Source organism: Barbus barbus, assembly GCF_936440315.1.
Source record: "Barbus barbus genome assembly, chromosome: 13".
NCBI lineage: Eukaryota > Metazoa > Chordata > Actinopteri > Cypriniformes > Cyprinidae > Barbus > Barbus barbus.
In genome coordinates, this window is record NC_136741.1 from 26,896,630 (window position 1) to 27,184,987 (window position 288,358).

General features: G+C 37.1%; 5 protein-coding genes and 1 pseudogene across 8 annotated transcripts; 2 read left to right on the forward strand and 4 right to left on the reverse strand.

The window, feature by feature from the left end:
- Positions 1-2,208: 2,208 nt before the first annotated feature.
- On the reverse strand, positions 2,209-21,156 carry LOC306879024 (suppressor of tumorigenicity 7 protein-like; annotated as a pseudogene). Its single transcript, XR_013785874.1, has 14 exons — positions 20,955-21,156; positions 18,251-18,333; positions 17,953-18,112; positions 17,814-17,868; positions 17,579-17,694; positions 17,406-17,484; positions 16,362-16,632; positions 13,788-13,902; positions 13,615-13,687; positions 13,364-13,466; positions 8,544-8,694; positions 8,204-8,296; positions 7,615-7,754; positions 2,209-2,410 (listed from the first exon to the last, which is right to left on the reverse strand). The product of XR_013785874.1 is annotated as a suppressor of tumorigenicity 7 protein-like (transcript).
- A 350-nt stretch (positions 21,157-21,506) lies between these two features.
- LOC306878937 (F-actin-capping protein subunit alpha-2-like) lies at positions 21,507-33,537 on the reverse strand. Its single transcript, XM_079431557.1, has 9 exons — positions 33,473-33,537; positions 30,790-30,853; positions 30,205-30,256; positions 29,804-29,867; positions 29,345-29,551; positions 28,815-28,894; positions 26,767-26,917; positions 23,144-23,206; positions 21,507-22,989 (listed from the first exon to the last, which is right to left on the reverse strand). The coding sequence occupies exons 1-9, from the start codon at positions 33,509-33,511 to the stop codon at positions 22,849-22,851; spliced, it is 861 nt and encodes a 286-aa protein (XP_079287683.1). The 5' UTR covers positions 33,512-33,537; the 3' UTR covers positions 21,507-22,848.
- Positions 33,538-34,325: 788 nt separating this feature from the next.
- LOC306878965 (putative helicase mov-10-B.1) lies at positions 34,326-39,189 on the forward strand. Of its 3 annotated transcripts, none has more exons than XM_079431602.1 (10): positions 34,326-34,539; positions 34,809-34,832; positions 35,316-35,414; positions 35,529-35,640; positions 35,725-35,842; positions 36,297-36,488; positions 36,672-36,727; positions 36,823-36,948; positions 37,859-37,947; positions 38,364-39,189. In XM_079431602.1, exons 4-8 carry the CDS (start codon positions 35,552-35,554, stop codon positions 36,869-36,871), a joined length of 504 nt encoding a protein of 167 aa, XP_079287728.1. In that variant the 5' UTR covers positions 34,326-34,539; positions 34,809-34,832; positions 35,316-35,414; positions 35,529-35,551; the 3' UTR covers positions 36,872-36,948; positions 37,859-37,947; positions 38,364-39,189. The 3 variants fall into 3 exon arrangements, with proteins under 3 accessions (XP_079287728.1, XP_079287729.1, XP_079287727.1); XM_079431603.1 differs by having other exon boundaries at positions 34,337-34,539; positions 34,806-34,832; positions 38,364-38,963; XM_079431601.1 differs by lacking the exon at positions 34,809-34,832 and having other exon boundaries at positions 34,337-34,539.
- A 67-nt stretch (positions 39,190-39,256) lies between these two features.
- LOC306879019 (rho-related GTP-binding protein RhoA-D-like) lies at positions 39,257-53,653 on the reverse strand. The gene is made up of 5 exons (XM_079431684.1): positions 53,397-53,653; positions 48,024-48,181; positions 44,918-45,038; positions 41,915-42,045; positions 39,257-41,558 (listed from the first exon to the last, which is right to left on the reverse strand). The coding sequence occupies exons 2-5, from the start codon at positions 48,177-48,179 to the stop codon at positions 41,385-41,387; spliced, it is 582 nt and encodes a 193-aa protein (XP_079287810.1). The 5' UTR covers positions 48,180-48,181; positions 53,397-53,653; the 3' UTR covers positions 39,257-41,384.
- Positions 53,654-55,074: 1,421 nt separating this feature from the next.
- On the reverse strand, positions 55,075-76,094 carry LOC306878861 (protein phosphatase 1H-like). Its single transcript, XM_079431435.1, has 10 exons — positions 75,552-76,094; positions 67,443-67,560; positions 59,628-59,954; positions 59,022-59,134; positions 58,366-58,450; positions 58,095-58,213; positions 57,932-57,995; positions 57,499-57,606; positions 57,136-57,287; positions 55,075-56,289 (listed from the first exon to the last, which is right to left on the reverse strand). The coding sequence occupies exons 1-10, from the start codon at positions 75,812-75,814 to the stop codon at positions 56,142-56,144; spliced, it is 1,497 nt and encodes a 498-aa protein (XP_079287561.1). The 5' UTR covers positions 75,815-76,094; the 3' UTR covers positions 55,075-56,141.
- Positions 76,095-84,538: 8,444 nt separating this feature from the next.
- On the forward strand, positions 84,539-170,450 carry LOC306879319 (chemokine-like protein TAFA-2). The gene is made up of 5 exons (XM_079432151.1): positions 84,539-85,017; positions 141,465-141,571; positions 161,557-161,706; positions 164,693-164,817; positions 169,720-170,450. Exons 2-5 carry the CDS (start codon positions 141,466-141,468, stop codon positions 169,729-169,731), a joined length of 393 nt encoding a protein of 130 aa, XP_079288277.1. The 5' UTR covers positions 84,539-85,017; position 141,465; the 3' UTR covers positions 169,732-170,450.
- Positions 170,451-288,358: the final 117,908 nt, after the last annotated feature.

Genomic DNA, 288,358 nt, shown 5'->3' on the forward strand with positions numbered 1-288,358 from the left:
AGCTAAAAAAAAAATCATAATATTTCACAATATTACAGTTTTACTCAATTTTTCTTTTTAATCAAATGAACCCTGCCTTGATGAACATAAGTGACTTATTTCAAAAACATTAAAAAATCTTACAGAACCCCAATTTTTGAACAGCAGTGATAACAGGTTTTTTATTATAATTTGCTTAATTAAACCTGAGGTCAAATGTTTAGCACTGCTTCATACTAATTTTAACAATAGTATATATTATATTTATATGCATATGCCATATTTAGTGTATAGGCCTACTGTACAATATGCAGAAAGGATTATGCTTGTATTCCACTCCAAACTGTGAAAATATTAATAACGAAAATGATGAAACCCAGTTAAAGACTCCATCCCCACATCAGCAGTGGTAGCGCTCACAGCAGGACAGGAACTAAAGGAGAAGTGTGTTTGTTTACAGGTTGGTAAAACCCACTTAGTGATGTTTACTATTTACAGTAGTCATATATACAGAAGAAAAAAGTTAAATCAATCAGGAAATACTTACAAAACTCATAATGGCACATAACAGAAAAACAAACAAACAAAACAAAACACTAAAATAATCCTCACACATCAGAGGAACTTCTTGCCCTTCAATGTCTATGGTGAAGACGGTTCAAATATAACATGATAACTGTCTGTCAGGAGCGGTCTGGATAATCATTTACAGCTTAAACGACAGAATAAACTTGAAATAACTGGAAGCGGCAGACACCAGAAACCAAAGCGTTTGCGTTGAAAATGCTCATGTCCGCCATCGCGTTAAAAAGGTGTATTATGACACAAACGGCAACACCTTGCGTGTATAAATGAAACATAAGTGTATTTTTGTTGTATTGTAATGTTTTGTACTGACCTGCCTTCTGCATCACATGCCTCCCACGCGCAACATACCTTTGCCGCCTAACGCAAACATACCTTTAAGTATACAACAACTGAAAGAAAACATTTTAACATGATTCCTGCATTAAAGATTGTAAAATTAAAATATGACTATGATTATCTCGTTAAAGCAGTTTTTCATGTTAGAAAGATGCTACATAAATAAAACAGAATTAAAGTTATTTTTCCCGTAAGTGCGGTCGCGGCCATTTGTAAATTTTCATCCGCTTCCTGCTATTTTTAGAAGTACAAAACAGTTGGTTTTGCTGCTTGATATTGCAAATTGCAAATTGCTGTGTCTTATTATTTTAATGTATTATGAACACACTAGTTGTAGTGCAAACTGTTTTACTGCACTTTGTTATTCTTCTGGTTACTTAAGTCTTTTTTTAACAACGCCAATGTGATTGTCATTAAAATGTCCTGCCCATGTTTTTAACATTCAATATTTTGGTGAAAACATTCTGACAAGCCTGACAATTATGTGCAACATGAATTCATCCAGAACCATTAGGCTACCCATTAAAACCAAGAATAACTATAAAGAGAACAATAACGATACTGTTACTACATTAGCGTCAACTTTAACGCACAATAATGTTCTGTTTATTATAAAAGCGTACTGAAGGTTTGCAGTCTGCCGCTTTAAATACTTGAGCTCTTTAAAGCAGGATGGATTATTAAAATCTTTCTAAAAGTGATTCTGACGATATTGTTGTGTAATCAGAATGATTTTTAAAACGTTATCTTTATTGTTATATAGTTATGTATATAGTTATGTATTGTTATATAGTGTGAACTGGCCTTAAGAAATATCATCCAAATCTGTGCCATTTTTAGAACGACTTACCATCATACATAAACAGATTGATATTCATGACCACAACCGCAATGCATGACAGTCTTTTCTAACGTAAAATTCTAAATGACAATGTCTTCAAGCCTTCATTCTATAAGAAAGATGATAAAGACTATAATAGTATTGTATGAACACAGTTTCATCTGTGCAACCAACTGTGGATCTGAACTTTTGTTTAGTGAGGTCCTCTAAAAACAGACACATGATTTACTGCCGAATCTTCAGGGTACACAAGGCCAGTCTTTTTCGTCAATGATTGCATCAGCGCTATATCACTGTGGCAACCTGCCCTGCGGCCATAGCAGGCATATTTAAGCAGGATTAGAGGTAGTCACGGCACAGAGGTTGAGAAACAGGCATTTAGTCAACATGTTCATGCTGACTTCTGCTACTCAACCATGTCAGAAGGCATTAAATACTACAGGAAAAGAGACGGCAAAGTGCGTCAAAGAGCCATAACATTTTTATTGTCAGTACAGGTGGCTAACGGGCACCTTACACATGTTACATGTACAGTAGTGTTTTCAAGTATGTGTGAGCTGTGTGTGTATGTCAGACGTTTGCTAGTTGATGCCACAGGCAGGAGGGCATAAAACTCTCCATCTTGTCTGCAAAAAAGCCCAGTGGTGCAAAGAGGGTGCTGAAGAACTGCAGAGAGACAGAGAGAGGAGAGAGAGAGAGAACAGACAGATAGATCTGAATTAATAATCACAAACATCTTAAATTTCATGCAAGATATTTAAGATAGTTTTACATTAAATGGGTAAATGGGTACTTTGCCAAACTTAACCAAATTTTTTAGTTTAAAATGACAAGAAATGTAAAATTTACATTCAGTATTTATAAATATGTATGCAGTTCAAATGTACATATTCAGCATTTTACAATTATTTATTCAGAATGAAAACAATGTTATAATTATTATATTATATATGTTATATAATTATATTATGATTATATAATGTAAAATCCTGAAAAAAAAAAAAAAATATATATATATATATATATATATATAGAGAGAGAGAGAGAGAGAGAGAGAGAAAGAGAGAGAGAGAGAGATTGATTCACAATCATATTTTCAGATTTACAACTATATTTCAGATCTATAACTGCATTTACAGTGCCTTGCGAAAGTATTCATACCCCTTTATTTTTTTTTTTATATTTTGTTATGTTGCTGCCTTGTGTTAAACTGCTTTAAATGACTTTTTTTCCCCACATCAATCTACACTCCATACACCATATTGACAACGCAAAAACAGAATTGTCACAACTTCGTACATTTATAAAAAAAATAAAATAAATAAGTACATTGCATAAGTATTCATACCCTTAACTAAATATTTAGCTGAAGCACCTTTACAGTCTTTTTTGTTTGATGCGACAAGCTTTGCTCATCAGCATTGGCATTCTTCTCCTCACTTCTTCACCTCTCCACCTCTGTCAGGTTGGATGGGGGCAGATGCACATTTTCATGTTTCTCCAGAAATATATGATTTGGTTCAAGCTCAGGCTCTGGCTGGGCCACTGAAGGACATTCACAGAATTGTCTATAAGCCACTCTTGCTGTGTTTAGGTTCATGGTCCAGTTGGAAGGAGAACCTTCTGCCCTGTCTGAGGTTCTGAATGCTCTGGACTAGGTTTTCATTATGGCTCTCTCTATATTTTGGTAAATTGAGCTTTTCTTCTACTCTGACGAGTCCCTCAGTCCCTGCCGCTGAAAAACAGCCTCACAGCATGAGGCTGCTACCAGCACACTTTACTTTTGGGATGGTACTCTGCAGGAGATGAGCAGAGCTGGTTTCCTTCAAACATGATGCTTAGAATTAAGGTTCATCAGACCAGAGAATATTGTTTCTCACAGTCTGAGCTCTGAGGGTCCTTTAGGTACTGTTTTGCAAATTTCAAAAAGTGTGTTTTCACGTGTCTTCACTGAAGAGAGGATTGAGTCTTGCCACATTGGCATAAAGCCCAGATCGGTGGAGTGTTGCAGTGATGTTTGTCCTTCGGTAGATTTCTCCTATCTCCACATATGATCATGGAGCTCAACCAGAGTGACCATCAGGTTCTTGGTCACCATACAAACCAAAGCCCTTCTCCATCAATTGCTCAGTTTGGACAGGAGGCCAGCTCTAGGAAGAGTCCTGGTTGTTTCAAACTTCTTTCATTAAGAGTAACAGAGCCTACATGCTTCCGTGACCCTTCAATGAAGCAGAATGTTTTTCTGAACTCTTCCCTAGATGTGTGGCTTGACGCAAACCTGTTTCTGACGCCGTTCTTTTGACCTCAGGGCTTGGTTTTTGCTCTGATATGCATTATCAGCTGTTAGACCTTTTATTAAGACGTGTGTGCCTTCCCAAATCATACCCATTCAATTGAATTTGCCACAGGTTAACTTTAGTCGAAGTGTAGTAACATCTACAAGCAATATGAATGCTCCTGAGCTAAATTTCACTTAAGTATATTAGACTTAGACTAATTAGATTTAAGCATATATTTGGATTTACAATGATACATTTAAAATTATAACTGTGTGTTTAGGATTTATTTAGAAATATTCCAATTTCATATAATTATTTCAAGTTTGCCCCCGATAACTCATTTATTGAAATCTAAAGTAACTGACATTTTCATTTATAAGAAAAACATACAAAACAATTCCAATCTCTGGTAGTGACTGTACAGTAGTTTGGTGTTGTAGTACAGTAAACACCACCTTTTTACCAAACAACAGTTTTGTGAAATTAATGAATTTCAGCCCTAAACTGAAGTGTGACCATGGCTGCTGTGAGCTTATGTTGACATGAGGAAATCTATGAGAATTGCTTGTCCAACCTGAAGAAAAAATATGAAAGTAGTGCTTTTTCTGGTCTTGTCTACCTCATTCATAGACTACTCAGTGTGGCTGAGCCACAAGCTGTCAGAAAGATGCCTTTAAAGTGCCTGAAGTGCTAGACATAAGTGTGATAGAGTTTGTCCCTCAAGGATATTACATGGAGGTCCTGACAGACACAAACAAGAGGAGAAAAAATGCCTCTGGATGGCAACCAACTTCAGGACTATAAAACTGGCGTGAAACCGTCCCTTTGAAAAACACTGAAACCCCCATGATTCAATCCACCATAAACAAGCCTCTAATGTGTTTATGAAGCGATACGTTTCGCGGATGAACAGATGTTTATGACGGAATATGGGAAAGGAAGTCCGGGGCCACGTGTCGGAGAGGGAGGAAAACGGGGAGAGAGGAGGCTGGAGAGGTATCATCCATTTTAAACCAGATCCAGGAAATAGATAGTGCTAGCGTAAATACATGTTGTAACATGACATACGAGGTTGATAAAAAGATAAAGCCCAATGAGGCTGCATGTCCTCACATTCAGGAGTTTATTGCAATTACAAATTAGGGCATTGTTCCCCAAGGAAAACAAGATGTTTGGAGTGGACAGGGAACAAAGCTTGTGTGTATGTGCGCAGGCAAGCGAGGGAGTATAATGGAAAAAGAGCGGCTTCGAATGCAAGTCAGGGGCAAGGCCCTTCCGTGGCGTCTAGTGCAACAACTCAAACTTGTTCTGAAATCAATCACTCGCTATTAATTCACCCAAATGAATGTAAACAACGATAAGAGAAGAACACACCGCCACGAAATGGGCATCCTGGCCTTCGGAGAGGCTAAATGTTGTTGTACGAACAGTTCAAAGGCCTGCTTGGCTTGGCTTCACTTCTGCGCTTTAATTTCTCTTCTCCATTCTGCTACCTACCTCATTGACTAAGGACTGTAAATAAGTTACTGTGCAAAGTATTGTAAGTCAATCTATATTATGGGTGTGCGATATTGACAATATCGAGTGTATGAGTGTGTTTTTGTGCTGGTACCTTAAGGAATGCCGTGGACAGCTGACTCCTAAAGTTTTTGATATTCTTCATATTCTGTTTGGTGGTCAGTTCACACTGATAGAAATTAATCTTTTCCAACAAGTTTAAACTGATTTTTAAATTATTTGGCCATTTTTACCTTTATAAAGCCATTTTTTCTAAAGGTGTTCATTATTTTTTGAGTCAAATTCTTACAATTAATCAGTGAATTAGAATAATAAGACATTTGGACTGTTAAAAAAAAAAAAAAAAAAAAAAAGTGAAGTGACATACGGCCAAGTATGATGACCCATACTCAGAAAACCCATCCAAAGTGCACACACACACACACACACACCGTGAACACACACCCGGAGCAGTGGGCAGCCAATGCTGCAGCGCCCGGGGAGCAGTTGGGGGTTCGGTGCCTTGCTCAAGGGCACCTCAGTCGTGGTATTGAGGGTGGAGAGAGCGCTGGACATTCACTCCCCCCACCTACAATCCCTGCCGGCCCGAGACTCGAACTCGCAACCTTTGGGTTACGAGTCCGACTCTCTAACCATTAGGCCACGACTTACCAAGCAAATTAAATCAGTATCAACAAAATTAATCTTCGCAGTGCAGAGGAAACACAGACACTGCATCTGAAGTGGCATTTAGATGTATTTAAACACTGTTTAATGCAGGACATGAATGCATTTAACCTGCAGTTTCAAAAGCATAAATAATGTTAAGATATATTAATCATAAAATTCATATATTTTATGATTAATATATATATATATATATACAACATGACGAAACACCGTCATGTTGTTCAGAGACGCAAAACAGCGCTGTGGCTGTGTTTGGAATTATTTTTGTCATCGAAATAGCCCAAAAACAGGAAATATGGTGTCAAGTCTCTTAATTAACTTATGGATTTTTTTTACAACAGTTAAATAAACAAGATCACATTTGTAACCATGGTTATTTTTGGAGAAAAAACGGCACTCTTTGTTTGATATTGATGAAATGATAGAAATACACACTTTTTGTCCCCATATCTTCAATTTTGTGATCATTGTAAATGTTTTAAAAGACTGAATCATGCAGTGAAAGAACACACTCTAAATGCGCACTTGCACTAATCTAGACTTCACGTAATGTACAGTGCACTCTGTAGGGCTGTTTTGAATGGTCTTTGCAAAATACTCGATAATGTCAAATCGCACACCCCAAATCTATATACAAATTACAAAATATAAAATCATAGAAACAAATTTGAAATTAGTTTGGCGCTCTAGCAGTTAATAAACAGAACTGCACGCGTCTTGTGGAAGAACACTGTAGCCGAAGCTACTTCTCTCTGCTTATGTCTATGGCTAACCCGCAGCGGTTCCTACCAGAAATATTCCCAATATAAAAACATAGGTGTACCGTATTGATTCAGGACAAGCCAAAAACACGGTAAAAAAACCATATCAATATTATTAATGTATATATTAATCTACTTTAATAATACTGATATGTTTTTTTATGTATATTATATTATTCATATAATCAATAAATTAATCATATATATATATTAATTATTTATTTTTAAGAATTATAAGATATAATATAAATTTATCTCTCTAAATATACTATACTTGAAATGCAAAAGCCTGAAATTTTCTTCTAAAATTAGCACTTTTATTAGGCTCCTATATTTTATGTTCAGTTACTTCACTTGAAGGACCTATTTATTGCCAATAAAGTGAGATTACTGAATATATATATATATATATATATATATATGTATATAAATATAATGGTCTCATAACGAGCCACAGTTTGTACCATCTAGAAAGCCATTGACAGACTTCATTCTTATGTTGCAACACAAAGAAATGTTTATCTTGGGAGTTCAGTGATTGTGTACTTTCTCTTCTAAACAAAAAATACATAAATAAGGGCATAGAGGGACAAGAGAAAAAAACAAAACACTTTTGGGTTTGGTGAGGCTTGCATATACTCACAGCTTTGACGAAGACCCCCATGAGCTCTGGAAACTGGTGTGTGAGCATGGCCAACATGGCACAGAAGGAGCACAGGCCTGCTGTGAAGAGGATGAAGAAAGGAAGCTCCTTCTTCGGATACACTGAGACCTCGTGAAATGCTGGAAGAAAAAGAAAAAGATAAAGACAGACAGATTTACTTATCTTAAAAACAGGTCAATAAAATACCCTATTTTCCTGTTATTTTTTAACCACTTGACTTTTAACACTATGCTTATGCAAATAGTCACATTTAGCATTGCTCAGGGAAATTTAAAGGGCGAAATCCTGTCATTCCCCTAAGAATCTACACAATCTGGAGTTTGCATAACATGCAAAATAGTTCATCAAACAGATTTCGCTCATGTTCAGATTATGAATTTGCCACACTGATCAATAGAAAGCTGCTTTGTTTGAAAGTGACGTCTGTGTGAGCAGTGCTTCATCTCTACACTATTGACAATGGCCTTTTTTTGCATGCACAATTTTTATTGAAATCACTCTAATGTGACGGCACATTAACAATTTATACATAACAATGGATATATACAAATATATAGTGTATACTTACAAGGCAAAAGCTCTCTGTCTGCAGTTTCTGTGCATCCTGGGTAAGGATAGAAGAGATGACCCTTTTCCAGGGGGTATGGAATAATCCGGAAAGCTACAAGAGTCAAAAGGTGTCAACTGATATCAAGTGAGATGATTTACATTTTGTTTTACAGTAAACAGCTTACAACAGAGTACATTTGTTGTTTTCAGATACTACATGATGATAATAGCATGCCATGCTTTTTTAAAGTACTACTGAAGTACCTTGTAATTTTCATGGTAAATGAGTATGGTAATCATCATTTAATATACATGCATGTGATAGTATGTAAAAAAGAACAGATGTGCACTGTACATACTGCCTTCCCAGGTGCAGTGTAGCAGGTTGAGCGCCCCCTCAGCCCGTTTCCAGTGCTGCAGGTGAAAGAAAGCGTACGCCACCGCCTCACTGTCTCCCCTCTTCAAAATATGCTCAGGCGGCAAAATCAGACTCTTCATTTCTAATAAATACTGCAACGACACAAAAAGAAGCATTATTAGCATTATTAACAATTTTAATTACATTAACTCAAGGAAACAAAATAAATAAAAATGCCATGACGCAAAAAGGTATTATAGAAACAATTATTTTCGTTATATAAATATATTATGTATAATATTGCATTATTAATGTGGTCAAGTATTTAAAAATACATACATACATAAAAACTATCAAACGTAAAAAAAAAAAAAAAGAATGCATTCAGGCAATTATGGCCAATGGCCAATTAATTATGTGTCATGAAAATAATGTTACAATGACAAAAATATTAATGGTCATTTAAAAAATGCAAAATTATTCTTTATTTTCTTAATGCAAAATATAATGTATTGTTTTCACCTTTAATATTCGGGTGAAATGTCACCCAGATATTTACCAATACACTGTATATATATATATATATATATAAAAAAAATAAATAAAAAAAAGAAAAGAAAATTACTAGTACATTTTCCAGACATTAAACCATAAATCACTACAAAATGCAATGCATAATTCAAAATACTGGTATAATGTCAGCACCGATAGCTCAGTAGGCAAGTGCGCAGACATATAACACCGTTACAGGTGTCCCGAGTTCGAATCCCGACTTTCTGATCCCACCCCCCTTCTTTCTTCCACTTTGCTTCCCGTCTGCTTTTTATCATAATAAAGGCAATACACAGAAAAAAAAAAAAAAAAAAAAAATACTGGTATAACACCTGTGAAAAAATATATATGAAAACTTTTTTCATAATAACACTATATTAGGCCATATTTTTTACGAACATTTCTTAAAGTGTACATTACGAAAGCTTTATACTTATACTGAGCCTGTATACTTCAATTCTCCCCTGCTCTGGGCCCCGGGGTGAATGTTGTGGAGGGCAATACAGCAGGATTAAATGGCATTATCCAGAGGATAACCTACTCAAATGCCCCTGGCTATGATTATGGTACATTACAGCTCAGTTCGACTGATTCCCTCTACAATGTGTCAAGTGCACCTTCTGAATTATGAACAAATATCCAAACATATCTTTCAGTAACAATCACCATGTTGGATATGTCATATGCGCGCAGACATGGGTAATTTAGCTTTATGATCATGCTGGCATTCGACAGGCAGCTGTTTTACACAACATGCCCGCATACAAACACGGTCACCTCTTATAATGATGGATCAAGTGTCAGTGATGGGTCTCTTTTATCTGGAGGTTCCTCCTAAGCCCCTGCTGAACTCCCATAAGCCTATGTCTCAGTCTGTCTCATATCTCTTTTCACTTGACCGTGCAGACCCTGTACGATGACATCACACTACGGTGGTCTTGGAGATGCAAAGGTGAGGTACAGGTTTACACTGACAGATGACATCATGCATTATCATATTTCTGGGATGTCAAAGTTAACATTTAAGAGATTAATTCAATATTTAACAATAATATAATGCATTTAACAAATTATAGTACTTTATTATTTTTTTCCTATAAAACTAATATTACCACTGTTGCTCACTGTACAGATGAAGAAAAGATACACTACCGTTCAAAAGTTGGGGCAAATTTTTGTTTATTTTATTCAGCAAGGATGCATTAAATTCATCAAAAGTGACATATATATATTTAAGCTGCATTATATTTATAAGTATAATTATATTTATATTTTAAGCTGCACAAATTGATCAAACAGATGCAGCCATGGTGAGCACAAGAGATCTTCTTTTTGAAAATCCTATCAACCCCAAACTGGAATGTTGTGTATGTTGTCAACTTAATATATATTTATATATACTTAATATATATATTTAAAAGTAAATATATTTACCAGATAATATTTTAGTAATTTTTAGTAATGTTTTTAGAATATCAAACTTGTAAAGTTTGGTTTACAGCTGATTATTTATTTTATCAGTGGGATCACATTTGGGGGAAATTCCTATCAAAAAGTTTGAAAACCACCGACATAAGCAATAAGTAGGAGAGACCATGATATTTAGCAAGTAATGAAGTGTCTTTCGCTTTTATGAAACTGTTATACATACTAAAAATGATTTTATTTTATTTTAAATGAATTACTTATTGCTTGTGTAATTTATTTTATTTAGTCATTTAGCAGACGCTTTTATCCAAAGCGACTTACAAATGAGGCCAAGAGAAGCAATCAAAACCAACAAAAGAGCAACAACGTACAAGTGCTATTACAAGTCTTGGTTAGCAGTACAGATAATTATTATTATTATTTTTTTATAAAAAGACATGGATAAAATAAAATTAGAATAGAGAGTGCTAGAGTTAGAGGGTCAAGTAAAGATGGAACAGATGAGTTTTTAGCCGTTTCTTGAAGATGGGTAAGGATTCGGCTGCTCGGATTGAGTTGGGCAGGTCATTCCACCAGATGGGAACAGTTAATGATCAGTTAAATTTAAATTTAATTTAATTTAAAGTTAAATAAACAGTTATTGTAATGATAGCATGAAATATTACTGCATTGCCCAAATTCAGAAAGTCCACATCTTTAATACTCAATCTATAAAGCTGATGGTATAACCTTAGGACACACCATTAAGTCTCTGTCTGAAGTGATCACACAAATGTAATAGTAATACTACTGACATTCAACACCCTCTTTACTCATTCTGGATTGTCCTTGTTGCTCTAGGGGCAGATTTGGCAAATGAAAGACCAGGTGTATGTGTCTGTGTTGATATTTGCTGCACATCTCAAACATGTGGACTTTGTAGTCTGATACTGCACGCATGTGCCTAAATACCCTTCAACTGAGACGGTGTGTTTGGGTGTGAAGAGGTTAAGCACTTTGAAGTCCGATCTAGTGTTTTGAAAAGTTGCAAGTTGGAACCAGGTACAAAGAAAGAAATAGTTGATGAGGGTCTAAACATCTTTAAAGAGCAAAAAGAAAATCAAAGGTGATACAACTTAAACCCTAAACACAGCTTACGAAAATCTATGCGCGGCAGTCTTGGGTCAACAAGCCCACCTGCAATTATGTTCAATGTAAAACTGTCAACGATGCACTCCTGATGTGAATATTAGAAAAGTTTCTGTTTAGTGCAGAGGACTGCAGAGTGCTTCAACAGCATCCCCTCCTGGTCATGACAATGAGTCTGGACTCTTGAATAACAGTGAGATAAAATTGATGTGTGGGCAAGTAACTTCAAATTTTTTTAACACATTTTAAGCTTAATATTAAGAAATATGCATTGTGCATGAGTAGTACTCCAAATAACACTGAATTAGAATTTTTATATCAGTAAGTTTCAAGCGATATGTCATTAAATATGTTAATAGATTTTAACTATACTTAGCATGAAATATAAAGGAACGGAAACAAAGGAACAAACGAGCAAACAAGATGATTAATACAAAACAGGTGAATGGAATAAACGATGATTAACTAAACTAGGACAGGAAAAACTAAATAAGGGCAAACAGAAACTAAACGGAAACCAACACGTGACAGATATCGCCCCCCTCCCGGAAGGTGCGTCCCGCACCGTAACAGACACATCGGGGAGGGGGGGGGCGGGCGCCCTGGAGGCCGGAGCAGGGCCAGGACAGGGAGGAGACACGGGAAGCCTCCAGGACGGAACAGGAGACTCGGGAGGCCATGGCAGATCCGGGGACTCGGGAGCCCATGGCGGATCAGGGAGCTCCGTGGCCTTGGCCCTTGGCCTGGCCACACAGGCCATGACTATATGGCCCCCCAAAAAAAATTTCTTGGGGAAGTTCCCCTCTGGGAGCCATTGAGGAGGAGCGGGCTCTGTGGGGCACTCTGGAGGAGCGGGCACTTGAGGGCGCTCTGGAGAAGCGGAGCTGAACGGGACCAGCGGAGACGCAGGAGGGTACTTGCGAGGAACAGGCACTGGAGGGCACTTGCGAGGAGTGGACCTGGCCGACTTGGGGAACTCAGGAGACGAAGGGCTGGACGGGACCAGCTGAGGTGAAGGAGGGCTGGACAGGACCAGCGGAGACGAGGGAGATTCTGGGGTTAGAATGGACGCAGCAAACTCCAGCGGTAGCGCCATATCCAGGAGCGCTGGAACCAGTGCCGGAGGGCCTGACATACTCTTTGCCAGCGGGCTTGCCATACTCTGTAGGCGGCGGCAGCACAATTACCGCCGCGGGTGGAATTATCATCGTCGCGGGTGGAATTATCATCGTCGCCGCAGGCGGAGGAAGCAGGCTGAATATCCCCGGACCTCCCTTGCGGGGAACCAAAATCAGACGCCTCCTCATTTGTTTGTCTGTCGGTGATGGTCCGGTCTTCTGTTTTGGTCTCAGCTTCTGTTACGGTACTGTGGTTTTAGAATAAATGCCACGACGAAGGAGTAAACAAAACAAAGAAACTTTAATCTGCATAAACACACTTTCCATTAATTAACATCAAGCTGAGACAAAGACTAAGGGAGAACTGAGGACTTATAAGGGAACGGAAACAAAGGAACAAACGAGCAAACAAGAGGATTAATACAAAACAGGTGAATGGAATAAACAATGATTAACTAAACTAGGACAGGAAAAACCAAATAAGGGCAAACAGGAACTAAACGTGACAATCGCCATATGATGCAGAATTTTGGACCCTTTAAAAGAATCATTTGAACCTTTGGTACAAATGATTCTTTTAACGAATCAGTTGAACCTTTGGTACGTGTGGGTTGAACTCCACAGCTCTGTGTATGGCCTCTACTGCGTTCATCTCTGCTGTGCTGAGACCTCGTCTAGACGCTGCTTCAGGTGAAAACCTGCCATGCAACACACATACAGATTCATTCAGCAAACTATCATCCATAAACATCACCAATGCTATGATATGGTAATATGCTATTCAATATTAGACATGACTGAAAAAAAAAGAAAAAAAAAGTTTTTTCCAGGATGCTGAAGACTTACTTATCTGACACTGCTCTGGCTTTCAGTAAGGCAGACGTGTAGCATATAGTAGCTGATTTTGGCAAGCTGATATCTGAGGGGGGAAAACATCAGATAGTTCATAAAAAGGATACTAGCATCTCTTTCTGGTCCTCTCTGAAATGTACAGTAACATGACAGCTGAATGAGCTTACCGTCATATTTTGCGAGGACTGCTTGTACATCAGCGTAGGCCTGCAGCTCTAATAATGCTTCTAAAAGGTTCTCGTGAATGTTTAACATTCCCAGTAAGGGGAATTCTTTCATTAACTGTACAAGGAAACAAAAAAATGACAATATTGCACAACAGAGCATAATTCAAGTGCAAGATGCCACTAAAATAAAGTAAAATAATGAAATGTAAAATAAAATAAAATAAAATGTGTCCAGTAGTATGTTACATTTAAAAGTAAAGGCTGAGTCCAATGCATTCATAAAAAACTGTGTTCAATTATTATACTAGAAATTACTCTCTGGTGATTACAGAACATTAACATTTTAGGCATAAAAAAATGCTATATAAGAGATTTTTACATTTTTAAATCTATTGTTGTAATTAAAAAATTCTCTTTCAATTATTATTTTTTTTATGTACAGAATCATGAAGAATCATTAATCTCCGGGCGGCGCAACATGGCCGCCCACTGCTCCGGGTGTGTGTTCACGGTGTGTGTGTGTTTTTTCACTGCTGTGTGTGTGCACTTTGGATGGGATAAATGCAGAGCACAAATTCTGAGTATGGGTTACCATACTTGGCCACGTCACGTCACTATCACTTTAAGAAAATATTTTAATGTACAGATTATCCACTCTTCCCTAACACACTTGGACAGCAACAATGGGAATTATGTAAGGCTGCTATTCATTGACTATAGCTCAGCTTTCAACACTATAGTCCCCATCAAGCTGGCATCTAAACTCACAGACCTCGGCCTAAACTCCTCACTCTGTGACTGGATTCAAGACTTCCTCACCGGCAGACCTCAAGTGGTGAAAGTTGGCCAGTTCACCTCAAACTCCATCACCCTGAGCGTAGGAGCCCCACAGGGCTGTGTCCTGAGTCCCCTGCTCTACTCTCTCTACACGCATGACTGCGTGTCCTCTCACAGCTCCACACCTATTGTCAAATTCTCCAACAACGATGAGACCGCATACTTGGATGAGGTAGAGAGACTCACATCATGGTGCCAGGACAACTGTCTCTCTCTGAATGTGAGCAAAACTAAAGAGCTGATCATGGACTTTAGGAAGAGACAGCAGCAGCCCTACACTCCTCTTATGATCAGTGGGACCCCTGTGGAGAAGGTGAGTAACTTCAAGTACCTCGGTGTAAACATCCCCGAGAACCTGACTTGGACTACACACATCCAAACACAGGTTAGGAAAGCCAGGCTAAGACTGTACCATCTGCGACAGCTGAGGAAATTCAGGGTCTCACCAGCAATCCTGAAAACTTTCTATTCAGGGACCATAGAAAGTGTATTGACTCAGTGCATCTCAGTGTGGTATGGAAACAGCTCCAATCAGGACTCCAAAGCTCTACAGAGAGTTGTGCGCTTAGCTGAGCGCATCTCAGGGTCTGCTCTCCCCTCTCTGCAGGACATCAAACGCTGCAAAAGCAGAGCTGTTAAAATCATCAAGGACTCAAATCACCCTGGTAACCGTCTATTCACTTTGCTTCCATCTGGTAAGCGCTTCCGTAGCCTGATGGCAAAGACTGAGAGACTTAGAAGGAGCTTCTTCCCCCAGGCCATCAGGCTCCTAAACTCTAACTCTGTGTCATAACATCACATGACTCCATGTAAATATCACCATATCAATAAGCTATTCATAATTTTTTCTACCTCATATTGCTGCTATTTAAATACCCTGTACAACTTTTTGCACATTCCTCTTTATTACTAAGTCAACAACATACTGACCTGCACATTTATATTTATATATCTTTTATTTTATTTAATTATTTTATTTTTTCTACTTTTCTTTTTCTTAATATTTGTATACTTTATAATTGCACTGTCCTCAGAGCGGACCTGACCTACATTTCACTGCTGGTTATACTCTGTATAATTGTGTATGTGACAAATAAAAATCTTGAATCTTGAATCATAAAGAAAATATTAAGGTACTGTACGTTCAGGTAAATGTTAAAAGTAAACTTGCCCTGAGGATATTCTATAGATGTGGAGTGACAACATGTTTTAGAGTCATGTGACCAGAGTTTTATACGGGAGCTCAACACGCTGCAAATAGAAAAAAACCCTGCAAATTAAGAAAACAACTTTGTTAATTTGACAACACAAGCTGCAAATGCTCACAACACAAACAAAGTAACGCGCTGCAAATAAAATTCTTTATTTGGTTGTGTTGTGAGAATTTGCAGCACCTGTTGTCAAATTCTTTCTTGATTTGCAGGTGCTTTTTCTATTTGCATGTGTTTTCTGAAGTTGCAGCACGCTGAGCTCTCTCGGCCACTGTAGTTTTTTGTAAAACTGAATCGAGAAAGGCGGAATTATTTTTTTATATCTGCACTAAAGTTACAAGAATGTTCAATCATGTTGTGGAAAACCACAGAAAATCATTTAGATCCTCAAAAATAAAAAAAGATTGTAAAATAATTTCTATAAAAGTCTATGTGGCAAGGCATAAGCCCCATAAGATAATCACTAAAACACACTTTTTACAGCTACAACACCTAAACATCGTAAGTGGTATATTGCTTCGCTCACATCTCTCATCATCTTAACAGCTTCTTTGATGCGACCCAGTTTTCTTGCACACATGGCCAGTCTGCGCTTGATGTAGACCACAAGATTGGTATCTTTACCGGCTGTGAAAGCAACAAGAATAAGCAACAGTGTGAGTTACTGTATGCTGGCTATATATGTGTGACAGTGTGAAAGTTTCATACCACTCTTAAGCGCTTGTTTGAAAAGCCGTTCAGCCTCTGTGATGGTTGTGGCTTCCTCCTCGGCCAGGAGCACATATGCTGCAGCACATCTGCAAATGAATGAGTCATATGCTTGAGAGTCAGTAAAAGTCAATTTGATGCAAACATTAGAGATGCACTGATGATAAAATTCTGGCCGACACAGAAAAGCCAGTAATTTACTCCTATGTTATGGTGAATAACAATACATGGCTTATAATACAATAACATACTGTTATGTATTAAAATAATAAAAATAATTTAAATAATAAAAACAGGCATCAACTATATAATGCATAATGCACAGTGAAAAATCATTATATATTCATTTTGAAAATATTACATTTAATAGTGCTATTAAATTATTATTATATTTAAGATTATTTGATTATTATGTGATAAGATTAGCTTTAAGTGACAGAAAATGAGCATACATAATTAAATATCCAATACGATATGATAAAATAGATATAAATAGAATCAAAAATTAAAAAGAGAGTTAGAAAAACTATGTTCGCATCTGGCTGAAACAGAAAGACAGTACTTAAATAAGGATACATGGCTTATATTACAACTTTAGGCATCATCTTTATAATGCACATTATGAAAAATAAGATTACATTTAAATGCGTTATTATGTTTTTAAATATTACTTTTAACTTTAAAATAATAACACTAGCTTGCTCTATTCTTTTTCTATTCTATCCATTTTGTTTTTATTTATTATATAATTTTTAAAAATGGCTGTTTATTAAATGGACCCTTTCAGCTGTAAAATCTGTCTGGATGCGCTACGTCTGATGATGGTAAATTTAATAAAATCACAAGGATGTGGGAAACTCACTCGCGGTTCAGTTCAATTGCCTGGTAAGCAGCTCGAATGCGTGCCTGCGGGTTCCTCTCCCTCCAGGCCTTCTGCATAACTGCAGAACAAACAAGAGAGTTACCAATCATGATTAAACATCAATTTTGATTAAATTTAGGTCGTTTTTTCAAGTGGAAGAGCATGAGACTAACCAGAGTCCTCTGGTCTAAGTTGCTGAGTGTCTCCCAAGAAGAAGGTCTGATGATCTTGTGCAGATAAATTCATGTCGTAGTATGTCAGGGGCTCTTTTCCCGTCACCCAAGTGTACCTGGAATGAAAGGATCATGAATGAATATGATTTTTTTGAATAATGGAATTATGTCATATTTTAAAAACCAAATATTATTGGAATGAACTTAAACCTTAAAGAAACGTCCAACAATATACCTGCTGTACTCGGCACCTCTGAATAGGTTCAGTGGGTTCCTCCACACTTTACATTCTGAAAGAAAAAGAAAATAACAGCTGCATATTACATTCACTTTATAATATTTAGAAAGAGAAACATGTAGTAACGTTCAAAAACCTGCAACGTTGGTTCTCGGCTCGGTATCGCCGTTTACAGAGGAGAAGAGGCCCGTAGAGCTGCTGTTCTCCACTCCTCCGAGCAGAGGGCGCAAGTGACTGACAGACACCTGCTCTATGAAGGATGTACCGTACTTCCTGAAGTACCACCACTCAAATATCTGAAGACAAACACAAAGAGTGGGATTTTACACAGCTTTGAAACTGGAGTTAGTTTAGTATAGTTATTACTCATTTTATTAAGTATTTAAGTTAAGTTATTTGACAACCAATTGACCAAAGCCAAGAAAAAGACTCACCAATATAAGGCCCGAGATGAGCGAGGAGGTTCCAGTCAGCGCAACGTAGAATTTAGGCGTGAGAGTGTTTAAAAACACAGATGCTGTGGATGAATAACAATATAGTAAGACAAAGAAAGTCTGATCATTTTTACAAACTCATAAAGAAAAAATTGAAAAAGTCTTGAAAAATGCTTAAAAGGTGTGCTGCCAAATGATTAATTGCATGCAAAATAAAAGTTTTTATTTACATAATATGTGTGTGTGTAGTGTGTATATTTATCATGTATATATAAAAACACACACATGCAATTATATATTTCAGTAAAATATACTGTTTATATAATAAATATATTTATATATGTGACCCTGGACCACAAAACCAGTCTTAAGTCGCTGGGGTATATTTGTAGCAATAGCCAAAAATACATTGCATGGGTCAAAATTATCCATTTTTCTTTTATGCCAAAAAACATTAGGGTATTAAGTAAAGATCATGTTCCATGAAGTTATTTTGTCAATTTCCTACTGTAAATATATCAAAACTTAATTTTTGATTGGCAATATGCATTGCTAAGAACTTCATTTGGACAACTTTTGGTCAACATTTTTTTAGTGCTCAAATAAATCACTTATGTGATGTCTACAATTCTGTCTATTTTATAATTGAAAAACTATGCATATGTATATAATATATATGTATATATATAAATATGTATAATGACTAAAATAGTTTGTATAATTCTGCAATACATTTGGTGGTTATTTTTCCTCAAACAGGGGGGTGGGGGGACTATAAATATTGCAGGAATCTCATTTTTCATGGTATCTTCTTCAAATATGAAATATGAACTCATGAGACACGTAGCTTTCAACCCATTACTTTTCTGGATTGCTCCAGGACTTATTTAATGTATTTGCATATGAAATAAAAAAAACATTCAGTGTGGAAAAATATTTTTCAAGGCACGTCATTGTCTATAACTTTTTATCTTTTTGAGCATTATCAACTCTGGATGATGGATAGTAAAGCCTAGAGTGTCTTCTTTCCAAAGATACCTTATTTGTTTGTGCAGCACACTTTGTCAGGAACTGTTACCGTTTTAATTTAGGTAGGTTATTTTCACTTGTGAGACCCAAAATGGGGGGGGGGGGGGGGGGGGGGCGAAGGTTAACAGGTTAAAGGCGATTTTCTCAGTATTTAGATTTTTTTGCACCCTCAGATTCCAGATTTTCAAATAGTTGTATCTCGGCCAAATCCTGTCCGATCCTAACAAACCATACATCAGTGGAAAGCTGATTTATTCAGCTTCCAGATGATGTATAAATCTCAATTTTGAAAAATTTACCCTTATGACTGGTTTTGTGGTCCAGGGTCACATGGGTCATAACTTATATGAATATAAATATATACATGTAAGTATTTTCAAAATATATACTGTTTGTGTGTATATTTATATATACATAATAAATATACACAGTACGCACACATATATTATGCAAATGAAAACTTTTATTTTGGATGCGATTAATCACGATTAATCGTTTCACAGCACTAGCTTAAAGCAGTGCAAAATAGCAATATATATATATATATATATAGAAAGAGAGAGAGCGAGAGAGGGGGGGGGGGGGGGGCGCATTTAGTAGATTTTAAACATATAATAATTAATTAAACTCATAAAACTCATAAAAAATGGCCAGAAATGTATTGTATGTAAACTCTTTTAAACAAATGTACAAAAAAAAAAGATTAAACTCATATCCTGCATAAATTACGGTTATAAAATGATTAAATTTATATTAAAATTTATTTTAAAATTAACCGCTGAATAATGCTTTACTCAAACATCACATGCACACTGCACTTATAAAACATTACATTTGATATATGTTTTATTTTAAACTTGAGTAATCGGAGTGATGCTTTGTTTGACAAACTGCTGTTTTCCATTCATTCATTTACAAAACAACCAATTTTCTAGATTTGCATGTAGTCAACTTCTGCTATAAGTATCATCTTAAAAACAATAAGTAGCTTATATATATTAATTCATATAAAAGATAGGCTACTTAATAATTTATGTAGAACTTTGAAAAACGTCTTTAGTATAAAAAGTAATGATGATAAAACCTAAACATATTTGTATTTGTTTACTGTGTCATAGCACATTATCTTAGTATATCCCTCTGAATAATGCTAGTACACACACATCACATGCACACTTCAGTATGGAAAAGTTAAAACATTTGTGGATATTAATACCATAACAAGATGTGACAATTATGAGACATAAGAGTGAACTGATTTCAGAATTATATTAATGTACAAAACATAGACTTGCATTTGACAGCTGCTTTTATCTGAAGTAAACATCACTTTCAGTGATTCAGTAATGAGTTTAAATGCAGGTCTGTTTCTCTCACAGTGCTATAGTATGACTTCAAACAACTGCACGACTATATACTGCACGACTCGAGTGCTGTTATGATCATTAAAGGCAATTTAGAGTCATTTTGGGCACTTGACCTCTTCAGTCACCATTCATTGACATCGCATGGACTTGGAAAATTTCTCCTTTCGTATTCCACAGAAAATTAAACTCGCATGGGTTTGCATAGAGACGAGAGAATTAGTGTATTTGTGTGAACTTTTCCTTCAATGAGCAGAAAGATATCCTGTGTTTCGCTGTAAACATCCACACAGCTGATTACAAACACACACCTGCGTTAACGGTCTCCTGCAGCTTCAGTGGGCTCCTCAGCACATAAACCATCGTTAAGACCATGGCGAACCAAAGCGCACATATGTACGTCCACGACCAGCACAGCCACGATTTTAATTTCTCCGTGAAACCGGGTGATTGAGGATTACTGCCACTGCTGTCCGCCATCTTTCACCGACTAGCCGTAAACATTAGAATTGTGGGACAGTGGAGGAGTGTGCTGTACCGACGCTCTCCATTAGGGGGCGCAGCTCCCGTTCATTTATACGCAACGGCTTCAAAGCATACTGCAGTATATACTGTATACTACGTTTTTTTAAGTGAAACTAGCTGATCAGCATATCGTTCTAGCGTACTACTATTTTACTATACACAAAATAAAACAATGCCCATATTTTTTACATTTTCTATTGTTTACCTAATGGATATTTTAGAAAAAAATAAATATTAAAATAAATAGAAAAAAAAAAAACAATACAGGGGAAAAATATATATATTTTTAAATATTTAAACTTAAAATCAATTCAGAGGGGGAAAAAATACCACCATTTGCCAAATAAAATTTAATTGAAAAAAAAAAAAAATACAATTAAAGTTAATTTCTGTGGCTAATGAATATAGGTATAGCATATATTTTAAATCCTTTTTATGGCAAGAACCAAACAAATATTCTAGCAATTTAAGCAGGGGTGTAGAAATGCACCAATTTAACAATTTTAATGCAACAATTACAGAACTTATTATAATTTGATATAGTAATAATACACAAAAAAACAACAACATAAAAACACAGCTTCGTAATTAAAATTATTATTATTCTGAGCACCAAAACAACTAAACTGATTCAGGGCCAAATTTTAGAATTCATAATGCATTACTAAATGATAAAAAAGAAACACAACGCAATTGACATCAGAGCAAATTTACACCCCTCATTTTAAGTAAAATGGCATTTTAATATTATGACATTAAATGGTGTTCCAATAAATTAAAAATAATAGTAATGAAGTCAGTTTGGTGCAAATCATTTATTCCTCTGGGATCATATTTGTTCTTACATTTCGTAAAAAATAGTTAGCAATAAAAGCTAGGGTAGGAGGCTGAAGTGAGGGGTAACAAATATTTTGTGTAACTGCATACAGTATATATACCATTCTTAGACACCAGAGTACGACAATGGGACCATTTCCACAAAGAACAGTAACCTGAAACGACTTGCTGTATAAATACAATGCTCACTTTGGCACAACCCTCTCTGTGATCAATTGACAGAACATTCAAATGATGGCACCTTACAACAATGCTTTAAAAAAAGACCAATCGTTAGTTTGGAAAACAACACAGTGATCATAAACTGGTGTCACGACATTCTTTATGACCAGACAGAGAGCTTTGATGGGCTACGTATTGATAAATGATATCTTACGACTCAACATGAAGTAAAACTTTGTCAAGTTGCTAAAAAAAGTAAACAAAATTGACTCAATTGATCATATGGGCTAAGTGCAATAAAAAGTTCAGTGTGTCAAGCATTGGGAGCGCTGATCTAGGGGAGGCGTAAGTGATATTAGGGGGGCCATTTATGACGCTGTACACTGGTGTCGTTGGAGGTATTTGTTCAACAGCAAAAACTTTTGCTAAACCCATTAAAATAAGCTTGCAGCCCTCCTACAATACAGAAAAGGAGGCAGTCTCTTCAGCTGAGGTCAAACCGTGGCTTCTGGAAAACAAACAAACAAAAAAAAAGGACAAACATTTTTAGCACACTTCTTGAAGGACCTTCTTGCCTTGGCCCTGCCCTTGATTCAGGTATAGGTTCAGGTTTAGATATGGGCCCCTCGTAGCTTGTCTCTTTGCTTGTAACGTGAGCAGGAGCGGAGGCATGCCGTGTGTCTAAGCGTTTTGCATCTCTTTGCCGATCTTGTAGCTGAGGATCTTGTTCCAGTCGATCTTGGTACGGGTGACAGGAAGCTGCCGGCGTAAGGCCTTGAAGGTGGTGTCAGACATGGTCTGGTAGTTCTCACTGATGGCCGTCTGGAAGGCAAGCGACAGGAAATCTCAATCTATGACTTTTTGCACATCATAGATATGATCAGGTGCTATAAAATAATTAATTTCTTCCTCCATCAAGACTAACATGCAATCGCAGTACTGTGAAATAATGGCTAACCAATCAAAATCAACAAACCTGATATTCATATTCAGCACTTCCAATGATTTTGACAAACTCATTGGCAGTCTGTACCTCATTCTGTTGAAAAAGAAGAGCAAAAATAATCACTAAATTACCAAAAGTGGCAAATTTGTGCACTGATAATTACTTACAAAAGAATTCCAGAAAGTATTAGTTTCTTTAAGTGTTTAGTTTGTTCATTTTGGTCAGAATTAAATGGATTTGCAGGGCAATTTCACATTTCTATTCTCTCAACAAAGAAGCATATGGCGCTAGTACAACATAATTAAAAGGAAAAGGAAGAACATCAGTTGTTTAACTGATGCTTTTTCTAATTTATCATTCTCATGCTGTCATAAGGGAGCATTGGGATATTGGGAAAAGAGATTTGTCGTCAAAGTTTGAGTCAGCAGGCTGACTAAATAAAGAGTAAGTTCTGGGCAAGCCAAACTGTATATTCACAAAAAAACTATTTTAATTAATACCGCTTAAAGGCTTAAGGAAACTCCATTCGAAATGGCATTAATATAAACTACTGTTTAAAAGTTTGGTGTTTGGTAAGATTTTTTTGAAAGAAGTCTCTTTCTCATCAAGCCTGCATTTATTTGGTCAAAAATACAGTCAAATCAGTAATATTATGAAATATTATTACAATTTTACATATCTGCTTGAATATATTTTAAAATGTAATTTATTCCTGTGATGCAAAGCTGAATTTTCAGCATCATTAAAGTAAAAAAGTAAAGTCGTGACGTATTGTCAAGTATGGTGACCCATACTCGAAATTGGTGCTCTGCGTTTAACCCATCCAAGTGCACACACACAGCAGTGAGTAGTGAACAAATGCATGCACACACACACACACACACACACACCATGAACACACACCCGGAGCAGTGGGCAGCCATGCTGCAGCGCCCGGGGAGCAGTTGGGGGTTCGGTGCTCAAGGGCACCTCAGTCGTGGTATTGAGGGTGGAGAGAGCGCTGGACATTCACTCCCCCCACCTACAATCCCTGCCGGCCGGGGACTCGAACCCGCAACCTTTCGATTACGAGTCCGACTCTCTAACCATTAGGCCACGACTTTCACGATTACCCCAGTCTTCAATGTCACATGATCCTTCAGAAATCATGCTGCTCAAGAAACATTTCTTGGTATTAGCTTAGTATTATGTTGAAAAACGTAACAGAAATCCCTTGTAGATCTCTTATAAATTTAATTACTATTACTTTTGAACAATTTAATGTAGGAATGCATGATATTATCGGAATCGGCCGATAATGGCTTTAAATGTAAATATCGGCATCGGCCTGATATGAAAAATTATGCCAATATGTCTTTGCCGATAAGAGGAATACATTAACTCACATATGCTCAGGGTGTGTTAGGGATTAGATCACGTCAGCAGTGTGGCTCGTTCTTGAAGTAAAGTTTTGTCTGAATGACGATTAGATTCACTGATTTAGATCGCTGCACTTAATCTGTAAAAGCACAAACAGAATGACGCGTTCGGTGTATAAACCGTAATAGCACGTGCAGCGGCAGAAGCGCAGTGTTTTATGTACTGTGTTTTATATTTTAAACAAATCATGAGCTCTAAAAGATCTTCAGAATTCTCTCAACTCTTTTGTTTTAGAACATCTACAAATGTTAAATCTTAAAAGAAATATGTTAGGGTTAACTGCATCTTTCTGGGGGGAAAATGCAGCGATTGATATAGTGGAGTTATTTTCAAAGCTTCAATGTACTGTCAAAAAACCTTCATTATCTTTTATTTAATTCTATTAAATAAGTTCTTGTTAAAAACTAACCAAATTTAAAAATATTTTGCTTATAATTTCTGCTTACCGTCTAACTCAATTTCCTTTTTATTGAAGGAAATTAAAGTATAATGTCTTTTGTTTTTCAATATTTTATTAACTATAAAACTTCAGAAGGGAAACTTTGGCTTGTTGGAGTAATATTTGTCAACTGACAACAATGTAAACATCTCAATTGCATTGTCTGTAAATTTGCAACAAACGTACAGAGGTCGTTTTTTTAATCAGTTGTCTACAGAACATTATCAAAACAACAAGAGGACAGTTAAAAAGGGCTTATTAAAAATTTTTTTTAAGACATTTAAAGCCCTTTTTAAGACCTGCACTTCACATTTCAGCCTTTAAACATTTTTTAAGAAAAGGGATGAGTCAAAAGTATTAATTATTATATTAATTTAAACAATTATTATCAATCAATTATTATATTATATAACAAATATATCTTAGTGTCTTAATTGTTTAGATTTTCATCATGCATTAGCTTCTTGTCGATCCATCAAAACAAATGTGTAGCAAAAATAGCAGACGTGGGCTTATTGAAAATTCAAATTCGTCTCTGCCAGCAGGTTTCACTTTCGGAACTGCAGAAATATAGTGGTTTCCCCTGTAACAGCAGTACACAAAGCAGCAGCGCCTGACTTTGATATGTTCAGCGGTCATGTTTATTCAGTGAAATCATAGCCTTTTTAATTAAGTTTAATCATCATATTAATCTATATAGCAATTCTTCTCTTTCCGTCCCCAAATTTAAGACCGCTAATAATTAAGACTTTTTGTACCAAGAGTTTCATGGCCTTAAATTTAAACAATTAAACTGAATACGTTTTAAGGACCCGCGGAAACCCTAAGAACATAGTTCAGACCAAACATTTCTGTCATGCATTTAGCAAAAAGGTTTTGTTGACTATGCAATTTACCTTTAAAATTTGAGACAAGTGCAACTCCCGTTGCGTCCCCGTTGTTTGTGAGCAGTGGAGGTCAATGGCGATTTTTAAAAATAAAAATACAGATTTCCAAACATATGGGTATCCCCTTGAACTTGGTAAAAAGATAATCTGTTTACCATCTTGACTGGAAAATACTGCTTTCATGGTCAGTTTTTCATTTATTATTTGCTAAAGTTAGTGAATGTTTACATTAGATTGCACGTCCTACTACACTGAAATTAATACGGGGAGCGGCCGGAAACTAGCGACCTCTCCTGGCTGGAGATAGTGTTAACATCATAAACTGAAAGCAATCTTTAAGTGACTATTCCAAATGTTTTCAAATTTATCTTACGAGTCTAATATGACCCAGCGGGCCGTACTAAAAGACACTGCAGGCCGTATACAGCCCGCGGGCCACCAGTTGCCCATCCCTGGACTAGGTGTTGTTTCCAAACAAAAGGAAATATATCGGTATCGGCCAAAATTAGATGAAAAATATCGGCATATCGGCAAAAATCCAATATCGTGCATCCCTAATTTAACGCATTGTTGTTGAATAAAAGTATTAATTTCTTTAAAAATAAATGTAACATTATTAAAAAAATTAATTACTGACACCAAACTTTTGAATAGTAGTCTAAACTTAACTAGTAAATATCATTCTGCCATGCCAGGCAGCAACAATTCAAAGTCCAGAAAACAGATGTACCAAAAAGACATCATGTGCTTCATCCATCAAAACAGCACCACACCCACTGTCATTAGACAAGTCATTCATAGGGCAGTCGGCTGTTCTTTTATCAGGCAGGTTGTTTGTGTTGTACTGACTCATTAACAGGAAGCATACTCACTCAAAAACCCAAGCAGCTCAGGCTCAAATAACTTACAGAGATGATCAGAGACTGTTGTACATCCTTGTGGCTGACCAGCTGCACGTTGCCATCCTCATAGTAATGAACCTGGATCTTCAGCACTCCCACCACCTGAGTAGTGGGCTGAGAAATGGTGAACTTCCATTCCGATCGGCAGCGGCCGTTCCTATATGCAGACAGGAAGTTTATCGGTAATTGGTCTTACGGACAAGAAGAACGAGACTGATGGCATTTCTAGTAGCTGTATTGTACTACAAAAGCCAATGTTGCATGCAATCCGTCATAATTACTATAGTATGCAAAAACTATTCACTGTTTAGTTCCTAGAAATCCACATCAAGAATATAACATGACATCTCAGTGTTTTTGCACATTGCTTAAAGATGATGTTCTTTTGTGCCATTAAGTCGTGTGTTGTGTTATCTTTAAGTGTGAAAGAGCCAAACTAGATTGTCAGTACTACGAGTAGGCGACCTTTGCAGTCTAGTGCACCTGTTCTCCATTCAAAGACACATAATAGTCTCTAGATACAGTAGGGTCATGATCTGGGTGGGGGCAGAGCTCATTCCCCACACCTAAAGATCATATATCATACTTGGAACAAAGCCGGAAACTGCATCAGGCATACAGCAAAGCAAAGAGTGAACAACCATTATGGTTGTTATGTTAAAGAGTATTAATCAAAAGACTAGTAACACATAATTCTTTGTAATTCCACAGTTTAGTACAAGAGGATTTCTCTCAAACAACTTCAACAGATGAATCCTGGGAAATCATACAATAATATGTCACTGCAAGGGTTTTATCTTTAACTAAAACAATAAAAAGAAATGTTACATGAATGTTAACAATGTATATATAAAGTATGAATATAATGTAATGTATTTTATGTCAGACTGTTGCCAAGGCTACACTTCTTTCATCTGTTTTAAGTTGAAGTACTAAAATAACTAAAACTGAAATAAAAAAAAAAGACAAGATGACTCCACTTCAGAAATTAACAGCTGTTAGGAAAGAAAGATTTTCATATTTTTCAAATTTTAAATTTTGCCATTATGGCGGCGGCAACTGCTAAACAATAGAATTTTAAAATATGTATTATATACATTTATATAATTTTATAAAATCATTTTCACTTTACCTTATGTAAATAAAAGGCTGCATTAACTTATTTCTGCTAATTTCCACATTTTAAAAATTATATCCATCCACCATTTGAAATGATAAAATTGTGACTGCTGTGTTGTGACTGAACATATGAGAAACGGGTCTGTAGGATCACAAAACTTGCTCCTCCATTAAAAATAAATCATCTAAACATATCAGTTTTATCACTGAGGAGCCATGTAAATATTAAACCAATGTCTGCATGAGAAACAATTCCTGTTTAAATAGGGCAGAATTTATACTTGGTTTATTAAAAAAAGCATTTGAGCATGAGATTTTTGATCAAACTGTCATTAAAAACACGAAAAAAATGGGAAAGAAAACTTCCAAACTTTTTATTTCAGGTGCATCCCAAATCGGATACTTATGCACTATTCCATAACGTTTTGTAGAATAAATTGTGCGAGTAGTGCATTCACACCGAAAATTCTAATATGAAAAGGTACACTTTAAATACCCGGATGATGCATTTAAATAACCTAAAAAAAAACTAAATGTGGAATGTTGAGCACTTCACGCACTCAACCATCGCAGCTTTAATTACATTGCTAAGGAGGAGGGGCTATCAGACTCTGATTATTAATGACAAAATAACCTTATAAAATTCATACACTACATGGATGAGTACATAGTGCATACGTACAGTGTTTAAGTGCATCATTTGGGACGCAGTTTAGGCGTATGTGCTTGCTATTATTATTATTATTACATTTTTTTTTTTTTACTTTTTAATCAGAAAGATAAATGAGAGACAGGACATTGAGGAGCTGAGGAATGATATTGGTAGATGTTGCAGGTCAGACTCAAACCTGAGTCACCTGCATGAGCACCACTACTTGAATACATGATTTAAAGCTCAAGTCATACCATTAAACGGAGAAGGATAAAGAAATTACCAAAAATTTTTGGGCTGAAACTGATGACCCTCGATACAAGCAATGATAGTTTGCTGTCCATCGATGGTTTTCCCATAAACCTAAAAACAATACAAGAATATCGGTCAACACAAATGTTGCAAAAAAGAACTTGCTTATTTAAAGGGATCGTTCACCCAAAAATAAAAATGTTATGTTTATCTGCTTACCCCAAGGGCATCCAAGATATAGGTGACTTTGTTTCTTCAGTAGAACACAAATGAGGATATTTAACTCAAACCGTTGCAGTCTGTCAGTCATATAATGGCAGTCAATGGGACTCACAGCTTTGAGAGAAAGCCGTGAGTTCCATTGACTGCCATTATATGACTGACAGACTGCAACGGTTTCTTTAAAAATCTTTGTTTGTGTTCTACTGAAGAAACAAAGTCACCTATATCTTGGATGTCCTTGGGGTAAGCAGATAAACATCAAATTTTCATTTTTGGGTGAACGATCCCTTTAAATAAGCTGTTCCTTTAATAAATGAAAATGAGATCTTGTGAACTCACAGTGCATACTCCAGTGGGGTAATGATCTTTGACATACGCCCTCAGAGCTTCATCACAAGCATCCCTCCACGGCCTGAGGGCCGCCTCACCCTCATGAGACTGTGGGTCAGTCGCCTCTTTCTTCAAGTGGTCAAACTTGAACGACTGTTTCTTACGAGGGTCAAAAAACCGTCCGCGGCCGAGGTCTCCATGCTCTGTGATCAAAACCTGCAGTTTGGAAGCAGTTCAAGTATAATTTAATACAAAATTCAGTTTAAATAGACCCTTCTTTCCTACTGTAGAAGTTGTAGTTGTATATTTGGCAACTGGTTAACATTATTTCAGAGGGAGAGCATGTTTCTGACAAGAGGGTTTACAGTTTCTTTGGAATAACGTGCACTGGTAAATCATGCACAATATGACTATGTGAATGTATGTTAAGAAATTAATTTTCAGTTCAAAAGTAATTTTTATAATCACCTGATCTTCACTTCCATCAAATTTAGCAGGTGTGAATTGATCCATGTTGTACTGGGCAAAGGCACTGTCACAAACAGAAAACAATGTGTTTAGTGTAATACAGTATATTCAAAATTTGCAACATTATCAGTTCATCACTGATTAATGATTCACAAAATGTGATCTAATTTAAATAAAGGGCTTTTGATAAAGCCATTGAGCTAAATATACCACTTCTCCATAGATCTATTCATATTGTGATGGGGAATCTAAACTGAAAGAGTCACTGAAAACTGGTTACGTACTCATGTCATATCTTGAAGAGAAACTAGATTTATATATTTTGCTTGAAGAAAACAGGCTTATGTTAAGATAGTAAAATAATTTGCATTCATATACTGTAATAAACACAGGGTACTCACTGAGCCGCCCCTTCCCTGAGCAGATTGTCATTATTGAGCAGTAGCCGCACATCTGAAACCAAAGAAAGGACGTCATGTGATATCATGAGAACATTATGATGTCAGACAGCAAGTCATATTCTGGCATAAAAATAATGAAATTCCTCCTAACATACAGTATACTACTGTTCAAAAACCTGGGGTCTGTAAGATTTTTTGTTTTTGAAAAATACTTTAAAAAAAAAAAACAAAAAAAAGTATAATGTTTCCACAAAAATATGCAGCAGCACAACTCATCATTGATAATAATAAAAAATAGTTTTTTGAGCAGTAAATCAGCATATTAGAATGATTTCTGAAGGATCAAGGATCAGCTTTGCAACACAGGAATAAATTAAATATATTAAAACGAAAAAAAAAAAATTAATTGTAATAATATTTCACAATATTACGGTTTTTACTGTATTTTCAATCAAATAAATGCAACCTTGGAGAACATAAGAGACTTCTTACACAAACATTAAAAAAATCTAACCAACCCCAAACTGTCTGAATCATTTTTTTTTTTTTATTTATGCCTGTATATATGATGCATGAATATTTTACCATTGAAGACTTCATTGAACTCTCCAGGGGGAGCATGGATGACAAAATTTGCAGCAATGCGGACCTGAGGAAACACAAAAGCACTTATGAAGAAAACAAGAGGTATCAGTGTTTATTCAAACTATTGCAGAAAATATCTAACACCTCAAAAATACCCAAGAAAAACGGTCTCGTTCAAGAACAGGTGGTGTGCACATCCAAACAATTTTTATGAACCACAGCCTAATGCCACTGTTACACATTTCCAGAGACTCTAGGAACCAAAAGCAACTTAAACAACACATATCAACTAAAGTAAACTGGTATATCTTTGCGCTTCCTTTGAAAACAGGTCAAATGCTGAGCCCCTCTCTGTGTCACTCCTTAGAAGGCTGCAGAATTGTGGCTTTTCTTAGGAGTGCACATGTAAGCATTAAGGGCCGGTGACACTGAATCCAGCTCTGGATCCACAGATTTTTCCCATTCTGGACCCATTCCAGCACTTCTGAATGTGGAAACCTTTACAGGCTCTGTCTTCAGTGACAAAAACAGACTAACAACAAACAAATACTGTAAAGACCACCTGTAGAGCATTCTGTCCACAACCACATATGGGCAAGCAGCCAAAAAAATATAAAGCATTGGTTAAAAGCTTGAAGTCAGTATTTATTATGAGTGACACTTAAGTAATGATGCTGAAAATTCAGCTTTGCATCACAAGAATAAATTACATTTTGAAATACATTACAATAGAAAACTGGTTTTTAAAATTCTACTAATATTTCACAATATTACTATATTTACCTTAAATGCAGCCTTGGTGAACATAAGAGATTCTTCAAAAACATTTTTAAAAATCTACACCATTTTATGAACAGTAAGAACTAGAAACAGCCAGTAAATGATACAGCATCTGTGTGAAAAAGGTCGTGGATAGAAAATGCATACATTCACATTTTCTGTTCCAATCACAAGATGACTAAAATAATATGCTATTCTTGCTTTCCTTGTGTAATCACAACCCTGATTACTGATAGGCAGTGAGGGAAATCAATGCCTTACTGGATTTGCATTAATAATCAGTACACACAATAACAACTAAAAATCAACAAATCACTCATAATCTAGAATTCAAGCAACTGCCTTTTCCGCTACTATACTAAAATCATTTTTTGTGGCTGTGTTCTCCATCTTGTTCACACTTTTAGTAGGAAACTGCTCAATTCAGCTTTTTGCTTAATATGACAAAACATCTAAATTCTAATTAGTGTATTTAACACTTTTGCTCAATATTACCATACATATCCTATATTATGTTGTACGATTAATAATTTCATTTTTTTATTTCAATCATAGATAATGTTAACTTTTAGTTTTAGTTACTTTTTCTTATTTGTAAGTCGCTTTGGATAAAAGCGTCTGCTAAACGACAAAGTAAAAAGTAAAGAGTGTAAAGACCATCGACTCTACCGGCAACGGCGAAGGATATAAGTATCGCTTTTTTTTTTTTTCCTTTATATGTTTACTATTGAAATGTTGTTGTTGTATGCATTTGTCAATTTTATTTAACCTCTGTATTTTCTTAAATGGGTGTGTATAGAGTATTTACAGAGTGTTAACTTTTAGTTTTAGTTACTTTTTCTTATTTGTAAGTCGCTTTGGATAAAAGCGTCTGCTAAATGACTAAAAGTAAGTAAAGTAAAAGATAACCTGTGCCCTGAAGCACAAGACAAGTTTTTGTCTTTATCTCCCACTGGTGTGCTGAATAATATAAAAGTAGAATCTAAATAATCACATCTGGCTAATCTTGAGCAGTTTGCAGCTGCAACACACTTTCCACATCTAAGCATTTCTGAAATGCTTCTTCAACTGGCCTCAACACGACTGTTTCGAGTTAGAGGCGGAGGGGCGAGTCCACGCGTTAGAACAGCCCTTGCCTCGCATCGGCTCTGCAGCAGAGGGTGGGGGCCACGGACGGGAAGAGCCGCTCGCATGTAAGAGCATGCAGAAAGAGGGCTGGGTCATCAACACTCAGCTGAGAATACAAACAAGACCAGGAGCTGAGGTTGCGCCCCTGCTTTTTAGTGCAAGAAAAACACTTCCCCATCTCATTACATTAATCTAAAACGACAATTAAATGTAGCCATTTATATATTGGATGCTATTAGAAACAAATACAACACGGGGAAACTGATCTTAAATACGTTTTTGTACGAAAATGAACTGTTCTAAGAGACTAAGTTGTGTGACAAATGATAAAAAAGTGCATGGTCGCAAATATATTATAATGTTGTCTTAATTAAGTTGATGAAGTGATTTTTCCTGATTTAGATGCACCATTTCGAGCCTCTTCTAATAGTCTGTAAACTCATTAATACTTTCAATGTTGAGGTGAAACCGCAAATATTATCTAATAGAATACATTTTCCACATACAGTAGTTAAGTATTAATAATATTAATCTGTAATCTCAGTCACTATCTACACAGTCTAGCGTCTGAGGGAAGTGCGATCATGATTAGATCGAGTTTCAGTTAGCTTGCTAGCTTCCTTAGCACGCTGTTCATCGCGGATTTTATAAACTCTAAAACATCCTATGTGCGTAATAACATTTATGACATGTTCGTGACAGTATATAAGTTCAACATATCCCAGTAACAGAGGAGGGAAGATAAATCAGGAAGCCTGAATCGATAATCACATACCTTCTCTTCGTCGGAAAGCTGTTCCTCAAAGTCCGCCATCTTGGCTCAACTGGACCTGCCCTGTCGAACTGCATTACGGGAAAACCATCATAAACATGACAAATGAGTTCAAAATTGCATATTTACACACTTAACGTTATATTTAGCTACTGAAATTCTGTTATTACCACTTTGTATACCATATGAGATTTAATAAAAAAAAAAATTATATGGTGTATGTAACTTAAAAAGTTGTCACTCATGTTTCAAAGTCTTTGTATCAAAATATATAATCCTTTAGACGATTATCCAGGCATATAACCTGTAGAAGTTTTGTTTTCTATCCTGTTTATGCTCTTGAATTTCTATAATATATTGTATGTTGCTCTCAATACAAATAGTTTTTCTTATTATCTCCATAAGTATGATATACCAAATATGTTGCACTTGTTCATAATATTACTATTATTATATAATCTACTCAATAACAATTGAATCAGGCCATATTTGGTTATGACTACAAGTTTCTCTAATTTGACGGAAATAGAGATTTCTAGATTTACCAATGCTCACGGAGTTTTGAATTAAATAACCCCATCCAGATAATTAACTATCCATGAAAAGTGTCTCTCCTCTGTGGATCTTATGTAATGCAACAGATTTAGGGAGTGTCACTAAAGAGAGTTTCTCATTATAAAAGTTTATGACCGGTAACTGCGTAATGTTTGCAAAGCATTGACTCGTTTTTATGTTTAAATTGTTTATGCATTAACATTGTTGGAAGAATTCAGGATTCAAGCCGACAAGTAATTTATATAAGTAGTGAAGAAACTGCCAGGGCTCCTTCGTTTGAGACCCAATGCGATCATTTACTGATGTACCCTTGCTTGGTCACCGTTAGACCGCGTGCAGTCCGTTTCGAATCGCCTTGTGCAGCAGATAACGTCCCAAACTACTAACAACAGCACAATGCCTTCTCTCAGAACATCATATGAAGTAGGGCTTGATTTCCTGGAGTTTCTGGGGCAGAGGATCTCGAAAACAGACAGAAACGAGCTTCAGGATATTTACAACTTTGAGTTTAACAGGTTTGCCACAATGACTCAAGAGTCAGCTGCTCAGTATCTGGCATATCTATTTAGCAAGATTCATTCATGTCAAGTTTTGCTTTATTTTATCTTTGTATCTACAAAGTTTGGAATAAAACAGTGTGCCATTTGTAGACAAGTGTTGTGTGTGATATCACTGTCCAGGATCTGCATTGATGCAATAGCTGTTTTTCTAGGTTTAACTAAAGTTGCATGTGATTGTTTCCTTTTTTCTTTTCGTATTTTTTTTTATGTCCATCGTGTAGAAGAGTTAAACTCGGCTTCTCCAAGAAGTAAGAAATTTGAAATATTACAAACAGTGATAACATGATACATAGCTTTCTTGGATAGTAACCACACTGTAACATGTTTTTAACATGTTTTTGTATTAAATACCTCATTTTATATATGAAGAGTTTATTTGCAAAAACAGATAACTCAAAAACTTCAAAAATCATGTTTTTTTTTATTATAACAATGAAAATAGTTAAAAACGGAGTTATCCGTTTTTGCAAATTAACTCTTTATATACACTACTGTTCAAAAGTTTGGGTTCAGTGAGATTTTTATTTATTTATTAATTTTTAAGACATAAATAAGTGACAGTGAAGACTTTAATAAGGTTACAAAAGATAACGACACACACATCTTCATAGATGAGTAGTGTATCATCGGGATCGTAGGTAAATGAGGAAAGGTTGGGAGAGGAGATTAAGAACTTGAATTAGAAGAACAGATTGTTCATTTCTACACTGTGCTTTCTCTCTCTGCCCAAGGTTTGCTCGACCCTGAGAAGGGCCAGCTGGTTTTGGCCGGAGACCCAAAGCAGCTGGGCCCCGTTCTGAGATCTCCACTGGCACAACTACACGGATTGGGTACTCAAAGATGTTTCATGACTTCCATTATATTTTGCATTTATTTCTTCTTCTTAAACTCAGCTATAGTTCAGTCCTAAAATGATATTTTTATTACCATTTAATATGAAACAGGTCAGTCCCTCCTGGAGAGGCTGATGAAACCGAACGCTCTCTATCAGAAGAGCCAGGATGGTCATTCTGGATTTGACACCCGCTTCGTCACCAAACTTCTGCGCAACTACAGGTTCTAATCTTATCTCTCATCCATTTTTAATGTCAAAAGTGATGACGGATCACTTATTGTCAAGTTCTTCTCGCCCCATCCCAGATCTCATCCCGCCATCCTCAAGATCCCCAACGAGATCTTCTATGAGAATGAACTGCAGGTGTTTGCAAACGAGATGGCGCGAGAGGCTTTCTGTCACTGGGAGCATCTCCTTAAGAAGGTACCAGACCACTACAAAAAAAACTTCTTTTTTGTTTGATAAAGATGTTAGAAGCAAAAACATTTGCTGGTTTTGTAGATAACTGGATGTCCAAACAGAATCAGAACCAAAATATCCTGAACACACTGTGAAATATGTAAATCAGTATGATCCTGTTTCTACAATATTAAAAATAAAGGTTTAATTTTTGGTTCCCAAAGGAACATTTCAGTGAACAGTTCTTAAAAGAACATTTTTAAATCTAAAGAACCATTTTCCATTATTAGGAACCTTGAAAGTTTCCATGGATGTTTTTCATGGAACCATAGATGCCAATAAAGAACCTTTATTTTTAAGAGTGTAGTTGAGTTATGTTTTTATATATGTGCCGAAGTATGTGTCACTTTTCAGAGAGGTGATGTAAATGTTGCACAATGAATGACTAAAGCACTTTTCTTGTTTCTGTAATGAACAGGGATTTCCTGTCGTGTTTCATGGAGTGATGGGGAAAGATGAAAGGGAGGCCAACAGTCCTTCATTCTTCAACATGACTGAGATCGAGGTCATCGTCAGCTACCTCAACAAGCTCATTCAAACGCAGGTCAAGAATGGCCTGCCAAAACTCAGCACCAATGACATTGGCATTATCACTCCTTACAGGAAACAGGCAAGACTGAGAATGGATCTTTTTACTTTGAGTTTTAAAATTAGCTTATAATGAGTAATGAATAAAATGTATAATTTTAAATCCTATTGGCTTAACATTTGATTAAACACTTTTTATAGCTATTTTATGCAAAAAGAAAAAGTTAATATAATCAAATTAGAAATAAATACTCTATTCATTTAGGTGGAAAAAATTCGGAAAGCTCTGAACACTGTGGCAAGACGTGGAAAGACATCAAGGTTGGCCCGTGATTTTGATTTATTTATTCATTTTTTTCTCCCTCTCCGAGCTCATTTATGAGTCATTTGGGCTGTTCGTTATTTGGTTCTTGTAGGTGGGGTCAGTGGAAGAGTTTCAGGGGCAAGAGAGGAAAGTCATCCTAGTCTCTACCGTCCGTAGTCGCATCAACTATGTCAAGATGGACCAAGACTTCAACATTGGCTTCCTCTCAAATGAGAAGGTCTGTGGTTCATTTCTATTGGATAAGTTGGTTTATATACATATATATGTGCACTAATGTTCAAAGGTTTGGAAAGAATTTGTCAAGGCTGTATTTATTGGAGCTAAAATTCAGTTAACAGTAATATTGTGAAATATTACTACAATTTAAAATATATGTTTTATATTTTAATGTATTTCAAAATGTAATTTATTCCTGTGAAGCAAAGCTGAATTTTCAACATCATTACTCCAGTCCTCAGTGTCACATGATCCTTCAGAAATCATAATATGATGATTTGCTGCTCAAGAAACATTTCTTTTTATTATTATTATTATCAGTGTTGAAAACAGTTGTGCCGTGATACATTTTTTTTAGGATTTGTTGATGAACAAATATAATATTACTGTCACTTTTGATCAATTTAATCCATCCTTGCTGAATAAACTAATACATTTTGTTTAAAATAATCGCACTAAAGGCCATTGCACACTGAGTCTAAAACTTTCCCATGCGTTTTTCCGTATTCCCCATCCTTTCCTATCAAAACGCATGCTACGGATGCGAAAATGCCGAAAATCGAACCTGATCCGAATTTTTTTGGATGGATGAAAGTTTCGGAGGCAGTGTGCAAACGTGATTAACACAACGTGAGGTATTTGTTTTTTAACGTGCAACAATTTTGGACTCTGTGTGCAGTGACCTTTACTCAACTTTTGATTATAAGTTTATAAAGTCTGAACAAGAGCTACTGGTTGGCATTTGTGGAATCGAATAGCGGTTGTTTTAGCTACAAGAATAAAAGTTGAAAAGTTTATCACAGAAGTTCATAATCAGAGCAGTAGAGGTCAAACACGTTTCTGACCATCTGTTTGGGCTTAGATTAGAGAAATGATGCCATCCTGTAGTAAAGCCCTTCTGTTGCCCACAGAGGTTTAATGTGGCCATGACCAGAGCCAAAGCCTTGCTCATTGTGGTGGGAAACCCAGTCATCCTAAGCAAGGATCCTACTTGGCAGAGGTAATGTATGTTCCTCTAAGCTTAACCTGCCACCAACTCAATGGCAAATAGTCTTAACCCCTACAGGCCACTTACAAACCATTTTCAATTTACAAAACTATTTCGCCACAAAACCATTTGAACTTCCAAACCATCTAATTGGCTGCCAACATCTTTAGTAACATACCATATTAGCATTTCTTATGCAAAACAATGACCTCACATTACACTGGCCACATGCCCAAGAGGAAAATCTCCGTGTTTTTCTTACAGTTATATTTAGAAGCATTACACACCAGTTTTGGACTGTGATTGATACTTGATTGTTCGTGGATTTGAAAGTGGAACGAGTTCTGTTTCATTTCAGGAAATGGTTGCAAAATGTCACACTGATAGTCTGTATGGCATACTTCATTAATGTGTATTTGTTTGTGTAGGTTTATCCAGTACTGTGAGCTTGAGCAGGGCTACACTGGCTTCGACTACAAGGATGCAGAAGGAGAGGAGGATGTGGTCAGCCGACTGGCGTCTTTAAAAATCAGCTCTTTTGTGTATAGATATAGACGAGAGCAGCATATGCATCCAGAGTGGAGATCTGAGCAGTGAGGACCAGATTTACAACAATCAAATGAGACCATCGCTTACATCCAGAGCAAATGGGAATTTGATTGATTTTTTTCAATCTGTAAAGTAGTATTGGCAAACTCATTTTATTGTTGATTTCTGCCTGTAAAACAATGCAGATGAATGATTCAATTGGTAATTCAGCAAAACTGAGTTAATACTGGACAGATTGTAGCACTTGTGCAACCTGATGTAGATTAAAGATCACTGTTGCATCATCGCTTTCACTAGTTAACGCTATATTTTTATTAATGCTTCATTTCTGTCATTTAATACATAAATCTGTTTTATTTTTCTTTATCACTGAAAATGCAGATTTACTTATTTCAAATGCTTTTTAGCACTTTACTGCAGCACTTTAATTAAAAACGTTTCTAGCAAATAAAGGGTCTTTTTTATTTTAAATGGCTATTAAAATAATATAAAAACAATACTGTCGTAGTCATTAAAATCATGCAAATCATGCCAGTATATATCTTTTAGCTTTTTTTTATATTATGGTGTTATGTTTAGAATATTGTATGGGATGCATGGCTTTATTATACCATGGTAGTATTGTTTTATGTTGTATTTAAAAATTAGGCAGAAAAGATTTTAGCAACACCATTATTTTTCAACATTAAATGATCCAGCATTTGTAAAATGGATGTTTTTCCATTGCATTTAATTTCTCACAAAAGGAAAAATGTGCAACATTGTTTTGTTTCGAAAAAATAGTTTATTAACATAGGTTGGTTTCACTTCATTCAAACAGTTACTATTCCCGTTTACAAAGCATTGTTACTATGAGCGCTCATAAAAATCTGGATTAATAAATCATTTAATACTTCCAGAAAAAAGGAAGAGACCATATGAACACACAGCAGATTGATCTTGAGTCCAAAGAGGAGCTCTGTATGCCAAGACTGGTCGCTGTAGTAATTTGCTTATGCAGATGATGACTTCACAACGGTCATGGGTCTGTTCTCACATCTGCATTGAGGATTTCACAAATCAGTACATTGAAGAAAAGAAAAAAAGCTAAAGAACATGTTTCTCTTTTATTAGCAGGTAGTTTGAACTTGGTCTAATGGGATATTCCTTGGACACAGTCAGTGCATTACAGTCAGTGTTTTAATAATGCCCAGTTTAATAACTTAGAAATCACTGCCATAGTGTTCCAGGTGTTCACAAATTATACAGATGGTTAGTTTCACGTTCTGTGTGCTTAAACCAGGAAGATTTGATAGTTTCTCAAAGTTTTTGGAAGAACCTAACAGAGATGCCTGGGTCATATTTTAACTCGAGACAAAAAAAAAAACAACTATATAAAATGTACATGTTTATGTATACACACACCAGCGTGCTATATATATTTGATAATTTTTTTGTAAAATTTGCACATCTTCCTCACAAACCTCTTTATTTTTCTTAATGCAAACTGTTTTTTTTTTTTAATTTTTGGGTTGAAATATGACCCAGGACACCTTGACAATTTTTTGTGCTTTTCACCCTCTAATTTCACAATAGCAGACGAGGCAAACCGAGCTACACCATGCTGATGAATTCAGCACTCCTTCAAACAGTCAACAGACAGGAAACACGGGGGCGGATTTATGTAGCCATGCTAATTTACCTCATGTCAGGCATCTCATAGCACCAACAGGGGACAGCAGTGGAAGTGACATGACTATATGGATTATACACCAGCAAATAAAAGCTACAGATCTTTGTCTAGAAGCACAACTCTGTATAATTAGCTACGGTTATTCTCAAAACCCGGATGGCCCGAACACCTCATGACTTACTGGCATGCAACATTACAACACTGATTGGGACAAAACGTGTGCATGCACATAAATGTTCATCTCAAACTAAACGCATTAAAGACCGCTAACTAAAGGCACAATTCAGTGGGAAAAGGAAAGGCACATTTGCTAGCAATCATTAGTGTGTTTATTTGAAGTTTTGCAGTGCTAGAAACCCAATAAGTGATTACAACTTAAAAAAAAGGAAAGGTTTGCATTAACAATACTCAATGGGCTAACGTGAGGACAGTACAGTCAGATTATGTGACAGCATGAGCTCAGCCTAGATATTCAAGGCAGGTTCAACCAATTTAGAGCTCCATGTACATGCATGTACATTTATGCATGTGTGGAGGACAAATAGGATAATACAAATGAAATGCGTCACATTCCTAATTGGCAGTTTAAGTCTGACTGAGCCTTCAAAGTACATATAATTACTATTTATTAGGGGATTGAAAGATATGAACATAATATTACTGGAGATTTTTTAAATACATTTACATACGTAGTTTCTCACTACTAGAAAAGTGTGGAAAGTCACAGAGAAGCACAAAACTAGCACTTTACCACAGTACATTCAAATTGTGGAGGGAATGGTGATGAAGGCACTGATTTTATTACCAAATTCTGTGCTGTTAAGATATTTCTACATGGTTATATTAATTTTGATTACAATAATATGAAAACCAGACTTGGCTTTAATAGTCGTTTGATAAATGTGCAAAAAAACAATACCGTTACAACTAACATCATCCTTACAGTACAAACTGAAGAAAAAAAAGTGTGTATTCTGAAAAACATTGTGCCGTAAGGAAAACTAAATCCAAGACATATCATATACTGATCTAACCTGCCTTTCTGCTCAGCATCCGTTCATTTAATGCATATTTTATTCACATTCCTCCAATTCCCACCTGTTGGTTTGCATGAAATGTGACACAGTCCAGTGTATTTATGTTGTTTGGTCAAAAACTATTTTTTTTATGTAGGGTTTGGTATTTCCTGGTCATTATGGAGATCATTCTGGAAAAGACCGGAAAGTTCTCACAACAGCAAGCACCCGCTCCTCTTCTTCCTCTTGCGGACTTGCAGCGCCGCCCTGGTGGCCATTTCGAATACTTCCCTCACGCCCTCCTTAGTCTTAGCGGAGCATTCCAGGTAGCCAAAGGCGCTAATGCGGTTGGCCATGTCCCTGCCCTCCTCCGGTTTCACTGGCTCCTGCAAAACAGAGGAGTTGGAACTGAATCATTACATGCAATGAGATTTAAAACCGAATTACTGTTACTGAATGATGGACGTCAGTAGCACTGTCTGCCCGACTTATGATATATGATTTTAATACTGTTCACTAAATGGATCGATTTAACGGAGGCCATCTGCACAGATTACTGAACACTATCACTGATGCATCATATGGGGGCATCAGTCATTGGTCATTAGAGGTTGGACTGATCGTACGAAGAGTTTGACAAATGATAACAATCAGGCCTTCTAGAGTGGCAGAAATGCTGGCTGCTAAGAGCTTTTTAATGGAACTCCCCATAGTGGAGGTGCGGCGGACCCAGGGAACACACCTGCTTCATCTTAGTCAGCTCTCTTCGTGTGTGCTCATCGTTCCGCAGATCCTTCTTATTGCCCACGAGGATTATGGGAACGTTGGGGCAGAAGTGCTTCACCTCCGGCGTCCACTTTTCTGGGATGTTCTCTGAGAGATCACACACACACACACACACACGTTCAAGATTGATTTCATTCAAATGAAGAAAAAAAAAAAAACACATTGGAAATGTTATACACAGAGTATAATAAATAAGATACATGATAAATAATAATAAAAAGTAACATAAGATGGTGTTTCCAAACTTGTAACTATACATGAAAATATTTTCTAATTAATAATATAAAATATAAATGCACATACAGTTGGGCAAAAAAGTATTTAGTCAGCCACCAATTGTGCAAGTTCTCCCACTTAAAAAGATGAGAGGCCTGTAATTTTCATCATAGGTACACTTCAACTATGAGAGACAGAATGGGGGGAAAGAATCCAGGAAATCACATTGTAGGATTTTTAAAGAATTTATTTGCAAATTATGGTGGAAAATAAGTATTTGGTCAATAACAAAAGTTCATCTCAATACTTTATATACCCTTTGTTGGCAATGACAGAGGTCAAACGTTTTCTGTAAGTCTTCACAAGGTTTTCACACACTGTTGCTGGTATTTTGGCCCATTCCTCCATGCAGATCTCCTCTAGAGCAGTGATGTTTTGGGGCTGTCGCTGGGCAACATGGACTTTCAACTCAAGATTTTCTATGGGGTTGAGATCTGGAGACTGGCTAGGCCACTCCAGGACCTTGAAATGCTTCTTACGAAGCCACTCCTTCGTTGCCCGGGCGGTGTGTTTGGGATCATTGTCATGCTGAAAGAACCAGACACGTTTCATCTTCAATGCCCTTGCTGATGGAAGGAGGTTTTCACTCAAAATCTCACGATACATGGCCCCATTCATTCTTTCCTTTACACGGATCAGTCGTCCTGGTGCCTTTGCAGAAAAAAAGCCCCAAAGCATGATGTTTCCACCCCCATGTTTCACAGTAGGTATGGTGTTCTTTGGATGCAACTCAGCATTCTTACTCCTCCAAACACGACGAGTTGAGTTTTTACCAAAAAGTTCTATTTTGGTTTCATCTGACCATATGACATTCTCCCAATCCTCTTCTGGATCATCCAAATGCTCTCTAGCAGACTTCAGATGGGCCCGGACATTTACTGGCTTAAGCAGGGGGACACGTCTGGCACTGCAGGATTTGAGTCCCTGGCGGCGTAGTGTGTTACTGATGGTAGCCTTTGTTACTTTGGTCCCAGCTCTCTGCAGGTCATTCACTAGGTCCCCCCGTGTGGTTCTGGGATTTTTGCTCACCGTTCTTGTGATCATTTTGACCCCACGGGGTGAGATCTTGCGTGGAGCCCCAGATCGAGGGAGATTATCAGTGGTCTTGTATGTCTTCCATTTTCTAATAATTGCTCCCACAGTTGATTTCTTCACACCAAGCTGCTTGCCTATTGCAGATTCAGTCTTCCCAGCCTGGTGCAGGTCTACAATTTTGTTTCTGGTGTCCTTCGACAGCTCCTTGGTCTTGGCCATAGTGGAGTTTGGAGTGTGACTGTTTGAGGTTGTGGACAGGTGTCTTTTATACTGATAAAGAGTTCAAACAGGTGCCATTAATACAGGTAACGAGTGGAGGACAGAGGAGCCTCTTAAAGAAGAAGTTACAGGTCTGTGAGAGCCAGAAATCTTGCTTGTTTGTAGGTGACCAAATACTTATTTTACCGAGGAATTTACCAATTAATTCATTAAAAATCCTACAATGTGATTTCCTGGATTCTTTCCCCCCATCCTGTCTCTCATAGTTGAAGTGTACCTATGATGAAAATTACAGGCCTCATCTTTTTAAGTGGGAGAACTTGCACAATTGGTGGCTGACTAAATACTTTTTTGCCCAACTGTATGTATATAGAAAATGTACATAGTATTTAGTATTAGTAAATGAACATTAGTATTTTATAAAAATAAAAAAGTGGAATGATATAAAATGTACACCAATAAAATCAAATAAAAATCATAATGTAATATGAGTGTATCCAACATTTTTATATTAATATTTTAATAGTGTATATATATGCATGCATGTATTTATGTGTATGTATGTCTACGTATATATACACACACACACTCCAAAACTCATACAAGCATGAATATTAATGGCTAATAAATATTACATTATATTTGATAAAACTTAAAAAAAGTGTATTAAAATATGTGTATATTATATATATATATATATATATATATATATATATATATATATATATATATATATATATATATATATATATATATATATAATAAAATACTGATTCAGTTGTATTTGAAATAAAACTATTTATAAAATTTTATACAAATAATCAATATGTAGTATTATAAAATAAATTGTATAAAAATGATAAGAAAGAAATGGTGTTTCCAAACATTCAGACTGTAGGTATTGTATGAAGAAAAAATATGGTTCACAAAAACAGAACTTATAGAACGTTGTTTTATAATGTGAATGTGACCCAAATGAAGTATGAGTGAAATAAGAGATTTGTCCCAACAAATCCAATCCTATTACATGTTTAGAGTCTCGGAAGAATAATGGTGGTTCCATTCCAACACTCATTTCACTGCTGGATGAATTATATGACTGATATTTGTATGTAATATTGATCTTATGAACTGTCTGCGATAACGTTTTTACAATGCTAGCATGAGTCGAATTTGTTCAAGCCTCCCAACACTTATTGTAACTGAAGAACCAGGATGTTCCTTCGGGAAGCTGGTGGAGATAAAGGACAGAGATGTCATGGACACAAGAGTTATCATGATGCGCCTCGGCTCTTAAACAAAACACAGGAACTTCCTGCATACAATGATGACTCAGTGAATCGTTTTTAACAGTAAGAAAGGCCTTGACCTAAACAAGGATGTGCCAAAATATGAACAAGATTTCTGGGTTTTCGGGAAATGGGATTACCTAAACTGTCGGGACTGTCTATGGAGAAACACATGAGGATGACATCTGTGTCTGGGTAAGACAGAGGCCTCAGACGATCGTAGTCTTCCTGTCCTGCTGTGTCCCACAATGCCAGCTCCACCTGTGGATCATAATTGGACCGAATTCAAAAGCTCAGTTGTGACAGCTAGAAACAGCCTTTTATGATCAGTACAGCATGCTGGACTTCACATGATGACTACTTTGCAATCAAATGTGTTACACAAAAGCAGAAGTGCACCTATATTTTAAGACCATATAAACCTTGTCTCAATAAGCGTCCCCTTAAGAGTGTACAACCCAAGAAATGATCCAAAAAACTAGCATTACACATTCCTAAAGGAAATGTTCTGACTTAAGATGGCTAATAGTAAACATGCGAGTACATGTACACAGGCCCTATCTATTTAGACATATACTGACCAGATTTATTCACGATACTAAGCAATGGTAAATGTATTTTTGCCTCTACACTACAGACACAAATATAGAATACCGATTATACCAACAACTGCTTTTATACTACAGCCAATAAAAAAAATGTCTGACATTTAAAAATAATAAAATAATTTAATTTTAAAATAATTATTTAAAATTACATTTAAATAATAAAATAAATTTAAATTAATTATTTTTTTTTTTTTTCCAAAAGGTAAAATTATAATTTATTCTATTTGTATTTAACATTATGTTTTAGATTATTTGTTATAAAAAAATATTTATATAATTTATGATGTTTTTTAAGACTCGGACAAAGAGTCATGAGGTTCTACAGGAGTCTGGTATATAATTTCCTGTTTTATAATTTTTCTGTCACATGACAAAAATGGCTTCCTGCATGTTGGCTATTCTATATTGGTTTATTAAGCAATTGAAAAAAATATTTAATTAAAATATTGAAATATATTTTAAATAAAGCTAAATTTCAAATATTTTAATTTCAAGTATTAAAATTATCTTAAAACTAAGCTTTAAGAATAAATTTATAAAACACAATTTCAAATATATTTTTTTACAAATATTTACATTTCAAATATCAATAATATTTTAAAACAAAAATATTATTAATAATATTTTATAAATAAATACATATACAAAAAACACTAAACTTAAAAAGATTCTTAACTTAAACTCTTAAAAAAAAAAAAAAACTTTAAACATGGTCAACAAGTCATTGCATGTATGAAAAGCATTTATAATTTTTATTTTTATTAACTTTTATTTATTTTTTTTAAACATGTCTAGAGGGGGAAAGCGTCACGTCAAAAGCTTTATAAATAAAGAAAAAAATATATATTTTTATTTTAACCTCTCATAGAAAATATTGATCTGCTTTCAATGTCAGATTAATGCTGATAATCTAAAAAAACATTTATCAACCAGCAGTGATGTGGTCTCAGATATACTGTAGTAGATCCTTAAGGAAAATGCAAATTAACTTATCCTTTGCATATGTCACTCCTCACATATCTGTACAGGGCCACAGCTAAGTTTGGCTTATCCAATCACAACAAGCCTACTGAATTGAATTAGTTGAACGGCTGATCAGAGGGAATCAAACTCCATCCCTTCTGCTCTCCTGTAGGACTGAAGCTCAGCAACGAGGCTTCATAGCGTCGCTGAGTCATACGCCGAGCCTGATGGCACATCATTACAACCTTTCCTCAATTCACTCAAAGACCAGACTATTTTTTCCATCTGTGTGCACTGATCTGAAGCTCTACAGCATAATATTATGTTCAGGTGCAGAATAAACAAGCCCATAATGCTTTGGATGGCTCATAGTTTTTCAAAGCGTGTACATGCGTAGCATCATATCGGTTGCAGACCACATTTTGGAGAAAGATTATGAAGACAAATGTCTTTTTTCCCCAAAGGACGGAAAGATTTATGCTCAATCGCCACTGGGAAGCGTCTATATTTTGACAAACTAAGCAGCGTAACACTGCTGAGAGAGTGAGGGTATAAAGATATGCCATCCTGCTCCTGAACATTAACATTTCCTGTGCTGGAGACACAGAATGAGCCCACCTTCCCAAAAAACCCTTCTTCCATCACAGGAAATGAAGTGGTCTGTTTAATCATGCTATATAGGGTTGGCGAGTCACTGCGACAGGGGGCGGGATATCTTGAATCCAGTCAGGAAACCAGAGAGAACAGCCATTTCCTGTTTTGCCGAGTCCCCTTTAGATTTCGGAGTGGTCAGAGCTGTAAAACATCAGAACTATGGGCTAATAATTTTTATTTTAGTATTATTTATAAACTATTAAAGTATTTATTTGCTATTTATATACGGTTTATTAATTTGAGATATTTGTTCTATATTTAATTTATTTCAGTTTTAGTAATTTTAGTACTGCAACTTAGATTATTTTATTTCAGATAGTCGCAAAGGCAACATTACTAATTTTAGTTTTAATGTTTAAGTTGAAGGTTTTCATTTAATATTTATATATTATTTTATTTCAGGTTTTTTAAAATTATTGAAATTGTTTTTAATAGTTGCAGTTTGTTCCAAAACAATTACTTTTTAATTAGCAATTTTTATGTTTTTTTTTTTAGTTTGTATTTTTCCATTATTTCTGTTTATTTTAGTTTTAGTCATTTTAATACTTCAACGTAAACCTATTTTATTTCAGCTAGTCACCAAGGCAACATAAATTTTTACTAATTGTTTTTTTTTTACATTTTATTAGTTTTTTTTGTTTTTCATTTTATACTTATATATTACTTTTTCAATTACGGAAAATAGTTTTTAAAAGTTTTAGTTCACAAGAACAACACTGTTCCAAAACAATGACTATTATTTTACACTTATTGGCTCGATTGTGAATAAACATCTGGATAATGTATAGAGGATATACTGTCATCAGACTAAAATAACAACAATGTTGACAGATTTAACGTTGGTTTCAGAATGAACAAGACGGCAAAACTGACTAAGGAAAATAAACTGGGAAAAAAAAAAACTCACAATCAGAGATGTTCAAAACCAACCCAAATCTCAAGGACTGGAAATATTGTTGAGAAGAGCTGTACAAAAACAGGCTGTGGGGGGGTTTGGAGGCGGCCAAGAATCAATACCAACCTGTTTGCTGTCGACTTCGATGTCTGCAATGTAGTTCTCGAACACAGTAGGCACATAGACTTCTGGAAACTGGTCTTTGCTGAACACTATGAGGAGACAGGTCTTCCCACACGCTCCATCTCCCACGATCACCAGCTTTTTCCTGATAGCCGCCATACCTAGTAGGGAAAAATAAGATTCGCTATAACAACAAATGGCTCCATGTCATGAAATTTTTATCTTTGGAAAATAAGCGTTCAATGTAAAATATAAAAAAATGTGGGTTCCAGTCCAAAAAAAAACAAAAAAACTCTTTGATTCGGATCTTTTCCAAGAATCAGTTCATAAAACAGATTTGTTCATGCATCAGTCATCACTCTCACGAAAGAAGATCAAGAAATCTGTTAGTCACATCATGTCACATTACAATCTAATACATTCAGAAGTCATATTTGGATCACTCTTTGGATACATTTAGAATGAATGTTTTCCTAGGAACAAATTCATAGATTGACTTTCATTATTTACAAGAGTGGCCAGGAAATTCTTCATAAATTCAACACAAAACTACAACAGCTCTTTATTTCTCCTCCAATGCAACACCAAAATAACTTGTGTTGCTCTTTTTTAAATTGTAGTCAAATGTTTTCTTTATCATTGAGCCATATGTTGTGCACCATAACAGAAAACAGACCCGAAGGCACATGAACGCTGCTGAATCAAAAGCAGGTGAGGAAAACATGTGTAAACATGATATGAACATCTGTTCAACATGAACCTGATATCAAACTCACCCTGTGGACGTGATCCAACGAAACTCACATCAAAATACACTCAAGGCTTCTGAACCCAACCTAACCTGTCAACATCTTTCAAACAATCCTCTTTTATTTTAATCGCATACAACGTTTTACAGTTTGATTTCAACCTTGTAGTATGTCACATTTACTCAGCAAACCCCTGCCATTTGGTGAGTGTTCATTTTGGACCACACACAGTTCAAATCAATTCATGCTATAAACTGCAAGCTGTCAGTTTGGTGCAAGAGGAAAGCATTTACTCAATCAACTTAGCGAGATCTCTGAGGAGCATGTATTATTGCATTAATCCGTCATGCATTTGATCGCCAACATCAATTTCCACACTAAAACTCGCTTGCTTATAGGAGCTAGTGGTAGTGTGATAATTCTGGGGAAGACGTGAGAAAGGTCGTGACTGGGTCTTTATGTGGGTGATGAGGGAGATTTGTCCCGCATCCATGATGAATGTGTGCCAGTAAGAAAGCACAGCTGTGCATATCCTTCCAAGCCACCCAACGCTCATCTATCCTTCCTTAGTAATCTCACACTCTTCTCCACTGTCTAGGCGTGTGCTAACACAACCACTTATCAACAGGCCTCCATCAGATTGTGCTTCCTAGGAGCAGAAAGAACTTTATTTTTAGTACGGCCTGGGTTTCTGTCTCTCTCACATGAAGCTTCATCCACCCACAGGAAACACAGGGGTTTAGTTTCTACTAACAGAGAGGGAGCAAAGGGAAAACTTTGACTAAATCATATGAATTTGTTGCTCTAATGTGATATTATACAGAACAATTTTGGAGTATTATTTTATCGAAGAAAAGCAGTTCAATAAAACAAGAATTATTGATTATATAATTACATAATATAGAAATATTACTTTATATCATAGTATAAATGTAGCAAAAAAGAGATATTCTATGTGTATGTGTGTAAATATATATATAATTTGTTTATTTTTTTAAACAATGAAACTATAATGTAAAATTCTGTACATGTTAAATCATAATTAATTATCACAAGAAGTTAACACCACTAATAATCCTAATTTTCATAACTAACCTTTCTCTTTGTGACGAGGGTTTCGTTATTTTAAATGTTACATAACACTGCTTAAGAAAAGTGTGTGATCTGTTTGATTGGAGATTTTCCCTTTTTAAAGCCATTTCTGAGATATCAAAAGAGAAACTAAGCTTCATTGATGATCAGGGAGCACATTTATTTGAACGAAAGAGAAATAAACAAATGCAACTGATACTACTGTAGTGATTTATGTGTTCTAAACACTCACATGAGTCATCTGAAAATGCCTTTACAATTATTGACAAAAGATAAGCACACAAATACAGGTACTTCAGGTTACAGAAGCAAACTGAAGGAACTTTAAACATTGTTAAAGACAAGAGACAAACTCAAATCCATGTGAACAGCGCCGGCTTAAATATGCTTTCTGTGACACATCTGGACCCAAAGTCTCAAAGTTCTTCTAAACAAACAAGTTGCTAGTTGAGGATAAGAGGAATATCTAACTAATCCCAAACACATCTATTTTTCCATTCAAACTATAAGCTTAGTAACTTGAAATATAATATATTATTGCAGTTAACAGACAAATACTCCTCATGGCCTAAAGTAAAGTTACACAACCAGAGTAAAGTACTCAAATGCAAACTCCAACACTTGAAATGTCTCCAAAAAACTGTTTGTAGGAGCTTACTGATCAAAGTCCAAAACTAATGTGTGAATGGATAAAACTAAAGTACTGTACTTGCCAGTTGGCTGACAACTATTTCATAGTTTAGGTTGAACTGTAAGAATGACAATTTGACTCTTGCTGACGTAAAAAGACTACAGTTAAATTAACAAGATCTCAAGAAAGCATCTGTCACAACTTACATTTAACTTAAAACTTAAAGGGATAGTTCACCCAAAAATTTAAATTATGTTATTAATTACTCACCCTCATGCTATTCCAAACCCATAAGACCTTTGTTCATCTTCAGAACACAAATTAAGATATTTTTGATGAAATCTGAGAGCTTTCTGGCCCTGCATAGTTAATTGCACACAAAAAGTATTCTCGTAGCTTCATAAAATTATGGTTGAACCACTGATGTCGCATGGAATATTTGAACAATATCCTTACTACGTTTCTGGGCCTTGAACGTGTCAGTTGCATTGCTGTCTATGCAGGGTCAAAAAGCTCTCAGATTTCATCAAAAATATCTCAGTGTCTTATGGATTTGGAATGACATGAGGATGAGTAATTAATGACAATTGTTATTTTGGGGTGCACTATCCCTTTAACAACAGAACGTTATATTAAAAATGGCATAAAATCTGATGAATGAAATCATGTTTTTTATGGCACGAGGGACAGATGGCCTATATATATCACTGCGAGTAACACAACAACCTCATGAACACCTCATCAATGCTGAAGATAATAAACTGAAGAGATCTGGTTTAGGTAAACAGTGATAATGTTTGTCCTGGTTTGCCTTCCTTGTATCCAGTGTGTAGGAGAACCTCTCTCCTAATTTACTGCCAGGTTTTCTCATGCAATTCAACTATATTTTGATTATTATTATGGCTGCTGTGGAATTTGGACAGTGTTTCCTGTGACTTGAAGATGCCACACGGTCACTCAAAAATAAAATGGTGTATGTGCCTTAGGGGTTGTGGACCTGAAATTGCATTTCTGCTCCAGGAAAATATTTGAAAAGTGTGGCAAAGTTCACCAGATGGCAGGTTGACAAAGGCAGCCAGAAGCTTAATGCAACAGGAAGCAAGCTGAGGATTCTGGGAGCAGTTCGTAATGCGGATCTGGTCTGAAAACAGTCAATGAGGCATTTTCAGCAAACCTACAATCCATATTAGCTCATTTATCTCAGTCTGGAGTCAGACTCCAAGTGTTGTTAATGGACCATGGGCTTAATATATTTATGCCATGACTGCAAACTTTTACATGAGCAGAATTTTTCAAAGTTTTGATGTTTTGCATAAAACAGCAACAAGAGTTTGATCATCAAACTTGTGTTTTTTTATTGCATATATAAATCTCAGTCATTTAGTCATCAATCAGCAGCATGATGAATTGTATTAACACCAACTTTGTCTCGCTTCCAATGTAAAATGAATTAAATAATCAGAAAAACAATGAACAAACAGAAGGTGCAAACCAACAGTTAATAAGCTTTGGATTTAGGCAGCGCTCAGTCCTTGTCATTTCCCGACAAGCCTTGTTAATAGCCTTCTAATTCTACTTTTGGCAGACATTTTGTCATACATATCTGTCCTATATGTCTAAAAGTATTTTAAACTACATTTTTCTATTCAGCTTAGTTTGTATTCATAAAACCCGGATGAGAATTAGGCATTTTTGAGCCAAGTGTTCTTGGTTTTTGATTTTGACTTTTTGTCCTACAACATTAATAACAAAAAGTCAAACCATTAACATTAATTCTGAAGTAGTCCAATTTATTTTAAGTTGCTAACAAGTTAATTAAAGACTTGAACACAAGGATGCGGGTTTACATGCTTGACTCAGCCAATCATTTCATATAGCAACTTGAGTTTAAAAAAAAAAAAAACAATCGAAAAAAATCGAACAAAAACGTCCTGATGTTGAAACAAGAGTTAATTCCCATTATAAACATATTATTATTTACAAAGTGAGATTATAACCCTCTCTCTCTGACCAAAGAAGTTCCATTAATTTTCCAGTTGTGATGACTGCATAAGGATTTTTACAATAACTTTACAGAGATCCCAATCAGAAGAGAAGCAAAAGCCTTTTACAGTCAAAGAAATACTGAGCGTAACTAGGAAAAATGATTGACTTTTAGACATTTCCATATTCTTTTACAATTTTATTAATTTCCATAAAAAAATCTCCCAGGCCTGGACAAATCTAACTAACTTTTGACTTTCCCTGACATTTCTAGGTTTTCCAGAACCACTGTGCAGACAACAGTTTCCCCTTATATCATAGAAAATACTGAAATCTGTGTATGGAGTGTCGCTCAAGGCTATCTGAATGAGCATAAAATGGCCTACAACACCTCAAGGATTAAAGATCAGGCCTTTCTTAAGTCCTAGCAAAGTATTTGGTTGCCAGAGAACACAGCCTTTGGCCTAAGGCACATTTTGAGACAAGCCGACATGTCATCTTGACAGACTCCTCGGTGGAACAACAGGTTAGTAGCTCGGCTGGAAAAGTTTTGCACACAACTGAAGCGCTGTCGACTGCAACGCCCTTGTATGACTAGAAACGGCTCGTCGAACAGCGAGCAAACAATTAATTAGTTCGCAGTATATGGAAGAATAACCGAAACTCGCGCGGAGATTTATGATTTTTAATACCTGTATTACTCACTACAGAACTGTGAATGTTCACTGTTGTCACACTGCCTAGTCGGTTTAAACTACGAATCTGACATAATTCCCACAAAACAACGAGCTCGTTTAAGAAGTATCGCGTCTCCCAGCCACCACCTACTTTCCCCGCACCGCCTTAGCAAACTTGTTTTCTACCAACATTCCTGAAGTCCGACAAATAAGATGTCATGCACGCAAATGGAAACACAAGTACCTTATTTCCTCGCGGGGTTCAAATTCCAAGTTTTAGGCGCAATGTGGAGAAATTTCACGCGATTATTGCTAGGCTCGACTCGCAGAAGACTCGCCCGCTGCGCTGCTGGATGTTGGCCGGTGGAGGAAGAGGCGGTTCACCGCTGAGGAGGAGCACTGCGGTCCCTCCCTCCACCACCGATAATAATGACATCATTCTGATCGCTGGGGAGAGCCATACACCACACACACCACTAAAGCACACTGCTCTTCTTCTTCTGTTCATTTTATTGGCGGATGGCAAACCAACACACTGCTCTTTAGCCTGGTCCCTATTCTAATATGTGACCCTGGACCACAAAACCAATCATAAGAGCCAATTTTTTGAAATTGAGATTTATACATCATCTGAAAGCTGAATGAATAAGCTTCCCATTGATGTATGGTTTGTTAGGATTGGATAATATTTGGAAAATCTGGAATCTGAGTGTCCAAAAACCAAAATTGAGAAAATCACCTTTAAAATTGTCCAAATGAAGTTCTTAGCAATGCATATTGCTAGTCAAAAATAAGTTTTGATATATTTGCAGTAGGAAATTTACAAAATATCTTCATGGAACATGACCTTTACTTAATATCCTAATGATTTTTGTCTATTGCAACAAATATACCTGTGCTTCCTATGTTTTTTTGGTCCAGGGTCACAAATCTGATCACATATAAGCTGACATGCATTCAGACAAGGTCTATATAAGTAGGATAAAATGTGGTAATATTATTAATGTTTTTCATAAAAGCAAAATGTTACGTGTTTTAATGCATGTATTTATTATTATTATTGAAATATTTCTTGTATAAAACAATGGTTTAATAATTATATGTACTTTATTATGCTTTTTTTTGTTGGATTAATTGTAAATTTCATAATTGTTTCACTTTTAATTTTTGCACAAAAGTCTATAATAGGCTACCATTCAAAATGTTGTTGTTAGTAAGATTTTTTTGTTTTAATGAAATATTTGTATTCAGCAAGGATGCATTAGATTGATCAAAGGTGACAGAAAAGACTTATATAATGTTACAAAATACATCTATTAAATAATACTTATATACTTCAATTCAGCTTTGCCATCACAGGAATAAATACATTTAAAAATATAAATTTTTAAATAGAAAATTAGTTTGAACTTGTAATAACATTTCACAATATTACCCTTTTTCACTCTAAAATATGCATCATTAGCCTTCAGTATGCTTCCATGATTTAATATCTGCTTTTACTTTGTATTTTTGATCGATATGAAAAGCTACGCTTTCAGAAAAAAAGTTACAAAAGCTGTCACTGGGGCAGTATCTTTTCAAAAGGTACATTTTGTAACTTATTTACTCCTAAACCCTGCATATTGGTACCTTAAAGGTACATATTATTACCTAAAGTGTACATAATAGTAGCTAAATACTACATATAAGTACCTTTTCAAAGTGACAGCTTTTGTACGTTTTATTATTATTATTTTTTTCTGAGTGTGACTGGTCACTATACTGAACAGCATATATCATAATCCTTATTATAGTCTTTATAACTATCTATTTATTGCTTCTAAATACAAGCTACTGGGCACCACAAACCAATAACATCAGTAACACTCATTTCTCATGCACAATAGAGCAAATAATTGTAGCACAAAAATAACAACATAGCCATTATAAAAAGGATAGATTTATTTAGAATTAGTCACATAATTTGCAAAGAGTAATCCTTTGACAATGAATCATCATTTGAAAGGCAGAAATCAATATATATTTACTATATACTTCACAGACACAACACTGACATCAAGTAAAGGAAAACAGGTACATCCAAGGTGTACAAAAAAACTGATGAAACTAATTCCAGGTTTCTCAGTTTCAGGTTTGGATCTAAATGGTAGTTGGATTTGAGATTCTTTACTGACACGGTTTTAGACCAAATTAGGTTTTATCTACAGCAAAATAAACAGGCCATTCAGCTACGATGGTCAAATCTACAGCAGTTCAAGCAATCGGTTAGGTTGTGAATGGAAAGCCTGGTGCACGTCAATGATGTACGCTGTACTAGATGTTTTGGGTTATTTGTACATGGCTTTATGAAGGTCTAGGGAAAATGAGCCTAGTTCTACAGAACTATATTTAATACTTGTTCATTTGCCTTGCTTCCATGTAAAAGGATGCTGTTTGAACCCGAAAAAACTCGTTTTTTGTTGTTGATTGCATCTTGCTATAGAAAACCTTCAACTCAGTCAAATGAAACATTCTTTGGAGACAGTCAGAGAGCAGATAGGAAATATACTCAGCAGTTTAAATTACAGCTCAAATGGATTCTGCTACATATAAAGTGCTTCGGTTTTTATATCTCTTGCCATCAGGGCTTTGATTTTTTTAGCAGTATTGGCTTATTCCTTTTGCCACACTGAGATTGAGATTCAAATGGCCCACCGATGTTAAAGAATACTCAAGCCCTACCGTCCCGTACTGACTTGTAGAGGTGTGTTCGACAAATCAGAAAGGAAAAGGAGAGCGAGAGGAATGGCACTTGAGGATGTCACCTCACACCTGACATGGACTTGACGATATTCATGGTACGACTCAGAGGAGAAGGAGGACAAGGGGATGTTGCTTTCCATCTGACGGATTGAAAATGGATTTCTTGGTTTTCCTAGCCCTTTCTCTGGGATGGAGCCAGGGACGTGTCCTGGTGTGCTTGTCCAGTGAAGGTGGACCAACCTGGTCATGTTTCTAACTCTGCCCCGGCCAATGGAATGACAAACACGGTGATGTCATCACCGGAGCCAAGTCTCTCATTGGGCAGCCGCCAGCCTCGCTCCTTCAGGACTCCACGTGAGCGCATCAGGAGGCCTTGTGCTGCTAAAGTGTACCTTTAAAAACATGAAATGACAAACACGCCATCAGCATTTGAACATTAACGTAAATGAAATATAACAAGAGGGCCTTGATGATGACAAGCTGTACACTGACATTTACTGGTCGAACTACTACAACACACCCGAATCAGCCAATTATCAACTCCTTTATATTGCTATCCTAACTATGCATAATTATATAAACTAACATTCAAAAGTTTTTTAAAGAAATTAAGACTTTTATTCAGAATGCACTAATTAAAAGTGACAGAAAAGACATTTATAATGTAACACAAGAGTCTTATTTCAAATAAAGAAAACTATGTATGTATTTAGGCTTTATATTTAATTATATTGTATCTTATTATATTTTATAATTATATAATGAAATTGTATCTAATAATATTTGAAATGATATAAAAAATAAATACATAATTGAAATCATATATATATATAAATCATTCAGAATAAATAATAAATTAAATTGTATTCATCAATTCAGCATTGATAATAACTGAGCACAAATCAGCATATTAGAATGATTTCTAAATGATCGTGTGAAACTGATGAAAATTCAGCTTTGCCATAACTTTAAATTAATGTTCAATATTTTAAGATTTAAGATTTTAAAAAAGTATTTTGAACTGCAATAACATTTCACAATATTACCATTTTTACTGTATTTTTGATCAAATAAAAGCTGCATTGGTAAGCATAAGAGACTTTCAAGACAAAAAAACTTTTGAATGGTAGTTAGTGTTTTATTATATGCATTTAGAAAATGTTCGTGAATGTGTGGAGAAAATGTGTACTGTCCATTATGTGATCGGGTCAGTGATGATGGAAACATCCAGCACTTACCTCAAGGGATCATTGGGCTCACAACCAGACAAGAAAGTCGATATTGCGTCAGCAACATCTCGGTCAGTTGTAACGTCCCATAGTCCATCACTACCCATGACCAGGACATCATCAGACCCATGTTTGTGCTCAGAGATGTTGTACACCTTGACCTAGATACGGGCGTGATATTATATTATTTTGATTCTATTATGCTTCATATGCCATATATTTTTAATTTACACAAAAACAGGTTTAAAATAACATGTAATGAAACATTTTGGGTAACCTGTCCATTTCAATCAAGAAGTGACTTAATAACTAGTAGCTATTTTAATGAGTAAATAAATGGCCTTGCATATAAATATCCAATAATATACTCACTTCTGGGCAGCAGGATAGGAAAGGTTTGATATGAATGTTGGAGTTGTACACTTTCAAGTCGTGATCCCCTAAACCACGTGTTACTCCAATAGTTGCCATGACTCGAGCCTAAGAGCACACAAACACACACACACTCACAGCTGGAGATTCATGTGCCATTAGTGCAAAAAGGTCCTTTTATATTCATGCAAACTTTATCAAACGAGACATTATTCTGGCCTACAACTGGCAGAACATTTTAGCAATTCCCATTTGCAACACCTCACTACTCCTGCTTTGTAATAAATAGCTGTGAAAACTGTGTGGAAAAAAGCTTCAGACACCTTCATTAGATTAAATGTTAGGTCTGTAACAAATGTTACTGCTATGCAGCTATAAATATAATCCATTTATAATCCATTTGAAGTTAAAAGAAGTAGAATTTTCCGCTTACCTTTTTCCCCTCCCCATAAATCAGCGGGAACTTGAGATCATCTTCTACAATTATCTTATATGCCCTGAAATAATAATAGGTAATGGTTATGTTTTATATATATGTACATAAAATAACAATTTATTTGATCAAATTAAGCCTGTTTAAGTTCATTTAGAATTACCAGCCAGTCATTGTGTGGTCTCTAAAAAGCATCTTCTTGCCGAGTTCATTGTGTTGGATACGTCTGGGGAATTCAATAGGTGTAAACTCATTCCCAAGCAGCTCCGGTTTGAGGAAGCCCTAGACAAAAACAGCACAAACGTGATGGAAGGGTTACAGAATGGAAGATCTAATAGAAATGGGGCAGACACAGTAAATGAATGAACAGGATTTAGAATGAAGCTAGAAATGGAATGGGAATTATATTAGGACAATAACACCAGATGACTCACCAGGTACTGTAGCCGCTGTCTTTCACTTTCTGGTGTGAATTCATTGGACATTGGGATGACCTCATTGTTTCGGACAATTATAGCTCTGTGGGAAAATTACATTGGGAATTTTACAAGTGTTTCTAAGCAGTTTATAAAAGACTTGACGGTATTGTCAATAGCAAGTTATATGTGCTATTTACAGTTCCATACAGTACTTTTACAGCAATTATTTTCTCATTTATTGCTAAAATCCCCAAGATAATCATCATGGGTAACTGTCAAAATAATTGAGTCATTTGGCCAACATCTTTGTAAAATTAACATGGAATGTACTGTTGCAATAACAGTAAAGCAGAAGACACATTGTCTCCTTAGAGACATATTTATGTCATCTTTTCATTTCAGGCAACAACAATTTCCTCCATAAGACAGACATTTCAGTGTTTACTGTCTGTGGCAAATATAATACAATGTCCTTTTGTAACAAAAATACATCACACTCAATAAACTCTTATGATATACAAGTTCACAGTTTAGAATTTGGATCTTGGCAAGATTATGGTCGACATTCAACCTCATTTATTTTGTATACTAAGCTTTTTAACCAAAATAGACCTTTTAAATTGCTAATATAACATGCAAATTTAATCGCTGTATCTTTTAAGTCCTCCTACCTGCTGTCTCCAGCATTTGCTACATAGAGTTTCCCCAACAAGTGAATAGCAATCAAGGCACAACAGCCGCCAGAGATGTTGTAAGATTCTTTATCCTTCTCTATCATGTCGTCCTATAGAGTGGGACACACAGACAGTTTGCTCACATCTACACAACATTCAGCAAAATCTCAAGATGAATTCTATGTTAAATGCCCAGTCTTAACATTTGTCTTAACATATGTGCCAACAAATAAAATAATACATTAATATATCACTGTTCAAATTGACAAATATATAGACATATTTAGAAATGTTTTTAATTCATCTAAAAAATGTTAGTTGAATGTCACAATAAAATAATAAATAATATACAATAATAACTTTAAATTGCATTTTTATAAACAAAAAACTTGACATTATCATAATTATTATTTGTTACATCTAATAACATGTAAACATGAATTAAATGAATGATTTCAAATGTCAATTTGAAAAATGATAAATTTATTTATTCACATTTGTATTTTTGAATAAATTGATCATTTCTTTATTTAATTTTGAATTGGTACACCTAGTCCTCCATAAAAACATCCAAAGGCTTATCTTATCTTTTACAGTTCTCACCATCTCTCTGAAGGCGGTCTCTATGATCCCCATCACCAGGCTCTCCACACTGATGTCTTTCTCCATGTGGAACCGCGGCTCATCCAGGAGCCCATCCTGCTCCTCTCCATCTAGGCAGGCCCCTTTCTTCGCCTCAGCCTGGAAGGGACTGCCGTTCTTAGCCAGACAGATAGGCGGAGGGTTGTTTTGATTTTCAAGAAGATGAGCCACATCACAAAGCCGCTCGCGGATGATACGTTGGAGAACTTTGGATGCCATGAGAGCAGCACCAGAGCCGGCGTGTCCATCAAACACTCCCCAGAAGTGCATGGGAATGCCTGTGGTGTCCTGAAGGGATGAGAAAGAGGACAAGGTGTGTCATTTCTGCACCATTAGCGGCATGAAACAGAATTGAAAAAACAATAACTTTGTTTCATTGTTCAAATAAACAGGAAACTTGTCTTATGCGCTTGGGTATATTATTATATTACAACCTGTATTCCGGAAATGTTGGGACGTTTTTTAAAATTTGAATAAAATTAAAACTAAAAGAATTTCAAAATATTATTCACAATAGAACATAGATAACACAACAAATGCTTAAACTGAGATTTTTTTATTTTATTTTATGCACAAAATGATCTCATTTCAAATTTGATGCCTGCTACAGGTCTCAAAATAGTTGGGACGGGGGCATGTTTACCATGGTGTAGCATCCCCTTTTCTTTTCAAAACTGTTTGAAGACGTCTGGGCATTGAGGTTATGAGTTTCTGGAGTTTGGGAGTTGGAATATAAAAAATTGCATGATATAAAAATATAATATATATAAATTTGAATGAAGTTATATAAATAAATGTAATATAAGTAAATACAATTAATTTAGTCAGACTATCAGGTAGCCTATCCCAAACTTATGCAATTGGGTACATTATATACAATATTAGATTATTTAAACAATTTATTTGAATGAATTTATTTAGTTATTTATTTGACTGTTTGTTTATATAATTGATTATTTGTAATAATTTATATAAATATATAAAATATAATTTAATATATACAAATATACAATATATCATAAATATAATATAAAGAAATATATGCAAGTTAAAAATATTATATATTATTATTATATAGTCAGAATTACTTTTGAAAAGATGCATTTTATTTTGATGCTTTTTAAGATGCTTCATAATGTTGTAGTAACAATGTCTACCAGTAGGGGGCTAATTGCTAACTAGATGAACCTTGACCTCTTGCTTCAAACAAACAGTGCAATGTTTTGAATGAGCCACAATGTTTCCACTCTTTAGGAGCTCAAAATACCAGTGGTTTACTTATAGCTGTCCTACAGCTGGAATAGGATATTTATAGGATATTAAATAAATATATATTTTTTAAATGACACGCTTCCCCTTTAATATTTTTCCATAGCAAAAGCTAGAAATTGAATAAACCAATCAAACTAGCAGATTATTCTGGGACTTATATCACTTATACAATTTAGAAAATGTTCCACAAAACAAATTGACACAATATACAAATCAGTATCAAAAAGCAGTGCAAGATGGCACAAAAACATGTAAAGCCTTTTGAAAACCACAGGGGGGCTCTGGACCCCTTCCATAGCTTTTCTAGAAACACTCTCCAATCTCAATTTCCTGTCATTACCTGTTGACGAGATTAACTCAGAGAGCTTACACTCGCTCATGTAAGATCAACAGCCAGCTGGCAAGGCCTGTGGCAGCAGCAAACGTTTGTGGCTGGATCTCTGATTCTTAAGAGCAAGAGGTCCAAGTCAAGTGAATATGTGGCCTTGCTATCCTTTTATCGGCCTGTTTGTCTGTATATAGACTCTTGCAGACAGGCAGTGCAGCAGATGATGGGATGATGTAATTGATTTAGAGGAGTTGAGAGGGGTATTAAGTGGGGGAGGGCAACGTCACGTGATGCAAGCAGAAGAGAGGAGAGAGGTCAGTGTCCTGGTTAACAACCCCGCGTGAGTAAACACTGCTGGAGATTACCAGTCCATTTCTGATTGTTGGAAACTACCCGCGATTCTGCGAATGAGATCTCGTCAATGAACTCAACTGTTTCTCCTATACATTAATGAGATTAAACAGAGAGCAAATGGCATCGCAATCATAACGCAAAATGATAATAAAACTCCCTAGCAATCATACAGCATCATGCTCAGAACACATTAGCAACACCAAAAATCTAGTTCTATACTTTTTACTGCCAAATAAACCAGATCAACCATTGCCTCATTTTTAAGTTATCATGTGCAATTTTATTAGTATATTAAATACTTGAACATAAGTGAGAAAGGTCAAAGTGGTCCTATTACTTGATTTAGTTTTTTGAGGTGTATTATCATGCTCAATTGTTCCATAAACACATTATTTTTCATTTGTTTTACATTATTGCAGCACCTCTTTTCCCAGTCTGTCTCAAACACACCAATTACTTCCCGTTTCGATGAAGCACCTCCCTCCGAAACACGAAATGTGTTCTGAGTGGTTAGCTGGCCCAGTGCATTGTGATTGGCTAACCGCTTAGAGTGAGTTCTGTAAATGTCGCACGGAGCCACACACGTGACATGCAGGGGGAAAAAAGTAAATCATGCGCACAATTTGCTAATTTGTTCCCTCGTTTTACTTAAAACGTGCACACAATTTACTAATTTGTTTCCTTGTTTTAAGTAAATTGTGTGCTCGATATAATTCGTTCCCTCATTTTAAGTAAATCGCGTGCACTAAATAATAATTAGTTTCTACTTCCTGTCTGCATTCTCATAAACCGATGTAGATACCTCTCACTTAAAATGATTCCATGCAATTATGCGATTCCAACGAATTATTTTATGCACTTGATTTACTTAAAGTGCGGAAACAAATGACTATATTGAGTGCACAATCTACTTAAAATGAGGGAATTAATGAGTAAATCATGTGCACGATTTAGTAAACCGAGGGAACGTATTAGTAAACCGAGGGAAAGAATTAGTAAATTGTCCACACGATTTAGTTAAACGAGGGAATGAATTAGTAAATCATGCGCACAATTTACTTTTTTTCATGCATGTCGCACGTGGGGGTCCGTACACCCAAGTGTGATGCTCACGACCAGCAAAGTGAAACCAAAACATTTTGATCGCCATCTGGTTGCTGACTGCAGTATACAGGTCCTTTTCAATAAATTAGCATATTGTGATAAAGTTCATTATTTTCTGTAATGTACTGATAAACATTAGACTTTCATATATTTTAGATTCATTACAACACAACTGAAGTAGTTCAAGCCTTTTATTGTTTTAATATTGATGATTTTGGCATACAGCTCATGAAAACCCAAAATTCCTATCTCAAAAAATTAGCATATCATGAAAAGGTTCTCTAAACGAGCTATTAACCTAATCATCTGAATCAACTAATTAACTCTAAACACCTGCAAAAGATTCCTGAGGCTTTTAAAAACTCCCAGCCTGGTTCATTACTCAAAACCGCAATCATGGGTAAGACTGCCGACCTGACTGCTGTCCAGAAGGCCATCATTGACACCCTCAAGCAAGAGGGTAAGACACAGAAAGAAATTTCTGAACGAATAGGCTGTTCCCAGAGTGCTGTATCAAGGCACCTCAGTGGGAAGTCTGTGGGAAGGAAAAAGTGTGGCAGAAAACGCAGCACAACGAGAAGAGGTGACCGGACCCTGAGGAAGATTGTGGAGAAGGACCGATTCCAGACCTTGGGGGACCTGCGGAAGCAGTGGACTGAGTCTGGAGTAGAAACATCCAGAGCCACCGTGTACAGGCGTGTGCAGGAAATGGGCTACAGGTGCCGCATTCCCCAGGTCAAGCCACTTTTGAACCAGAAACAGCGGCAGAAGCGCCTGACCTGGGCTACAGAGAAGCAGCACTGCAAATTTTGCATGTCATTCGGAAATCAAGGTGCCAGAGTCTGGAGGAAGACTGGGGAGAGGGAAATGCCAAAATGCCTGAAGTCCAGTGTCAAGTACCCACAGTCAGTGATGGTCTGGGGTGCCATGTCAGCTGCTGGTGTTGGTCCACTGTGTTTTATCAAGGGCATGGTCAATGCAGCTAGCTATCAGGAGATTTTGGAGCACTTCATGCTTCCATGTGCTGAAAAGCTTTATGGAGATGAAGATTTCATTTTTCAGCACGACCTGGCACCTGCTCACAGTGCCAAAACCACTGGTAAATGGTTTACTGACCATGGTATTACTGTGCTCAATTGGCCTGCCAACTCTCCTGACCTGAACCCCATAGAGAATCTGTGGGATATTGTGAAGAGAAAGTTGAGAGACGCAAGACCCAACACTCTGGATGAGCTTAAGGCCGCTATCGGAGCATCCTGGGCCTCCATAACACCTCAGCAGTGCCACAGGCTGATTGCCTCCATGCCACGCCGCATTGAAGCAGTCATTTCTGCAAAAGGATTCCCGACCAAGTATTGAGTGCATAACTGAACATAATTATTTGAAGGTTGACTTTTTTTTGTATTAAAAACACTTTTCTTTTATTGGTCGGATGAAATATGCTAATTTTTTGAGATAGGAATTTTGGGTTTTCATGAGCTGTATGCCAAAATCATCAATATTAAAACAATAAAAGGCTTGAACTACTTCAGTTGTGTTGTAATGAATCTAAAATATATGAAAGTCTAATGTTTATCAGTACATTACAGAAAATAATGAACTTTATCACGATATGCTAATTGTTTGAAAAGGACCTGTAGATGTCTAGATCATAAACCCCGCCCTCTCCATGTAAACAAATGGGACGTGAGCCAAATCATCAAATTACACTTCAATTAAATTTTTCCCAAAGATGGTTTCAGTCATTTTTGGTGGTTCTTGCCATGCTAAAAAATAAGTTAAAGTGTTCATTTTTCTAACCAGTTTGCTTTTAGTTAGTTATTTAATGGCGTAAAAATGGGGTGTGGTGTCATGATTGTGAGCTTGCGATTGGGTCTGCAGGAGTGTGGGCGGGACTTTGATAGCTCGGCTCCACCTCACGATCACTAATGTGAGGCTCCACTGAGCAGACTCTGGTTCCAAATGTCGTAATTTTCGCAAGATGACAGGACCATACTGAGATGTTTTGGCTTCAGTGTTCGTCCACCTTAGGAAGGCCAAACAAAGGGGTTTTGGTGAAAAAAACAGCGTCTCTTTGACATGGTGACAACACGCTACTAAAGCAGTTCTTCTTCGTTGTATTCTCTAGCGAAGCTTGACCAGGCCTCACCCCATTTTTTGCGAATTGCACTGTAGTCCGAATAAGTGTTTGTTTTAGTTCTTCAAAAGTGTTTACTGTTAAAGAGAATATCTCTTAGAATGGACTTTGAGCTTTGTAACATTGTGGACCTTTTTTTATTCTCAAACAGAAACATTACACACTAAAGTTTTAAAAACGAGAAAAGCATAATAGGACCCTTTTAAGAGAGAGGAATGTAACAGGGAGGATCGCACAATACCAAAGCCTCTGAACAGACGCCACAATCCTCCTTATTCAGTTGTCAATGCAATATTATCTAAGAGGTCGTTTTCCACTTTTGCACTGGATTACATGTTATTATGGGGTAAGATGGACGTAAGGGTCAGACTGCGGATGAGGATCAGAGAGATCGGTCTTATGCCCGCATACAAACACAAACACACTTTGAAGGTCATAAGTCCAGGATTGGTGAAAACACTGCCTAGACCACATCACATGATCAAAACTCTCACAAGGAAAAAAAGTAGTTTCACTTCAACATGCTTGCTGAGACACAAAGGCCTTTTGAATGTCAGCTTGTATTAGAAACTTCAGCTTCATTTATCATTTATATAAACTCGCAATTCTACCATTTTTCTTGCAATTGTGAGTATATATTTTGCAATTCTGATTTCTTTTCTCAGAACTGTGAGATATAAACTCGCAATTATGAGTTATAAAGTCCAATTATGAGAGGAAAAAAGGACTATTTTCTTACAAATGTTGGTTTATATCATGCAATTCTGACTTTATAAGTCACAATTATGAGTTTCTATCACTCAATTCTGAGAAAAAAGGAGATGTAAACTCGCAATTGTGAGAATAAAAGTCTGAATTGTTAGTATGCCTATATTACCTTTCATAATGATCACCAAGGGGCTCGGTTCAGAATTGAACTTTGGTATATTTCAAGGACTTCATTGTTCTGTAATGTAGTTTCAATGGGCCTCATTTATCAATCTAACGTAGAAACGAGTGCAGATCCATGCGCACAAATCAACTTACGATTCATGTGTGATTCATGAGACATTTGTCTGGCACCAATCTCATCATACGAATGATCGCACGTTGATAAATGTGGCAGCAGAAAACAATCGTCGTTTGAATATCACGCCCCTAAAAACACCCCCGTTTAGAAGCCTCGCCCCTAGAGTTTACGACACGGAGAAACTAAACCCGGCCAAAAGGAGGAAGTAATCTCATTAAAGAGAAATTAGTTGTAATATTATATATTCAATAATACATTTTGCTGTAATGTAATGTAATACAGCATACAAGCAAAACTGAAATGGCATTGGGCTCACGAGCCTGTCTCATTCCACAAGAATCCAAATGTTTCCATTTTTGCCATATTTGTAATATTTAGTTGCTAAACTATTATTCATTATGTAGCCTAAGGCTTTATACTTCACTCATGTTCTAATATCCGTGTAAAATCCTTCAAATGCGCAAAAATTTAGTTGGGCGCTGCACGTTGATTTTACAGCAGGCCTTTTAAAATAAACAGTGTAAATAAACTTTTTGGTTTACTGCATTTTAGTTTGATGATGAATGGCTGAAATGTCAGGCAATGCTAGAACTAATGTTTGTGTGTGCGTGAGGTACCTGTGCGATCAGATGGATTAAATCAAATAAAGATATAAAGAAAAGAAATACAATGCATTAAGAGTGTAACAAAAATGAGCGTAGCCTATACTTGTTGCAGTTCTTTTCCTTTTTGTTTGTTAATTATAAAATATATAAATATATTATATCATGTATTTCGTGTAGTCTTATTTATTTTATTGCTTTTATAGACATAATTTCTGTTTTTCTCCTTTCACAGAGGCGCTGCAGGTGCGTGATGCGACGATGTGTGAATCCTCATGGTCTGTGGTTTAAGCTGCTATTCGTGCATATAAAGCTAAAGCCCTGAATAAAACAAAAAACAAAAGACATTCTGATCTTAATGGTCAGAGATCGACTAATGAGCTTCATGTCAGTCAGGAAAATAACCTAAATGGTCAAAATGCTGTCGTTCTACAATACTCCAGGCTAAAAAAACTTGCGCACACGAACTGAGACCAGACGTGAGATTTGATCATAGCCACCGCTCACAACCATATTTATAAATTCCAAGTTTTGCATTGAAACAACCGTAGTACGCCCACTTTTCTGTCGTATGTTAATTTCGTAAACGAGGCCCAATATGCCAGGCCATCCAAGTATATCTGGATTTTCTTTAGATTTAGATTAGGTTTCAGCAACAGATGCCTGAACTCAATGGGATCTCCAGGATCAGTGAGTTCAGTGCTCTGTCAGCAAGCTAAATCTTTCATAATCTTACCTGAGACCAGTTTTGCCCAGCTCAATTGATCCACAACAGTTCCATTAAAAATTAGGGATCTTTTTATAGATGTTTCAGTGGATTCATAAATATTAATACCAAGAATTGAAGCGCAGTGAAGACTCGCATTACCATTGATTTCAATAGAGTTTGGCATAAGCAATATTTTCATGCAAACAACAGTCTATATCCTGCATTGGTATTTTCAGGATGTAGTGTCTAAAACTTACTTACCCCACTGTCCTCCAGTAACATAGAGTAGCGCTGCTGCTTACTACTTATCTTCCTGATATACAACAGGTCACAGGAAGCCTGGTCTTCATTCAGCATGCTCTTCCCAGCATTTATCACCCTGAAAGAGAGACCAAATCACTTAATCATTTATTAAAGGGATAGTTCACCCAAAAATAAAAATTCTGTCATGATTTACTCACCCTCAAGTAGTTCCAAACCTGTATGAATGTCTTTGTTCGGCTGAAAACAAAGGAAGATATTCTGAAGAACGTGGGACACAGAGCAGTTCTGGGGCCCCATTGACTTGCATAGTATTTTTTTCCTACTATGGAAGTCAATGGTGCCCCAAAACAGCCTGGTTACAAACGTTCTTCAAAATATCTTCCTTTGTGTTCGGCAGAACAAAGACATTCATACAGGTTTGGAACTACATGAGGGTGAGTAAATGATGACAGAATTTTTATTTTTGGGTGAACTATCCCTTTAAAAAACAGCAATATTGTGAAATATCATTACAATTTAAAGTAACTACTTTGTATTTGAGTTTGTTTTAAAATGTAATTTATTCCTGTGACGCAAAGCTGAATTTTCAGCATCATAACTCCTGTTTTCGGTGTCACACGATCCTTCAGAAATCAGTCTAATATGCTGCTCAAGAAACATTTCTTATTATTATCAGTGTTGAAAACAATTGTGCTGCTTAATAATTTTTTGCGAAACATTATCCTTTTTTTCCCCAGAATTCTTTGATGAATAGAAAGTTCAAAAGAACAGCATTTATTTAAATATATTATTTTTCATTATACTAAGTTGGATAGAGTTAGCTTTAAACAGTCTAAATAATGCTACCGTATGGAGCTTTAAAATGTAAGGATTTCATTTACCACAGAAGAGAGGGAAAAGAGTACCCCTGAATGACAGTAATCTGACCCACCAGGCAGAGCTGGTCTGGGCTAGCAAACCTGATCCATATATAGAAGGCATAAAGTGAGAGATTAATGCATTTTATACCAGAGTCTAAAAGAACAAAAGATGTCAGAGGGTTCGTGATCAGTGCTACGCTGCAATTCTGCACAGTATAGTCTCATAAATTGTAGTATAAAGAGTGCATGTTCTTTAATGATGAGAAAAACATGTAAAGTTTGCCTCGTCAGCTGCGAGCATGAAAAAAAAAATGGTTTCACATAGAGACCAGGTAATGTATGATGCAGTGAGCGTCACAATGATCTTCGCTGTTAGCTGCAACCATGCGTCAAAAATAAACAGCTAAACAATTCCACACAAATACTGTATATATATATATATCTTGAATAGTCTGACAGATCCAAAGCAGAAATATTTATTGGAAATGACTAAACAATAAGCCCTTATCCCTATTTGTAGGTGCAACTAATTGTTTAATAACTTTCAGATTTGAGAACACCTATTATGCAGCTAAATATCACTTCTAGTATGACGACAGTCTAACATGAAGAGAAACATAAAGCCATTATTTCCCAAATCTGGATTATAAAAAGCCATTCTCTTCCTAATCTGATGAGAGCAGTAAGATGCTTCAGGCCAAGATGAGCCAGCAGACCTGACGAGATATTTAGAAATGTTAGGGGTCTTTTCGTCAAAAGTTTGTGACTATTATTCAATATTTCTTCAACAAATGGAACACTAAGCAATTAAAAAGTCCAGACTGATTATTTAAGCTCTGACAATAGAAAATAATCAAAAGCATTACCAGAAAGCAGGCCAGTCTAGATATACAACAAACAAGTTGACGCATCATCTATTGCTAATGATTTTTAAACAATATAGCCACAATAAGTATAATATTGTATCAATATTGATTTTCTGTAAAGCTGCTTAGAAACACTATGTATTGTGAATAGCACAATACAAATACATGTAAACTGAATTCTACAACATGTGGTTTTACGTTTAGATTCAGCTGATAAAGTCCCACTATAAGCTCCTTTCAAAAGAGGAAGTGTCTCCTTGCAGCAAGTTCCTTCTTCTGAAGTCACTTCACTTCTGCCACATTAGGTTTCAAAAGAGTACAATTTCTTTAAAATGAAAGTAACACTTAAAATGGAAAATAGTGATTTTCAAGAGAAGCACAACCATTCGTGTACTGTAAAGGAAGCAGAACTAAAGTCACTGTCTGTGGAAAATGAGTAGAGCAATGAGCTAAAGCCACAAACGGAACCATTTATTAGCAAGACATTTACACCAGACAAAAATTAGTCAGAACTAGCATTTCTCGGGTGACTTTGGACAATTGTTGTTTTTCTTGAGAAGAGCAGTCAGTATTCCTTGTGCTGAGGATCCCCATTTCTAACATTAGAAAGGGGCTGAAGTTAATTTTTATGAATATGAATATGTTAACAGTTTATGCAGGACACATTTAGTGCAAATTGATTTGTGAAACCATCACAATCAAAAAAATAAATAAATCAAGGTTTGGTTGGTTAGTATGGGCCTGCTGGTGGAATGGTAGAACTACAGGAAAAAGCATTTCTCTCCATTGACGGCTATTAAAAATTAGTTGTATATTTTGAAAAATATATTTCTTGGAAACGTCGCACATTTTGGTCGATTTTTTCACTAGTGAATGTATTATGATTTTACTGAGTGATTCATTACATGGCATTTTAAAAACTGAACCCAGAATGTTGTGCGCTAAATAGTCAACTCCAAATGAGAACAAAATCATGTTTCTTCACATTTAAAAAGTCAAGCATTGGCTGGATAGCATGAACCAGGAATGGTGGAATTACAGGAAAAAAATTCTAAATTAGTCATATATTATGAAAAAATGAAATATTTATAGAAACATATAAAATCATACATTTTGGTAAATGTTTTGCTAGTGAACATATTATGATTTTACCGAGTGATTCATTACATGGCATTTAAAAAACTGAAGCTGGTATTGTGTGTAAATACCAAATGAGAACAATATCATGTTTCACATCATTGATCTAACACTCTCAGAAGAGTTTCAATAATGCATCTTCAGGCTAGACTATATAAACATAACGTCTTCATTTAACAACATTCAAATGTCCATTTTATCAGTCACATAGCTGAGTTAGCATAATCATTGTCACACAGGAAATGTGTGCTCAACAAATATCCTTCCTCATGCAATAAAAACGACTGTAGAGTATTCTTAATCAAACCCAATAATCACTTTCTGTGTCTTTTTAAAGGAAGATTACTATGTGCATTATATAATTGTGTATAGTTTTATCTTCACATAGCTAAGAACTCAGGAGAGGGATACAGCTTCAAGAAAACCTGATGAGTAATTCTTCACCTCCACCCACTGTGTTTAAGAATAGAGAATAAATGAAATCCTTTTTATGGCACCGTGTATCTTGACTTGTGCCTGCTGACTTAGTCAGTTGTGACGTAGATTAAGAAATCTAAAAAGCAGAGAAACTAAAGTATATAACATTATTTGGATAATTAATATTGTTTGCACTGACCCCTCCTTTAATAGCCGCACAGAAATGTGTCACATAAACCGTTCAGGTCAAACTGAAATGATTTTTGAATGGGATTCTTCAATGCAAAAGTGCATGCTTTCAAAACGGACTAGGTTTTACCATACAAATTAAACAAAGAGCAGTGTGTCAACATGCTAAAGATATCAAAACTGAAACATGAAAGGGAAAAAATCTAGATAACCAAGTCTAACTCACTAATTTACTAGTTGGATGTTGGGCGACTGAATGACCAGTATCAACGCATCCCTACAGAAAACCAAACATTATAATTCACTTGCAGTCATACATTTATTGACAGGAACTCATGTATTGTGGCATGGGTGCTTGCTGCAGCATGAATCTGTTTTAACTTCGCCAGCTAGGCAACAACATGTTCATAGAAAGCCAATCTTCTTGATCCAGAGTGAATTACTCAGCAATATATTATAGATAATAAGTGTGTGTGTGTGTGTGTGTGTGTGTGTGTGTGAAATTAAGTGTAAAAGAGTCTATGGTGCTGCCATTAATCTAAAGTCTTAAGAGTCTGTCAGAATTTAAAAAGGACTTTTCACTCTCATATTGTTACAAACCTGTTAAAAAATAAAAAATAATTTTCGGGAACAGCAAAGGAAAAATTCTGAAGAATTGTGCTGGCTGCAATTACAATGAAACTTCAAAAAGTGTGCAAAAGCACTATAAAGGTATTATAACCTATGCTTTTATGCTGTAGTCTTATGAAACCTTACAATATAGCATGTGTGTGAAACACATATTTAAAACATATACAGTATAAAGTATATTTTACAACACTATTTTGAATGATTCATTTATGAATCTAACTGATCTGACTCTCAACCCCCTGATTCAATGGTCTGGTTAACAGCTGGTTAAGTTATCAATAGACTTTAGTCAGGATAGAGCCATATTTCATTTTTGACAGGAATGAAAAGAAGGCTGTGAGTAACAGAAATCTAGTGCATTCAATGGAAAATTATATTTAACAACAATGATGATCATTTAAGGACATGTCTTTCAGAAAAAGCTTTCAGTAAACAAATACTCCATAAACTGTTTTGAGAGTTAGAATTACATGATCTATGACCTTTATATAGTGTGTGCCATTGTAAAAAAGGCCTCATAGCCTCGTTTTCATTCGTTAAATTCGATAAGGCATCTAAATTAAGATCTATGAAGCTTGTATTTTGGTGTATTTAGTCTGTCTTCAAAACATATCACAGAACATATATAGAACACTTCCATGATACTTTATAGTGCTTTTGCATCTTTACAGCTTCAGTTCTCAATTAATTGAAATTGCATGGAAAACAGCTAGTATACAGTCTTCTTGTGTTTTTCTAGTTGCATATTTTATTCTGAAATACAGCACATTAGAACTAAAATTCTTGTTCTGTCTCGCGGTCAGTGTCTGCGCTTGCTTGGCCATTTGTTGTGAAAAAATAAGGAAAGTGTGTCCAGCTAAGTTCAATTAGTATTTTGTTAGATGGGTATAAAATAAAGCTTAGTTTACCGCGGCAGCGGTCACAGCAGTTGTCGTGTGAAGTCCTCCTCGTGTGATGACCGAACAGTGTAAAGACCATCGACTCTACCGTGCGACTCCACCGGGCTGGGACACCGGCAAAGGATATAAGTATCGCTTTTGATTTCTCCTCTTTTCTACTACTTGTTTCAGTTTTTATAACCATTTCTTACTATGTGTAAGTAAGTTGTTGTTTTTAGCATGTGTGTTTGGCAGTGTTATTTTTTAGCATTACTCTAAACTATTTGTGATTTGTATTTGTTATCTATTTTAATTTTAGTTAAATAATGTCTGAATTATTTTTTATTCCAATACTTTTGGAGGGCACTAGTATTGGAACAGTAAAGACAAAATTGCTCTGTTGGTTGTGGAGTCAAGACATTTACAAATATGATTAAAAGATGAATATGAGACAAAACTACAGAATGTCACATTTTTTTATTGGTGATTCAACACAGATGTTTTACCAGCTAAGTATTGGAACAGTTGCCTCACAGGTCTTTCTAAGTGATCAGCTTTGTCCTGTTGCATTAATTATTCACATATTAAAAGCAGGGAATGTGTCGTAGCAGTTATATCACAGGTGTGCCTTAGGCTGGCCACAATAAAAGGCCACTCTAAAATGTGCAGTTTTATCACACAGCACAATGCCACAGATGTCGCAAGTTTTGAGGGAGCGTGCAATTGGCATGCTGACTGCAGGAATGTCCACCAGAGCTGTTGCCCGTGAATTGAATGTTCATTTCTCTACCTTAAGCCATCTCCAAAGGTGTTTCAGAGAATTTGGCAGTACATCCAAACGGCCTCGCAACCGCAAATCATGTGTAACCACACCAGCCCAGGACCTTCACATCCAGCATCTTCACCTCCAAGATCGTCTGAGACCACCCACCCGGACAGCTGCTGCAACAATCGGTTTGCATAAGCAAAGAATTTCTGCACAAACTGTCTCAGGGAAGCTCATCTGCATGCTCGTCGTTCTCATCGGGGTCTCGACCTGACTGCAGTTCGTCGTCGTAACCGACTTGAGTGGGCAAATGCTCACATTCGATGGCGTCTGGCACTTTGGAGAGGTGTTCTCTCCACGGATGAATCCCGGTTTTCACTGTAAAGGGCAGATGGCAGACAGCGTGTATGGCGTCGTCGTGTGGGTGAGCGGTTTGCTGATGTCAACGTTGTGGATCGAGTGGCCCATGGTGGCGGTGGGGTTATTGTATGAGCAGGCATATGTTATGGACAACGAACACCGGTGCATTTTATTGATGGCATTTTGAATGCACAGAGATACCGTGACGAGATTCTGAGGCTCATTGTTGTGCCATCCATCCACGACCATCACCTCATGTTGCAGCATGATAATGCACGGCCCCATGTTGCAAGGATCTGTACACAATTCCTGGAAGCTGAAAACATCCCAGTTCTTGCATGGCCAGCATACTCACCAGACATGTCACCCATTGAGCATGTTTGGGATGCTCTGGATCGGCGTATACGACCACGTGTTCCAGTTCCTGCCAATGTCCAGCAACTTTGCACAGCCATTGAAGAGGAGTGGACCAACATTCCACAGGCCACAATCAACAACCTGATCAGATGTGTTGCACTGCGTGAGGCAAATGGTGGTCACACCAGATACTGACTGGTTTTCGGACCCCCCCGGAACCTCCCAATACAGTAAAACTGCACATTTTAGAGTGGCCTTTTATTGTGGTATAATTATAGTAATAAATAATAATAATAACTAAAAGTGATTGTGACGACTGTTTCACTTGTGGACTTGAACTTGCTGCTGAAAATGATCACTATCAATGTTCGCTAAAACCTTTTGCATTTACCTTTACCTTTGTTTGTTAGCGTGTGTGTGACCAGCTACAAAGTCTGTTTGTTTCGCCACTTGAGAGAATGCACTCAGTTTCAAATGCTGTCATCACACGGCCTCAAATAAAGTTCTCCTCTTGTACTGTAGTTAATAATAGATTAAATAACCAGAGGCTAACAGGGCTTTTTTCAGTATCAGCAACCTGTTCTCTCTCAGTCTCTCTTCCTTCAACTAGCTCCTCCAATGGGCTCAGAGAAGGTCTATGTTACATAAATATTACAATTTTTCCAAACAACCTAACATTATATTCATTAATTTGATGGTATGACTCAAAGACTGCATCATCATCCTGGCTTTAATCTTGGCAACCGTTCGCAAGTATGGCCTTGATCTTCACTCAACAGACCACGGCTGATGAAAGTCAGGGTTCCCATACCTTTTGACCATGACTTATCTGACTTAATACTTTTCTATGACTTAACACACACACACACACACACACACACACACACACAAATCACAAAATAAAATACACTGCAGTTTTTTTTAAATGTATCCACTGATAATGCAGTTCTAATTTTGCTAAAAATGTTTTAGAAAAAATGTATTATTTACAATTTGAGTCTTTTATCACCCATTAATGATATTCACCTACAGTATATCAATGCGTGACATTACTGTAACTTTTTTGCTCATGTCTTAAATAAATTATATTATTTTTCATCTTTAATAATAAATATTATACAATTATACAAAATATGATATTATAAAAAAATCTACAATTAGAAATACTTAAATGTATTAAAATGTAATAAAATGACTAGAAATTCTTATAAGTTGATAATTATTTTATTTTCCTAACTAGACTCAAGATTTAGTTTTAGGCCTGGAATCAGGCATTTGCAGGTTTTTAACACTGTGTTCTCTCAGCTGCAGAGGCACTCTCCTTCCTGTACTGTGGTAAAGATGCATTCAATGAGTACTACAGTATCCTATGGATAGAAGCTACGCATATAACCTGACATATGCAGCATTTTCATGTTTAAATGTAATGATTAGTTCAGCAAACTGTAAGCTACGTCATCAGTGCAGGTATAAGGCATTCCGGTGAAAACATTCCAGCTGACTCTAGAACGCTGGGAGGAGGATGAGGAGGATGAGCCATTGCCCTTGGTTGTGTTAGGATTGACATATAACCTTCCTGGGCAATGACGTCACTCCAGCCTTATCGTTTTAACCCACTATCGATTAGACAAAAACGCACGACTCACTCCGCGTATCCTGTTCGCCAGGGCAGCCTGCTGTCTCTCTTGAGCGCGATGACAGGTCTGGTCGCGTGCTCGGTGGAGTACTGCAGCAGCTCCGGTGTCAGGTCCAGAAACTCGGGTCTGTTGTAGGGGAAGCGCTGCGGCAGTCCGTCAGTGCCGCCGTTCTGCGCGGATCCGTGCTGCTGCTGCTGATGGTGGTGGTGGTGGCCGTGCGGGATCATTCCGCCCACCAGCGAGGACATGGCATTTTTAACTTTGCTTATCATCGCAATAAAATATGTGCCATCAGCGGCGCGCGAAGAAAGCTAATCTTTAACGATGCGACGCTATACGAGTCCAGCAGCAAAAACAAAACGCACAAACGCGTACAGTGGTTCAGTCGCGATGCAGGAAGCGATTGACCCCATGTGACGATTTGACAGAGAATGTTTTCCTCATCGAAAAAATCCTCTCCCTGCAGAGTGCGTATCATCACCCGAGAGGCTTATATCCGCCTATAGCACGGAAGATGCTGTATGCTGTAGCACTCTCAGCCGACCAGCCAGTGAATGTACACAGCGAATTTTTGCGGATTTTAATTATATTAATAATAATAGTAGTAGTAGTTAATCTACCAACTGTCATTAGCGCAATATAAATTAATAATAATTTGAAACATTGTTTAAACACATTTTTTTATTAATAAAATAATATTTCATTAATAAAAAGTATGCAAGAATACTTTTGTTCTTGTAATATATATATATATATAATATATATATATATATATATATATATAACAAAAATGTTTATAGGCTACATGTTTTCATTAATATTGCATTACTAATATTTTCATATTTATTAATTATGAAGTCAATTCATGATTTTTAATTGTTTTTGTCTTTTCAAGGATAATAATAATAATAACAATAATAAAATGTAAATGTAAGGTTAATTTCAGGATGAAATCTGTCAAGGTTCTCACAACTGTCATTAGCACATTACAAATTATTAATTAAAAAAAATAACTTTTTTTCATTAATGGAATGCAGTTTTCATTAATAAAAATGTGTAAAAACATTTTGTTATTGTAATATATATGTAACTTTGAAAAAACTATCAATGGAACTGTTGGGTGAGTAATGACTTTTTTTTTCTTTTTTTTTTTTCTTTTTTGTGAACTATCCCTAGACAGAATACACAGAATACACGATACACTCTCTCTTATGGCAGTAACAGGCTATAAAACTTCAGTTTCCCGCTTTAAATGATGTAAAAGTATATAGGGAGGTTGTATTTTTGTAAGGGACTGGATTTAAGATTTTAGACAGACAGTCAGATAGATAGATAGATAGATAGATAGATAGATAGATAGATAGACAGACAGACAGACAGATAGATAGATAGATAGATAGATAGATAGATAGATAGATAGATAGATAGATAGATAGATAGATAGATAGATAGATAGATAGATAGATAGATAGATCGATTACAGATGTTTTTGTTTGCTTTTTTTTTTTTTAAGTGTACTGTCCCTTTAAGACAAAATACAGGATACACTCCCTTAGATGTGGATAGCAAATTTGACACATTAACACATGATTGTGCATCATTAAAACATCTGGGATTGCAGTTTCCCATGAGATGCCTTGAAAAGAAATGATGCACTAATAACTATATTTGAAACCCCAATGGTATTGTTTTCTCAGTAACACAGTCAGAGACAAGAGAAATATGCTAAATCAAAGTTGCCTTCAGATGCTCGCTATTCTCTCAGAACCCTGATGTGCTTCTTCTGAAGGATTCTCTCTGCTCTTCTCTGTGTTCTGAGAACATGAAGCATCCATGACTCAGACAGACGGCCGCGGCCTGCCCTGCTGTTTAACGTGACACTGGTAAACATTTCAAACACCATGTCTGATACTTTTATCATGAAAGCCTGTCAGGGTTTGCCACAATGGTTCTCTTTCATTTCAGCTTGATAAAGGCTAAAACCAACCTATGGCATAAACCACAGATAGACAAACAAATAAATAAATACATAAATAAATATTTTCTAGTTATAATAATAAATAATAATAATACATATTTAAATAATAATAATGTTATTTAAAATGAGCCTGGTGTTATTCAGTATGATTCAGTTGTTGCTTTCTCTCCATTCATTCTCTTTCCCTTTTTTTGCTCTCTCTCGGGTTCTCTTAACATACAAAATGAAGCAGATACTTGAAAACAATACTCTTTGAGTGTCATCATCAGTATTATCATTACATTGATTGCCCATAAGAGTTATGTACATTTAGTTGCCTAGCAGGCATCTAATTCAGGCTGACTATGCAGAGAGCAGCTCAAACCTCTTCACAGTCATATCACATACACTTATATCTCTGTGCTCATTCATCATATTAGTTTTGGCTAGTAAATGCTGCATTGGATGCTAAATGAATGTGGATATAGAAGGAATAGTTTACATAAACAAATAAAGATAGACGGAGAATCACTAATACATTTTTGAATTTGTCTTAGAGTCTTATGCAATATATTTCTTATCTTTATGGTGTTTTATGGTGTTGTTTGATAGTTTGGTGCTTTATAAGAAATCTAGGTCATGCATAGAGTTTATAATATGTAATAAAAATTGTAGGCCTCTAATTAATCAACAACTTTTTTGGGTTTACATTTTCACTAAAGGATTGTTTCTCGCTTATTTTATATCTGAACAGCTCATATATTTTTAAACCACAGCATGATTTTGTATACATATGCCGATCTATTTATTATGAAATATGCTGGGGATAAATTGGACTGTAACTACAAAAACTAATTTTCCTTTCCTTTTTTTTTTTTTTACTTTGAACTTCAACTTTTTCAAATGTGCTTAACTCAGTACAGCATTTACATTGCAAACTCGATTTTAAAAAGAAAAGAAAACTATTAAATCTTCACTGAAGTATTCCAGACACTTTCTCATTCTAAGATAAAGACTGACATCTTCTGGCTCTCACATGAAATTGCAGTTACTTGCCCATACTAGCAAACCACCAACACAGGATTAGACTGTAAACCTGTTTGTGTTATTGCACTGATAATTATACATGATTCTTTTCCATTCTTTTAAAACTTAATTATGAAACCTATCATTTTACCAACTAAAATATTTCTCTTTTCTTTTCCACAAGAAAAACATTCAAATGTGAGGAACTGGATTAACCTTAATGATCGGCTGCAGGTCCCAGGTTTTATTATGAGAATCTATGGATTATAGTGTAAACGAGCACACTGTAATGTTTGTGTGCTGTGAACCTGTTGCATTATGTTGGCAATAACAGGAACTCGCACTGAATTATTGATTCACTGCTGCTTTCCTCTGAAACCATTGCTTCCTCATTCTCTCTCTACATTACCCTTCAGTGTTTTATTTTAAAAGCACATGACAAGCTGGACTCATCGTATTCACAAACAAGTCTTTGTGAGTTCAAACGAAGGACAGTGGAGTTGTGTTCAAGCTTTCTTATTTTAGACTCATTGAACCCTTGTTAGACTACAGTAGCTTCAGTGCCTGGATGTGAGGATGTGTAAAATCTAAAAAAAAAAAAAAAGCCTATGGGTTTTGTGCTTACTGCCTGAAAAGTACAGTGGCCGAGAAAGCTCAACGCGCTGCAAATAGAAAAAAACACCTACAAATTAAGAAAACAACTTCATCAGTTTGACAACACATGCGCTGCAAATGCTCACAACACAACCAAATAAAGGAAAGCACTGCAAATAGAAAAAAAACACCTGCAAATGAAGAAAAAAACTTCATCAGTTTGACAACACATGCACTGCAAATGCTCACAACACAACCAAATAAAGAAATGCGCTGCAAATAAAATTCTTTATTTGGTTGTGTTGTGAGCATTTGTAGCACCTGCTATCAAACTGATGAAGAGGTTTTTTTGATTTTCTGGTGCTTTTTCTATTTGCATGTGTTTACTGAAGTTGCAGCGCGTTTTGCTCTCTTGGCCACCGTAGGAAAAGGGTGAATGATGCATGAAATTACTGAAAGGAGCTGCTTCAGAAAATGTTGAATGACCACCTCAGGAGGTCAAATTAAAACTTCATTTTCTATAAGGTATGCAATATCTGAAACCCTGTTTCCATGATTTGGGATATGTATAAGTACAATTTAAAACCAATAGTTGTGTGATTGTAAATAAAATAAAATAAAATAAAATAAAATAAAATAAAATAATAAAATAAAATAAAATAAAATAAAATAAAATAAAATAAAATAAAATAAAATAAAATAAAATAAAATAAAATTAAATTAAATAAAATTCAATAAAATTAAATAAAATTAAATAAAATAAAATTAAATAAATAACTGGAATGTTCCATTAAAAGCAATTAAAATAGATTTTCTACAAAAGTTGGATACAGCTTAATAGACCTTAATTTATAGACTTCTGAGGTGTGACAGGCCAAAATCACTATTTTAATCAAAATGTTTTACATTTTAAAGTTACAGACATTTAAAACAACCTACTTTTCTACATTTTACATCTGATAATAGTTTTTCAAACAGTTCTCACTCCAGAAATGAGTGAAACAATTTATGTTTTAGCAAGTGTATAAAGGTTAATGACTCCTTTGTGAAAAAAAGTAAATAATATGCTTTAAAAAATATACTTACAGTATTTGAGAACTAAATTTAATGTTTTCAGACACTTAATTGCATGTAATTTACAATTAAATTTAAATGTGTAGTTTAAATTATATTAAATGCAGTTGGTTAAATTTAAGAGCACCTTTTGACCCTGTTTAATAGGACTTAAATTTCATAATTCTAATGACATTGAAATATAATAATTGCACTGACAATCATTCATGGTAAACTAAAATATACTTAAATCGAATTTCTATTGATCATTTCTATATGTATTTGTACACATTTATAATGATGAAGTTGCAATTATATATTAGATATAATTATATAATATATTAATATCAAAGGGCACAACAATTACACAACTTAAAATTAACATTAGAATTAGTAATAATGTGTTGTTTCAACTTAAACGTAAGTGTTTGAGCTTGACTTAAAAATTTGTTTAGTTAAGTCATCTCAAATTTTAAGTTGTTATAACTAATTGCTGCAATATTTTTACAGGGTATAATCAAGTACTTTACATGTACTTTAGTATGTTAATCAAAAGATTGACATAAATGATTAAAACAAAAGTGTATGAGTGTGTTAGTCATGAAGTGTATCTCTTTTTATTACATTATCTGCAAATACAGTTTTTTAAAATATACACTTTTAAGATTTAAAGTACACTACAATTACACATTCAATAACATTCAAAATACTACTGCATTCACCAGTCAGCCTTCAACACACAGTTGAAGTCTACACTCCGTGTGCTTTAACCTTTAAGAAAATATAGCAGTGTCATTGACTGCTTGGTCTTTGAAACAATAAAGGTATCTCAGGAAACATATAACATTTCATCTTAGAGGCTTGAGTTGCACCCTTAAGCAAACGACTAAATGAGATACACAAGCAGTCCTTAGCCTCAGCATAACACAGATGTGATTCTTTTAGTTATCGAACAAGCCACTTGTCACTAGTTCTCAAGTGGCTTTCACAGACAGTTTTGTGACCCATTTGAATTTAGTATTTGTGCAAATGACCCAGTGCACGTTGATATCGTACACATTCACATCTGTTATTTCACAATTATGTTGTGCATTGCACTAACCTGGATATAGGATATAGGATGAAGGATATAGGATGGATATAGGAAGGATATAGGATCCTATATATAGGATATAGGATGAAGCTCTGCTTCAATTTTGTTTTGATGCACTGCCATCAATTCTTTGGTAATATTACACAGCCAGTGAAGATGAAGCACCTTCAGTGCAAAGGTTATATAACGCAGTCCCACAGACATGCATCCATCACGGATAATGAGGAAAGATTACTCCACAATTCAGCTCCTTCATGTTCTTCATCTTATGTGCTACACCACCACAGCTGAGGATGCTTATATTGGATAAACTGTTTCTGTTTACTAGTTTTGTATCTGTTTTGCTCATTAATTTTATATAGCACATATAGCATAAAACATCAGTGTTGTTCATCTGAGCATAAGGGCTGTAAATGTTGCAAGTTTTCTAAATCACATCATCATTTTATATAGCAAGAAAAGAATCCTGTCAAGAACATGTCTTGTTTATAAATTATGACAGTATATAGCATATTCTTCCCTCATATTCCTCTATCCCACAATTCTCATTATTGCAAAACAATAATAAATAAATTATTGAAATTAAAAATAAATAAATAAAATAAACTATATACAGTAAATATTTATTTATTTCTTTATTTATTCTGTGAAGTATTTAAGCAGCTTTAAGTCATAATAAAAATATACAGCATATTACTCCCTCATATCCACCACTCTCATCCCTCATTACCGTAATGCAAAAAATACATTATTAAAAAAAAAAATATATATATATATATATATATATATATGAATATATATATTCACAGTAGGGAAATTTTTTTTTGATCCCCTGCTGATTTTGTACGTTTGCCCACTGACAAAGATTCTGTAATTTTAATGGTAGGTTTATTTGAACAGTGAGTGACAGATTAATTAAAAAAAAAAAATCCAGAAAAATGCATTTAAAAAAGTTAGAAATTGATTTGCATTTTAATGAGTCAAAGAAGTATTTGACCCCTTCGCAAAACATGACTTAGTACTTGGTGTCAAAACCCTTGTTGGCAATCAGAGGTCAGACGTTTCTTGTAGTTGGCCACCAGGTTTGCACACATCTCAGGAGGGATTTTGTCCTTTTGTCCATTTTTGTCCTCTTTGCAGATCCTCTCCAAGTCATTAAGGTTTCGAGGCTGACGTTTGGCAACTCGAACCTTCAGCTCCCTCCACAGAGTTTCTATGGGATTAAGGTCTGGAGACTGCCTAGCCCACTCCAGGACATTAATGTGCTTCTTCTTGAGCCACTCCTTTGTTGCCTTGGCCATGTATTTTGGGTCATTGTCATGCTGGAATACCCACCCACGACCCATTTTCAATGCCCTGGTTGGCTTCAATGCCCTGGCCCTGATGGTACATGGCCCCGTCCATCATCCCTTTGATGCACTGCCGTTGTCCTGCCACCTTAGCAGAAAAACACCCCAAAGCATAACGTTTCCACCTCCATGTTTGACGGTGGGGATGGTGTTCTTGGGGTCATAGGCAGCATTCCTCCTCCTCCAAACATGGCGAGTTGAGTTGATGCCAAAGGGCTCGATTTTGGTCTCATCTGACCACAACACTTTCACCCAGTTCTCCTCTGAATCATTGACAAACTTCAGACGGACCTGTACATGTGCTTTCTTGATCAGCGGGACCTTGCGGGCGCTGCAGGATTTCAGTCCTTCACGGCGTAGTGTGTTACCAATTGTTTTCTTGGTGACTATGGTCCCAGCTGCCTTGAGATCATTGACAAGATCCTCCCGTGTAGTTCTGAGCTGATTCCTCACCGTTCTCATGATCATATGATCATATTTACTTCATGTTAGCCTGCATTTGGGTCATGAAATGTTCTGATTGATTCATATGTTTTAAAAATTTATAATTTGACAAGTTTTTAAAATGGACTAACATTACAAAAGGCAACAACAACAGCAAAAAACATTGATCGGTTTGTGCAGGGCACTGCCCATCAGCGGGAGGGTTTGTTTATGATGCTAGTAGAGTGTCTGTGGTCATTAAAGGTGAGCACTAATGTACTGTGCATCATCCCTGAGCCAAAGCAATCACTGACCTCATTGATTATTCTTCCCATCTGCTTCTTATGGAAGTGGGAAGCCAGAGCAATCTGATGAACTCATAATAGTACTGGAATTACCATATGGAGCCATTTTATGAGTGAGACGTAATAGAGATTAAGAAGAGACTGTATTCTGAGCAAAAACCTACATGTGCAAAGATGAACATTTTGCTTTGCGGCATCTTTGCAAGTTTCATGTAATATCAAACTCAGTCACAATAAAGCTTCTCAGTGCAAATCATGTTGGAATTGATTGAACAAAGTGAATTAGGAATGATTAGTGATCGAAGTTCTGTGCAATCTGGGGTTCATTAACTAATGTGTTTTCAATTACTCAGTGCCATCACATTTGATTCAAAAAGTGTTTGGGATTTTAAGCCACGCACTTATAAAATGTCTTAATGTCATTGTATTACACACAAAATACCACATGAAGTAGCAACTTCACATAACCGCTTCGGAATAATTTCTGTAATGACTTTTCCCATTTTTTTCCCTCAATGTGATTTAATGTATGAAAATTTTCTCACCGATCACTTTCTCTCAGCTTGTTAAAATGCCTTAAAATCACCGCATTATATGCAAAATATCAAATAATTTCTTAACCATTTAAAAAAAGTATTATTTTAACCATTTATTATTATTATTTGTACCTCTAAGATAAAATCTGTAAATATTAAATAAGAATATAAAATATGTATAGGCTATATTTAATATTTGTCATTCCTGTTATTCAGTAGTCTTCTGTCTCTTATTCTTTAAAAATTTATATGATTTTGAATTCTTTTGGAATTTTTAAATATAATAATAATAATAATATTTTTTATTATAATTTATTATTAATATTTTATTTTAATTATAATAATTTTTTATAATATAATAATTTATTTTCCCTCCATCCTACTACTACTAGTAAACACATACAAGTATTTTTTTTTGTAAGATAAACCAATCGTACCTCTAAGATTATACATAAGTTAAATAAATATATACAATATGTAAATATTATTATTTTTATGTTATATGCTTATGTTTTCCATTGGATATATTATTGTTTGATGTTTTGTAACGCAATGACATTCATTAATCACGTACAGCGAGTCAGCAGCCAGCAGGGGGCGCCATTGGACCACAGCGCAGCGCGCGCGGAGAGCTCCCATGGGTTCCGAGCGGATGCTTGAAGTGCTGAACACTTGAGAGGCGAGACGAGCTCCTCACCATCCTCTCCACACAACACAGCGAGCAGCCATCCTGAACACAGGACTGCAGCAGTCGAAAGCCCTCACTCCAGAAGCGCATGACATGCCTATGATGGATAAAGGGATTTTGCAGACTTAAACCCTTCTTTATAATACATGCAACTAAAGATCTCATCATACATGCTCATTCAGATCCGTTCCAGCGCGCAAAGTTCAGACGCATCTGAAGGAACTTTGGAGAGTGGGAGTTTGGAGGACTCATTTCAGACTTTCTGAACTGGTGCAGGAATCGGTTTCATTTCATTTGCATTTTTGTTTGAATCTGTAGGTGATGCTTTTCCTGGGATCGTTTTTGCGCGAAGGGAAATTATCAGTCTTTGGCTCTGCTGGGGTTTTACTTCTGACAATGAAAAGCAAATGAGAGCGTTATCCCTTCACTTTTACTGACAGCTCAACGACAGGTAAATCCTGGATTATTTCATATCTTAAATTAGCCTTGGTTTTCTTTAAAAAAATAAGAAATGCTTTGTACTTGCTACTGTTGAAGTATAAAACGTGTTAGTCTTAGATTTTATATTCATTTTCTAATACATATTTTAAACTGATTGAATTGTCAGAATTTTAGAACGCACAAAATACATAAATTTAAAAATTACATATAGCCTGGGATATAAATATAATTAGTGTTAAATATATATGATATATATATTTAGCAGTTTACTAGTCTCATAGGAAATATCTTGAACATAATTGACTGCTGCTCTACCTTTGCTTGATTTAAAGTGTATCAATACAAGATTTACTATGCATTTATTTCATAATTATGAATCATGGGAAACATTGGTTACAAAAAGATAATCTAGAGCTGGTATTATGAAGATGAAGATGGTAGTGATCCTACTGGATCTGATGGTGATGCTGATGGATTGGGTGCTTAATAGAAAGATGATGGTGCCCACTAAAGTTGGCCATTGCCTAATATGGTGGAACACATGAGGAACATCCAGGCGACTGATGGGAAATCTTCTGCGTTGGTGGGTTTGATTGGAAAATCAACTTGTTTGGATCTGAATCATTGCTGATTGTTGTTGGGGTTGCAGATCAATGTCACATTATCTATAATTACCAAACATGTATTATTATAGTCAGTCAGCATCTGTGCTGCAGGCCACAGTACAAGTGTGCACCTTTGTGAATAAATTCAACGTCTTTGTCAAAAATCTTCAAAAAAATGCCTTATCCATATAGGGATGTATGTTGGAATCCAATGTTTGCGTAAAGTTTTTTGCGTGACATTCCTTAACTCCTTCCCCTAAAAACCAAACAGATATAGCTTTTCGCAATTCAAGCAATTCCCAAAATTAAGCCCCTCCCCTTTTCTCTGTGAATTTCCTGTTTCAGCCGGAAGTACATCACATTACAGAAGTTCAATGCATTTCGAACACTGTTTGTGTTGATTTTAACATCAAATCTTCAGATATTGCACCATCTAGTGGTTATTAAAGACATTATCTATTTATCCCTCTCTGACAATGAATGCCACAATTCTGTCGATGTAGTTAAGCAGTTGGTTCAAAGCATAAAAATGGCATCTGACGGAACAGTTGAAAGTAAATCAATTAATACATTCTATTTTTTCCCTTTCATCTAAGAATTGTATTCCTTCTAAGCATTGCGATTATTAAATATTCTCTTGGTTGTCTAAAGCTCATTTACATTTGTTCTAGATCATCAGAATTCAAAGCCTTCTAAGAAATGTTTTGAAGTCGTAATTATGATATGATGATTCACGAGTGATTTTTATGCGTGTGATGATTCACAAGTGATTTGGTGAATCATTGGAGGGATTTTGCTTGGAAGTAAATGGACATAGTTAGGCACTTTCATACAACTTTAGCTCTTTTCATATCCTGACAAAGACAGACTTTGCTAGGAAGCTTTTTAGCGCTATTGCAACAAAGTAGACAGCAAAGGTTGCACAACAGGAGCATAACTGATGTTTTATCTGTGGATTTTATCATTCACATGCTGCCAACAGAGAATGATGGGAAATTAAGTTTAGTCACAGATACCTGTAGCCTCATGAACCATATAAATAAGTAATATTTTCTGGCATTGTTTTCACTATTTTTCATCTACATTACCCCAAATGCCTACAAATCTAAACAGCATAGTCAACATTTCTACTGTATCATATTAGATACATTCATTTCTAAGGCGTCTGAATTATCAATACAATCAAAACTCCTGCCTTCTGATTTATAATTATACTTTAGTAAATGACCTTTCAGTATGTTTTTTTAATGAAGCAAATGCAAGAAAAACAATTTTTATTAATATTTATACTAAAGTGATGAACATTTACTGAAGATTTTTTGATTATCTATACATCCATAAATCACCCAGTCATTATTGTATTGCAATGCATTATATGTTTTGCCCAGAGATTTGATAATAAAAATAAGCATCTCACTATAAACAATAAACATCTGCACTGCATATGAGTGTGAGCTCCATATTCTCGCTGCATATTAATTTTTCATTTTAGTTCACTCAAAAATGAAAATTCTGTGATCATTTACTCACCCTCATGTCATTCCAAATCTGTATGGTTTTACTTCTGCAAAACAAATATTCGGACTATGCATTGAAAGTCAATGGAGTCCAAAACAAATCTTTAAGAGGTGTTGTCAAATTAACAATGCTATCTGTTCAATTAGGCGAGCAGGCTGCCTTTTGGTTCGAGAACAACCTATGTATTAGTAATCAAGACCGATAGCATATTCACTTATAGCCTGTAATGAATCCTAAGTGTAAAAATGAACAAGTATAAGTACAGCAGCAGAAATGAAAGCGAACACCCCGGCTTATCTTGTCAGCAGGGTCGGCCCTGACTTCACCAACTCACACACAACTTCTCCTTTTACATCCCCCTCTTTTGTCTCCATTCCTTTCATCTGCCCTTCATCTTGCTTTTGGCGTCTCGTGTGCGGTCAGCTATTTTTTGCAATTAATGCTATCATCGCATTTAATCCAGCAGAACAGTGGCTGTAATAACCTTACGGCTTTTGTTGCATGCCGATACTATTCGTCCTTGATTAATTGCGCTCCCGGGAGAGCGACTGGAGAGCGGCCGTAGATCTTCCCTTTCACGCCCCATGACAAGTGACCCATTACTGTGCTTTATAGATTGCCGTCAGCAGCCTTTGAAAACGCCTGTGGGCCTGTTGGGCAATGATTTTATTGTGCCGTGTTATTTGTGGGAATTGCTGACAGACGGACCAAAGGGCAGCTGTGGATTTTTTGGGGGTTTGTTTCACTGAAATGCAGCGCTGCTTTGTTAGTTTAAGTCCATGTGTCTGCTGGGCAACTTAAATTGGTTATGCTCTCTGGGTCATGCAAACAAAGGTCACAGCATTGCAATCTGTCTCACGTCTCGGAGCATCATTTGACAGTCTGATGACAGATCACAGTGCATTACTGAAACAGACGCTCGGTTTCACTCACATATTGGCATTTCAGATCATTTTCTGCAGCACCACTGAATGTTATTTTTCTTTTTAAAGGAATAGTTCACCCATAAATTCTAATTTTGAAATTCCAAATTCATTATTTACTCACCATGCAAACCTGTATGAACTCATGTGAAGAGCTTGTGCAGAATGTCCCTATATGGAAATATGTATATCATGAAGAGTGATATTGCCATATGTTACCTATAAGGCGATATGTAATTTTCACATACATACTCTTAGTAGATTATAAGTTTATAACCTATATATAAAAATATTTATAATATCTATGATGATTTTTTATATAGTATTATATGTAGCAACTGTAACGGGGCGAACAAGACGTGAGACGTGCGGATCCAAGTGCAAGCTTTTATTTACAGACATGGTCAATAGCAGGCAGGGTCTAACAAACAGCAAACAGGTATAGAGAGAGCAAGACAGAAGAGTACTCAAGTAAACAGGCATGGTTGGCGATCGGCGTACAATATCCAAGGGGCTTGATAGAAGGGGTAATCCAGGTATGAGAGAGCAATAATCCAATTGAGGTGCAAACAGAGTCCGAATGGCAAGGCAAAAGGGTAAATCCAGAAAACATTGGGAGGAGTCAAAGCACAAGAGAACACACAAGGTAAAGTAAGGCAAGACTATGACGCCGTAGAGTAGCTATCGCTATGAGAGCGATAAACGCAATACAATACTCGGCCTCTAGCAAGAGGAAGTCCATGGTTTATAAAGCCTGAGTGATTAGTGTGATCAGTAGTGTAATCAGTGAAAACAGCTGTGTGTGTCGTCGGTGCAATGAATGATGGGGATTGTAGTGAAGTGCAAGAGTCCATGCGGTGAGTGGGTGACATCTGGTGGTGATTAACCGGAAGTGCATGGACCAGAATCGTGACAGCAACCATGTGTCAACTATATATATTTAATTTATATAGGCAAGTTTATTAAAACAACATATACAAAAATCTGTATGTTTATGGTTTAAAAAAACAAACAAACATATTTTATGTCATATCAACTTGTATTGACGGATTTTAAGATGAATGACATAGTATGTTTAAAAACGTATTACAAATACATATACATATTCGTATGGCTATATATATGTTACTATATGAAATTGCTACAGTTTCTAATTGGTTTCATATATGTTCATATGACTATTTAATATTCAGAATTTTAATATGTTTTTAATATGTACATATATTACATTTGTATATAAAAATGATTGCAGGATTACAATAATGTGTAATAATGTTTCAGCTGTTCGTGCTTGACTTAAAATTTTAAGTTTAAGTTTAGTTAAGTTGGATATTTAAATTATCTCAACAAATTTTAAGTCGCTATAACTAATTACAGTAAATGGGTTTTAGCTGCTCATTTCTATATATTTTAACTCAGAAATTGCTAGTAAATTTTACAAATAACTACAAAGAAACTGAATTAAATGTAACATTTTTACATGGACTGAAGTAGTGTTTTCTTGTAAAACATACTCCTATAATCATTAAATCTTCAAGACGTCATTCTTGGTTTGAGGTTTTTAGGTGAACTATTCCTTTAACTAGAGGTTGCAGCAAAATTCTGCTTTCATATATTTCAGAACATTGCTCTTGACAAGATCCTTCATCCTGCACAGAGCAATGTTTTTTCCCTCTAATCTTAAACTGAAAATGACACCATTTTAATGAAGAGTGCTTTTGCAAGCGGTTCACCTGACAAGATAGTGAAAGCCAGTTAGATATGAACAGATGTTTCTCATTTGTAGCCGTGGTCAAGCTCAGGTACTATCCGTTTGAGAGTGTGTGACCTTCTGATCTGTGAGATATAGATAGATGGCGGTCTGGCACGTAGGAGGAGCTCTCAGACTTCCTCTTGAAGGCAGGTCAATGCAGCAATCGTTAGAGGTAATAGGATGACAAGATACTTTTTTACAGACGTTTGCGGTAGCAATTATACAGGACTTTACATTTGCTTTTAAGGTCAGGAACATTAGAAAAAGACTAATGGATCTGTGAACTACACATGAAGCATATTTTTTTATCACATTTAGTTTTTGTCTGCAAGTATAGGCCTTAAATATGTGTAAGAAGCAGGTGCATGAATCACTTCTGCTATTGCACAATGATTTCAGGAAAAGAAGTTTCCGGTAAGCAGGTGGTGTCTAGCAGCGTTTTTGTTTTCTACGTCAGTGGTTCTCAATTGCCGTAGAAATGAGTTGCAAGTCTCTTCTGCAGGTAAAAAGAACAATTCTAAATGCAAGTTTCAACAAGTCAAAGTTAAAACAGTTATATTACACAGTTATTAACAGCTATATAAAATATAATAACAACATAACATATAATATAATAAAATAAAAGTAATACATCCATTGGCATATATATTATTATTTTATATATTATATATATATATAATGCATATATATAAACATTTGCTTTATTACACATGCTTTATTTAGGGTTCAGTTGAAGAATTGGTTAATTAGTACTCAGATTTGTCAACACTAGAATCTTATATCTGCACACACACACACACACACACACACACATACACACACACACACACACACACACACACACACACACACACACACACACACACACCTATCTATCTATCTATCTATCTATCTATCTATCTATCTATCTATCTATCTATCTATCTATCTATCTATCTATCTATCTATCTATCTATCTATCTATCTATCTATCTATCTATCTATCTATCTATCTATCTATCTATCTATCTATCTATCTATCTATCTATCCACACACATACACATGTATAGCTGTTATATAAAACCAGTTGAGAGCCACTGCTCTGCATCTCTCATAACGGTCCAACTTATACTTCTAGACACGCCGACCAATCATAGATCATCACTCGGGCAGATTTGGTTCAGAGGGAGGGGTGTTTAAGATCACTATACATGCAGGAGATGGCAGGTGATTTATTGCGGAGGCGAGGCAGAGGTGCGAGAGACCCGTCCAGCCTGTTTTGTTTCCTGAGGAACAGAGCGCTCTAGTCTTGTCCTCGGCCTTTAGCCTGTCGAATTCCAGAGGCTGTAATTTGGAGATATTGCTTTGCATGCTTGCGAGAGGGAACTGCAACCGATGCGAGATGGATTTGCCTTTGTCTTCCTGCCTCAGAAATGAGGCTCGGCTCGGTGCAATCACACCGTTTCTGTGTCAAATCAAAATCATGCAGCCAGTCTGGCCTCTGTTAGCAAGAAATGGATGAAACACAGGCAAGTTGTCACAAGCGCTCGGGAACTATGAGGTTTTCAGTCAAAAGACCAATGTTTTATACGTTACTGTTTACATTTCATGATTTGTTTAGTGTCTCATAAATGTTTTACTTTCTAAATTTAGCCTATAATAGTTTGTTTAATAACAGATACCATTTTGACAACTTACCCCATGTAGTATGACAACATGCCCAAAGCTTTTTTTTAACAACAACTAGCCCCAATCTTCCTATTTACCATCTTCGCTTAATGTGTTTTCATTCAGTTTAGCGCATCCACCTGGTTTTTACATCCTTACAGAGCTAGCATGGATAATGAAGCAGCGCTGGGGTTTTTTCCTCCTTCGAATCCTAATCTTTGGGTTTGTAATTAAAAGCACTAAAGCAGTCTCAAAACAACATGCTTGAATTACTAATTCAGAGCCACTACAGAGCATTGAATCTGCAAATATAGCAGCTACAGCACACATTGAGATGGATGTCACACTCTACGTAATGTGTCCAAAGCTCAGTTGCGTAGCCAATTGAGAAAGATGTGATGGCTCATAGGAGCCGCGGCTTATCTCACTGTGTGTGTGCAAGAACAATGACAAAGCCTCGACAAAATAACAACAAATAGTCAAGTATCAGCATAGATAGAGAGGTAGAGAAGAAGATTCCTAATGTAGGTGGTCACGGAGTTATATACATTAATACTTTTATGCAAGGATGCATTAAATTGAGCAAAAGTGAAATTAAAGACGTTTCACAAAAGATTTCTATTTCAAATAAAGGCTGTTCTTTTGAACTTTCTAGTCATCAAAGAATCCTGAACAAATGCATCACGGTTTCCACAACAATATTAAACAGTGCAACTTTTTTCAACGTTATAAGAAGAAATATTAGAATGATTTCTGAAGGATCATGTGACACTGAAGACTGCTGAAATGTAGCTTTGGATTTAGCTGAGAGCAGGGCGGCTTTGTGAGCGCAGAGAATGTGAGTGGGCATCCTGGAAGCTTCTGTGCCGCCACATAATGCTTGACTGATGTGAGGAGTGAGAGACAAAAAGTGAGAAAGAACCAGTTACTGAAAGAAACAGAGGGAGGGAAGGAGAGGGAAGGGATAAAGGGATGGAGAAAGAAAGGGGGATACAAAAACGAGAGAGGGATGAGGAAGACAGGCGAAAGAGGCCGCATGTTTTATAGATGCCATTTAAAAGAGCGTGCTGGAGTGGAGGCAGACTGCAATGAACTGTAACCGCGACAAAACACCAAGACAATAAACAAACAAATTGGTAGCCTAGGAGTCATCAGTGTGCCATCGCCGCCTCCCACCAGAGCGAGAACATCCCCTCATCCTGCACGGTGTGTTCCTTTGAGATTAAAACAGGAAATACAGCTCTAGCAGACTCATTCTTTCTCTCTTGGCCACCGGGTCTGATTTGGGCTCATTTTCTTTTCTCTATCGCTTTCTACCAACTTTTGCCCCCAAAGGAAAATGTTATTGCTCAGCAGTTGCTTTTTCATGGCTCAGGAGATCTCAGTTATGCTTCATTCAAGTATGAACTTGGTCTCAAATATTTCCTCTTAAATTCCACTTGTTGCTGAAAGCCTATATACAATATTGTAAAATATTATTACAATTTAAAATAACTGTTTTTATATATATTTTAAAATGTAATTTATTCCTGTAATGCAAACCTAGTCAAGACTTCAGTGTCACATGATCCTCCAGAAATCATTCTAATATACAGTACTGATTTCTTCTTATTAAAAACAGTTGCTGTTTAATATTTTTTTTTGCAGAAATTTTTATAAATAGATTATAAATAGAAAGTTCAAAAGAATAGCATTTAGCATTGAAATAAATATTTTTCGTGACATTGTTATAAAGTCATTTAAAAAAAAATGCTAAATCAGTTTAACGCATCGTTGCTGGGTAAAAGTATTAATTTCTTTCATTTAATATCTTACCGACCTCAAACTTTTGAACAGTATTATACTGTATTATATGGATTTTGTTCCTAAGTAAAGACCCCAGTAAACTCATTTTTAAATATATATTAAAATAAATAATTCTACATTACCTTTTTAAAAAAATTGAGACATTAAAAAGTTTAAATGTAGGAATTGTGTTTCATGTGTGCTTCTCAGATGTTTTGGTAACACTTTAGTATAGGGACCAATTCTCACTATTAACTAGTTGCTTATTAGCATGCATATTACTAGCACATTGGCTATTTATTAGTACTTATAAAGCACATATTCTGCATGACCATATTCTACATCCCAAATCCTACCCAATACCTAAACTTAACAACTACCTTACTAACTATTAATAAGCAGCAAATTAGGAGTTTATTGAGGCAAAAGTCATAGTTAACGGTTTGTTAATAGCGAGAATTGAACCTTAAAATAAGTGTGACTGGTGTTTTGACATTGTTTTTTTCTCCTGAAACTCTAGAGGAGACACGTGAGATTACTGGAATCTTTTTCTCAGTGGATAGTTCTCCATTTAATCTCATTGCTCTGATCTCATAAGGAGACCTCAGTTGAAAATTGGTTTTCCTATGTATCTACATAGTTCTATCTCCACCTCCCAGTTTCTGTTCCTACACACAAATACCCTAAATGCAGTTGTGTCTGTGCTATAGCCTAGTAGTTGTGTTTTACTGCAATAACGTGTGTTGCTCTCTCTATCTTCTAATTCTAATTCTATCTGTAATTCTTACAGTCCGCTCGCCGGTCTCTGTATGTCCACCGGTTGCCTTGGGCTCCATCAGGCTGAGTTTATGTGGCAGTCTTGTTGTGAAGCGCTGTGTAAACACAGTGAAATTGCTCAGGGCCGGATTCCTCTCTCCACTCTCTCTTTTCGATCCCACCGGACTTATTTTCAATATGCCACTCTCAAAGCAAACCATATTACCATAAGCTCTCTCAATATAGTAGGGTTGTGCAGAAAAATATCGTCCTAGGCTGAAATTTAGATGATCAGCTTAGCGTGACTTTTTTATTTTTCCTTCCTACCTGATTTCAGATCGCACACTTATTAGTTTACTTTCGCTTACATGTTTGGAAAGCACGGATGGACAAATTGAGATGCGGCTGGCATTTAAGTGGCAATGATGTTTCTGGTACAGCCGTGTTGTTTCAATCACTGGGTCTAACAGCAGTGTGACTCGGTGGCTTATTATTATTCTCAAAAGGCAGGATGAGAACTGGTTTTGTTAATTAAACTGTGAAGACGCTAGATTAGGTTGCAAGATCTATTTATATCAAGAGCAAAGCAAAAATGCATTTCGGTCATTACAAATTAAACCTTGTGACAAGAGATTGTTAATTCTGAACACACAATCCTAAAGCTTATATATTATTGGCATGTGTGTGAGTGTGTGATTTCTGCCAGACAAAGATATTTTTTTTTTTTTAAAAACTAAAAAAACAGACAAGTGTTGTCCTGTTGCCAGGCAAATTTAATCACCAGAAATGAACTAGATTATTAGAAAATGAATGAATGATGCATTTATATAGCACCTTATTGTGTATTGCTGTACACCCAAAGCGCTTTACAATCATGTGGGGGGTCTCTCCTCAACCACCACCAGTGTGCAGCATCCACTTGGATGATGCGACGGCAGCCACAGCACAACGGCATTATAAATAGGCATTAAAACACAATTCTGTGAGATATAAAACATTTTTGGTTGATTTTCCAGCTCACAAAAGTATATATACACTATCATTCACAAGACTGGGGTTAGTACGGTTTGTTATGTTTATGAAAAAGTATTTTATGCCTGATGAGGTCATCATAATAACCATTAGGATAAGTATATGACAAGAAAATGTGCTTTGCATGAGAAATGTGTCCTTAAACTGTAGAAGAACTGATTTACTGCTGCTCTCATTTAATGCAATTACACAGAACATATTTATAATGATCATCTTATTTGTTTACAATGATCACAACATATAATTGAGACATGAGGTGTTTGCAAATGGAGACCATACACTGTAGAGTTCTGCTCCACCATTACAAGTCACGGATGTACCGCCCACGTTCCTGACAGCATAATCGTGGCAGAGCTAGAACCGGCCTCGGAGGCTGCCATCTAAGCTGGAGTCGTCCCACTTGCCCTCCCCTTCTGTGGGTTCCCGCTCCTGCCACACACCCATGCCACGCTTGTTGTAGCGTGTCGGCGTTTGGCAGCCCTTTATTACTTCCCCTTTCTGTTTTCCCGAATCTCCATTATCTCCAATGCCGCAGAACGTCCTGAGGCCTTTACTGTCAGCTCTCGACACAGCGCTGAATGTTCGGTTGGGTTTGCGTTTTCAGATAAAGCGGGCGTTGCTCTTGCGTTCTGTGATGGAACAGAAGTTGTAGTAATTGGGTGTTTCTTCAACTATGGGCACTTTTGCCCTGTGGAAAATTAATTTCCTCAAAACACTTTTCAAATTCTCTACTAAGTTCGTCTACTAGCAGACTCCAGCAGTGTACACACATGCATCACAGGAGAGTTTCCTCCACATCTCAGATCACCTTTATTTCTGGAAATCACAGCAAGGGAAATGGCATTTTATGAAACACTAACTTTTGAAAAAACTTTATTATTGGCACAATTGTTGATAATGATGGAATTACCTTAATAATAATAATAATAATAATAATGTTTACACATTAAATAGCAAAATATTTATGTACCATATTCCACTCCTTGTTTAGAAGGTCATAGCTTTAAAAATGTAACAATTCATATTTTTTATGATGGGTAGATTAATAATAATAACAATAATAATAATAATAGTAGTAGTAAGAACAACAACAACAAAAAAATATTAAAATATTCACACATTAAATAGTGTACCATTTCTCACTGTTTAAAAAAAGTCTTGTAACACATTTTATGATGGAATGAATGAATGAATGAATGAATACAATTTTGACATATTACATTTCACTTATACCAATATACCAATAAATATTACCAAGGTTTGGAAAGACACATGTTGACCAATTCACACATTCACCAATTATACCAAGTATAATGTAAAATATACTAAGTCATGTTTTTATGATGGATAAAATAATACATTTTCACACATTAAATAATGAAAACTTTATGTACCATATGACACTATTTGTTTAGATCGCAGTTTTAAAAATGTAATAATTAATAGTATGTGTGTGTGTGTGATAATACAATTTATACATATATGTATAAAACAAAATAACAGGAGAATAATAAATAAAGAATGAAGGCATGAAAAAATATTCCCAAGAATTTCCAAGAAATGTGTGCTTTCATATAAAAAAAACCAAAAAAAACAACAACCCTGAAATCCATACAATGAAATCTGCCTATAACTGAAGAAAGTGCGCTTCTCTGCGCTTACTATCTCATCTCCTTCTCTCTTTGTCTCTCTGTTTCTCTCTCTCTATCTCTCTCACTCAGGCAGCATTCATGCATCCCAGCAATCTCTGCCAGGTCCGCCCCACGCCTGTAATCATTAGGCTGCAATTTGGGGCTGAAAATCGCAATTATAGGCTATGGCAATCGGTTGTTATTTTTCTCTGATGCTTGTTATTTCTTTGTCGGAGCAGAAACGACCCCTCTCTGATTGTAATTAGGGGAATACGAGACAATAAAGCGCACAATTATGTGAAAGGTTTCCACGTTTTGCGCTTGTCAGGCAGGGCTGGGGGCGGGAGTCCCCGGGTGCAAACTGCAGCAGTGAAGAGTTGACAGATTGAAATGGGCGCCCCTGGCAGTTTTTGACCCTCTCATGTCTAATAAATAAGCTGGCAGAGCAGAGATCGAAAGATCGACAGAGGAAAGATTTCGCTCTCTTTTTCTCTCTCTTTTTCACCACCTGCTAGGGCACTTTTTTCTGACCTAACAGAAATCTTCAAGTTGCTCATCGTCATACAATTCTTTGAAAGAACAGCGAGAACTTCAAAGGAGGTCTCTGATCATAAATTCATTCCACTCCGCCTTGTCTTGGCCTTGATCTGTGACAAAGAATATGAAACAGATATCGGAATATTCGCTTCTGTTATCTCTCCCCCAAACCCAAACCCCACCCACGACTTGGACTTGGCTGAAGGGCAGCTTTGGGCACATGGCCTTTTGATCAAGTCGTTTTCTCTCATATGTATATGTGAATACGCTATAGCTACATGCGGAGATAAGACTAGATTTGAGGATTGAGGCAATTCGTCAGTTGAAATGGAGCTGTTTGAAAACCTAACGAGCGATCACAAAAAGATTCCATATCACTGGCATGTTTTGTGGGGGAGGAAAGTCAAATCCTTCACGGTCCAATCGAGCCTGTCAGTTTTAGCAGTCAAACACAATATGGGCTTGTTTTTGGCGTTCTTACGACCATCATGGCTGTCTGACACTCTGCTGAGATTTACAGGTCTATCACTTACTCTTTTTTTTTCTTTTTTTGCTTGGGTGATAAAATGGTGACAAATATGCTTTGGGGCACAATCGGTAAATAGTTTCACCATGTCAGGACGTTATTAAAACTCGTAAGTCATTGGCCTAGGCTGCTGCTGTTGTATTTCTCTAAACGTCAAGCCTGGAAAGTTTAGCCAAAGTGGGTTTATGTTAACGAAATGGAGGATTATTAACACGTCTGCTTTGATGCAGAGATCTGATTTTTGATGCTTAAACACTATTTCTTATGGAGTCCCTAAAGGGATGTGGTGATGGGAAAAAAAATATTGGATTGAAGGAAAAATTGCATTTAAATGCTTTTGCAATCTCTTGTAAAACTTTTGCGTTCCCCTGAGAAACTTTGAGTTAGCTCACAAAACTTTTGCATTCTCTTGCACAACTTTTGCTGTCCCTTGAGAAACTTTGCGTTCTCTCTCAAAACTTTTGTGATGGAATAATATGAGGTGGGAGGAAAAACTATACTATAATGCTTTTTTGTAAAAGTTTTATGAGTGGATGTAAAGTCAAAAGGACAATTCAAAATATTTTTCAATGCTCACGGCATTTCCATCCCAAGCCCATGTTGGCGATATTGTTATGTAATTGCTTATGTTATTTTCCCTCAATGATTAAAAAAAGGAGAAAGAAATAATAACACATGCACAAATTTATCATAATACTCAAAAAGACATTTGCTTGTTGCCATCTACTGGTGAAATCATGTAACAACATTTGCTAGTTGCTATCTGCTGGTGCATTGATGTAACCAACACTCACTACTGGTAAATTGCCGTATTGGCTAAAATATTGTGTTATTACTGTTAGCGACATAAACCAAAGTCTGGATGTGGTGCGTACTTAAAACTCATGGTGATTTGAGAACGATTTTTATGACTTTTAAAACATTCTGACACCTTATTATCTTTTATATCATAGTACAAGAATGTAAGGCAGTGGAAGGACATTTTGTGCCCTTTGCATATCTAATTTAAATGTCTGAGTTAAAATGAGGTTTTCAGGAAATAAGCCTGAAGGAATTTTACACTTTTTAACCTGAAAGTTAAATCACATATTCATCTCATTGATTTTGATTTTCTATGGAACCAAGAAGCTGATAGAACTGCATCAGCCAGTCCAACAAACTCTCAAAACACACACACACACATGCGCGCGCACAAACACACACTAAGAAAAATGTGTGCCTTGTCACTGGGACAGTACTCTCAAAGGGTCATCATTATACATTATTTTCCCCTAAAAGGTTTATAGCAGTACTTTAAGGGTGCATATTACCACTCAAGGCACTGATATGCACCTTGCAGGGGTAGATAAGATACAGAGTTTTCCCTGTTGTTCCCCTAAAAGTCCAGTTTTTGCCCTTTTTGCATTATTTTCTGACAGTGATGAAATATAGGCCCTACATATTACTTATTGAGAAAAGGTATTATAGGCCTATTACTTTTAAAGCAATTAAACTAATTTTCATCCTGCGGTGGAAAAACTGGTAAAAAAATCCTAATAGCCACCATTCAGAACAACCAAATAGCAATGCACTAAAAACACTCATAACACCTTAGCAACCCCTGACAACCACATACAATATCTTAACATCATGAGTTTTGCAATATGAATGTCAGAAATAACATGTTTTGTCACATGCTTTCATTTTATCACATGCTCTCTGGTCTCTATAAATCACGGTCTTGCTGCATGCACAAAATTGTTTGGATTCTTAATTTTTGGATAGATCAATGATAGATCACAAATTAGGCCCGTTAGGCACATACAGGACATCTTGAATATTTATGTCACAGTCCCTCTGTGCGAAAAAAGCCATTACATTCTCAGGGTTTGCTTCAAGAACATTTTTAAGAACAGTCCCACAGGTTTTACTTTTGATTCAAGGCATTGCGGTGGGTTGGATTTCGAAGCAACATTTTGAGACAGTGTCAGGAATTATTATATAAGAAGAGAGAAGACAATGGCTTATCTGCAGTGCCTCTGCATCTGTGGAGGTGACTAATTTCTCCGAGCTACGGAACCATCACTTAGAGTTCAGTGGGAAAAAAATGATAACGTGTGAGAGAAAGAGGCAAAGCCAAGATTGGATGAGCTCTGCTCTACTTTTCACAGGAAGGAAGAGCTGCCCACATCGCTGGAACCTGACATACTCTCTTTTCCCACTCTATGGCCTCCTGTCTTTTTGACAGCCTGATCTGTGTTTACTTCCTCTCAAAAAATACGACAAATCAAAGACGGCCATGAACGCCCCCGCTTCCTCTCCCTCAATCTTTTTTCTGCATGCGAGTGTGTGTTCAAGACGCCAACCCTGATGTTCCCTCTCTCCCTGCCGGTATTTCCACATTCTCAATGCATGTCAGCCAAGTGGAAAAGACCTGTCAGTCAAATAAAGCATGCACACACACCAGTGTTTCCTGCACAATTTGTTTGCAAAAATCTGTGCAACCACTTTTTAATTGGGCCTAACCACATACATTTATTTGGAAGTGCAATTAATTTAACTCATTCATTTGGTTGCATTAAATATTAAAAACCTTTAAAAAATGCACTGTGATTAGTATGTACAGTGCCATAATAAGGAATTGTTCTACCATCACAGCAATTTGATTTCATGTTTGATTCATTAAAAGATTCCTCTCATTCTTCCATGCTGCAGTTTTTTTTTGTTGTTGTTGCATGCAGCCAGTGAGGCAAATGCTATAAAAAGATGTGTTGTCTACAGTATTTTTTTTTTCTACGCCATCACATACAATGCAGACTGCAAACTCGCAACTTGGGTAACACATAATTCCTTTTGGAATGGCTCTGTGCTGGAAACATTGGCATACACATAATTAAACGTCAAAGAACACATGCAGATCTTGCAGTAAAAATAACTCTACACTTCCAAAATTATTCTGAATTTTGACAACAGACAGATGTTGCTATTGATTCATGTCCTCAACAGAACGTGTTCTGAACTGAACTCATTAAACAAAACTTTCTAGATTATGTCTTTCCAAGCGGGCCACAATTAAATGTCAAATAATCGTACATTACGATTCAAAAGTTTAGGGTTATATAGTCTTTCATGCTCACTAAGGTTGCATTTATTTAATTCAGTAAAAACAGCAATATTGTGAAATATTATTACAATTTAAAAATAAGTAGTTTTAAGATCTGATTTTATGGAAACTGAGAAAATCTTGTCTTTAATGACCACAGTGATGAATGTGTCGCACAGAAATCTGGTCATAAAGTTGTATGATCCACATGGGCACTTACAAGGTTTTTAGTGAGAAAAGTCTTTCTGGGGCTAAATTAACTTTTAAACAGGGTTCTGACCTACAACCCACATCTCTGTATCCACTGACATCACTGAAATAATTTTGAAAGGATGCTTGTTTTCCAAACCAACTTGGTGTCCAAAGGCTTGTGTTAGCGGTATTTTTTTTTTACTTGAACAAACCATTCTCACTCACTTCCATGCACTATATTTCATTCATTGAACTCTCTCTCTCTTGTGAAGCACAGGGCTGCTTTGGCCATTTCTCACTTCAAAGACTGACTATAGCACATTATGGTAGGGGCTGTGAAGGAGCATATCATTGGTTGGACATACTGAATGAATATGCCAATATACACTGAACGAGTTGGTGTTTTGCAGCTGAATGACTTGAGAGAGCACTGAACAAACTAGGACATGATGCTTGTGAGTGAACTAACCAAATGAGGTATGCCGAATGAGAATCTGCTGACAGTGACTGAATAAACTGGATAACTAAGGAAAGTTGGTCAAGAAAAACTCTGAATGTGACTTGACGAAGTCTTGACTGAAATTTAAAACATTATTTAAAAAGCCTTTACATTTGAAGGTTATACAGACCTTACAGCCTGCAAGACAGACAGGCCTTGGGTATATAGATATTGTGTTACTGATGGACAGGGCCCCATTAATGCGCAGTCTTAAGCTCAAGGCCCTCAGGCTGAAGGAGTGTTCTGGTACTGGAGAAAAGTTTGAATTGTTTTAATATATTGCTTGAAAAACTTTTGAATAAAAAACTACTTTTCTATATAAGTTAGCAGTTTTTCTCGCAACAACATTATTTTGCCTACCGATATTTTGCAATAGTTCCGATAGTTCGCTCACGCACTGAATCGTTTCCAATTTGTCATTCCATAAAACAATACGCAACTGATTAAGCATCAGAGATTAAACAAGCGAAGTGAATATTTACTTATATTCTTTATCTTATATAATATAATAACATCTTATAACATATATGTTATACCTGATATTTCCAACCAAAAGAGTATCAAGAAAAACGTAAAGTTGACACGAAATCATTTACCATGATATTGTATATTGCATTGTTTGCTGTTTCGTGCCAGCTGCTTAGAATCAGAACGAGAGATATATAATTCGTAACTGAATTACTGCTGTCAAACGATTAATCGCGATTAATCGCATCCTAAATAATAGTTTTTGTTTACATAATATATGTGTGTATACTGTGTATATTTATTATGTGTATATAAATACAAACACATACATGCATATATTTAAGAAAAATATGTTATATTTACATATTAAATATATTTATATATAATATAAAATATAAGAATATAATATATAAAAGCATGTAAATATTATCAAAATATAAACTGTATGTGTGTGTATTTATATATACATAATAAATATACACAGCACACACACATATATTATGTAAACTAAAACTTTTATTTTGGATGTGATTAATTGTTTGACAGCACTAAACTGAATAATTCTTTTGAGCCTGCTCTTTTCGAGGACTCGACAAAACGGGAATTGGTTCATGATTCAGTTCGAATTCTAGCTCTCTGACACGCCAAAAGTCGCTTGAGGCGGTTTGTCATTCCATAAAGCATAAATAAGAAACGTTTTGAACTCATGGAGCAAAAATAGCGCAGGATTAATTAGATAATTACAATCCACGTGAACTAAACCTGGAAATAACGTTACGTATTATTGTTTACCAACGATGAAAAATGTTCAACGTTCACGCGCCACTCCCGAATGACTCGCCGAGTAAATCCAAAAAGTGTCAAAACAGTGCGCGAAATACTTAATGTATGATGGCATTATCATGTTTTTCAGACATGTACTGTGGTTGTTTATAGTGCCTTAGACTTAGAGTACCATGTAAATTTTAGAGAACATTAGGCCTATAATTGGTAATCATTCTTTACCATAGTATATAGCAAAACATAGTGTTACCAATTAAGGCAATCACTGTGCAGTGATACTGCTGTTGTTTTGAAGGGTATTTTGAGAAACAGTATCTTATGAATAAGATGATTTATCTTTGATTGCATCTGGCTTGTTTGTTACCCACTCCTCACTTTCTCTCTTCATTAACACACCAGCTGGCAATACAGGTTTACTGGTGTAGCTTACTTTTAGAGATGCTTTTTATTTTCTATATATTTTTAAGTACCTTATGAATTATCTTAAATGTAGTTCAGCTTATAGTTTGCAATATAAGATAAAAATAATGAATTTTCTGGTGAACAGATTTGAAAAATACAAATCTGGAAATGCCCAGCACTAGCTCCTGCATATGCATCCACACACACCCACATCTGTGAATTCATTTAAAAGCACTATTCTCCATTATTTAAGGCCTTGTATCGCAGGCTTACAATTCAGACAATAGAAGAGTGGATGCTTGTGTGTGTGTGTTGATGAAGGCAAGAGTGTGTGTGGATGGACATGTCGTTTTGGCCCCTCATTAATGGCAGCGAGAGAGCATGAGTCCTCTCTAATGCATTCTCCTACCTTGTTCTTTCTCCTCCGTAAGCAGCCTTTGCCTTCCCCTGACAGGACAGAGACAGTTCTCAACACAGGTGTGATGTTCAACAGACAATTTCCCAGGCTTCTTTTTCTTCACCCTCCTTTTTTACCTTGGGTCCCAGGGAGCGCTGCCCCTGTGAGATGGAGGGATGAAGTGGGAAGAGCAGGGACGAGAGTGGGCGGGCGAGTGGATAAAAAGGCTGCTGTTCTTTTTCATTTGTGCCTTTTTTTTCTCCCTCTCGTTTTCCTTTTTCTCTCAGCCAGCTTTTTCTCCGGATGTCCTGGTTTCTGGTTCTCCAGGGCCAGGACCTATATTCGGCCGACATCGGTGTGGGGCTGAGGTTTCTCTCAGATTCTTTGGTTTAATCAACATTCAGCAGGCTGATAAAACAGAAAAATTCAAAGTGGAAATCCATCTTTAGTTGCTGTCTTGTAGAGATGGACTGATATGGTTTTCAATGGCAGATTCTATTATCTAGAGCGCATGGTGGCCTATTGCTGATATAATACCAATATATGAATATATTCGCAACTGGGCTGAGCCTGTATCAAATATTTATCATGTAGTCGTGATGATTTTCATGACAAAGTAAAATTATGCAACATCATGAATACTGTAGTGATCTTAATGCACTTTTTATTTGGTTGTTAAGTTTCTTAAAGAGTGTGTCCGTAGATTGTTTTGCATTTCTTTCTTGCTTCGTTTGGCAGCATTTTCATATTTAATTAATTTCCTCATTAAGCTTAAGAAGCAAAACTTTGGGTTTTAGTTTGATTAATTTCTGTGAATCAGTTCAAACTCGATTAATGAATCATTTAAAAACTCTGATTCAGTTCTCATTTAGTTCTTACATTAAACATAATGAATCAATCATTTAGGCTCTTTGCTCAAAAATTGCACTACATCTAAAACAGATTGTAATTATATATATATATATATATATATATATATATATATATATATATATATATATATATATATATACTCAATCCGAGCAGCTGAGTCCATAGCCATCTTCAAGAATCGGCTAAAAACACATCTCTTTCATCTTTATTTGACCCTCTAACTCTAGCACTCTCTATTCTAATTCTATTTAAAAAAAAAAAAAAACTTGTCCCTTTTAGACTTGCACTCTATTCATTTACTGCTTGTTTTCTTAAAGGGGCCCTATTATGCTCCTTTTTACAAGATGTAAAATAATCTCTGATATCCGCAGAGTGTGTATGTGAAGTTTTAGCTCAAAATACCCCAAAGATAATTTTTTATAGCTTGTTAAAATTGCCACTTTTAGGGTTTTAGCCAAAACGCGCTGTATTTGAGTATGTTGCTTTAATGCAAATGAGCTGGTGCTCCCGGAGAAGAGGGTGGAGCTTCAAGAGCTCAAGCTCCCGCATTAGCAGTGCTAGCCTTTGCAAATAAACATTTCACTATTAGTACAAGCCTGTTATCTATACAGAAAACATACTCTGTTTAAAAGTCATCTGATTGTACTGTGCATAATAAATTTGCGTTTGTGAATTACGCAGACAGAGAGCACAGCGCAATAAAAATAACAACATAGCTGGTCTTATGGTGTATGGCATGCTATCACAAACTCGTGATTATGAGCTCAACAAACTGAAGCGATCGACTCACATTGCTTTCATATATGCAACTTTTAACTACCACATTCCTATTCACGATCATTCATGAAGGCAGCACCAGTGAAAACAGGCAGAGACAATGGTAGCTTTAGCGTCATTAGCCTTACAGAGTAGCAAGAAGCTCTTTCAGAAGGGTAATTTGGAAAACAAACGCATGATACTTACTTTGTCTGGAGCTGACGTTCGCGCACGAAGCGTTGGTATTGATCCCTACATGTATTGGGGACTTTACCGATTTTTTCCCGGGACATTTCCTTAGACAATGAAACTTAACCACAGTATCCTCAGCGGCTCAGATGGAGGGAGTCTATGGAGACTCCTATGTTCATTAGTACATCCCAAAACACAACACTTGAAAAGCCTCTTTGGCGCTGACATTGTATATCTCCAGCAGCTACAGCAAGTAAACAGTAATGGCAGAGTCGGACCACAGCTTCTCACTCAGGGCTGTCTATGCTTACAGGGCAGCGTTACAAATGGGCAGGACTTTTTCCCCTCAGTGACGTGAACACAGGAAGGATCTGAAACTGCTCGTTCTGAGAGAATGTTTATGATTTTTTTTAGATTATAAATAAATGAGTGGGTGGATTTTTACCATTGCAGGGTGGTTGTTTTCATACACTGCGGCCACACAACTGTGTTCAAACACCACAAGTGATTTTTGCATAATAGGTCCCCTTTAAAAAACAAAAAAACAAACACTAGCTTTGCTAATGTTTTTCTATTCTATCTGTTTTCTTTTGATTAATGATATAATAAAAAAAAATCCTTGCTATGTGTTCTGCATTAAGCTAACTGAGACTTGTTATAGCACTTGCATATCATTGCTCTTTTGTTGATTTTGATTGCTTGTCCTCAGTTGTAAGTCGCTTTGGATAAAAGTGTCTGCTAAATGACTAAATGTAAATTTAAATGCATATATATGTATGTATGTATGTATGCATGCATGCATGTATGTATGTATGTATATATATATATATATATATATATATATATATTATTGTGTATATATATTATTATGTTTGTGTGTGTGTATATTTACATCGTTCACCTTGCTTCATGGGATTAAAGTTAATTCATAAAATAGTTTAGTATCTCTGTCTTTTCTAGTGGTTTTCATTCTTCTTTTCAAACTTCAGATCAAAGATTGAATTATTGTGACTCCTCTCTTAGCTGTTTGGTTTGGTTTATGTTCTTTATTAACATCTCTGTTCAATATGACTTTAAAGACCACTAAAAATGTGGGTAAGTACTGTTAATAAACAACCTCCCGATTCAAAATGAGCCATCAGGGATCATGTGATCATAAACCACACAATTACTTCCTTGAAGTGACCATTGTATGTACATTTCGCTAATGGCCTTCAAATAACATTTCCTTCCTGCAGCAATTCCAAAACTGCCACTTATAATTCGCACCATACATCTGAAATGAGCTAGAATGAATGTGAATTGCAAGTAATATAGATTACTGTTTACACTAGGTTGCAAATAGCATCTGCCAAACTTTATTTATGATGTTTCATCTAAGGTTTTGTATTAAGTTATGTTTTATAACATCTGTATCTGTAAACAGGTATAATGTACAGTGCCATAGTTCATTCACAATGCATCTGTTCTCTTAGCCATAATTATTTGCTAAATGACAATAAACAAACACAAGAGCAAAATGATCTCTCTTGCCGCCTGGCTCTCTTCCAATCAAGCCACTATAATGAGACTTAGACTTGCGTAAGCCTTGGTAAATACCTGCAAGTATGTAAATGGCATAAAACGAGGGCTAGTGCACAATGGCTGTCAGCAGACTCTGCAGTGAGAACTGTATTAAACTTGCACGAGAAAATCAATTCGGAAAATATAGAGGCAATTATTTTGTCTCCCACACAGCCTGACAAAATAACTGCCAAGTGAAGCTGGGAGGAGAAATAAATAATGAAAGAGAGAGAATGAGAGCAAGCAGTGAGGAGACGTGACTACACGAGACACATTAAGAATCTCATAGCCACCCGCAGCCGCACAAACCCAAACACATGCTGGAACACATCTATAGACATTTGTGAATGGCATTGTGGAAAGTTACCTTTAAAAAGTAATGTATTGCATTATTGTTTGTCCTGCTAAATAAAACTAATTATGTTGTATAATAACTTATGGAAAGTGATGTTATTTTAGCATTACTTGCCTTTGTCTGAAAGTTACGTTTAAAAGTTACGTTTTATAGTTTGTGACTATATTTTAGGGAAAAGAACGTTTCTATTATACATGTCAATGCAAAATCAAACTTGATCCTATTTAGTGTCTTTATGCATGTTTCTTGTCTTATTAACAATTCATCACATATTATTCCAAAGAGGATGTTTGCCTTCATGGATGTATGTCTTCAAAATATGTTATAGAAGCCATCGTGATTCAAATCAGTTCCTGTCAGACTTTGTCTCTCTGTGTCTCGTGTTTCCCCTCCTCTCGTGCCCATATTTGGTCTTCCTGTTCCTGTCCTCGTTCCATGTATTTATCAGTTCATTAGTTCCAGGTGTGTTGTTAATTATCTAGTTTAGTCTGTCCTTCATAAGCCCTGTGTTTCCCTGCCTCTGTGTCCAGTCTGATCGTCATTTTATGTGTATCTGCATCTCCAGCGATTCCTAAGTTTGTTATTAAAAGTCTATGTTAGAAAGAAGTTCCTACGTCTCTGTGATTCCCTGCTCCAGAGTGTGTGTTATGACAGTTCCTGGTGGGAACTACGTATTTTTTTTCTTCATGTATGTGAAGAAAAATGTTGATGTCAGAGAATGAATGTATAGCTAGACCAGGGATGGGCAACTTCGGTCCTGGAGGGCCACTGTCCTGCAGAGTTTAGCGCCAACCCTAATCAAACACACCTGTTTGTAGCTTTCTAGTGATCTTGAAGACATTGATTAGCTTCTTCAGGTGTGTTTGATTAGGGTTGGAGCTAAACTCTGCAGGACAGTGGCCCTCCAGGACCGAAGTTGCCCATCCCTGAGCTAGACACTGTGAATTCTAAATCTTTACTCAAAATTTTTTTTTTTTTACAAAAATAAATATTTAAATCATTTTAATAACAAATAATTATATAATAATGCAAAATATTGTACACATTTTTGGAGGGTTTAAGTGCAAGAAATGTGACAAACAAATTTTATAAATGTATTATTTAAGCTGTAAAGTTGTTCTTGTCATTTTTAGAGTCATTTTAGGTTTTACGTTCTCATGGCAGTGGAGTGCTTGTTCAGATGCTGATCTTATCTTTTTTTTGTGCTTGTTTGGAAGATGATGAGATGAGCTGTCTGGTACCTGCAGTGTGGTGTTGCAGATACCTATTGTGAATTATGCAATAATTAGGTGAATTTATAGGTCAAAGACTGTTTGCAGAGTTTTGAAAAATACCAAGTTTAACATACAGTAGATCTTTTGTAAATAATACTTTATCATCTCTGAAGGTCTCTTACTGACTATATTTGAACAGCAAATTCTTGCACATCATCAGAATATTGTGAAGTGACAGTGGTTGACTAAAACGGTATTTCAATGACTGACACCAGTATTTAGAGAGCGGAATGGCCAATATAGTGCTGTACATACATGGGTGTAATTGTTTTGTTGTGGATGTTTTACAGACATACTGTTTGTAACATTATGAAATGGTTTAGCTTATGAATATTGCTTAGATTATAAAAACTTTTAATCATTAATTTTGCATAGAGTAGATTATCTGAACTTTTGGTAACTGCTTTGAGTGCTGGAGGTTTTGGGCTTATTTATCCCTAATATTAATTTGTTTCAGTAAACCAAGATTGCATTCATATATCACTGCATCGCTTTTTTGCAGCAGTTATCAACTGTAGTAAAATATCCTCAGAGGACCTCAGTATTTATTTTATAGCGCGCATAAACCTTTTGATCTACTGTATACCTAGAAGCTCAGCAGTCCCAAGATAAAGCAAGACAAAAAATGTACTTGGAAGAACAAGGAAATGGAGTTCAAGTGAGGTTGATTGTTTTGCTATGTTGTAATGAAAATATTCTTATTATCTTTAAACTATGGCAATAGCTATGATAGATATAGATATGGCAAAAAATTCACATGAAATTTGTGGCAAGTAACCAAATAACAAGTGAAATAATGTACAGTCTGTAAATCAACACTAGTGTTTGTTTGGTTGATTTTATTCAGTGTATAAAAGGCAGTTTATAGGGACAGTTTATAAAAGGCAGTTTGTAGGGGAGTGTGATATTGGCAAAAAATAATATCTCAATATTTTCTGGGTGTCACACTCTGTTGAATTCAGGGAATGAAGAGACGAGGAGATACAATACAAACAATCTTTAATGGATCTGAAGGTTAAGGAATTCAGGAAACATGGAGACATCTAATGACATATAACAGTCGACGCTAGAGACATGGAAACACAGTGCTAAATACAGAGGAATAATAGGATAATTAATGACACACGGCTGGGGACTAATAAACTAATAACCAAAACGGGGACAGGAACAGGAACTCACCAAATATGGGCACAAGACGGAGGGAAACAAAATACACAGGGACAAAAGACTGTCAATTACTCCCCCCTCCCGGAAGGCGCGTCCCACACCATGCAACGTACAATGGAGAGGACGGGGGTGGGCACTCTGGAGGCCTCCAGGGACCAGGAGACATGATAGACAGCCTCCAGGGCGACACCCGTTCCGGGGCCCATGGTGGAGCAGGGAACTTTGGCGGCCATGGCGGATCCAGGGATTCAGGAGGCCATGGCGGGACCGCCTCCAAGGCTGTGGCCCCAGCCCCCGCTCCGGCCTCTATGGCTGGAGCCATACTACCCCCCCCCCCCCCCCCCCCCAAAAAAAAAATTCTTGGGGGGAAGTAGAGGCTGGTTCTGGCCTGCGCTCTGGAGGAGTGGGCACTTGAGGGCACTCTGGAGGGCGCTGTCGAGGAGTGGGCACTGGAGGGCGCTTTTGAGGAGCTGGCACTTGAGGGCGCTCTGGAGGAGCAGGTACAGCAAAGTGCTTTCGATGGGCTGGCACTGGAGCGTGCTCTGGGCTGGAGTGAGCCGCGGCCGGCGAGCTTAAGTCAGCCGCGGATGGCGGTGGGCTTGATTTCCCTGCGGACGGCGGGCTGGTTCTGGCTTGGGGCAGGACACTCTCCAGACACCCCTTCCCTCCCCCCTCCCGGAAGGCACGCCCCGCGCCATCCCTTCCCTCCATCTTAGTCCTGTGGTGTCTGGGAGGTCCACGGGGCGATGGTAGTTGGCCCTGTGCCAGAACAACGAGAGGATGGTAATAAATGTAAATTTATTTTTACATTTTATGGGCATTTTTACCTTCATAAAGCCATTTTTTCTTAAAGTTTTTTTCTTATCTTTTAAGTCAAATTCTTATATTAAATCAGTGAATTAAATCAGTATTGACAAAATTCATCTTTGCAGTGCAGAGGAAATACAGACACTGCATCTGAAGTGGTATGCATTTACACACTGTTTAATACAGGGCATGAATGCATTTAACCTGCAGTTACAAATGCATAGATAATGTTTTGATATATTAAATATAAAATGATATATACTGATATTTGAAATGATTGAAAAATAATAAAAAGATACTTTAAATGTGAAATTAAAACTGCCAGTAGGTGGCAACAAGTCACTGTTAATAAGTGAGTCATTGCGATTGAACCGAATCATTTAAACGGTTGATTCATTCAGGAACGAACCACCGTCATCTTGCTCAGAGACGCAAAAAAAGCGTTGTGGCTATGTGTTTGGAATTATTTTCATTGGCGAAATAGCGCAAAAACAGGCATTATGTTGTCTAAAATGTAAGTCTCATATTTAACTTTTTTTTATTATTGTAAAAAATCAATATCCCATTTGTAATCATGGTACTTTTTGGAGAAAACACGGCACTCTTTGAGTGAAATTAACTATATAAAGTGTTAGGCTATAAATATATAAATTTTCTGCCCCCATGTCTTGAATTTGTGATCATTATTATACATGTATTTTAATAGACTGAATCATGCAGTGAAAGAACGCACTCTAAATGTGCTCTAGTCTAGAATTCACGTAATGTATGCATGCACTCTGTTGGTGTGTTTTGAATGGTTTTTGCAAAATACTCAATAATGTTAAATCACACATTGTTAAAACAACAATTACGATATTATCGCAGAAGATATATATCGCACACCCCTAGTGGACAGCATACTCTAAACAAGAGGAACTGATCTGCTTTAACAGGCAATTTCAGTGTGTAAGTGAAAGCATTTTTGCATTGGTTTAGTGGATTTTAAAATGTCCCTACCAATCTTAAAACAGAACCTACGTCCTTGGAATGAATTATGCTGTTTCTGTAGAATTTCATTTTGACTGCATTGGCAATTATCAGAGAGCTCAAAAGCATTTTGTTGGGTGCACTTTTGGTAGAGCTGATGGAAATTACTTTGGGCTGTCGTGTTGGATGGAGAATGAGCCAGATGAAGGCTCGGGATCCATCAAGATAAACTCATTAACTTGTGCTCTACAGAGAGCTGATGAGTGGATGGAATGTATGATTTTGGAGGTGTGTCTAATGGACAGGCTCCTCCCATTTTCACAGGGTCAGTCTAGCTGTCTGTCTGATGCTCCCTCTCTCTCTTTTTTCCCTTTCTGCCTCCGTTTCTGGCCCTTTGGGTTGGCTGATGTAACCGTGTGACAGAATCGTGCAAATAGAGGAAAGAAAGAAGAGAATGGAGGGATGAATTTGTCAAAGAACGAGTGGGAGTTTGTGAGGACAGAAAGACACAAAGTGGGAAGATCAGGTGATCTGATTAGACCAGGAAATCACGACTAGTTCTCAAGGGCTTGATTGTGTTTTCAGGGGGCTGATTATTTTTGTCTACATTTCAATTTGACCTCAGTGGTTATACATGAATGGTGAACCGTTTATACAGTCAAAGACATGAGATGGACTTACTAAAGTGACAGTGGTAACTTTAAAAAACAGCATTTTTTGTTCGCTAACCATCCACAATTCTACTTAACCAGTGAATTCTTCAGTCAATAAGGTAATAAATCGAAGCAGATAGTGTGTGCAAACAGAACGGTGATATTCATTTTTCACCGAAGTCAACTTTTTTTGTCCTCGCACATCTGCGGTTGGGGTTTTATTTTGAGTGAATCAGGGGTGAATTTTGAGTGAGGTCTCTTTAAACTCAAATCATATGATGTGTGTGTTTGTGAAGGTTGCTATTTGATTTAATAGCCAGTATGTCAGTGAGCTTTGAAATATTCATATTTTTGGTTATGACAGCTCAGAGTGCTGGAATATGGGTATGTGTGCATTCATGACAGCTGACGCAGAGATAATGATAAAGTTGACAGAAAGAGAGGCTAAGTCGGTCAATTTTGTGCCATTGAGTGACTCTTTTATTGACTTACTGCTGTTTTTGAATGTAACTGCTGTAGAAAACAATTTGATAAGTGAGTTACAGTACCACTTACTATAGATACTAGAGCTGAGCAGTAACGCTAAACTGATCTCAGTATTTTCCAGCCTTTGCAAGATATTTGGTTTATTTCTTTTTCAGGATGCTTATCTTGATTAAATTAATATTTAATTTAATATTTCAAATCAATATTTGTTATTTATCTAAAGTGCTGGAGAGGTAGAATTGAATAAAATCATTTATTGATGAATATTGTCAGAATTGAGTTGATTAATTTTTCCATCTCTAGCACCGTTTTTGCTGTCGAGCAAGGAAGAATCATGAAGCTAATCTTATAAGATGTCTTTTGGAAACTTAATTGCCAAATGAATGCAATAAAATCATTACAATATTGACAAAGTTGTTTAATTTTATATTAATATCATTATATTAAATATCATTATATTCACTATATTATATCATCCAGCCCTTGTAAATAAAATACTTAATTTTATAGAAATGTAAATGTAGCTGTTAGACATGAACGTATAGTCTTTTCTATTTTCTTTTAGGACATTTTCTGGAAAAATGTATTTTCAATGTTTCTACTTGAACATAGCCTATTCAACTATACAGTACATTTATACCTCACAGCCTTGTTTAACATTGCATCTTTTGTGTCTAAGGTCTATGGCTTGTTGAATGAATGGCTGTGAGGAGAGAGATGTGTGACAGCTTGATGTAATTTACAAATGCTCTCTGTTGTCTGTCAGTAGACACTATACTTTCTACCACTCATCTTTGCAGACTCGATTGTGTAGACGGGAACATGTTCTTGGCTTATACATTTGAAACTGCAAACAGCAATGTGTCATGATAAATAAATAATGTCCATTTAAACCACAATACTGTCATGTCTTATGAATTATTTAGGGAATATGCAATAGAGCAGTGTTCACTAAATAAACAAATATTCTCAGCACTTAGTAGTGAGCTGCATTTGATTTGCATGCCACAACAAATATTGAATCAGCTAACCCACACCTCCAATAAAATAATTATACTCTCATACTCTATGGGGGTTTGTAGGGCTGTCATATGGAAGCCCGTTTCCGCCACTGAATAAAAAAAGGTTATTGCGACTTTTTATCTCACAATTCTGACTTTTTTCACAGAATTGCGAGTTCATATCTCAGAATGATTACTTTTTAATTCACAATTGCGAGTTTATATCACGCAGTTATGAGAAAAAAAAATCTGAATTGTGAGATAAAAAGTCGCAATTACCTTTTTATTTTTTTATTCAGTGGCGTAAATGGGCTTCCATACAATCATACATACATTACATAGTCTAATATTTTACCATCCCAGAATCAGCGATTTTCTTTTTTCTATAATGATGATAAATATATTTTGTACAAAGTGGAAAGTATACTGTGACAGTCAACAGCACATTTTAGACTTGTTTTCACTTAGCATTACATTTTTGTTGTTTAATAGAATGAGTATTACACATACTTTACATGTTCAAATCTGGTGTGTAGCCTAAGTGTACTAAAACATGAAAATTACATTTAACAGCGCAGACCCTTAATTTAACTTGTGTTTAATTAGCACTAGCGATTACCCTGTGAATTCTGGTATTTTTGGGCATTGTTAGCAGGCTTTGCCAGAATCCACATAAAGTGTGCTCAGAACTGAGATGATTCTGCATCATATACTGTTGATCACCTCGTCTAAAAATACAGTAATCTACTGAGAAGTCATTTGCGTATTGTGGATTTGCACAGTAACATTTCTTTATTTTATTTGGTTTTATTTCCTCCGTTGTTTATCTTATATTTTAGGATTGTCTAGGGACTTGATTTGATCTTAATGATGTGGCATCAGATTGTATAATGATGTGTTCATTCCGCTGAGCCACTTTCTTGTTTTTCTTCCTGTACTGTAGAAGAAGAGCACTGGAGAGGCCACCCGGTAAACAAGGCTAAAAATAATGACTCCTAAGCAAGGTTTGATTCGGCCGGCTCTGTCTTCCTTTCCCACAGGAATTGCTCTCTGAATACGCACAGCACCAGTTTTTCTTTGCATTTTTCCTTTTCTATTCCTTAGAAACATACAAATGCCCATTCAACAGCTTTTGTTTACTGAGCTAAGCAGTGGCTTGAAAGTCCACCTGCACTTGGCTATATGGTTCCTCTCTGTGTGTGCGTATATGTGAGTATACGTACACTCAAAATAGTTTCCAAATGTTTTCTACAATTTTGTTGCTCAAACCCTGTTTTATTTTCCTTTTTTTGCAGGAAAAAATCAATTTAGTAGCAAAGCAAAGGCCTTGTAGAGATGAAGATGCAATACAGTAGGGCTTTGTGCTATGGTGGTTTACCATATGATTCAAATAGCAGATTTAACAGTGCTATTTATATTGCAGTGTTCATACCATTCAGAAGTTTGGGGTTGGTGAGATTTTTTCTTAAAGCTCATCAAGGCTAGATTTTTTTTTACATTTTTAAAAAATATATTTTAAAATGGAATTTATTCCTGTAATGGCAAAGCTGAATTTTTCAGATGTTACATGATCCTTCAGAAATAATTCTAATATGCTGATTTAGTGACCAAGAAACAATTATTATTGCCAATATTGAAAACAATGTTCTGCTTCATTTATTTAGGATTCTTTGAGGTTTAGATATTTAGAGCTTTTTAATCGAAATATAAACCTTTTGTAACTGTGTACATTTCTTTACGGTCTCTTTTGAACAATTTAAAATATTCTTACTGAGAAAATGTTAGTTTCATTAAAAAAATATATATTTTCTTTTTTTAATACTGACCCCAAACTTTCAAATATTTGATTTGTTTTACAATCCCAGGTTAAAAAAGGTACACTTCCATAATGTACTTAAAGTGGTCTATTTGCACGCACTAATTTTGTACTAAATATACTAAAAAGGATTATTTAGTACTTAAGATAAACTTAAGATCAACTAAGTGTTCTCAACTGTGCTCTTTTGGGACACCATGAATATGGTGAAAATGCACTTTTAACATACTACCCTAGTTTGTCTTAAATGAATACTAAAGAATAATTTTTTGTATATTAAGTAAAAAATTAGTGCGCGAAAATAGAGCACTTTAAGTACATTATGTAAGTGTAGTTTTTTAACCTGGGATTTATTTTTATGATTGCATCGATACTTTTTGGCCTCTGGTAATTCAGCCATGGTATTAGTTCCTAGGTCAAGTAATGAACACCTTTGGGTGACTGATGAAATGAAATTATTACAGTATTTTTAAGCGACAACTAAATAATATAAGTGTTGAGTTTGGCAATTAATTTGGATAATGTAGCAGAATGTACATATTATATAAATGCACCGGACAGACCAGATGTTTGTACAAATTGATGCTACTTTTGTTGTTGGAATTGATTTTTAGATCAAATTCATTAAATACATTAAAGGACTAGTGCACCCAAAAATGAACATTGTCATCATTTATAAGATATTTTGAAAAATGTCTATCTTTTAAAAAAAATGTTTGGCCATACAAAGTCAAATGTTGTTTGGTTACCATTACCAACATTCTTCAAAATATCTTTGAAGAAAGAAATGCAAATGGTTTTGGAGTGACATGAGGGTGAGTAAATGTGCTCACAATGTAACAATATCATAACGTGCTAAATGCTGGTAATGTAAATCGTCAGCAATATCTATGCTAGCAAACTGCAGACGGGCTCTATTACAGGGACACCCTGGGTAGTGACATTTAGAATTATGAATCATAAGTAAGTACTACACACAAGTGTATGGCTTTACTTTGATAACTGTAGCTTTTGACTCGAGCTTTTAAGGGCCTTTCAAGTTTCAAGACTTCCCAGAATTCTCACGGTAGACTGGCTAAAACATTTCCTGTGATGTAAAAATGGAGCTGTAGGATGACAGAGTTTGCTTTTGTTGAGATGACGCTCACCTCCCTGTAGGTTTGATCCATTTGAGGGCCTGTCTCGCTCGTGTTCTTCGCCGTCGAATTGAAACGGCTTTGTTTCCCCAAAGCTGAGACATCCGCAGATCAAGCCATCTCGTTTGTGTCTCCCCTGCCGGGCCTGGGCTCTTTCACAGCTCCGGCTGAGGACTCGACAATGGCGCGATGATGTTCACCTACCTGTCGTGTCAAGAGATAAAAGCCTCTCCTCTTTGTGCCGTCTGACTACAGATTGTGGTGCGGTGACACTCTCCGTTCTCTGACCCCCTGCCCAGGCATCTGGCGTGTTTTTGTGCTAATGAATTGCCTTTTTGTAATTAGAAATGTCACGTTCTTCTCGCAGACAGATAAGCCAAAATGACAGCTAATAAATAAAAGCCGGAGAAACAGAAAAAGCACAGGGTCTTCTGGATTAGAGAACAGATGCTAGGGCTGCTTGCGTCGTGCTGTATTTTTCCCGCACTTGGCGGAAGCCCGCGAGGAACCTTGCCAACCGATTAACAGCTTCGTTTGGCAGATTCGTTGTTTTCGCACCCTCTGATGTGAAACAAAAAGGAAGTATGATATCACAGAAAGCTTGACAGGAACATGCAGAAACCGTGGCTGAAGGCTGGTTTTGCCTGCTTTATTCGTGAGTTGCCCTCTCCAGCTTTGCGCCGTCTAATCTTCGCCCAAACTTTTGAGAAGAATGTCAAAGTTCATTGATCTCATATCAGAGTACAGCAGTGCCTTGAAAGAGGAATCTGATCATTAAAGGTCATTGATCCTTTTCTAACTTGAGATAGACAAGATGTGAGCCCAGAGCTCACCTCCAAACCTCTTCAAACCTCCGGCGTCACTGGACTAGCTCTCCTTCACCACATCACTGGTTAACATTCAGCTCACCGTCAGTTCCAGCCTGACAGGTCACAGCCTAACTGAGAATTAAAGATTTGTTTCCCTGCAAGGATGGAGTATTTGCTTTCAAGCTAATGAGAGGGGCTCAGGGCATTCTTGTCCTGCAGAAACATCTTCAGCATACTCATTCAGAGGGCCAGCAGTGCCTGCGGTGTAAACCTCGATGAACCCTTCGTGGTACCACCTGAACTTCAAGGCTGTCATAAGCTAGCCTTGAGAAAGGCCTTTCTTCTGCAGGGGATGAAGAGTCATGATACTGCTGAATCATATTGTTAGATCCATTCACTAAAGAGTTGCTCCATGCTATTTCAGTGCAACTTGTGGCTTATTTACTTTAACTACTTGCATTTTAGTTTAACCCTACTATTTAGTAGTTGCATTCCTTTATATTATCATTATTTTATTTTCCATGCATCCATCCATCCAACCATTGTTTGTGTGCTGGAAATGTAATTTAATTTAATTTTGTGCTATTTTATGCTATTTTATTTATGCTTTTTTGTTTTATTTCATAATTTTTTGGTCAATTTTTATCCTCTATATTTTATTATTATTGTTTTACCAGGTTCTGTCTTCATTTTATTTTATTACTTCATTTTTATTTTACTTTAAATTGTTCAGCCAAAAATTATTTTATTTTGTTTTATCATAATATTTTATCTTTTTTTTTTATCTTTTATCTTTTTATCTTTTAATTTTCCTTCTCCTGAGCAAAGATAATTATAATCTTATTTGATTATATAATATATTATCGGGTTGAGTGAATTCAATACAACTGCAGCTGACTTGCGTTAAGACTTTTTATTTATTTTTTATTTTTTTTACAGTAAAACTGGGGCAGTTTTAAGAAAGTTATTCAGGTTTAGGTGAGAACAAATTAAATTAAATTTTGGCTAAACTACAGGTATTCCTCTAAGGAATCTTCTTTTTTGTTCTCAAATTGCAATCATTTTTTGGGTGTATCAGCGGACACAGTGTATTAATGGTGAATAAACAAAGAATAGATGCACATCTTTGTATAATGTCCTGTAAGTTCAAATCAAGCTTCGTTTTCTAAAATGTGATAATTGCTGATGAATTGGTTGCTCAAAATGACAAATGTGCAGATTTCTCTCTGAACAACAATGCTGCAAAATACAAGCAAGATACTAATTATGCTAAAAATGAACCCATGCTACACAAACTGTTCACGGCGGGAGAATGCTAAATTTGCTGCATTCTTTTGTTTATTTGATCCGTCAGTTTCCCCTGCTGTTTACAGATGCAGTTCTGGAGGAAAAAAACACCAAAATAGGTTGGGAATTTTGCTGCTGTGCAAAGCAGCATAATGTTCTGCCTTCAATTCCAAAGAGTTAGATGTAATGCCTGATACATTCTAATGCTAGTATGCTAATATGCTTCGGGTTTGTTGCTGTCAGGGAATGAAAAACAGTTGGTCACACATTGAACTGTTTCCCTCACCTTATCTTTGAGCCCGGCTACAATACAGTAATGAAAACTGCAGGCTGTTCCTTTCAGAGCTCAGCTTTCTTACGGTGATAAGGTAGATGTGAATACAATGTGAAAGGCTAATGGATGAAGATGTCCAACAGGTTCATGCTGTCATGCGACTGAATTAAATAATGCCACCATAAATCAAGGAACGCTGCTATAAAACTATAAGTCTTTGTCATTGCTCTGACACATACAACAGAAGACTATGCAGGCTTTTTGTGTATTACGTCTTCTCTGTAATCATCACTGTGATGAATCATCTTCTTGATGAAAAAGCACAAGAAAATTGTATTGTTTAGTGAATCTTGCTAAGATAACCATCACTATTATTTTTTTGTCATAGTAGCCTAACTTATAATGCACTGTTTTGTGCTACAGACATGAATGATACCTTAATTTTTTAATGCTTTTACTCTACTTGAAGTGATCAGACTTGATTTTCTCATGACTGATATTAAAATGTTAAATCCTATAGACTTACATCAATAAAAAACATATTTTTGGAACATAATATTTTCTGTTAAGCAACTGCATTGCGGTCTACTAGCAACAACCCACATCATTTTAGTGTCTTGTTAGCAGATTTATCATGTGCAATCGCTATTTTAATTTTCTAAGTCGTGGCCTAATGGTTAGAGAGTCGGACTCGTAATCCAAAGGTTGCGGGTTCGAGTCTCGGGCTGGCAGGGATTGTAGGTGGGGGGAGTGAATGTCCAGCGCTCTCTCCACCCTCAATACCACGACTGAGGTGCCCTTGAGCAAGGCACTGAACCCCCAACTGCTCCCCTGGCGCCGCAGCATAAATGGCTGCCCACTGCTCCGGGTGTGTGTTCACGGTGTGTGTGTGTGTTCACTGCTGTGTGTGTGCACGTTGGATGGGTTAAATGCAGAGCACGAATTCCGAGTATGGGTCACCATACTTGGCAGTATGTCACTTCACTTCACATGTCACTTCACTTTAATTTTCTAAATTAAATTAATTTATTTTATTACATTTTATTTTATTATATTTTATTACTGTTAGCTTAGAATCTGTTCAGTTGATAATTTAAAAGTTTGCCAATATCCACACAAATGTATTTCTTAGCTTGGACTATGGAAAGTATTTCTGGTCTTGCATACATTAAAACATTACTTTATCTAAAGAATATTTGCCTGCTGTTATTGCATTAGAGAAAGGCCTTGCATGACACGAAATAACTCAGCGATGTGATCGAGGTAATGTGAGTTCATGTAAATTGTCTTAGGGTTAGTCTTATTCTTGCATTTGTAATAATAGTAAAAAAAAGTTAAATAAAGGGAGGGTTTGGGGGTTTTACTCATCAGTTTTGTTTTGTTTTTAGGCACTGCCTATCAGGGATTATTGATTTTACTTAGTCAATCTTGTGCTATTTTGAGCGTTTGCTTGACAAATGATTCGGGCATTCAATGAAATTCATTTACTTTATCTTTTGGATGGAAGGGCTTATCGTCTTCACATTAAATGTAAAATCAGATAAGCCCTCTGGAAATAAATCTGTAGAGAGCACATTATATTTATGGATTTTCAAAATACAATTTTATAGCTTCAGCCAGCACAGAGAGGAATTTACTTCAGTATTTATTGTAGTAAATATTTGGCTGTACTGCTTCATAGCAAGAGATCTGATGGATATTAAATGACTTTCCATTTGCATTTCTTTAGGCCTGAAATTTACTCTTTGTGAAGTCAAGCACTTCTAGATGCACAAGATTGATTAAATACAAAGGTGTTATTCATAGCACAATTCCAAGCTGCTGTTTTCCACACAATGAAAGTGGCTGGTGGTGACTGTGGATTTTCAGTGAACAGACTTAAATGTTAGCCTGTTCTTTATGCAAATCTCGTATATCCCTTCAAAAGTCAAGTCAAGTCAATATTATTTGTATAGCGATTTTAACAATGCAAATTGTGTCAAAGCAGCTTTACATCGGCTTGATATAAAGCTGGGTGGCTTTATATCAGTTTTACAGTATTCAGACAGGGAAATAGTTTGCCGAAATAGTGTCATTCTCCTCTGACCAGACAAAATCAGCAGTTTAAATCTAGGCTAAAGCAGAATCAGATTTTGCAAAGGACTCATCTGGTTCCTGTGGTCTTGTCCTGATGGCCGTCTTGGAGACAGGGTCTTCACTGGGGATCAGTCTCTGGGGCTCATCTAGGTGTCCTGGCTGTAGAGGTCATCTCTAGGTGCTGATCCACCGTCTGATCTGAATACGGACTGGATCTGGGTGGCTACAGTGACCTCGGAATAAGAAAGAAACAGTTTAATATTAGCATAGATGCCATTCTTTTAACGATGTAACAAGTACATCGGGTGTTTTGGGAAGTGTTCCTAGTTCCGGTTGACCTAATTAATGCAGCCTAACAATCCTAATGTGGTCATACTTCCTGGTTCTAGTAAGAACTCTAGCTGCTGCATTTTGAACCAGCTGGAGTTTGTTTATTAAACGTGCAGAGCAGCCACCCAATAAAGCATTAAAGTCTTGAAATATAGTGCATAAGTCACAGTGTTTATTTAGCTTTTATGGTGCATTTTTGGCCCCGTTTCCATCCACTTTCATTGTAAAGAGCAGCGTGAACATTCTTCACAACATCTCTTTTTGTGTTCCACAGAAGAAATAAAATCAGGTTTGGAATGATCTTAGAGTAGATAAATGATGCCAGATTTAATTTTGGGGTGAACTAATACTTTATTGGCACTGTCATTTAAAGGTATCTTTAGTGCTCCCTCAAGTATTGAGGTTTGTTACCACCACATGTATTAAGCATTTGTAAATTTGTTTGCATACTTACGTTCAGGCCTTATGTTACTTTCTTACTAAATCCGCTTTGGAAGATGCATTACCCATTTAACTTGCATTTAAGGGCAATGCAAGACATCTAAGCCATGAGCCCCAGTGTCCTGACATATTAGAAAATTCCTAAGGGCTGTCTGTGCACAGGCCAAATTTCAATGTCACTATGTTAGTGTCACAGATCAGCCAGGCTCATTCACCTCCCAATCACAACGCACTCCTTCATCTGAGTATTAATTGCACACACCTGCACTTCATCAGCTCCCTCATCAGCCTGCACATAAAAGCACACACCTCACACCAACTCATGGTCCGATCTCGTTTCCTTTCTAAGTGGACTGATGCCAGCCTTGCAGCCCTGCCAGCCCCTCACTGCCATAGTAATCATTACTGCCTCTAATGCCTGTGTTCCAGTACATGCCCTCCTCGATTCCGGGTCAGCAGGGAATTTAATCTCCGGAAGCCTCTGCCGCCAACTCAATCTCTCGACCAAGACCACCTACCAAGTCCAGTCGATAACAGGAAAACCCCTCATCAAATACAGTGCGGGCCCCATTCACCTTTAAGTTGGTCAGTTGCATGAGCAATCCATCCATCTCTTGGTTCTGGAGGGATCCACCGCTGCGATCATTCTTGGGCGCCCTTGGTTCGTGCACCATGACCCCGTCATCTTATGGAGTACTGGTGAGGTTCTGAAGTGGGGCAACAAATGCTTTCCTGACTGTTTCCCTCATCTTCCCAGACCATCGACACGTTCCCCTCTGACGCTGACCATCAACTCGACCTCCATCGAGAGCCCAAAGGAGAAACAGTCATATTCAGTGATATTCCAGCTTGCTACGCCCCCTTCAGCGACGTGTTCTGCCCGAAGAGAGCCTCCCAGCTACCTCCGCACCGGCCATGGGACTGCACCATAGATCTGTTTACCGGGTGAGTCAGTGCCCTGTGGAAGAATTTACCCACTCTCACTTCCTGAACAGAAGGCCATGGAGGAGTATATTGAAGGCTCTTCAACAAGGTTACATCTGCCCTTCAACGTCCCCTGCTGCTTCGAGCTTTTTCTTCGTGGCCAAGAAGGACGGAGGCTTGCGGCCTTGTATCGATTAGCGGGCACTCAATAAGATCACCGTGAAATTCCGTTATCCTCTTCCTCTCGTCCCAGCGGCACTTGAACATCTCCGTGGAGCCACCGTCTTCTCCAAGTTGGACCTCCGCAGCACGCATAACCTCATCCGGATATGCGAGGGGGACGAGTGGAAAACTGCCTTCATTACCCCTACTGGCCACTACGAGTATCGGGTGATGCCATATGGATTAGTCAATGCCCCCTCCGTATTCCAAGACTTCATGCATGAGGTTCTCCGGGAGTTTCTTCATCGATTCGTCCTCGTCTACATTGATGACATTCTCATCTACTCCCGGAGCATGGCCGAACATCGCCACCACCTTGCGGAGGTCCTGAAACTCCTGAGGGAATTCCAACTGTTTCTCAAGGCAGAAAAATGTTCCTTCCATCTAAGTTCCAGGGATACTACATCGACAGCGGTGGCATCCGGATGGACGAGAGGAAGGTGGAAGCCATTAAGACCTAGCCCACTCCTTCTACCATCAAGGAACTCCAACGCTTTCTAGGATTCTACAACTTTTATAGAAGATTCATACATGACTACAGCATCATCCCCAGCCCACTCACCAACCTCCTGAAGAACAAGCCCAAGTCTCTGTCCTGGACACCTGCTGCCACTGAAGCCTTCGAAACCCTCAAGGAAGCCTTCACCAGCGCTCCTCATCCATCCCGATCCTGGGAAGCCCTTCCTAGTAGAAGTAAACGCTTCTACCACCGGAGTAGGAGCAGTCTTGTCTCAGCAGCTGGGGACTCCAGCCAAACTCCATCCATGCGCCTTCTTCTCACACAAACTCAGCCCGGCGGAGATTAACTACGACATCGGCAAAAGAGAACTTCTAGCCATCAAACTGGCTTTGGAGGAATGGAGGCATTGGTTGGAGGGTGCACAACATCCATTCATCGTCCTCACAGACCATAAAAACCTCCAATATCTGCGTGATGCTAAAAGACTTAATCCCCGACAGGCCCGGTGGGCGCTGTTTTTCACCCGCTTCAATTTTACCATATCCTATCGTCCCAGTCCCAAGAATGTGAGGGCGGATGCTCTCTCCCCTCTCTACTTCCCAGAAGAGGTCTGTGAGTAACCAGAACCCATCATTCCAAATTAAATCATCATCAGCCCCATCCGGTGGAATCCCGAGTCAGACACCCCCTCCAATGTCTCCACACCTACTCCGCCGGGCTGCCCACCAGGTTTGCAATACATCACCAGAGCACGACGCACTCCACTCATTCACTCTGTGCACATCTCTGGGCACTGGCCACCCTGGGGCCAATGGCACTCTCTCGTTGCTGAAAGATCGCTTCTGGTGGCCCAATATGGCCAGGGATGTGAGAAGGTTCGTGCAGAGCTGCTCGGACTGTGCCATTTCTAAGAGCCCACGCCATTTGCCAGCGGGCAAACTCCTCCCGCTGCCCCTTCCCAACCGACCTTGGTCACACCTAGGAGTTGATTTCATCACTGATCTACCGGCTGAGTATTAATTGCACACACCTGCACTTCATCAGCTCCCTCATCAGCCTGCACATAAAAGCACACACCTCACACCAGCTCATGGTCCGATCTCGTTTCCTCTTGAAGTGGACTGATGCTACTACAGCTACTAACCTGTGCACTTACCTTGATCTCCTACTTACCCCGTCTCATCTCCAGCGTGTTCTTCACAGCTCTACTCCATCGTCTGTATCTACAAGGATCTCCACGAGTGTGTCTCCCCTGTCCAGAATTGTGAGATGTGTGCTCCGTCTCCCCTATCCGCGAGTTCCTGTGAAAGCAAAGGATATTACATTATCACCTTCATCGTACTACTATACCTGTTCATTGAACTTGTTACTCACCTCCATCAGCACACCACTGACTCCACCGATTGCAATAAAACTCACCTGTTGTATTATAACCATCTGTCTGAGTCTGCTTCTCTAACAGTTAGAGTCTGTGTGATATTGAAAAAGATGTCAAAGCTGCCTTGGAGGGAAGAGGAAAGGAGCGGAGGACGTGAGGAACATGTTTCAGGACCACGGACAGCAACCCAAATAGGCACTACATATTAGCAAGTGCTTAACGTCTCTACTCTGCTCGTTGCCCAGAATTATAGAATTAGGTGCAAATGGTTTATACTTTTTTTTTAGTGTTCTTCAGTTTGCCGGTGGCACTTGTATTTAGTGCAGTAATGAGGCTCTGTTGACGGGACCTTGTAGTCGAGCTAATAGAGCTTGGGATATATTTGACCAGCTAATCTCATTAATTGTGGCTGCGGTAGACACAAATGTGTGACATACTATTACCACCTCGACCCAGATTAAGTGGACTATATTTTAACATTCAGAGGTCAGCGGTACTCGCTAGCTTTCAGATTGTCCCAGTCACTGTGACTTTTTAAAGTCAATGTGAACCGTGTTTGCAACCCATTTTGCTCACCTAATATGACATGTTTCTAAGTGAAAAAGGAAATTTAATGAGGAGAAAATGTAGGTTGGAGTTGTTTTTATCATTTGGATCATGACTGGTGGTCAGAGTGTAGGGACTATAATGAATAATTATAAAATTATGTGATTACAAAATAATGAAAGATTATAATTATTCTTTGAAATACTGGTGAATTGTTCAGGTATTCGTATGGAGCAAATAAATAGGGACAGTTTTGATGTTTAAATCTGTGTCTCTCTCTGTTTTTGGCATGATCTCGTGCCCCAATTTTGCATCTAGAGTGCTGAAAGGATTCCAGCCGTGATATTACCTTGAAGAGATAATTTATATAGAGACAATTATGCAAATCAGCGTTTTGCATACACATATTAATAATTGTTCTATATTAAGCTTAAAGGAATGTTCTGGGTTCAAAATACGTTCTATCAGCAGCATTACCACAGATCATTGTGTCCTTTAGTTTGTTAAATGCACTTACAATGGAAATCTAAGGGACATGATGTTCTGAAATGGTTAGAAACATTAGCATAATATTTTTACAGGAATGTTTTGGGTTTCTTCTTGTGTAAAAGCACCTATTTTAATTATTTTATGTAAGTGGTATAAATCATTCTTTAGTTGAATTATACTGTTCTAGACAAAAGAATACTGACTTAAATCACCAATTTAAATCTTGTGGGTGGATATTCTCACCCTCAAATGGATTTGGAATGACATGAGTGCGAGCTAATGATAACAGAATTTTCATTTTATGGAGAACAAATTCTTCAACTTGAATCCAGAACAGTTTTTTTTCATTATAAACTAGTTCAGTGGTTTATATATATCCTTTTTCGGAAAAGTTACACAGATATAGAGAGTGTGAGTTTGAAATTGTGTAAATAAGAGGGGACTGACAAGTGGAAAAATAATGAGGGAAAAAAGATACATAAACAGAAATAAATAGACGTTTCGCCCTCACCTGTGTGGCCCCTGGGCTACGCCCCTGAACTCTGCGCTCTTTGGAACTGCAATTGTGGAGGCAGTGCCCTGCCCCAGGCTACCTGCAAGGGGTTAACTGGCAATTATGTCTGTTTAATGCAATGTCAAGAGCATCTATTCACAAGCAATGAGTACGCTGTTCCCCTCCCAGCTCTTCCCTCTGTTCATTTTACACATAAGCAAGCACAGGCTCATGCAGATGGCTTGCCGACAGCACAATCTTTCCCGGATTCCCTCGGTTGTTCTCTGATGTTCAAAAGGAATACATTTGTAAAAAGAGTATTAGCATTTTGAAGTCCATCAAAGTGCAGTTTGTTAGTAAAAAATTAACTGCACAGTGATGCTTTATATAAGTGACTTATATTGACTAAATGGTTATTTACAGAATATAAACTACAGTGGCATTTTTGGGCAAATAGCTCACTCATTGTTTTACTTACCTGTGTGACTTCATTTCTTATTTAACTCATGACTCATACGTGATATTCCAGGTTTTCTGAAACCATGCAACAGCTTTTGTGCGAGCAGAAAAATATAAAAATTGAAGTCATTTTATCACTCATCTTTTCCAGCGCCGCTTACTTGCATACATTCAAATATGGTATGTCAAAATGTGTCAAATGTCATTGGTGGTTCTTACAAGTTTCATAACCAATCACAATGTGGAAAACTTGAATATGTGCATATTTTCAGGAACGAGAGATATGATGGAGAAACTTTTTATTGAAAAATTATTTAAATTACAGTCTCTCCCAACACAAAGCTACTGCAATATTGTGCACAAGTCATATGGACTTTTAAGGTGCATTTTTAGTCCCCTATTCATCTTATTTTGTATTCGATACTAGACAGAAACGCAAACAGATTTGTAACAACATAAGCGTGAGTAAATGATGGCAGAAGTTTCATTTGTGGCTATACTGTTGCGCTGTATGTTCAAACATATATTTTTGCATATCTGCTATATATACTTTTATCTTTATTTAGCCTGTGGTTTCATCACAGCTGAAATAAAACCTTACACTCTTAATTAAATTTGGAATAATATATGGAAAGAGTGTTTATTTCTCCACTAATGTGTTTCAGAATCATGGTGATAACAGCAAAACATTTTGTGTGTCATAAAAGCAACTACCGATTTAGTGAAGCCCTGGTAAACACAGCTTTATGTAACACGTTCATTTATGATGATATCCAGTAATGTTTTTTCATAATGCTGCAGGGTAGTGTAAATGTGCAGCAAGACAGCTATAGGCAAAATAAATATTAAACTCTATGCATAGCATCAAATTCAGGGCTATGTGCAGAAATGAAGGTGGAAAACTTGAAAACTTGAGTGCAAAAGATTTGAAATAAAAAGACAGACCCCAAATTTTTACAAAAGGTCTTTAGAAAGAAGAAACAATGCAGTTAGGAAGTCAAACATGCAGTTTCTTTCTCTGTCAACTCTGAAAAAAACGCATGCACACATAATAAATGTTCTTTATTGCATCTGTGGTTCCATTAAGAACCGTTGACATTCATGGAAACTTTTCATTGCACAAAAGCTTCTTTATAATTGAATTTTTTTTACAAATTTCTTTAGACTAATACAAAATAGTTCTTTTAAGAATTGTTCACTGAAAAGTGTGAGGAACCCCAAATACACTCTTAAAAATAAAGGTGCTTAAAAGCTTCTTCACAACGATGCCAGAAGAACCAATTTTGGTTCCACAAAGAACCATTCACTCAAAGAACCATCTCTTTCTTACCTTTTTATAATCTAAAGAACCTTCTTTCGCCACAAAGAACCTTTTGTAAAACAGAGAGGTTCTTCAGATGTTAAAAGTTCTTTATGGAACCATTTAGACAAAAAAGTTCTTCTATGGCATCATGAAGCACCTTTATTTTTAAGATTGTAGTTCTTCTATGGCATCACTGTGACCTTTTGGTACCTTTATTTTTAAGGGCGTACAGTAAATGTCTTAAATACTCTCTTTTGCATTCCGTTGCTGTTTTGGATGAATGATTGTATTTGTGCAATGGTACATAGTGACTCTGTATCTGACTGGCTGAATCTGGCTTCATTCTTGTGCTGGTCTGGCTGAGGAGCTGATCTGTATGCTTCAGGAGTGGCCTGTAAAAAACTGCGTAATGATTTTAAAGAATTCAGCATTGTGGAACGTTAACAACTGAAATAAAGGAATAAAGGCTCAAAATTGCTCTGAGAATTAGCTTGTCTAAACATGCCAGAGAACTCAATTACATATCTAATTAATGTCAGCAGCGTCTCACAAGGCTAAGAGCTGGAGTGGTTTTTATTAACTGCCCTTGAAAGGAATTTCACATTTTGTGAACAAGCAAATATGTTGTGCCGATTCAGTACAAATGAATGTCATCTGTGAGGCTTTGAAAATTAGTGCTGCTTGCTAAGGAACATATCATGATTACTATTGCTCATTTCTTTAAAAAGGAAAAAAAAAGGAAAGAAACACTAGTCCCACTGAAGTAATGAAAGTGTAACTCATCCTGCACCATTTGTGCTCCAGACATGAATAATACCTCAATTCATGTGGCATGTAGAGTAGAGTAGAGGTGTGCTATTACTTTTCTAAGCGGCAGACTTACAATTTTCACCTGGCAGATGATAAAATGGGCTAAAAAAATCCTTACAGGCTTAGAATGAAGGAGGGATTCAAACCATATCTGGAGACTTGGGATTGTGTTCTGTTGACTTTACATTTACATTTATGCATTTAGCAGACGCTTTTATCCAAAGCGACTTACATTGCATTCAAGTTACAGTTTTTACATTTTTATCAGCTCTTGCTTTCCCTGGGAATCGAACCCATGACCTTGGCATTGCTAGTGCCATGCTCTACATTTGAGCTACAGGAAAGCCTACAGACTTGAATTATGCAACCACCTAGAACACCCTAGCGACCATTTCAAACAACTGCATAGCAACACCCTGGCCATGTATGTCGATTTGATTTCAACATGTTCTCATGAAGTCTTCATACTTTTTAATTTATGAATAAAAAATATTAAATGCTAGAAATATTGGTATTAAAGAAGCCTATTCAAGCTTTATTTGATGTGGCTTGATGCATGAAAAGCTGTAATATTTAGAAATATTTTATTAAATATTATATTTTAATTGTTTTTAGTTTTAGTATTTTGATTAATTATAATTAAAATATTTTGAAGTGTAATTTCCACAAAATTGTTAAAAAGATTAAGTAGCAAAACCAGTTTTTAACAATGATATTAATGATCGATCAATAATAATTGATTGCCAATAGTAATTGATGAGAATCGAGCACTAAAACAGAATATTAAAATATATTTAAATAGGAAAACCATTGTACAATTGTAAAAATATTTAGCGATAATATTGTTTTGAATAAAATACTGTAAATGTAGCCTTGATGAGCACAAGAGACTTCTAAGACATTTATTTTAAATGATTTTTGTCTGGTATTAAATAGGGATTTGGTGGGGCAAACAAATCCAGCGATGTGTTTTTGTTGGGTTTTTTGGGGGGGTAATTGTTATGGTACTGAAAAGATAACTGTCACGTCTCGTGGAGAAAGCAGGAGTTGCAACTTAAGGTAGAATTGACTTTTAATATAAACAAAACATAGGGTACACAAAGACCAGCAACAAAGTAGAACGGACAAACACGAAGAGAAAACTGAGGGTATTTGTAAAGGAGAAAACAAAAGGCACTAATGAGATGATTAAGGAACTCAGGTGCATGGAATAATGAATTAACTTAACAAGAACAGGAACATAACCATATAAGGAAACTCAGGAACAAGGACAGGGGTAAAGCAAGGAAAAACAATCCTGACAATAACACATGCAAGATTTAACTGGAAAACAGAAAAAAAAATATTTGAATGCAGAAAAACATACGTCTCACTGAAAGGTGGTGGTGTTTTCACCTGGTAGATGAAAAAAAAACAATATTGTTGATTTTGATTGAGTGGTCGTGGATTGCATATACGACTTTAAATAATTAGATTTTATTTTTAGTTAAAAATGAGGGCACTTTGCACTCTATTTAGTGATTTCTCTGGAACAGAGAGTGGGCTGCAGTGCAGAGCAAGGTGGATTGAGTGTACTGCTCTAGAAAACCATACCAGTTGAATATGTTTGAGTCCGTAAACCAGCTTAGGGTATCAAAAGAACTTGAACAGGACAAACACAATAAGAGAATCCTTTCCCACTTAAATTGTTAGTGTGTAATAACTTGCTGATGCCAGAAATTGAATAATCTTAGCGTGGTGGCAAAAGTGTAGGCCGTGGTAATTCTTCTGCTTTATTTGTCGTTCTATTATTCCTTCTTCTTACTCATCAAGTGGTGTTTTTCCCATGGTAGAATGGTGTAAACAGCGCCTCTTTAAACTCAGATTATCCTGATAACCCTTTTGTGGACTCTCCTGCTCTCTCTCTCTCCCTTCGCCTGCTTCCCCTTTGCAAGCTGCATTGGTCAATAATGTAAGACTGCATGCTCGCTGCTTCTTGACAGCAGGGCAGCAAATGGAGCAGCGAAACCTGTCTGCTGGTACTTTGAATAATGCAAGGAGGCTGTTCACCAGGCAGAGCTGGTCCAGGGGCACACCGTCTTTTCTTTGCTTGCTGACTAAGACTAATGCGAAGAGAGAAAGATTCCTGATCCTAGATCAGCATTCTGGCTCTGTAGACCTTCACAGCAGGTGTTTTAAAGAGGCCTATTAACACAGCCCAAGCAGGGCTGAGATTTTGTGGTTTGCCTTCCCCTCTTTTGCTTAGATTCAATTCCGCTGCTCGCAACCCATTAACTTGAATCATTTGTTTACTTACTAAAAGCTTAGTGCTTAATGAAACACAAGCTGATAGTAACAGTCCACCAGTTTCTGGAGAACAAGGTTACCGGCGTAATGCATGTATGCTTCTGTCCTGCTAGTCACTACATGTGCATATTCATGTCATATTAGCAATTGGGTAATTCATTGTAAAGATAAATTTTAAAGGTCAAATAATCTTAGGCAAGACGAGTTTATTTATTGCACGGTTAATACACTAATTCAAAGTGCTTCACATAAATAGTAAACATCAAAAGTGAAAAATATATATTTTTTTGTAAATTAATATTGATTTACAATCGGTGAGATAGTGCTAGTTTTTATTACTATTTTGAATCACTTTTTTACTCTTTTTAAATGATGACATTTTGGTAATTTTGTTGTATTTTTATGTTATCTTTTAGTACTTTTTGCTTTTTTGTATTTATAGTTTTCAATTAACGAAAATGTTTATTTTTATGGTTTTAGTTAGCTATAATAACCCTGGTTATAACAAGACAAGTAAATAATTGCACTACTTAAGTTTGATTTTTAAGTTAAGTTAATTTAGTGTTATGGACTGAGCTATGCATTAAATTGATGATTCTATTCTATTCTATTCTATTCTATTCTATTCTATTCTATTCTATTCTATTCTATTCTATTCTATTCTTGTTTTCAATTGTGTAAATAATCAAGTTAAAATGAAGTAAATCAAGTAAAAAGGAAGTTTGTTTCTGAAAGTCTGATGTGCTCTATTTAGTTTAGATGACACTGAATATCTGATCTGTATGATGCAATTTAATTAATTTAGCTTCAAAATCCCTCCCAGAAAACAGGAAAAGTGCATAATTGGAGTGACATTGGCCAGTTGATTTGTGTATCTGGTCAACTGTTATTTGTTAATACAGCCTCGTGTTTTTTTTTGTTTTTTTTTTTGTTTTTACATTTCATAGGTTTAATTTGAATAGTTAGAGACATGTAGACAGGTGAAACCTGGTTGCAGAAAACAGTGCTTCAGACAATGTATGTCATTTATTGCATCATTCTTTCATCTGTGGCAAATGTCTTGCTGTTATTGTCTGTACAGATGACAAGTGCAACAGAAAACACAATTATCGATCAAACTCGCAGTCATAGAGAAAATATCACAGTACATCATTCTGTTTTGGGCATTTCGCCGATACAAACTCTGCAGTATCCAACGCTTCATGGTGGTCTGCTTGTGATGGAAGAGCATAGTGGTCTGATGTTAATTAACAGTAAAAACTGTTTCCTGTTTGAGTCCACGAGAGAGCCGTGAGGTGATTGACACTTGCAAGAACAACAGCATGATGTCATGTGATGCTCAGTTACTCGCTGCAAAATCAACTGCTAATCATACACAAGTGTTATTGAACATGTAAAACTGTTAGAAAGTGTTTTCTTTTCATTGATTAGTCCTTGTACAAGGGTGCATTGTGTGTAGGCCTTTTCCCCATCACTAAATGTTCCCTGTCAAATGTTAGTTTTGCACCATTTATGGTTTTAAATATATGTTAATTTGGCCTTTTTTTCCATTGTTTTTAAACCAAATGCAAAAAATAAAGCACAATAACACTGCAGTGCAAATTAACAATGCAAATACCTGGCCAGTAGGACTGTTGATTTACATTTATAGATGCATTATAAAATTAGACAATGTTAATGTATAAATATATTATACTTATATAAATACTGTATATATACTAAACTTGTATAAATACTGTATACTTAATGGTCATATAAATAAATATAAATATACATATAAATAAATAATAAAGAAAAATAAAGAAATGGAATAATAAATAATATGTTTATTTAGCAAGGGTGCATTTATTGATCAAAAGTGACAGTGAAGACATCAAATTTATATATATATATATATATATATATATATATATATTACAATAAATAATAGGGGAAATATTTTTATTTCAAATAATATATGCTATGGAAATGATGGAACTTTCAAAGAATCCTGAAAAAAAGATCTATCACCATTTCCACAAAAATATTAAGCGGTGCAACTGTTTTTTTTTTTTGGATAAGAATAAGAAATGTTTCTTGAACAGCAAATCAGCATATTTGAATGATTTCTGAAGGATCATGTGACACTAAAGACTGGAGCAATGGGTTCTGAAAATCCAGCTTTGCATCACAGGAATAAATTACATTTTGAATTATATTCAAATAGAAAACTGTTATTATAAATGGTTATAATTTTACTGTTTTTATAGTATTTTGGATCAAACAAGTGCAGCCTTGGTAAGTATAAGAGGCTTCCTACAAAAAAACATTCAAAAAATCTGACCGACTTCTGAACTGTAATATAAGTACTCCATTTACGTTATACTGTATATAGCGAAACCTGCAGACATGGTTTGAGAATGAATGCTGGACCAAACTTGATGACCACAGAAACTACATCGCTAAAGTCTCCATCCAGGACACGGTGTCAGGGAGAAAGCTTACGGCAGTCCGGTCATGGTGTGGTGAAGAAGCCAGTCACGTATCACCATCAAAAACCCACAAAAATCTTTTGAATTAAATCCAAGAATGTCCATTTAATGGCTGTATAGACTATCAGAGAGAAAACTGCTAAATAAAAGGATCTCAAGCCCACTTGGATGAGTCACTTGGCAGCTTTATAATGCCAAGATGTTTAACTCATTTTGGCCTTGTATTTAAATAACAGTATGCAAATGAAAATGCAATTCATCACACAGGTTTTTTCCCCCTTCATACACAACACTCTACTGCAGAGAATCTCAATTCAAGACGTCTTTTAATGCCTCTAAGCAGGTATTTATTTCAACTCTTAACTCTGTCTCATGCCAATTTATAGGTTTCTGTCATCAGCATTAGAGCTTTCAGACTCCAGGGTTCACAGTTAGAAGGAGGAGTATTTTATTATGACTGACAAAAACAGAAGCATAATTTGCTGCTCAGGCAGACACCGTGTCAGCTGAAAAGCACAGGGGGAAGCCTGGAGATCCACTCAGCATGCCTTTGATCGCATTACGACTCTTCTGGCCTTCAATATGCTTTCAATTTGTGTCAGATATCCCCCTCACGCTTTAGCATTAGCATTTAGCAATCATCTGCTTGAGTGAAATCTCGGTCGGCGGAGGAGAGAGCGGTCGGGCTTTGATGAGGGAAAAAATACTGGTAGTTTGCAAACAGGGAAAGTGGGAAGGTTTTTAAAATAAGCCAGAGCCAAATTTTCAGATCAAAGAAACAGTTAAAAGCAGCCTGGGTCGCATACTGATTGCTCTGCTTATTCAGAATGCACTTCGCTGAGGTCCTAGAGACTTTGGCTCGGAAAATGCACTAGATGACGGATCCTAGCTGAATGTTTAATGGCGTGTCGTTTGTCAATGTTGAATATTTTTTTCTTATCCTATATGTTCACGTGCAGAGACCGCTGTTAAGTAGGCCATTTGTAGGTTGATTTTTTTCCCTTTTAAAATGTTGTTCTTGGTCTGACATAGCCACAGGCGTTTTTTAATTCCACAAATAGTGTAGAAATTACATCACCTTTAAAATCAAATGGAATAAATAGAACAGCATTACTGTAACAAAATGTCCCAAATAATGAAACATGACATGATAAAGCACTAAGAAATAAAATGTTAATCACTGTTTTTATTCTAACAACCTGAGTTAGTCCCTCCTACACTGAAATCTCATTGGACCAGCATACTGCTTGTCAAGTATATTAATCATATAAATATGGGGTTGGGTGTAATTGTTGATTGTTGCTGTAATCTGGTTAGGACACAGCTTTAATCTGTTGTAAGAGAATGTGACTGCACTTGTGGTGTTAAACAAGTGTTTTGAGCTTTTATAAGTGTGATTTATTTATTTATTTATTTTTTTTAATTTATTTTTTATTTTTCATGGTACATTTTTATGAACGTGATGATAAGGTCAGTTATTAAACTGGTAAATGCAAAATCTAATTAAAAAATGGGGGGATACATAATTGCAATAATAGGATTAAACTCTATAATTAACTGTTAACTTAATGTAATATTTGGTTTAAAATAAAATCAGGTCGGAACATAATAAAAGGGTTATTTTCTTAATCCATCTACCATTTTCATTTTTCAGCATTTAAAAAAAGTAATTTAAATATAATTCAGAGTATGTAATCTAAATGAACAACTTTGTTATTGAAAAGGTTAACCTAATTATAGCTCTCCCCTGTAAAAAAAATATATATATTTTTTTGTACTGTATTTTTCACCCGTAGCAAAAAATGTCCCCTGATATCACATCATATTTGACATATTCCTCTTGTATCCTCTTGTATTTGACCTTTGTTCTTCAGCGGGACCTCTGAGGAGAGGCCTGGAAAATAAGAGACATTCGCAGAATCCACAGTGCAGTCTGACACAAACGTGTGTGTGTGTGTGTGTGTGTGCATGCATGTAAAGATTTTCACTGTAATTTGTGACATTTCCTATAATTATATGACATGTTTTACTGAGCCTAGGTTTAGTTATATTGGCTTATGAAGATAAGACAACTTGATGCTAACATGTCTTTAGTTTCACTGCTGCATACCAACAGGACCACATCACCTTTGCAAATCATTCCATTGCTCGTTCCAACAGACATTTACAGGTGACTAAAGACAGATTTCCAGTGGCTCAGTGCAGAATCATTCATCTGGAAATGAAGAGTACAGGAGTATTTGTGAGGAGTTTCTGCTGTGCCACGAAGTGGAAAGATTACCCAGAAAACAATGAAACCCTTTGTATTCTCAGCTCGGTGCAATGCATGCAATCAGTCTGCGGTTTGACTTATACAGATGAGATATGCAAGACTTCAACTAGCTTTCCCTGTATTTTAACAACCATTTCTTGAAAAGCCTGTCTTGAAGCTGCAAGGAAATTGATGTTCAACTCTCAAATTCATACAGGTGTGTAATCATGCAGAATTCTTTTCCTTGTGTCTATATTGCATTCCTTTTTTCTCATCTTTTTTCTTATTTTAACAACAAATTGTGAGTATGGCATACCTGACTGTCAGTAAAGCATTCAGCATCAGATATTGTCCTTTGAGTCAGAACCAGAGTGCAAACTAGGACAGTTTTCGACGAGAACAATCTTAGATTCTGCATATCATACATTTCACGTGAAAACAGAGGTCGGGTCATCTATAGGTTTTTATATTAGATGTTTAGCTAACTATGCTATGAACATTTAAGCCGAACAGATTGCAACACTTTAATTCCTTTATAATTTTGACAACTGAAAGCCATTGTTTTGCATATCGGTTTGAACTCAAATGCAGTCGAATCCATTTGTAAAAATCTTCACATATTGCGATTGATTTCACCAACTGCCATCAAATGCTGAGCTTTGAAGTTTCCATATTGGCTGGTATTAGAAGTTTTCACAGCGATTGAACCAAAAGGCTTGTTTTACATGTTTGACAGTGTCAGAAAAAGCATTTTCAAGACAAACACATTTTTGATGGTGTTTCTGATTAAAAAAATTAATCGTATTGTTGAGTCAAGGATAACAATATTGTCTGACAGTGTTCTGTGGATAAATAGATTTGTGTATTGTCCACATTCAGTTACTTGTTCTTTGTTTGGAGCATCAGGAAACAAAAGATCTAGTATTTAAACATTATTTGTTGTTGAAATCCTTTGAAGAAAATAGAATATTTGGTTCACAATAGACTAGTTCCTATGAAGTGAAAGCTTAATTTAGGCAAATTCGCAACCATGTTATCCATTCTGTTATATATAGTCCATTTAAAGGCATAGTCCACCAAAAAATGAAAAATGTCATCAGTTAATCTTCATCATGTTGTTCCAAGCCAGTATGACTTACTTTCTTGCATGGGACATAAAAGGAGATATTTTGAAGAATATTGGTAACTAGAAAGTTTTAGGATCCCTTTGACTTCCATAGGAAGAAATATACAATGGAGTTCAAAGGGAACAGAAACTGTTTTGAGATGGACTATCCCTTTATTATATTTAAATGTTCTAAATTTAACAACCAGCTAATAGGGTCACAATAAAACATCTAATGTGATATTTATTTGATGAACAACATGTTTTGAAAGTTTTGAGTGAGCATTTGTAGGAAAAGGAAACTAATACAGTACTTCAGACCCATTTTGAATCCTATTTGTGGAAATTGCATAGCGCCCAAAAGTCTGTTTTCCCCTCCTGGCTCTTGCTTGTCAAGGCCCATCAATGCTGCTGTGGACCCATAACTACACCTGAGGCCCTCCTTTCTTCCTCTGTACACTTCTATCCCTCTCTCTTTCCTTTCAGACCTTCTCCATCTTTGATTCCCCACTTCACCCAGCAGATGTCTAGATCTTAAGTTGCACTCCTGCGGTTGGCGAGCTGGCAGACGTGAGCCTCGCGTGCCCGCTTCCTTCGAGCCCTGTGGGGAAACGCGCCTACCTGGGCGGCTCTGTAATTTGGTTTTCTCTTCGCTTCTTTCATATGAGCACACTTACATCCACGCAGCAAGGTCAAGCGAGTCTGGAAAACTTGTATGACTCTACATCTGCAGGATTAAATGCATTTACCGCCTCCGTTCAGACGAAGAGGGTGAGTTTGAGAACTGGAGAAAGGAGAGATTTGACGAGAAGGGCCAAAATAAATATGTCAGACATCTTGCCATCTGCACGAGGGGCATTCCAAAGGGACTAATTAGCCAGCCGTGGTGGGCTGGATTGCTCGTTTGAAAGTGATTCGCTCTTCTTGGGGAAAACAGGTGGAGGAGTTTTTTTTTCCCTTCACTTACTTTATTGCGTTTGAGTGGTTTGGCAATTGCACTTTTACTCTTAATGCTTGTTCTTCTTTGAATATTTTATAAAATGCCTTCATTGGTGTCTTTAATGCTGTCAATCAGCTGCTGTTGTTGGTGTCCCTTAGGTGTATAGTGTTTTACACATATTGGAGCGAGATGATGAGTCAGGGGAGAAGCCGCTTAATAACTTGTTGGTTCTTTCCTCCCTCTGGTTTATGTGTTTATATGCTTTAAAAGTGAGTCATACTGCCTTAGAGGTTGCAGAGAATTGTGGGCCCACAAAGGAAAGATGGGTTTTGGATCATTTGATAAGTATACTATGCTTATTTCTTCAGTATTTTAGTCTCTGCAGTGTATTATTATTATAATTTAAAATAGCTATTTTCTATTTGAATATATTTTAGAATGTAATTTATTCATGTGATGTCTTCAGTGTCACATGATCCTTCCGAAATCATTCTGATATGCTGATTTGCTGCTCAAGAAATATTTTGTTTTATATCAATGTTGAAAATACATTTTTGTGTAATCTTTGATGAATAGAAAGTTCAAAATGACAGCATTTGTTTGAAATAAATCTTTTGTAACAGTTTATATTGTCTTAGCTGTCACTTTTGATCAGTTCAATGCATCCTTGCTAAATAAAAGTTGTAATTTCTTAGAGAAAAATCATACTTTTCAACAATATTATATACATTTACTGTTTATGCATTGTATATTATGTATACTATGCACAGTATGCAAATTATTGTACTACTGTTTGAAACGTTTACTGTTGCGTAATGTATACAGCTTCACATATTAAGTTTTATATTAAGTCATATAATGCATAGTATTTTATTTGAACATAAATGAATAACAAGATACCTCGATCATACCCATAATAAGACCATGTGTTTTGAAGCAGAGGATTTGATTGGACGACATGAGGGCTTGTCAAAGATGACATTGTTTGTTTCTTAACACGTTAAAATGCAATTGAAGGTTTGCTCTGCCCTTAAACCAAAACATGTCCACTCAGGAAAGGGCTGTTGCACACTTGGGTTTGTTAAAAAAAAAAAGTCTCCTATTTACCCATGTCTCTCTTCAATCAATACGCGCAAGCCCTTTGGGTGCATGCAGGGCGACGCCAGCTATTTACAGTGTATATGTTTTCAATATCTCAACTCCAGTGACTTGTCAACAACCTCATAAGCTTGTGAACCCCATCGGCTTTGTGCGGTTATTGCGGGCAGAGAGGCTAATTGTGCATATGGGTGGGAGAAAGAAAGCATGAGAGAAAAAGAGAAAGAAAAGATGTCGGCTTGATGAATGATGCTTATGAGGCTCTGACAATGTATGCAAAGACTTGCATTTTCTAATCAAGTTTAAAAAAGCGCAGATTTTGTTGTTTTTTGTGTTCTTCACTGTTATTGTTTCTCTTAGGAGTTAGGAATATGTTGTAGTTTTGTTATAGACATGAATGTTACCTCAGATTGTGTGGCTTGTTAAGGAGAGCTGTTCTGTTACTCAGACTTGACAGATTTCATGTGGCGAACGATTAACAGTATTCCAAACAAATCTGCCTTATCAACTGCATAACAACACCCTAGCAACCACCCAGAATACATTGTGGCAGTCAGTTTTGCATGTGCAAGCACCTCTGTAGAAATCAAATTCTACTATATATGTATATTTTATATTGATGTAGTGTACATTAACATGTTTAAAGTCTTTTTTGGCTTGCAAAATGCAACACAGATTTCCTCAAATCCAATAGGACTGATTCATAAAACACCTGCCTTAATCAAATCCTCAAATTGGGTTATTCACATGCTTCTGCTGTGGCCACAAAAACCAAACCAGTGTTCTTTTAGCGTAGAGTAATGAAGGACAAAGAAACCTCTAGAGTCAGACTGAATACTGAACATATGCATGAAAGCCTCACAGTCTCTGCCAAACACGCAGGCTCACAGCCCCTCATATGAAGCCAGCCTTTGCTGTAATTTGAGGAGGGATGCTGGCAAAAGACATGAAAAGATGGCTGTGATACTGCTGTTGTCCTCCCTCCAAAAGTAGAACACAAGCTTGACATGGCGGTGCGATGATTGCTTTTGTGTGTTCTGGTCTCTCCGGACCCCTCAAAGACAGAGAGAGAATTACTGGCCTGCAGCCTCTGATAGTATATCAAGATTACTGTGTTTTCCAGACAAGAGCGGACCACCGCCAAAGAGCGAGATTGTGTCACTCGCTAACGCATTTGAAGGATAGCTGATATTTGAGGAAATTAATGGCTGTTTGGAATCGTATCTGCCATGTTCTAAACGATCTCGCTATTTGAGGATTTATGGATCATGTTGTGTTTCGGAGTCATTTGTTTGACTGAATGTGCTGACTGTATTTCAGAATAAAATGGGATATTTGGTCTGACATTTACATGGCAATTGGGCTATGTTGAGTGTTTGAGCCAATTAGAGGAAACTGTAAAATGTTTTGTTTGGCAAATAGGGTAAAATGAGAATGTTTCCTTTCAGAAAATGGCATGGTGTTACATTAAAGTGAACAAGAAATCAAAATTGCTGTTTCATGACCTTTTGTTTCAACATGCCCTGATAATTTACACAATATGAGGTAAGTTGTCACAGTGACAGGTTAACAGGTTTTTCAGTTCAATTTTGGACTGTAAAACAATGAAAAGGTAAATGTAACATTCAGAAATATAAAACCACTGTTTTGGCTATCAAATATTGTGATTTATAAATTGAATGATGAATTATATAATTTAAAACATGTATCTGACAACTTTCCTAGGACTATATAAAACATTTTGGTTAAAACCTACCTCTATTTTACTGTGTTGCCTGAAAGTGCTAATGCGGTTACTGCACCTATGTCCTTGTTTAAATTGTTAACAAATATCCTTTTTTTTTTTTTGCATATCCAGATTGGTTTTTCAAAGTCTGGACAGCCAAAAAAAATTTAAAATAAGTAACACACAAAATTAGATTTTTTCAAATCTGATTCAAACTGCATTTGGATTTAAATCAGAATTTTACAGATGCATCTCATTCTAGATCATTGGTCTCAAACTCAATTCCTGGAGGGCCACAGCTCTGCACAGTTTTGCTCCAACTCTAATCAAACACACCTGATCCAGCTAATCAAGGTCTTCAGGATCACTAGAAACTTCCAAGCAGGTGTGATTTGGAGCTAAACTCTGCAGAGCTGTGGCCCTACAGGAATTGAGTTTGAGATCACTGTTCTAGATGCTCTGACTGCTCAAATTTCAAGTCACCTTTTGCGTCACTCTTAACGCAACACACAATGATAACATCAAAATCAGTAACGGAAATGCCAGTAAGTATTCAAACGAAGCCGAAGTCAGAACATTACAATATATACCAGTCTCCTCCGTCGTATTATATTTCCCATATATCGTTGAATCATATGTTAATTTCTACGCCTAAGTATAAACACGTATGGTGTGTGTGTGTGTGTGTTTGTAGGATGCGGGAGCTGCAGCGTGTGGGCAGGAGATTGCTGCTTTTGGGCATCTGTCTGCTGTCTCTCTGGGGTCAGCTGAGTCTGGCCTCAACACATCGCAGCCATATTGGTGAGTTGCATGCAAACATATACACATTAACTTTAATGGGAAGCATTAGCGGAAACAGACTATCAGCTGAGATTTTGCCCACTCGGCTGCTGTGTTTAGCATTGAATGAGCTTGACTTCCAGTTTCTGAAGTCCATTTTTTGCTGTTTGTTGTACTAGGGGTTTAACAACCTTGTGCTACTCATTTTCAAGATGACCCACTTGACCTTTTGAATAAATAATGTTCCAATTGGATTGAATAAAAGCAAACAAAAAGATCTGCACTTGTTTTCTCAAGTTGGAGATGCAGGAAGAATCTGTTGAATATCCATATTTTTTATCTCCAGAGACTTATTCAAAGTCTCGAATTATGGATCTTTCTTTCAGTTTTCTTAAGGAGAGTTAAAAAGAGACAAATTGTTGACAAAGCAAAAATATAAAGCTATACAATGAAGGTGGAAAAGAGTTTAATGTGACATTTGTGTTAACAAATCTTTTTTTTCTCTAAATCCTGCGGCCTTAACAATGTAACAAAAATGTTTTGATAAAAATTGTCAATGCAATTAAAAAAATTAAATAAAAAAAATCATTAAAATAAAAAAACCTTTCTTCACAGGTTTCTGTGATTGTTTGTATGGCTGTACAATATCAATTCCATTATAAAATAACAACAACAACTAATAAACAGCTATTATTATTATTACTAAAATTAATAAATAAAATAAGAATTATTACTATTGTAATTTGAATACATAGAAAAAAACATTTTATTTTACATTTTAATATTTTTCAAACCATAAAAACATCATGCTTTTATTTTGGCAGAAAGCCACAGGGAGCCCTTAAAGCTTCTCTATACAGAATATGTGTTTATTTAATTAAATCACAGCCTTTGTGATTTGATCATTGCATTAAGCCATATCGCAATTATGGATTTTGATTAATCATGCAGCCCTAATTATAGAGATATGTTCTTCATTTGATCTCCTTTTAAATCTCATTGGGCCTGTCTTGGAGAAATCATTGAGATATAAAAGCACTGTAGAAAGTACTGTAAAAATACATTTTGTGAGTTTTCTTTCTCTTGATGGGAGGGCAGCGTTAGGTCAGCGAAGCCCAGTTTCCGGCCAACAGGGACGCTAGAGGAGTGTTAGGCTTGTCACAGAAATCTCATTGTAAGGAGAAAGCAGCAAAGTGAAAGAGAAGGAGAACCCTGGGCAAAAGGTGGAAGATGTGAATACACATCGCAATAATGAGCCCCCATCCACAGGGCCCGAGTGGCAAACAGTAGCGCACCAGGAGTGAAAAGAGGAAATCATGTTTGAGCACATACACGCACAGACCTGAGTATATCCTTTCTCTGTGCGCCGAAGGCCACAAAGACCCATTGGGGACAAAGCGAAGCAACAGCGACAATTAATCTCCTGTTATTGAGTCAAAGGCCGACTCTAAATAAAATCATGCAGCTTTTCAGGCACAGCAACAAAGATAGCAACAAGTTTAGGAGGCCCATCCTTCTCCCGGTGGATGTGTATACGTGTGGTATATCGGAGGTAGAAAGGGTGATTGATTAGAGCGCGAGTTGCCCAATCATTCACCCTGCGGTGGGGAGAGAGTAGCTTTCCACCCGACGCAGGTTCTTCGGCTCCAGGCTAGCACAGAACTAATCACAGAGTAACTCCCAGCGGCTCGGGGAGGTCAGGCCAAGGTGTTACCCAGTAAACAAACCTCTTTAGCCCTGCTGTTTAAGAGAAGTGTGGGCCTCATGCTGCTTTAGAGAGTCAACCTCTCAGCACACCCTTAAGAGAGCACAGATCAGCCCAATAACACCACAGGGACAACAGCATTGCCAGGACTCATTAGTTAGTCAAGAGAGAGAGAGAGAGAGAGAGAGAGAGACAGAGAGAGAGGGAGAGAGACTGGGTAAGGTTGGAAGAGGGAGAGATATGGCAACAGATGAAAATCTGTCAATTTAAAAAAAAACATTTGATTATAGATTTATAGATTATAAATTTGAGCTCACTTTGAGAAACTCAAAGTTTAGATTACCAGCATTTATTTCACACAGGAAATAGAAATTTCTCCATTTGCTCATCAATTAAACTCAGTGCTGCCTAGAAGAAACAATTGAGATACAATTTATTTGTAATTTTTTGTCCTATGTGGGTGATCTTGAAGGAGCCGTTGCATCAGTGTAAAATCTCTTTATATAAATTCAAAAAGCCATAAGATCATCTCTTACTGTTGATTAGATGGGATGTTTCCCTCCTCTTCTCCTTAAATAGATGCGTCTCCATATTAATGCACAGCAATCTAGCACTTTCTGATTTGTTAGTCAGTAGCTGCAGGGGGAGATTCTGCAACGCATGCTGGAATAATGGAGGCGTGAAAACCACATTGCAAGAGCTGATTATCAGATTTAATCTGACAGCTGGTCTCTTTTCTTCAGATACAGGGCTTGAAGTGATACACTATGCAGGTCATAAAGTTAGAGATGTAACTGGTTCTGGAAGAATGTTCTGTTGATGTTAAGATGAAATATGGCCCCAAACTGAATTGAATTATAAAGACTATGAGATCATCAGAATATTTCACTCTGCAAACTTGCACATACCCACCTACACTTTACCGCTTGCATTTGTTTAATTACCTTCTTTGTCCAAATAAATAATAGTTGACATCACATTGTCAAGGCTTGGCTTTGCTGGCATAAATGTTTGGCTCAACAAGTACTGCATGTGACATTTAAGTAATAATTGTTTCAGTTATAATAGATGGCTTTTGCCTTTGGGTGATGTTTGACCATTTGTTTGACAACACGGACAAGGTGAAGGAAGTGAAGGAAAAGCAGCCAGCAGTTTAAAAAGCATCCAGGATTGTGCAGAGCTAAGTATGGTAGTAGAGGGTCACTACTTTTTGAAGCAGAAGTATAGATATGTTTTGGTTAAAGCAGTATTTTTCTGTAAAGATGCTTTAAATTCGACGACTATTCTTAAATGTGGATAATAGTAATAGTTAAGCTTGAGAAGGTGTGATCAAACTGGGCCGAGACTGCAAGCATATAAGCTCAAGTAAGCATACAGAAACAGTAATAATCAGTTTGCATTAAATATATTAAGCACTATTTTAACAATTTTACCTTTTGTTCTTTCAAGTCATAGTCAGTGTAAGTGAGCTTGTGTTCCTCCAGCACTAGTTTCTTATCATTATAGCTCATCTGACTTTTCATACAGTAATCCCCGCTCATAAGGCTTCACTCATGAGTAGCATCTCATTAGTAGCCATTGAGACTCCCTGACGGTCAGTCTGTGACTCCGAGCAACATGATTTTTTCTATTTTGGGCCGGAATAAAAGGGGATCATAATGATTTTAACTGATGGAGGCAATTAGCAGAGAAATGCTGACAGAGGTCTAGCGGGCAGTGCTGAGAACAACGCTTTAACATCGCCATCATGAAGCTTTTAAAAATACTCACTGCAGTTTTTAAAAAAAGGCTCACATTTATATGTTCTAGGACCCTGCAAATTTGGCCATCAATTTTGAGATGACATGTGGGGTTTCTGGCTGAATTAAATAACCGTGTTTTGGATTTTTGGGGGCTGAATCTCGTGTGAAGACCCCAATGTGTGGATTAAAGGTGAAGACCCAAATGTGTGTATGCTTTGCAATACCCACTTTGTATGCAACATATTTTATTGGACTGCCCAGCTTTTATTGCTGGTAGACAATGTATTTATGTAGAAAACTCACTTAAAGGGGAAAGGGAAGTAGTGTATGGCCAAGTATGGTGACCCATTTGTGCTCTGCATTTAACCCATCCAAGTGTACAGACAGTAGTGAACATACACCCGGTGCAGTGGGCAGCCAATGCTGTGACGCCAGGGAGCAGTTGGGGGTTCGGTGCCTTGCTCAAGGGTCTCACCACAGTCGTGGTATTGAGGGTCGAGAGAGTGTTGGTTATTCACTCCCCCACCTACAATCCCTGCCGGACCTGAGACTCGAACCCACGACCTTCAGGTTACAAGTCCAACTCTCTATCCATTAGGCCTGCCCCTTAAGATCAAGTGCTTGTAATATACCTTTAATTTTAGTATACCATTTAAAATATAGCTTGACAGTTATTATTACTAGATGTCAGAAATATTGATTATATTGAAAGCAATATTGCATAGTAAGGCTAAACAAGGAAACAAGCGCTGTAATTGATTTCGAATGCACGCATATACCTTTTCATGGTGACATTCAATCAGAGTTTTGGGTTTCACTCTGTTAGCTGCGGCACTGATAATGCAGACAATTTTTTTCTCACGGTTCATTTGCACATCTCCAGTAGAGTCGCATTTCATGGTTTGAGCATGGTTATATTTTCACCCAGCTGAGGATATGTCAGGAAACTCAATATTTCTCTCTCAACTCTAATAAGGAATTCCTTGCTGTTATTACTAGAACAGATTGATGGCCCCAGATCGTAAATTAAAGATATTTGCTTTAATAACTGTCCCTTTGAAACTACCCACTCAATAAGTGCAAGTAATAATACGATATCAATCCTGGAAGACATTTACGAGCAGGCATCCTTCGCTGAAGGAGACGAGGCGAGAGATCTATTGTGAGAGATGCTCCAAAGTGTTTGTGGATTTCTCGGGTTGTTGGTTCCCTCCCTCTCTATATTAGTTTCCACTACACCTCACCCCAAATGTGTTAAAGTTCTGCTAGTTAACCACAATAGGTAGTTGGGCCCAAGTGAAATTGAATGTTTTACTTTTTACATGCACAGTTTTTATAATGAATTCTATCAGTCGTCCATGTAGGCAGTTTATAGCATGCAATGCATTATTGTACATAATTCACATTCAAAGAAGATTATTTTTCTTGTTTTTATTAAGTAAAACAATATATTTTATTTTAATTAATTGTATTTTCTGGTTCACTCTGGAAATGTTGCACTGGAATGTTGACTTAAATTGAGGCAACTGAATTCAGAAAGCAGTTTTCAACCATAATATTAGCACCACATTTAGCAACCAGTGTGACACCACAATAAAAATGAATTATGTTTGTCTTATTTCCAGTGTTGATTCTACATAATATATCAATATAGACCTGTATTTGTGAAGTCAAATTTCTACGCATATGCCTTAAAGGGTTGAAACCCCTGGATGCAGAATCTTACACCATAAGCCTCTCAGTTTACTCAGAGAACATTGGTATGCTAGTGTACTCCTAAAATAGAGCAGGTATTACAGTACCTGTTTAAATTTGAAATGTCTTTCAAAAATATTGATGACTCATCTTGTACACTGCAATTACATTTTACTCAGCATACGGTGGCCTAGTTGCTTAGAAATGTGAATTACCATGAATCTACATAATAGCACATGTTAGACTAACAATATTGCCTCAAATTTTTTTCAAACAAGCCTAAAAGGGTCTGAACAATTGCTTGTTGAACAGTGCTACTGATTGGTTAAGGGTCAGCAAGCTCCCAGCATGCATTACTGCATGTGGTTACCGTTGTACGATTATTGTTGTGCTGTTTGCTTAAAAATTTTTTCACCTTGCTGCAGTCTTGGTGTCCCTGAGTGAGACAATAGTTGAGTCTGAGACTAAAATTTCAACTCCTGCTTCTCTCTCAATTGGACACACATAAGTTCTGCAGTGATTAATTTAGCATTCATATCTTACATGCAGTCTAATCCCTGTCTGGTGACCCACAGTGACCATTTATACTACTAGAAAAGTGATACTGGTTAAATTATGCAAAACAGAATGTTCAGTGCCAGGGAGCGATGCGGTGTTCTCAAATGTGAATTAATTATGACCAGCAGCTACCATACAGTAGGTTAATGACTCTTGAACATACCTCAGTTAAAGTAATTTAAACTATTAAGAATTCATAATTGTAATATTTCACCTCTGGCTGGCGGCAGCTTTGCTCAACACTCATTGTAATTTGGCCGATTAATAATTAGTACTTGCAATATTTGCAATTAGTACTTGCAATAAGAGCTGATAAAATGTAAAAACTGTAACTTGAATGCAATGTAAGTCGCTTTGGATAAAAGCGTCTGCTAAATGCATAAATGTAAATATTTCACCTTGACCCGAAATGGCATAGTTGAATGAGTCAGAGCTAGTCATGGAAGGTTTTATGATGGTTTTGGTTGGCAATCTAATCTGGACCTTGGAAAAGTAACACCTTATGTGTTTGTTATGGGTGATTTAATAATTACAGTTTTATTTTGTGATGAACCATCCTAAGATATCGCATTCGGAGATGTAGATCCTTCAAATCTAAAAGTTGCATTTGAAAACTTCTAAAATAAATGACCATTTAATACAGGCCAAGCAATGTTGTATTTGGATCATGCACTATATTTTATGCCATTCTGGATGGGAGCGAGTTTGTTTATTTCAGTTCATGGGCTGTTTCCTTTCCGCCTCAGTCTGTAGACGACAACACAGGAAGCTGATTGGTGTTGTTTGTTACCACGGCAGCATGTGTGATGACATCTCCCCTGTCAGTCATGTTTTGCAGGCTCAGAGGAGAGTGTATGTGTTTGTGTGTGTACGTGTGCATATGTGAGATATAAAACACTACTGACACTTTGAAGGTGGGGACAGCGTGCTATTTAGAGCAAACATGACTGTAGAGAGCCAGGATGCATTCGGAATCAACGAACACGTGGGAAAACCAACACTGATTTCTCTGCTCATGTAGGTATTAGGATGAATATGGCTCTAAAATGACAAAACGCACTATAAAAGTAGTCCATTTAAGTAGAATTTGTGCATATATGTTTCCTTCAATATTATATCATAATTTAATTTATTTAATCAGCGTTGGGACTTTTGGACTGGCTAGAATCCACCATACTGTAATATTAAACCTCAGCCTTTATAAAGAACGTGTTTATGTTTCACACCGTAATTTTTTTTTCTTCTCCCATTATTTTCCAATAGTGTCAGGTGCTGTGATGCGAATGCTATTCAGGAAAGCTTCTGACCTTGGATGCTCCTCTAATGGATGGGGAAAGTAACTAAATGTTGAAGCTATCGTCTTGAAAGCAGTACAAAACAAGAACACCCAGACAGGCAGGTGTAATAAAAGTCTCAGAAGTGACAAAAGTAGAATTCTCCCTGAGTAAACTATGGAGCAGGCAGGCACTGCTATATATATTTTAAAATTTATAATGATAAAGAGTAAACCTCTCGTAAGTCTTGCTGCCACCTTAGGATGAAAATACTTTTTATTTCTTATTTGCAAGTCACTTTGGGTAAAACTACCTTCTAAATGAATAAATTGTAATATGCCTAATATAATTGCCAGTATTTGGCCATTTTGAAATTATTGGTCAATAGGTATGCTTACTTGGATGATAAACAGAAATATTAGCTCTCCATTGCGTTAGTTTCAGAACCTTTTTAAAATATTTTAATAAATCATTTTATTTATTTATTTAGTACATATTCAATTTATTTTAAGTTCAGCACACAGTATGTGTATTTGTTTGTTTATTTATTTAAGAAAATATTACTTTAAGTTAAGTTCAGCATACTGTATGTGATTGTCGTAAATATAATAATAATTATGATTAATTATAATAATATTTAAATTGTTTTATCTTGCATACAGTGTTCCCACAGACACTTTATACTTATTTAATGTCTTTGTATTATATAACAAACCAAGTGTCATTTATCTTAAAAATATAAGTAAATAAAAAATTTAAAGTTGCATACTCCCAACTCTTTCTGCCTTTCTCCAGACTTAGTGCCATTTCTGAAATGCTGTAATAGCAGTATTCCTCACCTTTACTTTCATCCACCATTTGCCAAGTGCGTGTCAAACGGTGACAGCGACTCTATTAGTTTCATGGTGTTGCTCTTTTTCACAACAACTGAAATGTAATAACATTCAGAGACCATTGACTGAGATAGGTGCATGATTCCTCAAGGGAGGACCATTGATCAGAGGCAGCCTTTAATGGTGCAATGTAGAGATGGATGGTGTTGGACAGAGGTTCATTTGAGCCCTTGGCCGATGTGTTCTGAATCTGTCAGCTACAGCAATCTGTCACCAAACCTTTGGCTTGACCACTCTGTGCACCCTGGTGTCTGGGAAAGGATACAGCAGGGGAAGGAAAGAGAGCCAAATGGATACCGGATGGATCTTTCAAATGGATACCGCTATGACGAATGATATTTACAGAGGGAGAATGGTAAGCAATGATCTGTGGAGTATTTTGAAATCACTATCCCTGCCTCATTAAGCGGTGCGGTTACGTGTTGACCCAGATTGCGAATCAGCGAATGTAATATTTCTCAAACTGTTTAAGCATTCATGTAAATACAGTTTTGTTGATTATCGCATTATAGTGATCTTGCATATTAGGAAAAGATCACTAATTTGTTTTTAAAGAGAAACAATGCCAGCGGAAAACTCCGGTTGATAATGATAATGATGCCACTGGTGATGTCTCGAGGCATCATCAGCGAAAATGGATTTATTAATAATGTTGACTTGTGCTTAAAGGGGTGTAATGTTTATTTGAAGACTGTCTGGGAAATGAACGGACTGTAACTTGAATTTGTAATTAGCAAAAATATTAAGAGTATTTGTTGGCATAATAGAGGGTCAATCAAAGACCAGGAAAAAAAAGAAGAAAAACAGGGAAATTGACCAATTTTAGTCCGTCAATTCTACAATTTTGTGTTACATTTTTATATTATTTTAAAAATGCTAAATAAAAGCATTTGCAGAACTTATGGACATTTTGACCTTACTGTGTGTTGTGAACATTATTTTGAACCTTTCTGTGACAATTCATATAGTGAAAGCCATTAATTAATTTATTATTCTATTTTAATAATTTATTATTATTAGATATTTTTCCCCTCACAGGTGAGATTTTTTTAATTAAAGATTGTTGCATTCTATGTATATACAGTACATTTATGAATTAAATAACATGTATATTAAATATTGAATAATGAACGGCAATTCTTATAGTGAAATCCATTATTTAAAATATTTTAATAATTTAACAATTTATTATTATTATCAGTTATTCTTTCCCCTCACAGGTGAGGTTTTTTATGATTTTCCAAAAATGTTATTTAATAAAAAATTGTGGCATTATCTAATTTTATTATGCATATTATTTTTATGTGCCTATTTTATATAAATTTTAATTATTTTATAAATGTATTATATATTTAAGTTATAACATTTGCATGTTATATATTAAATAATACTAATCAATTATTAAATTATAGTATATTAAATCTCATCTGTGAGGGCGAAAAAAATAATTCAAATTTGGCCTAACATAGCCAAAGACTTTCAGACTAGACCGCTAATATACAGTACAGTACAGTTCCTACCATCAAAAGCAAATGGTTAAACTTTTTTAAGTACTCATGCGTGTTTCTATTGTGTGCTTTTCAATTTCTGTTTACACCAGCATGAGGTTTTGGACCTCTGCCCGGACTCGCTCCTGTTTTGGGAGTGTTGACTTCATATTAGCCTTCGCTAACCACAGAGGTACTTTAGCTGTGTTTGTGTGTTGTTGTTGTTTTTCAGCCGAACCTGGACGGCCGTATCTTACAGGCGCAAATTTGCTGTCATCGCCCCAGCCAGGGCTTTCTACGGGTCGCTATAAGAGTGCATCTTGTGTCAGGGAAAAACACAGTGTATTTGTGTCAAAGATCTGACCCGGTAAAGAACATTTGATGTGACATCTATTCATTTAGACTTTTTAGAGACCCTTTCGCCCCTCCCCGCACCCAAACACCTCTGATCAGGTAACCAGTGTGGCGTCGAGACGGAGCGTTTGATCTTCCATTTCTGCACCCCGCAGATGGCTAGCTCTCCTATCACCTCATAACAATTTCATAAGTGACTTGCTGTAAATTGCCATGGCGATGGTATGGTAATTGGGTTGCCACTCTGCTTCACTTTCTCTCTCTGGTCAAAGAACAAAAAGAGAGAGAAGCATTTCTCTTTCTTTTCGCTGCAGTCACACTGAGTAATAAATGTTAGGACAGACGGAGTGAAAGTGAGCTTGATCACAGAGTCGAGGAAGAAGAGTGCACTCATTTCCTGCTGCACAACTTGGAGAATGTGCTAGTAATGTGCTACTCTGTGCAGTTTACTGAACAGCGTTTTTGGTGCTGCCACCCATAATAGACTTATTTTTTATAAGTTGTTGAAGTTTGATGCTTTGATGGATCTTCACACTGAAATGAAGTCTACAGGCATAGATTAGATGCATGGAAAATTTCTTCTCAAAAAAACATTTCTTAATATTATCAATGTTGAAAACAGTGTTGTTCTTATATTTGTGGAAACCATGATACTTATTTTTTCAGAATTCTTTCAATTGAAAGTTCAAAAGAACAGCATTTATTTGAAATATATTTTTTAAGTAACAATGTAAAACTAATTTAATGCAACCCATTTAATTTAATTTAATTAAATCTTTGCTGAATAAAAGTATTTATTTATTTCCTAAGGAAAAAATATATATTAAAGGTAGTGTACATGCAAATTATAAGAGAAAAGCGGTTATTATTATTATTATTATTAATAATGTGTGTTATCATTTATTTGTGTTATCTATATTTATGTATGAAATAGCCGTGTTAACATGCTTATTGTTTACTTAAATTACTTAAAAATGCATATAGTCAAAAACATAAATATCTTTTTAAAAATAAAAATGCGAACAATTATTCTTTAGATGATGATTATTGTTGTTATTATACAGTAATTAATAATAATAATAATAGATATTTTCTTTTTAGTTAATTACTATTTCAGTCTTATATTTGTGTACCAATACTTTGATTTTCATTACTGTGATACAGCCCTAGGTTTTTTACAGCTAAGTGTAGTTGACGTGAAAAGTGTGACTTCTGTGTTCCTTTTTCTTTTTTTTTCTTCTTTTTTTTTAAGCTAAGGTGTTCTGTGGATGTGCATGTGTGCTCTGGTCAGTGCACCATTAATGAATACTTCATGATGTTATTTAACTCTCGGATGACTAAATCAATATTACCCTTCCTTCTTCATTGAGCATAGAACATTCATGGAGTAACAGATGGTTCTTTACAGCCGTGAAGAGTCAGTCTGTCTTGGACGTATCAGACTCCGTACATCATGCAATGCACACACACACACACACACACACCATCCCTGCTCCATTGAACCGGTGAGGCTGATATTGTCTGTCAAGTGCCTTGGGTAGGAGAGACTACCAAGACTCTGGCGAAGAATGTGTGCTTGGCTCCAGAATGAACCTACCGACTTCATGAATGCTTTAATGAATACTGTTAAGCATGTTTCAGGACAGGTTTAAACCTGCATCTTCCAAGTCAGTATTTGGATGCTTCAGCCTTACTTCAAAAGATTTGGAAGAAGTTTCTGCTTCTGCCTTTTTTACCCCCCCCCCAAAAAAAAACAACAACCTCCCACTAAATTATATAATGCAATGACATTTAACATTTTTACATGGTTTAGTACTTTTTTGTGATACAGAATCAAATCAGGTCTCCAATGGTTTATTTTTGCTCTTGGTTAAACAGACACTGTCACTGTAGCTTTGAGGCTGCAAACAGAGTTTTGCATTGAAATGTATGAGAGGAGTTAACAGATATGAAGAGGCTTTGTTATTGCTCATGAGTAATTGTTGCCTGTCACATGAAACGAAAGCAGACTGTACCGTTAAGAACATCCCTTTATGCTTTTGTTTAGCATGGCAACATAATAGCTGTTTTGATGTGTCCTCGGCTAATGGCGGTTTAATCATTTGTTTACTACGAGTGTTAGAGAAGCAGACTCCGACAGATGGTAGGAATACAACAGGTGAGTTTTATTGCAATCGGTGGAGTCAGCGGTTTGCTGATGGAGGGGAGTAACAAGTTCAATGAACAGGTATAGTAGTACGATGAGGGTGATAATGGAATATCCTTTGCTTTCACAGGAACTCGTGGATAGGGGAGACGGAGCACAGACCTCACAATCCTGGACAGGGGAGACACACTCGTGGAGATCCTTGGAGACACAGACGATGGAGTAGCGCTGTGAAGAACACGCTGGAGATGAAACAGGGGGTAAGTAGGAGATCAAGGTAAGTACACAGGTTAGTAGCATTAGTCCACTTCGAAAGGAAACGAGATCGGACAATGAGCTGGTGTGAGGTGTGTGCTTTTATGTGCAGACTGATGAGGGAGCTGATGAAGTGCAGGTGTGTGCAATTAATACTCAGGTGAAGGTGTGTTGTGATTGGGAGGTGAATGAGCCTGGCTGATCTGTGACAGTACCCCCTCCTCCACGGCCAGCTCCTGAGGGCCGAGGACCCCGACGTCGTGGTGGTCTACCTCTTCCTCGGGGGGCAGGTCGGTCAGGATGGGTTGAATGGAATTCCTCCAGAAGTGTTGGGTCCAGGATGTCGTCTTTGGGAACCCAAGACCGTTCTTCCGGGCCATATCCTTCCCAATCCACTAAGTATTCCAGCTGACCACCACGGCGCCGGGAGTCCAATATCTCCTTGACCTTGTAGATGGTACCGTCCTCCAGAATCAGAGGAAGAGGGGGTTCTTCTGTCGGGCCAGGCTCTGTGGAGGGAGAAACAGGAGAGTGGTAAGGCTTGAGTAAAGAAACGTGGAAAGGAGGATTAATTCTGTACTGAGGAGGGAGTTGCAACTGGTAGGTGACCGGGTTGATCTGTTTGGTGATGGTGAAGGGGCCAACGTATCTGGGACTTAACTTCTTGCAGGGCAGACGCATACGGATGTCCCTTGTTGACAGCCAGACCTTCTGTCCAGGTTGGTAAGTGGAAGCTTCGGATCTTCGAAGGTCTGCTGTCATCTTACGCCTGCACACTGCCCGCTGTAGATGATGGTGAGTGGCGTCCCAGATTCTCTCACTCTCTCGGAACCAGTAGTCGATGGATGGGACATCGGATGGTTCTCCAGACCAGGGAAATAGAGGAGGCTGGTAACCGAGTATGCACTGGAAGGGAGTGAGTCCAGTGGATGGCTGGCGAAGAGAGTTCTGCTTGTACTCGGCCCAGCCCAGGAACTGGTTCCAAGAGTTCTGGTGGCCATGGCAGAAGGTTCAGAGGAAGCGCCCAATTTCCTGGGTCTTCCTCTCCGTCTGACCGTTCGACTGGGGGTGGTATCCCGACGAAAGGCTCACGGTCACTCCTAGGAGAGTGAAAAAGGCCTTCAGAGACAATGTCTTCAGGGATCTTCAGCCGTCTCCATGGCTGTGGGCGGCCCCTTGAGGGGTAACAGACGACAGGACTTGGAGAATCGATCAATGACAACAAAGACACAGGTATTACCATCAGAGGCTGGTAGATCAGTGATGAAATCAACTCCTAGGTGTGACCAAGGTCGGTTGGGAAGGGGCAGTGGGAGGAGTTTGCCCGCTGGCAAATGGCGTGGGCTCTTGGAAATGGCACAGTCCGAGCAGCCCTCCACGAACCTTCCCACATCCCTGGTCATATTGGGCCACCAGAAGCGATCTTTCAGCAACGAGAGAATGACGTTGGCCCCAGGGTGGCCAGCTCCCAGAGGTGTGCACAGAGTGAATGAGTGGAGTGCGTCGTGCTCTGGTGATGTATTGCAAACCTGGTGGGCAGCCCGGCGGAGTAGGTGTGGAGACATTGGAGGGGGTGTCTGACTCGGGATTCCACCGGATGGGGCTGACGATGATTTCCTTTGGAATGATGGGTTCTGGTTCCTCAGAGACCTCTTCTGGGGAGTAGAGACGGTAGAGAGCATCCGCCCTCACATTCTTGGGACCAGGACGATAGGATATGGTAAAGTTGAAGCGGGTGAAAAACAGTGCCCTGTCGGGGATTAAGTCTTTTAGCATCACGCAGATATTGGAGTATTTTATGGTCTGTGAGGACGATGAATGGATGTTGTGCACCCTCCAACCACTGCCTCCATTCCTCCAAAGCCAGTTTGATGGCTAGAAGTTCTTTGTTGCCGATGTCGTAGTTAATCTCCGCCGGGCTGAGTTTGCGTGAGAAGAAGGCGCATGGATGGAGTTTGGCTGGAGTCCCCTGCTGCTGAGACAAGACTGCTCCTACTCCGGAGGTAGAAGCGTCTACTTCTACTACGAAGGGCTTCCCAGGATCGGGATGGATGAGGAGTGGAGCTCTGGTGAAGGCTTCCTTGAGGGTTTTGAAGCCTTCAGTGGCAGCAGGTGTCCAGGACAGAGACTTGGGCTTGTTCTTCAGGAGGTTGGTGAGCGGGCTGGGGATGATGCTGTAGTCATGTATGAATCTTCTACAGAAGTTGGAGAATCCTAGAAAGTGTTGGAGTTCCTTGATGGTAGAAGGAGTGGGCCAGGTCTTAATGGCTTCCACTCTCTCGTCCATCCGGATGCCACCGCTGTCGATGTAGTATCCAAGGAACAGCACTGAGGGTAGATGGAAGGAACATTTTTCTGCCTTGAGAAACAGTTGGAATTCCCTCAGGCGTTTCAGGACCTCCGCAACGTGGTGGCGATGTTCGGCCATGCTCCGGGAGTAGATGAGAATGTCATCAATGTAGACGAGGACGAATCAATGGAGAAACTCCCGGAGAACCTCATGCATGAAGTCTTGGAATACGGAGGGGGTGTTGACTAATCCATACGGCATCACCCGATACTCGTAGTGGCCAGTAGGGGTAATGAAGGCAGTCTTCCACTCGTCCCCCTCACGTATCCGGATGAGGTTATACGCGCTGCGGAGGTCCAACTTGGAGAAGACGGTGGCTCCGCGGAGATGTTCGACTGCCGCTGGGACGAGAGGAAGAGGATAACGGAATTTGACGGTGATCTTATTGAGTGCCCGCTAATCGATACAAGGTCGCAAGCCTCCATCCTTCTTGGCCATGATGAAAAAGCTCATAGCAGCAGGGGACATTGAAGGGCAGATGTAACCTTGTTGAAGAGCCTCTTCAATATACTCCTCCATGGCCTTCTGTTCAGGAAGTGAGAGTGGGTAAATTCTTCCACAGGGCACTGCACAGATCTATGGCGCAGTCCCATGGCCGGTGCGGATGTAGCTGGGAGGCTCTCTTTGGGCAGAACACGTCACTGAAGGGGAGCGTAGCAAGCTGGAATATCAACTGACTGTTTCTCCTTTGGGCTCTCGATGGAGGTCAAGTTGATGGTCAGCGTCACAGGGGAATGTGTCGATGGTCTGGGAAGATGAGGGAAACAGTCAGGAAAGCATTTGTTGCCCCACTTTAGAACCTCACCAGTTCTCCATGAGATGATGGGGTCATGTTGCACGAACCAAGGGCGCCCAAGAATGAGCTCAGCGGTGGATCAGTTGCACAGGTGAGTTTTATTGCAATCGGTGGAGTCAGCAGTTTGCCACAAGTAACAAGTTCAATGAACAGGTATAGTAGTACGATGAGGGTGATAATGGAATATACTTTGCTTTCACAGGAACTCGTGGATAGGGGAGACACACTCGTGGAGATCCTTGGAGACACAGACGATGGAGTAGAGCTGTGAAGAACACGCTGGAGATGAGACAGGGGGGTAAGTAGGAGATCAAGGTAAGTACACAGGTTAGTAGCTGTAGTAGCATCAGTCCACTTCGAAAGGAAACGAGATCGGACAATGAGCTGGTGTGTGGTGTGTGCTTTTATGTGCAGGCTGATGAGAGAGCTGATGAAGTGAAGGTGTGTGCAATTAATACTCAGGTGAAGGAGTGCATTGTGATTGGGAGGTGAATGAGCCTGGCTGATCTGTGACAACGAGGTATATGGTAATATTTAGTCATCCTTTGCTTTAACAGTTAAGCACCTCGCTCTTATTTTTTCATCCAGCGTCTCCATCACAGTGTTTCTGGGTGGAAAAACAACCTTTGAATAGCAATTTTGTGAACACAAAGCCTGTCATCTCTCTCTCTTGCACCAAATCAGAGGATGGCTGTGTTATGCTAATTCAATAGGAGCTTAGTAGGAACATTTTATATGTTTTCTCTCCTTTTTTGTTATTCGTCAATATGTTCGCTGACTATTTGTGGAAAAAGAGCTGCTCTGCTCCAAAAAAGCCCATCAATGACAAACTGAAAAAGCACAGAAGTAAGGCATAAAGGGGAAAAATGCCTGCTTAATGCTCACACTCGCATCTGAGGCAGCAATCTGTTCTGTTTTATTTTTTAAAATGGCCTTTACCCTTGTGGAGAATGTCACACATCCCAATGTTAGATGATTTTACCCTTCAACTCGCATTAATGAGAAACTGCATGGAGACTCTTAGATCCTAACCACATCTGACAAGTGCCAGCAACATTTGCAAATCCTGTGAAATAACCATATGTTTGTCATTGCTTGAAAGACTTTTTGGGCTGTTGGAAAAACCATATGTTTGTTTTTTTTAGCTTTATTGTATTTGGAAAGGTGTTTGATGTTTCTAAGCAAAAGTATCTGGACAATTTTTCCACGCTTAAAATATTATGAGTATCAATGCATTAGATAAAATAAAAGTTACTTTTAAAAGGTCATGAAACCCCCTGTTTGAGCACGGAAAATGAAAGTTGCGATTTTCTAGGCTGATATGGCTAGGAACTATACTCTCATTTCGGCGTAATAATCAAGGAACTTTGCCGCCGTACCATGGGTGCAGCAGGTGCAATGATATTACGCAGCACCTGAAAGTAGTCCCCTGCTAGGTAACTAGTTATGACTACTACTTTCAGGCGCTGCGTAATATCATTGCGCCTGCTGCACCCATGGTACGGCGGTAAAGTTCCTTGATTTTTACGCCTGAATGAGAGTATAGTTCCTAGCCATATCGGCCTAGAAAATCGCAACTTTTCATTTTCCGTTGGTCTCAGTACATGATGTAACTACAGAAGAGTCAAGCTTTAAATAGGAAAATTATCAAAACTTTTTAGTAATTTGAGCGAGATGCCAATGGTCTAATCCGATTCAATGATCTATGCTAAACTAAGCTAAAAGTGCTACTGCCAGATCCGGAGATTGGCTGAATGGATTCAAAAACGGTAAAACTCAACTGTTTAACTCTACGGGAGTTGTAAAATGAGCCTAAGTGGAGTGTTCCTTTAAGGCTTATTTTACGCTGTTTACAGTATATAAGCCTTTTGATGGGTTGATATATATGTGTATATATATATATATTTTGTCTTAGGACAACTTTGATGAACTTTTTTGATCCACTTCAAATGTTGACTACTGTATATCAAATAAGCTCCTTTTATTTTCATGTCATGTAGTTAACCCCAAACTAGTTTTGATGCGTTTATCATCCATCTAGTAGTTCATCCATATCCTCACAGTCTTCATTGGGATGATGGTGCTTGTCAATGTTGGATCAATGGATGTGATTGTGGTGTTGAAAGCAGTGCCTAAGAGCCGTGCCAGCTCCCATTACTGTTAGCGCCCGGATCACACCCCCTCCTGCTGCTGAGGCAGACGTTCCCTGACTCTGCCAGACGACCAGCCTGCACACCTTAAGTGAAACATATCGATCCCAGCTATTGCAAGTCCATGGAAATTTTGCACAGATGTCCAGAGAAAGACACAACGCCTTCTTAGAAAAGGTCTCACATCAGTCGAGTATACAGAGCCAAGAAGTAGCTGTTTAATTCTCTTTGTTGGTCCTCGGGCACCTTGCTAAACACTGCCCACTTAATCTTCACAGGAGCCGATCGCTCACGTACACACACACATACTGCCTATAGATTTGGTTGGCTTGTTTATGACCTTGGTGAAAGGGTTATGGTTTAATCAGTAGTTTGCACTGTTTCTCTAGGCCTTGCCAACCTATTGCTGCAGCGTAATGAAGGCTGCTACCATGAGAGAAGCTTTACCACAGCAGGTCGAGGGCTGATCTGGGATCAGGTGCTCCTGTGTTGGTGCTGATCTCTGTTGCTGTGCCAAAAACATTCTGTTCCAGGAACACAACACTTTCTTTGTTTCACAAATTTGATTCGATTTCAGCGTGACCTCGAGTCAAGGAACAGATTTTGATCAGTGCCAAACATAGAAACTGTTAATTTTCACTGCCAAAATTAAAAAGCTTTTGAGTTTTCACATAAGCTCTTGAATGCATAGATAATATCATTTACATTTATTCACTTGGCAGACACTTTTAACCAAAGCAACTTGCACTTCACTCGAGGTACATAAGTATATGCGTTCTTTGTGTGTTCAACTGAATCCATGACATTGGCAATGCTGGAGTGTTTTTTCTTCTTCTTAAAACCTTGCTGTACCCATTATTTTCAATGATTTTTAAGAACAGTTTGAATTAATAATTTTAGGATTTTTATTTCTTATTTTTAAGAAACTACTTTCTTTTGATACTTATTTCTAATGATTTATTAATAGGTGAAAAATACTACAATAGGATTACGGAATATATATATATATATATATATATATATATATATATATATATATATATATATATATATATATATATATATTTACAGATTTTTCAAAATATTCAAATTCAATGTGTTTTTGTATTTATTCATTTTTAAATTATTATGTGAATATAGAAATATGCTAAATAAATATAAATTTCATTTCAGCAGTTGTTATACGTGTGCTTTTACTTACCTTTAATTTAAATTGTGTGATATCATATGTATTGGCTCTATATTCAGCCACCCTGCTCAGAGATCGACATGAGCATCAAAAAATCACTAGTTAAGAAGAAATTTATTGTTAAAGTTTTGTGAATCCAACCCCAGGTTTGCATTGGTTTATGCCTGGTTTTGTGTCAATATTTGTTTTTTAGTGTAATCTTAAGTCATCTATCCAGGAGCAGTGAATACTTCTGTCAACTCTGAGATAATTAAATCAATCTTAATCAATCTGCATATTTTTAACATAATCATAATCAATATATCACACCAGTAAATGTATGCAAATTTTATTTAGCATGGTTTAATTAGACTTTTTAATGCTCAAACCATTTTTCACATCGCTGTGAAAGCCAAACACAATGTTAAACTCCATCTTGTGGAGTAACCCATCCCAGTTTGTGTCTCTGATAGATTTTTACAAGCACTGTGTGGTTGGAAGGTACACAAATAAAGGCGGTAATGCACATTGAATGAGTCAAAGCAATCATTTTCTATAAGCTGTTGGAACAAACTCCACCATTGAATATTCAATTTGCATCCGCTCAAACTTTTTGAAATTAACTTTGGCCCTGCAGTGTGTTGGGGCTGAGAGATAATCACACAAAGGGGGTTCAGCCCTTCACCCGCCGGCGTTTGCATCGGTAAATCTCTGTTTTTCTTTCCCAAGCCCACAATCGGCCTGCCGCTCGACAGAGCCTTTTGTGCGCACGTTAAAGGCTCTTTATTGATTGGAGGCAAAATGTTTTTAATGTTGTTGATGAGATTTTGAGATTGGCCAGCTAATGGGAAAATGGAGGCCCCTTTTTCAATCAATTTTTAACTCAAGTCTTAAATTGAAAATCTTTACCAATGCAATTAAGGCTTATTTGAAAGGTACACTAAACCTTTCAAAATGTTTTTATACTCTTTTTCTTTTTTAAACTCCTTAATTTAGAGCTTCAAAATGATGTGTGAATACACGCTTTTAAATGCTAAGTAACGTCTCTCCCCGCTGTTGTTCAGTCATAGGTGAAGGATAAACAACAAAAAAATGAGAATAAATAATTTGCCTGAAAGACCCTTCTAGATGCATAAAGGTCCATGATTATCAATTAACCATTTTACTTGTAATTACTAAAGTGATTCATTAAACCCAACCCGCTGATCACAGGGAACGTTTTCTTCTGATTTCTGACCTGAGACAAATCAAACTGCTTGCATTAGCATTAATTAAATTGTATGCTGCCTCCACATCAACAAATTCATTTCCATTGCAGCCATCGGCAGCAACAGAATATGCATTAGTGCCTCATCGTTTCCTTTGTCAGCAAGGAGAGTTTGAAACAGCTGGCTGATTTTAATAGACTCTGTGTCCTTGTTGTTTTTCCTCAGTGCACGTCAAAGCGGGAACCTGTGAGGTCATTGCAGCCCACCGTTGCTGTAACAAGAACAAAATCGAGGAGCGCTCCCAAACTGTCAAGTGTTCTTGCTTCCCTGGGCAAGTTGCTGGGACAACAAGAGCGGCTCCTTCCTGTGTGGACGGTAAGACATTTGTTTGTTTGTGTGTGTGTGTGTGGTTTCTTCTCTTTGATTCTGTTAAGCAAAGTAGTTTATCATTTATTATTTATTATATGTACTTGATAGATAAAATATTAGACTTTTGTGTTATATTTTAAATATAACATTAATTTAAAGTGTTAAAAATGTGTCTTTAGCATTACAAAACACACACGCAAGGATAAGATATAATGTAAAAGAACAAATATTTCTAGATTGCTAATTAAGCAAATTTGTGATTATTTACCATGAACTCCAGTCAAATTTTGTCTGTCTGTCTGTCTGTCTGTCTGTCGTAATTAGGACAATATTAATATATTCTATCTTTGTTTTATTCTTGAATATTACAAATTAATTGTATTATTTAATAGATGATTACAAAAAATGTGATGTTTTCAATAAACATCAAGGAATACCATGCTACTGCAATGTTGCATGTCTAAAAACCATGGTAGTACCATGGTATAATTTACAGTAGAACACAGAAGAAAATACGCATGAAGTAACTTGTTGCTTTTGCCTGTTTTATTATTTTAAGGATTAAAGCTCTTAAATGAAACCATCATTTTAAAGTCTAGCCGCCCCTCTTTATCTCAGTCTCATCTCTCTGGGCTGTCACTTCTGAGTCAGGGCCCGTTTGAGTGTGACACCGTCATCCTGCTGTTCGCTCGAGTGCAGCGTGGGCTGCTTGTCTAATAACATGTCAGCGGCCCCCTCACTGGACAGGTCAATCAATCTTGATCATCTTTTCTGCCCTCTAATGCATCTGACAGGTGCTGCCACCCCCTGCTGAGCACTGAGACCACAGCACATGATTCTACCAGCTGTATGAGGACAAAAGCCACTACACATAAGACTGAAAGACACTTGACCTCTCTACACTGTTTTTATGTGGTAGATTGTGTCTACATACTGTGGGTTGTGAAAGTCTGACACATTGGAAATATGGGATTTTTTTCATGTCTTTTCACTTATTTTTTGATAATGTAATTTGTATTGAAACACAAAATTCACTAGTGGTCTCAGACTTTTGGACCCCAAAAACACAATCTAAATTTTCAAAGAAGCACTTGTAGAAAATCTAGAAAATCTACAAAACTTTCCATGTTAATTATAGTTGCTTGCTATTAAATACACTTGTTATTACTTTAAAAAATGGTAATAAAGTAATAGTATGAGAATATCAGTGGTGACCAATTACCATGGTTTAATCATAGTAAAAATAACTGTAGCAACTGTTATTTTGGTAGTTTTGTAATGTGTATACATATTGAACTATACCTGTATGTCTAAATTTCCAAAACATCACTAAATAGTTTTGACAGTCGCAGTGTTTTTTTCTTTCCTGTATTTGCAATTGAAACAGAAAGTTGGGATGAAATATTAAGTTTAAAGGGCTCATTTTTGTTTTTAACATCTCTGGTAGTTTTTAATTTACATCAAAACTTGCTAATCGCTAATTGCAAATGTTTTTGTTTTGTTTTTTTGGAAGAGAGGACATTTTAGAAAGCATTTTATTGGTCACACAATTTGCATATATCTCTATGTACAAGGTCATGAATATTTGTTTCTGTTTTCCTAAATGTATATTTGGTTAAAGTTTCTGTTACGTGTGCTCCCAAGAAGGCAAAACAGGACAAGGCAGGCAGGCAGGCCGATCAAACAATAAGCTTTACTCAAGACGACAGGAATGGTGTAACATACAATAGCAGACAAACTAAACTGGGGAGAACACAGGCTTTAAAGGCTGAACGTAATCAAGGAAGAACAGAAACAGTTGTGAAGCTAATGAACTAATCAGGAAAACTGGGTCAACAGAAGACATGGCAAAACACAACTAAAACAGAACATGTAACATTACGCCCCTTCCCGGAACGGTGCGTCCTCGCACCGACAAAAGTCCAACAGAGGAGGGAGGGTGGGGGTTCAGGAGGCGGGCATGGAGTAGGAGGGAGCCGGGCAATGGACAAGGGGAACAAACCAAAATAGTCCAAAACATGAGTCCAAGGGGGAGTGGAGGGTGGGAGGAGTCCAGAGCAGGAGAAGCCAGATGGCTGTCCAGAGGCCAGCCAGGATGGCGGCCCACGGCGGAGTCGACGGCGGGAGGAGCCATGGTGGGGATGGAGCCACTGACACCAGGGGGCCGACTGCCGGAGATGACGCCGGTGGAGTAGGAGCCCAGGATGGAGCTGAGCAGCCGCAGAGCCAGGGTGACATCAAACCAGTCAATAAGATCCTCTTCGAAGATGTCCAACAGTTCCTCAAAAAGGTCTCCAGCAACCAGCTGCTGCTCACCCTCAGTGGTGGAAGTGTGGGCTGGGGATTCATCCATTCCCTCGATGTCCACTAAGACTCCCACGACGCACGATGTTGCCGGCTCACACACCTGGTCAGTCGCGTCGAGTACGGTTTCCGGGGCGATGAGTGGCTCTGTCACTTTCAGTGGTGACAGCTCTATCCTCGCGGCCGGCTCAGGCTCTGCGACTGCGGTGGGCTCTGGCGAACTCTCCGTGCAGCGAGATGGTGAGGGCTGGCTGGGCTCTGGATTGGGAGTGGGGCTGGAGAGGTCCTCAGCACGGCCGACAGAGAAAAACAGTCCATTATTCTCCAGCACCCACTCCACGCAAGCGGCGAAATTCTCCTTGGGACCGTTCACTGGGAGGCGTGCCTTACACTGCTCGCTCATCAAAACATCAAAAAGCTGTACCAGGTGTACTACTGAGCAAGTTTACAAACATCAGAAAAGCCATACATATGAACCTTGTAATCTCATGCAAACCTTAAAATGTATTAGTTTACAAATCATGCAGTATGGTGCATCTTGAGGTCATAACATAATATTGTGCAAGGAATCACACAAATAATGGTGCCAATGATTTGGGCATGTTCCTTTCCCGTTTTGGCAGTTCCCACAGAGTGAGCGGAGTGTTGAGATTCTCTCTTCTTTCTGTCTTTCTCTGTGTCTGCGCAGCTTCTATAGTAGCACAGAAGTGGTGGTGTCAGATGCAGCCGTGTATGGAGGGTGAGGAGTGTAAGGTGTTGCCGGATCTCAAAGGTTGGAGCTGCAGCACGGGAAACAAAGTCAAGACGACCAAGGTGAGAGGGAGCCCATCCAATTACAGCACAGTCGTATAGCCATCATAATAATGTCAATTCCAGCTTGAGAAATGTTCCAGAATATTTGTAACAACAGTCAGACTGTACAACAATAATTCAAATAAAGTGGGCTAATGTATGTATATACTGTGTATATATATATATATGGGCTAGGTTATAAACTAAGTTATTATTATTCATTACTGAAAATACGTATTTAAAATATAATAAAATATATGTTAATTATATATATATATATATATATATATATATATATATATATATATATATATATATATATATATATATATATATATATATATATATATATATATATATATATATATATATATATATATATATATATATTCATAATATACAGTATGAATAAAAATATTAACAAAAATATCAGTTAATATACTGATGATTTTAAATTGGACAAATAACATCTGAACAGTATTCAGTATTATAATATTATAACAGTCCCACATTTATGAAGCTAAATACAAAAAAAAAAAAAAAATGTATTTACATTTTGAAATCAAATTTTTTTTTTCCTAATAATTATAATAATATCAGTGCATTGTAGTAAATATACTGATCATTTTAAATTTGATAAATGTGAACCTGGACCACAGAACCAGTCATAATGTTAATTTTTTGTTTTTTAAATCGAAATTTATACATCATCTGAAAGATGAATAAATAAGCCTTCCATTGATGTATGGTTTGTTAGGATAGAACATTATTTGGCCTATACTGTACACCAATTTGAAAATCTGGAATCTGAGGGTGCAAAATCAAAATATTGAGAAACTGTTGTCCAAATGAAGTTCTTAGCAATGCATATTACTAAATTTACAAAATATCTTAATGGAACATGATTTTAATATCCTACTTAATATCATACGTAATACTTAATATCTTAATGATTTTGGCATAAAAGAAAAATCTATAATTTTGACCCATACAATGTATGATTGGCTATTGCTACAAATATACTCGTGCTAATTTTTACTGGTTTTGATATCATTTGATATCTGAAATGAAAAGCTTTTTGCTAACTAGTGTTAGCCATTGCTTCTATTCTTACTCAGAATGCACTAGCTTTCTGCTTTCCTCGACTGTCATGCTTTCAGCTTGTCAGTGGTCCTTGCATTTGACACTGTCTTTAAATAAAACACAATCTGGGACCTTAGACAAACTTTATTGTGCATCAAAAGCCTAGACAAAAGAAACACAATGTGGCATTGCATTTAGGAAAGTCAGCGCAGGGCAATGATGCGCTTCCGCAGGTTAATGTGAGTTATTGTTTTTTTGTTTGCCACCACATGTTTGCGAGCCGCTGTGTATGTTCGGCTGACACGCAGGGCTTGTAGCCATCCATCAGACTGAGAAGTTTGACTCACCAAATGCTTGCGCTTCAGTCGAGTCCTCCATTATTCATGGGGCAGAGGGGCCTGCGTGAAGCAGACCTTTTTTTTACTTTAGCCCTGTTAATAATTCATGCGGCTGCACTCACGTCAACAGCAGGCAGACCTCTGAGGTGTTGGGAGCTACTCTCAAACCTGGGCTTGATTTTTGGGGCCCTCCAGGCCACTGTCCGTGGATGTGGACATGCAATATAACTGCAAGAAATGATCCCAGAAATTATGAGGGCATGATGGGATTGTTTAATCTGAGATCTGATCTCTCTGTTCATTAATTTTGAACTTTGCACCACATCCCTTGATTGAATTAAATTGAACATATAATGGTTTTTGTTTTTTGCGGTGTTCTGAAGTGCTAATTATGATTTATCTTTTTAAATATATACTCAGAATTATAAATTGGGGTTGACAGTGGTTTGTTCTGGGAAAAACAAAGTGTCGAGAATTGTTGCAGTGCTGAACTTTCAAGAGTCTACAACAAAAAAATGAAATTCTTAAAACCACAGCAAAAACTAAGATTCAAATTACTTTGTAAATGGTCAGAAAAAAAGGGAAAAAAGTTATCAGATATTTTAAGATGTTTATACTTTTATTCAGCAAGGATGCATTACATTTATCAAAAGTGACAGTAAAGCCAAAAATATTGCAAAAGTTTTCGATTTCAAATAAATCATTTTCATTGAGATTTCTAATCTTTATAATGTATCACAGTTGTAATTAAGCAGCGCACAACTGTTTCTAACATTGATGATAATAAATTATTTTTTGAGCCTGAAATCAGCAAATTAGAATGATTTCTGAAGGATCATGTGACACTGAAGACTGGAGTAATGATGCTGAAAATTCAGCTTTGCATCAAAGAAATTAATTCTATTTTAAAATATATTCAAATAGAAAACAGTTATTTTAAATTGTACTAATTTCACAATATTACTGTATTTTTTATTAAATAAATGCAGCCTTGTTAAGCACAAGAGACTTCTTTCAAAAACATAAAAAATTGTACCCACCCTAAACTTACCCTAAATCCTAAACGATAGTGAAATACAGATTATATTATTGTATTATATTAACAAGTGCCAGCATCACTGTAAAAAAAAAAGAAACGTTGAGCCAACTTAAAATTTTAAGGCAACCAGCTTCAGCAGATTTTTGAGTTTTCTCAACTTGTTGTTTTAAGTTTATACAACAAAAAGTTTATACTACAAAAATAAGTTGAGAGAACTCAAGCTGAAGCTGGTTGCCTTAAAATTTTAAGTTAGCTCAACTTTTTTTTTTTTTTTTTTTTTTTACAGTGATATAATACAATATTGTGTATGTTGCTGAAAATATAACACAGTAGAATATTTTTTTTTTTTTGCCATATGACGAATTTTAATATACACTCAGGAATATCCTGACCTCTTTCCTTTATATTCTCAGTAGCTCAGTCTGAACTTGTTTCTGTTGAATTGGTGGTCTAGTGAGGCCATGTCTGAACCAGAGAGGGAGGTAGGAAGTGAAGGAGATGTCATCCAGGACACCTTCCACTTCCTCTGTGTGTCCTCCGGCTGCCTGCTGGCAATGACCTGAAGGTGTAGATTACACTGGGCTTCCCTTAGCAGCCTGCCAGTCTGGCCTCATCCACAACTATAGAGACCTGCTCTACCCTGGCCTACGAACCCAGAGCCTTGCTTTTGTGCTTCAGAGCTGGAACAGGACCAGACTTGCATGCTAAACCCTCCCAGATCCAGAGGAGCTAGCGGTTCCAGTCCCTCAGTGTGCTGCTCTCTATTTCCGCCCGCTACCGCTGAGCTCATGCTGGTGGTGTGGTTAATGACACTTGTAGGTGACAATACAATGTGCCTGTGTGAGCATGTGTCAGTCCCCGTACTAACACCTCATGCCTTAGAGGAAACTTTGAATAGAAGACTTTTCCATTTTTATAGCGCCTAAGGCCCTCTAATGATCAAGAGATAATTACTTAACACTCTGTGATTGTTGTCGTTGTGTTATGATGATATGTACTGAAGTGTTGTAATGTTTAGTCTACAGCGATGACACCTCACATTAACATTCAGCTCACAGGCGAACTCACACAGTCCGTGACGGCCGGTCTATGGTAATACAGTACATCCGGCAAGACAGACAAATGCTCACCTATCATTCATCGACCTCAAATATGGCTTATCATCTGAAATATATAAGTATTAGCAACTTTACATGGCCGGATCAATCTAATGTTAACCTAGAGAAATGTGTGGAAGCTGAACAGTAGCGCTCACTGCAGGACAGATGGAGGCGCCGGTGCTCTCACGTATTCCTAAAATAGCTAAAATACCTAAAATAGCAGGATAGCTAAAATACGCCTTCATTTTTGGTCATACAGAAAAGAGTAAAACATATTTAGAATCTGTAAAGACTCTACGTTTATTTTTGTGCACTTACAATAACAACAAAATATTGCGCTTTTGTAAAATAAGGAAAGAACACAGGATGCGCTCTCTGGCGTCTCTGTGAACTTGAACGCGAAACTCTGTGTATACTTGCCTTACAGATAGGAAAACATATATATAGAGAGTGAAATGTCTACTTTCAAATGAACCAATTCAAATTGAAAACATAAAATTTCTCAGATTATGTAATCCGTATGAAACATGCATACAGGCGCGTCCACTGTGGAGGTGACGACTTCATCTCTTAAACCGAAAACAAAGAAAGCACTAGTGTATCAATAAATTATTAAAATGTTAATTCAGCTTCCTTACTGTTTTTCCTTGACACATTCATAATCATTAGCTTCTGTGGTGCGCTGTGGCAAGCTTTATGCGTGTGCTTGAGCACTTATAGGCTATGCAGGTAATTAATGTAGTTAATTTAACAGACATGGATTTTTTGTTCTGAATTCTTTGAATGCAAATATCCAGTTTTAAAAAATACAGCTTCAAGTTTTCAAGATAAAGAAGAAATTCGGAATATCAAATTCAATATTTAAAATTCAAAGCGCAGAAATTCAGATCGTAAAGAAAGTAGGTCAGAGGTCATCCACAGAGAAGAGCATCCCTGTCGATCCACAGAGGTCATCCACAGGGATACTCTCCGAAAAGTCGAACGAAGCATTTACTGCGACCGGGAGGGGATATATTCGGTTCACTTAGGCTAGTTTTGTCCTGGCCACAACATATTAACTCGTGGGAGTGTGATAATATGTTGGGGCCACCAAATATATATATATATGTATGTGTATATGTATGTCTATGGAGGGAACAATATTTCACATATACTGTATAAATCAATGTATAATAAAAAACTTTTTTCCCTATATGTATTCTATAATGAACAGTATATGAGTCCTGCACATGCAAATACTGTATATCCACTGATATAAATGGTATTGTAAAATCTTTGTGGTTTGTTGCTGATTTTTATCCAGTCCAGCTTTGCTGAAATCACATGCAGACATGAAATGATAACTTGGACTCCTCTTTTTCAGGTCACACGATAGTCTGGGACCAATATACATTTGGGACTAGCAGCTCCTTTCTTTTTTTTTTTTTGATCAAAGCAATGGAAATGAAGATACATAGACTTCAAACTACTTCACAACTATTGGGATCAAGTTGCTGGACCTCAGTTGAATACTAATGTCACTTGGAATGGACAATTTAAACACATGGAATTTTTCTCTCTTTTTTCACCCTCTCTTCTATTTTCGCTCTGCCGAACTCCTGTCTTTGCTTTCTAACAGATCATACACCATGTAAAGAAAATATTCCATAAAAATCAACATGTGGACTAGTTCAGAGACAATTCTGCGATTTCAGAACAATGGATTACATTTCCTTTTTGAAGCGAAAGTGGACTTGAAAGTTCGGCTTATCACTTGAATCATATGTTCCAGAGTCACTAATATTCAGTCCCCTATCCTTTGGTGCCAATATTTTCTTTCTTCTACTATGGGTTGATCAATGTGAAGTGTGTGATTTTTGGGTATGGTTTTGGGGGCACTCATCCCATTTGGAACATTTTGAAACAGACTTGTGCAAGAGCAAGTATGACGCTAAGAATTACCGGTATTAATAATGGATGAAAAAGTTGAAGTGGTCTATGGGAGCAGTGAAAAAGAAGATAGCAAAAAGATTTATTGTTTGTTTTTAAAAGCCGCTGTGGCCAATATTAAGTCTTGGTATTATCTCAAATAAAAGTATCTCTATGGGAAATCTCGTCCAATTGTAACTTGAAGCATGATTACTCTGCCATCATAAAAGAGAAAGTGCATTTAAACATAGCATCCACTCACCAACAGAACAAAAAGAATAAACAATCAGACATCTTTCAGTATCCATCTGTCATGAAGCATTCGCCAGCTTTGATAAAATCTTCAAGAGCATCATGATGTCACATGACTATGCTAATGTTCGCATTGAAATTGACATGTAGCCTCTGTCTTTGATATACAGATTTATGTGCAGACGCCACATTATTAGCATTCAGTCAGTGAGTCACGTAGTGCTTTTGCTGCTGTCACAGAACACTTCAGACTTACTTGCACCGGGCAGGGCTAATGCTATTAGCATAATACCATTTGCCAGCGATTTTGTCTGGCTAATTTACCATTAGCATTATCAACAGCAGAACAAGAAGGGGCACAGTGAGGTTAGTCAAGATGTCATTTACTTCGAGAAGCAAGTCACACAAAGGCTTGCTCCGAACATGTCATAAACATAATGTTCAGACACTGGAGCGGTCATAATGATGGACTAATGTACTAATGTGTTCAGCTAATTGCAGACAGGGAGCTTTCAACTGAAAGAATGTGTCTTTAGCCAAGACTAGGAGATAAAAGCATTTAGGCTTGTGTGTGTGTGTGTGTGTGTGTGTGTGAATGAATGATGCATTTATATAGCGCTTTATTGTGTATTGCTGTACACCCAAAGCGCTTTACAATCATGTGGGGGGGTCTCTCCTCAACCACCACCAGTGTGCAGCATCCACTTGGATGATGCGACGGCAGCCACAGCACAACGGCGCCAGTGGGCTCACCACACACCAGCTACAGGTGGAGAGGAGAGAGAGTTATTGAGCCAATCAAGTGTGTATATGTGTGTTGAGGCAGTTTTGAGTGCTTTGACTGTGTTTTCAAGACAATGTGCTACAGGTCATGGCATTGGGACAAAGGGTCGGTCTTTTGAAACGGAGAACTCAAAGACCTTTCTTGCCCTTGAATCACGGAAGATGTTTGAAGTGTTCATAACAGTGTTGTGGAGTGAATAACACCGTGACACTTGAAACATAACTACATTTTTAGTAGTGCACCATTTTTGTAAACAAATGTTAGCCTACAGCTGAACTGAGACAGTAATCAAAAGATTCTAAAAGATTCACAAGTATGCTTCTTTTTAGTGATTCAGCTCATTTGATCATTCCATTCACCAATTCAGGCGCAACATTTTACATCTTTTTCTTAATCGTTGAATTTTGCAATTTGTCACTTTTTATTTTTTCATTTTGGTTGTATTTAGTATTAAAAACGAAGCTCATGAACAAATTGTTCTTTTGAAGCATTTTTTCAGTGAATCAGGAATGAATGATTCATTCTCAAAATGACCTGCACAGATATGTGTATTTTGTCACTTTCTGGGTGTGTTGACTCAGTGAGTTTCTTACTGAACCATCTAGATGATTCAGTCCAATTTTTGAGTCAGTGTGTTTATGAATTAGATATTGCTACTATTTTTTGTTCCTTATATACATTGATTGTCAGAATCATGCTCTGTCGGTGATATACTTGGACGTTTGGCCCATTCAATCCATCTTGTGAATTAATTGTTCAGTTCTGATTCATTAAAATGACCAAATCAACAGTACAATTTGTTAACGAGTTGGAGATCACAACTTTTTTTGTTTGATAAACACTGATTGCAAAAATTCATTTTTTAGTGATAACATTTGGACGTTTGGCTCATTCAGTTCATCTTGTGACTGAATCGTTCAGTCCTGATTCACTGAAATGTTTCAAATCAAAACAACAATTTGTTCATGAGCCAGAAATCACAACTATTTTTTGTTCCTGATGTACACTGATTTGAAAAATAAATACTTCCTCACAGTGATAAATTGATAAATCACATAAAACGTCTTCCATGTAGCTGTTGTTTGTTAGTAGTTTATAGCTAACTTTCTGAAAAAGATTAATTGGCTATAATTTAACTTAAGTGAGGTATGAGTAGTTTGGGAAGCTTCAATTGTACCAATCTACAGTTAATATTTTTAACACTTTAGCATTTTTTGTTGTTGTATGTGCTTAGCATTTTTGGATATGTTTCAGGCTTTCTTGACGCTTTATCTCAAAACTCTTGCGTTTAGAAAACTGTATGTTCATTGCTTGTTTCATATACTGTATACATACAGTATGCAGAGAGCGTAGTTAGAAGCGTCATGCATATAAACCCAGCTGTGGACTCTAATGAGTGGTATCAGACTGAGGACAATACCAGATATGGGACAGCGATGATACCTCACGGAGCGACCGGGATTAACCAGACTTCTCCATGCTGCGTCTCTCAGCCGTTAATCCGTCGGGCCAAGGGCAGTCGCAGCAGCTCTGAAATACTCTAGGCTTTCCAGAAGGTCCCGAATGAACCCTTATGAATTATCACGCATAGCATCCTTATCTACATGCAGAGCGAGCTCCGGCCTCTATAGAGGAAGCTGTGAGGGGGATTGAGTCCACGGGCATCCGGGCTTATTAGGGTGCAGGGACGACACAGGGTAGGAATCGGTTTGTTTGCCTCATGTCGCATCACCCAACACCTACCACTGCTTTCATCAGCATCACCCGCATCTGAATGGTAATGGGGACATTAGGAATACAATCACAATACAAAAGGTTGGAGGAATGCCAGAGCGTGTGCTGTAAGAGTTTAGAAATGCCGGGTTTTATTTGGATTCGTTTTAAATATTTGTTATTCTAAGGATTTCTTGTAATTGAGACGAGGATTTGCATAATGTTCAACAACCTCAATGAGGTTAATGGATGGTGTGGAAAGGGCAGAAATGTAAGGACACTTGCTGTATTTTTTTAAGCTTTACCCTTCTGCATTCATGTGCATTGTGTAGCTTAAGTGTGGGATTTTGCCAGTAACTGCACATGGATTTGGTATGTCGCATGCATCGATGCATGTTGTTCATCAAACATGATGGCCAGATGGTACGTGGAAAATTTTAAAGGAGTAATCCTCCCTCACGCTCGTGTCATTCTAAACTTGTATGACTTAGTTTTTTCAGTGAAGGCCAAAATATCCTTCATGCAGCTCTTTGAAATGATGACAGTTTGTGATCTCATTCAACCAAAAAACACCAAAGAAGCGGTTTGTACAATTAAAACTAATGGCGTTTTGGCTCAAGGACATCAGACCAGATGTTCCAAACATTTCAGAGTTTTAGTGCACCGAAAAAAGATTTCACTCAGAAATTGCTTGCAAATTTCACAGTTCACTCTCAGAAATAAAGGTACAAAAGCTTTCACTGAAGTGGTACCTTTTCAAAAGGTACACTTTTGTATCTTTTATATACTAATATGTACACATTCAGTACTAATGTGTAGGTACAAATGTACCACCCCAGTGAAAGCTTTTGTACTGTACTTTTTTTTGTACAGATTTTTTTTCTTTTTCTGAGAGTGGTAAGTACAAAGAAAGACCAAGTAAAACACTGAAGTAAATGTAAAATTTTAAAGTAGAGAGACTATATATATATATATATATATATATATATATATATATATATATGTATATGCTCATGAACGTTTAAAGTAGGTGTTTTGTTTTTATACACCTGTAAGTGGAATCTTTAGGGCTCTAAAGAGTTGCAAAATTTCATGTGGCAACCATTTTTTTTTCTTTGCCATTTTGCTAAGTCTATCTAGCATGCATCATATTTACTTATTGGTGTCAGTTGGCGCATTGGTAGATCCATAATCAAGGGTGAAGAAAGCAAACAACATGCGCGTCATCTGAACCCTGAGCGGTCACACATATGGCACATAAGGGCCACAGCAAGGTTCTCAAAAAGCCATTAGATCAAGGAGACTCTGTAGTGGCATGAGTGCTGCAATTTGACTTTAATATGAACGCTGTCAGTTGGCATTTCCTTCTGAGCATGACAGCGCATTGATAAGCATATCGGCATTATGCTTTGAATATGAAATCACGCATTAGAATGAATGCTACACGCTGGATGTTTCATAATCCTTGGACATCCTGATTGAAATGCACAAGCTGTCATTTGAAGGATACATGAAGAGGCAGCTAATATAATCTATTGGAGCTGTCATCTCGCTGTAGTTTTATAGTCCAAATTAACCCGTCCTCATCTATAGCATTTCTGCCCACATGCAAATTGTTATCCAAATCCCCTCATAATCCTTAGATTTGTGCCTTATATCACGTTTATGGAGATAAGCAATGTTGCTGGCGCCTTTTGATGGGCGCTTTGAAGTGAATCGTGTATGCAATTATATGTAAAAGCGTCGATAATGTTTCTCTTATCAATGGAATGACTCGCGCTCAGTAAAGCGCAGCTCTCAATTAGGTCCTGTGCTGAAACAGTCCAATGTGCGGAAGAGTTTTTCACAGAGTAATAAATAGATACTTGAGCTCACTAGGTCAATAGCAAACTCCCAGAATCACTAGCAGAGCGTTCGTCAAGGCCTTTTTGTATTGTTATGTCAGTTTTCCCATCGTAATTGAAACCGCGCTCCCACCACAGGGTAGTCGTGATAACGAACATAATTAATTAAGTAGAAATTAAGGAGACATACTCCCAAAGATCAGACCCTTGGGACGCCAGGAAGAAGAGTTTGGTTACGCTTAGTAATCTAGACTGCAGTCTTGTTTGGTTTAAAGTCATTAAATTAGAGTAATGACTAATTTCTTATTCGTGCATGCATCCCGCCAGAGACCGCCATGAGTTTTTAATAAAGGAACGCGACTGAATGAGAAACATTGTGCTGTGTGTGAGAGAGAAGGAGAGGGACCTTTGTAATTGTGCGAAGTAATTCAAAAGTGCATTAATAAAACAATACAGAAACATTCTGAAATCGCTTGAGATAAAGCACATTTGCATAATTCATTAAGATTAATCAGACCGTTCCCTGGAAAACACTCTTTAATCTACAAACAATGATGTAAATCTAGACTTGGATACTGGAATTAACCTCTCTGCACCTTCTAACCTCATTAGTACTAAAACAAACCTTTTGTGGTTCACTTTACTTCTAGAATAATGCGTTAATATTTATCCCTATTATTCCTCTGAGTGTTATCTTATGTTCTTTGTAGTTGAAAGAAGTAAATTAAGATATTAGATATCTGCTGATTGGGTATTTGACATTGTCTCATCAGTTAAATTGATTGTTCATGATATGTTCTTTATGGTCTATTTGACTACTGTATGATGGATTTTTTTTCTTCTTTTTTTTTTGCATGGTATTTCAACACAAAAACTTAACTAACCAGCCTTCATGCGACTTGTGTGCTTTTTTCCCACAGAACTCAATGCTATTTACAGTCGAATGCTGAAACATTTATTAATAAGAGATTGTGTCAGTATTATTTTTGTATTATATATATATATATATACTCTTATAGTACTTATTTAGAATTAGCTTTTTTAATGTTTTCATTTTTTTATATGAATTAGTTTTCTATTCTTTTTTTGTTCAGAAAATGAATATTATTAATATTATTTTTATTATTTTATAATATTATACTTTTAATATTTCTATATAGCTTTATTTATTATTATTTTATTTAAATTTTAGTACTTCAACTTATTTCATTTAGTTGCCATGGCTATTTCAAATTTTTGGGTTGTCTATTTTATTTTATTTTATTTTATTTTATTTTATTTTATTTTATTTTATTTTATTTTATTTTATTTTATTTTATTTTATTTGTTAACATTAGCAACACTGGTTTGTGAACATTTTCTAGTGATCATGGCTGCCATAATTTATCAAATGATGATCAATGCATGGAAAAGAGTGTTATAACAGACATGTGGACAATAAAACAGCAAAAAAAAAAAAAAAAAAATCCCATAGACTGCCATTGAAGAAGGGAACTGGGTCATATCTAGGGACCTTCACAGAAATTTGAGTGGGCTCTTTTGACCTAAGCCAGTAAGTAACTAGCCAGGTAATAACCTAGCAACCTAGAACACCTTAGCAACTACTAACAACACTTTACCCATGACTTTTGGACAGACATTCACCAATCACCTTTGCTGGCATCTTAGCTTCACTGCTGGACCACTGGATCTCATAAACCTCTTTCAGTTTTAAAAATAGTACATGTTTTATTATGAGATCTCTAGAACAATCCAACAACACTTATGTTTGTTTTTCTTCTTCTGGCATCAGTGAAGCAGAGAAGATTTGCTTTGAGGCATGAAATGAGACTGGAAGACCACTGTAAGGAAGAGCGACGGCAATCTCAAGGACTATTTTTTATTTTTTGTAGGTAATGGCGCCCTTTAAGAACCTGGTGGGCAAGTAGCAGGGTTTCGTCTTACGCAAACACCATCTGGTGGGCTTGTCGAGCCTGCACCTTGACAAGATGAATTAGTTTGAAATACTGTCAGATACACAGAACCAAATTAGATTTTCCAGTTAGTAATGAAACCTGACAGAGCTTAATAAAAAAGCATTGGATCCGGAGAATGCTCCAGTCAAATTGGGTAAAAAGTCGGACCCGGGAACTTTGGCGACAGATTGATCTAATTGCTCAATATCTGGATGGCTTTCATCTTCAGATTGTATATTGTAACTTGATTAAGGGTGAATTTATTCTTGAGTGTTGTTTTTGGTTGCATGTTTCTGTCTGAGCTGTTCGTCGTGAAGAAGCTGTTTCGAAGGCTATTTTGCCATGACTTCGAGCAAAATGGGATTCTCTGGAGAGAGACAGAACTTTAATAAAAGTTTTTTGTCTCCACCTGAAATCTCATCCGACTCCTCTGCATGTTATTTTGCAGTGACTCAGAGAGGTGTTTTAGACTATAATAAAACTCAGAATTCTCTTAAGTCTGTTAAACCAAGTGCAACATGCTATTGTTTACGCCCTTTAGAAAATCTAGCAAAGGAATTATTGTCTTTGTTGGGGGAAAAAAGCCCAGAAAGGTTTTTGTCACTTCTCTCGTTTTTGTGATGTGATGTGCTGTGTTGACTGAAAGTTGTGAGGTTGCTCAGGTCAGCCTTGGGGAGCAGCTGATTAAAACTATAAAGGTTAAGTTTGTTGTCATTCAGTATTTATACAGATGTACAGGGGAGAACCAAATATAGTTTCACCAGCACCCTGGAACACAGAATAGGACAATAATTTGAAGTAACAGTGTTTTTATAAACACTACTTTTCAAAAGTTTGGGGTTGGTAAGATTTTATCATATTTTAAAAGAAGTCTCTATGCTTAAAATATCATTTATTCCTGAAAGTTGAAGTTTAGCATCATTGCTCTAGTCTTCAGACCCTTCAGAAATCATTTTAATATGCTTTGTGGAAGCTCAAAATTTTGAGAGCATTTACAGATTCTTTGATGAATAGAAGGTTCAAAAGAACAGCATTTATTTGAAATATGCATATTTTGTAACATTATAAATGTCTTTAATGTCATTTTTGATCAATTTATTCCATCCTTGCTGAATAAAAGTATTAATTACTGGTTACTGACCCCAAACTTTTTAACAGTAGTATATATATTAATTTAAGAGATGGTAGTCAAATATGCGTAAGAAAACAAATATAAATAAGTAGTTGTGATTCAAGCAGATACTCTATGAACTTCTGCATTTTCAGAAGCTTTGTTTCTTATTTATTTATTCTTTTTTAAGCTTTTTTTTTAGTAATATTTTTTTTCTCGTATTTTAGCATTGTACCACAGACTTAACTGATCATCATTTTTTTTACAACATCAATTTTTAACTTACTTATTCATAATTCTTTGCAGGTCATTTAGTTTGTTTTTATAGAGAAATACTACTATTATTTATACTTTATTCAATATATCTTCAGCTTCACAATAATTTGAAAGTGTTCAGCTATTTTAGTGAGCTTGTAGACTAGGCTGTGTGAAGTTTAACTGTTATAATTCAGCATTTCCCCAGTGTGTGTATATTTATCTAAGCACTTTTTCTAACAATAACCATGAATTAGTTATTTGTAGTGTTTATATATCTTTAACATTTTGATTATGGTGCATTTAAGTGCATTACGGTTAAGTGATAAAAAAGTCTCTCATTTATTTAAATCCAAACCTGTTCAGCTTTCTTTCCAAGGTTGGAACACCAAAGAAGATATTTTTATTGATTCTGAATTGTTTTTGTCCTTACACTGAAAGTCAGTAGGGTTTAAAACAGCACTGACATTCATTGTATGGACAAACACAATAAGGAATATATCTGTTCCAGAGAAGGTATGAAATAACAGTGTGAGCAAATGATAAGAATTTTCATTTTTAGTAAACGATCCCTTTAAATGCCCACAAAATTGGTAAAATTGAGAATAATATTTCAGTTTTAACTCTAAGGGCCAGCATTTACATGGATTAGTCCACAATCAGTTCAGGGCTTATGAAAGGGGTCTCGTATTAAAGCATTTCAGACACCGTGCTTTAAATGAGTAGCAGCTTGTAGTTTGGCAAACAGCATTGCATTGGTTCCCCATCAGGTGTGCGGGTTGAGCGTCCTCCGAGCCAGTAGCCAGTCTCTGATCAGATGTACATTTTTGCCCCATTTATGCACACCATTTATCCACACCAGCTGTCACATCTGTTTGAGAACATAACCCTCGCATGCCTGCGAATACTCTTCCTCCTCAATTCTTTCCTATCAGCTTTATTTCCGTGGGTAATGAATGCAGTGTTTTGTGAGGTTTCCGCCGACCGCCGTGCCTGAGGAAGTTATCCTCAGAACCTCATTCTCCGCTCTCTCTCTTCACTGCCTCAATGCCCAGGGGTCAGCTGAGGGGGCCGAAGTCATTTGAAAAGGAAATTATCTTTTGTGATTCTTACCAAAAGAGATGGAAAGCGGAACCGCGAACGAGGAGGAGAGACGGAGCTACTGCGAGGGGGGAGAAAAACCCCCACTACCTTTCTTTTGCAACCTGTGAACAGGTTAATGGGAGCTAGTGCTGGAATGAGTTGATACCTATCTACTTGGAGAGAGAGGGAGAGATACACGTAGAATGACTATTTGATGCTTCCTAACAGCTTCTTTCTCCTTGGCCTCATTTCTCGATGTGTGCGCATTTATTTATTTTTTTCTTCTGCTGTGGTAAATAGCTTCTTGGGGAGAGAGCCAATTTTGCCTAATGGGCAAGTTTCCATAAGGTGGGTCAGAACATTGATAGCAAGGCTGATGAGTTGGCAGGAAAGGTGAGTGCTCTCATTCGACAAGCCTCTCATTATAAGGCTCCCTCAAGAGAGGAAGTTGATGCTTCTTGTGAGGAAGGACGAAACGTTGGGATGAGAGTACTTTTTGATGACTGTCAGAGTTTACATTATCTTTAATGACACACGTCTCTGCATCTTATTTGTCAAGATATACATATATGTTGTGTTTGATGTGTCTTTGAGTTTCTGCTTTGTCATCACATTATACCAATGGAACGACCCTCGGAGAAAGTATTAGTTTCTTTTGAGGAACACAAAGGGAGTAGAGGAATGTGCAGCATTCCAAATTGAACTGAAATTGCCGTTTTAAATTCCAGATCAGGTTTTGGATTTGAATTGCGGTAGGAAAGATGATGCAGGACTGCAATTTGAATTTGAATGTAAGAAAATAGAATTAAAATAAGTAGATTCAGATTTCTTCAAGACAGACTTTGAATGATGGCTTGAAAAAGGCTGGTTTGAAAAGACTTGAACTTTGAAGGATTATAGGCCTAAGAGAGAGGTACTAAGAAATTATGTAAGATTTAGCAACAATATCTGCTTTATTATTTACTGTATGTGGTATATGCTATTTTATAAAATAAATTAAAATCTTAAAACACAATTATTCTAATACATATAAAAACTACTTTCAAGATATTTTAGCTTTAATACATATATTAGTCGAAATGTTTATCTATATGTAAATCTTAATGTGCAATAATTTTATACCTATAGAAATGGTATGATAGATAGATAGATAGATAGATAGATAGATAGATAGATAGATAGATAGATAGATAGATAGATAGATAGATAGATGTTTCAAATATATACTTTATTTTTATATAAATGTTTGTCTAAATGTAAATCTTAATGTGCATTATTTTATTTTATTTTTTGTGCCTAAAAATATATATTTTTTTTATAGATGGACACTTAATTTCCAAGAATACATTACCTGTGTTGAAAGTCAGTTAATTGCAGATACATGAGAAATAATGGTGAAATTAGATTTTTTTAAAAATAATATATTATTTTTTACACCTTGACCTACAATAACTTCAAATTGTATATCTTAAAAATAAAGTTTCTTTACTGGCATTGATAGTTCCATGAAGAACCTTTAACATCCACAGAATCTGTTCATTCCATAAAAGATTCCTTATATTGGAAAATGTTCTTTAGATTTTGACATGTTCTCCACAATAAGAAAAAAAATAGTGTCGCAACACCCCGCAGAACATACTTGATCTGTATTCGTTACCATAATCACCGCCAAGTCCCTCAACAGGCAACACACCGCAATTCATCATCCAAAGCAATAAAGGGTACGGCACCCACCGAAGGCCAGAGGCTTATTCAAGCTCTCCGAGCCCTCTGAGTTTGAAGGAACCTTCTAGAACAGATGCTCCTCACTAATTATGTGTTGTAGTGCAGTACCCAAATGCCCACTGCTGCCTTCTTACGAGAGACCTGGTCATCCATGTCTCATATGCTGTCTCCAGTTACCGGAGGGCACTCCCCTCCATCTGTGTGGGACCAGACGAGTGCCAGCGGAGGTGCTGAGCCCAGCCCAACCAGTGCAGTCTGGGTTTCTCTTTAAGCCCAGGGCCCTCGGTGCAGGGAAGGGGATGGCTGTTAACATTCATGGGTAATTAGCAGATGAGATTCCCATGCCTGGAGCGCCAAACACTGCTCATCAACAACATGTTTTTCTTGTTGTGACATTGGGTTTGTGTCATTACAGAATTTTTTCTCCGCCATCTACTCCAAAAATACACAGTGTGATAACATACTATTAATGCTGACGTGATGTTGTCATAAAAAATTATGTTTACTTCAACATTGCCAATATTTTTACAGTGTAGAAATGTAAAATGAATTGTGAAATATCTAAAATTGTCAGATTTACAACAAAAAATATATTTTGTATCTTTTTGCTTTAAAAGCTATACAAATTTTATTCATTTAAATATTTATCTAAATGCACATATTTTATTTTTCCTAAAATTTCTTATACATAAAAATATTACATTTTAAAAAGTATATAATATTTGTTTAAAAAGTATATAATATAAAATATTTAATGAAGACTCTCATATCAGTGGCCTAAACTAAGCTTTTTTTATTATAAAAAAACCAACAACACAACAGTCAATTTTTTTTTTATTTTAAACAGCCCCATCAACTAGAAATTTCTTCTTCTTTCTTTAACTAACAAATTGCCGGTAAGAAATTATTGTCAGTAAGAAAATGTGTCATGTTGGACAGAGCTGAGTACTTCTGGTTCTCATCTACTCCTGCCTAGAAATTTTAAAATAAATTGTGTTACAAAAACTTCATATTTAACAACAAAAACTGCTTTATTATTAACCATTTTTATGTGTTTTATTTGATATATTTTTGCTTTAAAAGCTATAAATCTTTCAGCAATTTTAATATTTATCTAAATGCATATATTAATGTGCAATTATATTCCCTCAGTTTTTTCATACATAGAAAAATACTACTTTTTGAAATAGTTTAAAATCTTATCAGTCCAGTAGTGTATTAAGGCACCACACAATTGCAACTCCTGCGATTTCTGAGATGAGAAGCTACTTTTAAGTAGTTTTGCCTACAAAACTGGACTGTTTATTAATATATTTTGTATATTATATATATTATATAATATATTCAGTTACATACCTAACAATTTTATGCTATAGCAAATTGATAGGTGCCACTGCCATCAGGAAGAAAATGTGTCGTGTTTTAACAGATCTCCCTCTATGTGTGCTTTACTTACAGAAAAATATTTATACGCAATTATTTAAACGGAAGCACAAGATTCCAATTTGGCAACAAAGCAAAAGTCACACGCGAGCATCACAATGACAACTGTGGATGCTACTGACATGGCTTTGGCAGTTTGTGGCTGCCTGCAAAAGTAAAGGAACTAAACGTGTAGCGTGGTCCCAGAGCTTTCTAAGAATAGACGTGTGAATTTAAACCTAACACCAGCTTTTTCTGCTCTTAACACTGAGCTCTTTGCTGAGGTTGTTAGCTTATTTAGGGATGTGAATAATTCAAGAAAAAAAGCATTTACATCCCCAGCAGCTAGTGGGCTCATATGCATGTGTGTGTTTAACTAAAAAAAAAAGAGAATAAGAGAAAGCAGGGGCTAAGAGGAGGTCAATATGGAAAAACTATGGACGATGTGTTTGCTGGTCTGTGTGTTCATGCAAGTGTGCAAGCCCAAAGCTAACGCACATGCTATCCAAAACCTCTGAAGGCACGGGTTAAATAAGGGTGGAAGGAATTCACAATGCCAGACCTAAAGCTGCTTACTGTAAAATGCCAGTGAAAACTCAGTGGACACAATGTCAGATGTTCTCCTTTTCAGTGTGAAGCAGTAATATAGTGGTCAGAGTTAGTGAGAGAGCCAGCTGACCAGCTATTCTGATGACGTTAGGAGAAATGTTGGACCTTCTAGCTGCCTAGTGTCTGGTTTGTGTGTGTGCGTTTAGAACTTTTATATAAACAGAGTACAATCTTGAAGACTTTTGTTCATTTTTTAGCAGCTGTTCAGTGAAAGAAAATGTTTTAAATATGAGAAAATGTTGTTTGTCCACTTTTGGAGGTCAAACTAAATATTACAAGACTTGTTTCTGTCTATTCTCTATTCTTTTTCTATAACTTGTGCAGTTTGCAATTTTTTTTTTTTTTTTTTTTTAGGAAATTCATTATTTTATTCACCAAGGACACATATTGGATTGATTAAAAGTGACAGTAAAGATATTTACGATTTTACAATCAATTTCTATTTTAAATAAATGCTTTTATTTTGAACTTTCTGTTTATCAAATAATTTTGAAGAAAGTGTACTCATGCTTTCCACAAAAATATTGAACCATTTTCAGTGCTGATAATAATAAGAAATGCTTCTTAAAGGGATCGTTCACCTTCAGTTGCTGGTCCCCATTGACTAGCATAATGTTTTTTTTTGTTTGTTTGTTTTTTTCATACTTTGGAAGTCAATGGGACCCGGCAACTGAAGGTGAACTATCCCTTCAAGCAGCAAATCAGCATGTTAGAATGATTTCTGGAGGATCATATGACACTGAAGGCTGGAGTAAAGATTCAGCTTTTAACCCTCTAAAAAAAATCACACATGCACAAAAGTTAAAAACAAACAAATGAAAAAAAAAAAACAGGTAAAATGCACTAAAATATAAAATTTGTGATTTTTTATTTTTTTACACTGGGAAAAAAAATCTCTCAGAAATTGCTAGGAAATTTCTTAATTACAAAGAAATGGCAAAACTGAATTAAATGTGACATTTTTAAATATTCTGATAATTTAAAAAAATTCTAAAACAGAAATTGAAATTATTATTTTTTTATTGTGCACTTGCTTTTCGTTCTTTGTTTTTGTTTTTTGTTTCTTTATTTTCCTGTTAAATGTCACATTTGGTCATTAAAATGTCACAAAAATTAAAATGTCAAAATGACTTTAAGGCAGATTTTTTTTCAGGGAAGTTCTGATATCTGATGTGCTTAAAAGTAGCATGTTTTAACATTTTATGTTCTATAAAAGTTCATCATTTTGTATCCTCTTTCCTGAAAATACCCTTTTCTCAGTGTGTGTGTGAGAGAGAGAAAGAGAAGCAGTGCCTCGGCTCACACTGCCTCAATTCAGCCTCGAACACATTGTTACATCCCAGGGCTAGAGTGTCCCTTTTTATATATGTGCTCTGCTTGTTTTGCTCTTTCTCTCTCTCTAAGGTTAAGGATTAACAGGTGGAGTTCAATTAGTGGATGACGTTGTTGATGACTGCACTCTCCTGATTGGTCCAGACGAAATGCTTGGGAGATAAAAGGCAGAGCTGAGATATCCCGGACGAGCCAACAGCATGTCAGCATGACATTGTCCTTGTACTGTCAGTTGTTAGTGAGGAATCCAGTGCAGACAGGATGTAAACATGTTACGTGACACAGCTACAGTACATTTGGGTGGCTGCCGTTTTGTAGAGCACCTATTACAAAAAGTTAATTTTCAGATGTGCTATTCTTCTTATTCATGACCGCCCGGACTCCTAGAAGCCCCCTCATCCTTCTTTTCTTTTCTATAATGACCCGATCACTCATTAAATCAGATATTTGATCATAATGTCAAATATCAACGTGATCCAAATGACGATTACTAGTATATACAGACCATATTTTCACAGTACATGTGTGACATTCAGTTTATCAGGCTGAAACGTATTACAGGAGCACTATAATGAGTGGAGGCCAGGGCTGTGGAGGCCTGCAGGAAAAATGATATATGTGCCTTTAAAGTCTCAAATCTATGTGACCAGACTGGGATCCCACACTGCCGAATGGCTGCTGCTGTATCTAATCACATCCTGTGGGACAACATAGACAGAAGAAAAGAGTAAGTGTGTGTGTGTGTCTGTGTGTGTGTGAGGAGATAGAGGGAGGAAGAGCGAGGTGTTTTTTACTATGTGTGTGTGTGGGTGTGTTTGTGTCTTTGAGATTTTCTCAAAATGGCTGTGGCAGCAGCCTCACTCTTGCTTGGCACGATTCAGTATCGGTAACAAATTTTTAATTTCCCATTAGACCCTTTACGGAGATCGATTTGTGCTCACTACGTAAGTCATTAATTAGCTGTGATGCATTTGTGACTATGAGGAAAGGCCAAATGGTGGTTTGCACAAATGTATGTATATTCACAGCAGAACAGATGGTCACACAAACAGAGGGAAAAAAACACTTTTTTTTATATCAGAGGTAGCGTGGGTGTGTGTAAGTCAATGGTGACTGGGACACTGAGGTACACCTTGCATCATATTATGCATATCGAGACTAATTATATGCAAAGGAATCAGTTAAAAAAGTATAATTGACATTTTATATATTTTGTAAAAAATTAAATTGGGAATATATAGTTTTATATGAACTATATATTGAGCTAGCAAATATATACATAAACTATGTATAAAATACATTAACTCTTTACATGTCTATGCCAAATGTATTTGCATATTTAAAGCAACGCACAGGTCAATGTGGCGCTTATTGCGCCATATCGCTACTAACCTGACTCTTGGCATAATATAGTCATTAAAACTCCTCCTGTCACAACACATCTAAACCAGGGCTTCTCAACTAGGCGCCTCTCAAGACTGGTTGAAAATATTAAAATGAGTATATTAATATATATAATATATTAGTATATAATAGTTTAACACACACACCTTAGGTGTGGGCAATATACCGGTGACACGATTAATTTAGGTAACACAGTAATTTAGGTCTTAAGTGAAAGCAAACAGCTGAGAAAGAAATCACATGTGTAGCTGTTTATTGGATCCGGGCAGCTCTTAAAGTGACAGCAGTCTAATATTCTCGCTGAGATAGTCTGTCATTCTTGTTAATTAATCAACAAAAGATACAAACAACTCATAATTTGATATACATGTATTGTTTATATCACATTTTTTGAGAATGTTATTCATTTTAGATTTTAAAATTTCCTACATTTTTGTATTTAAAAAGGCAAGACAAGTTTTTGACGAGTAATTTTTAAGTATTTGTATAGCACTTTTTATAAAGTTTATGTATATAGCTGCTGCTGAAATAGAAATCAAGTGACGAAATGACCTCATTGGTTGTGTTTACAGCAGACTAGGGCATAAATTCAGGTTTATGTTGGATAAAAATATTTTATTGCTTGTTGCAGATCTTACTGCTTTAAGATGTGGTGTTAAATTGTGCATTATGCTGCAAATTTGTAATATTTTTTTCTCACTATTACCACGTAATTTTTAATTATGGGCCCTCCTTGCGCATATATACAAGACCCCTCACACAATTTTGTTTTAAAATGTAGCACAACTTCACCTGAATGGAGGGTCGCAAGATGAGCTGCATGCATTAAAACCAGACCTCTTCAATGTGAGGCTCAACACCACTAACAATTATGTTGACTATTGACTTTTCTCTCCGAAGGTGTGATCAATTGCCGTGAAAGTAATGACATCGCTTGTTGTTGTGACCCGTTCAGTGAGCAGGCAATTTATTTTTGGTGACAGAGGACTCATGAGAGACGACAGGTCGTCAGAGGTTTGGCAGCGATCAGAGAACAGAGAAATCTCTCGGGCCGAGCGACGAGACTCACCTATTAGACGCAATTACTTCTTCTGATTGACTTGCTGAAGTACGCTCTTCCAAGCACAGCCATTAAATGCAAGGCTATTCACATATCTGTGTGAATGGACAGTCTGACACTGCACCACAAGAGCAGTATGAAAACAGAGTTCTAGAAGCTAAATGCCTTGAAACCCATATGTATTCTTTGGAATGTCAATTTAACATGTTGTTTTTGTGTAATTGATTATAGAAAAAAATAATGCAGTAAAAAGGCATGCACCCTAAACCTTAAAGGAAAAGTTCATGCCAAAATTAAAATCTACTCACTCTCAAACAAGTTGTAGATGACTTCATGGGAACAGATTTGGTGAAATGTAGCATTACATCACTTGCTCGCCATAATGGCTGTGTGGATTATTTGTGAATTATTGTATTTTATCAGCTGTTTGGCCTCTCATTCTGACAGCACCCCATTCACTGCAGAGAATCCACTGGTGAGCAAGTAATGTAATGCTAAATTTTAAACTAACTACAAAAGAAACTACATCTTCAATGGCCTGCGGGTGAGTAAGTATTCCACCAATTTTCATTTTTAGTGAACTTTTCCTTTAAATGCAAAAAAAAAAAAAAAATCCCTTCAAATTTTCCGCAAGCAGTCGATAACAAAAATGAGAGAACATAAGAGAGATAAAAGGGACTCGTACGGCAACATGGCCTTCATGCGTGACAAGGAAAAGGTTGAGTGGGCGAAAAAGACATTTTTTTTTATTTCATCAGGAGATTGTATTTCTCCGATAACCGGCTCGGAGTGAGTGGGATAATAGATTAGATTGATGAGCACTGAGATACAGAGTTTCCTCGCAGAGAGCCGGTTTAAAATGAACTCTTCTCTCTCCTTTCCCCTCTCACATCTGCGTTGGGCTGTGACACAGATGAATAGGCCGGTTGAGGACAGGGGAAAAAAGTCTCCCTTAGTTCTCATGCAGCTCTGGAGAACAGAAAACAATCCGTCTCCGTTCCCACTCCCACCGTCCCCTTTGCTCAGACAACCACTTGATTCCTTCATTTTCTGTCTTTTTACTCATTTTCCCTGTTGCCCTTAGCACACTCGTGCAGTGGAAGCAACTTTTAGAACTTTCTATTGTGATTGTGCAGTGATGTGACACTATACCGTATCAGCGTCAATGCAAATGACCTTGGTTTAATGTCTATGGCTGCATCCCAATTTGAGTCAACAGAAGTGACATTCATAACCCATTTTAATTCATGCTGACTTTAAAGTATAAATTTATTTAACTGGTGATGGCAACATACACTGCTGTTCAAAAGTTTGGTGTCAGTATTTTTATTTTATTAAATTTTTTTGAAAATGTAATACTTTTATACAGCAATGATGCATAAATTGATCAAAAATAGCAGTAATGTCTTTTACATTGTTACAAACAATTTCTATTTCAAATATATGTTGTTCGTTTGAACTTTGTTGCTCTGGTGAACGGTAACAGGTTAAGGTATCCTAAAAATGTATGTTAAAAAAAAAGTTTATCAGCAACAGTGAAAATAAAGATTCTTGAGCACCAAATCAGCATTACAGCATAAAACAGTGTGATACTGAAGGCTGGCGTAATGGCTGATGAAATTTATATAATATAGCTATATATTGTGAATAAATAAAAATAAAATATTATTTTAAATAATAATAATAAAAAAAAAAATTCTGTATTTTCGATCAAATAAATGCAGCCTTGGTGAGCATACAGTGCAGAGCACAAACTTTATCATATTAATAAAATTATATATACCATATATAGACCATATAGTTTCCAAATGTCCATTTTCCCATGGGGATTATTTTTTTTCTCTAACAAAACGGGAGAAAACACTTCCATATCTTTTAGTTAATGTCAAATTTCCTTGTGTCCATTCCAAATATTTTGGTGGAAATTCATCTGTCCTTTTGTAAACGATGGCCAACTTAGGTAGATGCCAACATGGACAGGTTGCATAACATCCTTAAACCATGAACAAAAAATAAAAAGCAGACAGAAATGTGTCAGGATCTCGGTGGGGCTGCCTTGTTTTGTTGTCCTGGAGCACGTGGTCTTTGTTTTGACAGCTTGCCATGTGCTCCGCTGTCACGTTGTGTCGACTCCGCCCCTCTTGTTATCCTGTTTGCTAATTCTCTCTACTCACCTGCACTCTATCTTGTCCTCATTATCTCCCCTTTATCTTGCCCTCGTGTCTGTCGTTCTGTGTCAGTCCGTATGCGTGATTCTGAACGAATGTTTTTCTCGCTGCTGGTTGTGTATGCTGACCCAATATCGTTTTTGTTTATTTTTCTAGTCCTGTCGGTCTGGCGCTCCTGTTTTTTGCATCCTTCACTTTGTGTACTCGCCTGCATCTCTAGGACTCTGGTTGGCTCTCTGCCTTGGATGTTTTCTGCCCGAATGCCCGCCTCGTCACAGTAATTCCTCCCGATTCCTCCCGGTTCGCGCCCGGCGCTTACTCTGGATTTCAGCGGCGGCTGGCTGTTGCAGTCTCGCCGTCACTTTGCCCCGCTGCCTCGGCTGAAGCTGGATTGATCTTCACGTTGTGCTAACGGACTGTTTGCTGGCGGAGGACGCCGTCCGGCTGACTTTTGGACTGAGCTCTTTCTGTTTTTTGTTTTGTTGTTTTTTGTTTTGTTGGCAAATAAATATTTGGATTTATTCACCGGCTATTGGATCCCGTTCTCGTTCCTGACAGTACGGACTGACCAATATGGATCCAGCGGGTGAGGAGTTTGTTCGATCAGCCATTGCTCATCAAGGAGCTCTCCTCGGCCACCAAGCCAGCCAACTCTCGTCCACAGCTCAGGAGGTCGAAACCCTCACAGTCCAGGTGGCGGAATTAAGCGGCCGCCTCCGTGAACTCCAACTAAACGTTCAGTCGTCCTCCGCTTCATCGGCCCCTTTAACTCTTTCTCACCGCGAGCCCGAGCCACACGCCAACAACCCGCCCTTATATGACGGAGATCCGAATTCATGTCGGGCGTTTTTATCTCAATGTTCACTGGTTTTTGCGCTGCAACCCCGGCGATATGCTACAGAACGGTTAAAAGTTGCTTACGTCATTACTCTGCTGACGGGCAGGGCTCGCGAGTGGGGGACTTCCGTATGGGACGCAGGAGCTTTTTTCTGCAATGATTTTGAGGATTTTCGCGGTGAGATGACAAGGCTTTTTGACCGTTCTGTAAGAGGAGATGAGGCTGCATCCAAACTAGTACGGCTCCGTCAAGGAGGCCGTTCCGTTACTGAGTATGCCATCCAATTTAAAACGCTAGCTGCTTCCTGCGATTGGAATGAGGGGGCGCTGCGAGCTACGTTTCGGGAGGGGCTTAACTACGAGATCCAGGATGAAATAGCCACCCACGAGCAACCACAGGACTTAGAGGGCTTTATCAATTTGGCCATTCGGGTCGAAGGTCGTCTGCGCCTGCGACAGCGTCGCTTGGCTCCCCGCTTGTCCTGGGGGCTGGAGGAGACCCAGCCTTTCAAGGGCCACCCCCCACCTCAGTCACCCCAGCCTGATCCTGAGCCCATGCAGTTGGGGGGTCTTCGATTGTCTGCCCGAGAGAGACAACAAAGGCTGGTTCAGGGTCTTTGCCTCTACTGCGGGAAGCCGGGTCACTTTGCTATATCTTGCCCTTTAAAAGCCAAGGCCCACTAGTTAACCGGGGAGTCCTGGTGGGCGCTTCTCCTCTAATCCTCCCTCAATCTCGCACCCAGCTCTCTGCCACCATCACCTATCTGAACTCCACCCACTCCTGCAAGGCTCTTATTGATTCAGGCGCTGAAGCCAGCTTTCTGGACTGTAGCACGGCTAAGAGCTGGGGCATCCCTGCCATTCCCCTTTCCTCACCTGTCACTGTCTGGGGCCTCTCTGGCCAGCCTATAGCCACGATCACCCACACCACCCCCCGTGTAAGTCTTGTTGTGTCGGGCAATCACCACGAGTCGGTTGTGCTGTTCCTCATGGAGTCCCCTAATGCTAGTCTGGTTCTGGGGCATCCTTGGTTGGTTCAGCACAACCCTCAGGTGGATTGGTCCCGTAGTCAGATTATGTCTTGGAGTCAGTCTTGTCATGCTTGCTGTCTAGGTGTTGCCTCTCCTCCTGTGTCTGTGTGTCCTGTGTTGCAGGTTGAAGCGGCTGACCTCACCGGGGTTCCGGAGGAGTACCTTGATCTGCGGCTGGTTTTCAGCAGGTCCCGAGCCACCTCGCTTCCTCCCCACCGGCCATTCGACTGTGCCATCGATCTCCTTCCTGGCACTTCCCCGCCCCGGGGTCGTCTCTTTTCCCTGTCGGGTCCTGAACGAGAGGCTATGGACAAATACATTCAGGAATCTGTAAAGGCCGGACTCATTCGCCACTCGTCTTCCCCTGCGGGCGCTGGGTTCTTCTTCGTCAAGAAGAAGGACGGCTCTCTGCGTCCTTGCATTGATTACCGGGGGCTGAATGACATTACCGTAAAGAACAGGTACCCCTTGCCTTTAATGTCGTCAGCCTTTGAACTCTTGCAGGGAGCCAAGGTCTTCACTAAGTTAGACCTCCGCAACGCCTATCATCTTGTCCGCATTCGCGAGGGCGATGAGTGGAAGACAGCCTTCAATACCCCCACGGGACACTATGAATACCTGGTCCTTCCGTTCGGGCTCACTAATGCCCCTGCTGTCTTCCAGGACATGGTCAATAGCGTGTTGGGAGACATGATTAACCGATTTAACTTCACCCTTTCGTACCGGCCTGGGTCCAAAAACGTTAAGCCCGATACTCTATCCCGCCAGTTCGAGCGCCCGGGAGAGGAGGCCCCGGCCTATGCCATACTCTCGGAAGGAGTAGTGGTTGGGGCTCTCTCCTGGGACGTCGAGCGGAGGGTGGAGGAGGCCGGACGAGGGGTGGAAGTTCCAGTGGAGTGTCCTGCGAGTCGGTTGTTCGTGCCGGAGGCGCTGCGCCCTGAGGTCCTTCAGTGGGGTCATGAGTCTAGGGTTTCCTGCCATCCAGGAGTCAGGAGGTCGCTGGCTGCCATCCGCCAGCGATTCTGGTGGCCCTCCATCGGCCAGGACGTCAGGCAGTTCGTATTGGCTTGCTCAGTTTGTGCCCAGAACAAGGTCTCTAACCGGCCCTCCGTTGGTCTGCTCCAGCCCCTGCCCATCCCCTCTCGTCCCTGGTCACACATAGCCTTAGATTTTGTCTCTGGCTTACCCCCTTCGAGAGGTTACACCGTGGTTCTCACGGTGGTGGATCGCTTCTCTAAAGCGGTTCATTTCGTGCCCCTCCCCAAACTCCCCTCTGCCAAGGAGACGTCCCAACTGGTCATTGACCACGTCTTCCGGATCCATGGTCTTCCGGTTGATGTTGTCTCTGATAGGGGTCCCCAGTTTGTCTCCCGTTTTTGGCAGGAATTCTGTAGACAGATCGGGGCCTCTACGAGTCTGTCGTCAGGTTTTCATCCCCAGTCCAACGGTCAGTGTGAGCGAGCCAATCAGGATCTCGAACGGGCTCTCCGCTGCCTGGCGTCCCGCAATCCTGCCTCCTGGAGTCAACAGCTCACTTGGGTTGAGTATTCCCACAATACTCTCCCTGTAGCCTCCACAGGTATGTCCCCGTTTGAATGTTCTGTTGGCTATCAACCTCCCTTGTTTCCCTCTCAGGAACCCGAGGCTGCGGTACCGTCTGCCCTAGCCTTTGTCCAAAGATGTCGTAGTGTCTGGAGAAAGGCTAGGAAGGCCTTGGTCCAGGCCTCCAGACGGACCAAAGCAGCAGCTGACCGTCACCGGATTCCAGCACCCCGCTATGTCTGTGGTCAGAAGGTATGGCTGTCTACCAAGGACCTGCCTCTCAAGGCTGTCTCTCGCAAGTTAGCGCCTAGGTTCATTGGCCCATACCAGATCAACAAGGTCATTAATCCGGTTGCGGTGCGGCTCAAGTTACCTCCTTCTCTTGGTCGGGTAAACCCTGTTTTTCATGTATCCAGGGTTAAGCCTGTTTTCAGATCTGCTCTTAATGCCAACATTTCATCCCCTGCCCCCCCTCCCCCTCGTCTAGTGGATGGTTCTCCTGTCTATTCTGTTAGGAGATTACTAGATGTTCGTCGTCGTGGCAGGGGTTTTCAATACCTGGTGGACTGGGAGGGTTACGGTCCAGAGGAGAGGAGTTGGGTCCCGGCTCGGGACGTTCTGGATCGGTCGTTGATCGAGGACCTCTTCCGGAGACAAGGTAAACCCCCCACTTAGGTCGCCTGGTGGCGTCCCGTGGGGGGAGGGGTACTGTCAGGATCTCGGTGGGGCTGCCTTGTTTTGTTGTCCTGGAGCACGTGGTCTTTGTTTTGACAGCTTGCCATGTGCTCCGCTGTCACGTTGTGTCGACTCCGCCCCTCTTGTTATCCTGTTTGCTAATTCTCTCTACTCACCTGCACTCTATCTTGTCCTCATTATCTCCCCTTTATCTTGCCCTCGTGTCTGTCGTTCTGTGTCAGTCCGTATGCGTGATTCTGAACGAATGTTTTTCTCGCTGCTGGTTGTGTATGCTGACCCAATATCGTTTTTGTTTATTTTTCTAGTCCTGTCGGTCTGGCGCTCCTGTTTTTTGCATCCTTCACTTTGTGTACTCGCCTGCATCTCTAGGACTCTGGTTGGCTCTCTGCCTTGGATGTTTTCTGCCCGAATGCCCGCCTCGTCACAGTAATTCCTCCCGATTCCTCCCGGTTCGCGCCCGGCGCTTACTCTGGATTTCAGCGGCGGCTGGCTGTTGCAGTCTCGCCGTCACTTTGCCCCGCTGCCTCGGCTGAAGCTGGATTGATCTTCACGTTGTGCTAACGGACTGTTTGCTGGCGGAGGACGCCGTCCGGCTGACTTTTGGACTGAGCTCTTTCTGTTTTTTGTTTTGTTGTTTTTTGTTTTGTTGGCAAATAAATATTTGGATTTATTCACCGGCTATTGGATCCCGTTCTCGTTCCTGACAAAATGTGTTTATGCGATAAGTTGTTGGCTTTCAAGAGTGTGAAATTAAGCATTTAGAAACCAATCACTCAAACTAAAATGTTGGGCTTGTCTAGTTTCATCGTTTGATTTTAAGTACATTTTTGTTTACTTTCAAACATGAATACCAGATTGATACTGTGTTGTCTTTATGACAAAACCAGCTACTGAAAATGACGATTTTAAGACAGATGTCCATTTCAGGATCAAAAGAGTGATCATTACAAAAGTAATAACACTCTATCAGCACAATCATGAGTGATTTTTCATGTAGCGTTTTAATTTGTATGACATAATGCCGTGTCCTCATCATCCCCTATTGTAAGTAACGCAAGAAAGAGTGAAGTCTCACCATACGGTGTTTTTGTTTTAATTAGATATCAGAAAGACACTATACGCAAGATGGAAAAGGACGAAAGATGGGGGCTGGCGTTCAGAAAGTGTAGAGGGGCAAAAAAAGGAGGTTTTGTTAATTCCATCGCTGTCTGCTTACATTTTTATCCTCATTACTCTGCGTGAGAATACGTCAGCGCGCGCCCTGTTGTGTTCACGAGCTGACAAGGAATGTTTCGGGTGAGAACGCAATGGTTTGTGTGGCACTGCAGAAATTGCAGATGCTGTGGTGGTGGGTGAGAGAACGAGAGAGAGGAGAGCGCCACGCACCTGGAATGCTAACGACACCCCGTCTCACCCTCCGAACGAATGTTTCAAAACAAAAAAGAGGAGCATGCGGCACTTTGGAACACTGGCAAAGGAATTGAAATGAATGGTTTGCCCCAGAGCTCTTAAGCCTGTGACCTTCAGTGTTCTGTCATGTACTTTTCACATGAGAAGGGCTTTTGAATCCTAATATTTGAGAATAAAGTATTGCGCTTTCTGAATAAAAATTAGGAGGGGAAAAAAATATGGAACGGATGATTTATTAAAAAAAAAATTTTAAGAGGTTGTCTGACCTTGTTGTACTGGTGAAAAGGCATTTCCGAAAACTGTGGTGTAGATTTTATACTCTTGTAAAATGAACATTAGTAATAGTTCACCTAAACTTGAAAATCCCCCCAATGTAATTATACCCAAAAAGGGAATAAAAGCCCCATAAAATTTATATAATCATAGTTAATTCAACACAACTACATTACAAGTTTTCTGAAGGCATGCATCAGCTATATAGGAGAAACAGACCAGAACTGAGATTGTTATTCTGACTAGAACAATTGCTTTTTGACAGCATTTGATGCCAAACCCGTTTGATTTTTATGGCTAACATCAGTGGTGCCATGTTTAAGAGATGATTTTCATAGGATAATGAATGTTTTAATTTTTGGGGGAATAGTATTGTGTAAATGTTTATTTCTAATTTCTGTTTTGTCTCCATTTTATTTATTATAATCAATTATAATTCAAAAGTATAAAAAAATGGAATTAAAAAAGTTATTTAATAATATTTCTGAAGTCTCCAAAAGTCACCAAAGCAACATTTATTTGATCAAAATCAGAGTAAAACAGGAATATTGTGAAATATTATTACAACCCAAAATAACTGTTTTATATTTGAATATATAAAAAAAATTTAAAGTAATTTATGTCATTTATTCCAAAGCTGAATTTTCAATTAATATTTTTTTGTGGAAACAATTAAATATATGCACATTTAAGATGCTTATGATATATATGTCTTTACTGTCACTTAAATTTAATGTGTCAATTTAATATATATATTTTTATTACTAATCTCAATGGCAATGTCTTCAGAACACTTTTTTAGAGACAAATTTAGTACAAATTCAAGTGGACAACTTTTACTGTGCTTTTCTTAGTAATTTTGAAGCTTGACAGACTTTTTATATGGAAAAGAGTGACCATTTGATTCTTCAATCTTCCAAACAAGAACTAAAAAGTCCCATGGATTTGGAATGACATGAGTGTGAGTAAATGATTGCATACCTTCACCATTTGACCACCACCTGACTGGCCCACACAAAAGCAGTCCCACTGCAGGATGCCACAGGCTCTACCTGCCAAGGGACGAGCTGGTCTACAGGTCCTCAAGCTGTCAACACAGCAGCGCACAATAAAGTCACAGAAAGCATCTACCTCCCGAAGAACTGTCGATACATCACGCACACATGCCCAGACGCACCCTGCCCAAGGGGATGGCCACAGTGCCGGACCCAGCTGTCACCTCTCCACCATTAATCCACTGCTCCGGCCGACAAAATCCATCTCCCTCTAGCAGGGGTTTGACAGAGGGTAAAAGCGCCGCTGAGATAGCCAGGTTCGGATCAATCGCTTCGATCCCAGCTCCTATGCCAAGACCCATTCATCAGCCTCTGGTTGTTATTGTTTGTTTCTTGCTTTCCTCTACAACCCGTCTCTGGAGTTTTAGAAGCAGCAGGTTCGGGGTAGGGAGCAGGGATGTGAAAAACTGTGGCATGAAGTCAAGAACTCAAGCCCTTGAGCTTTCACTTCCTTTGCTGTCTTTTAAGGGATGTTTGAGAGATGAGAGAGAAGGGAATTACCAGGGTTGTGTATAGGTATGGTTTTGTCAATGGCTGATTCTGATATCTAGAGAGCAGTATGGTGCATATATGTTTCTTTGAATAGTGATCTAGAAAAAAGGTGCAGAACATATATCTGTTTTATTTTATAACTCCTCTTTTCAAAATCTTGAAACTTGCTGTTTGTTTCCAGGCTTACAGTAAAATTGTGTGTGTGTGTGCATAAAATTGGTTACATAAAATATATGTACACAAAACTGGTTAAATTCAGTGGTTTTAAAAAGAGAGAAAGTAAAGGTTGAGGTAAGTATTTACATTTATTTGAAAAAATTGTAAAAACTAATCTTTTCTATATTTTAAAAATAACACATTTAATATATTTTAAAATGATAAAAACATATAGTAAATATATAGTAATTTATTTGTTGAGAGATTAACATTTCAGCTTTTATTTACAGGTATTTTCATCTGGATCTGATACACAACTTAGAAGATAGCACCTTTCGTTTGAACCCACCCATTTTTCATGTTACCAAAAGTATTGGAACATGTGACTGACAGGTGTGTTTTGTTGCCCTGGTGTGTCCTATTAATTGATTGTTCAAACAATAAATAGCACTGAATGTCTGCGCTCAGTTTCAGATCAGATCAGACTGCATTTATAGTTAGTTAGACGTGCAACCAACATGAAAATCAGAGAGGTGTCTATGGGTGAAAAACGAGCAATTGTGAATCTGAGCGAAGATGGAAAATCAATCAAACCATTGCACAAACACTGGCAATAGCAAGTACAACCATTTGGAATCTCCTGAGGAAGAAAGAAACCACTGGTGTACTAAGTAACACACCTCAAACGGGTAGATCAAGGAAAACATCTGCAGTTGATGACAGAAACATTGTGACAGCTGTAACGAAAGACCCTAAAACAACTGTTAGTGACATCAGCAACAACCTCCAGAGGGCAGGAGTGAAGGTCTCACAATCTACTGTTCGCAGAAGACTTCATGAACAAAAGTACAGAGGCTATACCAGAAGATGAAAACCACTCATTAGCAAGAGGAATAGGAGACGAGCCTCAAAAATTCTGGGACAAGGTTTTATGAATTGATTTTATGGACCAAAGTGATGGAAAGGCTAAAGTTTGGAGAAAGAAAGGATCTGCTCATGATCCCAAACATACAAGCTGATCTGAAACACAGTGTACACAGGTGTACATTATAGTACACATTACACAAGTAATGTAATGGCTTGGGCTTTCATCGCTTCTTCTGGGACAGGCTCGTTAATCTTCATTAATGATGTAACACATGATGGCAGCAGCAAAATTAACTATTTTGTCTGAAATATTTTGTCTGACAATTTACAGAAAGATGCAACCAAACTGATTGGGAGATCCTTCATCATGCAGCAAGAGAATGACCCAAAACATGGTGCCAAAACAACAAAGGAGTTCATCAGGGGCAAGAAGTGGAAGGTTTTAGACTGGCCAAGTCAATCTCCACACTTAAACCCTGTAGAGTATGCATTTTACCTGCTAAAGAAGAGACTGAAGGGAGTAACCCCCCAAAACTGAAAGAGGCTGCGGTGAAAGCCTGGAAAAGCATCACAAAAGAAGAATGCAAAAGTTTGGTGATGTCAATGGGTCACAGGCTTGATGCAGTTATTGAAAGCAAAGGATTTGCAACTAAATATTAAGTCTTTTTTACTTTAATCTATGTTAATTCTATCTGTTCCAATACGTAACATGAAAAATGGGTGGGTTCAAACAAAAGGTGCAATCTTTTAAGTTGTGTATCAGATCCAGATGAAAATACCTGTAAATAAAAGCTGAAATATTAATCTCTCATCTCATGTTCATCTTTTTATGTCAATCCCAAATGTTTTCAATCTACAGCAAAAATAAAGGAATTGGCCTTATATATATATACAGTGCCCTCCATAAGTATTGGAACAGTAAAGACAAAATTGATCTGTTGGCTGTGGAGTCAAGACATTTATAAATATGATTAAAAGATGAATATGAGACAAAACTACAGAATGTCACATTTTATTATTGGGTGATTCAACAGATAGATGTTTTACCAGCTAAGAAGTTCAGCACTTTTAGAGTTGCATCCCCCTATCTGATGTGAGCATAAGTATTGAACAGTTTCCTCACAGGTCTTTCTAAGTGATCAGCTGTGTCCTGTTGCATTAATTCTAAAACCAGGGAATGTGTTATATCAGTTATATCCATTACTTCTGTATTCTGAATCTTGCATTCGATGATGACACACACAAACCAGGATGAAGACGAGGGAGCTGACTTTGAGAGAAAAGCAAGCAATTTGGATGCTAAACGAAAAGAGGAAGTCAATTAGAGCTATAGCAAAAACAAAGGGTGATTGAGTGGGGTGAAATCTAAACACATCAATGAGTGGGGTGAACTCTAAAAGTGCTGTTCTTTTTATTTGGTAAAACATATATGTGTAGAAATGACTAATAATAAAATGTGACATTCTGTAGTTTTGTCTCATATTCATCTTTTAATCATATTTGCAAATAGCCAACAGAGCAATTTTGTCTTTCCTGTTCCAATACTTATGGAGGGCAATGTTGACACAGAACAGCGCACCAACTCACCTGAGTATTGATCACCCGCACCTGCAAATCACTCCAGTGTCCGGTCTCGTTGATACATTGATACATAGTGGACTCATTTGCGATGCACAACTATTCGAAGTGTTATATCCTATACTTACCTCCTGTATTCTCCTCAGTGTGTTCTCCTCATCCTCGTTCTCCATTGTCTCCAGTTCGTCCTCGTCTTCAGTCAGTCTGCTCCTGTGCCTGCCTCCATTCATCCATCTACCCACGATCTGCTGGATCTGTAAGCAAGACCTGCCATTACCATACCCATCAAGTTCTGCAAAGTATCATTGCTCCAGTTACTCACCTGCTTCTCTGCTCAATCTATTGTGCTGTTGAAATAAATACCCATTCATCATCTTCTCTGTGTCCTGGAGTCCTTCTGTAATAAATGTGTGTGTGTGTGTGTATATATATATAATTTTTTTATGTAAATGTACATAAATATACATCTATTTTAAAATATGCATACATATTTATTTTTGACAGAGGGTGTTTTAAAATGTAATTTATTCCTATGGCAAAGCTAAATTTTCAACAGTTGTGCTGCATAATATTTTTGGATACTTCCTTTGATGAATGGAAGGTTCAAAAAATAGATTTTAATTTGAAATATAAATAATTTGTTACAAATGTATAATAAATGAATATCATTATAAAAGGCTGTACTGTTACTTTTGATACATTTTTAAAAAATCTTCTTGACCCCGAAGTTTTGTATGGCAGTGTGTATACTTCAGAAATTGAAACTAATACCAGAGGGAACTTTGGCAGAGAAAAAGATCAAAACCCCTCAGTGTTGCCCTGAAGAATCTGTTAGTTTGATTTCACAGCTGAACCCTCACATCTACTGTATTCTCTCTACAGATGAAGTGTTTGGTTGCGTTTGTGTGGACTGTTGTGTGGGCTTCAACGGGATCATTTTTTGCTGTTTTCCTCTTCCTGATCTGAGCTCCTTGTGTGCTGCAGTCTTGGCAACTGGAAGCAGAGCTGATGAGAGCTGAAGTCTTGGCGGAAGTCTTTGGCAGCGGATTGTATGTTGGGATCATCTGACATGCCAATTCAGTTCTGAACAATGAACTAGCATAGCCACTGTGAACAAGGTGAACATTACTTATGGTTAATGAGGAATTCAAAAACAACTGCTGCACAAATAGTGATGTGTATTGCTGTCGAGGTGTCTGTTCAGAGTTTAGCAAACTTGAAAAATGTATTAAGTGTTTGAGAACGCTTAAAGAGGGCTGATTTCTCCCAGGATATACTGTTGAAGTCACTTGTAGATAATAATGGGGTTGTAAAATAGGGTTATAAATTAATTTTATTTTTTGATAAATTTAAAACCAGATTCCATTTGTTAACATTAATATAATAGGTATCACTATATAATTGGTAATAAACACCCCAAAATTAAAATTTACTGAAAATTTACCCACCCTTAGGCTACAGAGTTAGTTTTTCATCAGAAAAGATTTGGAGAATTACATCATTTCAAATTACATCACCTGCTCACCAATGGATTGATGGACTGCAGTGAATGGGTGGCGTCAGAATGAGAGTCCAAACATCTGAGAAAAAAGCTGCTTGTTTGTAAGAAACAAATCCATAATTAAGATGTTTTTACCCCCAAATGTTTGCTTCTTGCCAAAATTGAGTCCATTATAACGCTTCCTCCAGTGAAAAAAGCCCATCACCTGTTGTCCTCTCACATTAAAATCCACCAAAATATTTGTTTTGTACTGTTGTGGACTGTTTATGCAAAATGTTTATGTTTATGTAAAAGTGCTTGATCTGTGCATATTTCACTCCTGATTCACTGATTTCCCTGGAGAAAGCAATACTGATAGAGGACACACAAACAATGGTTTGTAATGAAAAATGTCTTGATGAATTTATTACAAACACAGATTTTTGCCTGACATTGTGGTTTATTGGGATGTTTTTATCAGCTGTTTGGACTCTCATCCTGACGGCACCCATTCATTGCTGATGATCCATTGGTGACAAAGTTATGTAATGCTTAATTTCTCAAAATCTTTTCTTTGTTAGTTGCTGATTTAACATAATCTAATGCATTAAAAAGTGTTAACAAATTGAACATTGTTGTATACTAATATTTTTTATTTAATTGCATTATTTCTTTTAATCATATTAAGTTGATAGTCCTAGGAAAGACACAAAGATCAAGTCAAATTTACCAAACCAGAACAGTTTCAAAAATCACTAACGTCAGAAGACATTTGCTAGCCAAGTCTATATGTCTGTGTGTGATTTTAAACTGTAACTTTTCTGAACCTCATTCAAACACCAGAAAAGAGAATATTACAGATAAGATACGAAAAGAAAATAGAGAGTAAATGTTCTAGATAAGAGTGATGATTAGGCTTTGATTTGAATGTGGGTGCTGGTGATAAGTGAACAATGAAGTCTGGTCACACAGGCCAGAGGAAATACTGTCAGGCAGTAGGATGCACAAGTTGGAGAGAAGTTTCCTTTTCTCCCATTCATTTATATGCTAAGCGTGTTCCCGAGGGCTTCCATCTCCTCTTTTTAATTTTACTTATCTTTTTTTTTATCAATTTTTCTTTTATCTCAGAAGTTATTTGAATGCTTCTATGTCTTATTTCTTCCTCAGCAAGAGTGCATGGGATATCAATTATTCAATGGAGGCAGAGAGCAGCAAAATATGCTTTGCACCTTGGAGTACTACTGTAGAACGACTGAGGTTCCCTGTCTGCGTTTATCGCTCTGTTCCTGAGCTACCTAGAGGCCTTTTAAAGGAATAGTTCAGCCAAAAAAATAAGAAAATTCTATCCTTTATTTACTCCAACCTGCTGTTACCCTTTTTTCCCATGAGCATTGCTAAATATTGCTCCAAGTAAGTTTATAATTAGTCAAGAAAAGTAAACAGTCAATAATGAATGAATGAATGATGCATTTTTTATAGCGCTTTATTGTGTATTGTTGTACACCCAAAGCGCTTTACACTCATAATGAAATGAAGAGTGAAGAAAATTAAATAAAACAAGCATGTTTTCAGCCAACAGAAGTATTCAAGTTAAACATTCAGAAATAAAACAAGTTATGGTGATAAAATTATTAGGATAATCTTTATTGCATGATAATCTTTAATGCATGCTTTGCCTTTTTATGCCTATTAGAATCAGTGTTGTTATTGTTAACTAAATTCAATGTTTTTTTTTAACACTGAAATAAAGCTTAAATAAAACATAAATATTACATAAAAATGTACGCCTTATTTAAATGAAAATTTGAAATGATGCCTTGGAACCTAACTGAAAAAAAAAAATCTTGAATTCTATAAGTCTTGTTTTCGTCTTTTCTTGTTTTCCCCTTTGCTATTTAATTAAACAAAATATTGAATTGCTCTTTATGTGGAAAAGTGGAAAGTCTATAAAATTATTTTTAAAAACCTTTTTAGTAAGCAAAACCAAAATTCATTAATTGTTGAAAATCTGTGGGAACCTCGATTTAAAGTAAGACTCCAATGGCAGCCTTCTTTTATGTTTTACTCTCTGTCAAGAAAGACATTAGCCCTTTGAAGTCTGCACCACAATTAGTCTCATATTATGAGACTTTATTGGTTCTTTTCTCCGTTTGTTTGATGGAAGTTTGCGGAGGTCTAATCACACTTAATGGCACTACACAGGGGGCTAATACTGCAATGCTTCTCCAGAAAGCTCTCATCAGCCTATAGGCTAACTCTCCTTTTTTGGTCTCTCTCTTTTTCCCTCTCTCTGGACATCTCCCCAATCAACATTATTTATTTAGCTCATTTAATTTAATTTATTTATCATTACATATGCTCACTCCTGCAGCAATGGAATCGGTTTCATTAATAATCCTGTCCTTCCTGTTTTTGCCTGTCTCTCAAAGCTGAGTTTATATATGCACACACCTCATGCGGCCATTAGACGTGTCATGTTCCCACAGTGTGCTGGGATATGTTATACTTCATCTCAAGCTTCTTATTATGCATGCAGTTTTAAAAACATATATTAATTGAGAGACTACATTAAATATTTGTACTTTCAAAATAATAATAATATTAATAATAATTTGTCGACTTAAAAATATAAACTGCCCTTTTAACTTTAAATAGGGCAGCTTAAGAAAATAAGATTTTTAGATGTTTACTGATTTGTGAAAGACTTACTTCAATGGAGCTAATGTGTTATAAATGGTTGCTAGTGTGTTCTGAGTGTTTGCAAGGAGTTAAATGGTTGCTAGGGTGATACTATGTTGGTTATTGTTCACTAGGGTATACTACATGTTTGCTGTTCTAAGTAGTTGTAAGGGTGTTGTAAGTGACTATTCAGGTGTTGCTACTAGGTTGTTCTAAATGGTTGCTAGGGTGTTACTAGAATGTTCTAAGTGGTCTCTAGGATGTTCTCATTAGTTGTTTTTAATGTGTTGTTAGTGGTTGCCAGGGTGTTGCTAGGTTGTAATAAGTATTTGCCAAGGTCGCAAGTGGCTGCTAAGGTGTTGCTACATTGTTGCAAAAAGTTTTAAATGGTTTCTGGTGTGTTACCACGGTGTTCTAATTCTCACTAGGGTGTCCTACGTGTTTGCATGGGTGTTCTGAGCATTTGCTAGGTTGTTGTAAGTGGAAACTAGGGTGTTTTAAGTGGTTGCCAAGGTGTTGCTAGGTTGTTCTAAATAGTTTTAAATGGTTGCTGAGGTTTTACTGGAATGTTCCAAGTGGTTGTTAAGGTGTTTTGTGTAGCTGCTAAGGTGTTGTTAAGTGTTTTCTTAAACGCTGCATTTTATTTTTTAAATATCGTTCAACTATCCCTGCATGCAGATATAAAGAAAGAGTTACATTAGACCAAGTGACTTCCAGCCAGACAGGGTTTGAACCGCATGCTTCATTAGAGCTACACTGACAAACAGCTCTGTCTGTCAAAGCTCGGGGCAAGCTTATTAAAGTGAGAGAGTCTTGCAATGACAATCAGAATGAAGTGTATAAAAACTCTAATGACTCTGAAATGACAGCTGAGCTTGTGAATAAGATTCAATTGGGTGTTCATAACAACTGCACTTGACTTCTTACAACAGCGGTTCACAGTACGACTCAAATTAAGACAGGCCTAGAGCTGTAAAATGAAGATCTCGCTCAAACACAAGGATCCCACACACAGGGTTTTGTTATGCAGTGGTGGAAGGGATGGAGTGATCTCACTGACCCTGGAGCAGTTGCCTACTGCAGGAAGGAGACTAACACTTCCACTGAGGTGAATACAGATCAGGCTGTCATGAATCCAGGGCCTGTCTACAAATCCAAAACCAGACAACCTCACTCTGACTTGAGACGTGTCACAATGTTTTCACTCAATTTCATCTCTATGAATGCTTATTTGTTTTTATCATTTCCATGTAAATAGATTAAAATAACTGTCAATACATAGTGACAGCATCTTTTTATTATCTTTTAAGCTTTTCTGTGTTTGGGATCAAGTGGAACCACCTTCTGTTGACTGTATCCATACATAACTGGAAATAATACAGTATGGTATTACATTCCAATCAATATACAGTGGTGTGAAAAAGTGTTGGCCTCCCTCCTGATTTTGTATTTTTTTGCATGTTTGTCACACGTTAATGTTTCAGATCATCAAACAAATTTAAATATTAATCAAAGATAACACAAGTAAACACAACATGCAGTTTTTGAATGAATTTTTTTATTATGAAGGGAAAACAAAATCCAAACCCACATGGCCCTGTGTGAAAAAGTGCTTGCTCCCTAAACCTAATAACTGGTTGGGCCACCCTTAGCAGCAACAACTGCAATCAAGCGTTTGCGATAACTTGCAATGAGTCTGTTACAGCGCTGTGGAGGAATTTTGGCCCACTCATCTTGGCAGAATTGTTGTAATTCAACCACATTGGAGGGTTTTCAAGCATGAACCGCCTTTTTAAGGTCATGCCACAGCATCTGAATAGGATTCAGGTCAGAACTTTGACTAGGCCACTCCAAAGTCTTCATTTTGTTTTTCTTCAGCCATTCAGAGGTGGATTTGCTGGTGTGTTTTGGATCATTGTCCTGCTGCAGAACCCAAGTTCGCTTCAGCTTGAGGTCACGAACAGATGGCCGGACATTGTCCTTCAGGATTTTTTGGTAGACAGCTGAATTCATGGTTCCATTTATCACAGCAAGTCTTCCAGGTCCTGAAGCAGCAAAACAGCCCCAGACCATCACACTACCACCACCATATTTTACTGTTGGTATGATGTTCTTTTTCTGAAATGCTGTGTTACTTTTACGCCAGATGTAATGGGACACACACCTTCCAAAAAGTTCAACTTTTGTCTCGTCAGTCCACAGATTATTTTCCCAAAAGTCTTGGGGATCATCAAGATGTTTTCTTGCAAAACTGAGACGAGCCTTTATGTTCTTTTTGCTCAGCAGCGGTTTTCGTCTTGGAACTCTGCCATGCAGGCCATTTTTGCCCAGTCTCTTTCTTATGGTGAAGTCATGAACACTGACCTTAACTGAGGCAAGTGAGGCCTGCAGTTCTTTAGATGTTGTTTTGGGGTCTTTTGTGACCTCTTGGATAAGTCGTCGCTGCGCTCTTGGGGTAATTTTGGTCGGCCGGCCACTCCTGGGAATGTTCATCACTGTTCCATGTTTTCTCCATTTGTGGATAATGGCTCTCACTGTGGTTCGCTGGAGTCCCAAAGCTTTAGAAATGGCGTTATAACCTTTTCCAGACTGATAGATCTCAGTTACTTTCTTTCTCATTTGTTCCTGAATTTCTTTGGATCTCAACATGATGTGTAGCTTTTGAGGATCTTTTGGTCTAATTCACTTTGTCAGGCAGGTCCTATTTAAGTGATTTCTTCATTGTGAACAGGTGTGGCAGTAATCAGGCCCGGGTGTGGCTAGAAAAACTGAACTCAGGAGTGATAAACCACAGTTATGTTTTAATAGGGGGGGGGGGGGGGGGCACTTTTTCACAAAGGGTCATGTGGGTTTGGATTTTGTTTTCCCTTCATAAAAAAACCCTTCATTTAAAAACTGCATGTTGTGTTTACTTGTGTTATCTTTGATTAATATTTAAATTTCTCTGACGATCTGAAACATTAAAGTGTGACAAACATGCAAAAAAAAATAAAAAAATCAGGAAGGGGGCCAACACTTTTTCACACCACTGAGGAAATGTTAAGATTATGTAGAATTCCAAGAGATGAAAATGAAACAGATGATAAATATCCATACTATTATATATTTTGTATACACATTTTATTGGTCCGATTCTATTTCCTAGTTGATTATGAATTGAAATCCCTATATATATGTTTTTTTGCCAGGCAGTACTTGTTTTCCCACTTGTCTGATTCTTGCAGTGCTGATGGAAAGAGTGATGTTATCATTGATGTTATTTTGGGCAATTTAGCCTTTCCATCTATTTCTTCTCTGTATTTTATCTCTTTTCATGTTTCTGTAGTCTGACATTTAGAAAGTTTAAATGTGGCGGGTTCTACAGCAGGCTATAGCCTGAAGGCGAGATATTTAAATTCACCATGAAACAGTGTTTGCAACCCATTTTACTATGGTAAATGGGAAATATTTTTGTGTCAGGCAATTGAAGGGCAAAGATTTAACAGTTATATATTGTATTACAATACGAAGAAATTAATACTTACATTCAGCAAGGATGCATTAAATTGATTAAAAAAAAGTGACCGTAAAGATATTTATAACGTTACAAAGGTTATTTTCTATTCATCAAATAATACTGAAAAAAGTATTACACTGTTTCCACAAAAATATCAAGCAGCACTGTTTTCATAACTCAAATAATAATAATAATAACAATAATAATACAAAATGTTTCTTGAGCACCAAATCAGCATACTAAATCAGCATGTAAAAACTACTGAAAATTTTGCTTTACAATGACAGGAATAAATTACCTTTAAAATATTAAAATAGTTCAAATGTACTGTAACATATTCAGAATGTAACTGTTTTTACAATATTTTATATAATAAAGCACAGTTATGTTGGGCATAAAGTATATTATATTATATTATATTATATTATATTATATTATATTATATTATATTATATTATATTATATTATATTATATTATATTATATTATATTATATTATATTGGTCAGGGAATACTTGTAGGGTAAATTTTAATGTTATCTTGACTTTATATTTTGGACCAATAAACATCTGATAGTCACCTAAATGACAGGGAAGCATGTTTCTTTCTAAAGTCTCAGAACGAAAGAAACTAAGACAGACAGACAAACTACACCATAATTTCATCAGAATGCTGTGACCCATATGCCGATGTCTCTTTTGTATTCTCTCTGCAAGTAGAATACTTGACTTTATACTGTATACAACAGTAGCATTTATTATTACAGTGAACACATCTCTGTGTGTGTATGTGTGGATACAGCCAGCAGAGAGCGGTTCCACCTGACCCCAAACACAGAACAACTTCAAAATAAAACATGTTGTCACTATGGACGGAGAGTGATTGTAATACATTTTCATGGAAACCATAGAAACAAATGTGCAGACAGAGGAGGAGACGGAGAGACGGAGAGCAACAAAAAGCAGGTGCACTTTATGAATAATGCATTTCGTTGGTAGAACGCCAACCTCCTTGAAATTCAAAAGTTGGGCAAAAATGTGTGATTTTGGTAAGTGCTTTTGGTTTTTAATTATCCAATGCTAACTGGACTTAATAATGTTTAAGGTTTGAAAATAATATTAGGGAGACCCTGGAGCTGGTTTAGTTCCCCCAAAATGCAAGCTTACAAATATATTAAGGTCATGAAATTAGTTACCAAAATATTAAACCAAATTGCATTTATTTTTAAGAAAGATAGCACACGCGCACTTTTCGAGCAAGAACTTTGTTAGGTTGTAAATTATAAACTAAATTTGCATTTCTCCAAGGAAATAGCAGTCCAGAAAAAATAATTATACTTCAACTTGGTTAACACTAAGAAAATCTTGTGCATATACAGTATATATTGAATACTTCACATTATTATTCAGCAGTCAAAAGTTAGGAGTTATTACAATTTTTTATAATGTTTTGATAACACTTTACAATAAGGTGTCATTCATTAACATTAATGCATGTATTAATTAAAATTAATGAACAATGAACACTACATTTCTTACAGTATTTATTAATCTTTGTTAATGTTAGTTAATAAAAATACAGTCGTTCATTGTTTGTTCCTGTTAGTTCACAGTGCATTAACTAATGTTAACAAACACAACTTGTGATTTTAATTATGCATTAATAAATGCTGAAATTAACATTAGATAATAAATGCCATAGAAGTATTGTTCATTCTTAGGCCATGTTAATTAATGTAGTTAACTAATGTTAACTAATGAACCTTATTGTAAAGTGTTACAAATGTTGTTTTTTTTTGTTTTTTTTTTAAAGTCTCTTATGTTCACAAAGGCTGTGTTAAAATACAATAAAACAGTAATATTGTGAAATATTATTACAATGTTTACTAACCGTATTCAAATTACTGTTTTACTGTTTTAGTGTGTTTTTAATAAATAAAAAAAATGCAGCTTTAGTAAGCAAAAAATTACTTCTTACAAAAATCGGTAACACTTTAGAATAGGGAACACTTATTCGGTCTTAACTACGACTTTTCCCTCAATAAATTCTTAATTTGCTGCTTTTTAATAGTTTATAAGGTAGTTGTTAAATTTAGGTATTGGGTATAGGGATGTAGAATAAGGGCATGTGGAATAAGGCATTAATATGTGCTTAATTTGTACTAAATGGCTAATATTCTAGTAATATGCATGCAAATAAGCAACTAGTTTAGAGACCCTAAAATAAAGTGTTACCCAAAAATCTTATCCTAAACTTTTGATGCTAGTGTATGCACTTCGTGTATCAAAATCGTTTAGAAGAGAGAAGTTAGTTTTGAGAAAAAGTCTAGCAGCCTTTGCAGATACCACTTGGTTAGGTTATTCTCAGTGAATGAAATTCATACATATTTAAGTCTAGTTTAAGCATCCAAAACACAAACACACACGGTTGTTGGCACAGTTTACAGCCAGACTGATCTTTCTGTGACACGGGGAAAGGTCTCATGCAAATCTGCATGCCTCGGGCCCTCGGCTCTCTATCTCTCCAGTCAGTGTCACTGCGATTGAGACGTCCCTCTGCACTGCGCAGTCATAACACTCCACATAAATGTCAAGAGAGAACCTTTGAGCTGGGGCTGTATATAACAGCAGATAAATCGTTAGAGTGGTAGATGTTATATAGATGTGACAAAAGCATTATTGCGGTGTCCCTGGATCTATCTATAATTCATCTGAGAAAGTGACTGTCAGAGTGTTTGTGTGTGTGAGAGAGAGAGACAGAGAAGGAGAGAGAAGTAGAGATGGTCTATAAATGACAGGTGTCATTTTGGAAATCTATTTCCCCTTGTCTCACTGCCAGTGATATGTTTAACATTACCTGAGTGAAAATAAAATCCAGTACTATGCACCTGTTGGTTTATGGGTCGATGAGTCATTCTCAGGAAATGGTGGCAATTTTTTTTTTCTAAAATGTTTCCCTGCACCTTCTGTGACATTTCCTCTCAAAATAAAAAGAATTTGATCAGTGTCATCATATCTTATATATAAGTAAGTGACATCATACTTTTTTTTGCATCACATATTTCACCTTTTTTTTTTTTTTTTTTTTTTAGCATTTAGTAGTATTAGTATTCACAGTTGTATTGGCCAATCAACATTATTTATAGACTTTTTTTACAGAAACAAATTAATTTGAATAAAGAATAAATAATATGGTGCAGTGAAAACAACCACATTCAACTCTGTTACAGTGTTAGCACAACATGTTTTTAGAAATGTCATGGGTTATTTACTTTTCTTCCTAATGTGTAATTTATTAAATGCTGCATCAAATCATTGTTGTACTACCAAACCTTATTTATAATTATGATTTAATTATAAGTATATGAATTCCAACCTTACCTGTACTGAGCCAAGGTTGACTGAAAGTATCACTTGCTCAGCAATGGATCCTCTGCAGTGAATGGGTGCCGTCAGAATGAGAGTCCAAACAGCTGATAAAAACATCACAATAATCCACAAGCTGCATGAATTGTAAGAAACAATTTCATCATTGATCTATCATTTTTGGTGGAACTGTTCCTTTGATGTCTATAGTGGCTGTGATCATGGTGTTTTGAGCCTGGGGTAGAAAAATTGGATTTCTTTAAAGTTCAACAGTAACCCATTCAAATGAAATGATTTAAAGGAAAAACCCTGAATTTTTCAAGCACAAATGGCACCGTTTCCTTAGAATGACCCACATAAAGACTTACTATGCATCTATAATAAGTCTTCAAGCAATCTGAATATTTTCTGAAATGTGAGCTTAAGGCCCTGCATACTCCAGCACAAACACACATAAACTGTCAGAAACCCTGGCTGCATTGGAGTTTTATTTTTGTTCATCAATTTGTTTAATAGGGACCGTGACCAATTCGGCAGTTGCACCAGAGTTATGCAGATAGCTAATTTACATGTGTATTCCCCAGACAGGAAGCACATTAAAATACATCACAACAGAGTACAATGAAGAGCAAATAGCTCATGCCAGACCACAGCAGATTCCAAATAAAATGAATGTAATGCAGGTAAAAAGGAAAGAGGCAGTACAGTAGCATTTGGTCATGATGAACAATGTCAAACGAAGACCTTTGACTGGACAGTAGATGCTGTTTGTCTACAAGTTATTGTCTTAAATCGCTACTTACTGATGACATTTCCATACCAGCATACTACATAGATATAGTTAAAATAGTAGGAATAGTATGTGGTTTGAGAGTGTAGGTTATACACCCTTAAAAATAAAGTTTCCAAAAATGATGCTATAGGACAGGGGTGTCAAACTCCTGGAGGGGCCGCAGCCCTGCAGAGTTTTGTTCCAACACTGCTCCAACAAAAAAACATGTAGTTTTCAAATAAGTCTGCGTTTGACACCCCTGCCATGAGTTCCTCAAAGAACCTTTCAGGGAACGGTTCTTAAAACAACCAGTTCTCCTTGATGTAAATAACCCTTTAATCATTTGTGATTATTAAGAATTTTAAGAATTTGAGAGATTAAGAGTGATATCATTGTCTTTGTGGAGAGAGAAGAATTTTGAAGAAGTATATTGCTCTAGATTTTCTTTCTTTCTTTGCTATGTTACTTGTCAGTGATAACAAACTGCTTACTTGAGAAGTTGTTCATTCTTACAATTGTTAATAATACACTCTTTATTAAGCACTAGTGTCTTTGTCACCATTTTATAAAAACAATAGACCACTTCAATCGTTTTAGGCCACTTGAGAGTTTTATGAACATCTCTTATTAAATTCTGTAATTGGTGCAGTAAGTCATTGTCATATCTCAGTATGATTGATCTTTTTACATCTCTAGCTAGTATCTAATGAACAGCATAAAGATCTAACAGTAACAGTTTTCTATCCGTATATAATGAAAGCCCAGTGTGATATTCATTTAAGATCAATAACCCTTTTAAATCTTCAGTCAATCTGGCAACCCAGCTGTCAAACGTATGGAGCTCTGAGTATGATAAACCGAATGAGCTACAGTACATGAGATGGAAAGAAACCCAATGAGAAAGACAAGATCCCTGCTGTATGCGAATATATTGTTAAAGTTTGGTGAAATCAGGGGTCGCATTTTACAGTGAAAACTGCAGTGGCAAATGCAAAACAAGCCCTAAAGAGGTTACTATGCCCTTTCTCATAATAATATGGCTCCTGTCTCCCCTCTCTGCCCCTCTCCACAGATGTTGTGATAACGCTGTTGTTCGAAGCCTTAGGACTGCCAGGGTCCCTAGAGACACGTTTGTGCCGTACATTTGAATGAGATAAAGAAAAGAGCCTCCAGGGCTTTCCGTTCAAAGGTTTTGCTTTCCCAACGAATTTGTTTCAGCTTGGCATAAAGCACCATGTGGTGTCCATGCACAAAATAAGATTAATCTGTGCTACTATATGCTTGTCCAATAAAGTAACATATTATAATAAAAGTGAGGACTGGAAAATAATTATTGCACTAGAAAGGTTGAGGTCATGTTATTGCAATATTTATCTACAGTACGCTAAATGTTAATATTAGGGGCCATCAGTCGATACAAAATTTCAAAAACAAATTACTTGATATTCCAACTGATTAATCAAATTAATCACAATTAATTGCATATATCGATATTTGCTGAGGCAATGCATTAGGCCTACAGGCCTACATTTAGCAACTTTGAAAAAACCTTTTTGTTCACCGCAGCTGAAATGAACACAAGTGGCAGTAAAACATCAGTTTTATTCATTTTTATAAAAGTTAATATTGGCAGGTCAGATTATTGATTAACATAGACTTATTTTCACATGGTTTCTTGCACAATGCTATGTTATGACCTCAAAACACTTTTACCATAATACATGATTTATAAACTACTACATTTTCTCTTGCAATGTGAAACACTCGAGTACGAGTCCCATGAAACATGAGTCATGATAAAAGAGCTCAAAGACTTGTAGAATCAAGCCAAAAAGGCATGGTTGCATCAGCAAATGTGTTTAGATTTTTTTATTATTATTATTAATCACACTAAATTAACATGATTGATTTCTGCTTAAAGGGCCTTTTTTGTTATTTTATACAGTTCTCTGAGGTCCACTTTTAATGTTATCAAGGTTTTTACATCAAAAAACATAATTTAGATATAATAGGCTATTTTCTGTCCTGTTTTGACCCTCTCATCAGAATCCTCCATTTGAATAGGCTTGGTGGATTGTAGACTCGGAAGTAAACGCACCCTGCTAAGATTGGCTAATAGGTGTTTGTATGTTTGACAGCCTACATTCTTCAAAGTTGGATGCTGCTGTGTTTTAGGTTAAAAATGCATAAATACTCAGTACATATTAAACGATCTGTAATAACAGACAAAACAATAGTGATCACATAATAAAAACAGTTACTCACACTTGTGTGGCGTGACATTACTGTCGGATCAAATATAGCCAGCACAACATCGTCTTTTAGTTTCAGTCTTTCTGAAAATCCTGCGTCGACTTGTGCCTTGTTTGTAAACAAATCCGCAGTAAGTGAACAAAGGACTAAGTTCTTACTGACGTGGTCTGGAACTTCATTAAAAAATAAAGTTCATCAAATAAAGTTTATCATTTGGTTTCTGCATAGACTGTGTTCGCCTCTCTCATTATTTACACTATATGTGTGAATCGGTGGGTGGGGCTAAACAGGCAGTGTTGTAGAAGCAGGCGTTGATCTTCTTCTGTGGAGGCGGAGTTTAGCCACACTATTACATCATAAAGTGGCACATTCCACACCCAGTCGTTTTGGCAAGACAGGCTTCAATATAAGCTGTTTTTAGACTAACAAAAAAGTTTAGAGTTCTGAAACTTACAGAATGCTTTACAGCACAATGACCTCTTCTATGTCATAAGATCAAGGGAATCTTGATTTCTCAGTTCATGTCACGGTGCACACACGAGGAGGATACAGGAACACGCAGACAAAGGATGTAACTCAAAATAATAGTCTTTAAAGACATCAAAGCAGGGCAAGACAAGGCAAGGCTGACACAGACAGGAACACCGGGGAGTAACGAGTAGACCAGACCAAATCAAACTGAACGGATAGGACTACAAATACACAGGTAAATCATAAATAACGAGACAAACACAGCTGGACAAGAATTAACTAATAATCACACTAGACAAGGACAGGAAACAAACCAAACATGACACAAGAGGCGGGAACACATGACACACAGGACAGAGGACTGACACATGACCCCTTTAATACTTATGTTAATAATAATGCTCTGTTTTGTTAAAACATCTGTAATAGATGTATACTGGCGCTTCACTATATGCAATTGCTCAAATTGAATATATCAGCTTCTTGTACTGTAGGTTTAGCATGTTAGCATAAATAATGATGATGGACATACATGATCTACTATCATATGTTGTATGTAAATAAATACAGAAATATGTATGGATGCTAGATGACTTTGGGCCGGACACACCAAGCCGACTTCAAAGAACTAGGGGTGACGAAAGCCGACGATCGGATCAAAAAGCTGCGCTCGAACACACCACACAGACTACAGCCGACCGTCTGCTTGGTGTTTATAGGGTTTAGATAATGGAGTGTGATTAGCATAGGCATCCTGACATTAGCTTTGACTGAGAAGCTAAACGACTAGAAACATCTCGGTCCTCTCTTGCATAATTCCTGCTGCTGCTTTTCATAAAGCACGTTTTCCTTTCCGTTTATGTATCTAAATATAGCACTGTGAAATGATTGCATGATTATTTTCAGCCTTTGGCAATGCAGAATATTAAAGCTACTCGCTAGTTTCACTTATATTGAGTTTGTGGTTGTATCTGATGCCAGGACAATAACTTTATTATTTGGTTATGGAACATTATGCATTGTTCATTTGAATAATCCAACGATGTACAGCCCTTGACTATTGTTTTATAAATTTTAAGCATTACAGACTTATTTAAAATTATGAGGAGATTAGCACTCTGCTAAATATGCTAACTGCTAATTTGTCTGCGCAGGAGTGTGCTAAAGGACTTTGAGGTATTCAAATAGCCTACATAAACATGAAGTGGTGATGGAGTTGAAAAGCTGATTTGTTGCATCATGTGTGTGTGTGTATGTGTGTGGTTTAGTGTGTCTTAATCCTTTATGATGCAGTATTTTGTGTGTGCATAAATATTTATTATATTTTTATTATTTTTTATTTTACTTTTATTTTATTTTATTATATATACCAGGTTGAGGCTAACTATGCTCTGTGTCTGTATATTGTTATGCTGCATAGATACATGCAGTCAACATAATATGTTCTTTAATAGACTAACAAATGATTTTGCTTTTGGCAAGTGAAGGTTTAGTGTGTTTTGCTCATACGCTGTCATGGAGATTAATTACAGCTAACTGCACACAGAGGTAAATGCATAATTTATTTATTTCTTTGAGATATCATAGCTTATATCTGCCTACTCCTCCGTGCATGTTTGAAGCCGCGGTTTGTCTAGAAGACGAAATGTGATAATTGCCATAATTTTTCAAATATACAGACAGAAATAATATACGCAAAGGCATTTTGGTCCTTTGATTATGTTTCTGTGTCAGCGTTGATCATGTTCAGCAGAATGCAAAGTAGCTACAAATACTTCACGCTGTGAGCCGATATGTTTATGCTGGGATTTCTGATTTCCCTGACGTCACCACAGTCTGATTTCAAGACTTTTAGAAGTCCAAAATACATTTCAAGTGCATGAAAAATACATGTTCATATATAAAATACATATATTCATATTCCCAACAATTGTTAGAGAGTAGAGATTTATTTAAAAATAAACCTTTAAAAATAAAGGTTCCTAAAGGGTTTTTTTTTTGGTTTTTTTGTAGAATGTATAAAAGCCTTTATGATATTCAAATTCCTAAGACTCAAGTTTCTATTTCAGTGTAAGTTTTTACTGTGTTTTTTCAAACATTTTGATCATTTCCCATGCCAAAAATCAATCATGTACTCAAAAATCTGCATGAATTGAGATATTGTTCATGCATGCACAAACAAGTAACCCTAGGGTTATAATTTGAAGCAATCCCCATTGGCATGGGGTAAATTATGTGCCAAAGTTTAATACCTAGGGTTAGGAGTTTATTCAAATTCTGAAATCCGAGCAGTAGTAGCGTTTGTTTTAGCATGCACCTTTAATAAGTAATCTTTTTTTGGCCAGGAATTCCATGTTTGACTGTTTGACCCGTAAGATCACCTGTCTAAATTTGTTCAAGAAAAGCACAGTGTGATGCTACATGAGTAATGCACAGATTGTCAGTGAATGTTGATCAAGGTGGCATAAGGAGGAATGGAGAACACGACTGACAGAGACCCTGAAGTCTCTCAGGCAATCTGCTCAGCTGCGAAAGAGAGAGCGAGCGAGCGCACACACACAGCTCATAAATCCATCATCCACCACATTGAATGTAGTAAAATAAAGACAGAGTAGTTCAGATGTCCCCGGAGTGACACCAGCATGACTGATTTGGCATTCCAGGGTCTCTGAGACACTCTTAGACTGAATAATTAGATATTGCCACATGTCTCTGCCAAACTCTAAAGAGTCTAAAGCACGACGCGCTGATGAATGCAAGCATTAGTGATTCAACAAAGTGAAATAATGTAACTTGCTTATAGCGGCATTATCATAATTACGACCATGATTAGGAAACCATAAACGCATTCATAGTGATTTATGATGTGCTAACAAATACATTCAGTTCTCAATGGTTTGCATATGAAGAATGCAAAGCATTAGATATCCATATTCTGTTGAGTAACAGCGAGTCAACATAATGAAACCACACTGGTATAAATTAAACAGTCAACTATGTATTGCAGATAGATAGCGTATAAACTCAAAAGTTGAACTGTGTTTTAAGACAATTGTTATTGTTGTTGTTATTTTATTTTTAATGTCAGGTTGTCACATTTTAATATGTTTTCAATCAGACTTTGGTTTACTATATTTTTACTTTTTAATTTTTTTTAGTGGTTTACAACAGTATATATAGTATAGTACACACACACAAACACACACACACACACGCACACACACACACACACACACAGTAGATATATAGTGTGACACCATGCCAGACTGTTTGGATGGCAGGAAAGGTCAGTGTGACACCTGGATCCAGTTTCCCCCATATATATTTTTATTCTATTTTTGTCCTTTTTATCACTTTTATTTATAGGCGTAGACAGGAAATGACAAGGAGAGAAGAAAATAATAGATGATGCAAGATGGAGTCGAACCCGTGTTGCCTGCGTGAGCATAATAGCCCAATGAATTCGAGCCTCTGTGTGAACCGCTAAGCCACTGTGGCGTAAATCAAGAAAAATCTCTCTGGTTCAGTTGAGTCTGGCTGATAACCTGATACGTATGTAGCTTGACGAAGGGCTTGGCCTCCATCTCCGTCAGGTGAGTCCAGCTGGAGCGACTTGATTATGCACCTGGCCGTCTTGGCGCATTGCCCACATCATGTCCTGAGGACAATACGAACCCATCACTTTCTGAATGCACTAAAAGCCTCTGAAATATTCTTATTTAATTTGTTCTTTGTTTGAGATGTAATAACATTTGCTTCATCTGCTTTTATTAGCTAAATGCACATATATAGATACTGTAAAAGCTGAAATAAGCCATGTGAATTATAAAACATATTATTCCTGTTCAGGATGCTGACTGGTAAATATAAAGTTGCAGTTGTTAGCTACACTAAATATGAATGAATTATGGATTTGCTAAAATTGATTCAATTCACTAAATTGATTTGATTCACTTAATTGATTCAAATCACTAAATCACCTCACTAAAATGAATCTGTTCATCAAAATGAATTGATGCATTTTAGTGAACCAGTTCATTTTAGTTGATTCATTCATATTTTTCATTGACTAAAATGAATCAGATTTCCCATCATTACTTGGGAGTTGACAGTTTAGAAGTATTTTTTATTTTATTTTATTATTCTTGCCAAGTCAACACTCCAGAAATGATTCTTATTTCAAAGCAAGCCCAGATGTGAATATTTGTGCCACAGGGACTATATAAAGTATGACAATTTCATACAATTTATTATTTTTTTAATGTTTTTGCTTGGAATTACTTGAATGTTCCCACTTATTCATTTGTTTGTCCGCTCATTCATTAATTCGTTCATTTGTTTGTTTGTAAATAGTTCAAATTTATAGATAAAATATTTATTTATATGTAAATAGTTAAAAGCAAAATATCTAAGATACTTAAAATGCCTATTTATTTGTTTGTTTATTTGCAAATAGTTAAAATATGTATAGATAAAATATAAAATATTTGCTTATTTATAAATAGTTAAAAGCAAAATATCAAAGAATACTTAAAATGCCTATTTATTTGTTTATTTGTAACTAGTTAAAATATTTATAGATAAAATAGATCAAATATTTTTTTATTTGTAAATAGTTAATGCAAAGTGTCAAATACCTAAAATGCCTATTTATTTATTTGTTTGTATGTAAATAGTTAAAATATTTATAGATCAAATATATATTTTTTTTAATTGTGAATAGTTAAAAGCTAAATATCAAAGAATACTTAAAATATTTATGTATATATATTTATTATTATTATTATTATTTATACACAGTTATTTACTGTCATTAGCCTACTTACCCTCATGCCATTCCAAATTTTTATTTTCATTAGTACATACATTTTTACATATTACATGTTATTTTCATTCATTACATGCAATACAATGTGATAAAAATAGGCAGCGTTTTCTATTCTTTCAGACGAAAGTAGCTTGTTGCTTGAGAACTGCTGAACTAATGTCAAGCTATTCTTTGCCCCTTCATTCCACTTAGTCAACCAGTTAGTCGTTTGACTCGTAACAAATCTTCTCTGTCAGTCAGTTCCATTTCCTATTATTGGATGTGCAAATACAGGAGGGATATTCTCAAGCGTTGGCCTTATCATTGTGCCCTGCCATTAACAAAATCTAAGACGCAATGAGCGAGGTCGCTGTCTCCGGTGAGAGGAGGCTTTCACAACAGCGTGTTCTGCGATTACCCTCCCACCCGCAATCATGCCACCCACCGCGGATCATTAATATTACAAACCTGCAGGGGAGGACGTGGCCTGCAAATCCTCACTGTAATTACATTAAATATCATACACACAGTAGCTACAAACAGTGATCAAAGTCCGGAAATTACACGGCAGAGCAGTCATAGCAGGAAGGGAGGAGAAGCGAAGAGGAGCGAAAGAGACATTCCCCACAGTGGGTTCCTGGAGAGCAGGTTCTTCTTTTGACTTTCTCTCCTGGTCTGTCTCTCCCTTTTCTGCTCGTACAGAGCTGCGACGTCTGTGAGTTTTCTTTGCCGTATTTACTCTGTCAATTTTACTCCTTTCCAGTTTGAAATGTGTGTCCTGTGTTGCTGAAATATATCCAAGAATGTTCTGCAGGATAATCACAGAACGCTGCAGTCGGGTTGTCCGGATGTTTTTACCGTTCAAGTTAAACAGAATACTGTAAAGAGCTTTTTGACAAGTGCATTGTGGCGTGCTTATGTATGCAGGAGTGAGAGTACTTTTGATTCTTGTGAAGTCGACAGTCCAATCCAGTGTGAATATTTGTGCAACAGTGACTACATACAGTATTATAATTCCACAATTTTTGGCTGGAATTATTTGAATATGCTCTTTAATATATGACGAAGGGCTATATATATATATATATATATATATATATATATATATATATATATATATATATATTTTTTTTTTTTTTTATCAGTAGTTAAATACATTTATGTACTTATTTGTTAATGAATATTTTATTTATTGATATTTATTATTTTATATTATTATTTACCCTTCGTGTCATTCCAACAACATCTTCACATAAAACAACAATTCATAGCAACTAAGGATTTTTAAGTTCCAAAAAGACAAATAGACACTTGTATGTATAGTTTTTAAACTACAAAATAGACAAATAAACACTTGTATGTACAGTATTTATTTTTATTTAAACTAATAATTAAAAATGTTAATATATTTGGTTTATTTATAAATATTTTATTTCATCTGCACATACCTGCCTCTTTTTTTTTTTTTTTTTTACATAAAACTGCATTTCGACAAAGCTCCACAAAGCACAAATAAACATCTTAAATGCACCACAAAAGTAATATTCACTTGGCATACAGATTCAAAAAATGCTGTGTGTCCATGCCAGGTGTGCTTGTATGCAATTTTTTCTTGTCTTTTTTGGAGTTAAACAGACAGTACGTTTGGAATGACATGGTGGTAACTAAATGATGGATTTTTATTTATTTGGGTGAACTATTTCTGTAACATCACTGTGCTCTCCTTAACACTTTGTACTCTGTCAAATTCCCTATTTACTGCATCAGCACAAACCTTGAGCCTTCACAAACTTTTCCCTTCTAGATCAAGGTCACGACTGTCAATTGTGAGGCGTCATTGTTAAGGGAGGGTGGGAGGAACGGGCCCAAAAATAGAAGTGATTTCTGTACTTTGTCAAGCCAGCCATCTCCATTTCCCTGTGGTTCGGCCCATGATACTGATCTAAGAGGCAGCCCGGTGATAAAGATCACACATTGAGCGGGAAACCTCCCTCAGGAGTTAATTGAAGTCAAAGTGAGTCACACCATCTTAGATCTGGCAGATGACCCGTGCCGCTCTCTATTGTTTTTTCGCCGTCCTCGCCATCGTTTTGATCAACGTTTTGCCCCTGCTTTAACTTTAAATAAACAATAGCCAGGGGATGCCGCTCAATGTCAGCACCGACACTTGAAGGGTCACCTTCCCGATGCCGCTGATAGTTCCCTGGCAGGCCATGTGAAAGAGGCAGGTGGTGCATTAAGTGAGCGGATTTCCATGTTTAAGAAGGAAGATTAAGGCTCACTTGTATACAATTTTATTTATATGTAGCGATTCTGATGTACTGCAATAGTTTTAAATACCAGTTTTGCAGTATGCAGCATATGTGCTAGGCTAGATTATGCACATTTTCTGCATGCATGTGATATGTGACCTTCTACATTTGCCAAAATGTGCAGCATGCATGAGCCCACTGAGAAATAGTAGGCCTATTTGACCTACCTTTCAGTCTGATGGATGAACTGAAAGTGACTCTATATTTGATTAGACTGTCATAATTTTATTTATTTTTTATATTTAGTTTAAAATTAATATTTATTTCCAAGCTTATGAGTGAAAATACGTTTGAAGTCAGCAGTCCAGGATTTTTTATCAAAGCAGCCCATTCATTTTTTAATAGTTGTTTATTATAAATGTATTTATTTGTAATATTTAAAATAGTTAAATATTTTTTAGATATTAATATGTATTTTTATAATATTTTAAATACATTTCATATGTGTATATTATTATTATAATTATTTAATAAGTATAAAGTGATCTACTGTAATTGTATAAAATTCCAAGATAATTAAAGAACTAAATATGCACCTTATTGAGGTCAGTTGACAGCATGTAAAACATGTTTTGTTGCATATTGCATAGAATTTTGCAACCTTTTATCCCCCCAAACATAGCCAATATGTGCATAAATATTTAAAATTAAAGGGTCTTTATAGCAAGTTTGACGTCAGTGGTGCCAGAAGCAGTTAGTTTGGATATTGAGAAGTGTAAATGGGACGTAAAAATGCAAAAAGGCAAGATTTTTTATTAAGTCACTTAAACTTTGTCCTTAGAATGTAGCAAACAAATCATATGAATTCCTTTTATGTGACTTTTATCGTGTTTTGGAGCTTCATAGCCTATGGTCATTATATGCTGAAAAAGAGGATTTTGTGTTTTGGGGAGTTTTGTGTTCCACGGATAGAAGAAAGTCATGCGGGTCTGAAACTACATCAAGATGAGCAAATGATGCATAAAATATTTGGGCAAACTATCCCTTTAATGAGTAAAACAAAACATTTGAATTTGAAAGTTGCTGACTCATTTTTGCCACTTGTTACAAGTATCCTAAAGCTGTAGTGTCACACCTGTGCCAAACGTCTCATCCTCCACAGCAGTAAATCCACTTACGTGAATTATGCATTCACTCTTCACTCTTAATTACTTACTCAGCTACAAGATTCCTTCGACATACATCCTAATGTTCCCGTGACACGTGCTGAGAGATGTGCTTGAGGGAGGGGATATTTTCAGATTGATGCTCTTCCTCGAGTTCTGGATGGTTCCGCCGTGGAGCTTCATGCACCAATAATGACACATGATGGAAGCCCCTGTCAGTGTGTCACCTTAGAAAATGAAGATAGATGGAAGGATGGATGGAAAGTGATTTTGTTGAGCTGAAAGTTAAGAGACATTGCAGTGGTAATAGGCGAGGGTGATTACCGCCTGCAGAGCCGCTGAATGTACCTGGAACTCTTTTTTTAGACCAATTTAAGAGCGAGCTATTAGGCACTAGCACTGTTGTCAGCTTTTTTTGGTGAGTGTGTTGCTTTCAAAGTTATTAGGAGATTATGAAGGTACATAATTATGGTCACACTTTAGTTTAGGGGCTAGTTGCTTATTAGCGTGCATATTACTAGCATATGGGATGTTTATTGGTACTTATAAAGCACATGGTAATGTCTTCTGCATGACCGTATTTTAGATCCCTTAATTTAACAACTACCTGACTAACTGTTAATAATCTGCAAATTAGGAGTTTAATGAGGCAAAAGTCATAGTTAAAAGATAGTTAAAGGTGCAGTATGTAATATTGACAGCTAGTGGTTGAAATGGGTGCTGCAGTCCAAATTCCTCCTCAGACTTAAACACTCATGTGGGTTGCCAGATTGTCAAGTCAAGTCAAGTCAAGTCAGCGCTTTATACAATAGATTGTGTCAAAGGAGCTTTACAGTATTAAACAAGAACATAGTGTGTCGATAATGCAAGAGGAAGAGGATTGTAATTGACAATGGAATGCGATAAGCCTTGCACTGTAAGTAGATGAGTTGATTTATCTGCATTTTAATATTCCTCTGTTCATAGAGCTTTTTAGATGTAGGCTGAGGCTTTATAGGTGGGGTAGTATCTGCAATCTCTGATGCGATTCATTTGCCGGTTTCCATGGCTGCAATATGCTGTGTTTTCCGACAACTGGCAACCCGGCCTGTTGAAATATATTGCTTAAATTGGCAATGGGCGGAATCACACAGACCAAAACAAAAACAGACATTCCGACACGGAACACACATGTTGCATTGTTTTTCAGAGAAACAAGTGAACTTAGCATGTTTCCTAAAAATCTGCAAACATATTATAGTATTTTGTATGCTATAGTACAGTCAAAAAAAAAAGTACATAAAAAACATAATAAAAAAGATACAATAAAAGGTAGTGTTGTTTGCACTCTTGCATTCTTTAAAATATCTTCCTTTTTGAGTGAACTGTCCCTTTAAGCAGACCTATTACGCAGGTTTAGCGAATGTATAAATCATTGATAGATTCAGTAAATGTAGCCTAATGAATTCATTTGGAGGAGAGTGTAGTGTTCTGGCTGGGAGGGTTGTGCCGCTTAATTAAAACTGCTCTGTTGTAAGCAGACACACTGTATACAGACCCTCTGGTCATATCCAGATTTGGAGCGGCTCCTTGCATTGGCTGCTTACCATTCTACTGTGTTTTCTAGATTCAGAATTATGAAAACTGATTGGATAAGCCTCGTTCAAAGCCGTACATGCACACCTGTGACCGCACATGAACTGAATTTTATATGAACGAGCCAAGTTGCTACAATTCTAAAGTTAAATTGATTAACTAAATTACTTGGCGAAGGAACTGTTTACTGTGGAAAATTATAACTCACTTTCAGATTTTCTGAAGAAAAAGTGGTTTTACTTTGAAAAACAACACAATTATAGGTTGTTGCCATGGGGTTGATAGGTGGTTGCATTATGGGATGCTCTGGAGGTTTTGTGTGGTTGCTGGGGTTCTGGGTGGTATTTAGGGGGTTGCTAGGGAGTTCTTGTTGTTTGTTAATTGGTTTCTATGGCGTTTTGGTTGTTTGCTCACTGGCCCAAGTAAACAAACAAATTCATAAAAACATTCCCAAGTTTCTATGAAATCTTTGCCAGTATGAGTTTTTCATCCTTTTTATCATCTGACAAAAAAGTGAGCTTGATCGCTTAGTGTAACAGCATGCATCTCCTCAAAAATCTGCATGATTTGAGTTTTCATTCATATCCATACGCTGGTGCAAGATTTATGTGCTGAAATTAATATTTTGAGGGGTTTGTTCAAAAGCTTTATCCCAAGTACAATGATACTTCCCTTAGTTTAAGCATTAATATTTATTAAACACTGTCTTCAAAAGCAATACGCCAATTTAGAGCCATATGTTATAGTAATTTGTTGTGATTTCACATTTACGTTGTGTCCATCTAAGAACACTTCTTTGTTGTGGTAAACACACTTTTAACACATGGCCTGATTTGGCTTATTGCTTTAGTAAAAATAATACTATGAAATGCATATTTCTGCAAATCTATCTATCTATCTATCCATCCATCCATCCATCCATCTATCTATTTTACATCCATGTACACACAAAAGCCGTTGTTCACTTGAGCCATGGCTGATTTTAATTTGTCAAAACTGTTTACCAGTACTGTGCCAGGCTATTACCACTGTGTCATCTGGGGAACAGATAGGTAATGAAAGATAGACAAAAAAGAGAGAGAATAGGAGTCAGAGGATGGAGAGGGGGGTTCATTTGGAGAGATGCTGTGAAGGGGAAAAATATAAAGAGCCAGCACAGATTCATTATTGTGTGCCCCCCCCCCCCCCCCCCCCAAATCAATTACGCTTACATGCAAATCAGGCCAGTTTTCTATTAGCAATGAATTATTCAAATATTGACAGGATGTGTGAGAGAGGACGTCTTCGACTGTGTCAATTAAACGCTGAATTATACAATGTATGTCTAATGTGTAAATCATAAAGGCTTCTTACAGGGAAGCCACATGTACACTTCCTGTATGTAAATTATGTTTCAGAGAATGATGCAGGTGTAACTCATTTGAGATTTAAACACTTCCCATCGACCAAATTTCTTTTAGCTTCTGAGTTTCATTAAAAAAATAATAATAATATTATAGATATTTATTTTTGAGAATGCAATGTCAGATGCAATTTGATTTGTTTGTTTATTCTTGTTGTTTGCTTGTATTCTTGAGCATAAATTAGTTATAATCGTTTTTTGTGAAAAAAAAAAAAAAACTTTTTTGGCTACTGTTCCTTTAAGACATTCATGCAAACAATCCCTGTGCATGCGGGCAGATCTGGGATGTGTTTCCTAAAAGCATCCCAGACCAAAGTGGATCGTAGAAAACTTTGGCACCAAGGATCTCTTTGATCTTGGCTTACAATGCTTGAAACGCAGCCCTGGGACCAGAAGTTTGGAACAAGCCATTTTTCCATCACAGTTTCAATAAACACACTTTTTAGACTGAGGAGAAAGTTTTCAGTACTGAAACTTACAGCATGTTTTAGTACATCAAAGTCTTTTATTTCAAAAGGCCAAGAAAAAATTAATATTTCATGATATGACCATATGTTGCGCTATAAATAATCATCATTCCTCATTTTGATTGGCTGGGTTTTTAAGTCTTTAATAATAAAATAGGATATAAGATAAGATTTAAAGCAATAAAATCATGGGCGTCTGAAATGTGAGTTTGGTGAAACTGCAGCGAAGTGCAATTTATTAAGACACTTGGTTTGAAAAGATGTTTTAAATCATTGCATTTATTAAAAACGTGTTTCCATGTCATTGTTGATCAAATATTACAGCTTCTGTGGCAGTTCTGTTCGGCAGGTTCTTTTATCCTTTTCTCACAGTTTGAAAAAGACAGCAACATGGTCACATGATTTAATGAACAATATCCCATAAATGATTCCAATGGACTACACAACAAATCTTTTGTTTCAAATTCTCACTTATGTCCTTCTCTGGTGTATTTTCATGGGGGGTGCATTAAAACTTTATTTTCTCAACTTTTTTTCTACTCCTTTGTCTTCTTCTAATCCCTATTGATATCTTTTACCATAACATTTTTAGTAGGGAAAGTAATATATCTTGTTTTTTTTAACTGTCTGTCAATGTTTTGTCTGTACCAAAGTTTGATAAATGCTGGAATTTTTGGGTTAATGCAACCTCTGGTTATGACCCTCTCAGCATGAATCTTTCAGAAACGTTGTACTAACCCATCACGATTCAGTATATTTTTCCACTTCTCCCTTGTCTTTTTAATACAGCATCTCTGCCTGTCACTCGTTCCTCCAAACAGAAACTCGCACTGACTTTGACAAATTTCACAACCCAAACCGTCGGCTCCTGGGCCCGGTGCCCGACAAGACTTGACATGCTTCGCTGGCCTGTACGACGCCAGGGAATCAATCGCTGTCCCTATTCATAATCCATACCTCACTGTACCCCGAGCAGCCATTTAAATTCTCATTTGTTCTCGGCGTTGCAGAGGTGAAAAGTTTATGAATAAAGAATTATTTGGATCGCACATTCACACCAGTCTGAGCGGTGATGTCCTATTTTCGACAGTATCATAATAAGCTGCTGAATTCTGTCATTTGCCACCAAGACTCCAGTGGATAATTTTAAGCAGTTTTTGATTAGCGTATGCCATTAACCACCAGATTTGGAATGATGACATAATGAATTGTTTATTTAATGATAGATTTTGTCTTTTCAAGATGGCAAGTTAATATGAGGTCACCTGCTTTCTTAATCAGCACTTAAGGGCAACCGATGAACAATGTCGAAAGTGTCCCCACCAAAACATCCAGAATGCACAAGTTTTGACATTCAAAACTAATGAGACCATAATAAACGAATGAGAGTGCCCAGAGGCCTTCAGTGAACATGAGGAGCTCATAAACAAGTTGCATGTAAATGTCAGCTAGTTCTGTGTAAAAACAAAGCTGTATACTCATTAGCACTGATCTGGAACTGGATACTAGTACTCGAATTCAAGGATTCAAAGCGTTTATTGTCATGTGCACAGTGAGGAAAAGCAAGTTTCCATGTACAATGAAATTCTTTCTTTGCTGTCCACATTGAATGCCAAGACAAGTGCAAATTATGTCAAAATAAAAACAGACATTCACATAAATAAAATAAAAATAATAAAAGTACAGCTATGTTGCAGGAGTAGAAATAGACTATGAATATAGAAATGTAGACTATGTACATCTGTATGTGCGAGTGGCAATATTGACTTATGCACAGAACAGTAGTACAGTGGCATGTAACAAATTGAGTGCAACTACATAATAATAATAATAGCAGCAGTAACATTAACAAATGTGCAAAATTGAGCTGTAGCAGTTCAGTCTACATATTCTATGAGATATGTGAGACTAGTCTGTGTCCACTGGCTACCATTTTAAAAGTCTAATGGCTGAGGGGAAGAAGGAGGGAAGGTGAAGGATTAACTCTATGGCACCCAAAATGCAAACTCTTCCATTAGCACATGCAATCTGAAGGGTAAGACAACAGCAGGCTCTTGTTGTACTTTCACACTGACGGTGTTTCTGCTGTTTAACAGAGCTTCAGATTTATACAGAAAATAAAGACCGAGAATTTGCTTTAATAGCGGTCATAAATTATTAAATTGTTATCGGAAGTGTCCCAGTGAAAATTATTATTGCAAACATGATCATGAGAAAATCTAATTTACATCCAAATGATAATTATTCTACATAGAACGGAACCCAAACAGGCTATAATCTGCTGAAATATTCTGAATTTAATCAAATTTGTTGAATATAAAGTGCTGTTTGCTGTCTGTCACTGAATGAGACTTCCAACAAGCTTGACAGACGTTTTTTTCAAGAATGAGGAGTTTGCTGTATTATTTTATGCATTTTAAACATGCTGTAAAAATATAGCAAATCAGTTTGTGGCTGTGAGATAAGACTTTACAGCTCTTGAATATTTATAATTTAAGTTAACATCTGTATCTGTGTATATACTGTGTATATAAATAAATAAATACACACACATACTGTATATACATACTGTATATACACATACATTATATGAAAGCTGAATAAATAAACTTTCCATTGATGTATGGTTTGTTAGGACAGGACAATTTTTATCCGAGAGACTACGGTTTGAAAAACTTCATAATTTATGTGGCTAATTTTACACAATGATCACAAAATTGGTTTCTATTTAATGAAAAATTATCCTTATTAAATAAACTATTATTAATACGTTTTTTTCCCTTCTGAGGCCTGAAATAGAGGAATTTTGGTCAATATTGATAAACAATATTTTGCTGAATGTGTTTTTTTGCTGGCACCTTGGCTGGTTTAGGCAAAGAGTATGGTCTTTTATACCCTGGTTTAGGCCTGTCATAGATAAATAAATAAGACAATAAACCCGCCAGTATATGGGAGCAAGTCCATGTTTTAATAAATGACTTGTTGAATCATTAAACGATTTGTTCAAAACGGCTGATTCAAAAGAAACGAAACAAGTCAGACCATCTGAATGAACCGTTGAATCACAGGCTCACTGGATTCATTCAAAAACTGATTTCATTCACGGAATGAAACACTGTTGTATAAAACTAATAGCACATTTGTGCTTACGGCCTCGCGCACATGCGTTGATAAACAGAAAAGTACATTGCTTGTGCAATGAATATAAAAACAAACTCATACATGGATATTTTTTGTTTCATTGCTGGAATTATAAGGGCATTCTAACTGTATTCTAATGGGCTTCATCTCGCAGTGAATGCTTTTGGACTTTTTATTTCTCAAAGTTGGATAATGTCAGCTCTCCTATCGTCTTTCAGTCCCTCACAGTCAAATTATGTCGGGAGAATGTCTTTAAATTCTAATCAAGGAAAAATAATACCTTCTGTTGTCTTCTTTTTAAAGATCTTCAAAAGATGGATTGAACCATTTTGCACGAAAAATTACGAAATTGCTTCTGCTTGTGTGCAGCTTGTTACAGTACTGAGTTCTGATTGGCCAATCGCCGTTACTTAGCTCGTATATGATCATAAGTAGAGAATTTTATGATAAGTTTTATGTAATACACAAAATTAATAATCTAAAGGGGATGGAAAGGGGAGATGGAAGTTTTACAGAGAGAATGCTTTTTGTCATTTTTTTTCGACCAGGGGAATATATATATATATATATATATATATATATATATACACACACATACACACACACACTGGGGCAAATAAGTATTTGATACACTGCCGATTTTTCAAGTTTTCCCACTTACAAAGAATGGAGAGATATGCAATTTTCATCGTAGGTACACCTCAACTGTGAGAGACCGAATATAAAAAAAAAAAAATCCAGAAAAATCACATTGTATGATTTTTGATTAATTTCCATTTTATTGCATGAAATAAGTATTTGATTCAATAGAAAAATATAACTTAATATTTGGCACAGAAACCTTTCCTGTAGTTCTTGCCCAGGTTCGCACACACTGCAGCAGGGCTTTTGGCCCACTCCTCCATACAGGTCTTCTCCAGATCTTTCAAGTTTTGGGGCTGTCGCTGGGCAACACGGAGTTTCTGCTCCCTCCATAGATTTTCTATTGGGTTCAGGTCTGGAGACTGGCTAGGCCACTCCAGGACCTTGAAATGCTTCTTACGGAGCCACTCCTTAGTTGCCCTTGCTGTGTGTTTGGGGTCATTGTCATGGTGGAAGTCTCAGCCATGACCCATCTTCAATGCTCTTACTGAGGGAAGGAGGTTGTTGTCCCACGATACATGACCCCATCCATCCTCCCCTCAATACGGTGCAGTCGTCCTGTCCCCTTTGCAGAAAAGCACCCCCAAAGCATGATGTTTCCACCCCCATGCTTCACGGTTGGGATGGTGTTCTTGGGATTGTACTCACCCTTCTTCCTCCAAACACGGCGAGTGGAGTTTATACCAAAAAGTTATATTTTGGTCTCATTTGACCACATGACCTTCTTCAATGCCTCCTCTGGATCATCCAGATGGTCTTTGGCAAACTTCAGACGGGCCTGGACATGCTGGCTTGAGCAGGGGGATCTTGCGCGCGCTGCAGGATTTTAATCCATGGTGGTGCAGAGTGTTACTAATGGTAACCGTTGAGACTGTGGTCCCAGCTCTCTTCAGGTCATTGACCGGGTCCTCCCGTGTAGTTCTAGGCTGATCCCTCACCTTTCTCAGGATCATTGATACTCCATGAGGCGAGATCTTGCATGGAGCCCCGGTCCAAGGGAGATTGACAGTCATATTGAATTTCTTTGATTTTCTAATAATTGCGCCAACAGTTGTTGCCTTCTCACCAAGATGTTTGCCTATTGTCCTGTAGGCCATCCCAGCCTTGTGCAGGTCTACAATTTTGTCCCTAGTGTCCTTAGAGCTCTTTGCTCTTGCCCATAGTGGAGAGGTTGGAGTCTGATTGATTGAGTATGTGAACAGGTGTCTTTTATACAGGTAACGAGTTCAAACAGGTGCAGTTAATACAGGTAATGAGTGGAGGATAGGAGGGCTTCTTAAAGACAAACTAACAGGTCTGTGAGAGCCAGAACTCTTGCTGGTTGGTAGGTGATCAAATACTTATTTCATGCAATAAAATGGAAGTTAATTGTTTAAAAATCATACAATGTGATTTTCTGGAATGTTTTTTTTTTTTTTATATTCTGTCTCTCACAGTTGAGGTGTACCTACGATGAAAATTACAGATCTCTCCATTCTGAAAAATCGTCAGTGTATCAGTGTATCAAATACTTATTTGTCCCTGTGTGTGTGTGCGCTTGCGTGTGTATGTGTGTACAAGCAGCCAATAATTATAACTAAAAACTAAATTATTATTAAATGCATTTAATATATTATTTTAGCATCAATATATAAAACAAACTAAATGCATTTCCAGTAATATATTAAAATTAAATTCCATGGCAGTTTCCTACTGGTGGGTATAAAGGCGAACAATTTTAAATGTTTACCTAAAAATCAGGTCCCATATGTTTATTATTTGACCTGTGAAGTTGTTAATGTTTATTTTGAGGAGGGACTACTTTTCTGTGCAGATGAAGATCTGGTTATGCTGTTTCAGGTAAATTTTCTCCATTTAAGGTATGTTGTTGTTGATGGTTTTATGTAAGCCAGATGTTCTTTGAACAGCTTTCTTATTCTTCAGCTCATGGGATTTTGTTTGTATTGTGCATTGACAGGGCCTTTGATGGCAAGCCTCATAATTTTACGAGGTTGAGGACCGACAGGAAAGGTCTTTTCTGCAGAAGAGACACTGCTGACAAGGACATGCCCATCTTTGTGTCCTCGTTTAAATCCCATGGAGAAGGCCACCACATGGAATTAACGTTCATTAGCATCACTTGCTGTTATGGAGGGGAATTAATTGGCCACCTCTTAATGACAGGGCACACTAATGCCTAACAATGATCGCCATCTGTGTTTAAGATCTCGCTCGGATTGCACAACGTGTGAAACATCAGAACTGTCCCTACAGACGTTGCTAGTACACATTTACTTTCAAATGCCAGAATAACTTATGTAATAACTAATGAATTTAATGGGTTGTTTTGTTTAAAAAAAAGAAAAAAACTCAATCACTTCCCATATGAAAAAGTGAGGTTTATCAAGGCAAATTTTGATTGTTTGAATAGATGCTATTTATAGAAATTTGTGATTAGTTTATATATTTCTTAATATTTAAATATTAATTTAAATGAATTTATATTATAAAACAATAAATTGAATTTAATTCATAAAAAAATAACTTGCACTTAATTTGCCAGAATGCATTGCCTGTTTTGAATTTCTTTCAATAACTTGTCAATAAATTCAATACATTTCTATTTATTTGTTCCAAGTCAGTTCAAATTCAAACACAGAAAGGACCAAATTCAACTCATTATTGGTCTTTACTGTGAGTAGGCAACCATTGCTGATGTTTTCTTTCATATTATTGCAGGCATTATCATTTTATTTTCATTAATTTATTATTTGTACATCAATAGACCAACCTGTTGCGCAAACGCCATGAAAAAATGCACAGACTATGCATGATGCAATTTCAGCACCATAATGGCACAAAAAGTTACTGACATCATCAAAGCAGAACAGGCGTCCGATATAAGTTTCAAGGTAGATTTGGTGTGAAAAACGGGAGGAAGAAAAACATGACGGAGAGGTTAATGAGAAAAGAGAAATGGAGAAGGGCAGCAGCGTGGCTTGATCCAGCTCTTCAGCTGTGAGGCGGCAGTCGGTTAATCAGGTCACGTAGCCTGATATGATAATCCCAAGGGCGCAGCATGAAAGCAGAGGCTAACACCACGCTGACAGTGAGGTGAGGTGAATCTGATGGGAGGTGCTGTTTGGGAGGTGCTTTTAAGATGTCTCCTCTGAATCGTGTTCAGGAGGCCTTGTAGTCCCGCACTCGCTTTGCCTTGAGGCATTCTGGTGTATTTAGTTGTGTGTGTATTCGGTCCAACCAGATTGACACCTCCGTCCATAGGGAATTCACTAGCAATGAATTGTGCTGTTGATAGTATTTTATTTGTATATGTTGTCTGTGCTGTGTACAATGAACAAGCCATATAGGCAAAGCAAAGTGGTTCACCTCATAATATTCCCAATGAAATTTGAGGCACATGATAGAGGTCACCTGGATATTTCCAGGTCTCAACAATAAGGATTTTTCTTTACTTCCCCAAGACTAGCAATTACATTATTTTTTCACACAATAACAAAATAACTAACTAAATAAAATGTTGTTTGTATGTGTATGTGTATATATATATATATATATATATTTTTTTTTTTTTATATATATATATTATTAGTCATATTTAAGTTGATTCAAATGCAACTGAAGTCATTTCAACTTTTCAGTTTATATTAATATGTCTTAAAAATCAAGTTGAATCTCATATAACTTGCATTTGAAATAGGTTTAATTAAATTAAATTAAATGGAAAATATGTCGTGTCATGACTTATATAACGATATTATATAAAATAATTGCATTATTTAAATATCCATTTTATTTGCTAAAAAATTCTACATTCTAATGGATACTCCAAGTCCTTTGCAAATTATCAAAAATACAATAAAAAAATTCTGTAACACTTTGCAATAAGGTTGTAATTGTTAACTATATTTAATGCATTAACTAACAATGAGCAATACATTTGTAACAGTATTTATTAATCTTTGTTAAAAGTGCATTTGTGACTATGGACCACAAAACCAGTAATAAGGGTAATTTTGGGAAATTCATCTGAACTCTGAATAAAAAAGCTTTCCCTTGATGTATGGTTTGTTAGGATAGGACAACGTTTGACCGAGATACAACTATTTGAAAATCTGGAATCTGAGGATGCAAAAAAATCTAAATATTGAGAAAATCACCTTTAAAGTTGTCCAAATGAAGTTCTTAGCCATGCATATTACTAATCAAAAATTTAGTTTTATATATTTACGGTAGGAAATTTACAAAACATCTTCATGGAACATGATATTTACTTAATATCGTAATGATTTTTGGCATAAAAGAAAAATCAATAATTTTGACCCATACAATGTATTTTGGACTATTTCTGCAAATATACTCCAGCGACTTAAGACTGCTTTTGGGGTCTAGGGTCACAATTTGTATGTATTTGATGTATTTTTTCTCAAATAGACCCCTATCAAACTCTTATACAGCCCCCACTTGAAAACCCCTGAGATAAAGAAACATTTTTAATTCATATCAGAAATCATAATGTTTATCTTTGCGAGACAACACTAGAAATATAGACTACACAGACCTGTCCCTATAGAGCCAATGACAGTTCCATCAACTAGCCTGAATTCTCCTCAATGGCCCCGAGTCATCGGCCCATCCTTATTGTTGAGCTCTGATTGCTATAGCATCTTCACTTGTATGCATGTCTGTCTGTGTGTGTTTGTCCCTGTATACATACTCTATGAATACACATCTGTGATTCAGCCTGTATTTCCTGCCATCTCGATGAATCCGAGTGAGGTGAGGGATGAGCTGTGCCCTTCCACCTCAGCAGTCAGAGAAGTGTGTGATTGAAACGAATAAGATGCTTCCAGCCGTGTTTGAGGGATGTCAAGGTGTCAGAACTGGAGCTGGGTCAAGTCCTGCTGAAATGCACTGTGCGAAGAGGTTCCCCAAGGCTACAGTAACGGGCCGAATGCTCAAATGTCAGCGGCTGACTCTTCCCTTCAGTAGAAACAACACCAACTACTGATGAAAACAGCCATAAACCTCTTTGGCAGGTTACGTTTCAGTTGACAGAACTTCCCAACAAGTAAGTCACATGATGACAGCCATGTATGAATGAGCTGAGGTGAGACACAGGAGATGACTCAATGCTACCTGGCAGGGTTAATATACTATTCTCAAAATATTACTAGTTCTTATTTTCATTTCCTACTGTAGTTCTCAATTTCACTTTAGTTTTAGTCTGTAGATAACAATGACTGAATGGCTTTTCCCTCTTTGAGTATGAGCTCCATATTAATATTCTCCTATCATATTATACTCAACAAAAACATATACAAGCTTTTTTTTTATTTTTATTTTTTGTCTAAAGAGTCTATAAAAGGTTCCATTATAAAAGTTTGCATATGTTTTTTTGTTAAAATTGTTCTCACTATTATTTACTATGTATGGCTTTGGGTTAAGTTATAAAAATGTCTGAATTTCATTGATGTAAAATATCAAACCCTGTATCATCTGCAAACAAATAATGCTAGAGCTTTTCTCGGAACTTACTTTACTTTTATGAGACACTTTTTTAAAATTATTTTCAAATATTTCATCATCATAATTTACAATAAATTTGAAAGAAAAGTTCTTTACAATAAATAACATGTTTCGATATGTTATATTATGTAAAAAATGTTATTATATTATATTATATTAGAAAATAATTGTGAATTAACTGTCCAAATATATTTATGGCCACTGTAATTAGTTTTTCTTTAATATGTATTTTTGGTAACACTTTAGTATAGGGACCAATTCTCACAATTAACTAGTTGCTTATTAGCATGCCTATTATTAACATACTGGCTATTTATTAGTACTTATAAAGCACATATTTTGCTTGGCCATATTCTACACCCAATACCTAAACAACTACCTTACTAACTATTAATAAGCAGCAAATTAGGAGTTTATTGAGGCAAAAGTCATAGTTAATGGTTTATCAATAGCGAGAACTGGACCTTAAAATACAGTGTGCCCACATTTTTCTTTTTTTTTTGCACCTTATTTCATAACACCATGAAGTGTTCAATCTGGATACAATGGCAAGCACACTTTATCAGAAATGGCACTATACTTAAAGGTGCCATAGGTGATTGTCTTCAGAAACATTTTTTGTTATTCTGGTTGAAAGTGTCTTCACATCCTGATAGCAATCATTAAGTTAAGTGGTCTAAATGTATTTATATATTCTGTGGAAGGTGTAGGACCAAGAAATGTTCGTCCAATCAAAACGCTCGGTCCGAGTGTAGGACCAAGAAATGTTCGTCCAATCAAAACGCTCGGTCCGAGTGTTTTAATTGGCTTTCCTACCTGCCTGTCAACGTCTGTATTAACATACCTCTGCGCACCCTGTTCGCACAGACACAATATGTTATCAGCGCGTTCACGCACGCTGTGCAGACAGAGCGAGAATGGCAGGCAAACATCAACAACCCGATCTTCCTTCCTGGTATTGTGGTACTTTTACTAACTGTGATATAAATTTTCTCACTGGTGAATGTCACTTGATGTAGCCCAGCGGTTCCCAATTCCAGTCCTCACGTCAAAACCGTTGATGTAGCCTGTTGTAGTAATTTAATGTTGTCTCTGGTATTCTGCTCTTTTAGCGTATGCATTCCGGGGGCGTGGCTTTGGACTCCGATTGCAGGGAGAGTGGGCCATTCGCTTTCAGTGCTATCAGGCTAAAGTTAGCATTTTCTACGATCTCCTATTGCACCTTTAAGTTTGTTTTATTTGTTAAAGAAGTGTTATTTGTCATATACTGTATAGAAGAATACAGCATACTGCAGCACTTACTAAGAAAGAAATGTTCTATAAATTGTTTCTGGCTCTGGCATCTCAGGGGCATTTATGATTCAGCAGCATAGGCTGAATGCGCTCAGGTGTGCCGTCAGATTCCCGCACCAGAGTATACCTATAGCTGCAGGGTTTCAAGATCATGGTATAGAATCTCATATTCAAGTGTTATATATATTCAAGACTTTTACGGCCATTTGGATCAAACTTCTTTAAAACGTTAATTTTCCCTTTGCGCCGTTTCTTGGAGACAGCTTTACCATTATTTGCTGTAACCATTTTGCTGCATTTTGGAGTATTATTGTGGACATGACTGTCACTGGGGTGGTCTCCTAAGGTACAAAATCTAAAAGGTACATCTTTGCACCCCTAAATAGTACATATTATTACCTCAAAGGTACATATGTGACCCTGGACCACAAAAACAGTCACAAGGGTCAATTGAGGTTTATACATCATCTGAAAGCTGACTAAATAAGCTTTCCATTGATGTATGGTTTGTTAGAACAGTACAATATTTTGCCGAGACACAACTATTTGAATATCTGGAATCTGAGAGTGCAAAAAAATCTAAATATTGAGAAAATCACCTTTAAAGCTGTCCAAATGAAGACCATAGCGATGCATATTATTATTATATATTTTTTAAAGTTATATTTTCGGGCTTTTATGCCTTTAATGGCCAGGACAGTAGAGAGATGACAGGAAAGCATTTGGAAGAGAGAGGGGAGTGGGATCAGCAAAGGACCTCGAGACGGGAATTGAACTCGGGGTCGCTGTGAGCACAACTGCGCTATATGTCGGCGCACTAACAAAGAGGCTATCGGTGCCAACAGCGATGCATATTATTAATCAAAAAATGTTGATATATTTATGGTAGGAAATTGCATTTAATGACTGATATTATTCAAAGATCATACAATCCTCATTAATAGTGACATTAAAACACATTTTAGGCTTAATATTAAGAAATGTGCATTGTGCACTCCAAATAAAGTTTAATTATAATTTTTATATCAGTAAGTCTTGAACGATACAGTGCCTTGCGAAAGTATTAATACCCCTTCAGTTTTTTTACGTTTTATGTTACTGCCTTATGTTAAACTGCTTTAAATATTTTTTTTTCATAATCTACATCAATCTACACTCCATACACCATAATGATAAAGTAAAAAACAGGTTTTTGACATTTTTGCAAATTTATTAAACAAAAAACTTGAAATTATTCCACTGCATAAGTATACATACCCTTATCCGGGACAGCTGAAATTTAGCTCAGGAGCATTCATATTGTTTGTAGATGTAACTTCACTTTGAGTGAAGTTAACCTGTGGCAAATTCAATTGAATGGGTATGATTTGGAAAGGCACACAAGTCTTAAAGGGGTCATCGGATGCCCATTTTACACAAGTTGATATGATTCTTCAGGGTCTTAATGAAAGGTCTGTTACATACTGTGGTTAAAATTTCTCAGTGGTAGTGTAAAAAACACATCAGCTCTGTCTTCAGCACGCTGATCTAGTCCATGTTTCTTTAGATCCCAGTGATCTCTGCTGACTCCGCCCCTCTCTTCCGTGGAGTGACAAGCAGACCATAGATATGTGTAGATGCCCTATTCGACCGCTCGAGATATGTTAATGCATCAGTCATCTCGCATTCACCATAATAATCAATGAACATTCAAAGATACGCAAGCGTATAACTTGCCGTTGTAGACGCACACAGTCAATGCGCTCAAAGATTCGCAGACCGTTCCAAAAATGGCGGATGGCTTATGTATCGCGGCCCATAGAAACAGTCCATAATGAGGCATCTAGGTATATATATCTATAGAGCATACTAAACTTCAGCCGCGAAACTGGCTAACTAGCACATTATTAGGAAAGGCAGTTTGCAAAGATTCATAAAAACCCCTATACTCACTTCTTCTGTAGATAAAGCTTGATCACGAATGATTTGCTCTAACATAGACGCATTTAGGCAGATTGGGGATCGGCGCATTCACGTCAAAGCGAAAGTAATGTTAATCTTCTGCATCTTCGGCGGCTCAGATGTCAGGAGAACATGATGACTGCTTTATTCATTATTACATTCAGCAACAAAGCACTTCAATCGCAAGACATCTTGTCTTCCCCTGCACCGGAGTCGACACAATGGCGGACAGCTCTCAGCTCACTCAGGGCGGGTCTAGGGTAAGACGCTAGTGTCAATCAACTCTCGTGGGAGCAGTCTGTACAGAACCCTGACAGGAACCTCAGAACAGCCTGATTTGAAAAAGGGATTTTAAAATAGGGATTTTAAAAAAACCACTGCGTGGATTTTTATCATTATAGGATGGATGTGTACACACACTTCCAACACACATTTTTGTTCTAACAACTTGTAAAGTGAATTTTGCATCCGATGACCCCTTTAATAAAGGTTTAACAGCTGATAATGCATATTAGAGCAAAAATCACACATCTGGGGAAGAGTTCAGAATTTATTTTTGCTTCATTGACAGGTCATAGAAGCATGCAGTCTCTGTTGCCCTTAATGGAAGATGTTTGAAACAACCAGGTGTAACGGTGGTGGCCGCCCTAGCATAAGTTAACAAATCTTTTAAGAATTTCGGGCGCCAGGCAGGATTAATCCTGTCAGAAAGTAAATTAACCCAGGATAGCAGAACCACCTGTTACACAAACCTCAGTAAAAGTCCAAGAAGACATTCAGTTCATAGGGAGATTTATTTAACAATGTCCAAAAAAAAAAAAAAAAAACTTGTTTGAAAAGACATCAAAAAGAAGGGGGAAAAAACTGGTTCAACACTCCAGTTCACTTTACACGTGAAACTGAGATCCGTGAAGAAAACGCGTCGTTCTATTTTTTCCACAGAGGCAGATTCACATCCACATTCACTCATAAATTGACCATAAAAAAAGAGAGAGAGAGAAAAAAGGAACATTAAATAAACATTTTGTTCATATTTAAGAAACAATATCAACATCAAACAACAATCTTCAAGAGCAGAAATAACATTTGCATAATCATGAAAATAAAAAGCACTCATCAGCATGTGTGGATGTGAATGTAATTACTACTAATGCATGTGTAGTAATGTGTGCATTGGCAGAGGCGTACAGGTAGACTACTGACCAAGTTTGCAGACGTGAAGGAAGCTGGAGAGTAGAGCGGGTCGTTGTCAGACACCAGGAAGGTAGGATAAGCTGGCAACCTTTACTTGTTGTTGGAGCAGTCCACCAAAATCGGACGATCTTAAAGCGCACTGCTTATAAAGTTCAGTCAAACTCCACGACGCACAGATATCCTCACAGGAAGCAGTACTTCAACAAGCAGCCTTCTTTTCCACTCCTCACGGTAATCCATTAACTCTCACTCATACTACTTCAAACTTTGCACCCAAACTTTCTACTGACGCGCCGTTAATCGAAACACTCCACCCATTCACGCAGAGTGACAGTGAAAGTAAAACGGTTTCTGTGGCACGGATTTTCTACACCGCCACACAGGACTCTTCCTAGAGCTGGCCTCCTAGCCAAATGAGCAATTGATGGGAAAGGGCCTTGTCTAGACTGGTGACCAAGAACCTGATGGTCACTCTAGTTGAGCTCCATGATCATATGTGGAGTTAGGAGAAATCTACAAAAGGACAAACATCACCGCAACACTCCACCGATCTGGTCTTTATGCCGGTGTGGCCAAACTCAATCCTCTCCTCAGTGAAAACACATGAAAACACACATGGAATTTGCAAAAAAAGCACCTAAAGGACATTCAGATTGTGAGAAACAATTTTCTCTGGTCTGATGAATCTCAATTCCAAACATTATGTTTGAAGGAATCCAGCTCTGCTCATAACCTGCAGTGTACCATCCCCAAAGTAGGCAGAAGGCTCACCTTCCAACAGGACAATGACCCTAAGCACACAGCAAGAGTGGCTTTTAAACAACTCTGTGAATGTCCTTGAGTGGCCCAGCCAGAGCAAATATTTCTGGAGAAACTTGAAAATGTGCATCTGACCCCATCCAACCTGACAGAGGTTGAGAGGTGAAGAAATGAGGAGAAGAATGGCAGATAATTGCCAAATGCTGATGAGCAAAGCTTGTCGCATCAAACAAAAAAGACTTGAGGCTGTAAAGGTGCTTCAGCTAAATATTTAGTTAAGAGTATGAATACTTATGCAATGTACGTATTTCAGTTAAAAAAATAAAAATTTAAGAGGTTATGACAGTTCTGTTTTTGCTTTGTCAATATGGTGTATGGAGTGTAGATTCATGTGGAAAAAAGTAATTTAAAGCAGTTTAACACAAGGCAGCAACATAAAACATGAAAACAATTAAGGGGTATAAATACTTTCGCAAGGCACTGTATGTCAGATAATAGATTTGAACTATAATTAGCATGATATAAATGTATTTAATTTTTTTTCTCACTGTTTTAATGCATCACAAAGTAGCTGAGACATATACATGACAAAAAAAAAACATACAGGGCAAGTGGGCCGTGTGGGTGGGCCGGGTCCCTGACCTGGGCTGCACTACATGTCTCACTTTTTTAATGCATCACAAACTAGCTGAGACATATACACATTTACACATTAGAAACATAATTAAGTAGATAATAAATAAATAAATAAATAAATAGACATATAAGTGTGGCATGTAGGTAGTGGCCGGGGATGTTTCGAACGAAATTGAGAGGGGAGACACTGAGTGTGGCATCATGCTGTCGCAATATCAGATGTGTTAGACCATTTACAAGAAGAGCGACACAATCGTGGTAGCTTATACAACAGGGCGCAGATGAACGTTCTCCATCGTAGCATGAAAAGACATTGAGTTTGAGATATAATTGAACTCTAGAGCTAATCGAAAGCTTCTTTCTGCTGTCTTTTCTAAGTAATCATGACTAAAAAAAATCCTCTATGTACAAATGCAAAAAAGATGCAAGATGATGCAAGATATGAGGTTGTTTTATCGGGTGTTTGTGCAGGATGAAGAATAATGCAGGGCTAGGGAGTCCTGTCATCTAATCAAAACACTGTATTCACTGACATTTGGGACTCAGAGCTTCCTATACCACAAGGGCCCGACTTTGCCAGGGTGACATTTAGATTGAAAGGGAAACTTTGAATGTTAGATAGTGTGCTTTACATTGCACAGCATCAATCAAAAAGAAAGAAAGAAAGAAAGAAAGAAAGAAAGAAAGAAAGAAAGAAAGAAAGAAAGAAAGAAAGCCTGTATTTCAAACAGGGGTGTGCACCATTCAGAAATGGTTTGAGAATGGCTTTTAAATTCCAATGTTCTTTATATACCTACAGTATAGCCTATGAGCTTTTTAATGTTTTTTAAATAATTGTTTTCTGCTCACCAAGCCTGCATCACCAATTGCACACAAAGCCTTTTTTGATCCAAAACGCAGAAAAAAAATCAGTAATATTTTGAAATATTTTTACTATTTAAAATGATTTCTATTTGAATATATTTTAAAATGTAATTTATTCCTGTGATAACATTACTACATGATTAGTGTAGTGTAATTATACAACATAATTAAATTATTAGAGTCTCTGTAGAAAGATTAATGTTTAGCAAATGGGGCCATTTTGGAAAGCAATATGAAATAATGAAAGTTGTGGACTTTATTTTGGAAATTCTGAAATGTATTTGAAATTCATGGTTTCAAATGACCAATTGAAGTGGACTTATTGTTTATTGAAATGAACCTCAGATGAGATTGCATTTTCTGTGTCCATTTTTAGTATATGGTCCTGTAATTAAAAACATAACTGCAGAGATGGGCTTCTGGAACTTCAGCACCGAATGTTTTTAGTAAAGTCCAATTTTTTTTTTTTTTTTTTATTCATCACCTTGCCTTTGCCAATAAGATTTCATGCATAGGCTGTTTTGAGGATAATAAAACTATTCCAGATCTTTTGAATGCTGCTATATTCCTCAAACGCCGCAAGACAAACTTTTAACTACTGGCGCAATGTTGCTTATTCTGCAATAAAAGATAAATGCTATTTAAATTATGATGCAGCAGTCTGTTCTGCAGACAATAACAAAAAGATTAGCAGTGTTTTGTGAATAGTTTCCTCTGTCTATATGTATTTAACATTGATTATTTCACACAACTGCTAAGCAGAATATCCAGTTGTGCTTGAGGAGTTGCGATTCATCCAAAACATTTTGCAGGCATTGTGCCACGAACCTTGCAAACTTTTGCATATCAAATGCATATGATTTTTATCATTAAAATGAATGCAGCTGTGCTGCAACTGAAGCAAACAATTAAAACTAGGCCTTAAATGTAGTTTATTAAAAATATAAAAAACATTATGTTATCTACTAACCCTCACACCGCTTAAACACCTGTATGGTTTTTATTTTACCTTTAAACAGATTTTCAGCAAATAATGACTTCTATTTTCTTCCTCTGTTCATTACAGAAACTATCATATGGCTTTAGAAGATTAGAAATATTGCAGAGTTGAATTAACTACTTTTATACTACTTTATAGCCATTTTGGGAGTTTGACTGCTCAAGTTACTTGTTGCATAAAAATAGAGCAGCCTGGTCATTCTTCTAAATGTCTCCTTTTGTGTTCTACGTAAGAAAGAAAGTCATACAGGTTTGGAACTACATGAGTCTAAGTAAATTATGACAGAAAGGTTTATTTTCAAAAGGATGAATATTTTGAATATTGAATCTGGTCATACAATGGTTTACAGTTTTTTTTCTTTTTTCCACTGCTTTCACATAAAATCTTTACTTGTCACATAATTTCTGAAACCTGACACTCAAACACCAGAAACACACACCAAACCTGCAAAACACTAATCCTCGGCCTTTGACTCAGTTTTCAATTTCATAAAACACTTTTTGCAAAACACAACACATAATTCTCTATGTAACACACAAAAATCTAACAGGAATTAATATGTTTGGAGATGTGTTTGAGATGTGTTTGTGATATTTTGAATGCAGTGCTTCATTTTGCAAGAGATGTGAGGCATTTTGCATTTTGTGTGTGAATTCTTGGATTCTTGAATTCTTGGATTTGTGTGTGAAGTAACAAAAAAGTAAAAAAAAATGTGTAAGCAGTTGAAAAAAACTGTAATTTGTTTCAAATGCTGTTATTTGTGATATGAAAACAGCATCAGATGTCCGCCGCCACTGGTGCTGCTGCAGCTTTACATTAAAATCTCCCTGCTCTGAGATGTTAGCATTCAGCCGCATGTTAATGTCACCTATTTCCATTTGAAGGGTACGACACGGAGGAGGTCAGGACACACATGTCTCTTCCACACAACGTGGAACCTCAGGTGCACGGAGCTGAAAATAGGCTTTGCCGTATCAGATGCCTACATGCCTGGGCCTGCGAGCAGCCATCTTGACCTTTTTCAGTATTCATTCCCCAATCACATCAGCGGTCCTTTAGCCAATCAGAAGGTGGGGAATTTGCAGGTCAGCGCTACCACTTCAAAGAAGAGGTGGCAGAGTGGGCGGGGGAAGGGCGATGACCTCCGCGAGGTGCTGGGTTTATCTGACAGTTGAAATGAGATGTGATTTCCCAGTGAGGGGTAAGAGCAGCTAGGGCGTACTAGAAAATGGCCCATCCTCAAACAAGCTTTAATGTCAAGTAATCTCATTGTGTGGGGAAATTGTGTTTTGGGTGTTATTGGGGAGGGCAGTGAACACTGAACACTGGTTGATTTTAATGTGAACTAGAGCTGAACTTATATTGATTACTCAGTAGTTTTGGAATGCACAGGTATCTGTCTGACAAAAACAGATTTGAAAAAAAGTTGTATAGCTTACTATGACATCCTACCTAGTTAGTGTGAGTGGATGCTTTTGGCCGGCTTTAGCTGCTAAATTTAACAAACTTATGTAAAAGTCTGGATCTGTGAGACTAGGGGGGGAGTCAATAGTCAGTATAAAAAGGAACCTGCAGGGCTGGATCAATAGAGAGAGTAAACTGAGTCAGTGTCCCCCTACAGAAACATACATAGAATGTGTGTGCGTTTGTGAGATTTGACGATAGGAATTTTCCTTGATCTTTGAGATGCATAAACCAGGTCATCCTGTGACACCAAGTTGTGTTGGGCGGTCAGATACATACTCAAACTCAAGCCCTCCGACAGCGAGCCAGATCTGTTGGGCTTCAGTATACTCAGGGATTATGAACAGATGAACTTGTGAAATGTCATATCACACATTTTAAATATTTATATGTGTGCACTTGTACTAGAGTCTTCCAAAAATGACATACTATAGCACAGATTCTTGCTAAGGCAAACAATACTTACTATTGATCATGTTTAGTTTCAGGGGGGTTTCAAAACCCTAAGTGTTAAACTTTGATGTGTAAAGGCCCGTTCACGCCAAGAACGATAACTAAATATAACAGCAATAAAGATAATGATAAAAATCGTTCTCAGTATTAAAGATAGCAAAGTCCATACCCCAGCTATAATGATAAAGGCACAGAGAAACAATATCGTTGGAATCACTTTCAGAACGACTTGATGAACGATTAAAAACATTGACACCCAATCAGAATCAATCCTGCTATAACGAGCTCCAGAATTTAAAGCACTAGACGCGCATGCACTTCGAATAAACAGACAATATCGGATGCCAATATGGTTATCTTAATAGTTATCATTCTTGGAGTGAACAGTCCTTAATCCACATCATTTGTGTACGTCTCTAGAAATGTGTTTTTTGTCTGCCAGTAAAATCTGACTTTTGCTTGGAAGGAAGTTTGTTTCTGCCTGCATTATATCTCACAATTCAGACTTTTGTTTTTACAATTGCGAGTTCGGGTACCACAATTTGGACTTCATGTCTCAAAATTGTGAGATATAAACTCGTAATTGGGAATTTTAAAGTCCATTTCTGAGGAAAAAAAATCAGCTCACAATTTTGACATTTTCTTGTGAGTTGTGAGTTAATATCTCACAATTCTAAACAATTGCAACTTTATATATCCCAATTATGCCATTACTTCTCAAAATTGCTGGTTAATATCACAGTTCTGACTTAATAACTTACAATTGCAAGTTTATATCACACAATTCTCAGAAAAAAGTCAACTGTGAGAAAAGTCAGAATTGGGAGATAAAAAGTCATAATTACCTTTGTAATTTTTTTATTATTATACTTTAGCCATCATCTTGGATAACAGGATAATCTTGTGGCAGTGCATTCTGGGATTAAATTTATGAATGATGTATGGGGCAGTCGTGGCCTTGAGTTGGACTTGTAACCTGAAGATTGTGGGTTCGAGTCTCAGGTCTGGCAGGGTGGGGGAGTGAATTACCAACACTCTCTTCACCCTCAATACCACGACTGTGGTGAGACCCTTGAGCAAGGCACCGAACCCCCAACTGCTCCCCGGGCGCCACACCAAACCCCCACTGCTCCGGGTGTATGTTCACTACTGTGTGTACACTTGGATGGGTTAAATGCAGAACACAAATTCCAAGTATGGGTCACCATATTTGGCCACACACCACTTCCATTCCCTTTCCAAAGCTGCCTTAGAAGGAATTTTGCCACAGTGCATGATTTTGTGGTCTACAGGTCATGTGCAAACCTATGATGTCTAATAATGTTGTCAAGGCTAGCAGCTTACTCTTATTTTCTGTTTACCTGTACAATTGTACCCCCCCCGATAATCCTTGTGTAATATAAGAAGGAAAAGTGGCAAATGCTAAATAAATATTATTTTCTGTCTTAGATTGTCCTCGCCCGCTTAATGCCTTGTTTTGGCGCTCAATATCCATATCCATATCCAACACGCATCCAAAGGAAAAAATAAACTTGAAGTGGTTATTTGGCCCAAAGTTTTTGGAAATAACCTCTGTATCTCACAGAGTGTGTTTGCAATCCAAACACTTTAGCAGCCGTTTGAATCCCGAGTCCTCTGAGACCGCCACATATGAAGCGAGTCCTCATTTTGAATTTCAAATGCATTTCAGCAGTTCTCAAAATTCATCCATAACTTGGTCTCTCAGGGACAAAGCAGTTGCTTTTGCAAACGTCCCCATATGCTTAATATGAATCTCAAATGACAGTCTATGGAAATGTACGTCCTCGTAGGGCAAAACCGTTGCATTTTATGTAAAATTAAATGATTAACATTACTTTGAGGAGGTCAAATGATAAATAAAAGAAGCTGTGAAAATAAATAACCCTCATTATTTAGTTTCAAGCTAGATTGTCAGTATTTATCTCACTTTTTCGTTCTTTTTTTCGTACGCATTCACTCTTTTAGCGGACCATTCAAAGCCTTACCAAACAAATCAATAAATTAAATTGGAATAATGCTCCTAATGGCTCCCATTCAATGCTTGCCATTTGATTTCAGAGGGGAGGCAGGGTGGGCCTGCTTAGCTACACAAACACAAATGAATAGGCCCCAAATTGAAAAATCCATTGTGTGCTTCTCTTCTGCCATGATTTCAGTCTCCCGCTTCCTTTGTGATGCACGTTGTCTTAATTGAACTCATATTTGAATGAAATAGGCTACGTAAGCTTTTTTTTTCACTACATCCTACTGTGTTGCACTTCAATTGCCTTTGAGACCACAGTGTTCACTGCTTTTCGCAGATTGCAATTATCTGTTTTGTGGAAATAAATTGAAATGATAGGACTGGAGTAAAAATACTGAATGTGACCAAATACTGATTTAATGGTCTAATGCTATTATTTTTCAATAATAGAGCCAAATGTGGTTATGTAAATAAGCACTGCACCTGTTGGAAAGAAAAAATTCACATCTCTGTAATAGTTAAACAGCATAAAATGGAGAATTTAGCTGAATTTAAGTCTCCTGCTTCAATGATTGTTCTCCTGAGAAGAAGACTCAGTAAGCTCACATTTGTCTCCTCTGGAGTTTCAGAGGAGGTCTCAAGAAAGTCGCCATGAAAGCAGGCTCAGAACCAGAAGGTTTGATGTCGTATTGACGTATTGATCAGCATTGATGTAGTAATCCTTGTTGAGGGAAAACCAAAGTGCATTGAATGTGATCCGTTATTGGTGGGATTTGAAGGTGACAGATCAGAAATCTGACACCGCTGTAGAACTCACAAAGGGAGAACCAGAGATTAATGGGTCTATGATAAAGAGTCAGGAGTCCAGAGGACTATAGGACACACACAGGTCATTACTACTACTGCTCTGATACTGCGTTCATTCTGTGTAGATATCATGCAGAATCAGACCAGCTGTTCTGCTGTCATAACAAAGCATATATTTCAAAATTTAAAATTATAATGTCACATTTCCGTTCGTCATGTTTCCGTATTCATAATTTAAACCGTGATGTTCAAATAATTAATGCAACTTCTATGTCCCTTGCAATGTAAAGATGGCAATATTTTAATTACATTTTTATCATACTGCTTAAAGATGGAAACCTCACTGGTTAATTTCAGGGTTATTTGACCAGAGCATATTCTGAAAGTCTATACCCTTTTATAGAAATAATTCCTGAAATTACCACACTAGTGTATGTATTTTTAGCTACGAGTTAGACAATTCTGGCACTGCATAACTGGAATGACGATACCGCAGCGGATGCACGTAACCCCGAGAGAGTGACAGTGAGTGTTGGTAGTGGCCGCTAATTCTCTTCCTCCTATCTCTGTACTTAATCATCCAATCAATCTTGCCTTTGACAAAGGCTCCTGTGATAGAACATCTCTGCATGCAATCTCTTCTCCGTCTCTGCTGCTCTCAGACCTGTGGGGAAAGGACTGTGTGGAGGGGGTCTTAATCTACTCATTCAATTCCTGCCAATGCTCATCGCTCTCTCTCCGTTTCAAAGGGCAAATGGAGCATGAGGCCAAAAAACACCACCACCAAATTACATTGTCTCTTCTGAGTTCTCTTTCCTTCTCTCTCGCACTTTCTCTCTAGTTTTCTTGCTCTTTTTCATTGTTTTTCTCCCACGCTAGTGGCATGTGGTGGCCTTCTGAAATGAGCATGTTTTGGAGTTTCTAGTCAAGTGTAAATGAATGTTCCAGTTCGATTTGATGATTACATGGTTTCCAGGTAATAGCTGTCTCTGTCAACAACCAACTAATATTCCATTCCCTGTAAGCTATGAAAAATGAACATGTTTGTGTTAAGGCAAGACACTGCAGGTGAATAGGGTAAAAATTAAAAAATAACTAATATAGGAATCACCATACTTTTCCCGTTTGACTTATTAAGGTGCATTGACACTGTTTTTCTATATAAAAAAGTTTTCTGAAATATGCAAATGAGGAATTAACTAATTAAATATGCACAAATGTATATATACAGTATTTCGAGAATAGAAACTGAACACTGGATGAAGTCAGGTTTAAAATTCTTATTTCATTTTATTGACATAATAATTATTGATATATAAGCCAGAAAATATATCACCATATTTTTAAGTATGAAATGTCACAAATCAGGCAAATGTTAACAAAAAAATTAAATGAATCAATGAATTAATCAATCAATCAATGCTACTGATGTGGATAATTCGGGCTCAATGCAGGAGAAAAAAAAACATATTTTGAGAAAACTGTATTTAAAGATATGTTTTATAATTGAAATCTACCAAATAGATGAAGTGTAATAAAAACTTAAATGTGTAATTTAGTTGTTTTCTTTTCACTAGTCTGTTATGGATAGTCCCAAATCTCAAAATTGACTAGTGCCTGTAAAACACAATACTTTTGCCTGTATTGTCTTGCCTTAAGGAAGTATAATGGCATAGCAGATTTTCAAAAATATGATCGAGTATTTTTTTCATGCCTTGCCCATTATTTGCAGTCACACAGCGTTCATTAATAGCCCAGCCAGTGTAAACATGTTTATTGTTAATAATGGTCAGAACAAGTTTTGTTGCGTCGCAGCGTGCTGCTCGATTCCAGGGAAGATGCAATGTTAAGGCTATTTATTGAAGATTTATTTATTTCTCATGTTGTAAACAGATCTGAATTGCTTGTACAATTGCTTACAGCACATTGTAAGTGAATTCCTTTTTTTCTTAAAAAAAAAATTACTCTTGTGACTTGGTCATTAAGTAGCCTAATAACGAAAAGGGTCTGGGGCTCTGATCTATTATAGATCAGTGGTTCGGGGCCACTCGTTTAGATTTGCTTAACTTTTGATCCTGTTTGGTAATATTTGTTTTGATTTATTTTTATGTTGTTAATTATATTCTCATCTGATTTTTTGGAGGAGGCATGGCTTGCCTTTTCACAGAAAACGCCCCCGCTTTCTGTAGCTTTCCACCCCTGGCATCACTCTCTCTCGCTCTCTCTCTTTCTGTCTTAAAATGAAGCTCTTTGAATTCCTTTCTGATGTAAGGAACTTGTGAGATGTGGATGGGCTCAGTATGAGAGGCTCGATTTGATGCAATGAGTTTGCTTTCAAGATGTCACTCCATCCTTCTTTCTTGCTTCCGTTCTTCCTTTTTCTCTCATCTCATAAAATATCGCCCACTTGCTCCCTCTTGTCTCACTCTGTTATGTATGCACAGTCACTCTTGTGCCACATGCGCAAACATTCATCTGATATTATATTTGCACAATTATGACATAGGGCCTTGCAGGGTTCCTTAACACGTACACTGGAATTACCAGAAAAACAGTCCCTCTGATGAAACACTCTCTGTGTGTATACAGGCGAAAGGTGATGTATGTTGTTACTTTCTCTTATTCCAGTTCAAAACTGAAGTGTGCATTTTATATATATATATAATATTTTTGATAATATCAATTGTTAAATACTTGTTTGAAAATAATCTCTTTTTTGGACTTTTTTTCCCATCAGTAAAGATTGGGTGTGCACTCATGTTCAGGTCTTCATAGAAAACCTTGTTAAACCAGGGTAAAAATGATCAACTGAATTGAAACTTTTTTCATAAAAATGTGCACAGGGTTAAGCTGTGCTTTTGTTGACAGGAATTCCTGTAAAGTACTTGTTCTGTGTAACTTATTAGCAAATCTTTCCGTCTCCAGCGCTGTATCCATCTTAAGTTATAATACTGTGTGTGAAATAATAAAATAATGTGTGCTCTTTTTGTGGACCAAATCCCACGAACTTCGCCCCGATCGGGAGCTTTAGGATATGTGCCCTCATCTGTTTTCAATGCAGCTAACCCAGGTGAAAAACTAGTGCACTTCCATAATGTACTTAAAGTTCTAAAATCACTAGTGTACTGCAAGTGGTAGCTAAATACATTTTTTAAATACAAAGATACTATGTTAAAAGCGCATTTTAGTTCATATTCATGGTGTCTCAAAATAGCACAGTTGAGTACACTCAGATGATCTTAAGTTTATCTTAAGAAGTACTTAAGGATCATTTTTAGTATATTAAGTACAAAATTAGTGCGCGAAAATAGAGCACTTTAAGTACATTATGGAAGTGTACTTGTTTTTCACCTGGGAACTGCGGGTCGCTTCATGTTGACAGGCAAGTTACTGCAAAAAGATGGTCATAGTCACACTGTAAAGTGGTGAAACTATGGCGCCATGTGCTTTTAAAACCATATTCATAGGTTTAACATCGTCTCTGAATATATGTTAATTTGACTAGAAACACCAGAGACCGGAAATGTAAAGCACCGTTCCAGAGACTTCTGCGTTCTCAAAAAGGTGGATATATATACATATATAAATAATACTGTTTTTTAGCGGAATGTAGTTTTAAGTGTTTTGTAGGCCAGCATGTAGTTGTTTAGAATTCAAATATGTGGTTCATTAATAAAGATAATATCCATTTGAACATTTGCGTTGACGTTTTCAGAAATGTGAGCTCCAGGGCATCAGCGGCCATTCAGCGCTCATGAACCCGCCGAGAGCAGCTTCACCTCAGCCAGATCTTCTGGAATTTACCGCTGGCTCTGATGTCTCTATAGTGGTTAAATATGAGATATAATTTGTTTTGGGTAAATCTTATGGGCAGTCTTTGGTCTCATTAGTCTATTTGTTGTTCTAGAGCAAAAAGTTTTGGCTGAGGGCAAAGTCTCATAACGTTATATTTTATATAACTTTAATGTTTATTAAATAAGTTGTTTATTTATTAAATAAATGTTTATGGAAAAAAAATATATATATATTTTTTTCATTTATTATTATTTAGTGCTTTGATAATAGCAATTGCGTACTTGTTTGAAAAGAATTATTTCCATCAGAAATCACACATTTCAGGTTTAAAAATTATTGCACAGAATGAATGATGTACAGCTGAAATTTTGGTTGATTAAAATTAATGTGGCCACTAGACCAGTAAGTTGTATTTTTAGATGTTTGAAGTTATCAAATTAATGTCACAAGTTAATTTGAGCACTTCAAAACAACAAAAGATTATGCTAAATTTTTTGTGTGCAACTGAATTAATATTCAAAAGATGAGCATCAGTGAACTCCACCAGTTTTTATTTATTTATTTATTTTTTTAATAAAGGGACACTCATGAATCATTTTAAGGCATCTCCATTTATATATATTTTCCTTACTTTGAAGCAATAAGCAAGTCATATGAAAATGAAGCCAAGAGTTGAAACAGAAGAAGAATGTACTTAAAGCAAATGTAAACATGTTTTGATAGAAACGCGGCAGACTATCAGACAGTGATATATTTACCTGACTTCTACTTTCCCACAAGACCTCTCAGAACTTCCAGCTATCAACCAGCCAAGGAACGTCCTTCTCTACTCAGTCTCAGCTTCAGACGGCCCACCCACGGACCGCCCACATTCCCTCACTGACCGCCTGATGGCTATTGCTCACAAACCTGAAAAGCAGTTTCTCCATCTGGCAAGATCTAAGATTTTAGCTGGCTTGATGCAACCTCCAGGAGTAAGGCCACACAGGTGTGTTTTTATTATTCTGTCTGAAATAAAATTGTGTTCAATGACAGCGTTTCAGGAAGAATTAATCACTGTGTTTGCCGAAGTTTGTTGGGTTAGTGGCATTATATGTTTGAAAGATACTTTGAAACAATAAGTAGCCAATTGTATTTAGATATCCACGAGTAGAACTTTGTTTTCTGAGTCATTTGTCTTCTTAACTGCCAACTTTGTAAGAAATATTTATACAATCCAAAAGTGACTGTAAAAGTAATAGGCTTGTAATGTAAAAGATTAGATCATAAATACTTAGTTTAATACAGCTGTCCCTATATTGAGGGCGATTTTATCAGTGGTTGAGGGCAAATTAATCACTTGGTAAAACGATGACATTGTCTCACTTAAGAGCACATTTCACAGTATTTATTGCTTCAAAATGGTATTATTTTATATGGTACTTATATTAATTTGTAAGAATTAATGTGTTTAAAGTAAGTGCAGAACTACAATATAATACCTTAAATCATGAAATAAATAATTTCTTTTTTTTTTAGAATATAAAAGATACCCTAATTAAACAATGGACATTACACATTTTTTTATTTTATTATTTTTATTTTAGTTTAATTTAATTACATTTTTTTATTTCATCCATATAACTATACTGTTATGTGAACTACTAGTGCCCCTGACTTCACTGATACATTTTCTATAGTTGCATAGTCCTATTTTTTTATTAACTGCTATTTAAAATCAGTCAATCAATTTATATCAGTCTCTAAAGTTACAAGACAAAATATAAGAAAATACATAGTACTCAACAGTTTTAGGAGTAATATTCCACTGGCTATTAATAAACACTAATCATTCATCTGTATTTCAATACTGAATGACTGATATTTGCAATCAACATTTTCCATCCACCATCTTTTTTCACTGAGCTTGCTGCAATGGATTCTGCTTGTAATGCTTCAAAATGCTTTCTAGGTAAGCAGCTCAATAGGTTTTGCAACTGAGCTATATTCTGAGATTGCATCAGCCCGGCAGTGAAGAAACCTTCTGGGTTTTACGTGTTATAATGCAGAATTTGATGTCCTCGGGATATGATAACCTCGTCCTGCAGGAAGAACCACTTTGGAGAAAATCTTTTTAAAAAATCCACTTGCTTATCATACGGTACTTAATGTTCACAGACAACCTGAAATCAGCGTCCAAATAACAGCATAAAGCAGGAGCAGCATGTATGAACCATCTGTTTTCTGAGAGCGATGAGGTGCTCCTGTTAATCACTTTTACCATATTTACTCCCCCATTTTGCTCACAGATCAGTTGACATCATATCTCACTGTCTTAGGTGAGAGGTGAGAAAACAGTTTTAAATTTAGAATATGAGCATAAAATCTGAAGCATGCACTGTAAACTGTTATCAAATTGGAAGCATGTTTTCACACATATTAGAACACTGGAGTGTGTTCAGTGTTTAGTTGATCAAATAGCATGCTTTTTTGTCGATTTGTCCTCATTAAAATGAAAATTCAAAAACAGCACTGATGAAAGCAACATTTTGAGCCTGACACATACAGTATATATTTATATTACTATATTTTATATTATAAAATTTTTTATATACAAACATAACATTTTTCTTAAATATATACATGTATGTGTTTGTATTTATATATACATAATAAATATACACAGCACACACTCATATATTATGTAATCAAAAACTTTTATTTTGGATACGATTCTTAAAGGGATATTTCACCTAAAAATGAAACTTTTAATTTTGAATTACACTGAGAAACAGTTTAATAATAAAAAAAACAATAAAAAAAACAAATGTAGTTAAAGGAATAGTTTATCCAAAACTGAAAATTAGACAAAAATATGCTCACCCTCCAGTTTGTACATATTGGATGAGGCCTATTAAATTGAGCAAATTTTCAGTTTTTGGTTAACCATTCCATTATGCTTGTTTTAAGATGCTAGTAGATTTTAGACCTATGTATGTTTATGCTTCAATTTCTGCTTGTGTTCCCTTTGAGATTTCTGCCTTCCTTAACTTCTCCATTCACTCTAAATGTAATTAAAAACTTTTGATGCAGCTAAGCTCATGTCTATACAGGAAATAAGTCCGTCTGGATTGCACACTGGGTTTGGCACAGCCAGAGAGAAACAGAGAGTGTGTCCAGCTGTGAAGAAGTCTCCTCTTAAAATGCAGTGTAAGCTGTTCAGCAAAATACGTGGAACTAGAACTTGGGTAAAACAAACTAGCACAGGTGGTAGAGTTGTTTAAAGATTTATTTATTGTGTTGCGCTCTGGAATACTTGAAATAAATTGGTCAGTTGGAGCATTCTGTAGTTTAATATTTTATATGAGGATCACTAAACTATACATTTGACAATTTTCTACAGTACTGTTCAAAGGTTGTTGTTGTTTTTTTTTGTTTTTTAAAATAAGTTTACATTAGCTCACCAAGGTGTGTTTTTTTACAATTTAAAACAACTCTTTTTTATTTTAATATATTGTCAAATGTAGGACAAATTTTTATAATACTGCTAGAAAACGCTTTTGAAACATGTTTAAGTGGAATATTTTGTAATGTATCTCCTGAATGTATTTTACATTTTTTTGTCTTGTCAAGTTAAAATGATTTTGTATAATAATTTCAAATTCTATGGATTATGATGGTGTGTGGATTATGATCCTTGTGTTTGCCTTGTAAATTCCCCCGATGCTAACATGGCGTAAAAATAAAATAAAAATAATAAACAAACAAACAAACAGTTGTAAAATGTTATTTATTCCTGTGATGCAAAGTTGAATTTTCACCATCATTACTCCAGTCTTCAGTGTCACATGATCCTTCAGAAATCATTCTAATATGCTGATTTGCTTCTCAAAAACGTTTATTTCTTCTATCAATGTTAAACAGTTGTGCTGCTTAATATTTTTGTAGAAACTGTCATGTATTGTTTTGCATGATTCATTTATGAATAGAAAGTTCAAAATAAAATAATTCATTCAAATCTGTTGTCTTTACTGTTTTTATTTTGAATACTTTTAATGCATCTTTGCTGAATGAAAGCTTTTTTTTGTTTGTTTTTTTTTATATATTACCGCCCCTAAACGTTTGAACTGCAGTGTACATGGCTGTGCTAGTTTCATGTCTTTTGTATCACTATGCACTTTGCATCACTCTGTTTTTTTTTTCTTTCTTTCTCCTATTATACCTTAAGTTAATATCTGATAGACATTAATTTATTTATTTAGTAAGCATAGGTCAGATCCCCTGCTTGGGACCAGATATGTGTTTCTGTGATTTATCACCACTATTGTTCGGAGTGGGATTTCTCTCCCCAGTGAACAAAGAGAGGAAAAAACTTTGAATGGAGCTGCAATGGAGTGATTGTTGAAATCTTTATGGCTTCACTCCACTTCTATATTCTGTACCAGGCAGGCTACCATGCATATTCTTTCCGTTTTTTGCTTGATGTTTGGTTTCCTTTGGGAAAAAATTTTTTTTTAATTATTTGGTGGTGCTGATATTGGGGGGACAATAGCCTGTTCAAAATACATGGCCAGATTTTTTGAGAATTTTGTGTGAAAACCCATGCATTTGCTTATATGTATAAAACTTTCTCGAAACCATAGCGGTTCTCTGCTATCAAAGAACAACTGTTTGAAAAGCACTGACAATCCTATCTATCCGTTGTTCCAAAAAGAGCACTGTGGCTTCCCCATGGCTAACATCAGGGTTTGACCAATCAGAGCCGTCCAAACCCTGGTGACTCAATAAAGAGAGAGGAGACCATCTGTAACTCCCATAAGCCTCTGCTTGACAAATAGCAGAGTCCTTGAGCTGCAGCAGACGATGCTCACGGATTAGCAAACTACTGTATCTTACTCCCACAGCTGGCAAGACTCGACTAAGAGCTGCTCCAGTGCCTTTTCTAAGCGATCTGGCAAGGGAAAAGTTGCAAAAGATGTTAATGAGGAACATTTAGAAGGCAGGAAGAAATAAAGCTGGTCAAAGAGACATTGGAGCAGTCCCTCAAAACGGTTCAATAAAACTAAAATGGCCTCTGAACATCTCAGAGGTCCAAGTTTTGCTCAAAAAAGAAGTCTTTATGGAATTAATTTGTCAAGGGTAGGTGGAAATCTTTTTCTGTAGGACACTAGTCTCAGATATTTGGGCAGGGACAGGCTATCTGAATGATATATAAAGCAACAAAACACAATTTTGTAATATGTGTCATTTACGACAAGGTTTCAAAAGTTTTTTTTTTTTTTTTTTAAAGAAATTCATGCTTTTATTCAGCAAAAATTCATTAAATTGATTAAAAGTGACAGTAAAGGCATTTATAATATTAAAAACAATTTATATTTCAAATAAGCACTACTGCTTTGGACTTTCTATTCGACAAAGAATCCTGAAAAAAATTTAAGCAGCACATTTGTTTTTTAACATTCACGATAATAAGAAATGTCTCTTGAGCACCAAAAATACATTTCTGAAGGATCATGTGACCACTGAAAAATCCAGCTTTACAATAACAGGAATAAATTACATTTTAAAATGTACTCAAATAGTACTCAGTTTTTTTCTTTTCTTTTTAAATTGTAAAAATATTTCTAAATATTACTGTTATTATTTTTTAAACATTTATGCAGCCTTGGTGAGCAGAAGACACTTGTTTCAAAAACTTTAAAACATTTTACCAACCTCAAACTTTTGAACTTTTCAATCTTTCCAAGTTTTGATAATCTGACAAGCTCTGTAATTTTTTTTTTTTATCAACCGGGCTGATTAAAACATAAACTGAGTATGTACAGGCTTAGAAACAATACTAACTGGATATTCTCGCATGTTTCACCAGTAATTTGATTTCATTGCATTTTTCTTACATTTTTTACACACGTCTGGCAAAAGAAGATACGAAACCAAGGGTGGTCACTTGACCAATTGCACATTGTCATGCCTGGTTCAGACGATCCCGCTAGGCCATGAAGGTGATTATTTGTCACACAGGCCAGGGAACCAAGCACCAGATGGACCTTGGCTCTACTATTACCGTCTTGCATCTGCTTGTTTAGTGGAAAAAAAGCCAGAGGCTTCGCTCGTACCAAATTAAGTCCCAACGTCCAGAGTGAAATAACACACATAGCCAGGAACAGCTATAAAAAATGTGTCCAGATCAATTGAGAAGAAGCGTTTTGACAAACCGCCCTCCGATGCAAATTCCCCAAGAAGCGTGCTTGTGTTTATTCACTGCTGTTGAGTATGTGGCTCAGAGCCTAAAGGCACCATTTGAGGATTGAATTTTGTTTTGCACGCATCCCACATTTTTTGTACTTTTTTTTAGGCTGTCTTAAAAATGTTTTATGTTCACGCTACATGTGTAAGACTTGCTACAAATTGGCAAGCAGAAACCTAAAAGATGGCACTCCAATGAGAGCTGTCACTCAAGATGACTGACAGCTATCTGCCTCGGGTCAGTAGTGTTCTCTGTGTTTTCTCTGCCTTACTGACTGCAAGTGGAGAGGAAGATGCTGGATTGGAAGTGTGACAAGCTAAAATCAACAATGGAACTGTTCGGCGTCTTTGGCGGATATTGCTCTCAGTGAAAACATTACAGCAGACACAGATACTCATTAAAATCTCGACACTGATGCGCAGTGTCTTATTTCTGTGCCATTGATACGTGCCATGTTTTTCCTGGTTAGAACTTTGAGGAGTTATTTTTGCAAAATTGCATCATATGGATTCAGTTTTCAATAAATCTTGGCTTTTTTTACACAACCAGAATTCAATTGATTCGCCATATTTCCAGTTAAAGGGATAGTTCACCAAAAAATGAAAATGTTGTCAATGTTTTTCATTTCTCTTGTCATTCCAATTGTTATCTTTTATTGACTATCTTTCTTATTCTACTTTTCAAATGTTTGTGGACTGTAAATTGTTTGATGTTTTTGAAAGAAGTATCTTATGCTCACCAAGGCAGCATTTATTTGATTAAACATGCAGTAAAAACAGTAAGACTGTGAAATATTATTTGTAATTTAAAATATCTGTTTTCTAATATATTTTTTAAATTGTAATTTATTCCTTTAATTCAAATCTGAATTTTTGAGTCATTACTCTAGTCTTCATTGTCACAAGATCCTTCAGAAATATTTAAATCAGTTATGCTCCTTCATTTTTTGTTTGGAAACTATGATACTTTTTTCAGGAATCTTTGATAAGAAGTTCAAAGAACAATATTTATTAATAACAATTTAAGAGTCTTTATACCATCACTTTTCATCAATTTTATGTCCTTGCTGAATAAAAAAATATTAATATCTTTGAAAAAAAATTAATGAATCTTACTGACCCCAGATTTTTGAACAGTACACTATGTGACACACAGAGCTAGTAAAATGTAAAAAAAAAAAAAAAATAATAAAAATTAAATCCTTTTTTTCTATACAGTCAAGTAATGTAATGTGACAAAGTAATGACAAAAAAAATTACATAAAGTACAATTAAAGTAATCAAGTCCTCTAAAGCCACATGATAGCTTTGTTTGTGGTAAAAAACAAAAATTAGGATCTCAAACACCTTGCATCATGATTGCAAGACACATGAGAGCCAACAAGTGCAAATGAGATTTGACAGCCTTGCTAGAGGGGAAGATTTTCAGCGAACAACAACATTTCACAGCCAGATCCTTTTTCTTTAATTTTCCATTTGGATGGGTTAGTATATTCCCATTAAGAACGGCCAAAATCATTCCTTCAAGGTTTAAGGCTTCCCTCCCTGTATGAGAGATTATGAAGGTGACCCTTATTTTCTAGAACCACTTACGGCGCTCCATTGGGATCTGGCCCCTCAGCACTATAAATCCCTCAAGACCTGTCAGCGTATCCCTGAGGTACCCTGCAAACCATAAACACTCCTGAAATCTGGTACCTTGAAGTACTTTTGCCAGTGTGATGGGAAGTGATCTTCCTTAAAAAGATGGGTAAGCTGCATGCTATCTATCAAGTATAGGGCGTAGAGGAGCGTGAATACATGACCAGTCCCTGTAGCTGCACATTGACTTATGCATCAATAACCCTGATGCTCCTTACATAAGCTGAATGATATCCAAAAGTCCCAAACCAAAAGTCATTATCCTCTGAAAATCCTGCCTTTTGCTGCAGCCCTCAACATGTATATTCAAAGATGCTACGTAACTTTTTGGCACTTTTGCATTCATAAAAATATGATTATGAACATTCGTAATAATAAAAATATTTATTGGGCAGCAAATCAGTATATTAGAATGATTTCTGAAGGATCATGTGACACTGAAGACTGGAGTAATGATGCTGAAAATTCAGCTTTTATCACAGGAATGAATTATATTTAAAATTCTTTAAATTTGCAATATGACCATTTTTTTACCATATTTTTGATTAAATAAATGTAGCCTTGGTGAGCATAAGAGTCTTATTTCAAAAACATTTTTTAAATTTTACCAATCCCAGTAACTCATAAAACAAAGTTGAAAATACAATTTATGTTTTTTCGAAGATTTTTCAAAGACTATACAAACATGTGCATAACCTCATGGATATTTAACACAGTATATTAATTTCCAGCAAAAAGCTATATTGCTATACCTACCGCTACTGTGATTTGTCATGCCGCCCACTTCTAATGTGAAACATGCCATCAATACTACCACTTGATTGCAATCAAGAAAAACCCTGAGAGTGCATAAAGCATGAGAATGAAAAGCTGACATGTTTAATTAAGTTTAATTTCCTAGTTCTCACATAAGAGGAAGATTCACAAAGTACTCAAGTAAAGGTTAAAGGCTGACAATGTAATTGTATAGATTTTTTTCCCCCTGCAAAAAGAAGCAAGCGTAACCCATGGTTTACAATCATGAGCTACAAGATGTCCCTCAGTAAATTACACTGCTGATTTCCATGTTAATGTTGGCAAAAGATTTATGAGCAGCATGCTTACACTTTGTTACTATAAGCTCTTTGGCTATGTTGTATGTCAGGGTCACATCCATAAGTTTCAAGTCCAATTTATGAATGTGTCCTTTATCGATCTAATAAATAGTCACTGAAAAAAATACTTTTCTGAATAGATACTTTCTTTGATTTGATTAGTATTACAATAAAAATGCTTAAAATAACATACCTTTAAAAACATTGTTTAAGATAAGATATGATTTAGAGAATATTATATTAAATTTGATTTAATATCAAATTGTAACTTCAAAAGTTAATACACAAAAGCGACTGTCTTTTTAAAGGCAATTAGAATGAACATTTGCTAAACATTTACTCACCCTCAGGCCATCCAAGATATAGATGAGTTTGTTTCTTCATCAAAACCAGATTTGGAGAAATTTAGCATTAAATCACTTGTTCACCAATGGATCCTCTGCAGTGAATGGGTGCCGTCAGAATAAGAGTCCAAACAGCTGATTAAAACATCACAATAATCCCCAAGTAATGCACAGTCCACACTCCAGTACATCAGTTAACATCTTGTTAGCAAAAAACTGTGTTTGTAAGAAACAAATCCATCAAGATGTTAATTTAACTTCAAACCATCGCTTCTGGCTAAAATTTGAGTCCTCTATCCATAACATTGCATGCTTTCTCCAGTGAAAAATTAATCTCTACTGAAACGGTTCTAAACAAATATGTTGGAGGGTTTTAATGTGAAAGGACAACAGGAGATGGACTTATTTATGGCAAAATTATGCCTAGAGGACTGGTATTTTGGCCAGAGCGGCAGCATAAAGTTAAAATGCATTAATGATAGATTTGTTGGACTAGAGTCATGTGGATTACTTGTGGATTATTGTGATGTTTTTATCAGCTGTTCGGACTCTCATTCTGACGGCACCCATTCACTGCAGAGCAAGTGATGTAATGCTACATTTCTCCAAATCTGTTCCAGTGAAGAAACACACTCATGTATGTCTTTGATGTAAATTTTCAGCATATGTTAATTTTTAGGTGAACTATTCCTTTAAGCAGATTACTGCAAAACAACACAACAGTACTGTTTTAAAAAAAATAGGAATGTTGCAGTGTAATGATTGATAGTTGGAAAGTACATATTTCACTGGAAATGGGAAAGCAAGCAAAAATAGCAGGCTGTCAAACAGAATGGTGCAAGGTTTGAGAGGTGAATTTAACTGGTTCTGAATGACTTCAATAGGGGGGTTTGGAGAGGAGGTTTATCTCCCCGTGAAGACACTCTGGAAGGGTCATTGGAGTGTACATCTAGCAGATACATTGTGTGTGTGGGGGGGGGGGGGGGGGGGGGGGGGCAATGTTTGCATTGTGTTGTATTAAAGGCAGGAGATTCATTTGTTTCTTTGTGATTTTTCTGTGTGTTTATATGTGGCACAGCACCCTGGGAAAGGAAAAATAGCCTTAGACGTGCTGCTCTGTTGAACTAATGGACAACTGAAGTGAACTGAATTACTGCTGAGGATCAGCTTTACGGAAGCTGGGCTTCACCGAGAATATGGTCTGCTGTTGTCAAAAAGAGCCATTAGAACCATCCAGGGAATCTCTGAAGACTATGGAAAGTCATACATGCATTTTTTATGGATGATGGAAATTAAATGGGATTCCAATGCCATTTTTACACAAAAATACACTGTTTGCACTTGATCACAAACATAGGAGAGGTCTAGCGGATGCCACAAGAGTGCTGATTGCAGCAGTCTCATGCATTTATTCAACCACACACATATGCAGATTTCATACTCATTTAAGACATAACAAAGACAAACATGACAATGGATACAAAAATAGATTTTGCTAATTAATCTTTAAGCATGAAACATGAAACCTTAAAACACTACATAGAAATATGACACCTTACATTAAATTAAAAGTATTTTATAAATACTCCTTCCTGCACTTACTGTGTATGAAATCAAATAAACTAAAATGACTTTGCTTATTCAGATGAAGTCATCAAGCCTAGCTTTATCTTCAGTCATCAGTCAGTTTTCATAAATGTTGCTTTACAATATAATGAAGAAGTTTATTTTTAATAACAAACAAATCCACAACACTACTGTTACAATCCTGTGCAACACACAGTGTAGTGATGTTTTGTTTCTGAAGGATTCAGTGTCTTTGAACAAATCGGTTGTGTAAATTACCCAAATTACTGTTATTATGATGTTTTTATCAACTGTTTGGACTCTCATTCTGACGGCACCCATTCACTGCAGAGCAAGTGATGTAATGCGAAATTTCTCTAAATCTGTTCCAGTGAAGAAACACACTCATGTATATCTTTGATGTAAATTTTCAGCAAATGTTCATTCTTAGGTGATCTATTCCTGCAAGTAGATTACTGCAAAACAACACAACAGTACTGATTTAATAAAAGGTTGTGTAATAACAAGGTTTAATAACAAATCGGTTGTGTAAATGACCCAAATGACCAATTCATAAAGACAGTCACTTGATTCATTCATGAATAAATCACAGTTTTTGAACAAATCATTTGAATGAAGGATTAAACAATTCAGTCATAAAGATGAATAAAAAACAGCATTACTAATGTATTACTGATCATCTTTTAAAGACACACGATAAAAGGAAAGTCTTTTAGTAGTAATCAATAACATAGCAAAACTCCTATTCACAAATGACCACCTCAGTTGACCCCAACTTTATCTCCTGTACCCCAGGCATTGTTTCGACATTTCTTTCAAACACTCTGTGGTCTCCTGCTATCCGAGCCTACAGATGAGCACCGCAGCCTCCATTCTATCCCTGCAGAGCATCAGAAACTCCAGCAAATGAATTTCCATTACTGAGCAGTGACTGGCTCAAATAAATCATCATAAAAGTACTTCTCTGGACTGTCATCTCTGAGAGAGCAGCAGAGACTTGTGGGACCGTGGAGGGACCTCGCCCATCACATGACTCAGTGAAGCAGAGACAATGGAGAGGGCCGTTTGGGGAGGTTGCCTGAGCCGGAGGCGAGATCCAAGCGAGCATCTCAACATGATTATAATACATCACGCTTTGAAGTCTCCACTTCAGACTTGTTGCTTTGTAAGCGTATTCGCAGTTGTATTTATTAATCATTCTTATATAAGGCTTAAACCCACATGATGAGAAACAGAGAATGATGATAATCATAAAACTGTTTTCCATTATCGCATAGGTTCTGGAGGAAACACTTCTTTTTAGGGATTGCAGTCTGGCACATTATGGAGAACTATAGCAGATTTCATGCATTGAATTCTGAATTTCTTCAGCTATATAATGTCATTGGCCTGTTCCCACAAGCTCTGGGATTATGCATACTCCATATGCATTTTTGTATCCTTTTTGCATTCATTTTTGCATCCTAACCCTCACACATATGTGATGATTTGGATGCTCTCAATGTATTGATTCCAGTGGAGTTTGATGTTAGCATGTTTCTAATATTGAATGTATAAAATTATTAACATTTTAGCAGCTATAAAATGCCATTGTCCTTTTCTCACACACCGAAAAAGTGTAATTGTTAAAAATAGTAAATTTCACAAATAATTCGAAATAAATGGCAAGTAACACTTTGAATTTTAAAGTAGAAAGACTGAAAGAGTATTTTTATAATAATCATGGAAGCTTGTTTCTGCACAAAATAAAAAAAAATGAAAACGTAATTGTGACAATAACTAACACTTCTGAGAAGAAAGTCAGAATTGTGAGATAAAAATTTGCAAAATGTAATTGTTTTTATTCAACGATGGAAAAAACTTAATTTCAGGATGCAAACTCAGAATTCAGAGAATAAATGTCAGTCAAAATAAAAAATAAAAATTCTAGAAAAAAGTCAGAATTGTGAAATATAAACTCTTAATTGCTAGAAAAAAAGGGCCATTGCTCATATTTAATATTGGGGATTTAAACACAACCTTTTTTATACTTATTTAAGTGATAAGGCTTACAATTTTTTCCTGTGATATGATAAAAGGGCTAGAATTAAGCATTCGCATCGAAAACATAATTTGACTTTGGTCAGTGAGCATCATACAAAAAGTCCTATATAGTGCCCCTGAAGTCTCATTAGTATAAACATGTTGCATGATCACACTTTGAAAACTGTAAATGGCAGACAAGTGAGCAACAACCATATGCACATAGAACACCTTTTAAAAAACATCTGTTTTAGTAACACCTGTTAGTAAGAATGTAAAATCGTTGTCGCTCCTCCAGTTCTTCAAGTGCATTGGTATGCAAATTGCATGCATTTCAACAGATAATAAGACAGACTCATGAGCTCATTTCATCTGCAGCGAGTGTACATGTATTATCATGCTGTTTATTTATGTTTTATGTTGCTGCTTTCTCATTATTACACTATAGCATCATTATTCTTCATGCTTTGGTTTGGTCTTGGTCATATATCATAGTTTTTCTGCCTTCTATAATTGATCTTCTTTCTGCATCATCTTACAGTATGTAAATCTTGCTGTTGTACTGGATTATTCACTGTAACTTTCTCAACTGTTGCTCTAATCTAGAGTTTTTAATGCGTTTAAAGCTGATAGGGTCAAGTGAGCAAGAATCCTCCCACTGCAAGCAAATAATCTAAAGAATCTGTAATGCTGAAGGTTGAATCTCTAATGAGCCCTTCTAACAGACCTGCCCAATCCACCCCCTTAAACTAATGCAGTGTCTTTGGCATAAATAGCAACTCTGCTAAGGAAGCTCCGACTGTAAACTCTCTGCCTGCGGCCTCCATAGGCATCCTAATAACCCTCACGGAAAAACATATGATGATTTAGATACTCTAAATGCATTGATTCCAGTGGAGTTTGATGATAGCATGTTATTAAACTACCAACACTATACTCCAATAAGCATAGAAACTATGATGAACAATATGATGGGAGATACAGAGTACATACACATTGCCTTGATGCTTTAAAAAGAATAGTTCACCCAAAAATGAAGAATTGCTGAAAATACTCACCCTCGGGTCATCCAAAATGTAGATGATTTGGTACAGCATTTCATCACTTACTCATCAGTAGATCCTCTGCAGTGAACAGGTGCCGTCAGAATGAGAGTCCAAACAGCTTGTAAAATGAAAAGCAACATGTTTGTAAGAAACAAATCCATCATTAAAATGTTTTCAACTTCCATAATATTGCTTTCTTCAGTGAAAAGGATCATGTCTCGAGAAAAAATGTTCAAGCACTGTTTAATAGTCCAAAACAGTTCAAAACATATATGTGACCCTTAGACCACAAAACCAGTCTTACGTCGAAATATATTATATATATATTTATATTTGTAAAAATAGCCAATAATACATTGTATGGGTCAAAATGATCGATTTTTATTTTATGCCAAAAATCATACGGATATTAAGTAAAGATATGCTCCATTAAGATATTTTGCAAATTTCCTACCGTAAATATATCAAAACTTAAGTTTTGATTAGTAATATGCATTGCTAAGAACTTCATTTGGACAACTTTAAAGGCAATTTTCTCAATATTTAGATTTTTTTGCACCCTTAGATTCCAGATTTTCAAATCTCGGCCAAATATTGTCTTATCCTAACAAACTACACATCAATGGAAAGCTTATTTTTTCAGCTTTCAGGTGATGTATAAATCTCAATTTTAAAAAAATTACCCTTATGACTGGTTTTGTGGTCAAGCGTCACATATGTCTGTGGATTTTGTTGTGAGAAGACAACAGGAAGTAGATTATTTTTTTCCACAGGAGGGAGCAATATTATGGCTAGTGGATTCGTATTTTGGCCAGAAGTGATGGTTTAAAGTTAAAACACCTTATTTTTGTAATTGTTTCTTACAAACATGCAGCTTTTCAGTTACAAGAAATGTATTGATGGACTGGAGTGGTGTGGATTACTTGTGGATTATCGTGATGTTTTTATCCGCTGTTTGGGCTCTCATTCTGACGGCACCCATTCACTGCAGAGGATCCACAGCTGAGCAAGTGATGTAATGCTAAATTTCTCCAAATAAATCACAATGAAGAAACAAACTCATCTAACTAGTCTGAGGGTAAGTATGTTCAGCAAATTCGCAGTTTTGGGTGAACTATACCTTTAAACCAGTGGTATCGAGTCTATGATGCATTAAAATGCTGTCTCTATACTTACTAGTTTTTGGAAAGGAGCTAGACATATATATTTGTGTACTGTGTGTAACAGCCATTGCAGTTTCATGTGTCAGATGTGGAAGCTGGTGTGTTTGAAGAATGCAGTTGTACAGGAGAATGCATGCTTCAGAGCACCTATTTAGATCTGTCATTTATGCACGGCAGGCAGTCGCCGAGCCGCTCATTGCATTACAGAATGCACAATGCATTGAGAAACAGAACACTGAAGTCTTTGAAGCGAGCGCATGAAACAACTGTTTTAATGAGACACCAATGACAAATATACCGAGAATGTTTGTTCATCTGTAAAGCACTAGTGGGCACTAGCCATGGCTGTCTCAAATTACCATTCACAAATGAGCCACACTAAATGATCCATGGACATACTGGTCACTGTGGCCAGCTAATACCAAGCTCTAATTGTCATTTTTCTTTATTACAATGGAAACACGCTTTTGTTGTATGCTACACCAGGTCATCCTAAGCCAATATGCAGTACATTGTGTGTTTCCCAGCGTCTGATAAATGAAATGTTATGAGCTCAGTCTCGCCCAACGTAAGACCCTCTGCACAACATAGCGTTATTGCATTTGCTTGACTGATATGGGTAGAGAAAGCAGGGAAAACAATTATTCACAAAAAGAGGGGGGAAAAGCAAATCCTTATTTTGTTTCCAGATTACACGTCTGTCTCAAATACGCAGCTTGTAATAATATGTGAATATCCGCATTTGAGAGAAGAGGTGCAGCATTATGATCAAAATCTATTTCTCCTGTGGGTGCTATCAAAAGCGTGTTTCGGTAAATGCGGCGCTGAGGACTTCGTGGTGCCAGTGATCTGCAGAGGAACATAATGTAATGTTTGACTAGATGAGTAGAAATAGCTTGAAATGCTTCGATGGAGCGACCTGCAGGGCCACGGTTTGTTTCTCTTTTTGTCATCAGCGTGAATAATTGATGCAGCGTCGGAAAAAAACAATAACATGAAAAACGTGTCAAGGTTATGAAATATTCCTGAATTCGTCTCAGTAGGAGGGAGAGATGTCTGACGAAAGCATCTTCCTCGCTGTCTCTAGTTCTCCACCTTATTCCTCCTTTACAGAATAAACACATTTTCAGAATTATCATAAATGTTCTGAGCTTTGCAGTTGGTAGAAATATTTCACAAAGCTAAAGATCAGCAACTAAATGCAGGTACATTTTTTGCAACCTCTGATTGCATAGAGATCTATTAAAATGAATTGGGTGTTCTGGGATGTTACTATTGTAGGTGAAATCCAAATTAATCTGATCAAAATTAATATTTTAATGAGATTACATTCTCATCTCGATTTGTGCGTTTTCATAAATGTCAGTTATTAAAATTATACATGTCATTGTCTGTGCGTAACTTGCCTTCCAGATTCTAAGCTGCATGTTGTGTGTGGTTGCTAGGGTTTTGTTGGTCGTTGCTAGGGTGCTCTGGGCTGTTGCTGGGTGAAATCAAGTCTGATCACTTAGATAAGTAAACGCATGTTTTCTAAGTTGCATAATTTGAGGTAGCCTATTATTCATAACCATAGCATGAGTCAACATTTAAAAAAATCGTACTCGGTTACTATCGTAACCTCGGTTCCCTGAGATACGGAACGAGTACTGCGTCTTGCTAAAGACGCTATGGGAAAAAGCCTTTTTTCTCCTTTACTGAAGCCTTATTCAATCACGCAGTGAAACTGCACGATCATTGGTTCGTGCAGTGTGTTAAAAACGAACCAATGTGTCGGCAGCGGAGCTGCATGAGCCTATGGCGACGGAGCCCGCCAGATCCCGCCAGAATGGGCGGGGTTATCTGGCTATATAATCGGCCGTCTGGCCATAGGATCCTCAGGTTTACTTCGACTGAAGCGACGACTGAGTCGTGCAGCTACCTGGCACGGCAAAGTACGCAGTACTCGTTCCGTATCTCAGGGAACCGAGGTTACGATAGTAACCGAGTACGTTCCCTATCGATACTCCACTCGTACTGCGTCTTGCTAAAGACGCTATGGGAACACAATTCAATCACGCCGTGCTATGGTAGAGGAACGACTGTGTAAAATACCTCCATAAGCATTCCATGCTCAGAGGGAAGTATAATAGTATACTCGGGCTAAAGCGAGCTGAGCTCGTAGGGGTCACGCTCGGCCCGGGTCATTCCATGCATTCCTCGCATACTCAGCACTTTCAGGGCTGAGATATGCAAGGAACCCATCAGAGAGCTTGAGTGCCCGTGCAGTCAAGAGTTCTCCATTAGGGTTATTCCCACAACGTAAGTCATACTCATCTAAGCAGATAGGACCCTGGCCTGCAAGGCCGGTACATCCATCTTATAAAACCTTGCAAATGTGGACGGCGAGGCCCAGCCGGCCGCCGCACAAATGTCTGTAATAGACACACTGCTAGACCAGGCCCGTGACGAGGCAATGCCTCTAGTCAAATGGGCTCGTACTCCAATGGGGCATTGAAGGCCCAAGGAAGAGTAAGCCAGCGTAACGGCATCCACTATCCACTTAGAGAGTCTCTGCTTCGTGACCGGAAGCCCTTTGGCGCGGTTACCGAAGCTAACAAAGAGCTGTTCCGTGCGCCTGAAGGAGGCGGAACGCTCAAAGTAGATCCGTAGGGCTCTAACATGGCATCACAAAATTAACTCCCGGTCCTCCTCGGAGGGAGGAAGCGCGGAGAGTTTGATGACCTGAGCTCTGAACGGAGTGGAAAGTACCTTAGGTACGTATCCATGCCTTGGTTTTAGGACGACCTTGGAGTCGTTTGGCCCAAATTCCAGGCAGGCGGGGCTCACAGAGAGCGCCTGCAGGTCTCCTACTCGCTTGACTGACGCTAGTGCTAGTAGCAGAGCAGTCTTCAGCGACAGTGACCAAAGGTTCGTGGACTGGAGCGGCTCAAAAAGGAGGGCCCCTCAGGGCCCTCAGCACAGTGGGTAAGTCCCATGTAGGGACAGTAAGGGGCCGAGGCGGATTCAGCCTCTTGGCACCCCTTAGAAAACGGACGATAGCATTGTCCCTGCCCACTGATTGGCCCGCAATAGGGGCGTGGAAGGCCACTATTGCCGATACGAACACCCCGAGTGTGGAGGGAGAGCGTCCTTTATCCGGCAGTTCCTGCAGGAAGGACAGAATCACCGCCAACTCAGATGTAGGGGGGTCCTCACCGCGGTTTAGACACCATTTGGAGAAAACCGCCCATTTAAGGGCATAGAGGCGTCTCGTAGACGGGGCTCTAGCCTCAGAAATGGTATTTAGCACTCGCTCTGGGAGGCTGGTAGGCTCCCGTTGAGCGGCCAGAGGTGAAGCGCCCACAGTTTGGGAAGAGGGTGCCACAAACCATTCACCTGAGAGAGGAGATCTCGTCTCAGGGGCACGGACCAGGGGGCTGCGGTTAGCAGCTGGGTCAGCTCTGACATCCAAGGCTGGTTCTCCCACAGGGGGGCCACCAACAAGACCTTGTGTCGTTGTTCCCTGATTCGCCTGATGACCTGAGGAATCAGAGCGATCGGAGGGTATGCATAAAGGAGGAGGTTGGGCCAGTCGTGGGCCAACGCGTCCTTGACCTTCGAATAATAGGCTGGGCAGTGCGAGTTGTCTTTGGAGGCGAAAAGTTCTACTTCGGCCTTGCCAAAGATTCTCCAGATCATTCGAACCGTCTGCGGATGGAGCATCCACTCTTCTGAGGGGACGTTGCTCCGTGATAGCATATCCGCTCCTCGGTTCAATCTGCCCGGCAAATTTGCTGCTCTCAGCGAGCGCAAGTTGAGCTGAGCCCACTCCAGAAGTCGCTCTACCATAAGGAAGAGGCGCTTCGAGGAGAGACCTCCCTGGTGATTTACATAGGACACCACTGACATGTTGTCTGAGCGGATCAGCAAATGTCGTCCCTTTAGCTCTGGCAGGAAAAACTGGCAGGCTCGACACACTGCTAGCATTTCTAAGCAGTTGATGTGGAGGTTCTGCTCCGCCTTCGACCAAAGGTCGGTTTGCCTTCGCACAGCGCCCCCAACCCATGTTGGAGGCGTCTGTTGTGACAACTTTCCTGCTGCAGACCATCCCTATGGCCACACCCTTTCTGAACCATCGTGGGTTCTTCCAGGGGACCAGGGCTGTTACACAGGCCTGGCTCACCCTGATATGTAGGCGATCATGTCGCCATGCGTGGGGTGGAACCCGCGGTTTCAACCAGCGCTGAAGGGGCCGCATGCGAAGCAGGCCCAACTGTAGCACCGGCGATGCTGTGGCCATGAGGCCCAGCATCCTCTGAAACGCTTTGACGGGGCGAGCGGTGCCGCTCTGGAAGGAGGCTGCGAGCTTTTAAATGGCCAGAGCGCGTTCCGGCGCTAGCACAGCTCTCATCTGAGCTGAGTCCAAAACTGTTCCCAGAAACGACACCCGTCGGCTGGGAAACAGCGCGCTCTTGGCAAAATTGACCCTGAGCCCCAGGCATTCTAGGTGGCTGAGGAGGAGGGCTCTGTGTGAGAGTAGTTGTACCTCTGACTGGGCCAGAATGAGCCAGTCGTCGAGGTAATTGAGAATGCGGATTCCCATCTGCCTGAGAGGGGAAAGAGCCGCGTCCATGCACTTCGTAAAAGTGCGTGGGGCCAGGGACAGTCCAAAGGAAAGGACCGTGTACTGATAAGCCACTCCCTCAAAGGCGAATCTCAAGAATCGTCTGTGATGGGGGGGCTATCTGGACGTGAAAGTATGCGTCTTTCAGGTCCAGGGAACAGAACCAGTCCTCTGAGCGAATTTGCGAGAGGATCTGCTTCAGTGTGATCATCCTGAACGACCTCCTCACGAGGGCGCGATTCAGGCGTCTGAGATCGAGGATGGGCCGGAGGCCGCCATCCTTCTTGGGAACGAGGAAGTAATGGCTGTAAAAGCCTGATTCGCTCTGAGCTGGAGGAACCATTTCTATGGCTCCTTTTTTCAACAGCATCATCATTTCTGAACGTAGAACGTGAGCGTTCTAGCCGTCTACAGAAGAGGAGACCACGCCGCTGAAGCGCGGGGGTCTGCGAGCGAATTGGAGTGAGTAACCTCGTTCTATTATCCGTATAACCCATTCTGACACTCCGGGGATGGCCCTCCAGGCCTTGGCCCGCGTGGCAAGGGGCTGGATAAACTCGAGTGGCAGGCCGCCAAGCGGGGACCTGAAGCTCGTGATAAGAGGGAGAGGAATGTGCTCCCTTTTGAAAATGTTTGTGTCTTATTTCCTTGCTATAACAGCGATCAGTTGTGTGGGCGCTTTTTGAAAGGGCCCAGTGTTCACAACAGTATTTACCACAAACTCATTGCCATCGGCACCCGGAGCTAAACGGGGTGTTTGGAGGCATGACAGAGGCCATTTGGGCCGTGGGCACAGCCCAGAAGCGTCAGGAGTCTGAAGCTGTCAGTTATAATCATAGTGACAACTTGCTTTCGATCTGCCTAAAAGGATCAACCACTCTTAGAAGAGGGGTATTAATTACCATTGTGTAAACACACCAGCAGATCAAAAGTGCCGCGCGCATCCTCTCAGATCCGCTCGTAGCGGACGAGGGGAGGGGCCATCTTCACTGAAGAAGGCGAGCCGAGATCAAAGAGTGAAACGCGGGGCTGCCCTGGCGTAAATTCACTCAAGCTTGATCGCGCGAACCCTGGAGCTTGCAGTTTCTTCCCCGAGATAACTGGGAGAGTAGAAACACTAGAGCAGGGGAGGCGTGGCCACCTTCATTGAGGAAAGGGACCGTGAGCGCGGCAGGGACAGACTGAAGCTTTCATAATGAAAGTAGCGCTGGCAGATCAAAGAGCTGCAAGAGGCGCTAATACTTAGTGTAAACACACTGGCAGATCAAAGACTGTATGCAGAGTGAAAAACGCGGGGCTATGCCGGCGCGAAAAATCACTCAAGCCTTTTTTTTTTTTTTTTTTTTTTTTTTATCCGTCTCCTTCTCCGAGGTGACTGGGAGAAGAGAAACGCGAGAGTCGGGGCCGCCCAGTGCAGCATGTTACAGTGTGCACAGAAGGATTGAGCCACTCAATGTAATGAGGCGCGCTAATCCACACGCGCTGGCAGATCAAAGCGCTGTATGCAGAGTGAAACACACGGGGCTATGCCGGCGTGAAAAATCACTCAAGCCTGAACGCCCAGCCATGCGATTTTACCGTCTTTTTCTCCGAGGTGACTGGGAGAAAATAAACGTGAGTGGGTGGCCGCCCAGCGCAGCATTTTACAATGCGCGCAGAAGGATTGAGCCACTCAATGTAATGAGGCGCGCTAATCCACACGCGCTGGCAGATCAAAGCGCTGTATGCAGAGTGAAACACACGGGGCTAAGCCGGCGCGAAAAATCACTCAACCTGATTGCTCAGCCTCACTCGCTGTTCCTGTCTCCGAGGTGACTGGGAGAAGAGAAGGGGGGAGGCGGGGCCTGCTACATAGAGGACCGCGAGCAAATCAGAGTAAAGCCCGGCTTTCGGTGAAAGCAGGCTGCCTGTGTGAGCGCAGTCTCAGTGACGCACACACATAACTTTCCACTCCGGTCCGCCAAAGAGAATAGAGCCGCCCAATGAAGGAGGAGCTCTGATTCTCACGTGTGAACACCGGCGGATCCGAGCGCTGCAGGAAGCTCCGTGGCTCTGATGTTTCATTCTCCGAGCTTTGCTGAGAGAGGGGAAACGGGAGAGCGGAGCTGCCTCCACAGAGACGGACAGCGAGCGGGAAGAGCGAGACTCATACTCGAACGAGCTGTCTCAGTAAGCGCGCAGTCAGTGCGTGGGCGAGACCCAGACAGGCGGCACGCGCTCACTGCTCTTTTGCATCGTGCAGGATCCCCTGCACGAGCCACACTCGCTGTTGCGGCATTTGCAACAACGCCGATAAATATGCATTTTTATAGCACTCACCGGATGGCGGCAGCGAACAGACCAGGGCTTCTGCGGGGCTGGAGCGCGGTGAAAGCGGCGTCTCAGCTGGCAGGAGGTCTCTGGCTCAGCTGCGAGGCGTGTCAACGGCGAGGCGGCTTCTTGGGATCAGCGAAGGCGAGATGTCGTCGCTGAAGGAGAAGAAATCTGAGGATCCTATGGCCAGACGGCCGATTATATAGCCAGATAACCCCGCCCATTCTGGCGGGATCTGGCGGGCTCCGTCGCCATAGGCTCATGCAGCTCCGCTGCCGACACATTGGTTCGTTTTTAACACACTGCACGAACCAATGATCGTGCAGTTTCACTGCGTGATTGAATAAGGCTTCAGTAAAGGAGAAAAAAGGCTTTTTCCCATAGCGTCTTTAGCAAGACGCAGTACGAGTGGAGTATCGATAGGGAACTTCAGAGGTTTTTAAATATAGCACAAAAGTCATATGAACTATTTTTATAAGACCTTTATGTACTTTTTGGAGCTTCACAGTTCATCACCATCCTCGTATCCTTCAACATTGCCTATTGACAAAAAAAAAAAAACACACACACAAAAAAAAAAGAAAAAAAAAAGATTTTCTTATAATAAGAATAACATTTCTTTATTGAATGAAACAGTGAAAACTGAAAGAATATATTGATTGGGTTTGGGTTTCAATAAAAAAAAAATTATTAATCAAAGGAGAGAAAAAAAGCTTTTTTTTCAGTAACAACTTTTAATATTAACTTCAATAATTCTGGTTCCTTTATGTTAAATTGCTTCAGTTTTATCTAATTTTTTTGTCCCTTTGAACAAAATCATCTCCTTAAAAAAATTATTTAAATAACCTACAGTATATATTTTTCCCTTTATTAAACATTATTAAGTGCCAAAACATTTAGCAACAGTATTGATCGACAGACCAGATTGTGGTGGAGGGCCGAGAAAGTTTTTCTAGTTTCAAAAGACGGCATGACAAAAAAAACACTGACTCACCCCCATGCTTAAACAGTCGGAGAGAAAGAGCGACGGAGGCCTTTCACCTCGCGTTGCGGTGAAGGAGGCAGAGATTTTCCTGGCTGATCCATGCGTTGAGCCCCTTTGCTTGGGAAGCTCTTTGATATGTGAGCTGGTTAATCCCTCTGGCTGCCATGTCTTCATCTTCCCATCCAGATGCCCTTTTATTAACCTTTGACTCTTCGCAGCTCCCCGATTGAAGACGCCAGCATTGCATTGGCTTACTCTCCTCACTGGCTTTTACACAGCCAAGTCTGTTTCCTTTTCCCAAGCCCTGTGTCTCGTATTGCTCTGGGGGCTCGACTAGGCCCTTTTATAATCGGGTTTATTGCTGGGTCACATATTCCCTTCACTTGTTAGGGTGGATAAGCAGTACACCTTCACCTATCAGCTGATTGGTGTGTTAGTATTATGGTTTTACTCTTTAATACCCAGCATTACGTCACCATATTTGTGAGGAGCAATTAAGACGGCGCTCTCGTCTCATGAAATAAGGAGCTTTCTACTTCTTTGGGTTGGGAGAGAGAGCCAGTGAATTATTTCCCTGGTGATAGAGGGGTTCGTGATTACTCACTTTGCCATATGCAGTCCTTCTCATTGCACTAAGGTCAGCTGCATAAATCCGCTAATAAAGTGCTTTTCATTTCCTACTGTCCATATACCTCACCTTTAGACAAAAGAGGCTTTTTGGAGGCCAACATCACCTCCCTGCAAAAGTTCCTGATCACACGCATACTAACTAGTCTGTTGAATCTGTCGGCTGTTAACACCTGAGCATGTATCATTTTTAAAGCTATTTTAGCTGCTGTGTTCTGCAACCTAAACCAAAACAAAATTTAATTCAGATTAGCTGAGCCCTGAAATGCTTATAGAGTATATATGTGCATATGGGACAGGTTAGTGATTGAAGTTAATAGTCAGGGTAAAATTAATAATAATAATATCAACAGTTTGTTTCTTACCTTAATAAACATGCTGTGTTTTAAATATCTGAAGCCATTTTTCTATGCTAATATTTTTTGCAAGTGGCATTATAATTTGTGCACAGGGGGAGTGAGTAAGCCTCAGAGAGTGAGGTGTAATTACTTGCATTGAAAACACAATGCTATACAACAACAATACAAAGCCAGCTAAGCTGAAAGCCCCAGCAGGGTCTGAACTCATTCGGATCGTGGTGCATGCTGAAACTCTTTCAGTTTTGAACCCATAGGCCATTGACTCTTTCTCTGAAAAAAGGAACATATCTCTGTGGCACATGCCGTTTGAGGTCTAAAAAGTTTAATTGAAGTTTTGTTTATAATGTGCTCCAGACAAATACAGTATAATAGCGTGAATATCACAATCATTCTGATTGCATTTTACCCCAATATTACTTACTTACTTGCTTATGTGTTTATTTATTTATTAAAGAAGTCATACTATTGGATTACAAATAAATAAATACATGAATAACTGCAATGTAATGATTATTTTACTAATGCTAATATAAACAAAAGTAATACTGTGATGCATAAATACTTGACAATTTCAAATTCAATAATTTATTACATTTAATTTTAGATTTTTACAAATATTTTAATTACTGTTTTATATGGAAACTTGTTCAACAAATGTCAGTTATTGAAATTATTTATATCATTGTGTATGTCTGTGCATAACTTGCCTTCCTGATTCTAAGCTGCATACTGTGGGCGGATGCCAAACATAGCCTGTATGTCAAGACATGAGACGAGAGTATGAGTTTGAACAACTAGCAGTTAGCCAATAAGTAATAAGTCTTATTTTTGGATTAACTTGAACTAATCTATGCTTTTATGTAACTGAATTGAAATATAAATCCAGTGTGATTACATAATGCGTGAAGTCGTACATGTGCATCGCAGAGCTAGTGCAAGACGAGCATTTGTGGTTAAAAAGTATAGACATTTTTTATTTATTTATTTTTTAAGACCCTTATTCCTCAGCTGGGATTGTGTTGAGCCCTTTGAAGCTGCATTGAAACTGCAATTTGGACCTTCCACCCATTGTGTCCCATTGAAGTCCACTGTATGGAGAAAACTCTTGTAATGTTTTCCTCAAAAACCTTAATTTCTTTTCGACTGAAGAAAGGCATAAACATCTTGGATGACATGTGGATGAGTAAATTGTCAGGAATTTTATTCTGGAAGTGAACTAATCCTTTAAGGTAAAAAGAATTGAAGGTGCTTAATTGTCATGAAAATAATGTCACAATGCAAAAATTCTCAAGACATTATATTAGTAAAACCGAATTCCTTATTTCTTCCTTTTAATTTTTGGCATGAAAAACTTTTTTTATTTTTTTTATATGACAGGTTTTGTGAGATTCATCTATTTACATATTTATACTGTATACCAGCCACATTCATTACAGTCATATTGAAATCTACGCTCATTGTATTATTATGTGAAGGAAGGTGTGCAGTAATATCCACTAATGTCATAAGCTAAGATTTAATGGAAATGTTCAGAATGAACAGCATAATGCGCAATCTCTGTGGTCTTCAACCCCCCGTAGACACCCCTCAAGGGGAATTGTATTACTTTGACACATAGAGCATATGTTCATAAATCAAATCCAACCTATGGAGAATGCTCTGTCAATTCTTCTTTCCCTTTTCCCCTCCTGAGAGTGCACTCATTTGATAAAGCTAAAGTTAATCAGCATGCTCATTAGGGATCTGACTACCTAAGTAACACTGCAGATTTTCTAGGGTGTTGGGAGTTTTCCACATTTCTCTCTTCCTTCTTGTGATGCACTGCTGTTTGCTTTCACTCGACAACAACTTCCTTCAGATTTCTTTGTTCCTTACACTTTTACTGAACACCCCTCAGATCAGAAGATTACTCTGATTAGTCTAATTATTATCGGTAAATGTGAGTGTAGCAAAATGCGTCTGATTTACAGTTGTGATATTGTGCCATGTACGTGGCTCTTAATTTAATATCTGATTACCTCCTCCTTAATACGATGCAATGCATGCTGTGATACACAGTTGTTTGAAATTCATTATCATGCAAATGATTGGATCAGAGAAAGTCCATGGACTCCATAGTAGCATGCAATTACATTTTGCTTTGTGTGAATTTCTGAGGTAGATAATGGACACGCACACACATTTCTACCTCAACGTCTTATCATCTGCCTCAGGAAGTGTCATTCTTTTTTTGATACCCTCGTATGCTGCCTTAGAGGTCAGCTGAACAGAAAAAAAGATTTTAAACACGCTGGCTGTAGTGACTATTAACAGTGCCGTTGACAGTTTTTAATTTACCTTGAATCTTATTGCTCTCATGAGTCACCAGACCTTTAAGGACAAACTGGTGTTGGAAAATTAGCGCTCTTCCATTTTCATTCTCCTTTTCATTCCACCTTTAACTCGCCGTCAAAATTTGTCCCATTTTCTCTTTCAAACATCCCTCGTGGTGGCGGTATTCCGATCATGTTTTGTGCGAGAGTTCAAAGAAGACTATGAATGCAATTGTAATGAGCATGCTCACTAATCACGCCATAGCATAACACACCTCTGAGGAGCCAGCGGAGAACATCCTGCTTGATGCTTCAAAGCTCTGCGCTTAAGCATCCCACAGTCCTCCAAGGGCAAACTTTTGTTGGGCATATCAATACTGAAGGTGGCCCAAAGGCCTTTGTTTACTGAACAGCAAACCATGAGAAGAATCTGTGCTCTGAACAGAGGCAATCTCTTTTGTCATTGTCTTCTACATTGATTTTTTTTTTTAGATTCATTTAAAAAAAAAAAAAAATTACTTGTTGATTTATATTTTATTCATTTACAGTATTTTTATTTATGTATGTAAGCAATGTGTTTCAATAAATAATTTAATTCGACTTAACAATGATTAAAACTGAATAGGCATGGGTCACATAAAATTTAATTTTTCTTAAACAACAAATGTCATTACCACCACATCAATTATCATGCATTATGATTAATAGCATTGTGTGGTGAGAATTAATTGGAATAATGTTTTTGGAATATTATGGCCAATTTCTGTGTCATTCTATGGCTCATTTCATAGCTAGCATTTTATGTATGATAAATATACACAATTAAATATTATTTTACAATTTTTGCTTAAAAAACTACAGGTTGATTTGAAATATAAATATCATTTAAACATAATTAATATCTACTTTTCATATTTCTTCTTAAACTCTTCACTGACACATTTAATTTTGTATAGATAAACAAGTAACGTTCGAAAAAAAGTTGTGTAAAAATTTATTTTCGCACGAATATTGCATTGTATATGATTTTTTTTCATTCACTGTTTATATTTGCAGATATGTTTAATAATTCATATTTTTATAATGCATTTTCATATTTTAAGATTGAAATTCAGGCACAAGAGGACAATAATACAATTTATTTGCAAAAAAAAAAAAATGTTAAAGGCACAGTAGACAGTTGTGACCTTCATATAACAAAAAGTAAACCATTCAAATCTGTTAGTTTTAATAAAAATAAAGTCCCCTGGGACATAAAAGCAATTGTAGTTAAAGAAACATGCATGCTTTCTGTTGCCTTAGGGGAAATTGCATCCTCAGTACTGACGGCTGTAGAATCCAATCCTTTTATACTGCACAGACATGGAAATTTATGTAACTCCAGGCACACGAGTGGCATGACCAGAAAATCTCAGTGCTTGGAAACTTTTCACACAGTCAGTTAGTGCATGACGGTCAAACTGTTTCCCAGGTCTAGATGCTACAGCAGTATTACCTCCATACATCACGTAAAATTAGCAGCAGGGGCCCCATCAGGTCCGACATTGCCACTTAATCTTAGCTTTTTGGCAGAGTGTTGCCATAGCGGGTCAAGTGGTGGCCATTAATCAAACATCCCAGGTGCAATGGAAGCGGGTGGGTGGAAGGGAGTTACGGTGTTGGGGGGGGGACTCAGAACGATGCAGAAACTTCTCTGGGAATTAAGCCCGGTCATAAAACCTTACCCGAGGAAATAATCCAGTCTATTCCATAAAAGATTAAACCCCTTAAAGAAGATGGATCGCCTTTTTTACTTTATCTTGCATATGTAATCCTAGATTATTGGAAGATTACTTGAAGTTGGGAATCTGAAAAATTTCCAGGGGCTGAGAAATCCATCCTCATGCCACTCGGCAGACGTATGGATTATATGTGAACAGATGAGTAACTTTATATGATTTGTGCATTACAGTAGGCCGTCTGTCTCAGTGTTATCTATCAAAAGCCTATAAAATAAAAGAGGGAATCACTGGTAGCACGTCATTTAACTGCTTTTGTAGTTTTAAAAATCAATTTATTTGTAATGAACACACTGAAGTGATTTTTACATTTGATAATTTGTTTTTCGTAGGCTATATGAATGCTTTTGTTTAGATGTAAAATGATAAAGGTAATGCATTATTTGTTTCTATATCGACTTTAAACAGGTGTAGCAATCACCTTTTGTCTGATTCCAAAAAAAATACATAATTTTTAAGGTATTTTAATGGAGAAAATAAAAATAACAAATTTTTCTAATTTGCTCGACTCGTTTTGTCAGCACAGGTCAAATTATTCTCGGGAGGAAGCACGTGTGGAGGCGCTAAATGACAACAATGCATGCGCGATGTTTCAGATGGAATGGCAAGTGCAAACACATGAATCGGATATTGGTCACAATTGAAAGAACCTGTAAACGGACAGCCAAAAAAAAATCAGACATAGGCAACAAATCAGAATTGAGCATCAAGACCTGCAGTGTAAACGAGGCCTTAGAAACAGTGTCAAAAAGTAATATAAAAAGCTGAGAAATGCTAATAAATAGTAATTAAAAGGTAAGAAATAGCAAATAGTTATTTTTTTAAATTAAATTTAAGCTTAAACAAGAAAAAAATTGGTTACATTTGTTACATTGTGTGTGTGTGTGTGTGTGTGTGTGTATTTATACACTCACCTAAAGGATTATTAGGAACACCTGTTCAATTTCTCATTAATGCAATTATCTAATCAACCAATCACATGGCAGTTGCTTCAATGCATTTAGGGGTGTGGTCCTGGTCAAGACAATCTCCTGAACTCCAAACTGAATGTCAGAATGGGAAAGAAAGGTGATTTAAGCAATTTTGAGCGTGGCATGGTTGTTGGTGCCAGACGGGCCGGTCTGAGTATTTCACAATCTGCTCAGTTACTGGGATTTTCACGCACAACCATTTCTAGGGTTTACAAAGAATGGTGTGAAAAGGGAAAAACATGATTCAAGCTGATAGAAGAGCAACTTTGACTGAAATAACCACTCGTTACAACCGAGGTATGCAGCAAAGCATTTGTGAAGCCACAACACGCACAACCTTGAGGCGGATGGGCTACAACAGCAGAAGACCCCACCGGGTACCACTCATCTCCACTACAAATAGGAAAAAGAGGCTACAATTTGCACGAGCTCACCAAAATTGGACGGTTGAAGACTGGAAAAATGTTGCCTGGTCTGATGAGTCTCGATTTCTGTTGAGACATTCAGATGGTAGAGTCAGAATTTGGCGTAAACAGAATGAGAACATGGATCCATCATGCCTTGTTACCACTGTGCAGGCTGGTGGTGGTGGTGTAATGGTGTGGGGGATGTTTTCTTGGCACACTTTAGGCCCCTTAGTGCCAATTGGGCATCGTTTAAATGCCACGGCCTACCTGAGCATTGTTTCTGACCATGTCCATCCCTTTATGACCACCATGTACCCATCCTCTGATGGCTACTTCCAGCAGGATAATGCACCATGTCACAAAGCTCGAATCATTTCAAATTGGTTTCTTGAACATGACAATGAGTTCACTGTACTAAAATGGCCCCCACAGTCACCAGATCTCAACCCAATAGAGCATCTTTGGGATGTGGTGGAACGGGAGCTTCGTGCCCTGGATGTGCATCCCACAAATCTCCATCAACTGCAAGATGCTATCCTATCAATATGGGCCAACATTTCTAAAGAATGCTTTCAGCACCTTGTTGAATCAATGCCACGTAGAATTAAGGCAGTTCTGAAGGCGAAAGGGGGTCAAACACAGTATTAGTATGGTGTTCCTAATAATCCTTTAGGTGAGTGTACAGTATATATATATATATATATATATATATATATATATATATATATATATATATATATATATATATATATATATATATATATATATATATATATATATATATATATATATACACACACACACACACACACAGTATATATATATATATATATATATATATATATATATATATTAGTGCTGTCAAATGATTAATTGCGATCAATCGCATCCAAAATAAAAGTTTTTGTTTGAATAATTGTGTGTGTTCTGTGTATATTTAATATGCATGTATAAATACACACACATCCAGTACATATTTTTAAAATATTTACATGTGTTTGTCTATATTTATATTCATATAATTGTTATCATAAATAAATATATTTGATATATAAAAATAACATGTCTGAAATATATACATGCATGTGGATGTATTTATATATACATAATAAATATACACAGTGCACACACATATATGTAAACAAAAACTTTTATTTTGGATGGGATTAATCGTTTGACAGCACTAATATATATATATATATATATATATATATATATATATATATATATATATATATATATATATATATATATGTATATATATATATGTATTTATATATATTATATGTGAACAAGGTAAATTTAGGATACTAATAAAGAAAATTTGTTTTGTGATGAAATTCATTGACTATATCTTTAGAAGGATGGCAACTAATAAATTTGCCTTGTAAAATAATACATGAATGAAATGTGCCTTTAATATATTATTGTTTACTTATAAATTATTACATTAATTGTATCATTGCAACATGACAGGTTATGTCAGGTATTGGCAAAACTGATCACAATGAATAACTTAACCGAACAATTTACTAAATACTAAGCTAAAGCCTCATGCATGTATTATTGTTTTTAATATGCCTTTTCATTGTCTTCAACAAACTTGCGTCTCGAGTCTCGACAGTATCGAAAAAGCTTTTTGTCTTTCCGTCTACCTGATAAAGAAAGTTGTCAAACGTGGAGCTCCACCCTGTCTGTGAGTACATCTCCCGTAGTCTCCTGGATTATGCTTAACTCCTCCGAAATCTTGCCCTGGTGCAACATCAAAAGAGAAAAGCACACGGGAGTATCACGAAACTTATTAGAGAAGCCCTATGCTGTTTCTCTCTCTGTCTCTAGCCCTTTTTCTTTCGCTCTTTTGCCATCAAACGTCTCTTTTTACACCCTGACTAGGCACATTTGAGTTTAAAGTAGTTATAGTTTTGAACCACCTGCAAACTTAAAGGCAAAGTTTTATGGCTTCATTAAAAAAGGTGAACTACTTAACAACATGCAAGCCAGAAAATCCATTTAAAATCATAAAAGAATCACTCTGGATGAACTTCCAATATTTCATAACATTTCCATGAACTGAATATCAAAATTTGATGATTCATTGGCAAGTCCGAGTCTATGTTTAAAAATAAATCACATTAGAACGGTATTTTATAAGCTAGAGAGTTTTGTTCCTTTTAAGACATGAGCAGTTTTGTTTGAGTAACGACCAACCGCCTTTTTAAAGGAATGTTTTATGCACATTTATTATGCTTCTTTATCCTTTTTGGAGCTTGATAGCCTCTGCTGGATTTAGAAACTAAAAAAAAATATTTATATAACAATTAAGCAATATAACAGAGGGTGAGTGCGGTTCTTACTAGATGATCACAAATTCGGACAGCACGATTGCAAGTGTGATACTGCTTTTATTCAAATGGTCAATAGAGTTCTGTAAGAATTACATATTTTTGTAGGCCAAAACCCACAAATAAGTTCGAATTTTAGCACTTCCGGTTCCATTGTCTTGAGGCCAATGGTTTTTTTATTTTTGGTTAAATGCCTAAATGAGGTCTATGATTAACACAAGTTCAAGATATTTTCACATTTTATTCAACATAAAATACATCAGTAATAGGCCCTTGTGATATTTAAAGCTTTTGCTTCTCTTGGAAAATGGGACTTCAGAGGTTTTTCAGGGATATTAAATGTCGAACAGGTAAACACATCTATTCAGTGGTCCGCATTTACAGCCTCAGTGTGTTTAGAATCAGACTCTTGCAAACTATTCTGACTCAAATTTTCAAAGAAAATGTTCTTGACAGCCTATGGTCTCCATTTGCTTTCATAATATCAAAAAGCATACAAAACCTCTCCTTTTGTGTTTTTCCACAAAATAAGTCAGTCATCAGATTTGAAACGACATGAGGGTGAGTAGATGATGAAAGACGTTTAATTTTCTTTTGAGGCACTGCCATGTGACAGTTATCCAAGAGAGATTCAAAACAGCTGATTACCCCAAAACACTTTGATCCGTACTCATTTGTTGGAAGAAATACAGATAAAGTAGTCACATTTAACAATGTGAATACAAAATGATGAATACAAAAATTGTGCTAGGATAACTGCTGCATCTACTGTTGTAAATGAATATGTGCAATATAACAAAAAGCAGCAAAAATAGTAGGCTTACAGTTTATTACTTCTTCTCAGTTCACTCTCTCAATTATGCTACTACAATTTCATTCGCTTACAGTTTAGCAATTCATAACATTTCTTAATATTCTGCCAGGAAACAGAAAGCTGAGAATAGGTGTTATAAGTGAAATACTCAGGAGAAAGTGAGAAATAGGAAGAGGTGAGCACTGCAAGGAGTGTTGGGGGAATGAGAGAGATTTGGTAGTGGTCGGGGCAGCAGATGAGGGAAAACAGCAGGATCGCTCATTTTGAGGCTTTGCATGTTTGTTCACACGTGCCCACCTCTCCACATTGCCAATTGTCAGATGAAAGACAGCGCAGACTGTATAAAAGACCCCAGCACTTTGATTTCAGTCTGTGAAAAATTAGAGGAAGAAAGAAAGGTGAGACCAGCATGAAGAGCTGTGAAGCCAAAACACGCTCATAGAGAAGCATCACTCTAGCGACCTTTATCTTACACCACCAAAATGTGTTGGATTCTGTTTGTTTGTTAAAGCTAATGTGCTTGTAAATGGTCAAAAATAATGATTGTTTCCTCCGCACTATGCTCATCTGCCATTGGTTGGACAGACTTATGGTCCCGCCCCTGAACTCACGCCATTGTAAATCTGTGTTAGGCTGGTTTGATGTGAGTGTTATGGTGGCCGAGAGAGCTCAATGTGCTGCAACTTCATAAAACACATGCAAATAGAAAAGCACCAGCAAATCAAGAAAACATGCAAATGCTCACAACACAACCAAATAAAGAATTTTATTTACAGTGCGTTTCTTTATTTGTTTGTGTTGTGAGCATTTTTAGCATGTGTGTTGTTAAATTGATGAAGTTGTTTTCTTAATTTGCAGGAGTTTTTTTTCTATTTGCAGTGTGTTTCTTTATTTATTTGTGTTGTGAGCATTTGCAGTGCGAGTGTTGTCAAATTGATGAAGTTGTTTTCTTAATTTGCAGGTGTTTTTTTCTATTTTCAGTGCGTTTCTTTATTTATTTGTGTTGTGAGCATTTGCAGCGCGTGCGTAAAACTAAGGAAGTTGTTTTCTTAATTTGCAGGGCCCGTATTCCTAAAGATTCTAAGAGTACTTTTAGAGAGTTCCTAATTTAGCTTAACAATTTCTTACTAGGAGTCTTAGCTTAAAAGTGATTCAGGACCAATATGAGAGCAACTCTAAGCGAGGAAAAGACAAAAACAGTTATCTTAGTGAGGAGGCGGGGCTGACCCAGTCTTTTGAAGACTGTGATTGGTTGGTTGTCAAGAAGGAAATAAAAGAGCGCTTTTAAGAGTAGGGTATAATATAAGCCTTCACTTTGAAATTACAGGTGTAATTTTTCCTCTCACTCTTTCTCTCTTTCTCACACACACACACATTATATATGTATATATATTCTTTATTTTTTATTTACCATCCTGTCATACTTACCGTGTTTTATAGGAAATGAACAGAGACATAGCCTAATAAGTGCTGTAACAGACCCAAATCATCACTGCTGCATAGTTGCATTTTTCCAGTTGGCAAATATGTTAATGTAGTGATTACGTCCATTTCTGGCGCTATGGCATTTCAGTGCGGTGTCGGAGATGTTAGCGTGTCTCTAATAAGATCGGTCACAAACATGATCCCTGCATGATCTAATGTGTAGCGTCTTATTAACTCACTGTCATGCATTGTGTGCAACACATTTCTTCTCCCTCTTCATGTTTCGTCTATTTTCTCCACTGCTAAAGAAACTCTTAAGCCCCTTAAATGTCCTCGTCCGTACTCCTAACCATTTTGGACCTTAAGACCTCTTTTAAGGGTTAAGATGCTTTTTGAATTACTTTTTTCTTTACTAGGATCTTTTCTTTAATATTAAGAGGAAACACCCACATTTCTAAGAATTTTCTTAGAATTTTGTTACTAGGAGCAACTCTTAGCACTAAGATTTTTCATGAATACGGGCCCAGGTGTTTTCTTCTATTTGCTGCGCGTTGAGCTCTCTTGGCCTGTGACCCTGGACCACCCTGGACCACAAAACCAGTCATAAGTGTACATTTTTTTAAATTGAGATTTATACATCATCTGAAAGCTGTAAATAAGCTTTCCATTGATGTATGGTTTGTTAGAATGGGACAATATTTGGCCGATATACAACTATTTGAAAGTCTGGAATCTGAGGGTGCAAAAAAATCAAAAGATTGAGAAAATTGCCTTTAAAGTTGTCCAAATGAAGTCCTTAGCAATGCATATTACTAATCAAAAATTAAGTTTTGATATATTTACAGTAGGAAATTTACAAAATATCTTCATGGAACATGATCTTTTCTTAATATTCTAATGATTTTTGGCATAAAAGAAAAATCTATAATTTTGACACATACAATGTATTTTTGGCTATTACTACAAATATATCACAGCGACTTAGGGCTGGTTTTGTGGTCCAGGGTCACAAATGCCGCTCTTGTTTGTTTTGTGACTGACTGCAACCTGGCAAAGTTTAATGCAATGAATAATATAAGAAGAGTTAATTTGCAAAAACGGATAACTCCATTTTTTATTTTTATTTTTCAGAAATCAATTTTTTTTGTGCATTCCAAGTAATATCAATCAAACTGCAGTTTGTTTGTTTTGATTAAGTAATAATAACTTATACAGGTAATTTACAAAATTAAAGTTAATTGAAAGTATGTTTTTGTTTACATATTAAAAGATTGTTTATAGACCATTTCACGGACGTAAACAATAACAAAGGCGTTGGAGCGCTATCTTCGCTTGTTGCCGCTATTATGCCTGGCATTGAAACTCTTTTTGAATGTACAATCCTTTTTAGTTTCACTTTCACTTGCGATTGCACGTAATGTTATACTATGGAGCGGTAGTTATCACACATTTTACAAGACTGGACGCTTGTCAGTGGTGATCTGTAAATCATTCGCCATCGTCCTCAGTCATATCACCTTACTCTGTTTATGTGGTAAGTGAAATTTTATGTACTGTAACAGGCAACCGTTTTGTTATTTGTTTTTTCCGTGCCTTTCTGAATATGGATTCTTCGGGCACACCCCCTAGCCTACTGACCGTGCGGTCACAAAAAATGGGAGGCACGCAGATGTCCGCTCAGAGCCTCCGCGCACACCCTCTGAAGACGATTTTTACGTCATCCATAACACAGACTTTACTAAACGAATCAATGATTTTGGACAAATCAGTTGAAAGAATCATTTAAATGACTCCCTCATAAAAGCAGTCACTTTGCGCCAACTATTGGTGTAATAATGTAACACGCAGTAAGATTACTGAGAAATACATACCACTAATCTAGTACTGCATTACAACAAGTCTGAATTGTTGTGTTTGAGGAAAAAAATACCAAGAGGGAGACAATATTGGTTGTTCTATTGATCAAGATTCCAATCAAATTAAATGTAAAGTGGCTGACAATTCCCGAAGTGACATTTCCTGAGGCTACTTTTATATGCTAAGAAAACACTTGATGTTAGGAATGGGGATTCACTCAAGTTAAAACCAAATCCCAAACAAATGAAATCGAAAAACTATTGGGAGAGTATAATTTTGGCGCCCAGTGGGCAAATAATGTTAGATAATGAATAATAATTTCCACATTCATTTTACAAAGCCTACATGAAAGGAACATCCAAATAAACCTGTTAATGGGGAAAAAACAAGCAGGACAGACAATTGAATCAGTGCCAAGATTAAAGTCTTGGGGACATTGTTGGCTGCCTGGCAGCACCTCCTCCTGCCCGACCTTGCCCACAGCAAGAGTGGCACAGGGGGCAATGCCCCTACCAGTCTGTCTGCATCTGCGTGATTAGATAAACCATAGGGGACCAACTGGGGAAAAGCACACAGTGCCAAAAGAGCTCTGCAACGCATGAAGTCCCAAGTAGCTCCAAAAGCTGTTAATGAACTCTGTCATTCAAAAGCATGGCGGTATAGAGGAAGAAAAGGGCTGGGCCTGATACTGAAAGATTGTAATCGGGTTCTCATGGGGAAATGTGGGGATTCTGTTCAAAGGATATTAACAATTATGTTTTTTATGTGAAGGAATAATGTTGGAGATTTTTTTTAAATAGGATTGTACACTGTTAGCACATTAATTTTGAGATAGTTTTAACCTTCATTTCACCAAAGAAAGTATGTCCTACGCCCACAATGGGATTGTTTCTGCCATGAAAAAAAGAGAAAGAAATTAAAAAAAGGATATAAAAAAAGGTAATTGTAATTTTTTTAGCTCACAATTTGGAGTTTTATTCTCAGAACTGCAAGTTTATGTCTTACAGTTGCAAGTTTACATCTAATTTCTATTTTTTTTTTTTTTTTTTTTGTTTGTTTACTTGGAATTCCTGGAATTTTCGTTGTTGCAACTTTTTTTTCTCACAATTCTGACTTTTTTTTCTTGCAATTTCAAGTTTGTATCTCACAAATTATGAGATATAAACTCATAATTCCATGAAAAAAGTCTGAATTGTGAAATAAAATGTCTCAGTTGCCTTTTTTATTTCTTTATCCCATAGCAGAAACAGACGTTGTTCAATCAACCTATAAAAATCATGTGGATGTCGATGTATGTTTTTTGATAATATGTCTTTGGATACACACTTCTGAAACACTTTATATAGGGGCACATTCTTGGTTCTAGTAAGACCAGCGTGTGTTGTGTTTTGAAAGCTGGTGTACTGGCATGATCACCAAGGTTGTTGACTAGCTTAGCCAGCAAGACATCTTTGGTCAAACAGCTTCATCAAAAAGCCCATGCAGTTTGACCTTCGTCAGCACCAAATGAGCACTAATCTGCATAGACCAGCATAGAAATTCATGTAGGTCTAAGTTTTTTGTTTTGTTTTGTTTTTGTTTTTCAGCAGGATAGTCTTTCATTGATTAAAATATACAAATGTTAAATATTTATAGCTTACTGTATCATGTTTTCCCTCCAGACAGCAATTAATCACCAGTTAATTGCGGAAAATTTTGAATAAGTTTTGTGGTGAGTCAATGGAAAATTCCTATTGTGCATCTGTTGTGTGGCCAACACTGACGTCATTTCTCAGTTTCTGAGGTAAGAAAATGTTCCACACCTTTAAGTGGCTGAGATGGTGCTGTCGTTCGTGTTGCATG

Bases quoted from the DNA above. Each gene is read 5' to 3' on its own strand.
- LOC306878937 (XM_079431557.1), bottom strand. From the start codon at position 33,511: ATGGCGGACTTTGAGGAACAGCTTTCCGACGAAGAGAAG. The intron at 29,868-30,204 runs GTGAGTACCCTG...TGTTTGTGACAG, and splicing joins CTCAGGGAAGGGGCGGCTCA to TGCCTTTGCCCAGTACAACA. The intron at 26,918-28,814 runs GTAATTTCTTTA...GTCTGCATATAG, and splicing joins TTTCAGCCCAAAAATTTTTG to GAACGGCCGCTGCCGATCGG.
- LOC306878965 (XM_079431602.1), top strand. From the start codon at position 35,552: ATGAAACCGAACGCTCTCTATCAGAAGAGCCAGGATGGTCATTCTGGA. The intron at 35,843-36,296 runs GTACCAGACCAC...TGTAATGAACAG, and splicing joins GGGAGCATCTCCTTAAGAAG to GGATTTCCTGTCGTGTTTCA. The intron at 36,728-36,822 runs GTTGGCCCGTGA...TGGTTCTTGTAG, and splicing joins AGACGTGGAAAGACATCAAG to GTGGGGTCAGTGGAAGAGTT.
- LOC306879019 (XM_079431684.1), bottom strand. From the start codon at position 48,179: ATGGCGGCTATCAGGAAAAAGCTGGTGATCGTGGGAGATGGAGCGTGT. The intron at 45,039-48,023 runs GTTGGTATTGAT...TATGATCCACAG, and splicing joins TCGAAGTCGACAGCAAACAG to GTGGAGCTGGCATTGTGGGA. The intron at 42,046-44,917 runs GTAATCCCATTT...GTGATCTCTCAG, and splicing joins AGACAGTCCCGACAGTTTAG to AGAACATCCCAGAAAAGTGG.
- LOC306878861 (XM_079431435.1), bottom strand. From the start codon at position 75,814: ATGATAAGCAAAGTTAAAAATGCCATGTCCTCGCTGGTGGGCGGAATG. The intron at 58,451-59,021 runs GTAGGAGGACTT...ATTTTCCCACAG, and splicing joins GCAAATGCTGGAGACAGCAG to AGCTATAATTGTCCGAAACA. The intron at 57,288-57,498 runs GTGAGTATATTA...GCCCGTATCTAG, and splicing joins TCCTATCCTGCTGCCCAGAA to GTCAAGGTGTACAACATCTC.
- LOC306879319 (XM_079432151.1), top strand. From the start codon at position 141,466: ATGCGGGAGCTGCAGCGTGTGGGCAGGAGATTGCTGCTTTTGGGCATC. The intron at 141,572-161,556 runs GTGAGTTGCATG...GTTTTTCCTCAG, and splicing joins AACACATCGCAGCCATATTG to TGCACGTCAAAGCGGGAACC. The intron at 161,707-164,692 runs GTAAGACATTTG...GTGTCTGCGCAG, and splicing joins GGCTCCTTCCTGTGTGGACG to CTTCTATAGTAGCACAGAAG.